The 272,459-nt window shown below is 34.7% G+C and overlaps 2 protein-coding genes across 2 annotated transcripts; one reads left to right on the top strand and one right to left on the bottom strand.

Annotated features, from left to right (window-relative positions):
• The first annotated feature begins 2,263 nt into the window (after nucleotides 1–2,263).
• On the top strand, nucleotides 2,264–44,668 carry LOC149780778 (uncharacterized). Its single transcript, XM_089937855.1, has 9 exons — nucleotides 2,264–2,356; nucleotides 6,939–9,795; nucleotides 12,736–12,874; nucleotides 15,528–15,677; nucleotides 18,283–18,394; nucleotides 27,047–27,178; nucleotides 30,218–30,322; nucleotides 32,630–32,809; nucleotides 33,268–44,668. The coding sequence occupies exons 2-9, from the start codon at nucleotides 6,947–6,949 to the stop codon at nucleotides 33,471–33,473; spliced, it is 3,873 nt and encodes a 1,290-aa protein (XP_089793981.1). The 5' UTR covers nucleotides 2,264–2,356; nucleotides 6,939–6,946; the 3' UTR covers nucleotides 33,474–44,668.
• A 28,309-nt stretch (nucleotides 44,669–72,977) lies between these two features.
• On the bottom strand, nucleotides 72,978–263,753 carry LOC149780777 (L-fucose kinase-like). Its single transcript, XM_089937854.1, has 29 exons — nucleotides 263,679–263,753; nucleotides 243,413–243,530; nucleotides 226,212–226,363; nucleotides 223,512–223,562; nucleotides 222,094–222,219; nucleotides 219,933–220,005; nucleotides 207,121–207,215; nucleotides 201,344–201,424; nucleotides 197,438–197,557; nucleotides 189,817–189,997; nucleotides 186,735–186,871; nucleotides 184,249–184,410; nucleotides 178,096–178,116; nucleotides 174,292–174,411; nucleotides 168,771–168,872; nucleotides 166,206–166,336; nucleotides 163,023–163,100; nucleotides 159,186–159,322; nucleotides 133,823–133,980; nucleotides 109,367–109,513; nucleotides 104,569–104,730; nucleotides 103,789–103,823; nucleotides 101,255–101,355; nucleotides 95,698–95,835; nucleotides 95,200–95,294; nucleotides 93,827–94,045; nucleotides 92,366–92,465; nucleotides 88,770–88,993; nucleotides 72,978–88,266 (listed from the first exon to the last, which is right to left on the bottom strand). Exons 2-29 carry the CDS (start codon nucleotides 243,486–243,488, stop codon nucleotides 88,183–88,185), a joined length of 3,306 nt encoding a protein of 1,101 aa, XP_089793980.1. The 5' UTR covers nucleotides 243,489–243,530; nucleotides 263,679–263,753; the 3' UTR covers nucleotides 72,978–88,182.
• Nucleotides 263,754–272,459: the final 8,706 nt, after the last annotated feature.

Genomic DNA, 272,459 nt, shown 5'->3' with positions numbered 1-272,459 from the left:
CTGGCTCGTTTTTGCAGGAAGTGAAATTAGTGATAGAGAGAGGCAAAGCTCCAAGCCCCCAGTCAGCAATACCGACAATTAAATTATTAAGAACACAACGGTGAAATTCAAATGAATAACAATTCAATACAATTTAAACAATATTAATTTCTCAACCAATCTTCTTCCTCTCGACCATGTAACAACCTATTTCATCACATGATTATAGTGTGAGATGGCTTTCCCCTGTACTTGGTTTCTACTCATCTGTGCTCTACTCTGCTAATTCCTTTCCTCCTTCCCGCGTTCTCCGTACTCCGATTCTTCCTATCCTCTTCCCCTTTTGTCTCCTTTTCTCCTACCCATTCTCTCTCTCTTCCTCTTGCAACTAGGCTTGTTCTCTGCCTACTGCCTTGTTCTATCCTGTCTCTCTGAGACTCGGGACTTGACTACCCAGTAGTTCTGTCCCCAAAAGCTTCCTTCATGAAGCTTTCTGTCCTTGAATGTACCAAGGTTTTTTTCCGCCAATTCATGAGTGGCTTCCTCGGAGTTATTGCTACAACTTCTCAGCACGATGCTTCACAATGACTAATTTGTTCCCAGCCCAAATGACTGTTAAATTCTGGTTTGAATTGATGGCCCCACCCTTTCTCAGTTCCGAATGGATATCAATTCTACCCCAGTCGGTTCAACTTAACAGAAAAGCCTCAGGCCATCTGTCAAAGTGGGGAGATTTACAACAGCATCGAGGGTCCTATGTTCTAGAACAAAGTTTCCAACGTCCACATGTTAGTTTTGACACCTAACGATGTGGGCTCTTGTACAACACGAATCGCTACGATAGACGCAGGGTCTATATACACATGGCACTAACCCATTCCTTTGTTCCTGACTTACGTAATCGTGGGCAGGCAAACATGACATTGATTGACCCTTTTCCGAGTAAGGTAGCAACTATCAATTTCCTGCATGATATCCTTTGATGATAAAACATACAAACATGTGTTTTAAGATCAGAATCGGTGATCTAGGATATATATAAACTGCCTCTTGTACACTATTTCATCATAAAATTAGTTTGAAACTGTAAGTGAACCAGTAGGCCTAACGGGAAATAATGGCAGACTTCACTAAGTCTGGGATGTACCAGTTTATTTGATTGTCTGTTTTCGTAAATCATTGGGCAAATATTTTCAGAAAATATATACAAATCATTGAAAGCAAAGCCAAGGTATTATTTTATTAATGATTTAACTTTAAAATGGAAATTATGAAGGTCACAAACATATGGGACAATGCTATGTTGTGGAATTTGCGAGATGCCCTTTAAGGTCTGTTTTCTGACTTGACACGCATTTGCAAAAATACGGGGAAAAAACAGCAAATCAGATACTATTTAACCATTGCCTAAAATTCTACAAGGACGTAGACAAATAAATAAACCATAAATATGCAATCCTGTCAATGGACTGTTGTAATGAAGCTATATTAAAATGAGTGATTACATTATGAAAACCTCTCCATCTGAAAATAGATGCACTCTCGTCTGTGTTGATTCTGTAGGAAAGAAGGGACTGCAACTTTTGCAAAAGTTGCAGTCCCACACTCCTATTTTTACCAAAATGAGAGTCCTGGACTCCTAGTTTTAAAATCCTAGCGAGACCTCTGTTGTACCATCCTATTAAGTCTGTTTTGAGAGACCCAACATCCGGTTAAATATTTGGTTACTACCACAGGGGAACGTTACAAAGGAAATCAAAGGTGTACAGGTTAGAACCCCCATCCCTCGATTTTCTTTTTCGAGGCCCTGTGGTTACTACTGCAAAAGTCCTTAGCGATCAAACACTTTCGTCTAAAAGTTTTGTTTTTTAAAGTAACACTTATGGTGCAGAGCATTCAGAAATCAGGGTTGAATATATCATGGTTAAATTATTAGTATTAAAATGTATAACTACAATTTGGTTTGTCTGATTCTCTTGTTATCTATAATGTGTTTTCTCGTACTGCTATCGAAAATTGGGAGATTCTATTTATTCTGCCCCTTTTCTTCCTGGATTTCTTACATCATCGTGCGTCTAAAGACATCGAATTAGAATAAAAACTGAAATATTATACTTATTTCTGTTGACTAAGCAAAATTTACCAAATATTTATCTGCATGGAGAATTTTCTGTGTACAAACGTATAACATGTAAATACATCAATGGACACATTCGGCAACACCAAAGTTGTTTGTATCAAGCTCTCTGATTGGCTATTATTGATCACGGCTAATAATATTCACAATATGGCGGAAATTAGATACACTTGCAGTGTCTGAATTCAACAAAAGTTTTGTGAAATTTCAAGACATTTTAGTTGTTGAGCCGTATTACAGGTAATCAAACACTCTAGGTTCAATTTATTTTTAAGGACATTGCTAAATTGTTTCTAAAATATAAAACGACACGGCATATGTGACATTGCAAATAAATATTTTGTGATTTTGGGGCCTGTAAGTTCTCTTAAAACTTACAAACCTGATATAAAGCACCCAATACTTTCACTTTGAGTAAATTCAATTAATGAAGTAGAATATGGAAAGAGAAAACTTTAGTGTTTATTGCCACTGATTTTCCGTTTCAGTGAAAAGTTGCAACGATTTTGGAGGAATATATTTAAGTGAAGTATGAGTGTGTTGGTCTTAGTCCTACATGTAAGACCTTGACGCTGATATTTATGTTTTGGGCGTCAGGGTCTTAAAGGCTAACTAACAGCGCTGTGTAGTGTATTTTGATGTCGACTAACATCGTAACGAAAGTGAAATTTTCAACGACATCGGAACACGCTATACAAGGCCGTTATTTGGATAGTAAGACAGCACTAAAACAAAACCAACATGCTGTCTTACATTGTAGGACTATGTTAGTCCTATTAACTTAGACACATCACCAGTATTTTTTTTCTGGGGGCCAATGGGTCTTACTGCCTAACTAAAGGTCGACTAACAGTGTAACGAAAGTAAAATTTTCAGGAATATCACACACAACTGACAACCAATAATGATGCTTTTCTACAAAGTTAAGTTATAATGTTTTTATCAGACTTTACTTACCCTGATGTCTTTTCTCTAATAAATTCAAATTCTCACCAAAGAAATGGACCTGTTTTCAAGTTTCATTGGCCTCCATATTAGTTGGCATGAAAGCCAGGAATGCCAAAATCTGGTCAAGTTGAAATATTACTCTTTCACGAAACAAATAAAAAATATATTATGCCTATTGGAACTGTAAGCAGCATTTCATTTCATTAAAGAATCATATCCCCTACATGAACCTACTTAAACATGTTGGCATACCTCGATTACCGACGCATTGTAGCAAATTCAAATGTATGTCAATGGAATATAAAATGCGTCCATTTGCTAGTGTCATATTTTCATTCTGCCAGGATAAAGAAAGCACAGTAAGTATATTACACAAAAATTAGTGGAAGAGGGTCGATATAAGCTGCCAAGTGTGTGAGATATTCCTGAAAATTTGACTACTTATTCCGATGGCAAATGAGATTGGAACAAGGCCATTATTTGGGTAGTAAGACATAGCACTAAAACAAAAACAATATGTGCTGTTTCTTACATTGTAGGACTAGAGTCTGTGTGCAATACACGTATTAAGACAGAATGCATGATGGACGTACCTTACAAAATATGATTATAAGGGTCGCGTTGAATGAGTTAATACAGTTCTTTCAGCTGGCCTTTCCGTCCAGATGGCAAGTATAATTCCCCTTGTGATCCATGTCGTTACATTAAATCCTTTAGAACGCTCACTTTTTAGTATTAAACCCTGTCCAAATAAACACTTGTGTATGCAGCAGCTGTTGAGCCTTGATTTGAATTTTTGAATTGCTGATACATGCATGGAAAGCATAATCACTTCAGGGAAAAGATCATTGGTCACTGCTCACTGACATACACATTGCAAGATAGTAATTTGTGAATACAACACAAACTTACAATAGAGATGGAGTCTCAGTCATCGGTACATTTATCATACCTTTGGTAAATTGTCAAATAGATTTGTGACCAGTGAGCGGAAGGTATCCTATCATGACCCATTTTGATAGAGATGAAACGATTAATCAATATAATATTTTTCCATATTGATACAAAACGATATTTACCTGTTACTGCTTACTTTAATCTTTAGCAGTTGTGAATAATTATTAGTCTTTTGTCGTTTTGTTCTTTAAATTGAGAATTCATCAGGTACAGCCATATGTCAGCAGTAAAGAAAATCTATTGATGAGATCCACTCACCTACAAATTAGCAACCACAAGGTGAATAACTTGTGTGGATTTAAATTAGCCCCAGCCCTGCCAATTCAATGCTGATTATTTTTGTCAACATGTTCAGCCACTGATAACATACATCAGCTTAAAGAACCGGATAAAAAAAAAATTTGCACAGAATTGACAAAGGGGCAGATGCCAAAACTGCATGAGTTATAGTCACCTTGTTAATTTGTATAAGGGGCACTTGTTGTCAGTAATTTTATTTTTTAATCACAGAAATGAGCTTATATGTCGGCAGCAGTTGTTTTGCATCAGTAGTAAGTGCAATGTGAATGATTGGTATTTATTCATCCCAGATTCCATACTTGTTCTAGACAAAAAATTTCTTGCACAATGAATTTACTTTTCTTTTTTGTTTTCAAGATAATACCATCATACCTTGCAAATTTAATGAAGATATTTTTAAAAAATTTGAAAGCATTGACTACAATACAAAGGGTATGGTGACCAAGATGAGTCTTGCACCAGATCAAATGGAGCTGCCTAAAATGACCTATACAGTTGGATAAAACACACTGACTTGTAGTCTGTATGGAAGCAGTTTTTGTTTAGCTTGTCAAGAATGGAAATAGCTTATGAACAAAAATATCTTAGTTTATGAACAAGTCTCTGTCTGTCTATGACCACTCCGGTGGCCTAGTGATTACAGCATCTGCCTCAAAAACGAAAGGTCATGGGTTCGAACCCCGTCTGAGTCATACCAAAGACTTACAAAAATGGTACTAACAACTGCCTTGTGTGGCACTCAGCATTAAGAGGTTAGTGTTAGCACTGGTTGGCACTGTGTCAGGATAATGTGACTGTTTGGGACATTATGTTACATGTCTGCGGCATGATGCCCCAGTGCTAGACATTACTATAAACTGCCACACTGCAAACATCGTAGCGATAAGACTGAAACGTTGTTAAATCTATGTTAAAAATCCTAATCACACACACACACTGTCTGCCTGTAATCTGCATGCTAGAAATACAACCATAGGTCAACACGTATAAGGTCGCACCACCCTACCACTGAGAGACCATCGAAAGATGAAAATACAGTGAAGTTGATATGTGTATCAATGATGTATTGTAAGCTTTGTATCATGTATCATGATGGTACAGACACTATAATGTGGATTTGTCCCATTTTGGTTTATTGTAAGAAATTTCTTGACGTGCAAAGTGATCATGCTGTTTTATATGGAATATTAATTTTTCCTTGTGAATATATTAGAACGTTTAAAATTATCACAAAAACAATTGTGTACTTGGTCTTCTGGAATTTTGTGATCTAACTTTACTTTCTTTGCTGATTGTTTCTTTGCAAGTAATCTTGAAAAAACATACATTGAAAACTAGAAACAATGGTGTTTAAGTGGATCCACGTTAGAAATGCTAGGCACGTGGCATGCAGCATTGAATATCTCTTTGCAGTGCTTGAATAACTAATGGTGTTTGTTTGAATGTTTGTGACATCAGATTCCTTAGCTTTGATCGAAGGACTCTCTTTTAATTTAGTCAAACTGCTTTCACTTTTCCTTCTGATATTAGGATTTTGTTTTTGCAACAGCTTATTTACTCATTGGTCAATCTGTCAGACTAATTTGTAGATGTTACATGAAATGCTTTTCACATAGGATATGAGTTTCTTACACAATGAACTGGTTTTTGTCCAATACCATTTCAAATCCATTTCATAATCTCCAAGAGTGAAGCCAGTGCAACTAGAATACCATCGTTACTTTATGGAAACTGGATGTCACACTGATTTGATATAACAAGTCTATACTTCTCAGCTGTACATTTTTGATAATGTTGGTAATAATAGCCATTTTCAAAGTGATAAATTATGACATCTAAGGATGATGTATCAGTAAGGATAATCAGATTGTTTTCCATTTTTTTATGGATGTTGTTGTTGTTGTTATAGGGTTTAACGCCATTTTTCAGCACAAGATAGGCTATACATGGTGGCCAGTATTAATGGTGGAGGAAGAACCCGGGAAAACCCCAGAAAGAACCACCGACCCACAAGAAGCTACCGGCAAGCTTTCTCACATATCCACATTGGCCGAGCCCGAGACTCGAACCCACGCAGACAGAGGTGAGATGGCAGTGATCTGTGACGGAGAGTGCTTTAGACCACTCTGCCACTTGGGGCCCCTTTATATGGATGAAAGTTAGATACTTTATTGGCAGTTAGAATAAATGTCAGTGTCATGAATTTATAAATCAACAAATATTCATGACTTCTATCTGTTAACCCAGTATGTGTCTACTTGTGATACATTTGACATATTTTGCACTAATATCCGGCCGTGTTAAAGAGGACCTCTTTGGGTACTTTTGAAGATGAACTTTATGATGCAAGTTGATTTTGTCTGTATAAAAAGGTGACTGCTGGTAAGTGAGGGGGTGGTGGCTAATCAGATTGGGGGACAACTGGACTATAATGAAAATGTCTCTGCAGGACAAGAAGCCAGCTGAAACTTTTTCTAGCCCAGCAATATTAAATGCACTGGTTATAAATAGTGCATGAATAGCATGCATTGATGACAGTTATGCCACGTTTACAGAGCGTTGTTTTAACTCTGTAGTTCAGATATATTGTTAACGTACCATATCTTGCTTTTTTCAGATGTTTATATGGATGAAGTGAAAGAAGAAAAAAGAGAACAGAAACATGTTAAATCCAGTTTTGCAAGTCTTAGAAATGGTAACATTGAACATAACTGTTCAAGTCTGGTTCTTCGTTGCCAGGGCACTGAATGCACAGATGGAATGAGCGTGGCTACCACTAAGAATGATGTTGCTTGTGATGAGAATGTCATTCAGCCTGACGTTAGAATGAATGGGGAGTTTTTTAATAACAATGTTTGCTTTGTAGATTTGTCCCTTGTCGAGCAAGACAGTGGAACACTCCGGTCAACTCACAAGAACTGTGGCTCTAAGTCCTGTACAAAGGACGATGTACAGAAAGAAGAAAGCCACAAGATTGATGGAGAGGGCAAGTCTGGCTCAAATATTGAATTAAATGGACATAGAAATGTTATCTGCATTGTCACAGAAGAAGAAGTGCGTTCACAAACTGTGATTTGTACTGAATGTCAGAAACTGCAGGAAAACATGGCTGAAGACAAACAAGGCACTAAGCATAAAAATTCATATGACTTCACCAGTAGTTGCAATGAAATTGGGCTAATCTTAAATAGTCGCCTCGATCCTGTGATAGATTCAATACCTCTAATGAATGGGGATTTTTCAGGTGAAGATTATGATCCAATGATTCAATATTCAGAGACCCTGCATAATCACCCTGTGATACAAAATGGTCTTGACTCAAAGGCGTTGACAAGAGGTCAACATGCAGTTTTGCTGCTGGAGGACAAGGTAGACAGTTTCTCAAATTCAGATTCTGAGAGTGGTGATGGCTCAAGTGAAAGTGCTGATGCATCAGACGTTACTTGTTCAAGGAAGTTGGATAGTATTAGTAATGGTCAGCAAGTGGTCAGACCAAAAACTGGCCCCTGGCATCAGCAGTCATCCCAGAGGAGTTATAAAAGTTTGAGAAATCACCAAAACTTGACTTTGAATGGCCACACATCTCTAACATGGGAGACAGCTTCAGATTCATGTGATGAAAATAAACTTGTCGATCCAATTCGGAATTCATTAGACATACATGATTGTTTTTATGACAGATTAGATAGAAGTGTTCCAGATGCTCGTTTTGTTGGAAGAAGTTTAGAGCGTTCATTTAGACCTTTAGTTGTTCCTCCTGAACAGAGGGCTAGAGATACAGAGTCTTGTCCTTGTTCACTGGACTCTAAGTGTGATTCAGCATTAACAAGTGCTCCTCAGTCATTAGTTTTATCTTTGAACAGAAATTGGCCAAATCATTGTACATGTTCTTTGTGTACATACTCATTTACACGTTGTAATTCTAGTGTTGTATCGGATTCTCATATTATGACTGAAAATACTGATTCATCTTCATTAGCCCCACTTGCCCTTCCAGAAAGAGATATTGATAGTGATAGTGATAACAGCTGTGATATGTGCATGGTTAGTGAAGAAAGTTCACCTTTATTGCTTTCTGTGTCAGAAAATGCCAGTCATCTCTGTTGTGAAGGCACACAGTCTAGTCAGAATGATAATACTGTAGAAGGTAGTGGAGATAATGACCTTCAAAGAAAGGAAGATTTGCAGAATCAGGCAATACAAAGTGATCATCCTGAAGCAATCAGTGAAAATGTTGCTGAAGTACAATATGCATATGAGACAACAAATTCGATATCTTCCAGTCTAGAAAGCATTGAGGATGTTGGGGACTATATTGAAACTGATTTTCCAAGTGCAAATCGCTTTGTCATGTCAGGTGACTCTTCCTCTACGTCATCTGTTGAAGAGGATGAAGGTTGTGGTAGTGATGTTGCACCAGCAAACAATGAGGAGTCAGACAACGAAACTATTGACCCACTGTCAAATCAGATTCCAGAGTCTGACAATGGTTCCCATGGTTTTGCTCATGAGTCTCGTTGTTCAGAGATTGCCATATTTGGACATAGTCCTGTTAATTCATCAGATGTAAGGGGATATAACTCAAGTATGCATGAATCATACAAACAGATTGAGCCAATGAGACCAAATATCATTGAAACAAAGGGTGCTACATCTACTTCTTTTAAGAAAAGAGAATGTGTTCAGTCCAGGCAACAGAGTTGGGTCAGTTCTGGTTCAAATGAGTCTTCACTTGTGTCACCTGGAGATGAGTTAGAACATCATTTGTGTAGTTCATCTGAGGTCCATTCAGCAGGTAGTGCAGGAATTCCATCAGCAAGTAGTTCCAGCAGTGCACAAAGTCAGAATGTCTTCCATTTTGACAGAGAGTTCAGTCCACCTGATCAAGTTTTTCTTGATAATCCAATTGACCATTCATCAGAAAATGTGCCAATAAATTATGAGAATTTGACATTTTTTCATCATTATCATGACGGGCGTATAGGAGAGTTGGAAAATTCACATCATCTTGTCAATAGGACATTAGAGGACAATCTCTTAGGTGAGGCCATGGGAGGTTATGATAAAGATGATCTGAGAGGTATGGAAAGACGAAATAACTTGAGTCTCGGTGGTAGCTCAGTGGACAGTTATGGAAGTCATATGTCGACACCTTCATTGTACCTGTCAAATTTCCAGAATGACAGTAGTAATCAGCAAGAAAAAGTTTTTGAGAAGCTTTCACTTGAGCAGCCCTTCCATCTGGCCTGTAGCTCGGATGAGGAAGAAAACAACAGCCATTCAGAACAGAGGCATGGTGTTGAGGAGTATCTCAGAACAGAAGAGAACTGGGGTTTTGTTCAGTGCATTGATGGGAGTGACGATATTCATGTTGATTTAACTCAGAGATTTGGGCCGTATACCTCTGCTCCACTGTGTGGTGATGCCTCTCCCAGAAAGATTCAGATGCCAGAATGTATACAGGAAAATAGCATGTAAGCATTCCATCATGATTCTGTGTTTAAACATAGCAGTACAGCTCACACAATTTTTGTTTCTTCATGTGTTGTGATGGATTTGGAGAGGACTAAGAAAAGGTCACTGCACTGTCTCTTCTGGTGGAGTTACTCAGAGTGACTCCACACAATATGATTCTTGCAAAGTTGTATCTGCTTATCGCCAATGAGCTGAGGTATACAATGTAGTAAAAGTTATACAGGTCACGTAGGCTTTTGAACTGATTATTTCAGCAATGAATATTATCTAATGGAATTTTATACATGCCTTTAAATGGCAATTATTCACTTTATTTGGCTCCACAGAAGGCATCCATATTTCTTTAGAAGGTCATTATTTACACATCCCGAAAAGTACTTAACAGCAGAATTTGTTGTAAATTATGTTGAATATTTGGACAAGGTGAACTTGAAGGTATGATGCAATATAAACCAGATTGACTGTTGCATGATGTGATATGGTGAAAGCAGTGCACATTGAAAACAAATTTATAGTGCCCTGTTATTTGTTATGATAGACCCATCAGCCTCTTTTTTTGACCTAGTTAAGTACCTGGCTGCCATTGTTTAAGTCCGTAGCAATCAATAATTTTCATCTAGAAGTTTTATGATGACATTTAAGGTGCAGAGCATTCAAACTTCGGGACTGACCAAGCTTTGGTTACACCTTTTTTTAACTATTAAATTAAAATTGAAGTTGAGTAAATCTCCCCACATGACCTTTGTGACTTTTACTAAAGTGTATATAAAACAGGCATGATTTACTAATCCTGACACCAGAAAGCATGTGTTATAGGGCCTCATAGAGCAAGAGATTACAGTGTGTCACCAAGTTATCTTCATCATTGCCCTTATAAATTAGAGGACACCTTTCTTTTTTTTTTAAGAATGTCAATGATGCATGCGCTTTAGTAATACTAAATATTGCATCTAAATTTCAGTATTGTTTTTCACAAGGCTATGTTATCAGAATTATATACAGTTTCTTTATCATCGTTTATTTAATGCAATTTTCTTATTGTTAGATTAAAAGAATAAAAGGTGCAGAAATCTTTATCTGCAAAAGCTGGTGAAACCCATGCATGCTTGTCATAGGAATAACTTGAATGCAGAATGAAAGTATATTTAATAGTATAATAAGAATTATGGTAATGAATCTGTTAATTGTGTGAAAAGGAGGGGGATAGGTAGGTTAAGAACAGTTGCTGAAAACGCTGCTGCCTTAAAGCAAAACATAAATGAATGTTCCTTATTTTAAATTGAACAAAAGATTAGAAAATATATTAAATTAAATTACCTGAATAAAAGAAAAGAAGGGAATAAATTAATAGTGATTCAAATGGTGGTCTAAATGAGCACTGTCACAGCATCACATAAATAGAATATCAAGAAGTAGCTTGTACATTGTCAGCTATATTTCTAGTGAAATTACAGTGTTTCAAATCCTGAAAATTCTTTTCGCTGGAGAGAGAGGCAGTGTAAGCTGCATACAACTGCTGAAGTGAAATGATCACCCTTCATATCACCTTATTGTTGTACCTAGTATCCCAAGGGCAGAGGACAACTTGTCCCCCAGTCTCCCGATTTGGAGGACACACAATAAACATATTTTTGGGACATAGGAAAATTGTAGTATATAGTGTACTGGTAGTGCCACTTTAAGTTTGTTGTCTGCACTGTACAGTGTACTGTCATATTTCTTTGTCAAATACTTTATTTGATCAGACTGCATTAGGTAGATTTCTCTGTTAACTCCAAATCCAACCCTTATGGAAGGATGTAAAATGTCTTTCTGTCTATATGTTACATGGATATATTTACTTTTTATGTCATGCTGTTATGATGTCCTCTATATAAACTTTTGAATCTTATACTTAAATTTCAGATCATCCATCCTTTATTGTCAGTGGTAAAGTAAGTCAGAATGTTGTTTTATATGGCACATTCTTCAACATTTTTATCAATTCCAGTGAATTTATTCATATTCTTGTAAAATCATTCATACTGTTCATTATTGTCTCGTGATTTCAATTAGTAACTTTCAGTTTCACTAGAGAGTTTTGGGCACTATACTTAGTGATTAGAGCATCTGCCTCAGATTTGGTCGCAGATTCAAATCCCTGCTGAATCCTGAAAAGTTACAAAAATGGTACTTGTAGCTGCCTTGCTTGGTTCTCAGCATTATGAGGTTAGTGTTGGATAATGTGACTGGGTGGGGCATCATGCTACATGTCTGCAGCTGGGTGGGACATGATGCTTGGTCTGTAGCATGATACCCCTGTGCTAGATATAACTGTAAGCTGCCTCACTGCAGACATCATAGCAATATGACTGAATTATTTTTAAAGCGTTAAAAATCCAAATCACACACACACATTCTACAACAAAAATCCACACCACCATTTTTTCAAAGACATAGAAAGGTTTTGCTTACAGTTTTTCACTTGCTTATATTTCCATGACCCATTAAATTAATAATAATTATTATTAGTAAAGAAAGTAAAATTCAGTGGGCTATAATTCGCTGGATTTCCCCAATATAAAGACCTTTAGATGCCAAACTCTTAAAACCTTTCAGAGTGCCCTATGTAAGGTTAAGCAACAAAAATATGTTTCCTGAAACAGGCTCAAAACAAGTTGTGTCCATTTCTTTAAAAAAAAAATTGGTTTGTGAATTTGTATGTTCTCACTCAGATCAGTTTGTCAAACTGAAGAACTGTGAAGAATTCTGACTGGTCAAAACTAAGTACCAAACTCCAGGACAACCCAGCTATGAAAATTTCAGGAAATAAAGTCTGCTTAAAAACACGTCAGAAAATAATGGATTTGGCAGGATTTTTGAATCAGGTAAGAGGTTTTTTTTGTACAGTCAGCCTGAAGTAAATTAGATTAAAATTTACTTCTTATTTTGTCCTGAAGGATTGTTCGTGATGAGCCGATATATGAAGAGATAGATGATATGGAACTGGAGATGTATCAGACTACAGACAGGGAAGATCTGGGCATCAGCAAGGACAACCTTGACTCTAAGATGTGTAACAATGTTCCCAACAAAAAGGTACACTTTACCTCTCTTAGGCAGTCATTGGTTGCATTGATAAAGCATGGCTAGGTAAGGAAGGTGGTAGTTGACAAGAGATTAACTCTCTGGGTCATTAGGGAGCTTACAACAGATAATTGTATCAGGTTCTGCTGTTTCACTGATCCAGGTTGATTGTGTGCTTGTGCCATTTCAGCATTATTATTTGGGGCTTGCAGCACCTGTTTTTATTATATGGGGTACTCCTGGCACAGCATGGAATAATCTCCTGAACTTATGACATTTTTATGTCAGTCGCTATTTTATTTAAAAGACCCAGCACTTCTAAGTGTATATTGGTTCATCTGAAAGATTGTAAAATTTTATATCCTACTGACTTGACATAATGCATTTTTACAGGTCCTGGTCACCTTAATGTTTCTTTTTTGTTTGACATTACAAAAATGTATTGGAACAAATATCTTTGCGACCAAAACTTGTATATCCTTCTACACTGGTGCAGCACCACTCTAGTGGTTAGAGGGTCCACCTCAGATGTGGGAGGTCATTGGTTTGATCCACAGTCAAGTCATACCAAAGACTTACAGAAATGGTACTAACAGCTGCCTCACATGGTGCTCAGCATTAAGAGGTTAGTGTTAGGACTGGTTGGCCTGGTAGCAGGATAATGTGAATGGGTGGAACATCATACTAATAATTGATTGCTAATCTATACTGATAACTAATTTTGAGTCTGAAATTGTAAAATATGTCTATTCTGATCAGAAAAATCATTCAGAAACAAAATGTGAACCATGTTTTTGTATGGAATGGCTACAGAACAAGGTGTCAATAGAATATGTACTTACTGCATCATAAATCAAAAGGCCAAAAGGCAGATAACTCTGAACAGTTTCTTTCTCAAGAATCCAATGGTATGTATATATTGGTGTTTATTATTGTCTGACATAATAAAAAAATAAGCATTTTTATTCCTTCAAAAATATCCATGTGTGGAAATTTTCCCAAAAATTCTTTGCTTTCAGGGCACTTTTATGCTGTTGAGTTCAATAGTCATGTTTTCAGTGATGACAGACATTCATGTTGAAGGTTATAAATAGTACAAAATATAATTGAATGAATGACTAGTTAATGATTTTGAATAATCATCAACCAAACAATCGGATCTGAATGACTATTCTGCTACATTGAAACCTTTAATTCCAGGAAACTCTAGAAGCAATAATGTTGAAATACCGTCTATACTTGCTTATAGTCCAAATGCAGACTGCACAGACCCAGATCTGCCATTGCATTATGTGTTGGCAGATCTAGGTCTGTGCAATTGGTTAGGAGTAATCAGTGGAACAAACTTCATTGACCCTGGTCTGCAGGTGCACAATGCTACGGCAGATCAGGATCTATGTTGCTTGTAGTCTGACTCAACTTCTAAGCAAGTATATATAGTATTACTTGATTTTTTTTTTAAATTCATTTTTAAAATAAAAGAAGGTAAATATTGTTGAAAATAAATATTGATACAAATTCACAAGGCCAAAAACTGTTTATGTATGTCATTGATAATGAAGTTATCAAGCTGACATTTTGCCCTTGATTTTCCATACAGATGTTTAGGAGTTTCAACTTCAGTTTACTACCTGGCCCAGAGTTCTGGACATGGGCCCCTAATTTTTCAAGCTAATAGGCCATGTGGCCTGATGGTACGAAAAACAATTGGAAGCACTCCTGTTCTGAGCACCAAAACTGATTATCAACATGTGCCTCACATGTAACAAGATTGCCTGTTTGAACTAACTGACTAATACTTTGTGGTAATCTCAGATTCCTCCATCGTAAGGACCACACAGTTTTCCAACCTGTGACTTTGTAAGCATTCATGTACAGTCATATATATATATATATATATATATGGTAAAGAGTATTTATAACATTTCACAGAGGACTGGGATTTTTATTATTTTATAACAGACATATTGTATCCAAATTTATAGTTTATTTTTCAGATTGTTTATGTACATGACCATGATTATTTGATGTCATTAGACATACATGTGGTAAATATTTTATACATCTATGATTACTGTCAGAAAAATTTATTTGAACTTGTGTAATTGTAATTTAATTTTCAGGCAACAAAAGCATCTTCCATTTCATGCTTATGTTTAAATGAACCAGGAACCTCCAATTCTAAATTACTAATTATGAATGCTTTTGTTATCTAAATGACCGCCATTGTTTAGCTGACTTTGGCACATCAGGTGATAAGAAAAGTTTCAACAGAGCTGATTTTCTCTTATGGACCACACCCATTAACTATTGAAGCCAACTAAATTGTGTAACAGATGAATGTTATTACAATGCCCTTAGAATATATATTAATTCGGAATATATGGTAAAAAGGAATTTGATGAAATTGAACTCAAATGTTCTAAGAGAGGAATTTTAAAAAAAAATAATTAGTCAAATCACTGATCAATAAATATTACAATTAAAAATATTGAATTTCAAGCAAAGTTGTTAAGATATTAGTGTAAGATGTGAACAGTCTTTGTTTAACTTACTAAATATAATAATAGCTGAGTCAGTCACTATGGATAACCTGTGTACCATTGCAATACTGTGTGTGCAGGACATACAACCTATTGTAATAATAATTCCTCTTTTTTGTCAGCCTCAAGGAAAGTTTGGGAAGGGAAGACGGAGACCTCAGCAGTCTGACATAGAAAAAGTGATGATCTGGAATGAATACGAGGCCTATGTTTTACAAGTCAAACAGATTGGAACCTCAGCTTGTGGACCCACAGCCGTTCTCAATATACTGGTGCGTTTCAGTAGCATACTGTAACTAACAAGGTTTACACTAGTTCTTAATAAATGAACTAGAATTGCTTTTTTGGTCCAAATGTCACCTTTTCATTCCATGTAAGTGTTGTTTGTTTCACCCACTGATTTAGAGATGATGCCAGAAAAAGGTCATAAGGTCAGGTGAGCATTATTGTATGGTCCTTCATTATGTGTAGTCTGTTCACGATTGTAACCAAATTTGTCAAGGCATCTTGGCGTGAAACTGTTTCAAATATATTCATGTAAATGACCCTTTATAAAACCATCTTCTTTCTTTGCATTGGTTTTTTTAAATCAGTATGACTTGATAAAATGGGATTAATCTGAGTAGGTAGCACTGACCATTTTTTTATTCCAAAAGATACAGTGTTGAAATGTCTAAAGGAGTAGCCATTGTGCAATCTGCATATTGCCCTTGCGACAGTACTGAAACAACTCTTCTAAAAGTAGTTAATGACATTCTCTCTGCATTGGATAGCGGAAAGATTACAGCCTCACCCTCCTTGATTTGTCTGCAGCATTTGACACAATAGACCATGATGTATTACTTCACCGTCTCCAGCATGTATTTGGCATTCATGAAAAAGCCTTACTGTGGTTCAAGTTCTACTTGGTCAACAGGACACAGATTGTATCTGCAAATGGAATACACTCCAGCCCAGTTGATCTATGTTGTGGTGTTCCACAAGGGTCTGTTCTTGGACCTGTTCTCTTCATTCTGTACACTCAGTTGCTCTCAAGTGTCGTAGATCATCATCCAGTGTCTCACCAATTGTATGTTGATGATACCCAAATATACAAATCTAGCCACCCAGCTGAAGTTGATGCTACCATCCAAGGTGTAGAGAGATGCATTTCTGATGTGAAATTATGGATGACATGTAACAAGTGCACATGAATGATGGTAAAACTGAGGCCGTTCTGATCACAACACAAAGACTTTCTCATTCACATCCTTTACCTCAAACAATAAATATCAGCAACACCAACATTAAATTCATACAATCAGTATGAAACCTAGGTGTTACTCTGGACAGTACTCTCACATTGCACCAACATGTCATGAACATATGCAAGGCTGCATATCTTGAGCTGAGATGCATCAGCTCCATTCGCAAATATCTTTCAGTTGATGCCACTAAAACACTTGTGTTCATTAGTACTTTTAAGACTGGACTATTGTAACTCAATTCTGTCTGGTTCATCTCAATATCTGCTTCAGAAACTTCAAAAAGTTCAAAACACAGCTGCTCGGATTATACTTAGAGTACCACGATCAGAGCACACCTCCCCGCTGCTCTGTACCCTACACTGGCTATCCATTCAATCCAGAAATTTGTTCTCTGTGCTACGTTTCACTGTCGGAATCTAGTCCAACATACCTATCCGACCTCACCCATGTGTACACACCAGCAAGATACTTACGCTCCTCTTTTGACAATCGTATACTCATTATTCCCACTATGAAAACAAAGTCATTTGGACAGCGTTCTTTTGCATACCAGGGCTCAGCAACATGGAATGAATTGCCCACTGAACTTGGACACAAAGACACAGCGATCACATTCAAGAGAGCTCTCAAAACTCACTTATTTCGACTGCAAGAACAAACTTAAAGACCTAATAATGTTTCCTACCTTAAATATTCTCAGCATGTTTTATAATGTTTTCTAATTTCATTTTGTTTGTTTTTGTAATCATATCATTACATGTTTTTTTATCTTATATGTGTACCCTAATGTTGTAAAACGCTTAGAGCTTCTAAAGATTAGGCGCTATACAAAGTCCTCATTATTATTATTATTATTATTATTATTATTATTGTTATTATTATTATTGTCTGTAAGGGGAATGTAAGGAATTCCAAATAAGGCAACTTTTGTATTACTTGATTTAAGTCATTGGGATAAACAAGTTCTGGAATATGCCTTTTAAGAAGCTGCATACTGACAAATCAAATCTACGTAGCAAATAAATCAGTTTTAATATTTTGTAAAGCTTTTGTAAGATGTTGCCATCACAAGATATTTAATGCACTGCTTTAATTGTTTTGGGGTTGTTTTTATTACCAGTATCACAACAGACTTTTCAGTCTCATTTATAAACCTGTTGATAATTTTACAGCTGCTAATTTCACAAAAAATTTTATAGCCACTTTTAATGCATCAACATTAATATAAGGAAATTTTCAAATCTGGTTGGCAAAAAATTCAGGGTCAGATTTCACCTTAATTGTATTTTTTAGTCACTTGTAGCAGACTTGAGTACATGTGTGCTTTTTGTTTGGTTTACATAGAATAAAAGCATATGTTAATAAACCAAGTCAAGACAGCTGCAGATATTTTGTTACATTGGTAAATATGTCCTTCTTTTCAGGAAAGGTATAGAAAACTGTGTAAATAGGGTTGATTATTGATAATTTAGTCGAAGAATCATTTGGAAACAACTATATAGTTTTTGCTTGTAGGAAATAAAAAAGTTTTAAAATTTGCACTTGATCAGTTTAATTACAAATATATTGCAGGCCTCGGTTTGTATCTTATATGATTGCTCACTTATATAGTTCTTATTATGTTTTACAGAAGGCATTTGATTTTCAAGTGGACAAAGATGAGGTTTGTCAAGCCGTTGTTACCAGTACCAGAATGGAAGCAGCGCCAATTCCATATTACATCTTCTCTCGGTCATTTGCAGGTAGGTTACATGTACATTAGGTATTTACATATCTATTAACAGTGAGTAATGAAACTTAAGACAAAATTACAAAAAGGTTTAGTGCTTGTTGCTTGGTGTCATTGATGTCGGTGGTTTCAGAATTATCTGGAAATCTGGTTTGATTTGCACCTGCATGAGCAAAAAGTCCATGAGTCAGGCATATGCAAGTAGTAATGTTTCTGTCACCACTACCATATATACTTGCCTGAAATTCAAGTCCAACTTCAAACTGCACAGACCCAGATCTGCTGTTGTATGCAGATTGTTTGGAGTAATCAGCAGAACAAATAACATAAACCTTGATCTGCTGACACATTATGTTATGGCAGATCAGGGTTTGTAATTGGACTGGACCAGTAAGCAGGCATATATGGTATTTTACAATACTACTGTGATCATTATCAAACTAAACTGTCTCTACTGTTGTGTCCCTGGCCAGGTTCCAAAGCCAAGGTTAAATTCATCCATTTTATTCCACTGACCTTTGTTGTAGTCAGTTGCTATTTATATAATTTCTGACAAATGTGTTTCAATTGAAATATGCTAATACTGAGGACACATCTGACAAATATGTATTGGTTGAAACATACTAATACTGAAGACATGTCTGACAAATACACATTGAGACAAATATGTATTGGTTAAGACATAATAATACTGAGGACACATCTGACAAATATGTATTGGTTGAAACATACTAATACTGAAGACATGTCTGACAAATACACATTGAGACAAATATGTATTGGTTAAGACATAATAATACTGAGGACACAGCTGACAAATATGTATTGAGACAGTTATGTATTGAGACAAATATGTATTGATTGAAACAATAATACTGAGGACAAATCTGACACGTGTATTGATTCAACCATGCTAATACTGAGGACACAGCTGACAGATATGTATCAATTGAAACATACCAATGCCGAGGGCACATGCATCAATTGAAACACTGATTATGAGGATGAATATGACAAATATGTATTGGGTGAAACTTACTAGAAGAAGTCACATTTGACAAATGTGTATTGGTTAAAATATTCATGCTGCAGACACATGTTACAAATATGTTTTGGTTGAAACATGCTAATACTAAAGACACATCTGGCAAAAACCTCTTGATTGAAACATACTAGTACTGAGACACGTCTAACATTGGTGAGCATGCTATTCTGTATTAGTTCTCAGTATTGCTATGAATTGGAAATTTATTTACTTGGTAAGGAAGATCTCAGATCTTTTTAAGGTCACAGAAGTAAATTTTCTGCCAATATTGTTGCATGGAATTCAGGGATGATACACGATGATGGCAATACAAAGTGGAGTGGTTACCTGTCAGAAATTAATAGAATCCTTCATATGTGTTAGTAAGATAGTAGGGTCAGACTTAGGCATAGCCAGATGTTTGACACAAAATTTGGATCCACAGATGGAACTTTTATATCTTTCATTGATGCATGATGAAGGAATATTTTTCTCACTTTTCTTTATCAATGCTATATTGTGAATATTGATCTAATTTTAAAACTTCCTCACCTTATTAGAACATGAACTATCGGGCCTACTTTGAAATACTAAGTGTAAGCTTATGTCACGCCATAATTGCATGAGATTGATAGGTTGTTTATTTTCTCAGAAATTGCAACTATATATTCTTTATGTCATCAATTGCTGATAGATGAAACACATCATTGATGAAATGTGACCTGGTACCCACCATTTGTAATGCTAGTTGCATGACTTAAACAAATCCCGCAACCTACATGCTCATGACATCAGAGGTACAAAGGTCCAGTAGCAAAATGATATCAGCAGTAAACACCTTTCCAGTGTTGTACAAAACAGTTTTTAAAAAATACTAAATAAGTCACGTAATGTTTGTAAAAAGAACTAAAGCTTACTTAATTCTCATCATGTTTATTCCAAGAACAATGACCAGGAACCTGGAGTAAACCAGATTCATGAAGTTGAGAGTTCATCAATGCAGTAGTCACATGATGCCAACAAAAACATTAATGACAAGTGCTCTATGTTTCATGAATCTGGATTTCTCCAGGCAGTGGTGAATTCTAGCTTTTCAGTAGCCAAAAGGCTATAAACCCATTCTGCAACATAAATGTCAAAATATTTGGTCAGAGGAAACAGACTACATAATCCTATGCCACTATTGTCACTGTCAGTCAGCAACATAATACAGACACAATTATTAACACCTTTGGTTTAGAGTTCACTTATAAAATAAATAGTTAGGTTTATACATGCACCACATAAAATGCCTAATTTTAGTGGATTGTTTCGAGTGAATGCCTTCAACTACAGCATGGCTTATAGATCACATAACTTATGGTCAGCTATAAGTAGAAAGTGGGAAAATCCAAACCAACCTGGTCCCTTGGCAGGCAAACACTTGGTTGTTAATTTGCTTGGGGAAAAAATAAATAAAATGTTTCGATTAACATCTGTGAACCAGAAATATGGGGGCTTTAGTTTTTATTGCTCTGGGCCCCCGCAGTTAGTCACACACAGTAGCACCAGACTGAGAGTTAGCTTATCTCTTTGATGCCTTTGGGCATTGTTAAGACAGCACTTACACATTCTGTAGGCTTTCACTGATCTACAGCAGTATTCCAATACCGTGTTTCAGTAATTTGAGAAGTGTGAGAACTCCAGCCCTAAGCTGTCTATTTTAACAGACTAGGAAAGCAGTGTGAGAACTCCAGCCCTAACTATAAGCTGTCTATTTTAACAGACTAGGAAAGCAGTGTGAGAACTCCAGCCCTAACTATAAGCTGTCTGTTTTAACAGACTAGGAAAGAAGTGTGAGAACTCCAGCCCTAACTATAAGCTGTCTGTTTTAACAGACTAGGAAAGAAGTGTGAGAACTCCAGCCCTAACTATAAGCTGTCTATTTTAACAGACTAGGAAAGCAGAATTATACAGCATGTATATACCACTATGCCACCTGAATCCATCAAAGAGATAAACCCACTTTTCTTCTTATGCTGTGTTGTTGTGGTTAGTCACTGATCAAAGTTGGTGGTGATATGAGACAACTATTGCATGAAAAGAATAGATCAGCTTCTGACAGACTTTGATGTTTAGATAGTTGTCTTTCAAGACCTAAAACACATTTTACAGTTTGTCAGTACACAAATAAAGACAGTCTCACTTTTTAGCTGGTAGAAGGACAAATTTTGCTGCTAAAAACTAGCATTTAGCAATGTAAAAGAATCTCTGCAGCTGTCTTGACTTGGTTTATTAACAATGGTGTTAAAACATCATCTGCCTGTTTAAAAAAGGAAGCACATGAAAGTAGTTTTCACTTGGATATAGTAATTGGTGCTGCAAACTCTGTAGTTTTAAGTTACTACTTAAGTTTGTGCCAGTGTGCACTCATTTTATGGCAATCAGCAAGGTTTTCTGGTTTCTGCCTTCATAGTTCTGTCTGCCTCTACCTTCTAAATCACTTATGGCCTCCCACCTTCCTGTATCCATTAATTTCTTATTCAAGATAGATCAGCTGTTATTCAGGCAACTACTGTAATCTTGTCAAGTTGTGTACTTGATCCATTCTGTTGAAAGTCCCTGTAATATGAAAAGTCTCATTAGGCCTTTTTTAACTACCATCAGTTTTAAATGTGCTATATGACATACTTGCTGACATTTCATTCTAAAGTCCCACCTGTGGACAGAGCCTGTATGGGTAAGGGACTGTCAGTCTATCTCTATGCATATGAAAGCCGTTCCTCCACAAGCTACAACTGCTTTGAAACGTTGTAGTGATAGGATCCTTGTTGGACTTGGTTTCCATGGCTATATTTCTGGAATCTGACCATACCTTCACAGTTTGGGACAGTTTCATGTTTGGCTTATTTGTTAACAGCAGCTTAACATTTACTTCCATTGTCATGAATTTGTCCATTGCTGTTCAGCTTGTGAAAGGAGATGCTTTTCTTTCCTCTTCTGTAATCCTGAAAACGATCACAAAGTCATTTTAGTTCACACATTGGCCCTGTGATTCCAAGCCCTGGTCACATTTCCTATGAGAATTCATCAAAGCTGGAGAAAACTAAGGCTTACCAAATGTGGGCCTTCCTTTCTTACTTTCTCCCAATGAGAACCCAGTTTTCAAATGGTTTCTGACAATAACATGTGAGACAAGGGCCAGAGATGTCCAGGCTTCTCTCCCTGTCAGTCCTCAACAGAAATGATGCCATATACTCTCCAACACTTTCCACACAATGAAAAGGACATTGCCCTGCCAACTAATAGGTATTACAAGCAGTTTCAGAGGTCAGCCAGGTCATATTTGTTGTCTTCCCAATTTCGCAAAGGGTCCCTTTGCTTTCAGTGCTGCAAGAGATGTGTTAAAATGGTTCAGGAGTATGTTGCCACATTCAGTCAAGACCAGTTAGATACACATTCATATTTCTTGGAATTCACAACATTGGTGTAAAGGGACACTGCTTTCCAGTTCATAGCACTCCATTTCTGTCAGAATATTTCTTCCTGGGGCTTCAAGACAATCATTTTTAGAATCATATTGCATTTATAAATCTCCTTCACATATATGATGTCAAACTACATGGTTGAAGTTCTACAAAAGCACTAGATCGGTCATCGTTGTACTAAAACAGGAAATCACTCTTTCACTGCTGCTTTGCCTTTGATTCCTTGTCAGGGTCTAATCTGACTTCATCATCCTCCTGTCCCAGCTTTTTATTCAGTAGTGAACAGGAAAGGGTCATTTGGTTCATTCCATATGAGTCTCTTAGTAATGAAAGTCATCATGAATACCTCACTCTTGACATGAGACATTGTCTTGAAAGATTGTATACATTTTATTCATCATTTGAGTTGTCATCTGTATTAATAGGGGCCAATAGGAGCCAGGTCCCTAAACCTCAGGATTTTGGTTTGGGATTTCTCAGGTGGCATCGTCATCAACAAATCCACTCTAAGTCCACCACATCACAATTAAGCTAAGTGTCCTAGTGGATTTGTCGTTTGCCTGGAATCAGGTCACCCCTCAGTCCTCAGCAGAATCCGTATAAAATGGATTTTACTTCTGGTGGATTTGTTACAAAAGGACATATGCCTGTCCTTTCTTCTGTACCGACCCTAGAATTGATGAGTCCTCATTGCTCCCATCGGGTGGGAAAAATGGATTATCAGCTTTCTGAATCAAATTGCAGGAATTCATAGAAAGATTCTGCTCTCTTCTTGCTTGCTTAAACAATCCCAAATGGACATTGTTCCCTTCCAAACCCTGAATGGATGGTCCTGCATGCATGGCTCCTCAAAATAAATGGACAGGATTGCTTGCTGAAGAAGGCCTACAACTTTGAAGTTTATTAGGCAAGTGTAGAGTGTCTCCCAATGGCTTGAGTAACACAAAGAACATCACCCCCTTTAAAGTCTCAGTACCACAAATAGCAAACTTCCTCATTTGGCTTTTCAAAAAAAAGGAAACTTGAGGATTACCTATTCATGAGATTTGACACACTTTAACATCACAAAAAGAAGTACATCAGCAAAAATAAGGTCCTTTCCAAACCTTACTTACTTTGTTTCCTCCAGAGTAAAAGGTCTGTACCTCTATTCACATGCCAAATGGAAGCAAGCATGGAATTTGGGTGAACGAAGCACCATTTGAACACTGTCCATATCTTCAATAACTCACCTCACTCCTCAGATCTAATGTCTAGTCACCATGGCTACAGCAGATACAATAAGTGAGCTGTATTCAAGATGATTCAGTTTCTCTTATGATGGACCCTTTTTTGTTGCCTAGAACAAGGTCCACCTCAGAACCAACCAATCCTACTTAATAAAACTACTTTTTTCTTGGGACTCCTCACCTCAAGGGCATCTACAAGACCTTGTCATGGCTCATAAATGGTACCTGAAGCACATGACACCACTCAGATGAATGAGACCTTGATTATTCATAAATAAGGTTGGGAGAGACAGCATTTCTACTCAAGCACAGTCATACCAGATATATTGGGTTGTCTCCTTAGCTAGGAACTAACCTTAATTAAGATGATTTTCTTATTTTCTTACATATTTCAGTTCATGAAGTTACAGCAGTTGCCACAGATATTGCATTTGAGTTTACTTGCTTCCCTACCTTCATAATCATGGTTCACAAGGTCATTAAGGATCATTGAAAGTCATTGAGAAATGAACACCTCATTTCAAAGGCCTTTAAAGTCATTGATTTTTCACCTAGGTCATTGAAAACCATTGAATTTGAGAGATTTTGCTTAAAAATAAAATACAGTGGAAATTTTTACTTTCGTGTAATTTATTTCACTTGTACAAGAATTGTAAATAGTTTGATATTTTTTCTTCTTCTGCTAGTCATTCAGTTATTGTCAGAATCCACAGGATGTAATCAGATGATATGCATTGCATCCCTTTCACATGATGTAATTAATGCATGTGCACTCCTTCACGTCACATGTTTCCACCAAGCAAGGATGTCCATTAGCAGCAGAGACTTTTGACGAGTGATCATCGCAAAATGCATGGAGAGTGCACACTCAGCAATAATTGACTGTAAGAGAAAGACTTCTTAAAGCAGCTGAGAAACGATGTAACCTCGAAACACGTATCACTTTGCATAGTGTGCAAGAAACACCAATATTTCAGGAATGGGCATAACAGCTTGATGTCGCTACGCAAAAGGAAAGAAGCACTTGGAACAAATGATGAAGACAAGTCTGCTGTTTCAGTGTCAGCAATCAAAGGGTCAGTGCAATAACATATTTATTGTTTTTCATTGCTGTTATCTGCATCAAAAGCTAGTTTCAACTTTATCATTAGTTTCTGCAAAATTGGCTACTGACAGTGGATGTGGGGTGTGGCTTTAGTGACAGGTTTCATGCAAAGTAGCAGTGTGTTGAAGGCTGAAATATTATGGATGTCAGAAGCCTTTTCCAGGCATCAAAAATCTGGCAAATGAAGCATATGAGAAAGGAACAATTACCCTAATGTCTCAGTTCAATGGACTCAGATGGAAAGGGGAAAAAAAGAAGCTCAATTGAAAGCGCTAGAGTTGCAGCTGAATGGGGAAGTACAGCAGCTAACAAGCAAGATTTAATATTCTGGTTCAGTTACAATGATTTTGTTATCATTTAGTTTTCATATTTCATTACAGTTATTTATATCTGTTTTAGTTTTGTTGTTTTTTCTTGTATTTAAATTAGTAACTAGAAGTAGAACACTTGATCCTGATTGTAGTTCTTGAAAAATGAAAACTGATCATTAAAAGTAACAGAAAAATCATTGAATTTCAGTTTCCCTGATAAGTATGAGCCCTAAATGTGACTTTCTTCTTTTAGAAACCTGTCTTTGCAAGAGTTTAGTTCATGGAAGTGGGTTCTGTAAAAGCAGTGCCAACAGGCTACCCTCCCATGTCACATCATAGTAGTTTTGTATAATGCAATTCACTCTACTTTCACTAGATAAGCCAACTGCAAACCCTAACTCATATTTTCTTCATAACAAAGCTGCTTTATTTACATCAGGAGACTGGAACCTGAACCGGCTTCAAAATAAGAGATGTAACTCCCTTCTCTTATTCCCCTATGATCAAGTAATATATTTGAAAAAGAAACCCAGTTTTTGAGGGTAAAATGTTTCTGTAATAATACTTGACCAGTTATAATATAGGCACACACTCCCAAGCCCATCCTGCTTATCCCAGTAGAGCATGCACTTTAGCTGTAGTAGTAACTGATGATAATAGAGTTTTGGGCACCAACCCTGTATCCAAGGGGATGTTACTCTAGTATGACCTTCATTTTATGCACACCAACAACCATTTTGCACCATTGTTACTAAACCATGCCAAGATGGTTGTAATGTCTTACTGAGCTTGGGCGGGCTGGAGTTGTGAGGTACTCAACATGCTAACATATATGTCTAGGGTAAATATTATTTAAGAAATATTAATTTACCTTTAAAAAAATTGATTTCTCACAAGGAAATAGTGTTAAAGAAATAAAGACAGCATATCACCAGTTTGATTATAGCTTTAGATGCACTAATTTTTCCCAAAAAGTTTATAAATCATTAGAAAGAACATTACATTTTTCTAGGTTACAACGAAAAATTTGTTACTGTTGAGATGCCAGGAAAATTGATCTTTCCATTACTAGAAACACAAGAAACATTGCAAACATTTATGTCATCTACAGTTTCACTGGGTGCACTCATTTGGGATAGATGTATCAAAATGCATTTCTCACATAGGCAATCTCAACAACACAAATATAGGAATGAGAGAAAAATGCTTTTTCCATGTTCCTTATTTGGACCACCTAGAAGACATCAATAACCGACACAGTCTTAAGTTATTAAAAGTATGTTAATTGAGTAGATAGAACTTGCATGATTGAGATAAAATCAAGTTGTGTTGAAATAAAATGAGCTTGTGTAACATTATAGCATCATACATATCAAAATGGTACATCATATAGTGTTCCCATCATGTCTGTGCATATGTCTCTCCATCCAACACACTGTAAGTTTTGCATAGATCGTTTCAGACACTAATGGCGCATCATCTTTCCATAAAGATATTTCTAGTTCTAAAATATCAAATCATTTTGCTAGGTACTACATCAGAGACTCTGCTTGAGGGAATAGAGAAGTTGACACGGGGTGCTATTAAAGGTCGCTTCTTTCACTTCTATCCTCCACGAGAAGTTCAGCTTTTAAAATGGCTTGGATACTGGATTAAAAAAGGTAATGATACAGTGACAGTGATCCCTGTAGAATGTGCAGAAGGCATGGCAGTCATCCACCCTCATCAAGAAAATGGAGGGCACCTTAGGATGCTTTTAACATTTTTAAGTGTGGTCTTGTTTTTATCTCAGTGTAGCATTCAGTTTATATAAAAGTATGAACATTTAATGATAATAAAAAATACTGATAACAGTTTTTTTCCTGTAATGGTAATAGTCTGTTGTCTGTCATCCTACGTCAGTCCATCCCTTAACTCCATTTTTATTATTGCTACTCCAAGAAACCTTGCACACACATTTATCCTATGGTCTAGTTGTTCCAAGATGAAAATGGTTCTGCTCTCACATCCAGTATGTAAATATTGTTATCACTACTCTTGAATGGATGGTCATATCAACATGGAGTTTAAACTAAAAGAAATCTTCTGGTGTCTAATTAAATGGTGTTAATCTGATGTCCAATTATGGACACCATAACAGTTATTTTGACTACTTTTTTAATGCTACTCATCCTGAATGGATGGTCATATCATGAAAAGACTTATTATGTCTAGTTAGTCCTAAATTAAAATGGTCCTGTTATGGAGTCCAATATGGCCACCACAGTAGTCATCTTGAAAATCTTATTTCTACTCATCCTACATGGATGGTTGTATCAAAAATGGGGTTTCCACTGAAATACTTCTTATAATGTCTACTTGGCCATAAATAAAAATGGTGCAGATCTGAAATGCAATACCGCCACCACAGGAGCCATCTTGAAAATCTATTTTTCACAATTCCTCTTGAACAGAAAGTTATATTGACATGGGGTTTTCACTAGAAGAGTTTTTATAATGTTTTCTTGATCTTACATTAAAATGGTGCTGATATCAAACTCTTGTTTTAGCTACTTCTTTTTAATTGGAAAGTCATTTTGACAAGGGATTTTTGTTAGAAGAGTTCTTATAAGGTTCGCTTGGTCCAAAATGGCATGACTCACTCTAAATAGGCAACAGTGATGACTATCTTGAAAATATTGTTATCTCTACATATTCAATTGATATTGATGTCTACCGTAATGACTAAGTCTTGGTACATGAAGAAGAAAAAAATGGGGAAAAAAAATAAATTTCCTGATGTTTCAAGATTTATGTGCATTTAAAACTTATAGCATTTTCAATGTCCCAGCACTTATAGACATACAAAAATGTTGAGGCAAAATTTGCAAGATCACCATGTTGCACACAGCAGTGACCAGCTCTTGTTCATTTACTATGTCAGGAAATGGTTATAAACTACTATGATTGTATTTATGTTATTATTTTGCATGTGCATATTTTCTGATTTTTCCAACATTAAATACAATAAAAGTAAATAAAAACTTAATTTATTCATGGGGGCCTAGAGTTTACCGGGTGACCAGCACACTAATATAGTGTACAGACCAGTACTTACACAGTGCAAATTGTATATCCTTGTTTATTCCCAAAAGTACTAGATGCAGATTTTTGCTTTTTTCATTGTTTACCAAATCTCATTGTTCAGTTCACATTAAAAAGAGATGTCAAGTGCTATTTTATTAATTTTGACCCATGCACTCGAGAGTTACAATTTTTCAGAGATATAAGCGATCCAACAACATGATGTAAATCATATGAAATGACACACATCTTTAATTATGCAAGTTGCATAACCAGGATACAGTATATTCACTTAGCTGATCATTATTGATGCATTTTTATTATGTGTTTTGGCTTACCATCAAACAGATTCGTAACTTTCAACACAGTGTTCATTTAATCTTTGATTTTGGACAGCTGGTTGTCTTGGCTTTCCTTTTTTTTAATAATTTACTTTATAAATTATTCAAAGTAAAATTAAACATAGTACTGGTGCATTGATACAATATTCTAATGCATTAAACAAAGAATAATAAACTGAAGAAAAAAGAGATATGTTACTGTTGTAAATTCTTACAGCAACCCACTAATGCTTAGCTCTTGTTATCAATCAAATTGTGCCCATTTAAAGTGAATAAAAATATTAAGGAAACGGTTGGAAATTAAATATTTGTATTGACTATTCAAACAAATTATATCGATTTATAACATTCCCATGTAATAATTCATGATGATAGCCCCTTAACAACCACAGCCACTTTTTAAAAATGTAATGATTGAGAAAATACAATGATCGATAGTACAAAAAATGTTGGTGTCTCAAGACTTAAAGTACATAAAAAATTTCTGTCCCAACATTTACAGGACATAAAAAAATTACTTTTGAAAATAATAAAGGGTGTCCCAAGATTTACAGTCATTACAGTATATCAAAACTAAGTTTTCACCATTGAACTTTTTATTATGCTTCTTGGGTTGGATTTCATTTGTAATAAAATAACCTTTGTATTTTATATCCTGTAGTTAAGTTCAAACAATGCATTTTTGGCTCACTGCCAGTTGTGTTTATTCACCATCCGGGTTTCTATTTGTTTGCCATCTGTAATCATAACTGGGACAAATGGGCATTGATGTTTGCTGGGTAAATAAAATACACAGCAATAACTTGCTTTAATAATACTTGTTATAACCCATGCTAATGTCATTTGCACTCACAGTGAATGTATTTTCAAATAATGTTTTTTATTTGCGAGATACTATCATTTTGTTTACCTGGATATAATACAGACTTGGTTCATTTTCACCTTACACCATGTCTTGCTATGAATGGCAGGTGCCTTTTAGCAAACAGTCAATATTTCACCTTCTCTTTCTCTCATTTGCAAATTTGTGGGTCCAGTTTTCAGTCTGATAACATTCAAACCTTGGAGTACAACCAAACACTATTTGTTTCTCAATAATTCATGTCGATGTATGAGTCTTGTGTTATCTGACATAAGTGATGCACACTACGGTATGGATGCATATGAGCTACATATAAGGAATTCATCTTTAATAAATTACTCATGATGAAAAAAAAGAAGAATAAATTATAACAGTACTAGGTACTTTCTTTCATTTTATTATCAAACAAGTGTTTTGTTTATCTCCATGTTAAGGTGCTGTACCAATTGCAACCCTCAACCTACAGCGAGGTGTGAAACCAGGCTGGACGATTCCTGATGCCTGGCATCATCAGATGATCTATGGAGTAAGCTCCAAAGGTAAAATATTCTGCCACATTGTCAGTCTGTTTTTCTTTCTCTATCCTTTCTATAAGTGTGGCCATCCGTCTAGACCTTGTAACCAGCATAGCTTCACAACCATATGATATATATAGACTATTAAAATGCAGAATGCTCACTACACAATCATGTGCCAAAGTAAGGGTGTCATGTGTGTGCCTACATTTATGAGTTTTGGCCCTTACGTTTGATTCTTGAGAACAAATGGCACAGCTCAGTTCTAATTTGCATTTTAATAGCAGTGATACATTAGCTGTTGGTTATACTTTGCTATCACTTTTCATGGTGCTTGTCCATGGTTCAGACTTGAGCATGTTTTTATGCCAGCCTTGAATGTGCCACCACTTAACATTTTGATGAACTTTACCATTACCAATATTTAAGGCATCTACTTAAGAGAGACTCTTATTGAAATAATATACAATTAAAATGTAGCAATATGACATAAACAAGGTGCCTAGGTCTTACAGTCAGGTTCTGAGACACAGGTATTCATTTATTTCAGTAACAAAAGCAAATGTTTTACCACATAATCCCCTTCACTTTGTCAGCACAAGGTGGCTAACTGATGTCATTCTAAATGTAGCAAAAATTACATAAATATAATCATTGTGATCAAATAAGAATACTTGCTTGTCTGCATTTAATCTGGATCCAAGTTTCATATTAGGTCCAGTGGAGTTAGATAACCAGTCTAAATTAACAGGAGTACCTGCAACACTTTAATCTGCCATATTTTTCGTGCAAAACACCTACATTTTTACACAGTTGCTTCTATGTTATTTTCTAGAAAGGCATCCAAATAATGTAAATATGTTAAGATGAAAGGACAATAAGCCTCTTTAAAAATTTAAACTGTCAAAACAGAAGTATACAAATAAATTTCAAAGTCTTGCCGGAGGAGCAAGAAAGGCAGCAGTTACGTTTATTGGGTAGCTTGTGTTGACTTGAGTGTATGTTCTGGCAGAGAGCTGCATGGTACATTTGCCTCTTGGCCACTACTCTGGATTGGGACTCCTGGATCATTATTTTTGTTGGTTATTTTTGGATGAGAGGTGGGATTACCTCATCAGTGAACTTTCCCCATTAAACAAGATTAATTTCAGAAGATGGAGATGTTAGCTTCAGTCAGGAATGCTATAAGGGTGAACAACAGGACAGTCTTCATAGACCTTCAGGATGTGTACCTACACATCCTCATATTCCTGTGCCTTGGGAAATTCCTGCAGTTCTGTTTGGGGAAGGTCTTATTTTCCCCTTCTGTCTTACTTTTTCACCAAGCGCCATTCCTTGAGTGATGGGAACAATAGCAGCTCAGTTAAATGCATTAAGGATTCGTTTCATCCATTGTGTCTATGACTGGTCGATACATAATGTTCTCAGATCTGCTTTATTGAGAGACCTGTCACTCTGTGGAAAGAAAGTGATTTGTCTGGGGTTATTCCCCAAGCACACAAGCACAAGAAGTTATGTCTGACTCCATTCTCAAAATTTCACTTTGTGGGGTTCTTCATAAAACAGTGAACAGTTTTGTGTTGACCCTAACAGGATCACGCACATAGCAAGAGTGTTCAAGAAGATGTGTTGCCTGCTTGCCTCTGCCTCTTTTGGGCAGCAGATCTGGTTCCACAATGACCTCCCCTAGGAAGGCCTCTGCAGACTGGAGATCTTGCACTGAACCCCTTTCAGTTCAGTTCTAAATTTCTTCACCACCTGAGTTGATGGCTAAATCAGGATAGCTTTGTGGCTGGAGATTTATTATCAGTTTGCCAGATGATGTAGGTCCACCATCTAAAATGGCTGCTATTACATCAGGAAGAAAGAAAAAAAAAAATGAGAACTTGAAATAAATGTTCTTAAGAGCCACTTATCAGAATTTAACCAAATTTTTCAGAGAGCACACTGGCATGAAGGGTTTTAAAATTTTTACAAATGATACCTATACAGTATGAAATGTTGTCATCATTACTAACAAAATAGAAAAATCTTTTAAAAACTTGTTCTCAGAATCTGCTGAGTATAATTTCATGAAAATTTAGGGCAAGCTTCCTATGCTGAAAGCATTTCAAATGTCTATAAATTATACCAAATCCTCCATTGAATATGGCCACAATTCACCAATGTTATCCACAAAAATTCTATCACACATTGTTTTTCTTGCACTCAGTATGAACAGGAAGCAAAGTTCCAAGTCTTTGACTGTTCTAGAATACTTAAAAGTAGATTTGGGATTTCTCAGTCAGTAAATCAATCAGTCATACAGAAAACTTTTTTGGGTTCTTTCAGGTGTATACCTCACAAATCCCCTGGAGATAGTTTGCGAGGAGATTATAATGGAACAACTGACCAGTGACTCAGTACTGCTGATAAGGCGTCAGGATATTGTCAACCGTTTTAGGGACTGGTGTCCACTAAATGAAATTCTCAAACAGAAGGACCCAAGATGGAGGATAATGAATGTTTTAGGTAAAAGCATAGATCAATTTGGGTTGAAAAGGTATAATGGCATATAGACAGAAGAATGTAAAACAACAATATTTGTTTTAGATTGATTGGGAAAAGGACAGGCTGTTAATGCTATTCAAATTAAATTTACCTTGGAAGAGGGTGAGTATGGCATTAAATTTAAATAAAATAATCATTAATAGGTTTGCTACAATTTTAGGTGTATTTAATTCTAAATCCTCTACATCATAGATTTTAAAAAAACGATGTATATAGATATAAAATGAAATCCAATGCATCCTTGGTAGTTCATCAATTTCTACAAAAGCGTTACACAATGCAGGTAATTTCCACAATTATTAAATGCAATTTGCAGGGAGTGTAGAAATATAAAACATTCTACTTTGTGCTATAGAGATAATGAGAAGCCTGTGTTGTCATAAATTTTGTTTTATCTTTGGCCATTTTTCTATCTCTAGGTCAAGTAGCTAATGTTTTACGTGAGAACTGCTCACCACTCAACCATGCCGCTGGGTTTCGTCCTCAACTGACGTCCCACATTTCCATCCCAGCTGTGTACAAAGCCGGTATCACATTGTTTATGAGATCCAGTGCAGATGCTTTTGAGGAACTGATGAGTGTACCAGAGTTACCATTTAAACAGCCAGCTCCAAAGTCTTTCTAAAGTTAGTAAAGTTCAGTGTAGATTCTTGGATTCACTGGTTGATTAAGCCTTTCAGTTAATTGAAAATAGGAAAGTCTTTTGTGCACTTTGTAAGTCTAGGTTGCATTTTATCAGAATGTTTGAGCATGTAACTGACATTAAAAACCCAAACTCTGTTCCATTTCTTGTATATTTATCACTGAAATATAATATACAGCTAGAAAAACCAAGTTGAAAAAGAAATCCTGAATGTCAGATATTAAAGAATTAGGTTGAGTTGAATGAATGCATGTGAATTAAAGATAATGGGTTTATGTACCATTCACTGCATATTTACATGGGATAAATACTATTTTGCGATTTTTTTTTATTTATTTGACCACATTGGTAACAAATGGTGTACAATTGAGACAAACAGGCCATAGGTATGCATTCAACAGTGATTTACTCCTGACTTTCTTTAATTGCACCGTTGTGTATGGTCTGCAGTTGAATACCATAAATTGTTGATATTTCATTTTTCTTACACCCTCTCAGTTGAATTGAAAATTCATAGGATGGTATTTACCCTATGGTATAAGCATCAAAAGTAGAAATTAAATCATTCATCTGTGGGTCATTTTTTAAGGCTTTTTATCATTACTAAATTACATTTATTGGCAATGAAGGGGGGTAAACAAACTTACACGAAGTAATTATTAAAAGGAAAAGTAACTGTTGAGTTCTTTAGGAAAAATTATGGCACATGACTTTAATCAAGCAGACTTGGACAATGTTTTGAAATTCTTTTTTAAAAAGTCATAATTTGGTAATATTATTAAGAGTAGAAATTATGAACATTTAATTTTGTTACAAATGCTTCAAATAAGCCAATCTTTAAATTGGCAAACTTTTGTTGTTGTTATGGGTGTAATCCCATTTTTCAACACATGATAGGCTTTATATGGCAGACATTATAGTTAGGTGGAGAAAGAGCCCAGGAAAACCCCAGGAAGAACCACTGACCCACGGGGAGCTTCTGGCAAGTTTTCTCACATACCCACAATGACTGAGCTTGAGACTCAAACATGTAGGTGAGATAGCAGTGATTTGTAATTGCGAGCACCTTAGACCACTCGTCCACCCAGGGTCCTGGAAAATGTTTGTATTTTCCCAGATGTATATTGAAACTGAAATGGTAAAATTCATGTTTTGTTCAGACAGTTAAATATTTGTATTCTCTTTTTCTTAATATGCAGATTGTTTTATGTCAGCAGTAAATATTTACCTGAAAAAGAATTGATAGTGAGAATATACGGGAAAAAATTATCTTAAAATTGCCACCAAAGAGTTAACTTCTGGTTCCACATATGGTCGTTTGACTCTAATACAACTCAAGTAATTTTACTTTGAACCGGTGAAAAACAATCTTTACTGAATAGCTGTTAAAACAACAAAACATTGCGGAATAGTACAGTAATCAGGATTTCTCTTTGCTTTTATCAAGAACACTCTTGGGACTAACAGACCTATACTTTTGAAACATTAAACGTGAAAATTAAACTGAATTGACCTAATATTTTAAAAGGAAAATAAGCATAGTTCAATCAGATAAGAAATTTCTTGTCATAGGTATTTAATATTATAAGTATTGGTGAATGGATATTTATTTATGCAAATATACGTCTTATAATGTTATTTAATATATTAAAAATGCCATTTTAGGATTTAATATCAGAGTATGGGTAACAATTTTCAGAATTTTCATTTTTTTTTCTTTATTTACGCACACAAGTTTATGCAAATTTTATAAGATGTGATATCCAATAGTAACTAATATAAATATTTCACTGTACAGGAGTTACTACTACACATTTTTGTAATGTTCTTGTAGCTGACTTTTTTTGGTCCTCATATTTTCATTTGCACTGTGATGTCTCCTTGTGTAAGTTATTTTTATTCCTTAGGAAATAAATCAATGAAATTTGGCAGTTTCGTTTTGCTAAGTAATTTTATACCACACACTGTATAAATATTAACCTCACAAAAAGCAGTGGTGATGTTAAATTGGACCTGTCCATCTGTTTGGCCATCGTGTCTTCATTTCTCTGTTGAATACATTTGGAATCTAACTTATGCTGCCTCTTGAATCCAGCTATCCCAACATGACTGAAAAAATCTGTCTTTCCATCTAAATACTGTACAGAGAATGAAAATAATATCTGTGGAGGCGAACTCGTCTGAAATACCATTGTAATTTCCTCCACTAATTAGCTACCTATATACCAGATGTTTATCACCATAAGGTGTTGCTCCTTACAGGTAAAATGTCTGTCACCACTGAAATCTTGAAGATTTCTCAAAAAATGTTAACCATCCACTTAAAAAGTTGAAATTGTTTTTCAGTTTTGTATTAGCCCTATTCTGAGCATTTGTCTCTTAATTTTTTAAAATTTTCATCTTTAAATTTTTGTATTTTTGCACAGTTTGTGTTATGCATAACCTGTGTAACATTTACTGGCAGGCTCAGCTTTATCCTTGCATTTCAGTTCTTACTACATTGTAAATTTTGATTATTTTCACCTTTAGTTGAATTTTACAACAGTGTTGTTTTTATTGTTGTTGTAGGTACACTTTAATAAGTTCAAGTCGTCGGTCATGCATAAGATATATCTGAGTTATACAAAGTGTACATCTTCCAGTCTTTGAAGTACATCAGAAGCAGTTGAAAGATAGACAGAGATCTAACTCATCTGACACAAAAGTTTTAACTTTCACCTCAGTTTAGGGTCTGTTGCTAGGATAGTTGAGAATTGTTTCTTTTGCCCTTTTAGCTCCCAAGATTCCCTAGATTTTGCCTTTGCTATAGTTATTTCCAGTGAATTGTAATACGAATGGTGAACTTTGGATTTTTTCCACCTTTTCATTTCTTGTCAGATTCTCAGACGAAATGAACTATATTTTTAATTTAAAAAAACACATGGTACTGATGATGTTGGCATTAGTGGATTTCTCGATTTACTTAAAATAAGAGAATTCCTTCCTTCTGGCAGCCCTTGGGTGTAAGTCTCCATACAATTTAGAGCAGAGCTAGACTGACTGTCAGACTCGGTTTTCCAACTGATCTCACCAGCTTTTTTCTGCAACCAAACCAACTGTACTAACTTCTGACCAGCTCAGCAAGCAAGCCCAATAGTCATTCTTAATTGTGACATTTGGTCAGTTGTTTCAATGCATTACAGAGCATTACATGTTTGGAAACTTATCTATTTGGTCTGCTCACATAGCTGTCTGACCTTTGGTTCCATTGACCCTTTCATTGACTGAAACACCAACAGTTGCCAGTCTGCTTATCCAGTTACCTGGCCTGCAATTTATTGTTTCCCATGAATGTGTATCAACATCCTACTTATGACAATTCAAACTTTCCATTTTAATAGATGGGATATATGTGACTCATCCCTTTTGATAGAATTGATATCTGTGGATGTGGAATGCTTACCAGACAAAAATAATCTGCAAGTGGGGGTAACCTCAATCAGATATAAATTAATATCCTACAATCAGAAGAGCTTAGTTTTAATTGAAGAGATTCATAGAATGTTAAGTTAATCTGGATGCCCTCTTGACTCTCATCCAGTCTGGCATACTGTGTCAATGCTTACTCTCATCCAGTCTTGCATACTGTGTCAGTGCTTACTCACATCCAGTCTGGCATACTGTGTCAGTGCTTACTCTCATCCGGTCTGGCATACTGTGTCAGTGCTTACTCTTATCCAGTCTGGCATACTGTGTCAGTGCTTACTCACATCCAGTCTGGCATACTGTGTCAATGCTTAAGTAGATGAGGATGACCATTACACTTTCCATATACTGCCTCAAATCTTGTAAAATTGAGGAGGTTTTAATTGTTTGTCAGAAAAATATTGGATCCTTGTAATTCCAAGACCCTTTTCTCCAAAAGTCAGTTGCTGGCATTATCCTCCAACCACTGGGATAAGACATGCTCATACTCTTATCATGTATACATCCCAAACCTAGACAAGGATATAGCAGCATTCAGCATGTCCGCCCAGCAGTTCTACAAGGTGGATGGCCATATGTTCCAGACAACCTCAGACCTAGTTAAAACATAGTAGCCATCAGGCATCACCTCCTGTTTTAGGCTTGTAATAAAGCAAATAATGAACATGCATGGGAATCTTCATGCTGAAATGTTGAATTTATTAATATTGCTCACTGCACTATGTTGAACATGCTCTTTGCCTTGTGTAACCTGGCTAGTCCAGATGCCATCCTGTGTTCACGATCATTCAAGCCATACCACTCTTTGACATTATGTTCATTGTCATTTAGATCCCCTGTTATTTTAAGGCTGTGTTGAAGATGTAAAGGAGCAGGATGCACAGGACATGCCTCTGCAACTTGCCTTTCTTTCACTTTCAGCATTAATCTCAGTCGCAACATTGATATGACCTGCAATTGAAAAAGGAACCGACAGGCTCTTATCAACATTAATTGTTTAGACCACAACAGCAACGTTGACAACAGCAGTCTTTCCAGCATAGAAAGCCCTCTATTAAATGGAAGGGGAAATCCAATTTGTCCTTCTCCAAGCTTACAAGCAAATCATAATGAGACAGTGCTGTCACTGATGATATACCTGCAGGCTCTAGAGTTCACTTCCAACAGTCTTGGATGGATCTGTTCTCAGACAACATATGGGGGTTAGTGAGTAAACATTCTTTTAGAAGAATTAAGAAATTTTGTTTATTCATCTCCACCCTATTCATCTTCCCCTTCTGTGACTCGGCTCAAATTCAGCAAAGAGAAGGTGCTCGTATTGGTGAAGTAGATTCGTCCTTTGCTCACCAAGCGGACAGTGGAGACTTTTGACAAGCCTGACTCACAGGGCATCTGTAGACTTTTGCTGATGTTGGACAATTTCAGCCATTGACCAAACTGAGCCAGCTTAAAAAGTACATAGTTGCTGCCAAGTCTAAACTGAATCAGGCCAGATACATGATCTCTCTAAGGAAAGATGAGTTTGTTGTTGGACTATATGGATGCCTACTTTCACGTCTCTCGCCTTTCATCACATTCTCTTTCCAGGGAACTGTTTATCAGTTCCATATGCTTCTTTTTGGACTCGACCTTAGTCCATGGGTGTTTACCAATACTTGTGATCTACTTCAGATCAACCTCAACAACAAGGATGATGGTATATCCAAACAACACCATGCAGAAACAGGGTGAGTTCAGTTCTGGTACAGAATATAAACTGGTTGCTCTCAAAGACTTAGATTTTTGTAAGAGAGTTTCTGCAACTCCTCTGACTTTTAAACACAATTGCAGACCTGGGCTACCTGTTCATGATCCCTTTGTAAATGTCCTTTCTGGATTAGTGATGCTATATATCTTGGTTGTTTACATGATCATATTGAGATCTTGATCATGATAAAGTACTTACTACATTGTGGTAGAACTGGGAATTGCTGTGGGCAGGAGTTCCTATAGAAACCCCACTACTGGAGGTTACAGTTTATATGGATGCCAGTACACAAGGTTGGGTTCCCCAACTATTGTCATTCTTCAGTACAGGTCTTGGCAACTAAAGACGAGAGGAGAGAGTCCATCACATACATATCCTGGAAATGAAGGCCATAATCAGTGCTCCTCATTCAGGGTGGAATCTGCTTTGCAAAAATATTGTCATAATTTTGGAATTTTTTAAATAATACACCTTCGCAAGGAAGAGTGGACTAAATCACCAGATCTTTGTTTTGGTCTGGGATCCTTTGCTGGCTCAATTTACTACCTGATCAGTTATCGAGGTAAGGCCAGACATTGCACTCCATGTTGTATCTTCACAAGTTGGTCTTCCATAGGACGTTGAGGTTGTTTCTTTGCAACAAGGTGTCTTCAGTGCTAGACCCAGAGTCCTATGCAGTAGGACAAGATACTAGCTATGCTTTCCATGCCACAGTGCTGAGTCCCAAAGATTAAAAAATAAGGGATCTGAAGTGCAAGGTGATTTTGGTCACCCTTCTTAAATAGTACAGTAAAACCTGTCTTGAAAGACCACTGCTATGAGAGACCTCATGTCTTGAAAGACCACTGCTATGAGAGATCCCATGTCTTGAAAGACCATATTCTCAATGCATGGATATATTCATTATATAGCTATGACCTGTCTTGAAAGACTGTCTGTTCTGAGAGACCATTATTGTTTGGCAGAAGAGGTGATCTTTCAAGACAGGTTCTACTGTACCAATCCTGGATTAGTAATCTACTCTGGTTAGCAATAGACACTCAGAAATATTCAGGCATTTTTCAGATTGCTTAACAACCAAGAATATGTCATCCACAGACATTCACACAAAGATTCAGGCATTTTTCTAGTTGTGCAACATACAAGAACATGTCATCTATCCTTGTTGAGACAGACTTTACTTTCATGCTAGGCTTTTCCAGTGGAAGCCTTCCATAAAAGTTCAAACCATTTATTGTTTAGATAATTGCAAGTGGAAGACCATCCACTTTGATAGTTTACAAGGGGAAATGACAAGTCTTTACACGTTGATCCAGGTGCAGGAACATTAAAAGAGGCTGTTTAAAGAAGAAAAATTAGCCTTGAATATTATGGGGTAATGCTGCATAATTATAGATTACTTTGAACACACGCGAGAATGAATACATGCCATGACAAGGATCTCTCATAATATTGGTTGATATTGATGTGTTTGCCCTAGGTCACTTGATGTTGTTACCCAAATGGAATCTTTCAAGGGTTCTTACTAATCTACAATTCAGACTTTGTAGAAGACTTTGATGAAGCTGCTGTCATACAGGATATGCTTCCTGCTAGCCTTGGCTTACAGCGTGTGGATTGCTTGCTCACTTGGTTGATCCAAACCATTTATAGTTCATCTCAGATGGTTTGGTTCTTTAAATGAAGAAGTCAGATAATGTCTCATCATAAAATCCTTCTAAAAACTACAAGATACAGTTCCAGCTGCCTCTTTTATTAGAAGAATGGTTTTACATGAGGATTCCTATCAATGCATTCCTTAGACTTCCAATATTTCCTCCTCTTCTTACCTTCTTACCAATTCTCATAATATAAGTGTGATTAGCTAATGTATTTGACAGATAGAGGAAATTTAATTGTACATTATGTTTCTTAGAGAATACTTACCTGATCACATTTTTAATAAGCCCGCCAACACCTCCCCACAAATAGTCGTCTTTGTTGATGTATCACTTGAACTGATAAACATAATGGTAGCCACTTATTGGATACGGATGGTAATTATAACATTATATCTAAAGAGTTTCTTCCAATAGATTTTGTGTGTAGTATGTATATAGAGATGGTAAAGTTAACTCTTTGGGAGAGATTGATTCAGCAGTAGCCGAAGTGAGTCCAAATATAAAGATGGTCAGGTAAGTATTCTTGGTAAAACATAATTTATAATTTAAACAAATTCCAAATGGATATCAACCTAATTTTTTGTGCTGTTTAATGCTGTTGAGACCATAGGTGAGTTCAATTTGGTCAGCATTCTTCATTTATCACAGCTGAAGCCCCTAATTGACATTCCCACCCAGACTTATTTCTGCATAATAACATCCTTAATTTTTCGATTTCAGCTAAATTTCATAGGCACCTTCATTCGTATTAGATCATAGCTGAACTTGGTTGTCATTCAACATCAGTATTTAAGTGTTATAATCTCTGATTGCCAGACTGACACTTTTGTCTCCACATGCTAAACTCCCTGTGATTATTATCGATTTCAAGTAAATTCAGTATGCAGCATGATTCTGCTGGGACAGTGATAAGACTTTGATTTTCAGGTTATGTATTATCATTTAGCAAGAGTTATAGCCCCTGATTTTCAGACCCACCTATTTTCTTATTTTGCAGAAAAAATCTCATGACTAGATTGAAAAGAAATAAGTTCTTTTTGCTTGATACTGATGAGAACTTTTCTGAATTAAGTTGTCAGCATTTATTGTTATGTAACTGATTTGATGCATTCATTGTTCTTTAACTGATTTGTAGCTGCTAACTGACATACCTATTCACTTTCATCTCTGTATTACAACTGTCTTGATTATCATTCGAGTTTTACCAAATTTATAGGCAAATTGGTGTTGATAAGGCCTTGCTTTAGTTTGATTCTCTGTGTTCTACATCGTCATTTAGCAGAATCATGACCATTGATCCATTCTTCTCTATGCAACTTTATTTATCTAGATTTCAACTATGGCAGAGTTTAATTACAGTGCTATACTTCATTATAAGGGGCCATCCATTTAGTACATATGCAAAAATCTGGCAAAGCTTGATCCCTCCTCCCCTCCCCCCGTACACATGCATGCTTTTTTACACCCCTCCACCTCACCTGCACACGTACATTTGACGCACCCCCAAATTCTAAAGAATGGCCTATATTTAATCCGAGCAGAAACAATCAAGGATTAATACTATTAACGTGTTTAATAAAACAGATAGTCCACCGATGTTGAATGACTGGCTGCATCAAAGAAGTAAGCTGTGTAACTTTCAAAACGTTTGTCTAATGTCCACTAAAATTCAAACACCGACTGAACCCAGTTGAACAGGTTACTTATTAGACAAATTATTTTCGAGGTTTCACACACCCATCCTGTTTTCTGTGTGTACGTACATTATCAGTAGACCCCCCCACACACACACACAAGCATATGCCTTTGGGTTAATCCCCTTTCCATGCGTACATACTAAATGGATGGGCACTAAGCAGATTTATCGCCTCTGGTTGTTGGACTTGTTCACTGTTATTTCTGCTCAGTTACTCCGTTTTAATTGGATTTCATGCAAATTTGGTATGCAGTTTGAGACTGATGAAAATCTTAGTGTGGATTGATTATCAGCATCTTGGCCCTCCATTTGTTGGACTCCATCACTTTCCTTTTTGCACAAAGGCTCCTTTATTTCCTATTGTATTTTAACCAGATCTGGTTTACAGCTTTATGTTGATGACACCTGACTTGGATTTTTGCATTGATTGGTCTGCTTAATCGATTAGTTTAATTGTGGCCCCTAATTGACCCACCCACCCACTCTTGTTCCACACAGTACTTCCCATGATTATTATTGGATTTAATATATGCAACTGTATATTGATATAACAAAGGGGAATGTTATTATTAACTTTTTAATGTCTTCATTTAGTGAAACTGGTCATTGAATGTTGTACCCACATTTTTTATGCAGCTTTACATTGTTAAGACATTGAGTTCCAAATATTTAGGGTTTGTGTCATCAGTAATGTCTTTACAAATGTGTCATAACTTATTTACCACAGTGCTATTGTCAGAAGCCCATTCTGTACAAAACACCAACTTTTAGTGGAAAACTTGGGGCATCATTTTGGGGAATTTGCTTGTTTGATAGGTACTCTTGTATAAATGGGACAAGAAAATATCCTAGTTACCAGTATAATGTGCAGCTAACTGCAAACACCACTGGCCCAGATCTGCTGCCATGTACTTTCTTATCAGAGTATTACATATTTGCATGGTTTGTTATTAGAACATTTAAGAGTGACTGAGATCTACTGGTACATTTTATGATGGCAAATTGGAGTCAATGCTGTTTGCATTGAGCATACTTTATGCACAGGTACATTGGGTCCAATAAATGCAGGTATTTTCTTCGGACAGTGTATATGACTGCCAATTTGTGTAACAGAGCAGCTATTGCAGTGTACATGTTTACATGTCATGCATTCATTTGATTGGATTGCATTTCATACTGTATACTGTTCCAGTATATATAATTTAACACATGATGCTTAGTTGTTTTATGCCATAATTAAAGTATAATCATTCATCCAGGGAGAAAGCAGTTTTAGTACATGAAACTTGAAGGCTGTCTTGTAGATTATGAGTACATATTCTATATATTGGTGTTTTTACTGTGTGTTTTTGCTTCAAGTTTAGTCAAACTGCACTGACCCAAATCCGCTGCATAATGTACAGGCAGATCTGGGTCTTTACAGTTTGTTACAAAAAAACAACATAACTCTATTATACTGGTGCATTATGTGATCTGAAATAAGTATCTATGTTGAGTTGGACTAGATTTATAAGCAAGTACATATGGTATCTAAAACTATTCACTGTTTAACACTGTTTCATCTTCATGAAAATTTTGCAAAATCCAGTCAACTTAGCACATTTGCAACCCAAAATTTTGTGTTGTCTAAAATTGTATTATTTATAATTCCTACAGTTTTCGCTCTGTATTTTGATCACAGCTCAAGAGGACAGCAAGCATATCTTTAGATATTGTTAAACATTGATTTTACATCCAATGTTTAAGCGTACTTGGATTCCTTTGTCATGAGAGTTAGTGAATTTACAGCATTCTCCATTATAATTATTCACATTATGCCTGTTTTAGAGTATGCTGTAATCTGTATTAGAGTATGCTGTAATCTGTATTAGAGTATGCTGTAATAACAGCATTTGATAGACACCTCATACTGACATTGTATCTCATATTTTGTTTAATTGTAATGTATTTAAAATTATTCAGTTAGACTCTAATCTTCATAAAGAAGCTCTGTCAGGTGTACAGGAGTCCATATATTTCTTTTGATGTTCATTGTATAGTTTAAATTTTTTAAAACTATTGATATAAGACATCGTTTAGGGTTTCATTATGTTGGTGATGTAATTATTGTAATACTACAGATTTGGATTGGCTGTAGCTAACACACAATGGTAAAACACAAACATTCTACATCAGCAATGGTTTTGCTTGTTCAGTATACATGTAGATTGTTTCTGAAACCATTTTAAAATAAGCATACATCTTTTTTGTGATAATTTTCAAGCAGTGAGAATCACAGTCTCTGAAATTGACTATACTGAATTTGTGCACAGCAAGGTTGCTCAGAGTTGTCAAATATTATGTTTCACAAGGCCAACCACTACTACACCCTACGAAACCCAATCCAGACTCGCACGTTTTGTAAACCCATCTTCACAGTTATAAGCAGACTCTGTGGTCTCAGAAATCTGTTATCTGTGTTAAGCATTATTTTGATGTATTCGTTTGTTAAGATTCAAATGCTCATTAAAAATCTTCAGAGTGCTAATAGCACTGTGCTGATATGTAAATAATGATGCTAAAAATGTGTACATCTGTACTTCATATGCAATAAAAATAATGAAACATTTTTAATTGGAATCTTTTCTATTTCCAGTGTTTAGAGCACTCTGAAAATGATATATATCTTACATAATAACCATCCCCAATGCAGCAATCCCATCCACTATGCAAAATTTGATAAAAATGGTTTCACACCATTTTGCTAAGAAAACCACACTATATGTTACTAGGGCAACCTCTCTAGGTATAAATCAGGTAGAAGAACATATCCTAAGAATTGTTTGTATCTTGTTTAATCACAAGAGGCTCAAGTAAGCCTGAGATACCTCACTTTTCTGACATCTGCCCAAAAGCCAAATGCTACAAAAGGTGCCTGAGAAATCTGGGTCTGAAGGATGCTTTTGTAGAAATTACTTAAGATGCTCTTGACTGCATGCATAATTATTAACACTTGTTTAAAAGTTTCTTCTTCAAATACATTACCCAATCATAATATCTTAGGAGAACTACTCCTCATCACAAGTCAAGGCCTTCTGGTCTGAAATTCTAGCTATAAAGGTAAAAGTTACAGCCCACATAGGTGGAAGTTAATTTGAGTGATCTCCCCTTGTTACAGGGATTGGTGCTTTATCCCTTGAATACTCAAGTTAATTTTTTTGTGTGCTGAGTAGCATGGTCTTTCCTGACAAGAGGCTTGCAAACCAAACCTACAAGAATTATGGAAGTTTTCTAACTTAATGCACATAGGAAGGGTTTTCTCTTTGAAGGGAAGTGCTGGTGTACATTACAACTTTTCCATGCTCTTTTTCTTTCAACGACTAAGTTTTCCCGTATTTGTAGAATTGTAACTTTGTCATATTTGTACACATGCCCATCGTATGAAACTGCACAGGTCGCTAGTGTGTCCCTTCACTTTGGTGTATCTTTATTTTATGTGCAGGTATTGTGTGTGCTGTTTAGAAAATTTGAATTTGCTGTATAATTTCAGCTGCGGTCTGATACAAAGAAGTAAGTTTTCTGCACATGCTTTAGTTATAGCATTCATTTTATAGCTGTTATAAGTAATGTTTGTAAGATCTTACCTGTATAGGTAGTCATTTGGCCTTTCTCACAGATGTTTTTATTAGAATTTATCCTATAGCAACCACTTTCTTAAGTTTTAATAGTGATACTTCAGTACCTTTCCTGTAAAGGCTACCAAATGGGCCTTTACTTGTGCCTTGTTACATCTCTATATATTTTTATCTTACCGAGTTAGATCATGGACTGAATAAAGTGTAAGTTGTGTAAACAGTGGAAACACAGGAATGGTTACCATTATATGTGTCTGGTTGCCACTCAGGAATACATGTCTGATATGTGCCACTTGGACCGAATGTTAGTGGGTTGCAATAATGGAGAACATAAAGGGAATGCACAGAAACACACATTGAGAGACGATGACACTTTTCTATAAGTATACATGATGTCACTGCATTGAATGATTTACTTTTCGAAGATTATTGCACTCCAGAAGGTTCATCAGCCACAAAGCAATCCAAGTGATTCGGGTTAGTGACAGCAACAGCTCCATCTCCATCCTCGCTGCCAGAACTTGACTAACCTTTTCTGGGTGGGACCAATAGGTCTGTTACTGCATGGATTTGATGTTCCATTGCATGTATGAACTACATTGGAGCACGATCGAGATCAAAACAGACCAACTCGGATAACATCTCACACATCAGAAATACAGACTGGTTTTGTGGATCAACTATCTCCAAACGCAGGGTTTTAAAACTCATGGCTGAATAACAAGGATATGGTTGAAGACGGCTACATGAAGTTTGGGCCAAAATATAAGGCAATGTAATTTTAGTTGAAATGACAACTCTGATGTGGTTTAAATTCAATTGAAACCAAAACATCCCAGTCTGAGGCTTACACTTTTAACGAAAGTTGTATATTTCCCTCAAATTTTTTAAATTCCCGTAAAACTAAACCGATAATAGCTAAAATATTCAGCATTATGTAGGAAAATACATGTATTTGACTGGATGTACATTTGTACCTTGATGACCTCGGTGTCATCCAAAGTTTGCTTCTAGTCCCCCAGACTTCAGACAGTCGACAGTCGTTGTTGTGGTTTTAGGGTTTAACACCATTTTTCAGCACAAGATAGGATATACATGTCGGCCGGTATAAATGATGGAGGAAGAACCCGCTGAACTTGAGACTCGAACCCAAGCTGACAGGTGAGACGGCAATGATCCGTTACGGTGAGCGCTTTAGACCACTTGGCCACTCGGGCCCCATTTGAGAGTCGGCTGTGCGTGTAGACATAAATATTGGCTCATAGTTGGGTTATTTATATAATGAGAAATGAAAAATAAATAAAAACACAAGCTATCATCTGTCAACTTCATTAAATTTTATATTAAATCCAATATAACATGGTCACTGTTAACTGACCGGGACAATGTTACTATCCAGCTGACCCAGATCCATACATACCTTATCTAGAGGCTGGGCATCAGAATCCATTCCTGACACTGATGACCAGTCTCATTGTCAGAATGAAAATTAGGATTCTCATCCACTGACTTGTTATCAATGACAGTATCAGAACTAGACCAGGCCTCCAAAGATAAGGCTGTGGTATCCAAATTACAGCTGCCCTTATGAAATTTAGTATTTGGAACGAAGAGTTTACTACAGGGACTGGATCAAATGCATCCACATAAGCAGAATTCAACTGAACAGTTAACAGAAATGTCATGATTTTAGCGTTCGTGCTAATTCTATATTCCCAGAGAGTTATTAAAACATTGTTTTCATTCGATAGTGTCAAATTCTGTTTGAATACCTCTCTTCACAATGGCCGTGTTTGGTTTTTATTATATGGTGGATTCAAGGTATCCAAAAACTTGTTGATGTTGGGAAGCTGAAATAGCATGTGTCATCAGACACTGCAAAAGTACAGAAGAGTTTTTCAGTGGAGTTACAAGTGTCTGTTGAATGCAGACGCCATCAGAAGCAATTCATCACTTTAAATATTATTAAAAAAAATTTTTTTTTATATTAATCACAACAATACAACCGACTAAAAAGTTAGGCATGAAAGCAAAACTTTTCGACCGCTCTGGTGGCCTAGTGGTTAGAGCGTCCGCCTCTAATGCGGGAGGTCGTGGATTCAATTCCCGACCGAGTCATACCAAAGACTTACAAAAATGTTACTAACAGCTCCCTCGCTTGGCGCTCAGCATTAAGAGGTTAGTGTTAGGACTGGTCGGCCTGGTGTCAGAATAATGTGACTGGGTGGGACATCATGTTACATAACTGCGGCATGATGCCCCAGTGCTAGACATCACTATAAACTGCCACATTGCAGACATCGTTGCAATATGACTGAAAAATTGTTAAAGCTACGTTAAAAATCCAAATCACATCACATCACAAATCACAACACAAATCTTTTCGAGGCATATGAGTGGCCCTGAAAAGGGCCTTTGGGTTCATCTTCTATTTTCTCCAGTCTTCCACCATCTCCTCACTTTCTCAATGTTTCCTTTCTTCTTCTTTTCCGTCTTTAGAATCAATTCAGTATGTCCCATCGATCTAAATTTTTCCTGCACTTTCACCCAGTTTTGATTTAGTCTATCAAAGTCCTCTTTTTCGTTTCTTTTTTCTTTGCTCTTTCTTTTTTTTTTTAGCCCACCTTTCTTTTATCTTCATTTTTTTCTTCCATCACTTTTCTCATTATTTCTTCTCCTTTCTTTAGTTGGTCCAGTCCCCACTTCACAAAGGACCACTTTGTCCAATGGAATGTCAAAAACACCTTACTTTCATCAAATTATCAAGGACCTCATACGGAAGTTGAATGAAGCCTCGTAACGTTTCGACTTCCTCTTCTATCATGCCTTGTTCCACATCCCTCGCTGCTTTCAGGTTGGTCACTTGACTTGTCACAAAGTCTTTGGTAACTCGATACCTCCATTCATGTTCAAACCTTTCCACCACATAGGCTGCATCCACCATCCAGTACTAACTATTCTTTAACTTGTTAAACAACTCTATGATCATCATCTTTTATTCTGTGTAGAATGGCACGAACGATCTATGTTGGATTATAGACGTTTGCGATCTTCCAAGCATGTACCTCTGATTTGTGCCTACATGGTAGGCTATTTAATTGCTTCTAAGGGAAGGAGTTGGAGCACTTCCCCCAGGCATATATGCGCGAACGACTTTATATTTGTCAAGCACGGACGTGAAGGAAAACATCCCTTACACTCACTTCACATATTATCAACTATCCACACTCGAGAAGGAGAAGAAAAAAAAAACTTAAAATAAACTATCAAAAACCCCAATATCTATTTTCCACACAGTGGAACGAGAACAAACATAACCAGAATGTACTCTCCACACACGGGAAGAAGAAAAAACTAACCACAAATATACTATCAGCACAGGTGAGGAGCAAAGCAAATCACACATATAGTATCCTCACACGGGAAGGAGCAAAAAGCAAATCACACATATACTATCCACACACGGAAGGAGGAAAATGAAACCAAAATATATTATACACTCACGGAAATGATAAAAACAAATCCCTAATATACCATCCATAAACCACAATATCTACTATCAACACAAAGGTGAGGATAAAAACAAACCAAGATATACTATGCACACACTGGAAGGAGAAAAAAAAAACTCGGAAATATACTATCAAAAGCCACAATATCTACTATCCACACAAACGTATGACATCGCTTTCAAAACCCAAAATTTACAATCCACACAAACGTATGCGCACTTATGCAAACACACGCTCTACTATTCACACAAACGTACGTGAGCTGACACACACACACATACACACGCACAATCACATCAGTAAATGAGTGTTTATAATCACGCTACTCCACATTCACAGAAATTAGCAACTTGAATACTGTCTCTTTTCTAGAGCTTTGGTTAGCCCTAAAAATGTATATTTTACAACTCTAGATATACCTCTTAATGTCGACACCTCCCAGGTCTAGCCCCACACACGCATCGTCTGCTGCAGTCCTGCTCCCAATTGATGCATGTGGTTGGGAGCGTTGAGGGAGGTTGACTGGCTTCACTCTCCCAGTCTTCACTTTGAAGGATAGCGAAGACTTCCCTACTTCTTTTTTGCGCGTGGATGTTGCCTTCTTTCCTCCTGCAGCCGCTGATGGTCCCACTCTTGTCTCTGTAATTCTTGGTCCCAGACATCTATTTGTGAGACGACAGGCCTCTGTGCTGGTTGTGTCTGTGGTGTTTGAAGTGACTGTGGTAGTATCCTCACCATAGGCTTAACTTCACAGCTCTGTCTTAGCACTAAGTGAGACAAGATTGTTCTTTTCTTTCCTCTTCTTCTTTTTTCTTCTTTTCCTTTTCCTCTTCTTCTTTCCTGGCTTCCTCCTGTATCGCCTCCATAGCCAGCTCATCTAATAAACGTCTGACATACTCCAGGTGCATTTGGAGCTCCAGTAACTTTGCTGATTTCTTACTCATCTTGAATGTTGATGAATCAACGACGGGTAGCCAGACTGACGACCGTTTCCCTTTATATTTGTCAAGCACGGACGTGAAGGAAAACATTCCGTCATCAAAACGTACAAGGTCCATGTCATTATTCCAAAACATGGAACGCGCTGACTTAAAAGAAACACTCGCTCACTTTTGACTTACAAACACTAATTACAAACACAAACACATTCAGATTATATGTTCACAAGCTACGGAAACGAAGTGTTTATCGACACACTTTTAACAAAGTCAAGCAAACGAAGTGCTTATAGACACACTTCTATTTTGCAACTTACTAACTTACCATTGGCAATTGAATTATTGTCTCTTTTCTAGAGTATTTGGTAGCCTTGAAAAGGGCTATTATTTTGTGGACAGGGAGTTATGGCAATCATTTGTTGTATAAGATTGCGTCCCCGTCTGACGGCAGGCTTTCCAACAGGAATGGGTCTGCTTCGTTGGAAAGAGAAGGAGAACTCTTTGGTGTCTACACGGCAGTCGACAAAACCTCTGTCTGGTTCCTGCTGCTGATGCTGCTCTCCGTCCATTCTTCTTTATCTTTCTTGATTTCCTCTGTGAAAAGCTCTTCTATCAGGTCTTCGGTCATTTGCAACAATCTGGCATTCTCTATATCTGCAGGCTTCGGTATCAGGCTTTGCCTGACACGATGTAAATTCACTTAAGCTTTGTTCAGCTTGGCTAGTCTTCAGCATATCTTCATAGGAGGATGAGTCAACAATTGATGGTGAGACTGAAGACTACCCCGCTTTATATGGTTCAAGCGCGGACACGATAGAAAACATTATAGTTATATTGTGTCTTTAGCTAGGAAACATAGTGTACATCAATGGCCCCATGACTTCCAACAGTGGAACTCTAGCTTCACTTCACAAAGTTGTCAAACTTGTCCAAAATAGGTTGTTTTTTTATTAGAACAAATTGTTAGTTAGTTTATTTGATAGTTTATTTAAAAAGTTGTTAATTGTTGATTGTTAGTTATTCAAATAAATGTTATGTTTTTTAAAAAAAGATGAGTCGTTTGTTTGGCATTTTTTATGATGAACCATGCTCTTTGACTTCTCTCTATCCCGCACTCTCAAATCAAACTATCCTAGCGTTTCGACTCTAAACAGTTTAGGGATGTTTTATGTGTTATCTCTGTCTTTGTCACTACATTAATGGTAAGTCCCTTTGTCCGTAAACAACCCCCTTCTCTCGTGTTCAACTTACCTTGACGCTAGACAGTCCCATACCCTTGTCACTCAACAGTCCCATTCGTATTTGTTGCTTTATTGTCCCATCCATGTTAAATTTCCCCATGTTAAATTTCCTTTATCGCCAGAGTGCCCCACGTCTTTTTTGACTGGGATTTCCATTGTCGCTAGGGTATCCAGCTATACTACTGCCATGTATTTGGGAATAGAAACTTCAAGTTTTATTTTCCATTTAAAGCGAAAGCTTTTTTATTCATTGGTGTTGCTGAAGAGTTGGAATTAAGAAACTGATCAATATTAGTCTAGTGAAATTCTATCGCAAATAAAATCTTTAACTTACATTGGCCTGTTTTATATTTTAAGTATTTTTTCCCCACATATATTTTTTGAAATTATGACTTTATTGTTGTGCACACAGGTGTATCCGTCTTCAAAAGCTGACATGTGTTTCTGTTGTAATAATTTGGGAATTGACACTTAGAGATGACAGTTGTCACGGGATTGTATAAATCCTTTTATCTATTAAATACATGTACTCGGGTTTTGTTTTTTGTGTACAGCGATACTTGAGTGTGATTTATGTATATTGTACAATATTTCGAAACAGTGAGAACCTGAAGCCATTACTGATATCTCCCGTGAAGAATTTTCGAATGAGCAAGAACATGACGCATGTTTACGCGCAATCGTGGAGAAAGCGTTTTCGGGAACTGTAAGAAAGTCTAAAAACGGGGGCTTCTTCTAAATTTCTACTTCGATAAGGTTTAATGTACAGGGAATACTCTACACTTGATGGGAAGTTCTTGCAACTAGTGGTTCCCCAGAAATTCAGGTCGCATGTACTCATGGTCGCGCACGACTCGAGTATGGCGAGTCATTTAGGTATGAAGAAAACAACAGATAGGGTATTGTGAGAATTCTATTGTCATTATCGATGTAGCGCAGTTTTGTCGTTCGTGCGATGTCTGCCAGAAGACGGTCTCTTAGGGAAGGATAACTAGAGTACCGTTAGGTCAGATACCCCTGATAGATACTCCGTTTAAAAGAGTGGCTGTTGACATTGTATGACCTATATTTCCACATACAGATATAAAAAACGATACATCTTGATGCTGGTAGATTACACCACTAGATACTCCAAAGCCATAGCTTTGCCATCGATCGAAACCGAACGTTTAGCCGAAGCGCTCGTAGACATGTTCAGCCGGGTCGGAGTGCCCGAAGAGGTTCTTACGGATTGTGGAGCGCAGTTCACCTCAGATCTTATGGCAGAAATAAGTAGGTTGTTGTCCCTTAAACAGTTGAGCACAACACCCTACCACCCTATGTGCAATGGGTTGGTAGAGGAATTCAACTGGACGTTGCAGCAAATGTTGCGACGGATGTGTGCGGAAAGACCTAAGGATTGGGATAAGTACCTGAACGCAATTCTGTTCGCATATCGTGATGTTCCTCACGAAAGTTTAGGCTTCTCCGCCGTTCGAACTATTGTACGGTAGGACAGTTCGTGGACCTATGCGCGTTCTCCACGAACTGTGCTCAGATGAAGTCGCGAACGAAAAGGTTAAGACCACTTACCAATACGTGTTAGACGTGCGTGAAAGGTTAGATGTTACATGTCGAAAGGCGCAAGACGAACTCGCGAAATCTAGTCGTAAGCACGCGAAGTACTACAACCGAGGAACGCGGAGCAAGACGTTTGATGTAGGCGATCAAGTGTTGGTGCTTCTCCCTACGAATAAAAACAAGCTGCTAGTCCAATGGAAAGGTCCATACGAAGTCAAACAGGTCGAGGCGAAATGGACTACATTATTGACATGGAAGGTAAGTCCAAGATATTTCACGCCAATATGCTGAAACTCTATGTAGAAATACCTAGTCAAACAATTGATTAAGGGGTTTTGAACGTAGTATGTATAGCAGTGATAGAAAATAGGTCGTGTGACGAATCGGAATTCGTCTCCAGTACCGAAATGCCCCTTGAATACCCCATTGACATAGGGAAAGAAGGTAAAGACCAGATCAGTGTATGTCCGGATTTATCCGAGGTGCAGCGTACGCAGATCTTGGAGGTTTTGTCTCAATACCCAGACATGTTTACGGACAAACCAGGCTGTACTGGACTGATTCAATATGAGATCAATAGGTTGAATACATCAGAGCCGATCAGGTTTAAAGGATATCCAATACCCTTGAATGCGCGGGAGACAATCAACTTAGAAGTGGGGACAATGTTTTTCCAGGAAGTGATCGAACCTTCCAGTTCCCCTTACTCGTCCCCCGTTGTGCTAGTCAGAAAGAAAGACGGGACAAACCGTTTTTGAAATGACTTTCGGCAACTGAACAAAATCACCGTGTTCGATGCAGAACGAATGCCAGACATAGAAAGCTAATTTTCAAAGTTGGCAGGTCATAAATAGATTTCCAAGTTAGACTTTACCAAGGGATAGTGGCAGGTACCATTCGCGGCTCCAAAAGGTCTTTATCAAGTTAATGTCACGCCTTTCGGTTTAGTAAACGCCGGTGCGTCGTGAGTTCGTCTCATGCGCAAACTTTTAAACGGTGTGGAAAACTTCGACAGTTTTGTAGACGATATCTTTGCTTATACATATACCTGGGATGAACAAATTAAGGTATTAAGGGATCTATTCGATAGACTTCACACTGACAATCTTACAGCTAGACCGACCAGAAGTAGTATAGGATATTTTAACCTAGAATGTTTGGATAAGTTGACTAGTCCTGTTAAAACCTCACCCAGATAAAATAGGAGCAATCAGAGATGCACATAGACCAGAAACTAAGACACAAGTAAGTTCTTTCCTAGGTTTGATTGGGTTTTACAGGAAATTTGTTCCCAAGTTTGCGGATATTGCCTGCCCATTAAGAGACTTGACTAGGAAAGGACAAACGAATAAAGTTCCCTGGATGCGTGCCAGGAAAAACCGTTTAACACTTTAAAACAGAACCTGGTAAGTGCACAGATGTTAAAGTTGCAAGAATTGAACAAAATGTTTGTGCTGAGGACTGATGCGTCCGATACGGGACTTGGGGCTCTTTTGCTACAGGAGCAAGACGGGATGCAATTGCCCATTGCTTACGCAAGTAGGAAATTGCTATCTAGTGAGCAAAACTACTCCGTGATTGAGAAGGAGTGCCTATCCTTAGTATGGGGAATAGAAAAATTCCATACATATCTTTTCAGGAGGAAGTTTACCTTACAAACGGACTATCAACCGCTCTTATACCTGAACCATGCAAAGGTCGTCAACGCAAGATTTCTGCGTTGGGCGTTTGCGGACAAATAAGGCTTCCTATGAAAATGAAAATACAAGATCAATAACGCCAAACCAAAGCCTCTAAGTAACCGAGAGTTTCTCTAATTGAGTTGGGTTTTTTCTTAATTTATTGTTGTCGTTAGTGTTTTTTTTTAAAGTATGCACGTGTGTTTACCTACCGTAACGCTTCACTGAGGCCGCACCTCCTATGATGCTGTAATTAAATCATTGTTATATCTATAATGGCACCAGCTATGGAGTCTTATACAGCTAGATTAGCTCGAGAGAGATGTGAAATAATCAAAAAAAATTCCTATTCGTGATTCTGTCAGGCGAAAACTACAAGAACGTCAAGAATCTCAGGTTGAATTTTCAGAAGGTTCAGAACATTTATTTAGACCTGTTACAAACGTTATTGAAAGAGTTCCAGAGGCTACAGAAGGTCTTCTTCCATCAGGAAGACAAACTGCTGAGCAAACTAAAAAATAGCAAAAAAGAACTAAACAAACAAAAAAGATTTTACGAGATCTTCCAAATGAGATAGCTGCCGCACAACCTCTCCATTTAGGTGAAGATATACTTGAAGGTATTGCTGAAATAAAAGAACTCGCATCTAAACCTAAAGTAAAAAAAAATTAAAATGTTGAACTGATTGAAAAATTTGGATATAACTTTATTGAAAATTTTAGATATATTAAATAAATAAATTACCGATGACAATATTGCGTGGTCTTTTTTAAAAATCTCAATACTTAAAACCCGGTCACGAAAATGTAACTGATGCTAATCTTATTAAATGGATATATTGCATATTGTACAAAAAAAAAAACAAGCCAGAGGCGATGATTTAAGATATACAAGGCTTGTTAAAGAAGTACAAAGACCTTATGATCCGGCAACGGCACAAATTTCTCAACAAAACCTCTACCGCGGCAACCTTCTATGCAAGAGCCCTCATATCAACTTCCTCCAACGCAGCAACAAATTGAACGACAAGCACAATTTTCTCAACTGAAATCTTCCATTCCAATTTTTCCATCAAAATTTAAATTTCCTCAACAACAACAACAACAAGAACCACAACAATCTTCTTCGCCTCAGCAAGAGATGATGTTGGAACCTGAAAAGTCTAGAGAAGAAAGTAAACAAAGAGAAGAAGAAATGAAGCAAAGAGAAGAAGAAAAGAAACGAATAGAAGCATCGTTGAGATTTTAGACGGCGGGAGAAATTGCGTTCTTCACTAAATAAGGAAAGAGATCCTGGCGATGATTCTTTCGGCGCTACTGGAAGTGGTTTTCATTCCCTGACTAAAAGAGGAGATGGTCTTATTGCTTGTCCTAACAATGTTCTTTCTGACGTAGAACGACTAGAAATCCTCATTGTAGGAAAACGTGGTGGAAATAATTCCCCAGAAATTATTAATAAAGCAGCTGATACTTGTCGAAGATTATTTACAGGCGGTATCGTGGGCATCGACGTTTATCAGTCTCTTATCGATGAAATCGTTGATGATTATCACAGTGATTAGATAAATAAATAACAAATAAAATAATCGTAAATAATGCTCAACGTGGACCAATAACGGTCAGGGTGATGAATTCGCGATTACCTACTTACGAAGCGATTTACGGTGATGGGCTCGGCGATGTTGTTCAAAGTTCATTCGGAAGGATAGCCCCAAAAGCAATACCGATAGCAAACAACTGGGATTGAAATCTATTGATCTTGTTTGTGAAAACGTTTCTGGCGCGATTGGTGATGTTGCCGGTAAAGCGTTCTCGACAATCAAAGAAAGACTAGCACGATTAATACGACGAAAACCACAACCAATAAAATTACCCAGCACTGAAGTTATGCCTGCGATTTTCAGTAAAATAATAACTCAAGCCAGAAATAAAAAACTATCAGAGATGACTGGCGAAGCATGAATGCCCGTACCAAAGAAAGAGAAAAAAAATACAAGTTTTATTTCGGGAGATCGTCTTCGTTTTAGACTATAATAAGTATAATAATATGTTTAAGCGAGTATCTGATCCAGCGTTCGATTGGATGCACAAGTCCTTAAAGACGAATCGGTACGTGATTATCAATTTTATTCTTACTGCGCACAACAACCAAATCAGCGTGGACGAATTGAATTACAAGTTCATGATACAAGTAGATACTTTGCATCCGCGGAAGCTTTTATTGAGGTAGAAAGTGAAATGATAAAAACAGGTGATACTGTATACGATGCTAATTATAGTATCTGTTTTGTCAATAATGGCATTATGGCGCTGTTTGACAGTGCTACGTATATGATTGATGGGAAAATATTGAAACAGTTCAGAAAGACGTTGATGCTGCTACAAGAATAAAAGGTTTAGCAAGATACTCCGATGATTATACAAGATCAGCTGGTCCGACAATAATGTTGGCCAAAGATGATTCTAACGACCCAGATCATAATCAATTTATAATAGCACGACTAAAAACTTTGCTGGAAACGCAAATGCTGATGTAGAAACTTTGATTAGTTCTCCTAACCCGGTTTTTAATGCAATATTTGCAAAACTTCGATTTGCGTTGAAGAGTGATCGTAGAAGATTTTCATGCGCATTTCCACTATCCCACATCTTTGGATTTTGTAAAAATGTTAGAAAAGGTATCTTTGGAGCTAAACACACGATTGTGCTTGTCAGAAAGGGCGATGATAATGATGCTATCTAGCGAGCAGGAAATAATGCTGGTAAAGTAATGCTGACAAAACATTGAATATGGATACCAATTATGACTCCATCAATTGCTGCAGAACAAATATTACTTTCTTTTATGGATTCAGATAGTAAATCATTGTTATCATGGTTAACAGTAACTACGGATATTATTCAGAGCAACATTAATAGTTTATTTACATGGCATATATCATCCCAGCAAGGTGTTTTCTGCACCAAGACATGTCTTTATTTCTTTTCAGAATTCCAAGCGATTAAACTCACATAATCATAGTCATGTGATTTTCGAGAATCTTGGAGTTAGTGAGGTTTTATTAAAAATAAACAGACATCAAGAACCATCTGAAGATATATTATGGAATTTGGAAAATAATCGTGTAGCACATGCATATCATCGTTTGATGACATGTATGGGACGTGATCAAACTATATATACTGGTTTGCAAATATCACAGATAGATTTTATAAATCGGTATCCGATCTATTACTTCTCTTTGGAACATCTTGATTTAAGAAGACTGTCTGTTATTGATATCCATTTTCAAGCTCGCGTGAATCCAGGTGCTGTTGTTAATTACAGAGCAATTGCAGTTATATTCAGTGACAAATCGATGTCACTTGAATGTGTTAGTGGAAGAATGAGAGTTACTGATGCTCCACTGGAAAATGTGTAATATTTTCTGAACATTTAATTAAATCGCTCATGATATTATAATGTCATATCGTCATGTTAGCGTCATTCTGACTCCTGATCAGATTAAAAAGCTTCAATCAAATTCAGCAAAGAACTGTGGAATGAAAATATCACTAAAGCAAGATCAGATCACAGGTGGAGAAAATAAAATAGCACGGACTGAGCGTCAACTTAGGCACTTCAGTGAAGCCATACAATCAAAGACTGGTGTTAGACTTATTATTTCTGTTGGTGACATTAAAGATATTCTTAAAACAGGTGGTATATTTCTACATCATGCGGCTATACCAGCGTTAAAAGCTACTGCAGCTTCAGCTATTGCAAAAACGGCAGCGTTAGGTGCTTTTGGAATTGCTGCTAGGAATGCATTAAAGAAAGCAACAGGACAGGGAACAAAAAAAGACGCGGTCCGGGTCTAAGAATACCTGAAGCCCTATACGGAAAAGGTCTGAGACTTCCCGGAACAGTTCGTTAGTCTTTCCAATGTTCAATTTAACTTTACTTGATGATGTTAAAGAATTAAACATAACAAATTTAGAGGTGTTTTTATGTGCGATCGATTACCAAAACAACCAAACAATATTGAAACAGACATTATTAATCTCGCTAAAAGTTCTGGTCCTGGCACTAATTAGGTGGCATACGCAATTGTTTCACGTGGAATTGTTTATTTTGATTCGTATGGTTTGGCTCCACCAGAAGAATTTTTAAATTACGTAAACACAATAAAAACTCCAGTCTGGTGTTCAACATTACCAACACAGACAATAATCGATCCGTCGATATGCGGGCGTGAAGCAATTGATGTACTCGACGCTATACCAAAATCAACATAACCACCTCATAAAATCGTGCACCATTATACAAGTCGACGATTTAAATAGATCTTAGAGCATAATGGTAGATATTTACGAAGATCTTCTTCTATCAAGGACACACAAAAATTCGATCACAATGATTTGTCAAATTACGCGACTAAAGATGAGCTCCCCGATATTATGAACCTCTCTGGAGTTGACCGAGATGAAATTGTTATTTTGCAGGACAAATACGGTGTTTTAAAGACAAGAAATATAAATTGGAATGACGTAGTTCGTAGAGCTCTCTGTGCTACTACGGATACTATTCCAGTATTTACTGACGGAATCAGAGACACAAATTTATCAATCACAACTATTGAACTGAAATTGCAAAAAGTGTTGATAATTGTTGATACAGCATGAATAGAAATAAAATAGTTGTTTTATTAAATCCAACATCTGATGAAGATGCCGCGACAAAAAATATGTAGACAATAACTGTAATACATAGATACTAAATAAACCACGCTGCGATTTGAGGATGACACTCACGTAAGTATGTTTACAAATCTCCGTAGAAACTTTTCGAAAATTTAATGAAATCGCAGATGATTTTTTTGGATGTCCGTTGACTGTAGACCTAAAACTCTGAAATTAACACAAAACTCTGTGATACTAAAACAGCTGTATCAGATATTGAAACGATTAGGAAAAAAATAGACGTTATAAGTGGAATTCCTGATATCGTTAAAACAATTAATTTGATTAAAATTCCCCACAAGCAGATTACTAACATAGTATACACAGTGTCAATAGGATCCTCAACATGGTCACAGCAAAATAACACTATCAAACATATTGCAGAAGTCACTGTTGTGAACAGGCTGTCCGTGTTCAGCGGTGCAAAATTTAGTATATTTACTACGTATCCCTGGCGTCATTCAACCATTAATTTTCTGGAACCGTGTCTATTGTGTTAAAAAGGGGGAACGAAGAAACATTTATGCTGGAATCGTCTGATAAAAAATTAACCGCAGCGTATTACTGGTGATGTCTGGAATTTGTCACTGAAACACCTCCATGGATTGCTAAATAAAATATAATGAGTCTTCCAATCAGTGTTCAGAATTTTAGGTACAATCAAGCACGTGACTGGCAAACAAAACTGAAAAATATCGTTGACGAATATACAGTAAAAGTAAAAAAATATCGTAGACGTACAGTTGTCGTTGACGTAATTTTATATTCGGCGTCTGCTGTTATTGCTGGAACCGGCGTATTATTATCAACAATAACACCATCGCTAGCAGTTGTAACAATTTGTGTTTCAACCACAGCAACAAGTGCTGGTCTTTTTAATACCATCGCGAAAAAAATATACGTGCACAAATGCAAGACTACGTGATTATAGGGTCAAATTACACACAGCAACTGTAGCATACTCTAAATTATCATCGTTATTATCAACAAACATTAACGACGGAAAAATATCAGATTCTGAGTTCACGGAGATGATTAAAATCTACAATGAAGCAATGGCTGAGATTGATTTAGATAATCGGGATTTAAATAATATTGAGAGAACTACTTCAACAGATCGCCACGAATACAACTACATTGAAAACCACGATTATATCATCAAGCTCAATCAACGCTTAATTTAGAGTCAACTTTCCAACTGCAATTCCAGTGAAAGAAATAGCTCTTTCACAATTGCGAGTATATTACATCTGGCCCAATATTAGGTCAAAACCATTTGGCGGATTACCAGCAAATAATTCTTTTGTGATTCTAAAAAGACATCTCGACGATGGAACTCCTGATTGGCAGGTTGTTGGAATACCAACAGGTAATTATCAAATTGAACAAATCAATTATGAATTTCAGCGCAGAATCAAATCTATAACAAAAAGAGAATCTAAAACAGCTATAACGGTTCATGAACCAACGTTATCAGCCGCGATAGAAATAAATTTACCAGATGACGTTGTTGATATTAATTCTTCATTTTAGGATGGCTCGAAATAGCACCGCCGGCGCCTACAGCAATACCTGAGCCAGCGCGATCTGATTTTACTTCGGATAAACGATCGTACTGGGGAATTACTACAGAATATGAAAACAATCCGCTGTGGAAAGTTATGAAAGCTAACCCGGGTGGTGGTGAATTACAAACCCAAAGTAGAGAAATATGGTGGATGTACGGAAAACCAAAAAGACAAGTATATTGAGAAAGACAAGATTACTTTGATGATATTAATCGTGAACACAAATAACATCGAAAAAAAATACGCCAATTATTCACCGAGTATCTTTTTGACGTGAGGTCTACAAAAGATGAAATCATCAAACAAATAGAACTTTTAAATCAGGTTGTATTTGACCTAGAAACTGTTCAATATAGTATTATACAGGCGACAATGAAGTCCTGGAGTGGGCGGAAACAAGAATTTCTTGATAAATATTCAATTACAGAAGCAGATCTAACAGCATCTGATTTTCCTGGATTTAACGCTGCCGAACTAAAGAAATCAGTCTTTGACATGATTGATGAATATTTTCCTAAAATCGTCGAACAGTGAAAAAAAAATAAATCCACCAGCAAATATTGTTAGATATACCATTAATCCATACGGCGAAGGTCTTCATATTTCACAAGAAACTGTAAATATAACTTCGACGATCGCAGTTAATCTTGTATGTGATGCAATCGATGGTGTTTATCAAACAGATCTTGAAAAATCAATTTCAAGCTCAGTAAGGATATATTTTGTATACTTTTACGCCTTAAATCCCTCTTGGATATTTGATGATGCAATAGCCGATCAATTCGGTCTATCTACGGTATCATAATCCGTTATTATAAAGGTTACACTTCAAACTAACTGACCAGACAGGACACTTGCTTGATTTAAGGTTTGAAATTCTGAGAATAAATTTATATGCAAGATCATAACGATTTTTTATCGTGTAGAGTGTTTTACAAATTAATTATTTAATCAAAAGGCATTATATAGTGGACCAACATGTGAGAGATTTTATACACGACAAAGACGAACTTGAAATTGCCATCAGAACAATAATGACACCGTCCCAAGTCAAATTAGAACAATTTAGTGTTAATATAATTATTGATGAATACGGTAATTAAATTTTTTGTTGACACAGGAACAATTAAATGAACTGCAGCGAAAACATATTACTATGATCATGTGTGATAAGAGATCAGATTCAGAAGTATGCACATTCTTGTACTGAAATTAGATCAGCTTAAAAATATTGTCTAATTCTGAACAAAAGTATCATCTCATCAAAAAACAGAAGAAGAAAAATTACATAATAATCTTTGACAAAGTCGAATCAAATAAGTATATTATAACAGAATTTATTTATTTTACTGATTTTTCATTAGTATGATGGGCCAAACCTCACGCAGTTCTCTAAATGATTTTAGGATTTATCGATAAATTTCCCCATTACTGTAAATAAAACAATCAAAATCAGACATTATTCAGCACACACAAAAAAAAAAAAAAAATACAAACAAAAACATTATTTTGGATAAATCCTAAAATCATTTCAACATCTGCGTGAGGTTTCACCCTTCGAAAATCTTCTCTGCAACTGACTTTTTTACTGAAAAATCGACTAAAATCAGTGAAAAAAGATTAACTTTGACTAAATTTTACTAAAATTTAGTATTTTTCTAAGAATATCAGAATTAAAAAATAAATTCGAATAAAATCGACTTTCACTTTCACAATCACTAGCCACGACAGGGACCCTAATTTTCATTTTAATCACTACAGTCACTGACAGTATTGTCATTTTCTAACATAATCTTTCCTAATTGTCTCACACGTGTGTTCATAATTTTTTTGTTTCGCATTCGTGAGGCAATTCTGAACTAATTGTCTCGATCGCTCGTGAAAGCAAGATGAATTTATCAACTTCTGTTTCTTGACTGCAATCAAGGATTTGAAAATAGCTTGTTGAATGAGCTTGAGGAATTTGTACTCCGCTGGTAGTGTATATCTATCTTCGAATTTACGTTCTTGTAACGATTCAAAATCACAAATATTTTTCCCAGATTTAGTTCATCAGATATTGTTATCAGGCTTTAATTTTTTAATTGCAGAAATAATAGCATTGATATTTTCAAAACTCATTATATAATAAATATATATTTAAAATAAAAAATTATTTACACAACTCCCATGTAAATCCAAAATTGCCAAACGACTTTCTAGCAGATTCAGAGGGTATAAAATGTTTACAGTAAGGCTAAGGACAACCCCCATGTGAACCCTAGATTCCAAGGAGGTTCAGAAGGCAGAAAATATCTACACAACACAAAAATTCTTAACTTAATTCTTAGGACGGCACAGTACATATACGGGGGGGGGGGGCCTTCTCTATGTTAACATATTTTTGCTCACCCTCCCTCATAATCAGTTTAAATACTTGTCTTACTTATAATATGGAGTTATTATCAGCGATTAAGATTAAGCCTGAATATAGATTCGATCTTGACAAAATATCCCCTGACTTACAGATGCGAGCTCTGGTTGATCAAACGAAAACTCTGATTAATAGTATTCAAAATGCTAAAAATGAATTTTGCAACGATGATGCAACTCACGTGTGGTCAACATTTAAAATCATGCGCGGCATCAAAGGTGTTATCGATGCTACAAAGAACAATGATCGAGCAGCAACGATTATTAATTATCTCGACAATCAAATATATTTTTTTCAGAATAAAGTTTATTATATAAGCAGAAACAAACAATGGTACTTGGATTATCCGTGACAAACGTGACCCTGTCCTTCATAATGAAAACATCGCTGTATTAAGCAAAATTCCAGACCAGGAATGTTGACTGATATTGATGAACCGCATTATGAACGAGCGTATCATGTGACGGCGGTTATTTATGCCATTTATCCGCTGAATGTTAAATTCAAGCGTTGATGATCTTGCGCCGATGAAATTATCAAAAATAAATTGTGTAGCCGAACAAGTAACGGGACATTTTACAGACGCGATACGTGGAAATGGTTTAACGGATCAGCGACGTGAAAAATTAAACAAGCGGGCTGAATCAATTAAGGCTACCGGAGCTGCAATAAATGATGTTGCTGAATGAAAAAAGAAACTAAAAATCCCAAATTAGCAAAAACTATCACCGGAGAGATTTTGTATAAATCAAAGAATAAATCGAGGGGAGCTTCAATTGAAATTATTGGTGATAATGCGCATGCGTGGACTAATGCAGTAAGACTATTTCTACGAAATCGAACTGTTAAATTTTACCAAGGAGATATTTTCGATTTTATTAACGAAATAAGTAAGAACGAATATGTATCACTATGGTTATTTCAGAGTTCTGACAACGACGAATTGAATTGATTAGACCAGATGAAAGTATCTGTATCAAAGAAAAAAAATAAGTTTGATCAGTCTGTAAGACCTAGCGGCGAAATATATCGTAAAGAATCTCTCCAAGATAAAATGAAAAATCTTGCGCAGCGACATTTATCGCTGAATATACCTCATGACCCTGACAATGTCAGGTCTGAACAATTACTGATTAATTGTTTTACCGTTCAGTCAGTCGCGGCTCATTTTGCTTAGAAGAAAAATTCGTGGAAACCAACTCGGTTTGATTTTCTTGAAGAAATACAACGTAGTTGTAAGGAATATTGAAAGGGTTGATTATGGAATAGTAAAAATGATTATAAATATGTTATCTCGGTTGATATGGTTGCATGTTATCCTGCAAGTTTTCTTGGTTTGGGAGTATTTTAAGAGATTTGGACATCGCACGTACCAGATGACCAGAGTATCGATAAATGGACCTTTTGGACTTGACTGGATTCGGCTGTATCGAGTCATTCGAATTTGCTGAAGGTCTTCGTCCGATTTGTTATGTCTGGTTTGGTAAACACTTTTCTGAAAAAAGTTGGGTACCAATTGTTTTATTACGATATATGCTCGATGTAAAAATACTGATATCGTTGATTGTAAGTGAAGCAATTATATCATATCGTTCTCAAAAGGGAGTTTGGTTACCGCCAAAAAAGAAATATTCAGAAGATGAAAATCCTGATATGACTGATATTGAGAATAAAATCGCAAAAGACCTTGGTAGACAAACAATCGGTAAATTCGCCCAAGGAGGATGATATGATGATAAACGACATTGTACAAGATTAATTATAGATGATGCTGAGTTAGATTTTATAATTGCTGATACAACGAATAAAAATACGTGTATTAGTCGATAAATAGTTTTCGTGCCAAATGGAACTAAATTAGGTACAATTGTGAGTTATATGGATGGTGAGTCACCGACATTTACTCATTTAAGATCTTCAATGCTCGCTTATGTTTCAATAAATCTACTATCGATGATAAATAGAGTTTCTGAGTTTGCTGTCAGAGTCGCTACAGACTCATTCTATACCAATAAGAATACAAAATTGCTAGAACAACTACATATTGGCACTTATGCATCATGGGGTGAATGGAGAATAAAACAAGAAAATATGCTTGATTATTCTGAATCCGCTGATGTTTCGATTAAATATATTTGTTACCAAAAATATCAAATATCAAAATTATCATCTGCACCATCTGTATTTGATCCTGTTGCAAGATATAAAACAGTTTATCAACTGAGCCTAGAAGTTGTGTTAAAACAACTCGTGTGATTGAATTGTTTAGGAATTTTGATATAATTGTATTAATACCTACACACAGACTCGCAAGAGAAATGAAAGAAAGAAATATTAAATCATGCACTTATCATAAGTTCTTTCGATGGAAGGGAGATAAATGGACTCCTGAACGAATGGGCGAGAAATATATTCCAAGGATTATTGTTTGGGATGAAATATGTATAGTGTCGCTAGAAACGCTAAAAATATTTCTTGATTGGCTGTTATGGAAGAATACTGCTGTAATAATGTGTGGCGATCATAGTCAACCACCACCTTTTGTTAGATTGTCTCAACACGAATGGTTAAAGAATTTTGTAGATTATTATGAAGAAATAACTGATGTTCATAGAGCGCTTGATCCAGAATTAAGAGAGTTTAAGAAATTAATCAGACTACAACAGAATAAAATTCAATGTGAAATAATTTCAGAAACTTCTATGAACGATTTTTGGAATTTATGGAGGCAATATCATTTTATATTGGCAAGTAGAAAGATAGTTCGTGATACACTTGAACAACAATTATTCATGTTACATAAAGAAAGTTTTTCAAATCTACCCGTACCATTGTGTTATCGACCGGTTGATAAACGACGGCAGAATATCGACGTTGATATACCAGGATCGTCAGAGAAACAAAATCTTGTATTAAATGATATTGTTTTAGTTCCTGTCAGTGTTGTTGAGAGCGCGTTAACCATGGAAAAAACTCCATGGACGCTGGCATAGACGCTAGCATATGCAATAACGATTCATGCATCACATGCATTAACTATTTCTGATACTCGAGTTTGGATCGTCGATGATCCTATCAAATGGTCAAATTCAGTTCATCTTGCCCAAGGCTCGGCTAGCGTGGGTACGTGGGAAAGCCTGCCAGAAGCTTCTCGTGGGTCGGTGGTTCTTCCCTGGGTTTTCCAGGGTTCTTCCTCCACCAGTTATACTGGCTGCCATGTATAATCTATCTTGTGCTGAGAAATGGCGTTAAATCCTACAACAACAACAACAACAACAGTTCATCTTGCAGTGTCTCGAGTCAAAAGAATATCTCAGCTGCAAAGAATTTTCGTAGACTCTACAAAAACTACTGGCAACATCTTCGGTGTTTGCGATGCTATTGACAAGAAAAAAATAGTTATACACAATGTGACAAACAAAAATAAGCGCGACTTTGATCTCGATGCTGAATTTATCATGACATTAAAACAACGACATAATAATCATTGTGCGAGCTGTAACACAGTAATGTTGTGGAGCAATATTCTTAATAATCCAAGACAATTTACTGTAGACAGAATTAATAGTAATTTTGGCAATACACGAGAAAATACAATGCTGACCGGTCTCGAATGTAATCGATGTCGAGGTGCTAGCTTACAAAGGTGATCGCGTGATAATTGTGTGTCTTCATGAATTACTTGTAATTGCTCGGGTACGAATCCACGCTGAGGAGCAGTTGAAGCTAATCTGTATACTGCAGGTCGACCTGTAGATGTAACCACGCTAGAAATTGTATGTGCTGTAATACTCCAAATAGGATCAGTCGCTCTTTTCTTACCACCCTCAAGTTCACCGGGTTCATATAAATATTTTACAGTAACATTACCTAATACTGGTTGTTTTGAAAAGTCATGTCATTGTATTGGTATGTGTTTTTTTGTAATTGCATTAATGGGTTTCATAGTTGTTCGAGTAAGTTCATTATTTAACGCATTTATCACACTTGGTAATCTTGCAACCCATTCGCGAGATCTCATATCTTTCTGAATTAGTTCCTTCGCATATTGATATCCAAACAATCTCTCAGCAAGTGTTCGATTAAATCGTCCGACAATTGCCTGATGACGATGAATTGCAGTATGTCCTCATCTGATTTTGACGTTACGTTGTTTCACCAACGATGATACTGTACCAAGCATTTCTTTGCCAGGATCAACATATAGCAAATGTGGCCATCGTAAGGGTCCTTGTTGATAAATTTGTTCAAGTGCAGATGAAACTTCAGTTGCTGTTTTAGTTGATAACGGTTCTGCTTCCTTATATCTACTTGTAATGTCAATGACAGTTAATGCGTATGTATATGTTAACTGACGTCTTCCAATTTTATTAGTATCGTTTGGCAAAAATAATATAACTGCCTGATGAACTTCATATGGCATGCTGACATCAAAATGTGCATGCTGAATTTTTTTTTAGGCGGTGGTATATAAATTTGCCATATTGCCTGTTGTGCTAACCAATATGCAGCATTAGAATGTGTAATATTTGCTGCATCAGCGTGTTTACTAATCACTGCTCTACCCTTCCAAAATCCTCTTGGGCTATAATAAATGGATTCCATTATTTCAATAATCAGTTGATTAATTACTGGCTCCGAATAATAATTTACCTTTCAGTGCAGATTTTTTAAACAAGTTAGCTAATGATTCTCTGAAAGATTTATTTTTTTATAGAATTTAACGAGTGAATTAACTTCACATCTGCAATATGTCATTGCTGAAGATCTTAACTTTTATAAGCTACATATTGAATATGACATGCTTTATCAATAGCGTGTATTGGATACTTACCAGGTCTTGGTTGATCTCGCTTGTCAAGTCTGATATCAAGTGGGGTTCCAGGACCACAATAATTATATCCAGGAAGATGTTTTTCTCCTGGGTATTTAGCCTATGGAGTTCCTCGTAATTTTCCTAACGAAGTAGCGATATCACCACCATACACTTTGTGAGATAAATTATATTTATTTGTACCACATCGTACACACTTACCTGTAACCGCATGCTTTTCATTTTTTGTTATTGTAGTTGTTAGTCCACTTGTAGGGGTGGATGTTCTGCATCGAACACAATATAGATTCATGTTATAATTATATGGATGTAATTTATTTCTCAGCAAGAACCAGTCAAACGTCATCCGGTGTTACCAAATTCTATCAGAGCAATTATCATATGTCCATCTGGGTCTGGTAAAACACAATTGCTACTTAATTTGATAATGAGATGGATCAAATGGGACAAGTTGTATTTAATAGCTCTGACAGTTGATGATCAGCGATGATATGAAGTGCCGAAAGATTTTAATGAAAATGCAAAATTGTTGGACAAGGACGGCAATGATATTATTGAATTTTTTTTTACTGATATTGATGAAGCTCCATCTGTAGATGACCTTGATGGATTTATTAATAATTTAGTAGTATATGATGATGTGATGCTGGACAAACAATCAAATCCAGCTCAGATATTTTCCAGAGGAAGTCATAAAAACACAGATGTGGTTTATGTTACTCAACGATATACACAAATATCTAAAGTGATTAGAGATAACTGTAATATTTTAGTTGTATTTAATGGAGTTGATACACATACACTAAGAAATATTCATCAGACTTGGTGTAGCAGAGATATGGAGATAATTAAATTTAAAAACATCTTTTCACGAGCATAGTCATTTACACATGGATTTAAAACAATAAATTTACATGATCCTCGATCATGATATCGTATTGGCCTTGATAAAATATTTGGATGAGAAATTGATTTAATTACAGCAGCAGAGGAGGTGTGACCTCAGTGAAGCATCATGGCGGGTAAACACGTGCACATACTTTTAAAAAACACTAACGACAACAATAAAGTAACAAAAAAAAAAAATACGCTCCAGAAAGAGGTCTGTTCACCTCCTGTGCTGCTCTAGGCAATTCTGTGTTCAGAAAATGTGGGTGCAGATTTTTTTAAGTAGGGTGTAATTAGCAGATAATTTTCATTCAATATTCAAAATTGATTGGTTTAAAAATTGTTTATGTTCAGATTTGGTGATTTTTCTAAAAGTGTTACCATGTTTTTAAGGTGGGGTGTATTGTCATGGAATTGTATAAATCCTTTCATTTATTAAATTCATGTAATCGGGTTTTGTTTTTGGTGTACAATGATACTCAAGGGTGATTTATGTAGATTGTACAATATTTCGAAACAGTGAATTCGGTTCATCCTATGCCACATGTGTGAAATGCTTTTGATGAAAAAAAAACCAAATGCTTCCAGTGCACAGATGATGTATGACGACATCGTCTGTGTATAAATGCCTCACTGTAAGACGAAATCGACACATTACGGAACGTCTTGTCAGTGAGCAGTCCACTTTAAGACAAGCACAAGACATCACAACGGAATGAACAAGGACCTCAATCAAGGGTAATGGAACCCTTGACTTGGAATTTCTAAAGAAATAAAACCAATAAAACATACCATAAAACAAATCATACAACGTAACAGCAATGGATCAGGAACAGATACGGACTTTGATTCAGGACTATGGATAAAATACATATAGAACTTCAAATAAGGTACTTATTATGAAGTATTACCATATATCGTGACTCTTCACGGAGCCTAACCAAGAACACGATTAGTAAACCCAGGGAATGTAACAGAATGGAGGTGGCAATGTACATATGTGATACAAACTGGACAGAAATTATTCTAAACGAAGCAAAGAAAAAAGGTCTCTGAAACAGGAAATAGAGCACCAAATTACTCAAGTGCTGAGACAACAGTATAACCCACAAAAACAAACAGAAAAGGAACCAAAAGAAAACAGATTGCATGCATTACTGTAATATGCATTATGCCTTTTCTCACTTTTTCTCTTCCACACTTCTAATAATCTAATTGCAGATATGCAAACACCAACAAACACATGTTATGAGACAAATTATTTATTTATTACCATATAATCATTTTGTCTTTAAAAACTGCTCAGACCACTTTAAATTGATCTCAAAATTTTAATTTCTATATTTACTGCACTAAAGAAACTACTTTCCCATTTTAAACAGATTATAGATAGACTATAACCCAAACCAAGATCTAGATAGTGCCAGTCCTCTCAAAAACTGGGGCGCAACTCAACAATGCAAACACACCATCTAACTGAAGACAAAATCCGACTTTGGCAAAAGTCACTAAAAATAAACAAACCTTAGCAGGGAGCGGAAACCTGATCCCTTAAGGGTGACAAGGGTAGGGAGTATGAACCCATCTTCAAGCCTGCAGGGTCTAGAAATGGAAAATGCCCCCGGTGCTCTAAGAGGACTTTGTCCACAGATAATCCTATTCTGATTGGTTTTAGGGAGTGGATGGGAGCAAAGAGTCCTCCCAACCAGAACTCCATGAATCGCCAGAGAAACTTCTTTTGAGGAATTTACAAGCTCCATGCAGCATAAGTACAGACCAGGACCCAGCAGAAGGAATAACTAAAACAACATTGATAGAACCGAACCAAGATCAACTCTGACAAAAACTACTTATTTAGCACTATTACCTTTTTACATCAACACTGCACATCTATCATGGATGGGCAGGGAAACAATGCAAAACACACACATTTGGAAAACCAGGGTGTCATCTTTTGACTTCAAACCAGCTTTGTGCTGGGGAGAAATGAGAGACATCAACAAATACTTTAAGGACTTGCACATCTTCAGCTGTAAAACTGATTGGAGTCGACATGGTACCAGTTGTAGAGCTAACCATAGAAGTGGACCAAAGTAGCAGTAAAGCTGAACCATAGCAGCCGTAGAGCTGAGTGAACAGTGTTGCTGGTCGAGTAACAGTTGATCGGGTGTTGCTGACCAATTGGTGGGCACTGATCGCTTGACTGACCATGGAATTGAATGGTGGTCGGTGACTACCTGGAATACTAAGTGCTGATTGACCTGTGTGACTGGTAGCCAAGTGTGCTGTTGACGGAGTGTAACTCCATACATGTAATCTTTTAACCATGGGCTAATTTTTGGTGGTTTGTAATACCCAGTATTTTGGGATTGTAAAGCTATTTGGTATATCTGTCCTTTTGTTTACATCATTTCACTATGTGAAATCACTGTGAATCATTCACCTTTTGTCCTTGTACTGTGTAAGGTCGTTTATGTGGATTATGTTATTTTGTCCAATATTTGGATCTTATATATGCAAGTATTAATCATTCATGATTAAACATCGTATCTGTCTCACCATCAAATCTGTTGTGTTGCAAATCCGAAAACCAACCTGGTTATCTTGTTACAACAGTTGAGAAGCAAGTGATGATAGGATTAGTTTGCATGTGGGAATGACATGTACCTCATCTGCATATAAATGTACAAAGAGACAAGTCATTTTTCATGTAGGTACTCTATGTCAGTTGTCAGAATTATTTCATTGGTTGCAATTAAAGTCACTTAAAGGTTTTTCTATTTTTAGTAGCAGTGGCCATATTTTATGGTGATTGAATCATCATTTGGAAAAAGATTAAAGTACTTTAAGCCTAGTTGCTTTCTAATTTGGTAAATTTCAGTTAAGCTCTCTTTCTGGAGTTGTTTCAAGGTTCTTTAGGTTTGCTGGTAATAGATGAAGAAATTATAAGATGGCTAATTTTTCATCTGTTGATCCATTAACACAAATTTGTTATCGTTACTCCAAAATTACCTAGAGCATTACCACACATTCATCCCAAGGTCTAGTTGGTCCTTAATGGAAATGGTGCTGCTTATATGTCCAATATGGCCACCAGAGTGGACAAGTTGAAAATCTTGTTGCTACTCCTCATGTTGTAGAGACATTGGTTTTGACAAAAAGTCTTCTTACGATTTGCTATTAAACATGGCCATCACAGCAGACATCTTGATAATCTTGATTATCACTACTTCTCCAGAACCGAAAAGCATATCAACATGGGGTTTTCACCACAAAACTTCCTATGGCGCCTAGTTGGTCCTGAATGAAATTGATGCCAATGTGGCATCCAATTTGGCCCTTTTGAAAATCTTTTTATTGCTATACCCGAAAGCAGGGTAATAACAACATGGGCTTTTCACCAAAAGGCTCTTGTGTTTGGTTGATTTGAAATGAAAATCATTCCAGTCTTCCAGTATGGTCACCAGTGACCATCTTGAAAAACTTATCATTAAAGAATATCAGAGATAGTTTCAATATTCAGCATTTTTAAAAAAAGGAAGAGTCTCATCTTGAATTCATGAAAATTCTTTTGGTCAGTAAAACTCCCCTCTATTTTTAACAATGGTAAATCAGCTTAATCTGAAACACCCAGGATGCATTCTGATAAAATTAGTAACATTCTTAAAACTTTTCTGAAACTGGTTCATTGGTTTTGGAACTAGTTTGAAGATAGCAGTTGATGATAGGCCTTACAGCCTGGGGAGCTAAAACAGGGTAGACAATCCTGTAATCACACTGTCATTGGATTTTATCAGCTCAGAATTAAAGTAAAATACATTTAGTATAACAAGAAAAAAACCAAGTCAATTAAAATGAGTCTATGATCATACCTATATAATCAATAGGGTAGTGGGATTTTAATGGACCTTGAGGCACGGCCATTGTATTATACATAAAAAAGCAAAAATTTCAATGTGGATTTCATTTTATTATCACCCTCAATGACATAATACAGATAAACACCCTCAATAACATAATACAAAGAAAACTTGCATCATGTAAAAAAAAAATTTTTTTTTTACAAGGAATAGCTAAGTATGCAAAAGTTAAAGTTTTCACACATGAAACACTCCAAAAAGAATGCATATGGATTAAATATTCATTGTCATGCCTGTAAAAACACATAAAGCATATGTTCTTTTCCCATGTTAATATTAGACATATTTCATCTTGTAGCAAAAACAAACATTACATTTTACTGACCAGCAAAGGCAGAGTTAAAATATGTTGGTTTTTTTGTTGTTATTTTTTTACCACCAGCTGAAAATATAACTTGTATTTAAACAGGTATAGAAAAATTTGCATTGATTATATACCAAAACATTGATTATATATCAAAACTTAAAAGATTTGTGGTAAACTCACTCTTCAGCATATCACCATTGTCACTCCCCTTTTTCTTAAGTTCACCTTAATTTCAATCATATTCATTGTTGATCATAGAAAAATCAGTAATACGAAAGAATGGTTGGTCTGGGATGACCTAACCTGCTGCAGTAAATTAAATTTGTGATATTTTGTACACATTATTTTAATCCTATTTGACAATAAAAGTAAGTTCACTTGAGCGATGGAGCACACCGGGTTTTGAAACTCTTATCAAGTTAGAACAAGGATGACACACCTTTATAAAGATGTAAATGGTGGTGAGTCAGATATCTTAAGCAAAATATAAATTCCATGATTGAGAGGTTATACCGTTTCTGTTGATCATTCATGCTCATAAAATGCTGCATAAAGAACTATATGCACACACAATCAAGAGTCACAAGGCATGATGGGAAATCTTGTATTTTCATGTGAAAATATAATATATTTTTCACCTGTGAAAAGATAGGATTTAAAAAGAGTACGAAAAATATTTCAGCAATAGATTTCTATATTTCACAGTTAAGTATATAAAAAAATGCAGGTTCTGCTCCAGGGTTTTGGAGCATCACTGAAAATTGGGAAAACACAGGACATTTATTTGCTCTACAAATCTCACAATGGAGAGACAGTTACTTACACTTTTATGTCATCCCCTTACTTGAAGTGACTTCTAATGCTCATCACTATTGGGAAAATTGTGCTTTCTGATGTAAACAGCTGATGAAAACAAATCCTTCTGCATGCTGGGGAAATTTACTTTAAATAGTACAAAGTGCAACAGCTTTGTCTGTCCACGAAATACAGAAATATATTAATTTTTATGCTTTACTATTTTTTATGATTGCACTTTTGAAATTTTAAAATAATTTTAAAAAATGATCAACCTCCTTTTTTTATAACTTATCTCTAAAGTTCAGGAAGGTTAACTAGCCATGCAAAGTCCTGATTATTCAGAAAATAAAGTAAACTGTTTGTTCTTTATATTTCCATTAGAAAATACACATTTCTTTTTTTAATAACAAGAATTACCAATAAGTAAAATCGGGAATTCAAGTTCTTTAAATGTTTAATCCATGTGCAGAAATATAAAATACTGGAACAGAACCATGCAAATACATGTTGTTTTCACCAAACAAAAGACAAATAACAAGTAAAAAATTGGTGGTAAAACTTGCATGTAAAATATATTAATTATAAAACAACAACAAAAATCACAATGAAATGAATTAAAAAATACACATTAAATGAAATTAAAAGTTGACTGTAGACATAAAATAATCTTTGCATACATGTGCAAATCTTGTCACAGCACACTTTGATCAACTGAGCTCTGAATGTATCCATTCAACTTGGGCAGTTTGTAGGGTTGTGAAGTGTCCAATACATCTGGAGCCACAAGAGTCTTATACAAATTATGAGGACACTAATATTTTAAATTCAAGAAGTTGGATCCTAAGGACTGCTATGATAAAACAGCAGTTAATACTCCAAATATGCACCATAGGAAGCAGGTACTAAGTATATAGCCATAATAAATGAACACGTGTAATTACTGACAATAAAAGGAGGGGGCAAAAGCAACGATGTGAATTGATAAAACTTGGTAATTTCCAAAATGAAGTAAAGGGAGCACCATGACCATGGAAGTGTGTGACTGTAATGAAGGCCACCAAGTTAACGTGTGGTTTCACCAAATAAAAGACAACCAATAACTACTAAAAGAATTGGTGGTAAAAGATAATTCTGCCAAAAAACACAATGAAAAGGATAAATGACTGATAATTTTAAAATATTAATCTCCACTATTACAACATATGCACTTTACTGCAAATAATTCAACTTCTTTTTCTAAACACAAGTTTCCTAAAATTATTTTTAACAATTATTAAATAAAATGTGTAATGAGAAATATTTCACAGAAAATATCATGCTTACAAGCAGAGCAAAATATCATGCTCAAAAGGAGAGCAAAATACCATGCTTACAAGCAGAGCAAAATAAACGTACCAAGCTTACAGAGCAAAATACCATGCTTACAAACAGAGCAAAATACCATGCTTACAAACAGAGCAAAATATCATGCTTACAAGCACAAGCAGAGCAAAATACCATGCTTACAAGCAGAGCAAAATATCATGCTTACAATCAGAGCTAAATACCATCCTTTCAAACAGATCAAAATACCATACTTACAAACAGAGCAAAACAGCATGCTGATAAGCAGAGCAAATTACCATGCTTACAAGCAGAGCAAATTACCATGCTTACAAGCAGAGCAAATTACCATGCTTACAAGCAGAGCAAATTACCATACTTACAGAGCAAAACAGCATGCTGATAAGCAAAGCAAAATACCATGCTTCTGAAATAGATAAATTTTCACATCCATGTGTAAGTATGCTTCCCAAAAGATTGGTTTTCACTTATTTGTTTCAGAACTGACATGAAAGTTTCATGAATATTTAGTACTGTACCAGTAAGAAATATTTTATGATATCATAATAAATAATTCTATAATGTAATAGAACACAGATTGAATAAATATTCTTTCTGTTCTCTTTAAAGAAAAAACAAATGGGGAAAATCATAAATATTCTGGGGTTAGAAAAGATGTGAGAAAATTCCAGTCCAGCAGTTACATTGTTTTCTGTTGAGCAAAGCTTTGAATTAGACAATGTACAGTCAACATAACCTTCTACTGATATATTCTTGTCTCTATGCTATTCCTACACAGATTCTATTAGATCTCATGTCTAGATGACAATCTCCATTATTTGGCCAGAAATATAAACAGCAAATGCCTGTTTGTTATTCTGCCTTCCACTTTATCAGAAACAGATATGCCAGGCATCTCCCCCCCCCAGCTTATCAAAACAGATAAGGCAGACCCCTCAGCGTATAAAAGTATACAAGGCAGGCCCCCTTGGCTCATCAAAATAGATATGGCATGCCCCTTAACTTTAAAGAAACAAAACAAGGAACATCCTCTCAGCTTATCAGATAGACAAGGCACACCCTCTTGGCTTATCAAAACAGGCAAGGCACACTCTCTCAGCTTATCAAACAGACAAGGCACACCCTCTAGGCTTATCAGACAGACAAGGCACACCCTCTTGGCTTATCAAATAAACAAGACACACACTCTTGGCTTATCAAAATAGACAAGGCACACCCTCTTGGTTTATCAACATAGACAAGGCACACCCTCTTGGCTTATCAAAATAAACAAGGCACACCCTCTTGGCTTATCAAAACAGGCAAGGCACACTCTCTTGGCTTATCAAAATAGACAAGGCACACCCTCTTGGCTTATCAAAATAGAAAAGGCACACCCTCTTGGCTTATCAAAATAGACAAGGCACACCCTCTTGGCTTATCAAAACAGGCAAGGCACACTCTCTTGGCTTATCAAAACAGGCAAGGCACACTCTCTTGGCTTATCAAATAGACAAGGCACACCCTCTTGGCTTATCAAAACAGACATGGCAGAGCCCCTCAGCTTATAAATATAGACAAGCTATGCCCTCACAGCTTATCAAAGGATAAATACTTTAGTATTTATAAAGAAACTATAGATTAAAGAGCTGCATTACCCTATTTTCTGCAAGTTTTGGGACAAAAAAATAATTGTCCTTCATTCCATTTGTATTCAGTGTGTGTCTGTGTATGTGTGTGTGTGTGTGTGTGTTTTTTACTGGATTGGAAATGCAATTTTACCCTTTTTCCTCACCAGAATTCATCCTGATCATAAAAAAGATTGGTTTTGCTATTTTAAGTGCACTTAAGCATAATAAATATTCAGATTCCCCAAAGCATGTGTATTGTCAAGGCCCCAACAAATTAGCAGACAGCTTCTCCACTTTCATAGCAATAAACATGTATTTCTTCCTTAATTGATCAGTATTTTGGGATAGCTATTTGAATAGTTGATGATACATACTGGTAATGACATCTGTGCTTTGAATTGTTTAAACTGAACACCAGACCTGAGTTTCATCTGCCAAGATATGCTTGGAGTGATATGGTCTATCAAAAAACACTAAAAGACTTTTTTTGACAACTTTGCTTCTGAATCATTCTTGAAAAAAATGATATTCTCTATCATGCTATTTTATCGAATAGTTTTTTTTCTAGTTTGCTGACTTGTACCTTCTTGGTAAGCATGTTGCACAAGATTTCCATCCTCATAAGAGAACAAAATTTTAAATTCAATATGAAACTGATATAATCAAAGAAACAGAAGTATTATAATGCAGCCTAAATTTATATTATGTTTGATGAATAAACAGATACATTAGGGCTGTTCCATTTAAACAAACATGGTACCATGGGTAGGCAGTTTTAAAAAAATATATGCCAGTTTATTGCAAAGAGTTGATAATAACATAATAAGAGAATTCTAAATTGCATCTTTGAGTGAGTACCCCACTTTAAATGTTCCTCCCCTGAGACTCAGGGTATGTTTTACTGGAACAGCCCTTAGTTGGCTAGGTATTAAATCTCATATTAAGAACTTGTTCTAAGTTTGTTTTTTTATACAGAACAACACCTGAACACAAGCTCTACTACTATTAGTACTACAAAAACAACAACATTTGTACCAAACATTACCAAAAGTTCATAATTATTTATGGCTTAAACTAGCAACAAAACCTTCAAAATATTAATTTTTTCAACTGCTATAAAGATACCAATGAAAATTACAAGTGTGATGAAAGAAAGGAGAACAGAAACCAGAAACTTGTGTGTTAAAAATTACCGAAATTATTCATTTCACAATAAATACTCCCAATTAACGGGATGGAGGCCCCAAAATTTGCCTGTAAGAATCTTCCTTGCTAAAAAATTACAGAAAATTTTTGAAAGTTTTCTTGTGAGTCTGTGGAATTGTAATTTTTACCCCTTGAGTTAGGAAGAAAACCAAGTATTAAGTAATTTAAAATAATAAGTATATATTTCAAAGTATTTTCCATGAATTTTTTTGTTTTTAAATTTGCCCTGAACGCTCTGGTTTCATTAGTTTTGGAAGGAATAAAAATTCAATATGATAATGCATCCACTGAAATTTTTCTGACATCATTGTCCATTCAATATGATACACAGTCATTTGGCATCCTGAGAAAAATGTTGGTTAAAACCACCAAATAAATGAGGCAAATTTTTCATGACAAGTGATACAAAAGATTGTAAATTAAGTGTGATTTTGAGTGTGTGATTTGGATTTTTTAATGTATTAATTTAGTTACTGCTGTATTCATGATCCCATTAAAATATTTCTTGCTAACTGATTGAAGCAAACGTTCATTATCTGCAAACACAATGAGTATTTTTACTTGAAAACAATACACCAAGTCATCTTCAATTTTGTCTAAAAATATAAGTTTAGGAAATATAACACACTCTTCAGTCATGTAACTGCAAACATTAAATGTAAAAACATTATTAGCATGTGGATTGATTCAAATGAAATTAAATGTTACAAAAGTCAATGCTACCTTCACAATTATTCCACTACTGGCTAAAATATAAATGTAAATTTAGTATTTGATGATGTCAAGCAGTGAATAACCTACTTACTAACGAATATTGTTCAAGAAAAAAAAATCAGTCCTTTACAGTCTGAATTTCATCCAGTGGAATAAAGATATTAAAGTACTCCCTGACTACAGGCCCTTCATTATAAAATGTTTCCAGTTACTAGGCAGGTAAGGTCATGGATTCATATTTTATGCAAAATTATATAAATAATGTACTTTGATAGATGGTGGTATAATTGATCACTCTCATGGAAAGAATTATAACTAAAGGTATTTTTCTGACGTATCCACAAACTGATTATATAATAAAATCTGATCAATTCTTACTTAAGTTACGTTAGTAACATTTATTTTTGTTGGGCTCAATTTTTGTGGTTTTGTATTTTAAAAAAAGGCATTTTCGTGGATACTAAAATTCGTGATTTTGATGGCCATAATTGGTATCTTAGTAGGTATTTAATTTCATGGTTTAACCTCTGTAAATACCTAAAATAAAGTATACAAAAGAGTAAAACTATGCCGATGCAAACGGCAGTCACTTTAATGTTTAAAACAATATTACCACCTGTATGAGCAAGTTCAATACTTACACCATGTTTTCAAACAAGTGAATAACATCAGTCGAAGCTGATGCAATCAACAACACTATAACAATACTTCCATTTCTATGAGCACAAATAAAACACCTATCAAGATTAATCACTTTTGCTATGTTTTATTTAAGTGCACAACATCCAAGGAAGCCAATGCAGCCAGCAACACTAGGTCAATCAGTTATTAAAGTGCATATGAATGATCTCTGACTTAAACCACTGTCCATCAAGTTACACCATCACTACTTTCTGACAATCATGATGTTAACACAATGGCTTAAGTGTGGTAAAATTCAACTTAGACCACCACCCCCATGCTGAATGGATAATTGCAGCTCATGTGACAATGAGTGAAAGATTGGACCTAATTACCAGTGGTTTTGGGAAAGCTGGACTTCTTTAATTCAGCAATTTGGGGATCATTTACCTGAGAAGCATTGTGAGTACCATGAGACTTGATTGACACGATATTGATCCAGTGGCTTTATCCAAAAGTATGTAAAGTGTTAGTTTTATTACTCTGCTGTAATTACTGTATATCATAGTGTTTCATTAATAATTGTGTTTTCAGAAATAGATGTAGTTTTTTACAGGATTGTTTTTCATTTGGAATAAAAATGCATGGATAAAATGAAATGTGCTTTGAGAAGGATTTAAATGTTTCAACAACAGTTGTACTGGAATGATGGATCGATTTGAATAAGTATTAAGCTTAAGTTTCATTCCTTATGCTTTTTCTCTATTTTCTCTCTATCCGTACTTACCTCACACATATCAATTTAAGGCAGTGAGTGTAAAATTATGGCTATCGGATACCTTATCAAACGTGTGCATTGAAACAATATAAAATGATTTTTAATTCTTGTTTCAAAATGTTAAAATAAAAAATAAAACAAACACATGTAAAAGCTAATATTTCATTACCAGATTACAGTATTGACCTTGCTTTATCAAATACTAGTAGCTGTGTTAATTTCTAGGAATGAACCACTGTAAGAAAACGTGGGGTCGTCATCCTATGTGGCTCATGTTTCGTTGGGGATTTAAATTCAAGGTTCAGAGCAACAATGAAAACCACGAAAATTGGCGATACTACAGTATCACATTCTCACCCATGTGACAGGCTGTTTTGCTAAACTTACTTTTCTTATCTCAGTCTAGTCATTTCAGACCAGTTGTCTCCGTCAATGTGTCCATGTGCTCAGAACTACTTTTTAAAAAAAAAAAACCTTGTTGTCTTCTGCTGTGCATGATGTTATTCTAAAATCAAACAACAATAACAACAAATATATAACAAAAACATAGTAACTCAGGTCAATCCATTCTTGAGAACACACCATACAAGACATTTCTTGAGAGACAAAGACACTTATGCATACGATGTCAAGATCTTTGGTATTATGCTAGTTCGTTCCACACTTCATGGTCAATTTTATCCTATATGCAGGCCTAGTTCAGTTCATTTTCAGGTCAGTGTCATTAAATGTACCTAAAGCTACCAAACTAGTTTTAAATACTTCGTGTGAAACAAATTATATACTGTTAGCTACATGTAATGACGATGACATGAAAAATGACTGTGCTACAGATAGGATAAAATTCTCAATGCTTTGTGAAATGAATTATGACAGAAAACACTGATTCATGCACACAGACTATATACCTATACACTTCATGGATTCCCAACTCTCTTAACAACTATGGAAAACTTAGTAACAGCGACATGTGTTATGTCAATCATGCTTTATTCTAATTTTGTTAAGCATCTCCATTATGCCCCAGGTGAATCCAAAATATACCATCAATATTTAATGACAAATAATGCACTTACCAGCCAGAAGGAATCATTTATCCATCGACATATTAATCCAAAAGCAAATTTCACTGTTGCACTTGCCATATTTCCTAGACAGAATTTTTTCTTTCTTCAAAGAATCCATGAACTTGAATGTTTTGCACATGGTTATCCACTAGGGTCCGTATTTGGAGGGTCTTTTATACACAGGGGTAATTTTACAATCAATATTAAAGACAACACAAGTATGTCACAAACAGTTTCACCTCCTCCAAAGAAAAGAAGAGTTATATATAATAGTGACACAGATCAATAATTACCCGTGAATAACCCAAGCATGGACACTCATGCTACATGTAACTTTTCCTTATAATAATAGCCTATACACTATAACAGAGGTGTGGGCCCAGTATCGCTTCATTATTTACAATATAATTTTCTAAATTGGAACTGATGAAAATGAAACATTTTCTTGTAATAAATATTAACTCTTTATTGTTAATTTCATATTTTTTAATTTCATATAGCATCCATATATTAAATGTGATAATACCTCAATACTATGCAATGTTTTATGCTGTTATTTTTTCAGCTCACACATAAAAACTGTGTACTCCGGATGACGTGGTCACGCCACAGTCCTCATTAACATATTTGCATTAATGCACCGCATATCTATGATGCACAAGTGAGAAGTTCTTTTTTACTTTAAAGGAAATTATTGGGTATGAAAAAGAATCTACATTGGGGTTTGCACCGAGACAAGGAAATCCCAGTCATGGGTTACATTACATGTCTCCCCCCTTGGCAAGTCTCAAGGGGAGACAAATAATGCATCCCCTTGACTGGGATTTCCTGGTCTTGGTGCAAACCCCAACATAGATTCTATTACTCTCAAGCCTGTACAACTAAAAACCTAAGTCAAGATTGTTGCCCATAAAATCAATGACAGAGTGCTAACTATCAACTTTTACACTGGAACACAAATATATACAAGTCCGATCCTAATTTACTTCAATATGTGAAACAAGCTCAGTGAAAAACAAAAATGCATGGAATTTTCTGACTTCACCCCCAGGTCAGTTATGTCTGGTTTTCAAAACTCTTCACAAATGTTCAAATATACCAGTGGCCAGATTTGCACCATTTGCATTCAGAATGAATAAACTATTCCAATAAATGTTTTAATGAAAACCCCATATCAATGCCACCATCCATGTAAAAGGAACAGTGATAACATTATTTTTGATTTTTAATCCAAGAGACATAAAGATAAGATTGGTTTTGGTGCCATGTTGAAGGTCAAATGAGCACCATTTCACTAAAACTAGCTCCACACAGTATAATCAAAAATATTCTTGGAGGATTACATTTTTTATTTTCATTGGTAACAAATATCCACAATACATGTATTATATCCATCATGAAAGACAGTATTGTTGAACAGCAGTATGATCCCACATAATGTATCTCCAAGAAATTGTCAGTTTACTCCCAAAATATGAAAATTTACCATCACAAATATTAATGATTTTAGTGACTAGTGATAACAACATTTTCAAGATGGTTACCATGGCCTCATGTTGGAGGTCTGATTAGCACCATTTTGTTTAATCCTATATACATTTCATAAGAAATCTTTTAGTGAAAACCACATGCCATTTGTTCAAATGAAGAAATCATAATGAGAGTTTCAAGATGGATAATGTGATGGCCATATTGAACGTCAGACCTGTGCCATTTTCATTTAGGACCAACTAGACATCATATAAAGTTTTCTAATGAACTCCCCATGTTGATATGACTTTCTGTTCAAGAGAAATAGCATTAACTAGCTTTTCCTGATGGCTGCCATATTTTGATTTCAGATCAGCACCATTTTTAATTAGGACCAGCTAAACGTCTTAAGAAGTCTTTTTGAAAGAACTCCATCTTGATATGAGTTGGAGTAGCAACAATACATTTTTCAAGATGGCCACTGGATGTCCAATCTGCGCCATTTGAATATAAGACTAATTAGACCAAGCAGTTTTTAGAGATGTAGTGATAACTGTTGTTGTTGCTGTTGTGAAGTTTAACGCCATTTCTCAGCACATGATAGGCTATGCATGGTGGCCAGTATTAATGGTGGAGGAAGAACCTGGGAAAACCCCAGGAAGAACCACTGACCCATGAGAAGCTACTTGCAAGCTTTCTCACATACCCACATTAGCCAAATCCTAGACTCTAACCCACGCAGACAGAGGTGAGATGGCAGTGATCTGTAACGGAGGGTGCTTTAGACCACTCGGCCACTCAGGGCCCCAGATGTACTGATAAGAAACTTGTGCTAACACATGGATGGATGATGGATAGGCAATGAACAACAGACCATCTCATAAGATTTGCAGGTCTTCAACCATTAGAGCTAAAATTATTTTTAATCACAAAACACATGTAAAGTTGATGTTTTGTTTATCTTTTACCATTCTGAATTACAAAATGTAAAGTATGGCAAATGCCTCTATTCAAACTGCAGTATATTAGTAAAATTTAAAATCACTGAAAAACTTTCTCAATAGAAAAGAAAGACAAATTTTACACTTAACAATAAAGCATTTAGTGTACACTATGTAAAGATGTACACAATAAAAAGATGTACACAATATGACAAGTGGTTTGTCTTTTAACATTGTTGAATTACTGAATTTAAAGTATGATGAATGGCTATATTCAAACTGAGGTATAATAATAAAATTTTAAATCACTGGTAAAAAAATTATCAGTGCAAAAGAAAAAAAATATGTACTTAAATTTAACAATAAAGCATTTAGTGTACACAATGTAAAGTGTACCCACTGTAAAGATGTACTCACTACTATGATGTACACAATATGACAAGAAGTCACTGTCTCAAAACATTTAAACTGATGGGGAAAAATGCTAGAAAACTGAAATATGTTGATGGTCTGACTTGCACCTTGTTTACAAAGCAAGTGTGATTCCAACGTATAAAGAAAGACAATGTCTTCCTCTTCTCTTAATGAGCTAATATCCCTGTAATCAGTCTATCATATAACATGATAGACTGGTTACAGCTGAGTTGATCAGTTGAAATGCCTTTAGACAAAAGTGGCAAAAAAGTATCAAAAAATAACTATACAAATTTTGATTATGAGCGTGATCTTATACAGCAGTCAATCATGAACACAGTCTCAGGAACACAACTAGGAATCCAGTGGGAAAGGGGGAAATGCATTTCTCACAGCAAATTTTGCTTAAAAACAAATTTATAGATATAAGTACCCCCTCAATAAAACGCTGTATATGGCAGCCTTTAAAGTGGACTGCCTTATTAATGTGGTATCTTAAATACTCGCTCAAGCAAGATCCAACTGGAAACTGCACAGATCCAGATCTGCCGGCATATTATGTGCCAGGTGACCTGGGTCTATGCAGTTTGTTAGGACTAACCAATAGAGCAAACTATAAGACTAAAATTTTCTGGCACATTATGTGACATGGCAGGTTAGGGTCTGTGTTGTTTGCAGTTGGACTTGCCTTAAAAATGAGTATGTATAGTAACAATATATATGGATATTTTATGTATGCTGCTACGTACATAAAACTGCATTTGTGTTTTGTTCTCGAGCTGGCAAATAAAGTGAGTTTGATATGGCATAGTGATATGTCTTAGCCTCAACCTAGTTATAAGCCAAAACAATCAGGTTCTTTCCCCTGACTTGGAAAAAAATACGAATACAGTTTTTGTATTTACTACATACTGTCTCTTTTACTCTTTCTAAATAAGTATAGCTTTCTAAATATTTATAGCTTTATGGTATGAATTAAACTGAAAACGAATTTGGTATTATACAAGCTCAATTTAACTGCAAATTAAAATATCCATGTGTGGACACCAAAGAAGACAATTAAGTAGTTTGAATCTGGGTAGGTGATACAGAAATACAGGTTAAACAGCTTTATTGAACTCCAGATATAGAATTTAAGATTAAATGGGTATGTAATAATATTAAATAATTAAATATTCAATTTTATCCTTTTCATGATTTTTTAAAAAACTTTTTCATGGAAATGAGGATCACTGTAATATTAGGAGATAATCTCCAGGAAAATGAATAACTGCAAATTATCTAAAAATATTTAACACCATAGCTTCTATAGAGGTGGGGGTACATAGTTATTGTTGTGTCATGAATATTATTGCAATCATCTGAAGATGGCATATCAACACATCACATACACATGTAATGTTTGTTAGAGTTATTGCCTTTATCCTGTATCCATGTTCGGCACAATCTCTTAAGCACAACCAGTCTTGTAGTTTTTGATGAAACTAAATATTATGGTCTTCACCTAAGATTCACATTGTAATAAACCACTTCTTCCAACAAGTTTTGTTGGAGTTATTGCTCTTTTTGTCTGGTAGCATTGGAAAACAATCTTATAATTCCAATTTGTATGAATTGACTGCATTTTCTACGTTTTGATTGGCTGTAAACAGTCATGTGATGCTGACCTGGAATGTTTTACACATCAATAGATTCTGCAAACTACTTTTGGTTGCCTGTTTCCAGATCACTTGATGTGAAGTTTTGTTTATATCAATGCCTTAAACCCTCATAATAACAAAAACAAAATCCCACCCACCCACTCCTGTGATTTCCGATAAAAAATGACAAGCCACAGATTAAAATAGACCATTAGAAGTTAAAACAATGTAATTGTACAGACCTTCCTGCACTCCAACACTCACCCCTTTTGCCGAAGAAGGCACAGGACAGGCTTTAGAAGCCAATCTTTGGAAATAACTGCATTTCATCTTGACAAAATGTTACAGCAGCAGTTATCAAAGGTCAGGGTCATATGTCAACCAAGGGATATCACTAAAAATGGACCCAATTTTGCTTTTAAAAGATAAAAATGCATTTTAAAAAAAAAAGACAATGATGTTGCTAAAACAACACGTAAAAGAAAGCGACCGTACTTTGAAGAAAAAAAGGGAATATTCCTGGTTTGACACCATCAACCATTTTTTAAATATTAAAATAATGATTATAATAATATATCACTGGCATGACCCGCTATGACATTCTACCCCATATCACTGTATAAAGAATCAATGAATCTTGGCTAGGGATGGGCTATGTATTCTATCACAGTTAAGAGGCTAATGAAAGAAAACTTCCAAATACATAAAAGTGATGCTTTGTTCATTAAATCTGCTGATCTGATTTTAGAAAGGAAGTAAACAAGAATTATAAGGATTATTTACTTTGTGAGTGATTAGGTAAAATTTACACATCGATAAATACCCAACAATGATCATTTAATCCTATAGTAAATGCTATACTAGTCCTGTTGTTCTGATTGGTTGCATGAAACTGGGTAAATATTATGGTTATGACCTGAAGAAGCAGATTTTGACAAATCATTCTGATCCCTCAATTTTTTCATGAGTTTTATTTCTTTTTGTCTTCTAGCTTTTTTATGAATAGACATGAAACATGGAAAATATTAGTGTCATGACCTAAACATGTTTATCAAGACAAATCACTTTGATCAAGCTATTTTTGCAAGAGTTACTGACCTCTTTTTACCTTGTAATGTTTGACACAACCTAGTTAGTCAACAAGTATCCCGTTTTTGAAGGACTTATATGAACTTATTAATTATGCTATCATCACCTTATCATATGCAGAACAAAAACTCTGTTCATGCAATTTGTTCTAGAGTTATTGCCCTTTAATGTATTGTAGCTTAATGCAGTATACAACACAATCTGATTAGTACAACTCATCCCATAGTTTGTCTTGCAGTTTTATGTAAATCACTGTGAAACTTGTTACATATTATGATCATCAGCTAAAGATGCACACAGACAAATCTGTGTGCACCAATACTTTCTATGAGAGTTATTGCTCTTGTTGACTTACAAATGGATGCAATTTATGACAGAATAATCTGAATGCAACTAGTTTTGCCATTTTAAGTACATTGTTATGAAACTATGCACTAATTTTGGTCATCAGGAGAAGACAGGCATGTTTACAAATAACTGTGCCTGCCCTACGTTGTTGTACCAGTTCTGTGCTGACAAATTACTGTACCGGCTCTATTTCAGAGGAGTTATTCAGTTTTCTTTACAACAGATTCATCTCCATTATGGGGCTGGAGCATGTTGTGGGAGAGGAAGGGATATATTTTATGTGAGCATACTGGTAACCATCCTCTAGTTTGATACTCCTTGTGAAGCTATGAAAGGATAAATTTCATTCTATACATACTGACTTTTCTAAAGCATGAATTCATTTACAGCAAATTTCTGTTTTAACGAACCAATTTGACTTGTCTCTGCACTTAATTATTAATCAATAATTAATAACGAATTATTATTATTAAGCAATTAATTATGTACAACTTCAACTGTATTTGTATCCAGCCTGTTTGTCTTATAATTGGAAACTATGTAATGTATATATGCAAAAAAAAAAATCTTTTCTTCTCTCACCGTATGCCTCTTCAAACTAAACTACCTACTTGCCATGCTTACACAAAAAATGTAATGTAAAATGTACAGTATGACAACCTCTCCTGGTACAATGTATAATGCAAGAAGCAATAGGAAATCCACAACATGGCTGCGAAAAATCAAAATTAATTTTCCCACAAAAACATAGATTTATGAGTATATAAATCTGAGTTACTTGACTGAGTTCAAGTGCTAAATAAAAGAATTAACAGGAAGAATACTAATGGATAGACTGATTCCTATCTTCAGTTTCCCCGCAGACTTGGTAAAGCTTGCTTCATTTTTCATTCAACCCAAACTTGCTGCACAGTGATTTTCAATCCCTCCATGTCCACAACTGCATCATATATCTGCACCCCCTCCGACTCCTGGGAATGAAATTTATAATCTACTTAATTTTAACTTTTTCCAAGACAAAGATGTAGAAACATACCTCAATTCAATTTTTCTGAAATCAAAAATGTAACATTTGTAATATTTGTTTTTCTTCTTTCTAAATTTTAAAATTAGTTTTTAATAATTATTGTGAAACTTTTTACCTATATCAATTTTGTTCACTTTGGACCAAATCAATGTCATTCTTCTCTATAACAGTCATATTTTTTATTTCATTAGATCAAGTGCTCCTTACCACTATAAGGAAAAAAATAACTTGATATATAACGTGTGCTTCGTGACCATTTCTTCCATTTTATGAGATCATGATTCTTTTTGGATGAACTCAACCAAAATGTACAACAAAGTCGGAAACTGAAAGTTTCACTCAATTAATCAGAAAATCAAACAATCATCAAACTGATGAATCCACCAGTATCTTTTTACTGTTTTGTATTTATATATAAATTTTCTTTTACTGCTTAAAAGGACTTACATCGATGGTGGCAACATGGCTCTTGATGAGTTCTTTGCACTCGGCATTCTTAGCGAGCACATACAGAAAACCGCCACCCCCAGCACCAGCCATGCACATCCCTGAAGCATATGGTCGTGCATCTGCCATAAGCCTTCCGATCAAGGTTGTCTCACATCCTGGAGCCATAAGCTTCTTCATGCCCCAGTACCGACTCATACAGTCACCGACCACATCCAGATTGCCTGACAAAGTAGGAAGAATATACAAATGCAATGGGTCTACGAACAAAGTCTCAGCTTGCCAAAACTGTACCTATACAGAGCAGATATCAGTCTGAAAGACACAATGAGCAAAAACTACACTCGCTTGCAGTCTGCTTCACTCAAGTGAATATGTTTTGGTCTTATCTTCTGAGAAAGTGTAGACATCTTCAGAATTATAATGTCATAATGAACATGATATAAAGTGTAAAATAAGGCTAACATTCAACAACTCTACATTTCATCCTGGCTAAAATGTTTCCCTGAATGGTGTGAATTAGCACACTTTGCCTTCACATTTAATTTAATTTACCACAGTCAATGCTCAAAGCACCATTTAGGGCCACAAAGTTCAAGACGCATTATTTTTGTTTCAATTTGGGTTTTTTTCCCCAATCTCAGCTAAGTTTTACCTTGCATGCCAAGGAAAGCCAAAGCAGGACAGCGACTCAGGCTACATATTGTGTAAACTATGCATGGTCTCCTTCATCCAGACTCTTGCATGGTTTAATGAGATTTTGCTAAACAAGAGTCTTGTCAAATGTTTCATTTATCTCTGTTGAAGCAAAAGTACAAAACATCTTTCCCCATCTTCAAATTTTGTAGACAAAGTTTACTGGAATCATTCCAGCTAAAATTAAACTGAATCCTGTAATCAGATACTGATGCAGATGTCTCAATTAGCCAAGACACATGACATCATCTCACCAAGACACATGACATCATCTCACCACCACAATGACAGAAGACACCATTTTATCTCCCCAGCTAATGAAGGCACTTGTCCAACTTTCTGAAAAAGCCTAATTCTGGTGTCACTAGGAAAGCTTCCTTTTTCATTTTTTAACTGATTTCCCCACACACCTTGGGTGGAGATCTCATGGAATAAAATGAGACTGGTGGATTAAGACTAAACCATGCATCTGATTTTTTCAGCAAATGTAGAAGAAATCTCCCATGATAAAAAAAACCTATGACTGATGATGTATGATATCAACAAAGAAACGTGGTCTCTGAGCACGCAGTAACAATAATCTGACGAAACCACAAATGTAACTAAGGTGTGATAGACAATGGGACATAAAGATGAAAAGAAAGAAGGATGGATGGACTATAAGGGTAACACTATATGCCCTGTAATGGTTGGACATAAACAAATATGCTTAACATTGAAGCCCCCACTGCTGCTATCCCTGCTGTAAATCAGTAACTGCAGCTATCAGATAAAGCAGAAAAGTAATTTTTAAAAATAAATTGTGTTTTCCTGAGAATACTTACCCAATCACAATAATATTATTAAAATAACACCAGCAAACTTTGAAATCCAGACCTCCCACAAAGAAGAACAAATAGAAAGAGAAAAAAATCCATCTTCAAATTACCTCCCTTTTTCACTGTTAAGTGAATACCAAAATACCAGATATTTACCAGTTTCTGCTTGAGTGAAATATCAAGCTCACACTGTGGTAGGTGTGGGAGGGTTTAAAATTATGTAATTGGGTATTATTGGACAAAACATGATTTACTACATGAATCAGTGACTCCGTCAAATATGTTCCCCAGTCACACTAAGTTTAGATGAATAGGTAAATGAAGATGGATATGCTAAGCATCCAACCATCACCATGGATACATGTCCCAATATGAAAGATAAACTATAAAGTGCTCCCCTAACATCAAGGCAGCACATATGATGGTCACATAAAACATCATATCAATATACATCATGGCTGCATCCCACATTTTTATATTTTTTTAAATACTTATTTTTGTATTTTTAGTTTCAAACTTTCTTTTAACTCTCATCCCAATTTTTTCTTTTTTATAAAACTTTTTACAAAAAATTTATGTTGAAACTTTCTTTTATCACTCCCATCCTAGGATGGACAATCTGGCTGCCAATTAGATCACAAGTTTGAAACTCGCATCAGCATCCAAATTTTTGTAATACTTTTTTAAAATTTATATGACCAAACTTTCTTTTATGTTCACTCATCCAAACTTTTTTAAATGCTTTTTTTTATTCCCATCCTAGGATGGGCAATTGACCTAATCTTCAAGACAAACAAAGCACCTTTTATCAATGGAGGTCAACAACAAATAAATAAAAACAACATAATCTAATGGATTGTTCCAAAGTGACTGGAACACATTTATTATCCCTAGAAAGTTTTCTTTTACTGGGAAAACGTTTGTGCTTATGACGACTACCGACAGCGGGATAAAACACAAATTAAATTTCCAATCTTTGGAACCAAAACTGAATTAGGGGCATCTTGCAAAGATGTTTGTTAAACTCTTTTATCTGTTGACATTTTCATTTCCCCTATGAACAGCCTCATACCATGGGTAGCCTCCGCAAGACGACAGCTGTTTCCAGGTGACCAAAATCAAGGCCAATTTAAGGTACAAGTTCAAGTTACATGTAAAGAACTATAGTCACAAGCTACAGACAACAATGAATATCGTAGTGAATTGTTTAGTGACAAGAGTTTGTTGACAATGGGATATAAATCAAACGAGGACAACCATATTTTATATCTGTTATTTTTTTTTCTAACAGGATGTAACTGATACATGAATTTTGTAAAGTGATTTACACTCAAATTCATGAATGTTTCAAATACATGTGTTGCACTTAAAACATTAAGGATTGTACTACACAGGTATAAACTGTCAACATACAAGTGAATTGCAGACTCATTTTGTCTTAATTTAATCTTAAACACGTATTTTTGATGCCACTTTTATTACATACACTAGTAAATAATGTAAAAATCGACATTTTTTTCTCTTTCTTTAATCTAAATTCGGATTTGGTGAGAATATCTTTCACATCACATTTGGCTGCCATGTTGGGATATCTGACATGTAACAAGCGTGTGATTAAGGGTCTATAAATATAACAATATTTGTGATATCTGAAAATTAATTTGTTACAAATGAAACTATTAGGTAAAAAGAAAATTAACAATTGTTGGAATTATTTTGCTATGAAAAATTAAAACATACATTTATATCATTAAATTCGTAACAAGATTACATGGGAATTTCTGTACAATCTTCACCAATGGAAACTACCCAAGTACTGGTACAGTGAAAAAGCACCATATATTCTCTCTTATAAGTCAAGTCAAACTGCAAACAAAACGATCCTGATCTGCCATAGCATAAAGCACCTGTAGATCTGGGTCTATGCTGCTTGTTATACTGATTACTCCTAACAAACTGCACAGGCCCAGATCTGCCAGCACATTATACAATGGCAGATCTGTGCCTGTGCAGTTTGCAGTTAGACTTGCCTTGTAAGTGAGTATGACAATTTCATGTTTTACAGTACGGCATGAACCATACCATCAATAAAACCCTTAGCACACTCCTGGGCTAACTCCACTAGACTGTCTTCTGTATCAACAATTTGTGGATTTCTGGCATACCAGTTCCTCACAACATCCTGCAAATAATAAGCAGTTTTTTCAAATGTAAGCAATGAAACTTTTAGCTTTGTGTGCCCCATAAATAAAAACAAAAATCAACGTACATTTTAAAAAAACTGCTTGATCATGTCAAATGATGAACAGGTAGGCTGTTTCTGTTAAATGAACAGGTAGTCTGTTGCAGTTAAATGAATAGGTAGTCTGTTACAGTGAAATGAAAATGTAGTCTGCCTCAGTAAAATAAATAGGTAGTCTGTTTCTGTTAAATGAATAGGTAGTCGGTTTCTGTTAAATGAATAGGTAGGCTGTTGCAGTTAAATGAATAGGAAGTATGTTACAGTGAAATGAAAATGTAGTCTGCCTTGGTAAGATGAACAGGTAGTCTGTTTCTGTTAAATGAAAATGTAGTCTGCCTCTGAAAAATGAATAGGTAGTCTATTTCTGTTAAATGAACAGGTAGGCTGTTTCTGTTAAATGAACAGGTAGGCTGTTTCTGTTAAATGAATAGGTAGTCTGTTTCTGTTAAACGAATAGGTAGTCTGCCTCGGTAAAATGAATAGGTAGTCAAGTTATATTAAATAAAATGTAGTCTGCCTTGGTAAAATGAATAGGTAGTCTTTCTATTAAATGAAAATGTAGTCTGCCTTGGTAAAATGAATAGGTAGTCTATTTCTGTTAAATGAAAATGTAGTCTGCCTCGGTAAAATGAATAGGTAGTCTATTTCTGTTAAAGGAATATGCAGTATGTTACAATGAAATAAAAAGGTAGTCTGTCTCGGTAAAATGAATAGGTAGTCTATTTCTGTTAAATGAAAATGTAGTCTGCCTCAGTAAAATGAATAGGTAGTCTATTTCTGTTAAAGGAATTGCAACAATATTATTCAAGAGAAGATATATGAGAGTCAAATCATTTTAACCCAACAAAATGGTTGCAAATAAATTTTTCAGATATAAATGAATTAAAGATTAACAAAACATTTTCTTGTGATCATCGTACAGGTTTCACTCTTGTTTTCTATTCTAGGCTTTTTGTGTGCAAAAAAATATAATCTTAGCATTTGCACCATGTGATCTTTTCTTATTAAAAAAGATTGTAGGAACACTTTATGTTAGCATAAATCAGCTTTATTTAAGGACAGATTTTATACGAGATGACACGGGTATATTTCTCACAATGATTACTACTGGTTTCAAATTTAAAATACACTGAGAGTGAAGGCCAAGAATTAAACAGAAAAATGCATTTTTTTTTGTCTCTGAAGATTAATTAAGCTTATTCCTTTTCAGACTTCTGACGTTTCATTCTACTTAATTGGAAATTCTGATTAAATTTATTAGACGTAATTGCATGCTCCACATATACCATGGTGGGGCTCACCTGCAAAAGATTCCTAGCCAGTCTAGTTTTCCCGGTATAGATGAGAACCAGTCTCATATTGAACTCCTGGATTATCTCTGGTTTGATGTGAAGGTCAACAGGATCCACATATAGTGGGAGCTTGGCTTCAGAAAGTCCCAGGAATACCCCTCCCATTAAGCCCCCCACTTGATCCTGCCAGCCTCCACCTGTTGTTAACAGCTGCTCTAAATACAAGACCTGAAAAATCACAGGGAAAGCAGGTAATTTACATTAATTGACCATCTGTGGATTCTCTTCCTCATGTGCCTGCCATGCTGCCATATTCACTATTAGTAACAGCAGTTCTATCTATCAAACTGACAAAAGATCAAAGAAGCACAAATTGCTGGCATTTTAAATTATATTTACATGAATATAAATGGGTTACTCGTCTCTGTCTCTCTCTCTATGCTTTATGTAGTGCATTTGGTACAAGACCTGAAAATTCTCATAATAAAATTAAAATCAAATCAAGTACCTCAAACACAAGGAATATATAGAAAGTATGCAAGTTAAACAGATACCTGCCAAAAAAACCTGGCACAAAAAGGAATGCAAAAGAAAAATGTCTAAAGATCCTTTGAAGTCAGATGTATCTGGCACAAAAAGGAATGCAAAAGAAAAATGTCTAAAGATCCTTTGAAGTCAGATGTATCTAATCAAAGGACAAGAGCCCCAAGTGGGGAAGCCTTTTGTGAACAGGGATGAAGTTTACCAAACTTACATAATTTTATGAATATTTTGTTGTTCTGGTTAACTCATTTCTGACATACCATACATACTTACTTTCAAGTTAAACTGCAAATCTCACAGACCCTTATCTGCTGGTACAAAATGTGCCTACAGATCTGTGTATGTGGGCTTTTAAGTATTTTTTATTTCTAAAATAACTTTAATTATTTTAGTCATATCATTAAAATGTCTGCAGTGTGACAGTTTATTGTGATGTCTAGTACTGTGGCATCATGTCATGTAGCATTATATCCCACCCACATTATCCTAACACCAGACTGAAAAGTCCTCACACTAACTGCTTAATGCTGAGTGCCAAGCAGGCCAGCTGCCAATACCATTTCTTATAAGTCTTTTGGTATGATTCAGCCAGGTAGTAAATCCATGACTCCCTGCATCTGAGGCAGATGCTCTAACCAATTCGACCACCAGAGTGGTGCTGGCAGAACTAGATCTATGCAGTTTTTAGGACCAATCAGTAGATCCAACAACACACTGATCTGCTAGCGCATTAAGCAAGGACAGATAAGGGTCAATGTTATTTGCAGTTGGATTTGACTTGTATGCAAGTATATACAGTACTTGATGCATTCATATGGTCTAAACGTGGTTATACTTACTGAGTGTATAAGTCCCTTGACATCACAGGATATGCCAGCTGCTGTTAGAAGGGCTGCCATAACAGCTCCTGCCAGAATGCTACTGGTTCCAAGCCCTGAAAAGATGCAAAAAATGCACACACAGGAAAGATATATGTTTCACCTTCAGTTCTAGGAACAAAGGTCAAGGTCATAAAGTATATTTTCTTTTATTAATGTTCTGACTTTGACCTTTTACCTTTAGGCATACTGACCATTAAATTTCTCCATGACACCTAATGAAATTATTAAAGTCTGATGATGCAATAAGTAAATCATGTCAGCCTCTTAAAAAATTTATAATCCACTAAATTCAGTATGTCTGTGATCTAAACTTTTCATAATTCACTCACTAGCAATGTGAATACAGTTGTACTGTCTATGTTATTCTGCGTGAAAATAAAATCTGAAAAACACCCACTGTCTTCCACAATTATTGAAAACAATACTCTCATAAGCACTAGCTGATTCAGTTTTTACCTGATCCATGTGGCAGGTTGGTCCAGCTATGAAGCTCAAACCCTCCCCCAAATGTGGCCATCAGTTGATCCGAGAGTGGAATGGAGGACTTTAGATCCACAATCTCTGTACACACAAAGGCTGCCTTCAAAAGAGCACCTGTAAATACAAGAAATTATGTCAAAAGAGGAACTGAAACTAAACAGGTAATGCAGGCTTCAGACCAGTACTAAATACACTACTGGGATGAGTCTAATTGCAAACAACACAGACACTGATCTGCTGTTCCATGATGTACTGGCAAATCAGTGTCAATATTGTTTGTTCTAGACTGCTCCTAAAAAACCGCATAGACTCAAATCTGCCAGCACAATATTCTATGGCACATTTAGGTCTATGCATTTTGCAGCTGGACTCAATTTATAAGAAAGTCTGGTTGGTAATTCATCTCAAATTTGACAACAGTGTTTTATTATAGTGAACTGTTCTGTAAATGGCAGTTAAGTGAGAGGATTTTCTTCCCCATTCATATACACGTATTTTCAAAGTCAAACCTCTTTCAAAAGACCACTTAAGGAATGATCCAAAAGTGGTAATTTAAGAAGGCGGTTTTTTTAAATGAGCAGACACACCTGTTTCTATGCATGTATTTTCATAGCCCTCCAAAACTCCACAATTTCCTTTTAATATGGATTAAAACGGAGTTTTCCTAACTCCATACTAAATGGTCGCTTGTCAACAACTTTTGCTCTTTCCCAAATCTTTATAAATTGCACTCACTCATTCAATATCAAAACTTTTCTTCATTCCAGTAATGGTTATTTTATAGCTTAGTTGAATGTGTTTTGTCTATGTATACATGTAAACTTCAGTGCTCCAATTATGTACTGGCAGAAATTACGAAACAATAAAAACAACAGGTCAGTTCATATATGACTTGGTGAATTTCTTGGTCAGAAAATCGTGGTCATTGGTCACTCATGAGAGCTGTGCACTTCATGTTTTAATAAAACAACAGTAACATGGGAATGCTGAGAATGGTCACCAAATGCAGGGTTGCTTGACAGAGGTATTTGTGAGGAGAGGCTGCTCGACGGAGGCAGATGTGAGGAGAGTTGCTTGACAGAGGTAGTTGTGAGGAGAGGCTGGATTATGTATTAGCAATGTACATGATAATGCATCTCAGTTTGCTTTATAATGACTAAGATCTTGAGGACTTAAATTCACAGATATCCCACCCATATCATATGACGGACATGAGTTGATAGTCAAAGAAAGAGCATGACCTTTTGAATATTAAAAAAGTAAAGCAAGTAAAGCAACCAAAAATATCTAAATGACCATAATATAATCACATTGATGTTTATATTCTACCAAGTTTCACAGCAATCCACTAAAAACTGCAAGAGTACTTAAATTCAAAAAGTTGTGTCATATACTGTTGTTGTTGTTGTTGTTGTAGGGTTTAACGCCATTTTTCAGCACACAATAGGCTATACATGGCGGCCAGTATTAATGGTGGAGGAAGAACCCGGAAAAACCCCGGAAAGAACCACTGACTCACGAGAAGCTACTGGCAAGCTTTCTCACATACCCACATTAGCCGAATCCGAGACTTGAACCCACACAGACAGAGGTGAGATGGCAGTGATCCGTAATGGACGGCGCTTTAAACCACTCGGCCACTCGGGGCCCCTGTGTCATATACTGCACCAATCTATCAAACAAACAGGGCAATATGCACATCTTTGGAAGATGACCATAATATGTATCAAATAAAAACTAAACTGAATTCACAGCATTCAGCTGCAGAACAATATGGGCAATAACTCTAACAAAAAATTGTGACTGCAAAGTGATTGGTTGACATCATCATCAGATGATACCCATAGCATGTTTAAAGTTTCTGGGATCCATTTGAACTAAGACTAGATGGGTTTACAAGACCTCAAGTACACTACATCAGGGTCAAAATCTAAAAGAACAATGAAACCTTGAGGCCCATGTAGGCCTGATAACACTCAACTTGGCAAATGACAATTGTAAGTTTGTGAAAGTTAATTTATACATGCAGTGATTGTGTCATGGAAAGAAAAGTTTGGAACACTTTAATATGAGAAGTGCCATAAAATCATCAATAGTGTGTGTGTGTGTGTGTGTGTGTGTGTGTGTGTGATAACATATAAACAGCATAAATTTTGATAAAGAAATAATGATTTTACATTGTTTAATGGGTTATATTTAGTTTTGTTGCACAATGAGGTTGCTGGTGATCAATTCTCCAGTTTGCCTCCCCTGGTCTGCTCATGATGCAAGAATATATTCCAAGTTTGCTCCAATTGGATCGGAAATGAGGCTTTCAGAGGTGTAAAAAGCGCTGTCAATCAGATGATGTTGTTGTTGTTGTTGTTGTTGTGGGGTTTAACACCATTTTTCAGCACACAATAGGCTATACATGGTGGCCAGTATTAATGGTGGAGGAAGAACCCAGGAAAATCCCAGAAAGAACCACCGACCCACGAGATGCTACTGGCAAGCTTTCTCACATACCCACATTGGCTGAATCCGAGACTCGAACCGTCGCAGACAGAGGTGAGATGGCAATGATCCTTAATGGAGAGCACTTTAGACCACTCGGCCCCTCGGGGCCCCTCAATCAGATGCATGACCCACTCAGTAGTATGCATGGATCTCACTAATTATCAAACACAAGATCCTAATGATATAAATATATAAAGCTGATTCCACTTATTTCCATTTTAGTTATTTGTATTATTCTTATCTGCATAAAATCTCCAAGCACAGGAAAATCTGGCACACACTGGTTGACTGTCTACTGGCAGTCAGGTTTACAAGTATGCAGCTGTTCTTGGGAGGCACGATGAATGAGAAACCTTGCTTCCAGTACTCTGCTGCCACCTGAAATTTAACTCAGGTTGAAACTGTTGCTGTTGGGCAGCATTCAGCCTCCTATCTTTTTGCAAATGATTTGTTTCCATTACAGCTGGGTCAGATCATTGGTGCAGGCAGCAAGGCAAATTGGAAAAGCAGTTCCCATACTGCCTGCTACAGTATCTTCTCTATTTATAATGCCAAACAGAAATGGTGTAACAAAGAGTGCCAAGGAAAGCTAACTCATCAAGGTTATCCAACACTCACTGGGAGGGATGGTTGTGACCCTCATTAGGCATCATGTCTATGTCTGTGTAGAACATAAAATGGTGGCATGGACGAGGCACTGCCATTGTCTCTGTGTGTTGCATGGTATCTCCCTAATGGAAATTCCATCAAAATATGACCCATCAGTTGCATATGCAGCAGGCTAAGTGCCATGGCATTTCTTATCAGTATGGCTGGACAGGGACTGTGCTAGGTGGGCTGCTGGACAGTTGGCTAGTTGGCCGGATGGTTGGTTGGCTCAGAGACCACCTTGGTAGATTGTGCAGAAAAATGGATGGATGAAAAAAATGGATGCCTGTATGACTCTGCAATGACACTGTGTACCATAAGACAATCAGCTGGTATATGACACAGTTCACCGAACAGATCCCTAGTCACAAGTTTAAAAAATATGGCCTAAATAATGGCTGGACTGGCTGATAGAATGGCTATATATATATTATCAATACCTCAAAAATACCATATGCAACTGGACCTACACACCTGAAGAACATGCTCAGACATGTCGGGAACATATGCTATTAGAATGCCAATATAAGGAAAGACTACCATTAACTCCAAGCCATTAATGGAAATTTGCAAACACAGAGACAAAAATTCCCATGATCAGCAACAGCATCAATGCTTCTCCTATCAGTCTACACATCTGCAACTCCAGCGGCATCTTAGAAGGACATATGACCAGCATCTTTTCAAACCCTTGTCTCTACATTTTGAGTTGCTCAGATGTACGCAGTAGGCATCACAGACATCCTTTCTGATTTTTATGGGGGGCACTGTGGCATCCCCATCCACATTGACATTTGTTGCCATCGTGGGGTCAAGACACAAGAAGTCACATTCTGCTGACTGAGACTGCACTCACTGCAATTCTGACATGGACTAAATCCCTTTTGACTACATCACACATGCACTGCAGGTAGAAGTTGGCAAATACTGTGTGCAAGCTAGATAAACATCATGTGTGTCTTCAGTGGCTGAAACTTCTTTCACTTGATCATCACTGTTCACCCAGACAAAATAAAATCAGCAAAATTATCGAAATTAACAACTTGAAAGTGTTCACATACAAGAATAACCAACAACTGTCACGTAAACAAGTGAAAATAACAGGCAGTGTGCATGAAAAAATTATCAACAATGAACACAGACAATACCTTGTTGGAGCACAAGGTCAGAATAACGAAGTCCAGAAGTGGGGGGAGGGGAAGTCACAAAATTACTGATCAAATTCAAAATACAATGATTGCAAATTCAGTAAATACATTAATACACAATATAACACTGACCTTCTAGATGGATTGGAAAAAAAGACAAAGATATCCTTGGATTTTGAGGGAGTGGTATGACACTTACTGTACTGCACAAAAACTTAAACTGATAAACATCTTGATGATGGGTAGCCACCTAGTGGTGGTAAGCTGAGGGTGTGGCCAAGATTTTCTCCCCTTTGTCTACATGTTAATCAGATTGGAAAGACAAATTTTTGTCTCTCAAGAATTGCTGGATTTGAGAGGTAGTTGAGTTTATTTCCTAACACTAATGTGATCAGGAAATGTATTTGATGGAGTAAAAGGATTCGATATCTGCTGTTTATAAAATGTGTTCCTTGAAATGGCCACTGTACTGGTTTGATGCATACTTAACATGATGTACAACCTTGGTAACGATGATCCCCTACTCGACATCTAATCCTGTCAATCATGATGATTTCATCTTTAGTTACAACTTACATTTAGTAGAACTGATCCACTGTATCTTGATGACATTTTATGTCCCCCAACCATTGTTATAATAGTTTACTTATTTTCATCAACAAGTTGAGTTATTATTCTGAGATGAGGCAAACCGTCTTTTTTAATAAACATCTGACACTGGAAAGATTTACCTTATTATAATTCACACCCATAAAAGATTTGTGATGGTGATTCCCACAAATTTTCAGGTGTCCACTTTACAAGGTTGTTCTTAAAAACAGTATCTCAAGCTATCAATTTGTATATTCATTTTCTGGAAGAAGTAAGGTTATAAGAAAAGAAAAGTCGTTGGAAATTATTCAGCTAAACAGATAAAACACAACCTAAATAAAATAAAAGGATAAAAGTTAACGTTTGTCAGGCTATACAGCATTTCACAAGATGAAAATATACTAGACATTAATATATACATGTACCAGTACTTGTATTTATTTGTTGATGTGGACCAGTAATGTCCACAATGCAAATTGTATGTACAAATATAAAACTATCAAAACTGAAAATCACTAAATTAGTAAATATAGAAATTATTAGTAGAGAGAAAGGAGACAGGAAGGAAAGGATTGATGGATTTAAATGGATGGATGCATGCATTCATCTGTGCTTTCTGTTTCTCTCCCTACCTTCAACCCACAACCCACCTGGAGCATGAGGCTGGAAGTAATCTTCAAGGTGAGACAGCTCCTGGCAGATAACCTTCTTCTCTCCACTCTCCCCATGTATTACCAACTCAATTTGTGGCCTGGCAAAAAAATTGTTTAATTATCAAAATTTAAGGAGTGAAATTATACAGCATTTTTTGGCTCTATTTATTTAATGAAAAGGCCATTCTCCAAACTTCTAGCAGACAGAGGGAATTCTTGACAATAGAATCTCTTCAGTTTTATCAAACAGTGAAAGAAGTCCAAATTTACCTATTAAGCCTATCCCAACTTTTCATTAAGGCAAAAAATGTGTTTCAAAAACATGGATGCCCACGCCAATATGGGAAAAAACTGATGAAACCTAGAATCAAAATGGAAAGGCAAACTACTTTTGTAGAACACAAGCCATAACTCAATAAGAACTTGCCCCAAAAATGAGCACATCAAATCTGACCAAGTCTTCTAATTTTGTACCCAAAACAAATTCAAACTGTGGAGGTAGAAGCCAGCAAAATACCAGAAGAACTACCAACCTACAGGAAGTTAGTGGCAAGCCTTCTCACTTAACCACATAGGCTGAGCCCAAAATATGAATCCATGTTGACAGAGATGAGAAGGTAGTAATCAGTAAAGGACGTGGCTATAAACAGATGGTTCCTCCTGATGTACAACTAAATTAACCTTGTTAAGGACCAGCAATGTACAAGAATAGAAGAATACAGTATTGTTGAGGATCACACAAGTTCCTATTGATATTGTTGAGGATCACACAAGTTCCTATTGATATTGTTGAGGACCACACAAGTTCCTATTGATATTGTTGAGGATCACACAAGTTCCTATTGATATTGTTGAGGATCACACAAGTTCCTATTGATATTGTTGAGGATCACACAAGTTCCTATTGATATTGTTGAGGATCACACAAGTTCCTATTGATATTGTTGAGGATCACACAAGTTCCTATTGATTCTGTGAATGCTACTACCATACCTACTCACTTATAAGTCAAATTCAAAAAGACGACATCAATAGAATAAACAACAAAGACTCTCATCTGTCAGTACATTATTCAAAAGCAGAAACATATCATTTATACTCAATTTTAAGTCGATTACAGCTGCAAAACTCCATAAACCCAGAACTTCTGTCACATAATGCAATGGCATATCTGAGTCTGTGCAGTTTATTAGGAGTAATCATTAGAACAAACAGCATAGGCCCTGATCTGCAGGTGCATTATGCTATAGCAGATCAGGATCTTTGTTGTTTGCAGTTTGATTCAACTCACTGAACACATATGGTAGTCAACATTATAGTTTTGCATTCTTTTGGGCAACTAAGTAAAAATGATTGCAATGACAGACCTGAACAAGGACACATGGAATTATTCTGATAATATGTGCAGTCACTCCTTTGTCTTTGGAAATCATACGCATTTTATCACACCAAAAAATCACTTACTTCTCCCAATGAATTCCCCTCCTATTTTACTTGATATCTAAAAGAATGAAGATATTACCCAGTAGAATCTTCTTCATATTCCCAGGCAATGACAAAAATCATTACTTTCTTAACACTCAGTCATAGTCATATATCTATAGGATAAAACTGAGAACTATATCCATCATTACTGCCATTTGTGCGGATGAAATTTTTCTGTAACGGAGTGTGTTATTTCAATTAGCTAGCATCTTTATTATAGATGTGGTTCAGGTTCGGCCATGACTATATTTCAACACAACCTTGAAGCCAGGAACATTTCCTGAAATAATGGGTGGGCATTGTCTGCTGCAGAAAGGAGTATATGAGACAATAAAATCATATGAATATTTAGTGCATAATACATGCAATTAATCTTTTTGTTGAAGTCTTAATCCATGGTCAGTCAAATGAATAACTACTGAAGTCCTCATGATTTTTAGTGATGTAGAGTTTTCCTTGCCTGTCATTCATTTAGGCATTTTTTGAGAATTTTTGCAGGTGAATGAGAAAACAAAATTAAAGCTGTATCTGATTAATCAATATTTAATAATTGTAGTGATGCAAGCATTTTGATTTACTGCACAGTAGAAAAATGAACAGGTATCACATGCATTTGTATGATTTGGATGAACCAGTGTTTAAGCTGGAATCTCAATGTAAAACATTTTACCTGGATTGGAAAATTGGAATCTTACACAAGTAAGTGTAACTCCATCTTCTGAGATTCAAAATAGAAATAATTCCATAAAAATTGGAACGGTTGGCCCCTCTGTAAATTTGTTTAAAATGCAAGCAATCCTTCAAAAGCTATAAGTGGAATTCATATTCATCAAGCAAGGACCAACGTCTTAGTCCAACAGGGTCCATAATTGTAAAAAGACAAATAGGTCTAAATAAAATACTGCCAGATTTTCTTTGATATTAAGTCCCATGTTAAATCAACATACTGCTAACTATATTAAGCATAAAGTGACTCAATATTAAAATTTTAAAGTTTTAAAATGTCCAAATATTTTTTACAAATTATATAAATTTAAATATCTTACTCTTCAATCAATCTTGCTTTAGCCCCTATTGGTCTCTGAAAGAAAAATTATTTCCATTTCATTAACAGCATTCTTGTTCTAATTTATAAATTACCTTACAGTACAGTTTCCTAAGCTACAATAGTATTTAATAATACTACAGGTTCTTGAACTAATACAGTATTAAATAACAGTACATATAGTATTAAATAACAGTACCCATTCTGGAACTAATATAGTATTAAATAACAGTACCCATTCGGGAACTAATATAGTATTTAATAACAGTACAGATTCTTGAACTAATATAGTATTAAATAACAGAACCCATTCTGGAACTAATATAGTATTAAATAACAAAACCCATTCTGGAACTAATATAGCATTAAATAATAGAATCCATTCTGGAACTAATATAGTATTAAATATCAGTACCCATTCTGGAACTAATATAGTATTAAATAACAGTACCCATTCTGGAACTAATATAGTACTTAATAACAGTAAAGTTTATTCATTTTGGCGTTTTTTAGTCATAATAACAGTAATGAGTCTTCAATATAGTATTTAAAAATATTCAACTAATATAATATTTATTAAAAGTACTGATTCTTTAACTAACATAGTATAAAGGTTTCTCAAAGCTGTTAAAGAACATCTCTCAAAAATTAAACTTTTTAAAAATGATGTCATCTCTTTTCAATTCTGACAAAGTGTCAAATATTTAAACAGCATACTTCATATAAACATATAGAACTTCAAACACAATGAAATACTTCATCCATGTCTAAGGCCCCCTACCCTTCCATTTATCAGCAGCGCTACAGTAGTGACTGCCCCTCCATGTTCATACGTGATGGGAGGAGTGTCCGACCATCCCCCTGATATATCAATCCTGGCTGGACACTCTGCTACTACCCACTGACCCATGGCCGTTTTCTCTCCTGGCTTTGTTTTGAAAAACTGAAAATACAATGAGATTAATGTATCAAACTTCCACCCTAAAGACTATATCAAGTTTGTTGAAGTTGTATTGCAATCGATGTAAAATAACAATGTGTAAGAATACCCTTGTCAACAGGAGTGCAGTTGAAGCAGCCCACTATATACAGACTGGTACTGAGGACTGATGCAAAAGCAATGGGAGTTGACAAATATGCCAGGATGGTTTGGATAGGAAACCTATCACCCACTAAGCTAATATCTGAGTCACCATATAGCAGAAGGAAATAGTGATGCTATATAAGATAGCATTCCAATTCTTGTTTGACAAAATGATTAATGGATGCAGAAACTTTTACTAAATCAAGAGGTGTTATGTGAAGGATATATGTTGGTATGATTAGCATTCACATGGGTCTCATATATAGAATCTATGTTGGGGTTTGGACCAAGACAATGTGTGTTTTGGATTTTTAACGTAGCTTTAAAAAAATTTCAGTCATATCGAGACTATGTCTACAGTGTGGCAGTTTATAGTGATGTCTAGCACTGGGGCATCATGCCACAGACATGTAGCATGATGTCCCACCCAGTCACATTATCCTGACACCAGGCCGACCAGTCCTAACACTAACCTCTTAATGCTGAGCGCCAAGCGAGGCAGCTGTTAGTACCATTCTTGTAAGCCTTTGGTATGACTTGGCTGGGGATCGAACCCACGACCTCCCGCATCCGAGGTGGATGCTCTAACCACTAGGCCACTGGAGCGGTGGACCAAGACAAGGAAATTCCAGTTCCTTGTGGGGAGACATATTGTGTAACCCCATGACTGGAATTTCCTTGTCTCAGTCCAAACCCCAAAGTAGATAATTTTTCTCGCCCAATATTTTCTTTTAAAGTAAAAAGAACTCTTCAGTAGTGTAATATGGTTCACGTCCAAATGTTTACATGTGGCTCATTAATACAAATATGTTAATGAGGGCTGTGGTGTGACCATTGCATCCACAGTACACAGTTTATACATGTAAGCAAAGAAAAATAACAACATACAACGTCGCATAGTAATAAGTATTATCACATTTAATATATGTATGTTTTATAAAGTTTACAATAAATAATTAATATTTATTGCAAGAAACTATTCCATTTTCATCAGTTCCAATTCTGAAAAGTTATATTGTAAATAATGAAACATTACTGGGTACTCAGCTCTACTGTAGTTATACTTAGTACATGCTGGAACGAAGAGTAACATCTTGCTTTAGATTATTCAGGGGTAATTAGAGATCTGTGTCACTATTGTATATAACTCTCCTTTTCTTTGGAGGAGGTGTAACTATTTGTGACATACTTGTGTTGTCCTTAATATTGATTATGAAAGACCCTCCAAATACAGTCCCTAGTAGATAATCATGTGCTAAACTTTCAAGTTCCCGGATTCTTTGAAAATTCATTTTTCTGTCTTGGAAATATGGCAGTGCTACAGTGAAATTTGCTTATGGATTAATGTGTTGACAGATAAATGGTTCCTTCTGGCTGGTAAGTGCATTATTTGTCATTAAATATTGAAGGTATATTTTTGGATTCAAATGGGGCACAATGGAGATGCTTAACAAAATTAGAATAAAGCATGTTTGGAATAACACATTTCTGGCTGTTAATAAGTTTTCTGTAGTTGTTAAGAGAGTTGGGAGGCTATGAAGTGTATAGGTGTATAGTCTATGTGCATGGATTAGTGTTTTCTGTCATAGTTCATTTCACACAACATTGAGAATTTTATCCTACCTGTAGCACAGTCAATTTTCAGTGTCATTAAATGTAGCTAACAGTATATAATTTGTTTCACACAAAGTATTTAAAACTAGTTAGGTAGCTTTAGCTACATTTAATGATGCTGACCTGAAAATGTACTGAGCTAGAATTTTCATGTTGGTTAAATGAGACTATTTCAATATTATTCACATTCCCTCCTGTTTGTATGTATTCCCCCTAATAATTTTCAAAATCAAAAGCATCCAGGATATAAAAAATGCACAAAACTTGGTCATTTCAATCAATAAATTTATAAGTTCTGAGTGTTGCCATTGGGGGTGGATCCCTAAAACTCCCAATCTGTTGGTATTTCAAACCAAATGGGGTTTGTTTAATAACATGGTCACAACATTTATGAGGGCAATTCTATTGTTTTAGATAAAAGATGTAATTGTGTTGGATATTTCAATATGGCATCCTGAAAAATGGATGGTCCCTAGCACCATCCAGGAAAGTAATCCAGGGAAGAACATAAGTATCGAATGGAAAGTGTTTGTAATAATTTAATGTTACATGTCTTAAGTGAACTGGGTACAAGTGTCTAAAAAATTACACAATTAAAATTTTAATAACTACAATGTGAACTACATACTGACCCAATATCCCCACCATAGGACTTAAACCAAAAGTGGGAATGGTAAGGTGAGGAGAATAAATGGGCGATATTATATTTTTAATGACATTGCTTGGGTAGATAAGTTCTTGAATAGAAGTAATAAAAAAAAACACTGTAACTAAAACTTTTAACCAATGTGTTCTGTATCTACATATTAACTCCATGGCTCCATTCAGGGGTGGGGTAGTAAAATAAATTATGTCTGTGTGATTGTATTGTTTTCTAAACACTATGTGTCTGGTCAGAAGGTTATGAAAATGCAAATGAAGAAATAAACATTCGCCAAAATGTGACCCCAAAATTATTCCTGACTTTATGGCCCACCCAGGAGCAACAAGAGTACGTGATGACACTTTATATGCTTTCTTCTTGTCTATTAGTCCTCTATATAGGCACTAGGAATGCATGGTTGACATCGGAGATGGCTACTAAGAGGACTTTAGCCAAGGTTCTAAACTAAATTTACTATGAAGAAACTGTTACCTCTAACCCCAGAATATATTGGTTTCTTTATGACCCTAAACATATGCCATCCACAACTGGTCTACAGGGTACTTCCTCAAAGAACACAAATTCTGCAAAACCCATTCTTCTTTGAACCACAATGACCCTGACCTCTATGCTTTTGATCCCATTATCAATATACCTCTTCCATACTTTATTTTAAGACCTACTTTGACAAGGTACAAGGTATAGAAAATAAAAAAAGCCATTTTTTCAGCTTTTGATTACAATTACCTTGACCTTTAATCCTAATTTCAATAGACTTCTCCCTTTTCATTCTTTCAATCAGTGGTCTTTACCTTTGACCTTCTGACTAATGTTCACGTGTCTCGAAGCCTGTGTCTGGTAGATGTAAACATTAGGTTTTCTCATATATATATATATATATATATATATATATATATATATATATATATATATATATATATATATATATATATATATATTTTTTTTTTCTGTTTAAATTGACCCTGGATTCCTAACAGTACTTAAAACTGGGGTCCATGGATTCATCATGTACATATACAAGGTGGATGATCAATATACAATTTAAAAGTATTTGATGTGTCATAATGACCTAGCACACATTGCTCCTTGTTAATACTCCTTATAAATACCACCGTGTTTAATGCTTGTTGGGCTGCTGTTGTTTGATACATACAGAAGCATACAATTTCTAATAACTAGTAATATACACTGTACATCTTCATAAGTTTATATCTTTTTGTCATAAATATCAAGTCATTTTAATAAAACCCATTAAAGAAATTAATGAGCTCCAATTAATAATTATACAAATCTGGGTAAAGGAGAAAAGAATACCAATAAAATGGGGAAACAGATGTGGGCATGAATATGAATACAAAAGGAACACATATGCTTCATGAAGATTCAGGTATGATAGTTCTGTTTGAACTTGAACAAGGTAACAGTCACACAAAAATACATAGATATTTTTGTGCTGAAACCATCGAGGCTGCTAAAAAGTATTTTCTACATTACCAAATGACTTAAAACAAGAACTCAAAAATCACTTGCACCAATGAATAGATTAATTCCAGTAGCCGCCTCTGACTTGCTGGTGGTGAAAATACAATAATAAGATCATAAAATGACCAATCAATAACTGTTAATTACTTACTATCAGTGATCACTGCTAACTGCCGACTAATCATGCAACTGTTATCTGCCACTTGTTTGTGAGAGTCCTAACTGACTTAACTCTCACACCACTGGAGAAGTTTCCCTACAGAACATGTACAAATTCCTCTTGCTCAATCTTTAGCAATTTTACCTGATGAATTACTGCTTAAGGATGTATTCAAAGTTTTACACCCACCATCTTTAATCTTTAACGTTTAATACAACAAAGAATTTGTTGATAATTCAAATGAGTAGTAAATTATTATCACGTGTCACAAATCGGGGACAATTAATACACACACAGTATATTCTCATAAGTCGAGTCCAACTGCAAATTTCACAGACCCAGATCTGTAGACACATTATGCAACAGTAAATCTGAATCTGGGAGTAATCAGTAAAACAAACAACAGAGACCCTGATCTGCTGCTGCAGCTGCATTATGTGATGGCAGGTCTGGGTTTGTGTAGTTTGCAGTTGGAATCTACGTTAAATTCAATTTGCAAACCTTGGGGCTGATTTAACTACAATAATTATATTGACTAATGTCATGTGATGAATACACTCTACTAATCATCACACCTGTTTGGCAGTCATGACTGCGTGCCTAATAAGGATTTGGGCTGCCCCCTCATAATGTCTGGCTGCCCGGATCAGAGTATCTGGTCGTTGCAGCCAATTTGCCCGCTCCTTGGCCAGTGCCGCCACTCCCTGTATTATTTGGCGATTCTGCAAAATACGCATATAAAAAAAACAATATTCTTCTTGGCATCATCACATTTCTACAAAAATGGAGATTTTACAATATCCTAATTACAACATATGACAATATTAGAATTTTTATCTGATGTTTAGGTAGTAGAAAGGATAGGGGAATCCTCAACTATGCTCTCAGGAATAACAACAAGACCCAATTTCAGAAGAATTCAAGATGTCATGACTCAGTTTCCTATACTTCAGAGCCTGCTGAATGTTCAGTGCAAAAGGTATAATATAGATAGTAAAGGATCAGAGTTTCCTGAAATCTCAGTTGGAGGAAGAGAATTTAAGGTGTTTAGTTCGTCTAACCTATCCACCTAACAATAATTTAGCCATGTAGATGAAACACTCTAAAACCTAAAACCTAATCAGTTCATAAAATGTTGCTATTAGAATAGTCCAGTGATTTTATCCTCTCATAAAATGTTGCTATTAGAATAGTCCAGTGATTTTATCTTCTCATAAAATGTTGCTATTAGAATAGTCCAGTGATTTTATCTTCTCATAAAATGTTACTATTAGAATAGTCCAGTGATTTTATCTTCTCATAAAATGTTGCTATTAGAATAGTCCAGTGATTTTATCCTCTCATAAAATGTTGCTATTAGAATAGTCCAGTGATTTTATCCTCTCATAAAATGTTGCTATTAGAACAGTCCAGTGATTTTATCCTCTCATAAAATGTTGTATTAGAACAGTCCAGTCATTTTATCCTCTCATAAAATGTTACTATTAGAATAGTCCAGTGATTTTATCCTCTCATAAAATGTTGCTATTAGAACAGTCCAGAGATTTTATAATCTCATAAAATGTTGCTATTAGAATAGTCCAGTGATTTTATAATCTCATAAAATGTTGCTATTAGAACAGTCCAGTCATTTTATCCTCTCATAAAATGTTGCTATTAGAATAGTCCAGTGATTTTATCCTCTCATAAAATGTTGCTATTAGAACAGTCCAGTGATTTTATAATCTCATAAAATGTTGCTATTAGAACAGTCCAGTCATTTTATCCTCTCATAAAATGTTACTATTAGAATAGTCCAGTGATTTTATCCTCTCATAAAATGTTGCTATTAGAACAGTCCAGAGATTTTATAATCTCATAAAATGTTGCTATTAGAATAGTCCAGTGATTTTATAATCTCATAAAATGTTGCTATTAGAACAGTCCAGTCATTTTATCCTCTCATAAAATGTTGCTATTAGAATAGTCCAGTCATTTTATCCTCTCATAAAATGTTGCTATTAGAACAGTCCAGTGATTTTATCCTCTCATAAAATGTTGCTATTAGAACAGTCCAGTCATTTTATCCTCTCATAAAATGTTACTATTAGAATAGTCCAGTGATTTTATCCTCTCATAAAATGTTGCTATTAGAATAGTCCAGTGATTTTATCCTCTCATAAAATGTTGCTATTAGAACAGTCCAGTGATTTTATCCTCTCATAAAATGTTGCTATTAGAACAGTCCAGTCATTTTATCCTCTCATAAAATGTTACTATTAGAATAGTCCAGTGATTTTATCCTCTCATAAAATGTTGCTATTAGAATAGTCCAGAGATTTTATAATCTCATAAAATGTTGCTATTAGAATAATCCAGTGATTTTATAATCTCATAAAATGTTGCTATTAGAACAGTCCAGTCATTTTATAATCTCATAAAATGTTGCTATTAGAATAATCCAGTCATTTTATCCTCTCATAAAATGTTGCTATTAGAATAGTCCAGTGATTTTATCCTCTCATAAAATGTTGCTATTAGAATAGTCCAGTGATTTTATCCTCTCATAAAATGTTGCTATTAGAACAGTCCAGTCATTTTATCCTCTCATAAAATGTTACTATTAGAATAGTCCAGTGATTTTATCCTCTCATAAAATGTTGCTATTAGAACAGTCCAGAGATTTTATAATCTCATAAAATGTTGCTATTAGAATAATCCAGTCATTTTATAATCTCATAAAATGTTGCTATTAGAATAATCCAGTCATTTTATAATCTCATAAAATGTTGCTATTAGAATAATCCAGTGATTTTATAATCTCAAAAAATGTTACTATTAGAATAGTCCAGTGATTTTATCCTCTCATAAAATGTTGCTATTAGAATAGTCCAGTGATTTTATCCTCTCATAAAATGTTGCTATTAGAACAGTCCAGTCATTTTATCCTCTCATAAAATGTTACTATTAGAATAGTCCAGTCATTTTATCCTCTCATAAAATGTTGCTATTAGAATAATCCAGTGATTTTATCCTCTCATAAAATGTTGCTATTAGAATAATCCAGTGATTTTATCCTCTCATAAAATGTTACTATTAGAATAGTCCAGTGATTTTATCCTCTCATAAAATGTTGCTATTAGAACAGTCCAGAGATTTTATCCTCTCATAAAATGTTGCTATTAGAATAATCCAGTCATTTTATAATCTCATAAAATGTTGCTATTAGAATAATCCAGTGATTTTATAATCTCAAAAAATGTTACTATTAGAATAGTCCAGTGATTTTATCCTCTCATAAAATGTTGCTATTAGAATAATCCAGTGATTTTATCCTCTCATAAAATGTTACTATTAGAATAGTCCAGTGATTTTATCCTCTCATAAAATGTTGCTATTAGAACAGTCCAGAGATTTTATCCTCTCATAAAATGTTGCTATTAGAATAATCCAGTCATTTTATAATCTCATAAAATGTTGCTATTAGAATAATCCAGTGATTTTATAATCTCAAAAAATGTTACTATTAGAATAGTCCAGTGATTTTATCCTCTCATAAAATGTTGCTATTAGAATAGTCCAGTGATTTTATCCTCTCATAAAATGTTGCTATTAGAACAGTCCAGTCATTTTATCCTCTCATAAAATGTTACTATTAGAATAGTCCAGTGATTTTATCCTCTCATAAAATGTTGCTATTAGAACAGTCCAGAGATTTTATAATCTCATAAAATGTTGCTATTAGAATAATCCAGTGATTTTATAATCTCATAAAATGTTGCTATTAGAACAGTCCAGTCATTTTATAATCTCAAAAAATGTTACTATTAGAATAGTCCAGTGATTTTATCCTCTCATAAAATGTTGCTATTAGAATAGTCCAGTGATTTTATCCTCTCATAAAATGTTGCTATTAGAACAGTCCAGTCATTTTATCCTCTCATAAAATGTTGCTATTAGAACAGTCCAGTCATTTTATCCTCTCATAAAATGTTACTATTAGAATAGTCCAGTGATTTTATCCTCTCATAAAATGTTGCTATTAGAATAGTCCAGTGATTTTATAATCTCATAAAATGTTGCTATTAGAATAGTCCAGTGATTTTATAATCTCATAAAATGTTGCTATTAGAACAGTCCAGTCATTTTATCCTCTCATAAAATGTTGCTATTAGAATAGTCCAGTGATTTTATCCAATCATAAAATGTTGCTATTAGAATAATCCAGTGATTTTATAATCTCAAAAAATGTTACTATTAGAATAGTCCAGTGATTTTATCCTCTCATAAAATGTTGCTATTAGAATAGTCCAGTGATTTTATCCTCTCATAAAATGTTGCTATTAGAACAGTCCAGTCATTTTATCCTCTCATAAAATGTTACTATTAGAATAGTCCAGTGATTTTATCCTCTCATAAAATGTTGCTATTAGAACAGTCCAGAGATTTTATAATCTCATAAAATGTTGCTATTAGAATAATCCAGTGATTTTATAATCTCATAAAATGTTGCTATTAGAACAGTCCAGTCATTTTATAATCTCATAAAATGTTGCTATTAGAATAATCCAGTCATTTTATCCTCTCATAAAATGTTGCTATTAGAATAATCCAGTGATTTTATAATCTCAAAAAATGTTACTATTAGAATAGTCCAGTGATTTTATCCTCTCATAAAATGTTGCTATTAGAATAATCCAGTCATTTTATAATCTCATCAAATGTTGCTATTAGAATAATCCAGTCATTTTATCCTCTCATAAAATGTTGCTATTAGAATAGTCCAGTGATTTTATAATCTCATAAAATGTTGCTATTAGAATAGTCCAGTGATTTTATCCTCTCATAAAATGTTGCTATTAGAATAGTCCAGTGATTTTATAATCTCATAAAATGTTGCTATTAGAATAGTCCAGTCATTTTATCCTCTCATAAAATGTTGCTATTAGAATAATCCAGTGATTTTATCCTCTCATAAAATGTTGCTATTAGAATAGTCCAGTCATTTTATAATCTCATAAAATGTTGCTATTAGAATAATCCAGTCATTTTATCCTCTCATAAAATGTTGCTATTAGAATAATCCAGTGATTTTATAATCTCATAAAATGTTGCTATTAGAATAGTCCAGTGATTTTATCCTCTCATAAAATGTTGCTATTAGAATAGTCCAGTGATTTTATAATCTCATAAAATGTTGCTATTAGAATAGTCCAGTGATTTTATCCTCTCATAAAATGTTGCTATTAGAATAATCCAGTGATTTTATAATCTCATAAAATGTTGCTATTAGAATAATCCAGTCATTTTATCCTCTCATAAAATGTTGCTATTAGAATAGTCCAGTGATTTTATAATCTCATAAAATGTTGCTATTAGAATAGTCCAGTGATTTTATCCTCTCATAAAATGTTGCTATTAGAATAATCCAGTCATTTTATCCTCTCATAAAATGTTGCTATTAGAATAATCCAGTGATTTTATCCTCTCATAAAATGTTGCTATTAGAATAGTCCAGTCATTTTATAATCTCATAAAATGTTGCTATTAGAATAGTCCAGTGATTTTATCCTCTCATAAAATGTTGCTATTAGAATAATCCAGTGATTTTATCCTCTCATAAAATGTTGTTATTAGAATAATCCAGTGATTTTATAATCTCATAAAATGTTGCTATTAGAATAGTCCAGTGATTTTATCCTCTCATAAAATGTTGCTATTAGAATAATCCAGTCATTTTATCCTCTCATAAAATGTTGCTATTAGAATAATCCAGTGATTTTATAATCTCATAAAATGTTGCTATTAGAATAGTCCAGTGATTTTATCCTCTCATAAAATGTTGCTATTAGAATAGTCCAGTCATTTTATAATCTCATAAAATGTTGCTATTAGAATAATCCAGTCATTTTATCCTCTCATAAAATGTTGCTATTAGAATAATCCAGTGATTTTATCCTCTCATAAAATGTTGCTATTAGAATAGTCCAGTGATTTTATCCTCTCATAAAATGTTGCTATTAGAATAATCCAGTCATTTTATAATCTCATAAAATGTTGCTATTAGAATAATCCAGTCATTTTATCCTCTCATAAAATGTTGCTATTAGAATAATCCAGTGATTTTATAATCTCATAAAATGTTGCTATTAGAATAGTCCAGTGATTTTATAATCTCATAAAATGTTGCTATTAGAACAGTCCAGTCATTTTATCCTCTCATAAAATGTTGCTATTAGAATAGTCCAGTGATTTTATCCTCTCATAAAATGTTGCTATTAGAATAATCCAGTCATTTTATCCTCTCATAAAATGTTGCTATTAGAATAATCCAGTGATTTTATCCTCTCATAAAATGTTGCTATTAGAATAGTCCAGTGATTTTATCCTCTCATAAAATGTTGCTATTAGAATAATCCAGTGATTTTATAATCTCATAAAATGTTGCTATTAGAATAGTCCAGTCATTTTATCCTCTCATAAAATGTTGCTATTAGAATAATCCAGTGATTTTATAATCTCATAAAATGTTGCTATTAGAACAGTCCAGTCATTTTATCCTCTCATAAAATGTTACTATTAGAATAATCCAGTCATTTTATCCTCTCATAAAATGTTGCTATTAGAACAGTCCAGTCATTTTATCCTCTCATAAAATGTTACTATTAGAATAGTCCAGTGATTTTATAATCTCATAAAATGTTGCTATTAGAATAATCCAGTGATTTTATAATCTCAAAAAATGTTACTATTAGAATAGTCCAGTGATTTTATCCTCTCATAAAATGTTGCTATTAGAATAATCCAGTCATTTTATCCTCTCATAAAATGTTGCTATTAGAATAATCCAGTGATTTTATAATCTCATAAAATGTTGCTATTAGAACAGTCCAGTCATTTTATCCTCTCATAAAATGTTACTATTAGAATAGTCCAGTGATTTTATCCTCTCATAAAATGTTGCTATTAGAATAGTCCAGTGATTTTATCCTCTCATAAAATGTTGCTATTAGAATAGTCCAGTCATTTTATCCTCTCATAAAATGTTACTATTAGAATAGTCCAGTGATTTTATCCTCTCATAAAATGTTGCTATTAGAATAGTCCAGTGATTTTATCCTCTCATAAAATGTTGCTATTAGAATAGTCCAGTCATTTTATCCTCTCATAAAATGTTACTATTAGAATAGTCCAGTGATTTTATAATCTCATAAAATGTTGCTATTAGAATTTTCCAGTGATTTTATAATCTCATAAAATGTTGCTATTAGAATAATCCAGTTATTTTATAATCTCATAAAATGTTGCTATTAGAATAGTCCAGTGATTTTATAATCTCATAAAATGTTGCTATTAGAATAATCCAGTGATTTTATAATCTCATAAAATGTTGCTATTAGAATAGTCCAGTCATTTTATAATCTCATAAAATGTTACTATTAGAATAGTCCAGTGATTTTATCCTCTCATAAAATGTTGCTATTAGAATAATCCAGTCATTTTATCCTCTCATAAAATGTTGCTATTAGAACAGTCCAGTCATTTTATCATCTCATAAAATGTTACTATTAGAATAGTCCAGTGATTTTATCCTCTCATAAAATGTTGCTATTAGAACAGTCCAGAGATTTTATAATCTCATAAAATGTTGCTATTAGAATAGTCCAGTGATTTTATAATCTCATAAAATGTTGCTATTAGAACAGTCCAGTCATTTTATCCTCTCATAAAATGTTGCTATTAGAATAGTCCAGTGATTTTATCCTCTCATAAAATGTTGCTATTAGAACAGTCCAGTGATTTTATCCTCTCATAAAATGTTGCTATTAGAACAGTCCAGTCATTTTATCCTCTCATAAAATGTTACTATTAGAATAGTCCAGTGATTTTATCCTCTCATAAAATGTTGCTATTAGAATAGTCCAGTGATTTTATCCTCTCATAAAATGTTGCTATTAGAACAGTCCAGTGATTTTATCCTCTCATAAAATGTTGCTATTAGAACAGTCCAGTCATTTTATCCTCTCATAAAATGTTACTATTAGAATAGTCCAGTGATTTTATCCTCTCATAAAATGTTGCTATTAGAATAGTCCAGAGATTTTATAATCTCATAAAATGTTGCTATTAGAATAATCCAGTGATTTTATAATCTCATAAAATGTTGCTATTAGAACAGTCCAGTCATTTTATAATCTCATAAAATGTTGCTATTAGAATAATCCAGTCATTTTATCCTCTCATAAAATGTTGCTATTAGAATAGTCCAGTGATTTTATCCTCTCATAAAATGTTGCTATTAGAATAGTCCAGTGATTTTATCCTCTCATAAAATGTTGCTATTAGAACAGTCCAGTCATTTTATCCTCTCATAAAATGTTACTATTAGAATAGTCCAGTGATTTTATCCTCTCATAAAATGTTGCTATTAGAACAGTCCAGAGATTTTATAATCTCATAAAATGTTGCTATTAGAATAATCCAGTCATTTTATAATCTCATAAAATGTTGCTATTAGAATAATCCAGTCATTTTATAATCTCATAAAATGTTGCTATTAGAATAATCCAGTGATTTTATAATCTCAAAAAATGTTACTATTAGAATAGTCCAGTGATTTTATCCTCTCATAAAATGTTGCTATTAGAATAGTCCAGTGATTTTATCCTCTCATAAAATGTTGCTATTAGAACAGTCCAGTCATTTTATCCTCTCATAAAATGTTACTATTAGAATAGTCCAGTCATTTTATCCTCTCATAAAATGTTGCTATTAGAATAATCCAGTGATTTTATCCTCTCATAAAATGTTGCTATTAGAATAATCCAGTGATTTTATCCTCTCATAAAATGTTACTATTAGAATAGTCCAGTGATTTTATCCTCTCATAAAATGTTGCTATTAGAACAGTCCAGAGATTTTATCCTCTCATAAAATGTTGCTATTAGAATAATCCAGTCATTTTATAATCTCATAAAATGTTGCTATTAGAATAATCCAGTGATTTTATAATCTCAAAAAATGTTACTATTAGAATAGTCCAGTGATTTTATCCTCTCATAAAATGTTGCTATTAGAATAATCCAGTGATTTTATCCTCTCATAAAATGTTACTATTAGAATAGTCCAGTGATTTTATCCTCTCATAAAATGTTGCTATTAGAACAGTCCAGAGATTTTATCCTCTCATAAAATGTTGCTATTAGAATAATCCAGTCATTTTATAATCTCATAAAATGTTGCTATTAGAATAATCCAGTGATTTTATAATCTCAAAAAATGTTACTATTAGAATAGTCCAGTGATTTTATCCTCTCATAAAATGTTGCTATTAGAATAGTCCAGTGATTTTATCCTCTCATAAAATGTTGCTATTAGAACAGTCCAGTCATTTTATCCTCTCATAAAATGTTACTATTAGAATAGTCCAGTGATTTTATCCTCTCATAAAATGTTGCTATTAGAACAGTCCAGAGATTTTATAATCTCATAAAATGTTGCTATTAGAATAATCCAGTGATTTTATAATCTCATAAAATGTTGCTATTAGAACAGTCCAGTCATTTTATAATCTCAAAAAATGTTACTATTAGAATAGTCCAGTGATTTTATCCTCTCATAAAATGTTGCTATTAGAATAGTCCAGTGATTTTATCCTCTCATAAAATGTTGCTATTAGAACAGTCCAGTCATTTTATCCTCTCATAAAATGTTGCTATTAGAACAGTCCAGTCATTTTATCCTCTCATAAAATGTTACTATTAGAATAGTCCAGTGATTTTATCCTCTCATAAAATGTTGCTATTAGAATAGTCCAGTGATTTTATAATCTCATAAAATGTTGCTATTAGAATAGTCCAGTGATTTTATAATCTCATAAAATGTTGCTATTAGAACAGTCCAGTCATTTTATCCTCTCATAAAATGTTGCTATTAGAATAGTCCAGTGATTTTATCCAATCATAAAATGTTGCTATTAGAATAATCCAGTGATTTTATAATCTCAAAAAATGTTACTATTAGAATAGTCCAGTGATTTTATCCTCTCATAAAATGTTGCTATTAGAATAGTCCAGTGATTTTATCCTCTCATAAAATGTTGCTATTAGAACAGTCCAGTCATTTTATCCTCTCATAAAATGTTACTATTAGAATAGTCCAGTGATTTTATCCTCTCATAAAATGTTGCTATTAGAACAGTCCAGAGATTTTATAATCTCATAAAATGTTGCTATTAGAATAATCCAGTGATTTTATAATCTCATAAAATGTTGCTATTAGAACAGTCCAGTCATTTTATAATCTCATAAAATGTTGCTATTAGAATAATCCAGTCATTTTATCCTCTCATAAAATGTTGCTATTAGAATAATCCAGTGATTTTATAATCTCAAAAAATGTTACTATTAGAATAGTCCAGTGATTTTATCCTCTCATAAAATGTTGCTATTAGAATAATCCAGTCATTTTATAATCTCATCAAATGTTGCTATTAGAATAATCCAGTCATTTTATCCTCTCATAAAATGTTGCTATTAGAATAGTCCAGTGATTTTATAATCTCATAAAATGTTGCTATTAGAATAGTCCAGTGATTTTATCCTCTCATAAAATGTTGCTATTAGAATAGTCCAGTGATTTTATAATCTCATAAAATGTTGCTATTAGAATAGTCCAGTCATTTTATCCTCTCATAAAATGTTGCTATTAGAATAATCCAGTGATTTTATCCTCTCATAAAATGTTGCTATTAGAATAGTCCAGTCATTTTATAATCTCATAAAATGTTGCTATTAGAATAATCCAGTCATTTTATCCTCTCATAAAATGTTGCTATTAGAATAATCCAGTGATTTTATAATCTCATAAAATGTTGCTATTAGAATAGTCCAGTGATTTTATCCTCTCATAAAATGTTGCTATTAGAATAGTCCAGTGATTTTATAATCTCATAAAATGTTGCTATTAGAATAGTCCAGTGATTTTATCCTCTCATAAAATGTTGCTATTAGAATAATCCAGTGATTTTATAATCTCATAAAATGTTGCTATTAGAATAATCCAGTCATTTTATCCTCTCATAAAATGTTGCTATTAGAATAGTCCAGTGATTTTATAATCTCATAAAATGTTGCTATTAGAATAGTCCAGTGATTTTATCCTCTCATAAAATGTTGCTATTAGAATAATCCAGTCATTTTATCCTCTCATAAAATGTTGCTATTAGAATAATCCAGTGATTTTATCCTCTCATAAAATGTTGCTATTAGAATAGTCCAGTCATTTTATAATCTCATAAAATGTTGCTATTAGAATAGTCCAGTGATTTTATCCTCTCATAAAATGTTGCTATTAGAATAATCCAGTGATTTTATCCTCTCATAAAATGTTGCTATTAGAATAATCCAGTGATTTTATAATCTCATAAAATGTTGCTATTAGAATAGTCCAGTGATTTTATCCTCTCATAAAATGTTGCTATTAGAATAATCCAGTCATTTTATCCTCTCATAAAATGTTGCTATTAGAATAATCCAGTGATTTTATAATCTCATAAAATGTTGCTATTAGAATAGTCCAGTGATTTTATCCTCTCATAAAATGTTGCTATTAGAATAGTCCAGTCATTTTATAATCTCATAAAATGTTGCTATTAGAATAATCCAGTCATTTTATCCTCTCATAAAATGTTGCTATTAGAATAATCCAGTGATTTTATCCTCTCATAAAATGTTGCTATTAGAATAGTCCAGTGATTTTATCCTCTCATAAAATGTTGCTATTAGAATAATCCAGTCATTTTATAATCTCATAAAATGTTGCTATTAGAATAATCCAGTCATTTTATCCTCTCATAAAATGTTGCTATTAGAATAATCCAGTGATTTTATAATCTCATAAAATGTTGCTATTAGAATAGTCCAGTGATTTTATAATCTCATAAAATGTTGCTATTAGAACAGTCCAGTCATTTTATCCTCTCATAAAATGTTGCTATTAGAATAGTCCAGTGATTTTATCCTCTCATAAAATGTTGCTATTAGAATAATCCAGTCATTTTATCCTCTCATAAAATGTTGCTATTAGAATAATCCAGTGATTTTATCCTCTCATAAAATGTTGCTATTAGAATAGTCCAGTGATTTTATCCTCTCATAAAATGTTGCTATTAGAATAATCCAGTGATTTTATAATCTCATAAAATGTTGCTATTAGAATAGTCCAGTCATTTTATCCTCTCATAAAATGTTGCTATTAGAATAATCCAGTGATTTTATAATCTCATAAAATGTTGCTATTAGAACAGTCCAGTCATTTTATCCTCTCATAAAATGTTACTATTAGAATAATCCAGTCATTTTATCCTCTCATAAAATGTTGCTATTAGAACAGTCCAGTCATTTTATCCTCTCATAAAATGTTACTATTAGAATAGTCCAGTGATTTTATAATCTCATAAAATGTTGCTATTAGAATAATCCAGTGATTTTATAATCTCAAAAAATGTTACTATTAGAATAGTCCAGTGATTTTATCCTCTCATAAAATGTTGCTATTAGAATAATCCAGTCATTTTATCCTCTCATAAAATGTTGCTATTAGAATAATCCAGTGATTTTATAATCTCATAAAATGTTGCTATTAGAACAGTCCAGTCATTTTATCCTCTCATAAAATGTTACTATTAGAATAGTCCAGTGATTTTATCCTCTCATAAAATGTTGCTATTAGAATAGTCCAGTGATTTTATCCTCTCATAAAATGTTGCTATTAGAATAGTCCAGTCATTTTATCCTCTCATAAAATGTTACTATTAGAATAGTCCAGTGATTTTATCCTCTCATAAAATGTTGCTATTAGAATAGTCCAGTGATTTTATCCTCTCATAAAATGTTGCTATTAGAATAGTCCAGTCATTTTATCCTCTCATAAAATGTTACTATTAGAATAGTCCAGTGATTTTATAATCTCATAAAATGTTGCTATTAGAATTTTCCAGTGATTTTATAATCTCATAAAATGTTGCTATTAGAATAATCCAGTTATTTTATAATCTCATAAAATGTTGCTATTAGAATAGTCCAGTGATTTTATAATCTCATAAAATGTTGCTATTAGAATAATCCAGTGATTTTATAATCTCATAAAATGTTGCTATTAGAATAGTCCAGTCATTTTATAATCTCATAAAATGTTACTATTAGAATAGTCCAGTGATTTTATCCTCTCATAAAATGTTGCTATTAGAATAATCCAGTCATTTTATCCTCTCATAAAATGTTGCTATTAGAACAGTCCAGTCATTTTATCATCTCATAAAATGTTACTATTAGAATAGTCCAGTGATTTTATCCTCTCATAAAATGTTGCTATTAGAACAGTCCAGAGATTTTATAATCTCATAAAATGTTGCTATTAGAATAGTCCAGTGATTTTATAATCTCATAAAATGTTGCTATTAGAACAGTCCAGTCATTTTATCCTCTCATAAAATGTTGCTATTAGAATAGTCCAGTGATTTTATCCTCTCATAAAATGTTGCTATTAGAACAGTCCAGTGATTTTATCCTCTCATAAAATGTTGCTATTAGAACAGTCCAGTCATTTTATCCTCTCATAAAATGTTACTATTAGAATAGTCCAGTGATTTTATCCTCTCATAAAATGTTGCTATTAGAATAGTCCAGTGATTTTATCCTCTCATAAAATGTTGCTATTAGAACAGTCCAGTGATTTTATCCTCTCATAAAATGTTGCTATTAGAACAGTCCAGTCATTTTATCCTCTCATAAAATGTTACTATTAGAATAGTCCAGTGATTTTATCCTCTCATAAAATGTTGCTATTAGAATAGTCCAGAGATTTTATAATCTCATAAAATGTTGCTATTAGAATAATCCAGTGATTTTATAATCTCATAAAATGTTGCTATTAGAACAGTCCAGTCATTTTATAATCTCATAAAATGTTGCTATTAGAATAATCCAGTCATTTTATCCTCTCATAAAATGTTGCTATTAGAATAGTCCAGTGATTTTATCCTCTCATAAAATGTTGCTATTAGAATAGTCCAGTGATTTTATCCTCTCATAAAATGTTGCTATTAGAACAGTCCAGTCATTTTATCCTCTCATAAAATGTTACTATTAGAATAGTCCAGTGATTTTATCCTCTCATAAAATGTTGCTATTAGAACAGTCCAGAGATTTTATAATCTCATAAAATGTTGCTATTAGAATAATCCAGTCATTTTATAATCTCATAAAATGTTGCTATTAGAATAATCCAGTCATTTTATCCTCTCATAAAATGTTGCTATTAGAATAATCCAGTGATTTTATCCTCTCATAAAATGTTGCTATTAGAATAATCCAGTGATTTTATAATCTCAAAAAATGTTACTATTAGAATAGTCCAGTGATTTTATCCTCTCATAAAATGTTGCTATTAGAATAGTCCAGTGATTTTATCCTCTCATAAAATGTTGCTATTAGAACAGTCCAGTCATTTTATCCTCTCATAAAATGTTACTATTAGAATAGTCCAGTGATTTTATCCTCTCATAAAATGTTGCTATTAGAATAATCCAGTGATTTTATAATCTCAAAAAATGTTACTATTAGAATAGTCCAGTGATTTTATCCTCTCATAAAATGTTGCTATTAGAATAGTCCAGTGATTTTATCCTCTCATAAAATGTTGCTATTAGAACAGTCCAGTCATTTTATCCTCTCATAAAATGTTACTATTAGAATAGTCCAGTGATTTTATCCTCTCATAAAATGTTGCTATTAGAACAGTCCAGAGATTTTATAATCTCATAAAATGTTGCTATTAGAATAATCCAGTGATTTTATAATCTCATAAAATGTTGCTATTAGAACAGTCCAGTCATTTTATAATCTCAAAAAATGTTACTATTAGAATAGTCCAGTGATTTTATCCTCTCATAAAATGTTGCTATTAGAATAGTCCAGTGATTTTATCCTCTCATAAAATGTTGCTATTAGAACAGTCCAGTCATTTTATCCTCTCATAAAATGTTGCTATTAGAACAGTCCAGTCATTTTATCCTCTCATAAAATGTTACTATTAGAATAGTCCAGTGATTTTATCCTCTCATAAAATGTTGCTATTAGAATAGTCCAGTGATTTTATCCTCTCATAAAATGTTGCTATTAGAATAATCCAGTGATTTTATAATCTCAAAAAATGTTACTATTAGAATAGTCCAGTGATTTTATCCTCTCATAAAATGTTGCTATTAGAATAGTCCAGTGATTTTATCCTCTCATAAAATGTTGCTATTAGAACAGTCCAGAGATTTTATAATCTCATAAAATGTTGCTATTAGAATAATCCAGTCATTTTATAATCTCATAAAATGTTGCTATTAGAATAATCCAGTCATTTTATCCTCTCATAAAATGTTGCTATTAGAATAGTCCAGTGATTTTATCCTCTCATAAAATGTTGCTATTAGAATAATCCAGTGATTTTATAATCTCAAAAAATGTTACTATTAGAATAGTCCAGTGATTTTATCCTCTCATAAAATGTTGCTATTAGAATAGTCCAGTGATTTTATCCTCTCATAAAATGTTGCTATTAGAACAGTCCAGTCATTTTATCCTCTCATAAAATGTTACTATTAGAATAGTCCAGTGATTTTATCCTCTCATAAAATGTTGCTATTAGAACAGTCCAGAGATTTTATAATCTCATAAAATGTTGCTATTAGAATAATCCAGTGATTTTATAATCTCATAAAATGTTGCTATTAGAACAGTCCAGTCATTTTATAATCTCAAAAAATGTTACTATTAGAATAGTCCAGTGATTTTATCCTCTCATAAAATGTTGCTATTAGAATAGTCCAGTGATTTTATCCTCTCATAAAATGTTGCTATTAGAACAGTCCAGTCATTTTATCCTCTCATAAAATGTTGCTATTAGAACAGTCCAGTCATTTTATCCTCTCATAAAATGTTACTATTAGAATAGTCCAGTGATTTTATCCTCTCATAAAATGTTGCTATTAGAATAGTCCAGTGATTTTATCCTCTCATAAAATGTTGCTATTAGAATAATCCAGTGATTTTATAATCTCAAAAAATGTTACTATTAGAATAGTCCAGTGATTTTATCCTCTCATAAAATGTTGCTATTAGAATAGTCCAGTGATTTTATCCTCTCATAAAATGTTGCTATTAGAACAGTCCAGTCATTTTATCCTCTCATAAAATGTTACTATTAGAATAGTCCAGTGATTTTATCCTCTCATAAAATGTTGCTATTAGAACAGTCCAGAGATTTTATAATCTCATAAAATGTTGCTATTAGAATAATCCAGTGATTTTATAATCTCATAAAATGTTGCTATTAGAACAGTCCAGTCATTTTATAATCTCATAAAATGTTGCTATTAGAATAATCCAGTCATTTTATCCTCTCATAAAATGTTGCTATTAGAATAATCCAGTGATTTTATAATCTCAAAAAATGTTACTATTAGAATAGTCCAGTGATTTTATCCTCTCATAAAATGTTGCTATTAGAATAATCCAGTCATTTTATCCTCTCATAAAATGTTGCTATTAGAATAATCCAGTGATTTTATAATCTCATAAAATGTTGCTATTAGAATAGTCCAGTGATTTTATCCTCTCATAAAATGTTGCTATTAGAATAGTCCAGTGATTTTATAATCTCATAAAATGTTGCTATTAGAATAGTCCAGTGATTTTATCCTCTCATAAAATGTTGCTATTAGAATAATCCAGTGATTTTATAATCTCATAAAATGTTGCTATTAGAATAATCCAGTCATTTTATCCTCTCATAAAATGTTGCTATTAGAATAGTCCAGTGATTTTATAATCTCATAAAATGTTGCTATTAGAATAGTCCAGTGATTTTATCCTCTCATAAAATGTTGCTATTAGAATAATCCAGTCATTTTATCCTCTCATAAAATGTTGCTATTAGAATAATCCAGTGATTTTATAATCTCATAAAATGTTACTATTAGAATAGTCCAGTGATTTTATCCTCTCATAAAATGTTGCTATTAGAATAATCCAGTCATTTTATCCTCTCATAAAATGTTGCTATTAGAATAATCCAGTGATTTTATAATCTCATAAAATGTTGCTATTAGAATAGTCCAGTGATTTTATCCTCTCATAAAATGTTGCTATTAGAATAATCCAGTCATTTTATCCTCTCATAAAATGTTGCTATTAGAATAATCCAGTGATTTTATAATCTCATAAAATGTTGCTATTAGAATAATCCAGTGATTTTATCCTCTCATAAAATGTTGCTATTAGAATAGTCCAGTCATTTTATAATCTCATAAAATGTTGCTATTAGAATAATCCAGTGATTTTATAATCTCATAAAATGTTGCTATTAGAATAGTCCAGTGATTTTATAATCTCATAAAATGTTACTATTAGAATAGTCCAGTGATTTTATCCTCTCATAAAATGTTGCTATTAGAATAATCCAGTCATTTTATCCTCTCATAAAATGTTGCTATTAGAATAGTCCAGTGATTTTATAATCTCATAAAATGTTGCTATTAGAATAATCCAGTGATTTTATCCTCTCATAAAATGTTGCTATTAGAATAGTCCAGTCATTTTATCCTCTCATAAAATGTTGCTATTAGAATAATCCAGTGATTTTATAATCTCATAAAATGTTGCTATTAGAATAGTCCAGTGATTTTATAATCTCATAAAATGTTGCTATTAGAACAGTCCAGTCATTTTATCCTCTCATAAAATGTTGCTATTAGAATAGTCCAGTGATTTTATCCTCTCATAAAATGTTGCTATTAGAATAATCCAGTGATTTTATAATCTCATAAAATGTTGCTATTAGAATAGTCCAGTGATTTTATCCTCTCATAAAATGTTGCTATTAGAATAGTCCAGTCATTTTATAATCTCATAAAATGTTGCTATTAGAATAATCCAGTGATTTTATAATCTCAAAAAATGTTACTATTAGAATAGTCCAGTGATTTTATCCTCTCATAAAATGTTGCTATTAGAATAGTCCAGTGATTTTATCCTCTCATAAAATGTTGCTATTAGAACAGTCCAGTCATTTTATCCTCTCATAAAATGTTACTATTAGAATAGTCCAGTCATTTTATCCTCTCATAAAATGTTGCTATTAGAACAGTCCAGAGATTTTATAATCTCATAAAATGTTGCTATTAGAATAATCCAGTGATTTTATAATCTCATAAAATGTTGCTATTAGAACAGTCCAGTCATTTTATAATCTCATAAAATGTTGCTATTAGAATAATCCAGTCATTTTATCCTCTCATAAAATGTTGCTATTAGAATAATCCAGTGATTTTATAATCTCAAAAAATGTTACTATTAGAATAGTCCAGTGATTTTATCCTCTCATAAAATGTTGCTATTAGAATAATCCAGTCATTTTATCCTCTCATAAAATGTTGCTATTAGAATAATCCAGTGATTTTATAATCTCATAAAATGTTGCTATTAGAATAGTCCAGTGATTTTATCCTCTCATAAAATGTTGCTATTAGAATAGTCCAGTGATTTTATAATCTCATAAAATGTTGCTATTAGAATAGTCCAGTGATTTTATCCTCTCATAAAATGTTGCTATTAGAATAATCCAGTGATTTTATAATCTCATAAAATGTTGCTATTAGAATAATCCAGTCATTTTATCCTCTCATAAAATGTTGCTATTAGAATAGTCCAGTGATTTTATAATCTCATAAAATGTTGCTATTAGAATAGTCCAGTGATTTTATCCTCTCATAAAATGTTGCTATTAGAATAATCCAGTCATTTTATCCTCTCATAAAATGTTGCTATTAGAATAATCCAGTGATTTTATAATCTCATAAAATGTTACTATTAGAATAGTCCAGTGATTTTATCCTCTCATAAAATGTTGCTATTAGAATAATCCAGTCATTTTATCCTCTCATAAAATGTTGCTATTAGAATAATCCAGTGATTTTATAATCTCATAAAATGTTGCTATTAGAATAGTCCAGTGATTTTATCCTCTCATAAAATGTTGCTATTAGAATAATCCAGTCATTTTATCCTCTCATAAAATGTTGCTATTAGAATAATCCAGTGATTTTATAATCTCATAAAATGTTGCTATTAGAATAATCCAGTGATTTTATCCTCTCATAAAATGTTGCTATTAGAATAGTCCAGTCATTTTATAATCTCATAAAATGTTGCTATTAGAATAATCCAGTGATTTTATAATCTCATAACATGTTGCTATTAGAATAGTCCAGTGATTTTATAATCTCATAAAATGTTACTATTAGAATAGTCCAGTGATTTTATCCTCTCATAAAATGTTGCTATTAGAATAATCCAGTCATTTTATCCTCTCATAAAATGTTGCTATTAGAATAGTCCAGTGATTTTATAATCTCATAAAATGTTGCTATTAGAATAATCCAGTGATTTTATAATCTCATAAAATGTTGCTATTAGAATAGTCCAGTGATTTTATAATCTCATAAAATGTTGCTATTAGAACAGTCCAGTCATTTTATCCTCTCATAAAATGTTGCTATTAGAATAGTCCAGTGATTTTATCCTCTCATAAAATGTTGCTATTAGAATAATCCAGTGATTTTATAATCTCATAAAATGTTGCTATTAGAATAGTCCAGTGATTTTATCCTCTCATAAAATGTTGCTATTAGAATAGTCCAGTCATTTTATAATCTCATAAAATGTTGCTATTAGAATAATCCAGTGATTTTATAATCTCAAAAAATGTTACTATTAGAATAGTCCAGTGATTTTATCCTCTCATAAAATGTTGCTATTAGAATAGTCCAGTGATTTTATCCTCTCATAAAATGTTGCTATTAGAATAGTCCAGTCATTTTATCCTCTCATAAAATGTTACTATTAGAATAGTCCAGTGATTTTATCCTCTCATAAAATGTTGCTATTAGAATAGTCCAGTGATTTTATCCTCTCATAAAATGTTGCTATTAGAATAGTCCAGTCATTTTATCCTCTCATAAAATGTTACTATTAGAATAGTCCAGTGATTTTATAATCTCATAAAATGTTGCTATTAGAATTTTCCAGTGATTTTATAATCTCATAAAATGTTGCTATTAGAATAATCCAGTCATTTTATAATCTCATAAAATGTTGCTATTAGAATAGTCCAGTGATTTTATAATCTCATAAAATGTTGCTATTAGAATAATCCAGTGATTTTATAATCTCATAAAATGTTGCTATTAGAATAGTCCAGTGATTTTATAATCTCATAAAATGTTACTATTAGAATAGTCCAGTGATTTTATCCTCTCATAAAATGTTGCTATTAGAATAGTCCAGTGATTTTATCCTCTCATAAAATGTTGCTATTAGAATAGTCCAGTGATTTTATCCTCTCATAAAATGTTGCTATTAGAATAATCCAGTGATTTTATAATCTCAAAAAATGTTGCTATTAGAATAGTCCAGTGATTTTATAATCTCATAAAATGTTACTATTAGAATAGTCCAGTGATTTTATAATCTCATAAAATGTTGCTATTAGAATAGTCCAGTGATTTTATCCTCTCATAAAATGTTGCTATTAGAATAGTCCAGTGATTTTATCCTCTCATAAAATGTTGCTATTAGAATAGTCCAGTCATTTTATAATCTCATAAAATGTTGCTATTAGAATAATCCAGTGATTTTATAATCTCATAAAATGTTGCTATTAGAATAGTCCAGTGATTTTATAATCTCATAAAATGTTGCTATTAGAATAGTCCAGTGATTTTATAATCTCATAAAATGTTGCTATTAGAATAATCCAGTCATTTTATCCTCTCATAAAATGTTGCTATTAGAATAATCCAGTGATTTTATAATCTCATAAAATGTTGCTATTAGAATAGTCCAGTGATTTTATAATCTCATAAAATGTTACTATTAGAATAGTCCAGTGATTTTATCCTCTCATAAAATGTTGCTATTAGAATAATCCAGTCATTTTATCCTCTCATAAAATGTTGCTATTAGAATAATCCAGTGATTTTATAATCTCATAAAATGTTGCTATTAGAACAGTCCAGTCATTTTATCCTCTCATAAAATGTTACTATGAGAATAGTCCAGTGATTTTATCCTCTCATAAAATGTTGCTATTAGAATAGTCCAGTGATTTTATCCTCTCATAAAATGTTGCTATTAGAATAGTCCAGTCATTTTATCCTCTCATAAAATGTTACTATTAGAATAGTCCAGTGATTTTATCCTCTCATAAAATGTTGCTATTAGAATAGTCCAGTGATTTTATCCTCTCATAAAATGTTGCTATTAGAATAGTCCAGTCATTTTATCCTCTCATAAAATGTTACTATTAGAATAGTCCAGTGATTTTATGATCTCATAAAATGTTGCTATTAGAATTTTCCAGTGATTTTATAATCTCATAAAATGTTGCTATTAGAATAGTCCAGTGATTTTATCTTCTCATAAAATGTTGCTATTAGAATAGTCCAGTGATTTTATCCTCTCATAAAATGTTGCTATTAGAATAATCCAGTCATTTTATCCTCTCATAAAATGTTGCTATTAGAATAATCCAGTGATTTTATAATCTCATAAAATGTTGCTATTAGAATAGTCCAGTGATTTTATAATCTCATAAAATGTTACTATTAGAATAGTCCAGTGATTTTATAATCTCATAAAATGTTGCTATTAGAATAATCCAGTCATTTTATCCTCTCATAAAATGTTGCTATTAGAATAGTCCAGTGATTTTATCCTCTCATAAAATGTTGCTATTAGAATAGTCCAGTCATTTTATCCTCTCATAAAATGTTGCTATTAGAATAGTCCAGTGATTTTATCCTCTCATAAAATGTTGCTATTAGAATAATCCAGTGATTTTATAATCTCATAAAATGTTGCTATTAGAATAGTCCAGTCATTTTATCCTCTCATAAAATGTTGCTATTAGAATAGTCCAGTGATTTTATCCTCTCATAAAATGTTGCTATTAGAATAATCCAGTGATTTTATAATCTCATAAAATGTTGCTATTAGAACAGTCCAGAGATTTTATAATCTCATAAAATGTTGCTATTAGAATAGTCCAGTGATTTTATAATCTCATAAAATGTTACTATTAGAATAGTCCAGTGATTTTATAATCTCATAAAATGTTGCTATTAGAATAATCCAGTCATTTTATCGTCTCATAAAATGTTACTATTAGAATAGTCCAGTGATTTTATCCTCTCATAAAATGTTGCTATTAGAATAGTCCAGTGATTTTATCCTCTCATAAAATGTTGCTATTAGAATAGTCCAGTCATTTTATCCTCTCATAAAATGTTACTATTAGAATAGTCCAGTGATTTTATCCTCTCATAAAATGTTGCTATTAGAATAGTCCAGTGATTTTATCCTCTCATAAAATGTTGCTATTAGAATAGTCCAGTCATTTTATCCTCTCATAAAATGTTACTATTAGAACAGTCCAGTCATTTTATCCTCTCATAAAATGTTGCTATTAGAATAGTCCAGTCATTTTATCCTCTCATAAAATGTTACTATTAGAATAGTCCAGTGATTTTATCCTCTCATAAAATGTTGCTATTAGAATAGTCCAGAGATTTTATAATCTCATAAAATGTTGCTATTAGAATAATCCAGTGATTTTATAATCTCATAAAATGTTACTATTAGAATAGTCCAGTGATTTTATAATCTCATAAAATGTTGCTATTAGAATAATCCAGTCATTTTATCCTCTCATAAAATGTTGCTATTAGAATAGTCCAGTGATTTTATCCTCTCATAAAATGTTGCTATTAGAATAGTCCAGTCATTTTATCCTCTCATAAAATGTTGCTATTAGAATAGTCCAGTGATTTTATCCTCTCATAAAATGTTGCTATTAGAATAATCCAGTGATTTTATAATCTCATAAAATGTTGCTATTAGAATAGTCCAGTCATTTTATCCTCTCATAAAATGTTGCTATTAGAATAGTCCAGTGATTTTATCCTCTCATAAAATGTTGCTATTAGAATAATCCAGTGATTTTATAATCTCATAAAATGTTGCTATTAGAACAGTCCAGAGATTTTATAATCTCATAAAATGTTGCTATTAGAATAGTCCAGTGATTTTATAATCTCATAAAATGTTACTATTAGAATAGTCCAGTGATTTTATAATCTCATAAAATGTTGCTATTAGAATAATCCAGTCATTTTATCCTCTCATAAAATGTTACTATTAGAATAGTCCAGTGATTTTATCCTCTCATAAAATGTTGCTATTAGAATAGTCCAGTGATTTTATCCTCTCATAAAATGTTGCTATTAGAATAGTCCAGTCATTTTATCCTCTCATAAAATGTTACTATTAGAATAGTCCAGTGATTTTATCCTCTCATAAAATGTTGCTATTAGAATAGTCCAGTGATTTTATCCTCTCATAAAATGTTGCTATTAGAATAGTCCAGTCATTTTATCCTCTCATAAAATGTTACTATTAGAACAGTCCAGTCATTTTATCCTCTCATAAAATGTTGCTATTAGAATAGTCCAGTCATTTTATCCTCTCATAAAATGTTACTATTAGAATAGTCCAGTGATTTTATCCTCTCATAAAATGTTGCTATTAGAATAGTCCAGTGATTTTATAATCTCATAAAATGTTGCTATTAGAATAGTCCAGTGATTTTATCCTCTCATAAAATGTTGCTATTAGAATAGTCCAGTGATTTTATAATCTCATAAAATGTTGCTATTAGAATAGTCCAGTGATTTTATCCTCTCATAAAATGTTGCTATTAGAATAGTCCAGTGATTTTATCCTCTCATAAAATGTTACTATTAGAATAGTCCAGTGATTTTATCCTCTCATAAAATGTTGCTATTAGAATAGTCCAGTGATTTTATCCTCTCATAAAATGTTACTATTAGAATTTTCCAGTGATTTTATCTTCTCATAAAATGTTGCTATTAGAATAGTCCAGTGATTTTATAATCTCATAAAATGTTGCTATTAGAATAGTCCAGTGATTTTATCCTCTCATAAAATGTTGCTATTAGAATTTTCCAGTGATTTTATAATCTCAAAAAATGTTGCTATTAGAATAGTCCAGTGATTTTATCCTCTCATAAAATGTTGCTATTAGAATAGTCCAGTGATTTTATAATCTCATAAAATGTTGCTATTAGAATAGTCCAGTGATTTTATCCTCTCATAAAATGTTGCTATTAGAATAGTCCAGTGCTTTTATCCTCTCATAAAAGTACTGCAACCATGGCACTTCCTTCCATACAATATGTCTACCAATGATTAGTGAATCCATACAACATCCAAACACATTTAATTTCACTAAAATTACATTTTACTAATTTAGTTGAAAATCATTCATGAAGTAATAATAATAATAATACATGTAGTAAAATGCTGGTCAAATGAAAAGGATAAATGAAAATCTGAGTTTTATCTTAATTGATTTCAAGGAGGTACTCAATTAATTTCTTGCAAAAATGCAAAGAAAATGTATAATATAACATAATTCAACTAATCTCTCCAAAGAAATTTTGAAATTCTATAAACTCTCTCACAACCAGATTCTCCTTTCTATGAATTTCTATGTACTTCCTTGCAACCTCATTCACCTTTCTATGAATTTCTACAAAAAATTTTGCAACCTCATTCTCCTTTCTATGAATTTCTATGTACTTTCTTGCAACCTCATTCTCCTTTCTATGAATTTCTATAAACTTTCTTGCAACCTGATTCTCCTTTCTATGAATTTCTATATACTAATTTACTTTCTATGAATCTGTATATACTTTCTTGCAAAATGATTCTTTTTTATGAATTTCTTTATACTTTCTTAAAAGCTGATTCTCCTTTCTATGAATTTCTATATACTATTTTGCAACCTGATTTCCTTTCTTCTATTCCATTAAACAAAATGTTGAAAGAGGACATTTATGTCATATTGTTTCTGTAAATTACTTCAAGCAAGTTGAACGCCTTGGCCCATGATTTGTTGGCTGCAGGCCCACTTCTTAAACCTCCTTTTGGGCCAGCCATGCATCCCAGAACATCAGCAATATTAGCCAATGTGCGTGCTTCAATGCCAGCCTGTAGTTCATTGGTGTGGTCAGTGGCCACTGAAAGATGTCAAACAGAAAAGGCTAAGAGACAAATGGTCATTTAAAAAAAAACAGACAGGCATCAGTGATTTAAGTTTCATAAATGCATGCACTTTGATCAAAGGTTTACAAATAAAACTGTTTAACTTTTATGAATCTTCATTTGGGGAAAAATGTAACTGTTTAATCTGTATGTTATTGCACTTCTTCATATGCTTTACTTGTTTCTGCAAGTTTAAATTTGGTTCACTGGTGATGATCCTGCAAACATTTGACAAAGATAAAAATGTGAATTTGTCATTTATTATAGATATCTTATGTACTCACTTCTAAGTCCAACTACAAATTGTACAGACCCAGATATGCCATTGCATAATGTACTGGCAGATAGGGGTCTATGTAATTTGTCAGGAACAACCACCAGAATAAACATAGACCATCATCTGCCAGTGCATTATGTGATGTCCAGTGAGAAGGAAGATACATGTAGCTTTGACTGTTATGCTAAGCTCAACATGTACTCACTTATAATTAGAGTCCAAATGCAAACAACACAGACCCTGATCTGATGTTGCATAATGTGCTGGCAGATCAGGGTCTATTGTGTTTGTTCTACTAAATAATTCTAGCAATCAATGTAGACCCAGACTTGCCAGCATACTGTGCAATGGCAGATCTGAGTCTGTGCAGTCCGCAATGAGACTTTACTTCTAAGCAAGTACATACATTACCCATCATAATGAAAGTAATCAAACATTGTTCTGTGACAAAGTGTGATTTCACATCTTTCTGCCAAACTTAGGCATAATAATATGATCTCTGAAACAATATTTAATTTGTCCCTATAAACACTACAAACTTTCTCTAATAATCAGGTCTACTTTTACAAAATTGGTTAGTACATTAAATTTCAAAGGATTTTCAATCTGCATGGAAACCTAATAAGCATAATTAGATTTATATGCAGTGAAATCTTTTGCACAGATGTTGAAAAATTAATTAAACATTAACTATAGCTACATTTATGAAGTATGAATGCTCCCTCTGTACACCTAAAGAAACTTCAAACTTTTTCAAAATTTTGGGACAATTTGAAAAATTTCTACAATTAACATATGCGGCGGTTCGAGTCTAAGATTCAGCCAATGTGGGCATGTGAGAAAGCTTGCCAGTAGCTTCTCGTGGGTCGGTGGTTCTTTCCAGGGTTTTCCGGGTTCTTCCTCCACCATTAATACTGGCTGCCATGTATAGCCTATCGTGCTGAAAAATGGCGTTAAACCCCACAACAACAACAACAATTAACATATGCATACAAACATCTGATTACCTAAAATGTTATTAATTTGACTATGCTAACAAGGTTCCTATAAAAAATGTCTAAGGAAAATCTATAACCTTTTCAAAAATGTGGCAAATGTATGGATGGGGATAGGGCACTAATTCTGAAGATGTAATACTTGATTGTTACATTTTACTGTTATGCTGCTTTATTTTCCATGACAGAATTTACTTTTGTCACTGTAAGAAAAATCCATCATCTCAATAGATGGAAAGCTTCAGGCAACAAGAACTAGAAAGAAGTCTTCTTATTCAGGGACACCAACTAACTTTGGGATATCATAGTGTTATATCATTAAACTTAGATTACCCCCACCCCATAATTTTAACATCAGTAATATATTACCTGTCACTATTACATTGCTGAATTTTCCAGGAGGTTGATAGCCACAAAACTGGTTTAAAGAATTGTTGTTTAGAGTTTAACACCATTTTTCAGCACATGATAGGCTATAAAACCCCGGAAAGAACCACCGACCCACGAGAAGTTACTGGCAAGCTTTCTCACATACCCACATTGGCCGAATCCGAGACTCGAACCCACGCAGAAAGAGGTGAGATGGCAGTGATCCATAACGGATGGCACTTTAGACCACTTGGCCACTCGGTGCCTCCCTGGTTTAAAGAAAAGGATATACTCACGTTAATGGTAAGGATATGCAAGCTGGTGTCTGCTTGGGTCACTAACTGTGCCACAACTATAAGCCCTAAAGAAAATATGTCTTCGTTCTGGTGTGCTGAAGACAAAAGGCAGAAGAAAGAGAAAGCAGTGTGTAAAAATCAAAATGCAGCTTTCATAACCTCATCCAATGATGAATGAGATAAAAAGGCCTGTAAGGCAGTAATAGCTCAGACCTCATGGGCTTTAATCTTCATGAATGAAAGGTTCATCTCAGCTAGGGAACACCTTGCCCCTCCTGAACAGACTATCCAACGAAATATTTTTCTTCAGAAGGACGTTCCAAACCCTCCATATTTGATTGACACAACCGTGTATGGCTAAAAAGACACCCTCATTCCAGACTGTGTATGTGGAGGGTAGTTTCTTCCAAGAACCATATACCCTGCTGAACTTGCCCTTCTGACTCGTGAGCAGCCCACCCTGAACCAGATGTGCCCAGATACAGATGTGAGTAGGCATCAGGGTCACCCCGAACCAGACGTGCCCAGATACAGATGTGAGTAGGCATCAGGGTCACCCTGAACCAGACCAGATGTGCCCAGATATCGATATGAGTAGGCACCAGGATCATGCATTGGGACTATGTTCATACAGTGGTCCTGATTTGCTTACCAACTTGACTCATGTTGAAATTCAATCTTAGAGAAATTAAAGCTGTCAGAGAATCCTTCAGCAGCTTCTATTTCACCAAAAAGGCGAAACTAGATGGGGTGCAAGTGCAGTCTTCTTAAGCAAACCAGGTCTGCCATGGAGTTCATGGTCCCTGAAGGGGTTAATATAAGGGAGCTGAAAGCAAAATCTTGGCTTACAGTGACTCAACAAGCAACATGATTCTGTCCATTCTAGCATAGGGGCATACATGCTAATCTCCCCATGTATACAAAATCCTGAGAGGGAACTAGCTACAGTTTCTCTTGGTTTGGAAACAGCCACAACCAGGTTATTATGAACTGCAGCAAGATCTTGTCTTAGGGACTCAATGAAACCATTGTAGCTCAACCAGTCATTGCAATACTGGAGGATAGGGATCCCAAGTGATCTCAGCTGGGCAGAAACTGTTCCCATCACTCTGGTTAAGGATCTTCATTCAGAGATAAAAAGGCTAAAACATGAAATTGAAAAACCTCCCAGTCCCGACCAAACCAGAGGTACTTCCAGTGAGGAGGAAAAATTGGGATATGAAGGTACACATCCTGAATGTAAATGGAGTCTGCCCAGTTGCCAGACCATATAGCAATCCTGGCTCAAACTGTAGTCTTCATCTTGAATGATTCCTCCTGAAGATACATGTTTAAAGTAGAATGATCAATATCAGCCAAAAGTTTCCACCCATTTTGGATACCAGGAAAATTCTGGAGCAGATGGCTAGATACTGGTCATTTAACACCCTCTCGAATGTCTCTTCTGTTAACAGATGTGCACATCTTTTCTTAACCATGCTAGATGTGACTGTTTGCAAAGAATGGGGGACTGTGCTAGAGGAGGCTACCCCTAAAACTGAAGCTATTATCCTTTCTTTATTATAGAGAGGACCAAACCCATTGTCTGTTATGCTCAAACAGACCTCTAAAGAGAAGGCTAGACCAGCACTTACTGATCTCCTTCAGAAAGGGATGCATGACAAGAAAGAGAATGAGTCTCTAGGACTGCCCCTACCCCTTCTTTAGGGAAGGGAGAAATGTCCATAAACTTCCTCTCTGGCAACTATGTCAAGCTCCAGATGGGCAAGAGGGAGACTTATTTGGAACTTAAAGAATTTCACTATAGTCCATATGGTGAACTGGTTGGATACACTTTCCTTATATGCAGAAATAAGGGACCAGTATTAGGTTCTTACTTTGATCCTCTATGATTTTTGAAGTATCCAAGAAAACATCCCTGCAAAGGTATAGTTGTTTTGCTGATGGCACCATGGACACAGACAAGGAATGCTATGAGATTTTCAAGTTCCTCCAGCAACAGCTGTAGCATGACTGGAAAAAGAGATTCCTCCTTCAGAAGATTGGAAGAGGCTGTCAAAAAGAAGCAGCTATGGAATCTAGCAACCTAGCCTTAAGCTCTGGTGCTTACATTGTCTGAAATGGAGGGTGAGCCCATGTCCCCATGAAAATTCATCCCTTGCAACACCTATGTATCTGGGGGTGGGTATGGGGACTGGCATGGGAGTGCATACTGTAGCTAGCTGCGGAGACCTGAGGTCTCAGGTAGAGGTGGGAACAGACTGCAGATAGTGTAATGAGGGAGCAACAGGAGATCTGAACATGAGGCAGCCTCCAACTAGAGAAAGTTTTCTTGTCCTCTATACCCAAAAGACCACACCTGTTCCTCCTCTACCGCCTGAGTCAACATATGGGAGGAGGTAGAGAACCTAATGGGAAGAGGAGGTGCTGTCTTGGTCATCTCTTTGGCAAACTCATTACAGTTTAATAGGATAGTAACAATATCTTTGTCATGCTCTTGCCCCTGGGAGGTACAACATTTCAGCCCCTTGACGCTAGGAGCAGATTTGGCAGGAGGACGAGGAAGCTTCTTGACTTTCCTTGAGCATTTGAGGATAATGACTGGCATACCTCCCTCCTCTTCGGCTCTACATATGCAAGTTATATGGCTCCATGACGCTCATCAGCAAGGAAAGAACAATTCACTTTCCTAAAATGGATGCTTCCACATCCTGTAGGGATCAAGAGGAATCAGACAGGAGAGAATGATGATCTGATCCCCTCCCTACTCTGGCAGATGCCCTATCACCAACCTGGTCTGTAGCTTTACCAAAGGGGAGTCTCAATCTGATCTCTTTTCCTCTAATGATGTGGTCTGAATGATTGGTGAATGTTGCTTGGCCACGGCCAATCACTGATCAGATGACATAACAGATGGAGGAACTTTCTCTGAATTTATATAATGATACCATTGATTTCCCCTTCCAAGGAGGCTCTATCTGCTTGTTGCTTGGGTTATGGTCCTGGTGAGGGTGCTGTTCCTCCTTCACACTGAGAAGGGGTGACCTACTCTTGACCCTAGTATTTCCTCTCTTGGAGGGACCCTGAACCTAACCCAAACAACATTGATTTGGTCAGAATGATTGTCAGGGGTCCAAGGGCCTTATATTTTTCTGCTGAGAATGATCCCCTATTCTCCTGGGATTAAGTTGTGGCCTTCTCCACCAAGGTACTAATCTTCATTTGGGTTCCAAAGTGCCATTTAGAATCTCAGATTCTCCTGGGATCAAGGCGATTTCTTCTACTTCCAAGTGACTCAGAGAAGGATCCATATGCTTTACAGAGAAGGAGGAAGAGGGACTTTCCCCTTCTACTTCATGCATGGCCCCATATCTAAACAGACCAAAGACAACAGAACAGACACCCATCTGTTCATTGGTAATCAGTGCATGCAAGGCAGATGGGGTGTATATCCCATGGGGCTTTTTTTAATCCACATCTGTCCCTCTGTGACATATTGCTTAGGGAAAAAAAAAGTCCTGACAACAAAAAGCAACAATCAATAACATTGATTATAGCACATGAATGGTATGAAACCTACAGATAAAGACAACCTGAAACCAGCAATTTGGTATTCATAATGAGCCAGGTATGAAACCAGCAAAAAACAATAGCATGATATTGAATAATAATGAGTGGTGTGTGACCAACTAAACTGACTATATATAAAATTTATTTGGTGTGAGACCTACTAAACAGAGCCTAAAATTCAACTAATTTAATTAGTCAAAGAATAATCCAACCAGATATTTAAACATATATATTTAGACAAATATGTTAGTCTACCAAAACAAACTTTGGGGAGACTAAATCTACCCAAGAGATTGGAAACAACCAAAACTGATTGAAATATGAATTTGTAAATAATTATGGTTTGTGTGTGTATGTGTGATTTAGATTGTTAACATAGCTTTAATGATTTTCCAGTCATATTGCTATGATGTCTGCAGTGTGGCAGTTTAAAGTGCTGCCTAGCACTGGGGCATCATGCTGCAGACATGCATCATGATGTCCAACCCTGACACCAAGCTGACCAGTCCTAACACTGACCTCTTAATGCTGAACCCCTAGCGAGGCAGCTGTTAGTACTATTTTAGAAGTCTTTGGTATGACTCAGATGGGTTTGAACCCATGATCTCCCGCATCCGGGGCGGACACTCTAACCACGAAGCAATTACCGTTTGCCCTATCACTGATGGGGAAGAATACATAAAAGACACTACTGACAGAGTGGAATAACAATGCATTAAATCTCACAAGACAGCTTAAACTATGAATTAATACTAATGAATTGAAGATGAAAACAACCTAACTATATTATATTAAAATGCCACATACCATACATCTTAGATATGAGAAGGTGGCAATATTTTGTTTATCATGACCAAATTCGACCAAAGATATCATCTTAAGAATGAGAATGGCTACTGTCTATAGGTCTATGACATGAGCGAACAGAAAAAGTTTGTCTTCTTTCCAGTTCTGAACTTCTAGAACTTTCCATCTAATGGAAGGTTGGAATTTTCTTATATGGACAATGTGATTTCCATCCCAGAAACTAAAGTAATGTTGTTAATGTAGGTTTAACACCATTTTTCAGTACATGATACATGGCAGCCAGTATAAGTGGTAGAGGAAGTAAAGCAATGTAATAGCAACAGGTTCTATATTACTGACATTAAAATACTGAAAACGGCCATAAAGTCCTAAAATTCTAACACGGTCATTTCAGTATAAATATAACAATATGCATACAAATTTTTAATTGTTTACCTTTAGTACATTTTGCTTCATCATGCTAACCAGGGTTTTATCAAACAAGTAAAAGTCCAAGAAAGTTCCAAAATATGTCAATATAACTGCCTGAAAATCTAATCAGGTCATCTACTTATGACTGTGCAAAAAGTTCAATAGTTTTGTGCTATTGCATTACAGTTGATTCAGAACAGATGCATGCGAATTGGTACAAATATATAGACACAAGGATGGACAGTGGCAAACAAATATGCCTCCTTCTGCTGTTACAGTAGGGACATAATATAAATATGGCATTTTTAGCACATGAAAAGGCACACATGGAGGCCAGTGTATTTTGAATGAGGATGAGTCCAGGAATAATCACTGACCCATAGGAAGCTACATGTACTTACAAGCTTTCCCACATAACCACATTAGTCAAGTCAAGGCTTGAACACATGCAGACTGAGGTGAGACGTGAGTGTGCTGTCAAGGCAAGTGCCACTAGCCACTCAGGGCCCCTTGTATGATAAGGCATTCTTTACTCTGAAGTGAGTCCAAAGACAAATACTGTATATTATGTTATCTGAAATAATGTAATTCTACTCTCTGGAATGAATGTCATATTTGAAGACTTGGAAATGATATATCTGTCTTAACTGCGTTCCTCACCAAGGAGTCTTGCATAAATTAACTTCAATAAAACCTCTCTTAAAGTTGTCTCCCTTTGTAGACTGGATACATATTTTGGTCTTAAGACCATTCAAATTCAGTCAAGCATGTCTCAAGAGACTAACCTATTCTGCCAACAAAAAGTGGTCTCCAAATAGAGGTCTCTCACTAGAAGTCATTACTTAATACAGCTAAACCTGCATAAATAAAAATGGTCTTTTGTGATGGGTGGTTTTCTATAACAGCGGTCTTCAATATCAGGTTTGACTGTAACATTTGAAATGCTGTGTACTGGCCACAGATATAAAAGCGCTAAACTTTCTGGTCCCATGAGTATCTGTTTAGTGAAGTTTTCATTGAGCAAATATTTAAAATTGCCACAATTTTTCATATAAAAGGAGCAGAATGTTTTGCTTTTTATGTACTGTCTCTTGTGACTGGCTCAGAAAAAGAGTACACCCACACCTGTGCAGTGTGAATAAAAATATAAATTTTAATTCCCTAACGAAAGGCATAAAATTATTACACTTAGCTTCCATACATATATATATCTCCTTCCACAACTTTGTGCATTTGTGCATATTTTGTATCAGCAGTCAAGGCAGGTAAAAAAAATACACACATGTGAATAGCAAACAGCACTATAATCCCATGCCAACTTACAATTAATTTTGTAAAAGCAGCACTCCATAAAAGGCTTGTAAACCGTTTATTCCCAAGTAACCAAGAAATCAAGAAATTTGCCTGACTGTCTGCCTATCTAATTATCTATTTCTCTATCTGAGGTAGAAAATTCCATTTCCCAGTTGCCCAGTTACTTTAAAGCAAATGTTGGGCAATCAAATGACTCAAAATGAAAGCACAGTGAAACATCCAGCTTCCAATGGCAACAGTTTCATAAAAGTTTGTTGCCATGGAGCAAAATCGATAAAATGGACTCTTTACACATAATGACAGATGGAAAATCTATTTTTTTTGCACATATTTTGAGAACTCCATTGCTTAGTTTTAAATACCTGCATAGTGGGCAAACAAATGTTATAAAAGTATTTCTAACCCTGCTCTGTTATTCTATCTATCTAGCATGAATTCATTAATGTTTTGTGTGCGCGCGCGCACACACACACCCACACACAGAGAAAATTTTGTCAATGCATAAATTTGTAACCCTGCAAACAGATCCCTGTTCATTGGAACTTCAAATTTGTGGTCTGAGGTAACAAGATCTGTGAAAACTGGAACCCTACAAATAGGTCACTCTTCACTGCAACTTCAAATCTGAGGCAATAACAAAACCTACTAAGAGTAAAATCTCTTTCATTATAGCATGATTTTAGATATAATGAAATCATACTATGAATCTTCTTTAAAATTCACAATACTTACCAGCTTCAAGATTTATGTACCCATCTTATTCAAAGTTTATGAAATATTTTTTCATCAGTTTTTATTCCCATTTATGACATCTATAACTGTTTGCAATATATTGTCATTGTCAAATAATCATAAGCAAGACCGCTAATAAAGATATTTACAAGTTGTAATTCTATAGCAGCACATTCACCCTTGTGACTGATAAATGCATCCATTGTCCAAGTTATCAATCTGTTGGCATATTTTTGCCATTTTTAATACACAAATTTTACTCAGCACTATTCAGCAAAGATTATGCTTACATACTAACAATATAATATCAATGTGGAGGTGCAGTGATAATCACTGTACTTTATACACGTATTGACATTAATGGAATGACACTACTTTACACTTGTATTGACATGACTAATGTAATGACAATAACTGTACTTTATATGTGTATTGACATGACTAATGTAATGACAATCACTGTACTTTATTCATGTACTGACATTACTAATGTAATGACACTACTTTATACTTGTATTGACATGACTAATGTAATGACAATAACTGTACTTTATATGTGTATTGACATAACTAATGTAATGACACTGTACTTTATACTGTATTGACATGACTAATGTCATGACAATAACTGACTTTATATGTTTATTAACATGACTAATGTCATGACATTACTTTAAACTTGTATTGATATGACTAATGTAATGACAGTCACTGTACTTTATGTGTACTGACATGACAAATGTTTGACAATAATTGTAATTTATACAAGTATTGACATGACTAATGTCATGACAATCACTGTACTTTATGTGTATTAACATGACTAAAGCAATGACAATCACTGTACTTTATAAATGTATAGATATGACAAATGTAATGACACTGTACTTCATATGTGTACTGACATGACTAATGTAATGAAACTGTACTTTATATGTGTATTGACATGACAAATGTAATGACACTGTACTTTATATGTGTACTGACAAGGCTAATGTAATGACAATCACTTTACTTTATGTGTATTGACATGACTAATGTCATAACAATAACTGTACTTTATAGGTGTATTGACATGACTGTCATGACAATAACTATACTTATGTGTATTGGCATGACTAATATCATGAAATTCACTGTACTTTATATGTGTATGGACATGACTAATGTCATGACAATAGCTGTACTTTATATGTGTATTGACATTAATGTAATAACAACTACTGTTACTTTATATGCGTATTTACACGACTAACATAATGACAATCACAGTACTTTATATGTACTAATGTTATGACAATCACTTTACTTTATATGCATATTGACATTACTAATGTCATGACAATCACTGTACTTTATATGTGTGTGTGTGTGATTAGGATTTTTTACATAGCTTTAGTAAAAAATCAGTCATATCACTATGATGTCTGCAATGTGGCATTTTGTAGTGATGTCTAGCACTGTGGCATCATTCTGCAGACATGTAGCACGATGTCCCACCCAGTCACATTATCCTGACACCAGGCCAACAAGTCCCAACACTAACCTCTTACTGCTGAGTGCCAAGCGAGGCAGCTGCCAGTACCATTTTTTTATGTCTCTGATATGACTCGGTCAGGGTTCGAACATGTGACCTCCTGTATCCAAGGCGGACACTCTAACCACTTAGCCCATGAGAGTGGTCAAGATATACAAAATAATCAAACTTTCATATTTTGAAAAGCATTGATTCTTGTATTTGAGTTTATAAATAGCACACAGGAATAAGGTATACATATTTGAACAACTGCAGCTGTTACCAAAGAAGCTAATGATTCCATGTAAACATCAGTATGACAAAGACCCACATCTCAGAAGATGAAATGTGTTTCATGGAAAAAGCGTTTGTATGGATGAGATTAATTTCATGAAGGAGATTGAGAAAGAATAAACAGCTGAAAGTACAACCGATATAACAGAGCTACACACTTCCAACAATTGGAAAATGATCTAAATTAAGCATGAGAGAAAGAAGGGTGACTTGAAAGAATTAACTACAAATGCTCGATTATTAATAATCTAGTTAAGAGCATAATTTCAATCAATATTTGCAGCAAACTGAAATCAGTTATTGTTTTACATAAATTGGTGAAGGAAGAATGGATATGCATTAAATATAATTGATAGAGGATCTTTAAAACCAGTGTTTAAAAGAATTATTAATAATTCACTCACTATTTGTATGCACCTCACAACTGTTCCTTATACAGTCATGACAAATGAGTAGAAAATTTATATATTATGAACAAATGGATTATCATATTATTAGGTTATATGGAAAAAAATGTTTCAGCAAGAGTTTCTCTTCTTTATAGTTGTAACAAAAGTATAAATAGAACTGAAAATTAAAAATGAAAGTCTTGTCACTATGGTTACTGTGTATAGGTATTACTTATATCATTAAGTACAGAGATATGAATTTATTTTATATATTGTGTATTGTGCTTTGACTTTCAGAATTTTAAAAAAATTAAAACAAAAATTAGCATACCTGTTATCCCATGCAACTTTTAAAAAGGTAGAGATTATGTCTTCATGTCTGTCTGTAATGTCCCATCATTAGCAATGCAATTTATTTCCTATGCTATTAAAGACACAAACTTTAAATTTTGGGAAAAGACTCTGGGCAGTCTTTAGATATACATAGTGGTTTTAGAAATGTCATTATAATTAATGGGATGGGACCATTTTCTGAGAATAGTTACTGTTTGTTAAAATCTAAAGATTTAAAGTCTTGTAGGTAGAGATATGAAATTGGTTTGTGTCATCTTCAAGGCCATATTTGATTGTTTCAAAGTATGTTTCAATGACTCCAATAATATTTACTTCATTTCTTGAACAATTAGTCAAGAGTTGTGAAATGCTTTCATGTCAAAAAGATAGGCGGTATATAGGATTTACTTTGTCCATGGCTGTGTATGGGTTAATCTGTCTTTAATGGGTTAATCTGTCTTTAATGGGTTAATCTGTCTTTAAAGCTCTTATGCAGATTCACTTATTAACATTCAACCTTCACTAAGGGTGAACTTGGTATAGGTATGCATTTACCATGTAGATAAAAAGATAGAGGGCTCATCCTTTTATTATTTTATCTTACATGAGAGAGTGATGTGATAGCATAAACTTTCAATACTTTTAAAAGACCCCCACAATCCAATTACATAAGAAATTTACTTGTTTATCCAATACCCTAAAACTGCATATTAAATGTGCTTTAGTTCCAGGAGAGGACATTACCATGTATTTAAACTGTTATATCCCATTAGCAACAACAGTAGATACTATTTTATCATCACATAAATTAATATGACAGCACAAACATCTACTCTTGCCATTTGCCAGTTTGATTTGCAACGTGACCATATTACATGTAGAAAAGCTCCATTTTTAGATGAGGAAAGCCCTATGTATGTCAAAGTTTCACTGTCTTTAAGACCAATTTTCAGCCTTTTCAGATTGTACACAAGCTTAATGTCAACAATATTCAACAGTTGAATCTAACAGAAAAAAAATGAATGCAAATTTGGACAATTTACACAGGCTGCGCCTTTAACTAATGAATGTTGAAACCAACTCAGATAATCTTCAGTGATAACAGGATTTTCAAATTAGCTGCAGTGGTGGACATACTGGATGTCAGACTGGCACAATTTTCATTTTGAACCAATAACACATCATAACAATTCTTCTGGTGGAAACCCCAGTCCAGGAGTAACAATAAAAATATTTTCAAGATGGCTGCCATGGTGGCCACATTGGATATCATACTGAAACTATTTCCATTAAGAACAAACATAAGTCTTTTGCTGAAAGAACAATGTCGATATGAGCAGTTATTAAGGGGAAATAGCCATAAGAGTTTCAAGATGGTTATGGTAGTGGCCATACTAAAGCAAGATTGGCACCAATTTTATTTATGACCAACAAAACATCATAAGAAGTTTTTCAAAACAAAGTGGTTGATATGACCATTCATTCAAGAGATGTAGTGATAAGACTTTCAAACTAGCCACTGCGGTGGTCCTACAGCGTGTCTGAAAGCAATCTTTTCATTTAGGCCCAACTAGTCATTTAATAAAATCCCCAGGCTGATACGACCATCCATTTAGAAGGAGTAATAATAACAAGATTTTCTAGATGGCAACTGTGGTGACAATATTGGACATCATATTTGCAACATTTTCATTTAGGACCAAGTAGACATAATAATAAGTCCCTTAGTGAAAACATATTGATATGAATATCCATTCAGGAAGAGTAGTGATAACAAGATTTTCAAGATGTCTCTTGTTGCATTTAGGACCAGCTAAATATCATAAAAACACCTTCAGTGAAAACCCCATGTCAATATGACTTTCTGTTCAGGAGGAATAAAAAGCAATAACAAGACTTTCAAGGGTGACCATACTGGTTTTATTTAGGACAAGCTAGACATGTCAAATGTCAAAATGTCAAACACAGGTCACAGTTTTTGGTACAAAGAGAAATATATACAATCATCAAGCTTCATGATTAAACCATGAACAGTAGAAGCATCAATTGAACCAAAATCAGTAATATGTGAAATACGAGTCACAGAAACCTACTTTTAAGATGAAGGTGCAGTACTCAAGTCAATTCATTGAGTCACAGTGCTTCTGACCATGATCACTTGACTCCAAGTTATTCCTCGCCCCAAGCACAAGCTATCCACAAAGTTTCCTAACAAATGATGATGGAGAACTAAAGTTATTGTACGGGAAAAAAAATTTTTTTTTTTGGTCAGTGACTTTATTTTTGACCTTTGGAGCTGGAAACTGAGAGGGTTCTTCTTTACCCAAAGTGCAAATGATCAACGAAGTTTATTGTGTGGAAAACATTTATTTTCCTTCACTCGATATAACCTTCATCTTTAAACTTTTGACCCCAGTATCAATCGGGTTTGTTCTTACCCCAAGCTATCCACAAGGTTTGGTAACTGTTGATGGTAGACAATACAAAATTACTGTGCAGAAACCAGTTTGGTGACAGACCGACAAATAACAGCACAACACAATGAACTCCATTTTAAAAAATGGTCAAATTCAATTGATCATCATATAAATACATCATTGTATAAATAAAACTCAAAATGTTCATACAATAGGTGTTTACAAACTTTCAGTGTGCCTATTCTAGGTTGATCATCGATAATAACTGTGTAGAATATAAAATATATAGCCCAAAAAGATATTTTAAACATTATTTTTTTAAAAAGTAAAAATTTTTAAATGCCATACACATACTGAGGGCTGATTAATAACGATAGAAATATGCAAATACTTTTGTCTATGACAAGCAGTATCAGAAGAATCAGTTTTCACCCCCACCCCCAAAAGTATGTTTTCACAAAGGAAACAAAATACAAAGAGAACAAATATCAACTAAAAGTCAAACATAAATCCAAAAAAGGGTTAAATGACATGAAATCTAATCATATCATCAGTGTTTGCAAAGAAATCTGCATAATCAGTTTAAAAGCAAGCACAGGTCACCTTGACAGAATGGACGAAGAAAGAAATTAGCCAAGTTTTGGAATAGATGATTATGGATATATGGACACACAGAATGAAGCAAAGTAAGATTCTGTGCTTTTACTTGCTGTGCAGGCAGGTCACACAATTTTTGCATCCTAAATGTACAGATCATTTATATTTATTAAATCTCTATTGATCAGCAACTATTATATAATAATACCCAAATTATAATTAAAGCCTTTCAGAAGTAATGGCTGTCTCATACATTTTTTTGATCCATATGGGCTAAACCAATGATTGGTCTGACTGCCTGATTGATTTATTAATTACAGCTCTTCCTTTATAATGCTCCTTGTTATAATGCGATTCCAGATATAATGTGGTATTACAATGAACCCCATGATGAAAATCATACCAATATATAACAAGAATGACTGAATGAAAATGCGAAACTTGGTTTTATATCATCATTTCCTTTCAAAAACACCATTATTTAACAAACTTTACTAGTGACCACTAAACCATGGTTTCGTATATTTTGATATTCTCAATATACTGCATTTCCGTATATCTCATAGTACTCTCTATAACATGGTTTCATATATAACATGGTTGGTGGTGAATGACCTTTACTACCATGTTATAACAAAGGAGAACTGTATTTTATTCAACAAATACTTAAAGGCAAAAAGCACAACTATGTTAATCTAGCTCCAATAAAAATGGAATAACAAAAGTTATGTGGAATCATACACATAAAGTGAACAAGGAAATGCACTTCTGTAAACAAGACAGTCCACTAGACTGAACATGGTGGTGCACTAGGGTGAACATGGTAGTACACTATGGTAAATATTATAGTACACTATGGTAAACTATGGTAGTATAAATTCTGGGATCCTACATTTTCTAGACTGCAACTGGATATTTAGAAAAACATCACAAATACAAATTAATTTGCATCCAGACATTTGGATGGACTTCATAAACATACAGTAATCTGCTGTTTGCACCATACATTAAGAAACGAAGATGAACCCCTATTTCAACCACTCCAAAAGTCTCATCAGGTGGCAGCGGCTAACCATACATTTATCCCCAAGATTTGCTATGGATTTCCAGCCAAGCTTGTTTTGAGAGGATATTTTTTGGGAAGGAGTAGTAACAAAACATATTTACAGTTCTCCTATTATAATGATCACTTCCACCATCAGTTTGATGAAAGCCCTTTCGTTCTTAATACAGATGCATGTCTCGATTTCCCTTACATTTCTGACTGCTGGCATCAGACTAAAGTCTTTTATATCAATACCAGCAAAATTTATTTTCACACATTCATCAAAAGTGTCAGTACCCAGCTTGCACTGGAGCTTTCTTTCTTTCTTTTGATCAAATTCTGACTCAACACTGGAAGCATCTGTGAAATTTCTATCAAATGAATCACGTTCAGAATCCACCATTTCACTGAAACTAGTTTTTTTTCAGCAATTCAGCTGCTGACAGTCCTCTATAACTGCTGCACACAATGTATTTGAGAATCCCCCACTCCTTTACTGTATTGGCACTGATGACAACCAAGATAAACCAAACTTTATGCTGATTTTATCTACTTTACTATATCCTGAAACAAATTTGTTCTAAAGATAATGGCCCAGTCACTTGCTCATAACAGAAGCCATCCAAGACCTTGCTAAAATTAAACTTTTCACCAAGTTTAACTGAAACTAGATAAAAAGTATTGTCTCTAGATCTAGAACAGTAACAAATTCAGCCAATCTGATGTGAAGTATCTCATTAAAATAGGCAACATTTGCAGTTTGACCAAAATCAGGTCACAAATATGGCTTCAACAATAGAAACAAGCTCAGCCTATCAGATGCAAGAAAACCTCATTAATATGCATGGATGTCCATTCAATTTCAACAACGTCCAAAATCCTGAAGACATAAGCCCTTGTTTCAATATTGATCAACACTGGATCAGAATTGTGGCTTTCACAGACGTAATAAGCTCAGCCAATCAGATGCAACATCACCTTACTAATACTCATGGCATTCACACATTGATACAACTATCCATGATCTTGACAATATACAGAGGATATCTATGGTTTTTCTGTTAATTTCATGACTGAAGTGGAAACAATGCATTGTTCTGAATGGTAGCCATGAGTGACAATACAAAAAGCTTCTACTTCACAACTGAAATATTTCTTTATTTCTCCCCCCCCCCAAAAAAAATATTGATTTTCTATTTACATGTATTAAATATTTTTAAAGGCAAAACAAAAACCAATGATTTGCATGTATTTGTTTCTTCATTCTTTGTCAATGTGACTAACAGCTGCATTACGATAAAGATTTCTCAAATTTTACAATAATTTTTGGGCAGTGGTATTTTACAAGTTTAGATTGTACATATAATGCTTAAAATGTTGTATTTTGCCAAATTAATAAATAGTTTCATGCAAAATTGAAGAAATTTTTATTTCTGTTGACACATTTCTTGTGCAGATTGATACAATGAACATTGCTGGGATAAATGTACTAAATTAACAATACAAAATACTCAAACAAACTTCAGAATATAACATCATTAAACAAAAGATGTTATTGATTGTAAGTTTATTTGTAAGGATTCTGGCTGCTACTTTTGGGGACTTTTCTTTGTGCACCCAGACATGAAGTTTGTATCCTAGCAGGCATGCAAATCTATTTCAGAAGTGTATTATTCCCTAGGGGTGCAAGACTGAGAGTAAAAAATCTCCTGGGTGTCAAAATTGGGGGTCAGACTGTGTAAAAAACAAACTTTGGTATCAAAATTGGGGGCCAAATTAAAAATGTGGGGGTCTCTGAAGCGCAAATGAGGGTAAAGGGAAACACTGATTTCAGTATTGGATATGCTGCATCCTAATTTTAATTTTCACTTAATTTCAGTTTGCAATCGACACTAATCAATGCCTGATTTCTCCATCATTTTCAGACAAGCTGAGTCTGTGATAACAAAAGTGGTATTACCACTGTGATAACAAAGTGGTATTGCCACTGTGATAACAAAATGGTATTGACACTGTGATAACAAAAGTGGTATTGCTATTGTGATAACAAAAGTGGCATTGCCACAGTGATAATAAAAGCGGTATTAACAAAAGTAATATTGCCACTGTGATAACAAAAGCAGTATTAACAAAAGTAGTATTGCCACTGTGATAACAAAAGTGGTATTGCCACTGTGATAACAAAGGTGGTATTGCCACTGTGATAAAAGTGATATTGCCACCATGATAACAAAGTGGTATTGCCACTGTGATAACAAAAGTGGTATTGCTATTGTGATAACAAAAATGGCATTGCCACTGTGATAATAAAAGTGGTATTAACAAAAGTAGTATTGCTACTGTGATAACAAAAGTGGTATCACCACTGTGGCTATATCATTTTTCTCCCACTGATATTATTTAATATCTCATTATGAAATATATAAAAGCATACATTTTAATTTTGATCAAGCTCACAAACTCAATCAGATACAAGACCACCTCAACAATATGCAAGGATATCACACAAACTCAATCAGATAAAAGACCACCTCAACGATATGCAAGGATATCACACAAACTCAATCAGATACAAGACCACCTCAACAATATGCAAGGATATCACACAAAATCAATCAGATACAAGACCACTTCTTCACACAAAATCAATCAGATACAAGACCACTTCAACAATATGCAAGGATATCACACAAAATCACATTCATCTGATGTCTTGATGACTCAAGCTTAATACCAAACAAATCTGATCCAAAACATGGTGTGTGTGTGATTTGGATTTTAATGTAGCTTTAACAATTTTGCAGTCAAATCACTACAATGTCTGCACTGTGGCAGTTTATAGTAATGTCAAGCACTGGGACATCATGCTGCAGACATGTAGCATGATGACTCCCACCCAGTCACATTATCCTAACACCAGGCCAAATAGTCCTAACACTAACCTCTTAATGCTGAGTGACAAGCGAGGCAGCTGTTAGTACCATTTTTGTAAGTCTTTGGTATGACTTGGCTGGGGATCGAACCCAATACCTCCCACATCCAAACATGTCTCTAACATTGTTCACAAGATCAGCTGATCAAATGCAATGCCTTAAATATAAGAGTGAATGTTATTCATAATTCAATTCATCCAAGATTTTGATGAAATAAGATGACACACCAAATATGAACAAATTTTAATCAAAAGTGAAGCTCCCATACTGTTCACAAACGTTTACAGATGGATGGACAGTAGATGGAGGACAATGTATAACAGATGCCAAATACAGAATCATAAGCTAACTTGGCCCATGGCCAGAGGAAATAATAATAATAATAATAATAATAATAATAATAACAACAACAAAACAACCACAACAACAATAACTAATATTACCAGTACTCATGCACTGGGGCACTCTTTAACTCACCTCCTACATTTACTCAGTATCCTTCCACAATTATTCAAAGATTAAAGAAACGTTATAGTTTAAGTGCCCCTGTGTACCAAATGATCTCATCATCACTGTCATCATAATTTCTAATATATGGTGAGATTGTTGTTGTTGTTGTTGTTGTTGTTGTAGGGTTTAATGCCATTTTTCAGCACAAGATAGGCTATACATGGTGGCCAGTATAAATGGTAGATGAAAAACTTGGGGAAACCCAAGAAATAACCAACGACCCATGAGAAGCTACTGGCAAGCTTTCTCACATACCCATATTGGCCATACCTGAGACTTGAACCCACCCAGACAGAGGTGAGATGGCAGTGATCCATAACGGCGAGTGCTTTAGACCACTCAACCACTTGGGGCCCCTATAGTGAGATGATGCATGTAAACATAGTACTGTTCTCTTCACTACTGGTTTACCATAATAAAGAAAAACACAGCAATAATTCCTATTGCTGAAAAGCTGTCAGTACATTCATTACTGATAGTTATGTACTACAGCTCTCCCTCATTATACAGTGGCAGTCAGGGTCCATCACTGTAAGTGCATTATGTATAGAACCATGCTATACTGAGTATTGTTATATATACAGAACTGCAATATATTGAGTAGCATAATGTACTGAACCACTTTAAAACAGGTACTATCTAAATCTGTTAAATAATAGTGTTCTGAAAAGGAAATGAAGAAATCAGACTAAATTTCACCATGTTTTTGTTTCAACCCATATTGTTATACATTAGCATGATTTGGGACAGGGGGTCCATAAAAGTACTGTGTTATATCCTGAATCATGTAATAACAAAGGGCTTTACAACAAGGGAAAGCTGTACCTTCTTCATTAATCTTAGCAGTTGACTAAAGTGGACTACTTGTTCACCATAGTGTACTATCTACTTACAGTATAATAGATCACCAGTGTACCATCTACTTACAGTACACTAACTTGATCACCAGTGTACCATCTACTTACAGTACACTAACTTGATCACCAGTGTACCATCTACTTACAGTACACTAACTTGATCACCAGTGTACCATCTACTTACAGTACACTAACTTGATCACCATAGTGTACCATCTACTTACAGTACACTTACCTGATCACCAGTGTACCATCTACTTACAGTACACTAACTTGATCACCAGTGTACTATCTACTTACAGTACACTAACTTGATCACCATAGTGTACCATCTACTTACAGTACACTTACCTGATCACCAGTGTACTATCTACTTACAGTACACTAACCTGATCGCCAGTGTACCATCTACTTACAGTACACTAACTTGATCACCATAGTGTACTGCATGCAGAAAAGTGCACTATGTGGTGCAATATCAGCACACAACCTTGTGCATTCCAAGTTCACTAGGATGTAAGATTTTGCTTAGGCATACCTGCAGGATTATTGCAAAACTAGGTTAATCTAGTCAAGAACAGTAAATATTCCAAATGTATCCAATTAGTTGTTTTTCTCAATTAGTAGTTGTGTTTTAGGTGCAAAGGCATACCTTCATCAGCATACAAAGGCTCAGCAACTAAAACAATAAACGGGATAAAATTCTGAAGCAAACTAAATGGATATTTCTCAAAAGCTAAGAAGCTTCGTGCTCACAAATGTTATATCTAGAAACGAAATAAACTTGGCACAATTATGATTCAGGTTGTTCTTGCATCACAGCACAAAGCTGTGAACGGGGTACACAAAGTAACTGTAGGCTATACATATCTCATTCTAGCAGGGAATAAAACTTTCTATGGCACAACTGCCGTATTGCTCATTTATAATAAATTCCTTATAAATTTATTTCAGCAAAATTTACTTCCCTTGGAAACTCTTCTTGCAAAGAGACAGCATTCTTTCTAATAATAAAACTCTCCCTAGTTGGTGTTCTCACTTCTCTTGAAAAATTATGTTTATATTAGCTACTTTGTTGCAGAAATGCTTGCTTGTGTCTTTGTCTTGACATAATTTTTCCCGTAATTCACAAAAAATAATGGAAATATAAGATACCATAAGCACTAACAGTGTCATCCAGGAAGTTATTTGTTTAAAAATAAATTGCTTTCAATATTTCTCTTAAATCATTATGAAAGGAAAATTGTATTTTGTTGCATTGAAATTTACAAAATAATGGCTTCATCTACTTTCTTTTTAAAAATAAATCATATCAAACACTGCTGCTAGGTTATTTTCTGTTCCCAGACTTTCCCATACCAATTGAATATGTACAACAATCAAGACATTATTTGCAAAGATCCAGTTAGAGTGAGGGATATAAGGTATACAGCATAATGGACATACTGGATCTGGACAGCTGCTTGGATATAGACTGGCAGAATGGTGTTTATACAGGTCAAGCTACAATGGTTAGAGCAAACAGAGTAGACCCAGATACATCAATGTATTCTGTAATAGAAGATCTGTGTATATCAGCTACATTTACATTCATGTTATCCTCAGATAAATATAAGGCCTACAAAACTCAGTGTTTCTTATTGCACTGGTTTTAAAATTAGGCAGTTAATTTTATTTAACATTATATATATTCAATGAGATTATTTTTTTTCCATGGAGGAAAAAATTGCTCTGGTCAACAATCAGAAACAGGGATGGTCAGCCATCTGAAAACAAGATGGCGGGGGGGGGGGGGGGGGGGGCTAATACAAGTTAGAACTCAAACAAAAAAATGTTGTACCTATAAAAAAAATGGTGAATGGAACTACCTTGATTACCCTAATTATTTGATGGAGATGTTGTTAACAGGGAGCTGACATATTCCAAAACTTGTGATCAAGTTGTTCACTCAAGAAAGTGAGGAGCGAGCTTAAAGGTAATGATAAAGGAAAAACAGCCTTTTGTCTTAAGACAGATGACACAATTAATGAATCACTGTTAGAATGGTAATATCAATGATTAGAATTATGCTGAGCTCGCAACTTTTCTTTACCACTGAAGAGTGTAAACACTAAAACATTAATTATTATTTTCATTAAAAGTGAATGAAATTGAGCGATATAAAGCAGTTAAAAGATGTATACAGATTACCTTTGTTTTCCTGTTTCCTGTTAACTCGGTTTGCACTTATTTGCCCAAAACATGGTGTGTGTATATATATGTATACATACATACATACATACATACATACATACATACATACATATATATATATATACTTATTTCAAACAAATACTACACAGAATATGGTCACAAATATGATCAATAAGCTGCAATGTTAAACCTCTCCAAACAGAACATGAATTGGCTGGAGCTAAAAAAAAGTTGCCATAAACTTCAACTACCTAAACCACTGATAGTAACAATGCACTTTATCTCCATTCTAAAAAGCAATTTTAAAAGGAAAGTCTCTTTAAGGGACTAATACTCTACTTGGCAAAATGAATTTCCAGGAATTCAAGACAAGACCACTTCCTCCTTTTAATTGCTGAGTGTTAACATTATCTCAGTCTGATATTTTTCAGTGACAACAACATTTTCAAAATTAGCTTATGTGGTGGATATATTGGATGTCAGATTTGGCATATGTTCATTTATGACAAATGTCAGATTGGCACCAGTTTCAATCAGGACAAAGCAGATATCATTAGAAGTCTTTTGGTCAAAATTCCATGATCATCTGTTCAGGTGGAATAGTGACAGCATGATTTCCAAAAGAGCCATCATAGCAGCCACAATGGATGAAAGACTGGTACCATTATGATTTAGGATCAACATGGTATCATAAGAAGTATACTGGTGAAAACTCATGCTGACATAATCTTCCATTTGCGAATAGAATAACAAATATTTTTGAGATATTCCCAATGGTGGCCATATTGAGAGTTAGTTATTTCTTCTGATGAAAACCCACCCATGTCAAAATGACTTTCCCTTTAAGAGGAGTAGCTCAAACAACATTTTCAAAATGCCTACATATTGGCAGTCAGATCAGCACAATTTTAATTTGTGACCAACATTATCGGAAGTCTATTCGTGAAAGCCCCATGATAATATGACCATTTATATAGGAGGATTAGTGACAACGAGGTTTTCAAGCTGGCCACTGTGGTGGCCATATTGGATGTGTGAGCAGCACTATTTTCATCTGGGATCAGCTGGACCATAGGATGAATATATCTGTGTAAAGTTTCAAGTAGTTAGGAGGAGTAGTGATCACAAACTTGTGCTAATGGATGACTCATATATCTTCAGGTCTATGACCAGCAGAGTTAAAAAGAATAAACTGGTTCAATTCTTATGACAAGCAACAATGTATGCAAGCTTTTTGTCTCCCATTATGAACCAGGAGAAACTATTATAAGCCTAATTTTCTACAAGTATCAAAAGAAGAGATCCTACGTACACAAAAACTTCAACAGATGCTAACAATCCACCCTATTTCTGTCACTGATGACAAGCTGCTGGGTCAATTAAATACAACAACAAAGTCAACTTGATTATGAAATTAAAAATTTCCCATATCTCTCTAAAGATAAGACCACCCCATATTTTCCAAAATGAAATCATTTAGAAGATCATTTGGGCTTAAACACCAGTGAAATATGGTGCAAAGAACAGAATTATAAAAGCAATGAAATATGAAGATTTCTGGTCTGTCTGACATTAAATTTCATTAAAATAGATTTATTCAATGTTTATACCTGATTCTGAAGTTTGAAGCTCTATATAAAAATTTGTTCTCAAACAACTTCAAAAAAAAAATTAGCTGGCTTATTATTTAGCTCTTAATTCTGAAGGGAAAAAAAATTCTTTGTGATCTTAAGGTCAGATAGATACATAACATGGTATTTTCATACAAATCTGCCACATGTGGAATGGAATTCAAAGTTTCTAAATTTCTATTTAGCTAGAAATTAAAACAGTCAATCAAAAAAATATATTTATGTTCTTGATCAACTTTCAGCCAAATTGTGTTGTGAAATTTCTCCACACTTAAATGGAATTAAAACTCATTTTACAGTATAACTGGATCTATAAATCTAGCTCATGTTTTTATATTTTGTTCTCATGGTGGCTCTTTCTAACCAATTTAAAGATCAATGAAAATTCTTAAAGATTCAATCTGACTTTTAAGTCTCATGTGAACTGCTTGATGTGGACGGATCTAATTAACAAAATTAAAATTATGTGCTCGTCTGTGGTATGATTATTTTGCATAAAAATATGCACTAGGAAATCAAATGATTGAGAACACTGACTGCATAAAGGGTATGGGAAATAAGGTACATTAAACAGGATAAAAGGGATGAACATACAGCGCAAACTATTCAGCATCATGTTTCTTTATATCATCAGATTTGTATTTGTATTTTTTTTTAAAACGTAACTTTATAAAAATTCCAGTCATATCGCTATGATGTCTGCAAAGTGGCAGTTTATAGTGATGTCTAGCATTGATGCATCATGCCGCAGACATGTAGCATGATGTCCCACCCAGTCACATTACTTTGACACCTGACCGACCAGTCCTAACACTAACCTCTTAATGCTAAGCACCTAGTGAGGCAGCTGTTAGTACCAATTTTATAAGTGCTTGGTATGACTAAGCTGGGATTTGAACCCACGACCTCCCACATCCGAGGCAGACACTCTAACCACTAGGGCACTCAGCGGTTTTATCATCAGAAGCAATCATCAATATAACTTTAAACACATGTAATCGGAATTCCTAGATATTTGCCTTTTCTTTTCTTCATCGCTCAACAGAATTGCTAAAAGAAATTTATTAAAAACCCAAAATAGAAATTATTTATCAAATTACCTGTATGAATATTCTGTATTCAAATTTATCTGCATGTACATTGTCAAACACTAATATTTTCTCTTACAATCAAACTTATGTCCCTTGTTTATCATGATGAACAGAGCAAAACAGCCAAATGTATCTATTATTAGAAGTGCATATATATAAATATATACATATAATAGTAACTGAGAGTTAGTATTACATGATATACGTGTGTAGGATAAGTACCTCCAGGACAAAAATTATGTTCAGTGAAGCGGAAAATATCTATTGAGAAAAATTGAGAACAAAATGTGTTCAGATATGTCTCCATAAAAATTCGAAATATTATGGCTAATTGTGTATGATTTCACTGTTCAAAATCAGAATGGCAGTCAAATTTAATGATCTATATTCTGTATGCTATAATTTCCAGGACAATGCATGTGAATGGGGGGGGGCGATGTTAATAAGGACTAGACATGTGAAAATTTTTAAAAGATCAATTAGCATCATGTAAAACAATACATATTAAACATGTATATATACAGATTTTCTTAATTACAAAAAAAATCTAGTTTAATTTACCACACAAGTATTAAATCAGCTTTTAATTTAATTTTGTTTTACCTGTATCCAAAGTATTCAAAATAGGATCTGTGAATCCCTCAATTACGGCACTATTGTAGACATGGCGGAAACCTTTGTTTTTATTTTCTCTTAATGTCAACAAAATTTCCTTCTGGCTGACATCATAAAACAACTGTCTGGAAAAGAAAAAAATATTTACCAATATGTCTCAATTTTTTTGCTCAAGAACAAAACCTACTTTTTTTTTTGGCTGAACTTTGTTTTCAAGGCATCTAAATGTTAGACATGCTCTGTTTTATCAGTATATTGGTTTACTACAGTTCTTTTTCCAGTGGTTGTTGTTGTTGTTGTGGGGTTTAATGTCATATTTCAGCACACAATAGGCTATGCATGGCAGCCAGTATTAATGGTGGAGGAAGAACCCAGGAAAACCCCGGGAATAACCACTGACCCATGAGAAGCTACTGGCAAGCTTTCTCACATACCCATGTCAGCCGAATCCTAGACTCGAACCCACGCAGACAGAGGTGAGATGGCAATGATCCGTTAACGGAGAGCACTTTAGACCACTTGGCCACTTGGGGCCCCTTTTTTCCAGTGGTACATACCACAATACTTTTTGACTTACCAGTATTCGGTAATACTGTCAGATAATGTATGGAAATTCCCAAGTTTAGCATGTTGCAAATTTAATGATATTTTAAGTATCTTTTAATTTTTCAGGGAAAATAAAAAAATTATCAATGCTTTCATAAAATACTTATATTTGTTACAAATTAGTTTTGGACTATAATAAATACAATTATATTTATAAACCTTGATTAACATGTAAAACATATGTCGTATATGCCATCATGGCAGGTGAAAGGGATTTTGTGAAAGATATTCTGGTAAAATACAACTTTTAGAACATTTTGGGATAAAAACAAGGGGAAAAATGTCAATTTTTAAAAGTTTTTTTGTTAATGTTATGTTAATGCATTGAGTACATGTATTCCTTTGTTAGAATGATAATCCTCGTTTGATTTTCAGGAGATTGGTTATTTTCTTTTTGAATTTTATTTAACTTCCATAGTCCACTAAATATTTTCTTGTTTGTTGAGTCAGTGTGTGTTACTGGCCCTCTCTGATAAATGTTTTAACTTGGTGTTAACATCAACTCAGATTTCCCTCTCTATTATATTCATAGCGTAGCTATTAAATGAAAGACTTCAGTGTCAATACTTCCTACTGTTATCAACAAGCCCTCTAATGACTTGCCAAACATAGTATAAAACTGAATCATCTCACTTAGGTTACAGTTTTTGAAGACACTTATACAACAATTAATGTCCACATGGCAAATTCATCTTCTGTAAGGTACTGACAATGTCATCAAAGAGGGGGTGCTGCAATTTTCTTTCAAGCTGGGATATTTTAATTTCTTTTCTCTCAAAATTAATTTATTAAATGTAATGGATATAACAAGGTTTTTATTAAATGTAATGGATATAACATGATATTTATTAAATGTAATGGACATACCATGGTATTTATTAAATGTAATGGATATAACATGGTATTTATTAAATGTAATGGATATAACATGGTATTTATTAAATGTAATGGATATAACATAGTATTTATTAAATGTAATGGATATAACATAGTATTTATTAAATGTAATGGATATAACATGGTATTTATTAAATGTAATGGATATAACATAGTATTTATTAAATGTAATGGATATAACATGGTATTTATTAAATGTAATTGATATAACACGGTATTTATCGTCTATAAATCAGAGCAAGATCTTTTATGCCATGTGAGATCAGGGAATTTTAAAAAATCTCAGGTTCATGCACCAGAAGATTAAATTGTTGGTACCTAATATAACTGTAGGTGACCATAGTATGTATCACAATATGTTCAGAAATACAGCGATACAAATTCCTGGTGGTACCCAGCTCTAGTAAATATCATTCTGGACATTAAAAGACTGATGTATGTTATACGACAATGACAATAAGATGGTTCCAACATTTTTGTAAGCAAAACTTTCCATGTCTTTTCCAGGGTGAATTTCATTTTTTCAAGCTTCACTTACTGGGCTTAAAATCACAGTTAATCTGCTATCCTGCCGTTAGTGACTTTACCAATTCATCAATAAAAGCCAGCCATCATTAATCCAATGGAGCAGTAAAAATTACTGCATGTTGTTCTCATTCCAGTTAAGAAGTGGTTGTGAGACAGCATTCCTTTTAGTGGTTAACTGTATGTTTATTGTGCCAACTGCATACCTACCAGCATTCTGCAATTAAGGTACAATAAATGCTCTTGGCACAAATGGACAAGCACTAAACCACTCATTCACTCCTCAAATAACTTAGTGTGATTATTTTTAAAACAGCCTTCCTGTATGTGGAACTAGCCTTGAGCAATGCCCCCAAGCCCCCAAGTCTAGCATTGAACCATTGGAAATGGTCATGTTGCATTTGACGATTCATGAATAATCCAGAATTATACCAAACAATGTGTTTTAACATTAATACGGTTGTTGATAAGCATTCAATGGATTGTGCAGTGACAATTGTAAACATGTACAGGGAGTGTAGCCACTAATAAAATGACAGAAATAAGATATCAAGAGATAGCTCAATTACAAATACAATCAAAAGAAGAGACCAGGAAAATACCACAAAAGCGGGTAAAATGAACATAAGTGGCTGATGTCTGAGGTTGTAATGTTGTGCACTTTCTGTGCTGAGTATCTGGAGAAATATCAAAGTGCATAAATTACTTCATCAGCGAGTCTTTTTGGTGAAATCTAGTTGTTATTTGTTTTGACTTAATCTTTATGAAAATAAATGTTGAATTAGCAACTGAACTGGCGTCTGTTTGATTTTAGCAGGATCAGTAAAATTTTGGCATGATCAGTAAATAATTTTATTTTGGTGACCCTGTGGGTTTGTGAAAACAAAATCCTAATTTCAAACACCTGCTTATGACCATTACTGAATGAAAACTAAATTAAAAACATTTTGACATTGAAAACATGCATTTTTTAAATCAAAAGTCCTTCTATTTTCAGCCTCTCCGTAATATCTGAATGAGACATACAAGTCTGTACTAAATCACAGAAATGCCAGAAACAAGTATATCTCCTGAAATTCAAAAAACTTGCACAAAATTCATTCTAATTTACAGAATAAAAATTGTTAATGTTACTCTGCCTAACAGCATATGCTTGTTTGAAAAAATATTTATTAAAAAAATTATATTAAATTTTGAAAACAAGCCTGAAAAGTTGCACACATTTATATTAAAAGAAGTAGGGATTTTTTTTTTAAAATCCACATATGCAGGTCTCAGTGTAAATATTTTCCATGCACTAATCCTTGGATGAGTATGTTGAAAAACAGATACTTATCAATGTCCATGTCATTTCTTAACTCAACACTGTTCACTTATCACAACACCAATTATGCTCTTTCTAAAAAACCACTGACACCTAACTCAAGCTCAGTACTAGAAGGGGTTTTAACCTACTGTCTACACTCCAAATGGAGCATTTTCATGATTTTAACCAATGTTACTATCAAAAAAGGTACTGTTGCGAACAAACCTATTCCTTCTGCTGATTTCTTCCCAATTTCCAGTAAAGTGTGGGAACCCTGCTAGGATTACTGACTCAAAGCTAATTATTTAGCAATACAAACAACAAAATTTGGGACATCATTCCAATTATGGAATGTATTCAATATACAAACAGCAAAAAAAGCTCACACTTTTAAAATTTATTAAATTCCTCAGTCCAAGTCCAGTATTTTTCTTTACAGATAACACAATCAAACACACAAAACACTCCCTCTCCCCACACTGAAGTAATACCTTTTCCAGTTGAATTCCTCTTTCAAGTCAACCAGATCCAATATTTCTCTCAGTGAAAGCCGCCAGGAAAACCTCCATCTAGTGGCAAAGAAACAGAGTTGATTATCATATTCTGCCAACCATGGGTTCAGGTAAGGATTATATGCATACATTTACTTAAAAGAAAGCCTGAGAAAGAATGAGAGTGGTCCTGATGCAATCAAAAGAGAAGTAAAAAACATTAAGAACCAGAGAAAACAAAAAAGTGCTCTGCAAAAGCTGTGTTGCATGTGAATAACATTCAAGTTTCTGTTTATACAGGTGTGACAGTACTCTTAGTAGCCTTGCAAGTGAACAGTGTCTTGTTTATATTCACACAGGTGAATCAGGTACTTCTAGCAGTCCTGCTGGTGAACAGCATCATATTTCTATTTATACAGTACAGAGTTGCCTACTCCTTTCAATGAAAAATAGTATACATGTGTTCTTTGGATTTTTAATGTGGCTTTAACAATTTTTCAGTCATATCACTACAATATCTGCAGTGTGACAGTTTATAGTGATGTCAAGCACTTGGGGCATTATGCCACAGACATGTAGCATGATGTCCCACCCAGTCACATTATCCTGACACTAGGCGAATTAGTCCTAGCACTAACCTCTTAATGCTGAGTGCTGAGAGAGGCAGCTGCTAGAACCATATTTGTAAGTCTTTGGTAAGACTCAGTCGGGTTTGAACCCGCAACCTCCCGCATCCAAGACGGACTCTTTCATCAATGCTACAATCTTCTAGCTATACAATTACAACAAATCAAAGTTCAATTGTAAACATTTAACTGCTCCTTCAAGTAAAAATATTTCAACTTCGCTTTAGTTGAAATGAACACATTGACAGTATATTTTACAAGTAATGTCTACAGGTTAAGATACCTACTTTATGTACCTTGAATTCTTTTCAGCTCAGATGCACTGTGCTGGCTGTTATAGCAATGAACTCTATTTTCCTTTAACACCATAACAGACTCGGGCAGTTTTAGCTCCTAACTGTGATCTGATTTCAGTGTGGTTGTATCTTTTAACAGGAAAACATCTTTCACATGCAGCTTTACTGTGAGGAATGGTCAATATAAACAGCAAAAGATATGGTAAATACTTGTAGACTTCCATTTGAGGTTTTCTTTAGAATTAACTTATCCCACTATTCATCTAATCTGTCAGCTTCTAATTCTTGTAGTTCCAACATCAACTTGGTATTCAATAAATTCAAGTTCAAATGAATCTGTTGTACACATAACTGATTTATATCTTTTAATAAAGTACTGAACACACTGACATTTTGCTTGCTTTATCTTCAGAATATCACAAGCCTCAACAAATGAAGCTCATGACATAAACAATCAAACAGACCGCTTGGTGTCCATTTCTATATATCACAGGTGTGACATATAGTATTTTCACAACCTCCCATTTGTTTGCAAAACCCCTCCGAATTTAAAAATGAACATCAAGGATATAACAAATGCACAAAACTAAATCATTTCATTCATTGATTTATCATTTCTAAGCCAACTATTGCCGAGGAGTCTTTAACTTGTGAACTTATTGGCATTTCAAAGCAAATGGAAGCTCTTGATGTAAACAAGCAGACAGACCGCTTACTGCTTTTTCTGGATTTCAGACCAGTCCATTTCAGTAGAAAATGTCATCTGCATCCAGTATGTGAATGTCTAGTTTTAATATTTTCAAAATCAATTGAACAGATAGAAAGGAGGAACTCTTGTATATGTGTGTTCAAAGAGATCTAACTCCAAAATGTAAGGAATTATTAAAGACAGTGAACTACAACACATCTGTTGCTTGAAAACATAGACATATGGCTTCCATGATACTAAAGAAACCCATATTCGATTTGAAACACCAATAAATTGATAGTATTTTGGACTTCCATGTGACAATCAAGTTAGAACTTGTAAATCAATAAATGAAATCACTAAGTTTCATTTATTTTTTTTGTATCGTGATGCCTTTTGTTTTTAAAATTGGTAGGGATGTACAAACAAATGCAAGGGTGTACAAATACTAGGTAGTCTGCCTTCAAACAGTGACTTGTTTCTATTAACACAGGTAGGACAGGAAATCCTAGCAGTCTTGCCTGTGAACAGTGTCATGTTTCTATTTACACAGGTGAGATAAGGTACTCCTAGTAGTGTTACCCATGAACAGTGTCATGTTTCTATTTACACAGATAAGACAGGTATTTCTAGAAGTCTTTTCTGTAAACAGTGACTTGTTTCCATTTACACAAGTGAAACAGAAAATCCTAGCAGTCTTACCTGTAAACACTGTCATGTTTCTGTATAAACAGGTGAGACAGGTAATCCTAGCAGTCTTGCTTGTGAACAGTGTCATGTTTCTATTTACACAGGTGAGACAGGGACTCCTAGCTTATTATAGTGTAAACTTCAGAAACCAAAATTGAAATTGAATGTACATCTGACATAGAAGTAAACTTTCAAAACTCTAATATTCCTTAAAATTATTGACAATTCCAAGGATAACTGCAAATAGATATGTACCTAAATCTACTCAGTAGTTTTGTTATATTTAACCAAACAAACTCATATTGATGGAAATTCAGGATAAATTATGTCTATAACATGGTGGGCAACAGAAAAAGGAGAGAGAAAAAGATATCTGTCTGTCTGTCTGTCTGTCTGTATGTCTGTATGTATGTATGTATGTATGTATGTATGTGCAGGGTTTAATGGCAGACCCAAACAATCCATGCTATATAGTGCTGAATAAAATACATGGTTTTGAAAAATATAAAGGTAAAACACCATTAAAACCATGAAGATGATAAAACCCACCCCCAAAAAACCTAGTACCCTTAAAGATAAAAGGGAAACATTTTAAGATTATTTAAAAGGTATATAAAAAATGATTGTGAGAAAAGAAAGATCCTTAAAAAAAAGGTCAAACATTGTTATATAAACAACATTATTTTAGAAGTCCATGATTTTATCCGGAGGTACATCGTCAAGCTACAGAGAGTTCACAATAAAACCTTCTGCCTCAGTGGTACCATAGCTGTCAGTAAACAAAGATGAAAACACACAAAAGAAAAAAGTAAGCACCAGAGAGAGAGAGAGAGAGAACGCAGACAGTACACTGAAGGGTGAAATAGATAAATGACGTACAAACCTGTGAAGGATAGATCTATCTTTATCCTCCAAAGCTCCACTGAGCCAGAGGATCTCTTTCAACCCCACCTTGTCTGTCGCATGGAACACTGGAAACATCCTAGCTGTCATTATTGTCTGGTCATCCACAGGCTGCAAAATATTTCTTCATTGTTAAACATTTAAACCAGACATATGGAATTGTTTTGGCTGGTGTTTCATTGTGCTAGACCCACTGTATGCAACAATGTGTTTTACAGCAAAAGTTACAAGAACCAATGAACATAAATATGTACCAACCATTAAAACATGAAACTTGACTAAAGCCTCTGTCTAACAGTAAAAAAGGTTCAAAGGAAAATGCATGTAGTTACAAAAAAGAAATAGAACAATCACTGAAAAGCAAATTTTATAGTTTGTGTTTCTATCACAGATATATATGCTTAATAATAGCATGAAAATAATAGTAGACCAGTCTATGTTTATTTTCTGTAAAACCTCATTTTCATATCTGTGCTTCTTAATTCCAAATATAGTGAATAATAGTAATTTATTATTGTAAATAGTACTGCTAGATACAAAAACTTTAACCACTGACCAACCACCTAAAATTTAAATAATTGCTACCTGTGACCTTGACCTTTCACCCAAATGGTCTTTAATTTTGTATGAGTATTGTCACCAATGCTTTTTTGTGTGCAAAGTCTGATGATATTTCACTGCAACAAATTGGATGGAGATTACCCTTCATAAATACTTTAACATGCATATGATAGAGACATACTTTCTGGATGTTTGTCTCACCTTTTGCAACATTCATCATATGTGAGAGCATATTTTTTTGTGATGCTCATTTTTCCAATTTAATTTGTTAAGAGATATATCTCCAAAACAATAATAAGTTACAAACTCTTGAATACACATCAACATCATTATCATCACCACAAACACATTTATACATTTAAGACAATATCTTGGCAATTAAAATTTTCATAAGCTGACTTATGGTGAGACCGGTACTCCTAGTAGTCTTGCCTTTGAACAGTGTCATCTTTCTCTTTATAAAGGTAAGACAGATAATCCTAGTAGTCTTGCCTTTGAACAGTGTCATCTTTCTCTTTATACAGGTAAGACAGATAATCCTAGTAGTCCTGCCTTTGAACAGTGTCATCTTTCTCTTTATACAGGTGAGGCAGATAATCCTTGTAGTCTTGCCTTTGAACAGTGTCATGTTTCTCTTTACACAGGTGAGACGGATAATCCTAGTAGTCTTGCCTTTGAATGGCATCATGTTTCTCTTTACACAGGTGAGATAGATTTTCCTAGTAGTCTCGCCTTTGAACAGTGTCATGTTTCTCTTTACACAGGTAAGACAGATAATCCTAGTAGTCTTGCCTTTGAACAATGTCATGTTTCTCTTTACACAGGTGAGATAGATAATCCTAGTAATCTTGCCTTTGAACAGTGTCATGTTTCTCTTTACACAGGTGAGACAGATAATCCTAGTAGTCTTGCCTTTGAACAGCATCATGTTTTTACACAGGTGAGACAGGGTCTCCTAGTAGTCTTGTCCATGAACAGTGTCATGTTTCTCTTTACACAGGTGAGATAGATACTCCTTGTAGTCTTGCCTTTGAACTTGGTCATGTTTCTATTTGCACAGGTGAGTAGTCTTGCCCATGAACAGTGTCATGTTTATCTTTACACAGGTGAGATAGATACTCCTTGTAGTCTTGCCTTTGAACTTGGTCATGTTTCTATTTACACAGCTGAGTAGTCTTGCCCATGAACAGTGTCATGTTTCTATTTACACAGGTAAGTAGTCTTGCCCATGATGTGAGTGTCATGTTTCTATTTACACAACTGAGTAGTCTTACTCATAAACATTGTCATTTTTCTATTTACACAGCTGAATAGTCTTGCTCATGAACAGTGTCATGTTTCTACTTACACAATTGAGTAGTCTTGTTCATGAACAGTGTCATGTTTCTATTTACACAGGTAAGTAGTCTTGCCCATGATGTGAGCATCATGTTCTATTTACACAACTGAGTAGTCTTACTCATAAACATTGTCATTCTTCTCTTTACACAGCTGAGTAGTCTTGCCCATGATGTGTGCCATGTTTCTACTTACACAATTGAGTAGTCTTGCTCATGAACAGTGTCACGTTTTTCTTTAAACAGGTGAGTAGCCTTGCCCATGAACAGTGTCATGTTTCTCTTTACACATGTGTTTAGTCTTGCCCATGAACAGTGTCATGTTTCTATTTACACAGCTAAGTAGTCTTGGCCGTGAACAGTGTCATGTTTCTCTTTACACAGGTGAGTAGCCTTGCCCATGAACAGTGTCATTTTTCTATTTACACAGGTGAGACAGGTACTCCTAGTTGTGTTGTCTGTGAACAGTGTAAAGTTTCTATTTTCACAGGGGAGACAGGTATTTCTAGTAGTCTTTCCGCAACAGTGACTTGTTTCAATTAACACAAACAAGATAGGAAATCCTAGCAGTCTTGCCTGTAAACAGTGTCATGTTTCTGTTTAAAAAATTTAAAATGCAAACAATAATCATCAAATGACATACTGACCACATCAGATGCCCAAAGTTCTTCCTGCTTAATGCCAGTTCTAGCCAACAACACAAGGAGTTGCTCATTACAGAATGTGCATACACTCTTCCACTGGGGCATCTGAAAAACAAAAACAATATTCTGAAAGAACTTTCCTATGATTTAAAATCTTACACTACAAAGGATTTAATTTTCAAATTCATCTTCCATGCCTAAAGTTATACAAAATGATGAATGCATACAAAAGTTGATGTCTATTAAAATATACTGAAAATTTTTGGGACATAATTTCTTGGCTTTGCAAAAGTTTACATTATCATGGCTGCTAAATTATTTGGATATTTCTCTAAATTTTTGGATTGCAAATACTACTCAATCCGCAAGGTTAGTAACCCACAAAATCTAAAAAAATTCAAAGTATGAAAATTCAAATTGTCTGATTTCCATTTTGTTAGCTTCTTACAAATAATACAGACTGCTCCGGCAATTAGAGCATCCACCACAGATGCAGGAGGTCTCAGGTTTGAACCCAGGTCGAGTCATACCAAAGACTTAAGAAAATGGTAAAAACAGCTGCCTCGCTAGGCTATCAGCATTAAGAGGTTAGTGTTAAGAATGGCCAGCCTGGTTTCAGGATAATGTGACTGGGTGGAACATCATGCTACATGTCTGCGGCATGATGCCTCAGTGCTAGACATCACTATAAACTGCTACACTGCAGACAGGTAGCAAAATGAATGAATAATTGTTAAAGCTATATTGAAAATTCAAATCACACACACAACACACAAATAATACACACAATCATTTTATGTTAAGTTTCATGAACCCAATTCCTATAAATAATATGAAAGAGCAGCGGCTGTTAATAACTGGTAAATCCCATTCATGTAAAAAATTTAAAATTTCATAAATCATCTAACAACACAGAAATACAAGATTGGAAAGGTATATACAATAAAATCTCACTGCCTCAGTCATGGCTGAATGACCAGATATATTTTAACTGTTGTTTAAGTTCTGGCAGAACGATTAAAATTTTAATGCACCTTAGTGATACAGATCTACTAAAGTGATTCTCCAAGATGCTTGAATGTTTGAGTATGTAAAACATTTACAGAATTCAATTAATAGTTCCATCATTTGCCCAAAGGAACACCCACCCTTCATTTAAGCCATACGCACTCACCTGAAATAGATTCACTGCAAACTGCAAAGACCCAGATCTGCCATCTCTTAATGTACGAATGGATCAACAATAATATACAATAGCAGATAAGGGTCTATTTTATTTGCAATTGAACAGGTCTTATAAGCAAGTATATATAGTAAATGAAAATAGAATACCATTGCTCTTTATCACTCATACAAAATTTTAAAAATTATTCAGATTTCGGTTCTTAATGATAAACTAACAACAAATTTTTAAGCTAAAACCTATCAATACTTTTGGAGTTGTCAAAGTGCAAAGTTATACATATTTTCCACATTTTTGTATACTTTGAAGGATCCTGCCTGATTTTTCTAACCATGCTGGCAGCTGGTGACCCTCAGTTCAGTCACTGGTAATGAGATAATGAGGTGCTATGTAGGTGTATCTAAGTGCTATGTAGGTGTATCTAATAATGAGATAATAAGGTGTGCAAGTGGCTCTAATAATGAATAAGGAGGTGCTACATAGGTGTATTTATTAACGAAATAAGGAGGTGCTATGTAGGGTGTATATAATAATGAGATAATGAGGTGTGTAAGTGACTCTAATAATGAGATAAGGAGGTGCTATGTACATGTATCAGATGCGATAATGAGGAACATAAGTGACTCTAATAATGAGATAATGAGGTGCTTAAGTGGCTCTAATAATAAGATAAGGAGGGGCTATGTTGGTGTATCTAATAATGAGATAATGAGGTGTGTAAGTGGCTCAAAAATGAGATAATGAGGTACTACATTATAGGTGTATCTAATAATGAGATAATGAGGTGCTATGTTGGTGTATCTAATAATGAGATAATGAGGTGCTATGTTGGTGTATCTAATAATGAGATAGGGAGGTGCTATGTAGGTGTATCTTATGAGATAGTGAGGGGCTATGTAGGTGTATCTAATAATGAGTTGATAAGTTTGTTGTTGTTGTTGTTGTGTTTAACGCCATTTTTCAGCACACGATATGCTATGCATGGCGGTCAGTATTAATGGTGGAGGAAGAACCCAGGAAACCTCCGGGAAGAACCACCGACCCACGAGAAGCTACTGGCAAGCTTTCTCACATACCTATATTGGCAGAATTCTATACTCAAACCCATGCAGACAGAGGTGAGATGGCAGTGATCCATAATGAAGAGCATTTTAGACCTCTCGGCCACTCGGGGCCCCAGATAATAAGGTGCATAAGTGGTTCTAATAAAGAGATAAGGAGGTGCTACAAAAGTGGATCTAATAAGGAGATAAGCAGGTGCTACAAAAGTGGATCTAATAATGAGATAAAGAGGTGCTACAAAAGTGGATCTAATAAGGAGATAAGCAGGTGCTACATAGGTGTATCTAACAATGAGATATTGAGTTGCTAATGCAGGTGAATCTAATAGGAAGATAAGTAGGTACTGACATAGTGATTCTAATAATTGTATACAAATACTGTTTCTAAATATATTACTTACAAATATAGTGAACTGTGTTGGTTTCAGGGGTATATCTTGTCATCTGGCAGAATATGGCATTTGTAACTCTTTAAAATTTGTGGAGAAGAACTTAATAGATAATTATGTGTTGTGTCATTAAATTTGTGGTACCATATATATTCACTTTCAAGTCTAGTCCAACTGCAAACAATATAGACACTGATCTGCCATCACATAACACACAGGTAGATCATTATGTGATGGCAAATCTGCATCTGTACATTTTATAGTTAGACTAACTTGTAAGCATGAATATAAAGCATGTAGCAACCATGAAATCCATGACCAGAGTGTAATCAACAATTACATAACCCCCTCTACTTTTACAAGTCTCAACAGCCATTGTAAATATTATCATATAACAAACAAAATATTAGACAATGATCTTGGCCCCTTTTATAGCTTGAGAATTCTTTTGTAATTTTTGTTCTTTATTGGATAACTTCCAATCATTTTAATACTTTTTATTTTAATCCATGCAGCCAATACTGTGATGACATACTTTCAAACCACTTACCCACCAACTTACCTATTGTGACAGGTCACAAAAGACATAAAATGAAAAAGAACATCCTTATCTATGATATCAAAGTAATGTTTTATAACAAGTTGAAAAAAAACAGAATATTATGTTTTTCTTTTATAATTCATTTTTCTAATCATTATTCTTATAATCTGCTGTAAACGTTTTTATAACTGTCCACCCTATAACACTAGTTATGGGTGAAAGTCTCAGGCTTTTAGTAACCTTGGAGTAACAGTCAGCTGTACAAACATAGTTCATGCATCAATAATTACCATGATTAGCCTCTACAACTGAAAAGCATGCAACTTGCAGTCCACTCATCTAATTCCTATACTCATTCACATGTACAATACATAGTGAACCTGTTGAGGGTGACATATCACAATATACAATGTATAGTCATTACAATGAATGTTTACCCTTTATTCCTAAATCCAACTGCTCTGGTAATAAAGCCCCTTCTGAGTAAGTAAGATGTATATAGGTCTAGCATTGATCATTTTATGTAATCATAAATGCAAATACCGAGCCAATATCAGTCAGGTATAAAATGTAGGTCATGTGACCTTTGGTTTTAAAGATGTCATTGTTGTTGTTATGTGGTTTAATGCCATTTTTCAGCACATTATAGGCTATACATGGCGGCCAATATTAATGATGGAGGAAGAACTGAGGAAAACTCCGGAAAGAACCACCAACCCACGAGAAACTACTGGCAAGCTTTCTCACATACCCACATTGTCCGAATCCAAGGCTCAAATCCATGCAGACAGAAGTTAGATGGCAGTGATCAATAATGGAGAGCGCTTTAGACCCCTCGAGGCCCAGGTTTTAAAGATGCAGTAATACAGATGTATCCAATAAAGTTTAGTAATTGAAACATAAGAAATAAACAGCAACCAATAAATGAACTTCAAACACAAAATTTCAATCAGTCATGGCACCATGAAATATAGGCCACAAAAAAATCATATTTTTCCAAAAAGGATGCAGATCCTATCAAGATGGATCCACTTGCCTAAAACTTCTTGATTCTAGGTATTTAAGATCCCCATAACTGATACGGTCCCCATCTAAATACAAAAACTTAATTAAAGCCAGTAAAAATAAAAAATTGAAAGGCATGGTGACTATCTTTTGTTGTATGGGTGAGGGTTGCAACATAGATGTGTATTAACATGAGTTTCTGGCATGAAAAGTGTCTGAGAAATGATCACTAAACACATAACTGAACCAAAGTCAGTGAAGCATAAAATACGAGTCATTATGACCTACTAATGAAGTGAAGGAGTAATGCTTATCAAGATGCATCCCCAAGTTTCATGACTACAAAGGATAAGATGCACACAGCATGCCAAAAACCTATTTACTAAGAGTGATGCAGACTGAACCAAAGTGTCAGTGAAATGTAAAATATGGATCACAGTGACTTTGTATTTAAAATGAGGATGTAGTAAACATCAAAATGCATCCTGTCACAATTTTGTTTTAAAGGTCATTGAAGCTTGAAATATAGTCTAATATGACTAGTGTGTAGTATTCAACAAGACGCATCCCTTCACTAAGCTATATGGCTCTAGGAATATATACATGCATATATATATATATATATATATATATATATATATATATATATATATATATATATATATATATATATATATCCCAAAACTAGTTATTTATGAGCTTAATGCAAAATACTAAGCCAGTAAAATGTATGTCACAGTGACCCTTTTCTTGTGATGAAGGTGTAGTACTCATCAAGATGCATACCTACACCAAACTGCATTTATCCCATGCATAACAATACCTAAGTGTCCACAAAAACCAAGTTAAAAATACTTAACCAGGAATCTACAATTTAGGTACATACATGTACAAAAGTAGCCAGTTCAACCCCCCTCCCCAGGGTAGGTGCTATGAAATGTATATCATTGTATCCATACTGACACCAGGGTAATACAATAGCTTATCTTTATTTCACAAGTGAGGTAAAAATTGGTGTCTTAAAGAAAATAAAGAAAACAGAGTAGTGAACTGTAGTTACCCCTCATTCTAACATTAAAATATGCTTCTGTTTTGAGGCTAATAAACACTTAAACTTGTGGGCTTTATTTTTCTTAAACAGACTGGTTGATTTTTTTTATAAAACTGTCAACAATCTTGCAAACAATGCCATATTTGACATTTTGTATTTCCAATTATCTCATATGAATAATCTTTTGTTCAATGATTTTCAATGCCAATGAAATGTCTACCTATCAAGAGTCAATAACTAGAGTTTGATACCTTCCTGATGCCTAAATGGCATTTGGATTTACTCCCAACTTACCATGCAGTTATCAAATCGCCCATGCACCGTCAGAACATTCCTAGTCATTCCCAGGGTAGGCAAGTTGATGTTAAACCCTTGTACCACAATGGAATCAGGAAAATTAAACAATCGCTGGCTCTGAAAAAAGAAAAAAAAACAGATTTGTGTCTGGAGGAGAGAAATTATGCTTGTCAATTGCCTATAAACTACCCTATACGAGTGACAGAAAAAACTTTGCTTTCCAACACGGTTTAACATATAAAAAGTTCAATTATTCATTAAAATCGAATTTTTAAAATCCTTTTGAGCTGCTCTCTCTCATTGAAAAATCATTCACAACATAATATAAAATATATCTTAGGATGCAGCAACTAAAAGAGGTTAAAAATTTCATCAGATTATCTGAATAAAACTGATTCAATAGAATGTAATACTTATGTAACTTAATTTTTACTTCTATAATAGTTTTCAAACAGTCACATACACTGAAACAACATTACTCTAGACCAGAGGTGTGCAAACTTTCCAGTGCAAGTGCTGCATACACAAATTTACACTTTGTCGCGGGCTGCATAGTTCATTAAGTAAAATAATTAATATTTGAAATAACAAAAACAAAAGGTTTTCCTAAATAACATCATAATTAATTTTCAGTTGTTAATATGTTAATATTTGAAAACTTAAACTTAAACTTCAAAAGAAGCACATTTATTTGATAAACAGAGTAACATAAACAGAGTCAGTGTGAATGATGACTTGTTCTTAGGCCGCATGAAAACCCTTGGCGGGCTGGATGATGCCCGTAGTTTGCCCACCCATGCTCTAGACAAATATTCATCACCCTCTTTTTTGAAGATTAATAAGTAATTACACTTAAAAAAAACTTTCAAGAAAATAACGAGTAATCAAAACTGCATGCAGTCAGGTGCAAACGTTAATACCAGGAAATCAGGGAAGTGAATTCAATAATTTAATTTATTGAAAACAATATGAGATGTTTTACAGAATTAATGCCTCCATTCTGAAAATCCATTGATGAAGATGAAAAATTTTCATCATTGGATTTTCATTGCTTGGATATTAATATTTCAAAATTTCTTAGCATAATTTATCACTCCCAGGTAAGTCGATATTGTTTTCTCCACCAGCATAGTGGTAACTGCCATTTTTTCGGTGCAAATCTGATGACTCTGCTGACAAAAAATTGCCTGAATGATAATACATTACATTGAAAGGAGTTCACATTATTGAAGTTTCTCTGTATATAATCTGTGTTAATATTTTAAACTTTTCAGATTTAATTTTATTTTTGTGGTTTTATAACACAAGAAACAGCCAGTAACCGATCTGTGTTGATTTATGCGGGAATTGAACCAACATCCTTCTGGACCTGAGTACAACCCCTTAACTGCTGAACCACTGCAAAAAACCATGTCTTTCATGAAAAAAGGTTTCTTTTTCACCAAAATTAAGTAAATAATTCTGAATTTATCAGAGACTTGTAAAAATGAATACGATATTTTGGCTATGAAGTTTAAGAACTTTCTACACAAAATCTAAAACTTCAAATGTGAAACTCAATAATAAAAAAATGTAACTTTATCTACTGTATCATGAATATTAATACAAGTCCTGACAATTAAAACTCTGACAATGCAGAATGTAAGACAATTTACTCTAGGTTACTGGTATGTTAGCTGCATGCAAAGACAGAAAAATGCTTTCTATATCCAATACAGACATAATACCCACAAAAACATTCATAATATATTAACCAAGAAAACGTATCTGGAAAACCGCCCCTTTCTGTTCATGCATGGAGCTCATGGCACAGTTAAAGAGAAAAACAATGAAATCTGAAAGTTTATTTGCCAATAACCAAATGAATTTCGGATATTTAATACCTCTTTCATACTGTCACATCTGCAAGAATCCTATGTACCTGACAAAATGCAACTTTTCCTTCCAAGATTTATTTCATCACATTCTTCATCTTAAATAAAAACCACTTTCACAAACATGAAGTTGGAAATGACACGAATCTCAAGTCCCTCTAATGCCCCAAACTTCAATAAGGAAGATATTACTGTGAATTGTTTTTACTGTCATGGGTGTCAATTTTCGTTGGGTATAGAAAAAATTACATTTTATACCACACCCCACCCACCCCCAAACACTCACCCCTTCAAAACAAATAGTAAATTCACAACATTTAGCATGACAAAGGTAAAAACAATTTGAATATTAAGGTTAATTTAACATGCTGATCAATATATTGATCGACATACACATGGAAACCAAAGTCACTCGTCTGTTAAGTTTGCACCGAGGCAGGCAAGACAATGGGCTGAATGTGTGTGTAAACTTTTATGGCAATCTTCCAAGTAGTTTTGGATGCATAATGATAAGGGACATGAGACAACAGGCCATTCCATATGCTGTTCTGGTCTTTAACTAGTAGAGCTAAAAACTCACTGAACATTTTGACAATATATGCCCATTTACTAAAGTTGATCCAGATAGAACCACAAATACAGTCTCAAGAGTGATAACAAGTACATCCAATTAGATGCATGATCATCTCATTAATATGCATTGATCCTGCTAATTAGAAAATTCATCTGAGAGCTTGTTGATATATGCTTATATCCCAAATTTGATATAAATCCGAGGAAAAATAGAGCCTCCAGCTATGCAATTAGCTCAGCCAATCAGATGCAAGATCAACTAAATGTATTTGCATTAATCATATTTATTATAAACTCCTCTGAGAATTTGATCATATAAGCTCACATCCCAAGTTTGATCAAAATCTGATCAGAAAAATGGCCTCCAGAAAGGTAACAAGCAGTCGATGGCAAACGAACAATGGACACAGGGCCAGATCACTAAGCTTCACAATAAGGTGAACTAAATACCAAGCTATGAATTAACTAGTCTAGAGTAAATCCACCATAGTTTGATTTACTATAGAATGTTCTGGAAATGATTGCCAAAATGATGAATTTTTACTTTTGCTTTTAAGATTTGTAACAAATTCTAATACCACATTTGGAAAAGTAAACATAGCTAAATAAAATTGCACTGCCTGGCCTAAATTCATGATTCATAAATCAAACACCATTAATAACCAATGGAATGTCAACAGCAGGTTGCTCTTGTACAGATTTTCAAGCGCATTAAACCTACCCTGTCCTGAAATGTTACCCCAAGCAATCCAAGTTTAACAGACTTATAAAATGACAGACGGTTTCATAATCCATTGGCATTATAAAAAAGACAGGATATAAAGAAGCATTTTTTGTATAATTTCTTTAAAGTTGGTGGATGGCAGCTGGTGATAGTAGCAGTATAATATGGGAATTAAGGCACAGGGAAATCAGCTGTAAAAATTTTTTAGGCAGAAAGCAAATGTCATGGTGGTGGTATAATGCGATGCACTGAAATGAGTTTGGACAGTATTAAATTCAATTATAAACATTTTTAAATTAAATAAATTAAAAAAGTTGTAGAACCAAGCACACTGTGCTTCACCTCTTCATTTTTCTTCTTCAGATAACAGGACCTATAAAAATTCAATAATAATCCAAACATAAAACTTACAGTAAAGCATGCAGTCAACCAGGCAGTTCTCATATGCTCAAGCAATGAAACTATGACTTGTGGCATGGCAGGAAGTTTAACTAGCAGGTGAATACAAATACTAACAATGGGACTAGCTCCTGATCGCACCTTCATAGACACTGAACAGTCTTGTTTATGTACAAACATTTGTATGTACAAGTAATTGTATGCATTCATAGATCATGCTCCACTACTTACCACTCTCAGTCTGGTAACAATCTGAAGATGGATATAGTGAAGTTATGTTTCAATTCTTTTCAAAACATATAGGAGGGCACCTGTGACAGTAGTGCTCTTAAAAATAATGGAGGGAAAAATTAGCAATGACAACAACAACCCATTCATGAAATATACAGGACAATCAGTTTCATTTTGGTTTCAGATTTAATCAGAAATAAACCAAATAAACTTATATCAACTTGTATTTGAGAGCAAACAAATAGAACATATAAAATTATGCCTGCTGTCTTCAGGTAGTACATGAAATAAACACTGGAAAATGTAAATGTAGACAAAGGAAACATTAGGACATCTGTAATCTTGTATTGATGGTTCAAATATAGACTAATTCCATAAAACTAATTCTTCTTCTTCTTCTTCTTGTTATTATTATTTCTGTTATTATGATGATCATTATTATTATTATTATTATTATTATTATGATTATGATTATTATTATTATTATTATTATTATTATTATTATTATTGGGTCTCTCACTATGAAAGGATTCACTATAAAACCTTCCTTTAATAAAATATGATTTGGATCCCATTACATTATGTAATAGTAACACTATGTATACACCTCTGCCTCAATAACTCAAGTACAACAGGGTCTAAAAACATGGACCACAGTATAAGCATGAGCTAAATCTGCCAAGAGACTTCTGAAAAATTAAAAAGGGTGTGCCATCCAAGCTGGACATAGAAATGAAGAAAAAAAAAAATGGGGGAACAAGTACTGTTTAATGGTTTTATATTTGTTTTACTATTGTTTTGGGAGTAATCACCAAAAGTGCTGCTTCTAACTGAAGTTGTTAGCTTTTTTATATAAATGACCTTTATTTTCAAGACAATCTTTGAAAGATTGCTAAAAATATTACTCGAAGAAGATTCAACACACTCACAAGAGCAGCTGTGAAAATACTGCATATCACACTACCGTTTTTTGCATGTGAATGTGGATATATTCGAGTGTTACTGTTGATTTTCTTTTTTTGATAATAAAGTAAGTGCCACTTTCATTTACAAGTTTTGATTGTCATTTACTTCATGTTCAACAAATATAGGCCAATTCTTGTCAAATTTCTAGATAATAAAAACAGGATCAAAGATTGACCATGCGTTCTATGCTGGTTCACAATTTATCCAGCCATGAGTTCTTTGAGAGTTGCATCATTATCATTATTAATAATGTCTCTTGGTCTGTTACATAACGTTTGGTACAATATTGGAAAGAGCATGCAGTGTGATTAGAGACATAATCTCCAACTGTGGAAAACACTTTTTTTCTAAATGTAAAATAGGAAAGTTTGATGGTGAAAGAATACATTGATGAATGGCAATGTTCATTATGTACGTAATATTTAGCCAAGAAATGACTTCTGGACTTCTGGACTTTTGGACTATTTTTTTGCTAGACAAAGTAGTGACAACACACACAAAAATAACTCGGAAGATTTAGTAGTGTATATTTTTCTTTAAACATCTGCCTGCACACTTCACAAAATCCTTGTTCGTGGAGGTGGAGTAATTTCACATTACAGGAATGAACTATGCTACTTTGTGCTAGACAATGCTGACTCAAGAATTAGTAATCAATAAAACATAGAGAATAATATATGACATTAATAAGACATTTACATGTACACTGATATATGCATTTAATATGCATACATGGGCCACATACATACATACATATGCATACACATAAATACCTACACACCTATACACACACAAAGACAGATAGATATATGATTATCATATATGCATAAGAATTCAGTAAAATGTTTTAAAAACAAATAAAGCTTTAGTCATATCAGTGCTTTTTTATATATTTTCCTCATCTGTTTATAATTTTATCTGCCTTCTATAATTAAGACCTACAATGGTCTTGGACTCTCAGATTACCCATTTCAGGATCTGTGACCTACAATGGTCTTTGACTCTCAGATTACCCATTTCAGGATCTGTGACCTACAATGGTCTTGGACTCTCAGACTACCCATTTCAAAATCTGTGACCTACAATGGTCTTGGACTCTCAGATTACCCATTTCAGGAACTGTGATCTACGATGGTCTTGGACTCTCAGATTACCCATTTCAGAATCTGTGATCTACAATGGTCTTGGACTCTCAGATTACCTGTTTCAGGATCTGTGATCTACAATGGTCTTGGACTCTCAATCACTTCATACCAGAGAAATTGGGAGACATGGACTTGCAACCGCTTCATACCATGGAAACAAAGTGTCATGAACTCTCAATTACATGATACTAAAGAAGCTGGGAACCATGGACTCTCAAAAATGCTTCATATTTTGGAAACTAGTAGTCATAAAAACTATTACTATACTTGCATTTAATATAACATGTAGACAACTGCAAAAGGCATCGATCCAAAACTGCCATTTCAGAAATTGACCAAAGATCATTATCTACTCTAATCTTCTGAAATCATAATAGAATGGACATAATGGACTGTGATCAGCCAGTGAATTATGTGACTGAAAATCTGGGTCTACATTGCCCACTTAAAATTATTGTAGAATGAAGAGAATCTACTGTGATGAAGCATTGAATGATGTGCTAGCAGATCTAAGTCTACACTGTTCATCTGAAATGAAAGTAGAATGAACATGACAGGCCATGATCAGCCAACATACTACACAAGAGTAGGTCAGGGTCTACAATGATTACTTAAAATCATAGCAGAATGAACAGAATAAACTGTAATCAGCAATGGCATTATACAACAGTAGGTCTAGGTCTATCCTGCTCATCTGAAATCTTTACAATATTGAAAAGAATAGACCATGATCAACCAGCACACTATACAACAACGCAAGGTCTACAATGTTCACATGAACATAAGAGTGATCAGCTGACACATTATAAAAAAGCAGGTCAGGGTCTACACTGTTCACTTCAAATTAGAGTTGAATGAACATAACTGTCTGTGATCAACATGTTCATTATGCAACAGTAGATCTGGGTCAACGATGTTCACTAGAAATCATGAATAGAATGAACTGAATAAAACATAATCAACTAGCACATTATATAACTGATTTGGCACTACATATGTTCACCTGAAATCATAGGAGGACCTTAAAAAGTCATGGTTGACCAGTCAGCTGTGTGACTGAGTCAATACCATTTACTTCAAATTATAGTAGCATGAATAGAAAAGATTGCGTTCAGCCAGTCCTCTTTAAACTAGCAGAGCATTGTCTACACAGTTCACATAAAATTATAGTAGAATAAAACTTACAGCTATACCCAATTAAACATTTTAACAAAGAAATATTATAACAAAGCCAAATGAATACACAGTAATTAGTAAATTGGCCAAGGAAATTAAAGTCAAATGAGAAACTTTAGATCCAGGAATGTAATAAACAATATTTTCTATAGAACGAAGAGAACGGACTGTGATCAGCTGGCACATTATACAACAGCATCTTAGGTCTACCGTGTTCACATGAAATCAAAGTAGAATGAACAGAACAGACTGTAATAAAAAAAACACAAATTACGCAACAGCGGATCTGTATCTATTGTTCACCTAAAATGAAAGTAAAATGAACAGAACAGACTGTAATAAAAAACCAGCAAATTACTCAACAGCAGATCTGTGTCTACTGTTCACCTAAAATGAAAGTAAAATGAACAGAACAGACTGTAATAAAAAACCAGCAAATTACTCAACAGCAGATCTGTGTCTACTGTTCACCTAAAATGAAAGTAAAATGAACAGAACAGACTGAGGTCAGCCAGCACATTAATGGTTCATAGTTTGGAGATGGGTCTACCATACACCCTCTAGATAAGATGAATAACAGATATTTTATTATTATTTGTTTTACATCAACTGCATGCACTGTTTTTCCAATTTATGCAGACATGCTCTGGATGACTCAGATGTCATATTAACATAGTCGTTCAAGGTGGCAATAATGAGAGAACTAGGACGAAACCATCAAGCTTGGCTGGGTGACCACTTACCTCTGAACAAGTTGTATCCCAGGAGTGAACCTGGGAGTGGAGAGGTGCAAAGTAGGGATACTATTGCCATGTTATCCAGGGCACAAGAGAAAGTTTAACCTAATTTTATATTGGCTATAAATATGCTATGGCATATAAGTGAGGCATGACGGAAATGAAATATTTAAAAAATAATTCTGTGGAATGATATGTCTTGTCTTCTTAGAAATGACATAATTAAAACCATGCAAAGCTGCTAAACAAAATAAACAGGTCACTGTGACCCACATTTGCCCATGGTAAGTAACATCCTCCAAGTTTCATTACTGTACATAGGACAATGTCAGAAAAACTGATTTACCTGCAAATTGTTAATTTTGATAACTAAGTCAACAACAATGACTTTAACAATGACAACAACAATCAAAACAATATCATCAGAAAAATGATCCATGCCTTGGCATTTCATAGTGAGTTTTTCAAAAACTTCTTATCTGTATATAGCACAATAAAGAACAGAAAACTTCTAATCTGTATATAGCACAGTAAAGAACAGAAAACATCTAATCTGTATATAGCACAATAAAGAACAGAAAACTTCTAATCTGTATATAGCACAATAAAGAACAGAAAACTTTTAATCTGTATATAGCACAGTAAAGAACAGAAAACATCTAATCTGTATATAGCACAATAAAGAACAGAAAACTTTTAATCTGTATATAGCACAATAAAGAACAGAAAACATCTAATCTGTATATAGCACAATAAAGAACAGAAAACTTTTAATCTGTATATAGCACAGTAAAGAACAGAAAACTTTTAATCTGTATATAGCACAGTAAAGAACAGAAAACATCTAATCTGTATATAGCACAATAAAGAACAGAAAACTTTTAATCTGTATATAGCACAATAAAGAACAAAAAACATCTAATCTGTATATAGCACAATAAAGAACAGAAAACTTTTAATCTGTATATAGCACAGTAAAGAACAGAAAACTTTTAATCTGTATATAGCACAATAAAGAACAGAAAACTTTTAATCTGTATATAGCACAATAAAGAACAGGAAACTTCTAATCTGTATATAGCACAATAAAGAACAGAAAACATCTAATCTGTATATAGCACAATAAAGAACAGAAAACTTCTAATCTGTATATAGCACAATAAAGAACAGAAAATTAATTTAACGGTTTGGACCACCAAAAGTTACAAATATGCAAATACTGTATAGGAAAATATTATTTCAAACTTTAATTCAGTAGCTTGTACAAATATAAAATGAAGTTTTGGAAAACGAAGTTAAAAGGGATGGGAAAATTGGGACCATAACTCCTGTTACAAGAGGTGTATCAACCACTGAAAACAAAACTCAACCAAGGCCTAATCAATTTAAAGCTGCATGCCAAAATTTGACTGAAATGTAATACCGATTGTAATGCTCTCTTGTGGAAATAAAATCGTTAATGGGCAAGTGTTGAGTATGAATGATGAGCCAGCCTATGTATGTGTTCAATATAGGGCTCCACAGGCTTCATTGTGCAGGGCCCAAATAACAACTGAACAGAAAATGGTAAATACTTAACACTGACAAATATATGAAGACAGTTAAAAAGATCACAATCCATAAGTATCCATATTAACAATTCACAAATATACATATTAACAATTCACATTTATACAAATCAACAATTAACAAGTATACTTATTAACAGTTAACAAGTATACATATTAACAATTAACAATTATACTTATTAACAATTCACAAATATACATATTAACAATTAACATGTATACTTATTAACAATTAACAAGTATACTTATTAACAGTTAACAAGTATACATATTAACAATTAACAAGTACACTTATTAACAATTCACAAATATATAAATTAACAATTAACATGTATACTTATTAACAATATTAACAATTCACAAGTATACAAATTAAAAATTCACACTTATACAAATTAACAATTCACAAGTATAAATATTAACAATTCACAAGTATTCATACTAACAATTCACAAGTATACTTATTAAAGCCACTTCTGAAGAACAAGCAAATATTACAGATTAACCAGTGAACAAGTTACCACATACAATATCCAACATTAGTTTAATATGGATTTTTACCTTTGAGTCTTCCATATTCAGTCCTGAAATAAAGCTGTCCTTCCCGATGTTAATGTTTCCTTTAAGATGACAGTGTGAGATGATAGATTTTGGTCCAACATTCACTTTGCCCTCTACGACAGAATTGATGAGGTATGAGCTTTCCTCTACACTACAACCAGTCTGATGGAGAAAATGTTTAAAAAAATTCATTTATAAGAGAACAAAATTAAAAAGTGATACCATTGTGCAACATTTAAAAAAGTTTAATTTATTTATAATAAATAAACAAATTTAAATGATACCACTGTGCACCATTTATTTCACACAGTTTTATTACCGTCGATGTTGCAGAGAGGTGGTCAAGTCCACTAACTTAGCTCATAAATACTTTTGCAAGTCACAGTCAGACAAAAATTTTTCCATAGAAGCATAAGATTATAATAAAATCTAATGCTATGTTCCCAGCATAAACATGACAATGTTTAATTATCACACTGCAACTTCACCAAAGAACGAAAACTACAGTATTCAAACTGGGTATATCAGAATGGGTCCTGCTGTCTACAGTCTTCATATCAGGGCGTTAAACATAATCACTTCTGCCAAAAGACCCAAGTTAGTAAAACATGTGCATTCAGTAGCCATAACACTCTCAAATGATGTCATGGATTGCAAAAAATCAAATTCAAATTGCCATAAATAAAAAGATGCTATAAAATATTCCTTAGTAAAGTTATGCTGTGTGTAGCAAAGTTAGCTGCACAGGCAAACAGGTGCCAAAGCTCTTTTAAAACATAATATGATACACATGAAATAAAATGCATTACATGTATGTTTAGGGTAAAACTGTATGCCAAATCTGGCAGAAATGCAACAAAGCTAGAAAGGTTATACCATGGAAACCAAAGTTAGGGTGATGGTCAAATGTGGGCCATAATTCCTAAACATGGTATCATAGAATGCTGGAAATGAAATTTACTCATTGTGTCATCAGTCTGATGCTACATGCAAAATCTGGTTGAAATTCAACAAATTTTGGTGAATACATCTTGTGGAAATCAAAGTCAAGAAGATAAGCAGTCAGGAACCATAACTCTTAGAAATGAGATTAAATCCATAAAAGGCAGGTTCTTGAGGTATACAAGTTATTAGCAAATGAAGTTAATTATGAACTGACATAACTCTATTCAAAATGGAACTGATGAGACAAACTCACAAATGGCACATGTTGCCTATGAAACAATGTACACACAAAACTGCATTAGAACATGCTGAATGGTTCCTGAGCTTTGTTAGTTATAAAGATATTTTTAAGAGGGATGCAATACTAATGGGAGAAAGGGCAATAACTCCATCAACATTGGACCTGTGAAAAAGAGGAAACCTTAAAAAACATTTAATAGCAATTAACCTACCAAATGGCATTCAATTATATATACGGGTTGCACAACAGTGGTTAGAGTTAGAAGAAATATGAACAGATGGACTGAAGGTCAAACATACAGACAGATGTATGGAAAAGGTACTTACGACTGATTTCCCACATCTCAATGTGGGATCCTAATAAAAATATTTCCAAGATAAAAATTATACAATTTGAAACAAATAAAACAACCAAAACCTCTAATTCACAAACTGAATTATGTTCTCAACATCATTTAGCAAATTTTAGCCCAATTGCCCTTGATCCATGTGTAAAGAAAACCAAGAATGACAGCATAGCTGAATTGCAAAGCTTTGTCAAAATGGTGTAATACTCTTTGTGATACATCTGATGCATCATGAAACATAGTTACAGTGACCTGATGGTTGCAGCACATTCATGAAATAAATACAAAACAAGAATTGTTGCTCTACAATTAATAGTATCCAAGAAAATGACCTAATTGCAAAACACAGCTTCAGTGCTGATGCTTTAAAAATGCATGGACAGATGGATGGAAGGACAGATAACCGTACAGACAAATTTCAATCCATAAGCCAATAAGTGAATTGTCAAAACCTCAGAAAAAGCATAAGTGTACATCTTGGTAAGTAGCAGCTATATTTAGTACATGCACAAATTCCCAAACTGCCTGAATATATATTTTAATGACATCTTTGAATGATTTCAAGATGAGAAATTTGTTAGAGGTATGTGTATGCTTGTGATAGGGATGTCAACGGTTAACTTACCGAATTGGTAAAAAGATAAATGCCTGAAATATTCCTGTCCATCCTACTGTCTTTTAATTTACTTTTTCTTTTGCAATTTAAATGGTTCAAAGAAATTTAAAGATACATGTTCATGGAATTCAAATGCCCCACTACAGTACTTGCAAACTGACAATGTAAAAGGTTAACTAGATGGACTGATAAACAAACAAGAAGATGCTTGTTTTGCCATACCACATTTATGTAGGGGATAAAGCCATCTGACAGTTGAAAAAGGAAAGGATTAGGTAGGTAGGAAAGTAGATAGCTAGCTAGCCATGTTTAGCTTGATGATTACACAAACTGCCTACCGCTATGAAGGAATGTGTCTGCTTGCTCCAAATAAAGGTTCCCTTGGGACAGTTTGGCCACAACATTTTCTGGAGAAAATTGTTCCTGTGCTCTGTAATAGTGTAGGGGTAAAAGAAGCTCCCGTTTTCAATCATACCTGTTAAAAGAAAATCAATATTTTTAAAAACACCATTATTCATAACTTTCATTTATTTATATTGTAGTAGAAGTAGTCATCTTAGAAGTAGCACAAGCACAATACCAGTAAATAGTTGTTGAAAAGTTGAAATTAGCAAATGTTGATTAACAATGCTCAAAACCAAAAAGAACAATGCATGATTACTTGACATTTGCCAAATGCTTGGCCGCATCATAAGCTTTTATGTTCTGTATACAGCCTGGAAAGCTATCAAAAACATGGAAAACTTAAATAATTATAATGGAAAAAAGACATGCTGTCAGGCTTTATGGTTTATTGCATGGTTTATTGCATGTGTAAACTGTTTAGGAACCAAGTCTAAAAATAAGATATTTCAAAACATCTTGTAAGATGCAGCTGGGTCTTGTGGTAAGCACTCTGAACACCTGTTAGCAACCAAAAGGCCTGCAAAGATTTACATCAACTGTGCAATATATCTATTCTCAAACATATATATACATGTACTCGCTTATAAGTTGATTCGACTAAAGTCAATCAGACACACACACATTTTAGGGCTGCATAAAAGAAATTTCTCTATGACCCTTCTATAAGTTGAGGTGCTTTTTACAAGTAAAAATCCATCTTCAAGGGGTGACATAAGGTCCATGAGTCAGAGCTGCACATGGGGAAAAATAAGTCAAACTGGATAGATGGACAGACACAGAGATAGGACAAATGAAGACAAAATCAATGTAGTATAAATACATTTGAATTACTGTGTTGAATACGGACAAATAAACTGAAAACTTATGATTTGTCCATCATCATGTAATGAAATCTATAATGCTTAAAATTTTATTCCATTTATATAATAAATCCATAATTATATGTCATACACAGTATAAAAATCCATAATGATGTGATTCTTAATATCTTGTAATATATTAATTCCAAAAGTATTATAAAAACAAGTTAAAATCCATATTTTTGTGATTCACAGTATCCTGTAAATGTCACTGTCTGATTATATCTGGTTCAAAGCCCAAGAATTCATCATCACCAGAGTTACCAAATAAAGTACTGAATTCATCCACTGTCATTCAATAGTCAAAAACATCATCCGACTCAAGGCTCCTCATCTCATTCATTGTCCAATTCTGATTCTTTATCTTTACTGTCATCTTTTAGTACTTAGTGTTAATCTTGTCTCAAATGAAATTACTGAAGAGTTTGTCATCTTTTGTCCAACCCACTGTACTGAAAATACCATATTTCTTAAATTAAATTCTTAAACGATTTGACAACCACCTCATTTGGAATTTTTCTCCCATGAATTACACACCCAATGTGATACTAACTCAATACCTGGATGCTTCACATTTCTTGCCTCTGTTAATTTCTAGGGTCTATCTACAATCTGCTTGTGCCATGTGAATGCATATTTGCTTTGAACAGCTTATTTATTCAAGCGTCCAATGGTTGGTTCACAAACTGCATCAAATGCAACCGAAACACACTGTTCAAGAGCCCACTCATTCAAACCAAACTCCCAATCTGCATAGGGACTTTTCATCATTTGAGTGTTTTTAAGATGTCCGACACAATCAACTAGAACTGACTTTTTCTTCTGCCAGTCATGCATCTGTTTCTCCACAATACCAAATTCATGTTCTGCAGCACTATTGTTGTTTTTCTCTGCAAAGTATATAACCTATAACTTAAATGTTCAATCGTATGCATTACATTTTCTTTTCCCCCACATTAGTGAAAGTACCTAAGTTTAGCATTTTGAACTGTATGATATCTAACTGACAAAGTACACTTTAATTGTCAGAACACTAACTATTCAAAAACCATTATTAATGTGCAGGTTGAGCTTGGGGTCTGTAATAGACACTCTGATCAGTCCTTGAAATCACATAAATGGATTGCTGCAAGTGAACAGATATCAGTTGTGTCGTATAATCATAGGGATTCAACAAGTATCAAATTCAAGGCACACTAGTTATTGACTTTCAAAGAAAAAGAACAATATTGCTGCTGATTATCCAAATGGTAAAACAAGCAGTGCTGCTTTTATGAGCTAAAGGATTAAGGTCGTATTTATCAAATTAACAACTCTATCAAAAACACTAGGTTAATTACCTGTACTAGGATGGGAATAAAAAAAAGGTAAAAATAAAATAAAATTGAAATGAGGGTTCAAAATATAGAGTTTGAACCCCAAAATACATATGTTGACAAGATGGTTATTTCTGCATTCTCCTTGTTTATAATTGGTAGATATTTCTTTTGCTTTCTGATAGGAATCGAAGCCAGCTACCGTAAACCCTGAATCTGGCTAGGAAATTTTCTCTTGCGACTGAGTACTTTGCTGATTAATTCCTTTTTACTCCATAATATTAGCCTGATTACCATACATTTATGAATGGTTATTGTCGCTAACATCAAAGCAAACAAAAACTGAGCTTTGACAGTATTACAATTATTATCAAAGCATTATTTCTGAAACATCTTTACTGTATTTTTATTACATCGATCAATTAGTAGAAAAAAATGTTGGTTTCCCAAGATTTGCAATATAATTCATATAATTTTGTGTCCCAACATTTATAGGTCATAATTTTGAAAAAAGAATAAAGCGTTTGAAAATAATTAAAGTTATCCCAAGATTGATAGTGTCCAAAGAAATAGTCATTATGGTAAGGTCTGAATTTAATATTTTTTGTTGTATCTCACTTATAAGTTGACCTCTACTCTGCAATACATCTTTTAGTAAAAACAGGTTGACTTAGAAGCAAGTATATATGGTAATGTTGCCTTCCATATGCAGTATATTTTTCTAGCCCTTTTACCATCATGTAATACATTTCATACACACTGTATTATAATGCAGTCAAGGCTGCTTATGAGAACTAATTATTAACTATTAAACTTATGTGCACAATATTAGCTCATACAGGCTTTGATCTTGAATCCATTTAAATCCTTCCACAAAATGGCCCTAGCAGCTTGCATGGTCTTTCGGGAGATTGGGTCAACATTCTCCTTCCCATAGGATCCACTCCTCTTTCCAGATACAAAGTCCTCCTCAATTACCTTGGTTGTCATTGACAACATGACATCAAAAAACAGGGAAAGCTACAATCATAAAAGTAGATTTCATGCAAATTTAACTTCAATTCTGCAGCTATATCTGACATATAAGTAATTTTTTGTCTCTCTTATATATATATATATATATATATATATATATATATATATATATATATATATGTATACACACACCTCTCCCTCAATAACTCATGCACAACAAAGTGCACAAATATAGACAGCACTATAAGTGAGGCACAAGTTACCAAGGGACCTCCAAAAATTGAAGAAAAACAAGTCACTTTGACATCGAGAAAACCATGGGGTGGGGAGTGGTGTTAGGAAACTGGGCTGTTTATTGACTGAACCCTTATTTAACAATTGTGTCGATAATAATTTTTAATAATGTGCTTTTTCTAGTGAAGTTGTTCATTATTCTTTTAAATAACATTTATTTTCAAAATGTCCAACATATGAAAGATTGTTCCAACTAGCTTCAACAACAACCATGTGTACAGGAATAAATCTGTGTATTGCATCACTTCTTTTTGTTTTCTAGATGAGTCTGGTTCCAGTAGTGGTGTTTAATATTATCCTGCCAAGTCGGAAGTAAATAGAGCAGGAAACTATACAAACTGTTGATACACCACCAAACAAGATTCCTTTTTTTCGAAAACATGCAACATTTATTTTGTAAGACAATAATCTACGTTGAAACTCAAATTTTGCATTTTCCAGTTGGTACAATATTGATGTCATGATTTCGTTGGAAGTAATAATGAATCTTCTTATCATCCTTGAGGATATCGCTAAGTTCTAAGTACCAGTTCAAGAATTCTCTGAAACTCACTTGCCCACAATGATCCATATCTGTGAAATCAAGCTCTTTATTTTACGAAGTATTCATTTCGCTTGGCTGCATTGTTATCTTTGATCACAGTTATGAAAGAGTCTGTTAATTTAAGGTAGTTTATGTTATATACACAATAACATTTATAAGTGTTCGATTGATCAAATGAAGTTAGGTCACCTGACAAACAACCATGGCTGCTAGACTTTCAGTTTGTAGGATTTTCATGCCATTTAACTTTTCTTTTATTCTACCTCCTTTATTTGATTCAAAAGACATAATTAACATGGTAATACAAAGGAGGCCAACTTTTAATTCAGTGCAACAATACAACAAATACTTCTGGAAGTCAGTTATTAAAGCACGATCAGCACTTAATTAGGTTCTCAAAGAAACACTCGCAGACATAGCTATTATGGTACATTGACGCATTTTACATTTAATTACAAGAGGACACATTGCATTTATGATGATTACACTTAAAAGGAACTAAAAGTTAGAACTATAACACAAATTTCAATTGATAATTTTTTATATATTTAATTTGTATTTATTTATTAAAGTACTGCCTCCACTCGGCATTAGTGACATTTTCATTGATGAGATTTCCTTTAAATATCGTTAACTGCAGTGCACTAGGAATGTCGTTTAGAAATAATGTAAAAAATGTTATGACCTATTTTTAAATTTGATGTTTCAAAGTGTTGATTAAAATTTCCAGGTCCTATCTACCATTTTCAATGATAAAACAAGTGATACATCAAAGTTTCCATTACCAATTTTGATCGTGATTTTCTTCAAGTTAAACAAAAAGGGATTAATTTTCAGGGCATTTTCTTGTATAAAAAATGGGAGCCACACCTGACCCCGCATTATAAGCAGGATTGTGCATTATCAGGGCACGACTTATGAGGTCTTATTATTGGAGAAACATGACCTACTAACAAATTTGCTTTCTTAATCAAATACATTACCTGATTACATTACATTAGGAGAACAGGTAAAAGAAGGAGGAAACACTGAGCATCCTACTTCTACCTGTATCACCCAGGAGAAACAGGATTGTTTTACTAAAAGGAAGAAGTTCTCTTAATGTTAGTTTAGCAAAATGAGTGACAATCTGTTTACACAGTCTAAAGTTTCCTAGCCGACTAACAAAAGTGGCAAATGCATGTCTGGGTCTAAAGTTGTCTTTCATGAATGGGGAGTGGTTACTAATAAGTGCAGCTACCACTAACCCAACATGATTCAGTTCTCTCCTTAGCATGGCCATATCATGCAAATGGAAGCTACAGAAGGCAGACTGGGCCTGAGAGCCAGCTGACTCTGCAATGTCCATAACTGAGACATTACATTCAATGCCAGGCTCATTTAAGTCACTCAAACCTGAAATCATACATGAAACTGATCCTGTGAGAGTTCGGTGTTTATTGGTTTAATAACTCCCTTTAGCCAAATCGCCTGTGGTTGTGGGGTTATGTCTTGCTTTCCTTCCTTCAGAAGTAGGCACAGTATTTTGCAGTTCATGCAAAGCTGATATGTGTTAAACATTCCTTATCTAGATGGACAAAATATTCAAAAGGGATAAGGTCCAACTTCTCTGCACTGATTATCCACCATGAACTGTAAATGAGGCCAGTAAGGTTGCTGTCATGAACCAAAAACTATACTTACTGAATGGTTTGGCAGTATGTTGTCGAGGGAAACTGCATTTTCCATTGGTAAAAGGAAGTATGCATCTGATCTGTCAAGGCTGATTGTGTACTCCTCATATTGCAGGTCTCTATTGCCACCAAAAATGTTCTGGCGTTGAAGCCATGTTTGTGTGTTTTTGTTTTATGTGCACTGCCCTTTACAAGCAGAAAAATAAGATTTTCATATGTAAAAACATCCTCCTCCATGGGAAAGCTTGGGAGTGCCTTCATGAAGCCTGGACAATGATCATGGAGTAAAGAAATCTGGAGACCATTTGACACAGTTTGGATCACCCATCATTTTCTGACATAGGTGGGCCAAATGTGATGGAAAGGGACAAATTGTAGTCTTGTACCTCCAGTGGGTGCCAGAGGGTGTGGAAGACAGTGTATCACTGACAATTGCCGAAAGACCTGGGAAGAGAGAAACTGTATTCCTCACACACCCATCTGCCTGACAGTGAAAACTGGGGCAATTGACTTCCTATCATTCACATGGCCAAGAGAACAAAGAGAACATTGTTTTTGTTTAGAACTGCCACTATGAATTCTCTAATGACTTTTCTCATGCATGCTCCCTAACAGGGTCTTACAGAGATAGAAGATTGTGCTGAAATTAAAGGGAAACTCCTGTTCCTCTTGCTCTCTCTTCTCCTCAATTCAACACCCTAATGGAGAAAAGAGAACCGAAAGGGAAGGAGTGATGATCGTTAGTGGCCTTTTTGGCCTTACAAAACAAAAGTCCCTCCAAGGGACTTATACTCTACTGGGTGAAAAGAATTTCCAGGAATTCAAGATAAGACCATTTCTTCCATTTAACTAACAGGTGTTGAAACCACCTGATATTCTACAGCAATAACAAGATTTCAAATTAGATGGTGTGGTACACATACTGGATGTCAGCCTCACACCATTTTAGTTTAGGACAAGGTGGACATCATTAGTGAAACCTCATTTCATAATGATCATACATTGGAGGGGGGAAGGAGTAGTAACAACAAGATTTTTAAGACAGTCTTCAGGAAAAAAGGGCTGCCATATTGGATGCATCACTGGCACACTTACATTTAGAACCATCTCGATCTCATAAGAAGTCTATGTGTGAAAACCCCATGCTGATATTGCCATCCAATTTGAGATGAGTAGAGATAATATTTTCAAGATATGACTTTCCATTCAGAAATAGCAATAACAAGATTTTCAAGGTGGCTGCCATGGCAGCAATACTGCATGTCAGACTGGCACCATTCTGATCTTAGACCAACTGGACATTATAAGAAGTCTTTTGGTGAGAACTTCACACCAATACAGCATTCTGACCGCTCCGGTGGCCTAGTGGTTAGAGCGTCCGCCTCGGATGCAGGAGGTCGTGGGTTCGATCCCCGGCCGAGTCATACCAGAGACTTACAAAAATGGTACTTACAGCTGCCTCGCTTGGCGTTCAGCATTAAGAGGTTAGTGTTAGGACTGGTCGCCCTGGTGTCAGGATAACGTGACTGGGTGGGACATCATGCTACATGTCTGCGGCATGATGCCCCAGTGCTAGACATCACTATAAACTGCCACATTGCAGACATCGTAGCGATATGACTGAAAAATTGTTAAAGCTACGTTAAAAATCAAAATCACAAATCACAAATCACAAACCAATACAGCATTCTGTCCAAGAAGAGTTGTAATGAAAAGATTTTAAGACAACTTCCATGGTGGCCATATTGAATGTCAGATTTTCATTAGGACCAGCTAGAAATCATATGAAGTCTTTCAGTGAAAACCTCATAATGATCTGACCATCCATTCTGAAGAAGTAGTGATAGCAAAACAATCAAGATAGCTGCTGTGGCAGCCATATTGGACATCCCCATAAAGAAGGTCAAGTTAATGGGATCACAAATGCTCCAAGAGATGCCCAGTTACTTTTTTAGAATCTGTAACAATTGTGGCAAGTTTCTGAATCTCAAACTGTCATCATCATAATATCTATCCACATCAATTGTACAACAGATTGAAGGTGGAGAATGGCATCAAAAAAAAGAAAATCCTGATGATTTCCTCTATTGCTGTAAAGTAGATTTTGCACAGTCCATTGTTGGATTGTCATGTTCATACTTTCAATAACATCACCCTCATCAATGAGAAATGGTGATGAAGTGTCATCAGCAAGCATCATCATTCTGCAAGTGATTAGTAGTCGCATTATGGAAAGCCGGTCCGGCACAGCCATTTTGGATTGGTCAAACAGCAGTTGGAATGGCATACCAAAGACTATATAAGCCTTGTGGTCCAGCTGGCTGGTGCAGTATGGCCAGTAATGACTGTCCACTCAAGCATCAAATCTTTCACATCTGGCTTCATTTCTTAATTTTTTCGTGTACAGATTGGGTAAAAGATTGCACACCTCCATGTGTAATGGGCATGGTCCTATTCAGCATTTCCATGGTGGGTAGTTATTAGACAATGATTCTACTGTATTCATGGTTACAGCATGTTCTGGGACTGTTTTTGTGTCTGCATGGGAGGAGGAGAGGACATCTTAACATCGCCCTTGAGACTGATCAAAGATTTTAATGTATTCATGAATACAGTACATTCTGGCGCTGTTTTTGTGTCTGCATGGGGGTGGAAAGGGCATCTCAACATCCCCAATGAGACTAATCAATATTTCTATTGATTTTACTGTATTAACAGATACAGTATATTCTGGTACTATTCTGCATCTTCATTGTGGAGAGTGGATAGTGCATCTCTACATCGACCATCTCACTAATCAATGATTCTACTGTATTCACAGACAGTGTACGTTCTAGTGCAGTTTCTGCATATGCACTGAGGGGGATATAGATTTTCCTCATGACATTAATCAACAACTTGTACATGAGGCATATATAAATAAATATAGCTACAATGTACTGGAGCACTTGTTTTTGCAACCCATCTGCTGCTTTTTAAAAATGTTGGCCCAAGTATTTTGTGCACCAATGTGGACATGCATTACATGAGTGTGCCAACAAGCAATTATATGCACAGACAAATTTCATTTCCATCATCGTAACTTTAAATCGTTTACTCTTTTTGCACCTGGTTGTCATCTCTGGAATGAAGAGTGTTTGTGTGATTTGGATATTTAATATAGCTTTAAAAAATTTCAGTCATATTGCTTTGACATCTGCAGAGTGGCAGTTTATAATGATGCTTAGCACTGGGACATCATGCCACAGACATGTAGCATCATGTCCCACCCAGTCACATTATCCTGACACCAGGCTGACCAGTCCTAACACTAACCTCTTAATGCTGAGTGCCAAGCAAGGCAGCTCCTACGACCATATTTATAAGTCTTTGGTATGACTTGGCCAGGGTTCTAACCAACAACCTTCCACATCCTTGGCAGACACTCTAACCACTTAGACCACCAGAATGGTCCTGCAATGAAGAAGAGGAAAAAACAAGTGCATGTACAAAATATACAAATAAATTGAAATAATGTAAACCACATTATCAAAACAATTTATAAGAGTCCTAGTTGATAAGTGAAGCACAAACTTTCTCCTGCAAACGTAACAATAACAAACAGTATGATAATTGCAAAACTATAAATAAATTAATTAGAATTTACAAAAATGTTTGCACCATATAAAACATTTTGACATACTATACCAATGAAAATAGATCTATAATTTGAAATTTAAGTACAAGACTAAATGGATTCTATGGATAACTCCTTTATACATGACAGTAAACTTAAAAACTGGTACATCTGGGTATAATGGTAGCCACCCAGCCTGTAGATGGGGGGAGGGGGTAACCTGTAATTGTTGCTTCTATTTTCCATCACATATATATATATATATATATATATATATATATATATATATATATATATATATATATATATATATGTTGCTTCTATTTTCCATCATATATATATATATATATATATATATATATATATATATATATATATATATATATATATATATATATATATATATATATATATATATGTTTTTAGTCTTTCCAGAAAGGCTGCATTTGGAGGTTGAGAAAGTTATCCTGATGTAATGTGATCAGGTAATGTATTTGATGGAGAAATGGAGGATTAGTGCAGAGTGAAAACTCCCCACAATATATTTTGTGACAATGATATTGATTCATAACAAACATGACTTTGATGCAATATTAAACAAGTGGCAATATTAATCCTCCAATATTATGTCAAAATTTGTACTAAAAATATTGGTCTCATTTTAAATATTCAAAGTTTTGCTCAAAATCTGGAAGCTGACTAGATCCTTTAGGTGTCTACTCCCTTTATGTATAATTATGATAAATACTAGTTATCACCACAAAATTATCTGCATCTTTCTTTTCTCATCATCTCTGTCACCATTTTTATCTATTTAGTCCAATTAGTCAATTAGTTTCTTGGTATCTACATTATCCATGTTTAACTTTCTACAATCACTTCTCCTAAATTTGTTGACTTTGCTCTGTTCTGGCTGGAGATAGAAGTCATTTCACTTAAATATCAGAATCCAGCATGGACCCTGTATGCTGTATCTCCACTGTTACTTAACTGTCAATATAACGGTTCTGTGAAATGCTGGGTCTCACATGTTAACTTTAGTATAATATACCCCATTGTTTATGACTTGCCAAAAGTTTAACACTAAGCCTGAACTTAACATTGTTAATGTCATGACAATCACTTCTGTTTTGTCATTACCACTGCCACAACTATTGGAAAAGTGACAAGTACATCTCCACATCTGCTACACAAGCAGACAATGAATGATGTCATCCAATGGAAATGCAGAAAATGAACAATGTCATCCAATGGAAATGCAGACAATGAACAATGTCATCCAATGGAAATGCAGATAATGAACAGAATTCAAAGCAGAAAATACCCCACATATGTATAGCAACTTAATAATATTTTACCTGGATGGGTGGTTCTCCACTATCTACTCCAAAGTATGTACAAGCATCCAAAGGTGGCTTCATGTAAAAAGACATCATCTTCTCTACCACTGCATCAGACAGATACACCAAACCTGTGACCTGTGTGTAATCAAACAAACTCTGCATACAAGTTTGCGTTTGAACATTCTGCAAATAACTCACAAAATTTTCTGATTAGCTTCAAGTTCCAGTTTGGGAACTGTTCCCTTATAGTGTTTTCTGCCACACAGTGCCCATGCCAAGCCAAAGACATAAGGGAAACAGTTCCCATTGGGAAGGTAATAATAGATTTAGAAGAACGCATAGACCCTCTATTATTTACATGTTTGTCTTTTCACTTGGCTGATCTTCAGTATAATTTCTAGAATCTTCCTTTTCAAACTGCTACACTGATTACAAAACACCTGTACCATCTTCACTAGCCAAGGTGCTGATATGATAACCCTATCTACACCTTGGTGGACTGAACAGATATTTTAGTGCTTTGTCCTAGCAACTCTATTGGATTTTCATGAGTTGCCTCCCTTAGTATGTAATGCCAACTAACCAATAGCTTGTAACAGCAGTGCATTGTACATCAGCCGAAAAGGGTGGAGGCAACCGATTTAAAAATGATACTTTGTAAGTTTATCATTGAAAGTATGACTGTGTACCAAAAAGAAACCATTACAGGTGTATTTGAGTGAAAAGTATTTGTGCAAACATGGACTGGCAGTGTTAAATTGCTTATTTATCAGTCAGTTCATGTTGTGTGCTCCCCTTGTCTTGATCATGGAGAAACAGAGTTCAAATTTGAACAATTTAATTTTGATGGGACTTAGTGGATTGCTGCTGCATCCAATGAAATTCACAGACACAGAGTACAGAAATATCTGCTCTATATGCCATGGTGAAGACTGATATATATTTATATATATAGGCACTGCTCATCCTTTTTGAATAACATACCCTTGTACAAGGACTGGTTCTTAATCATACATGGCCATATTGATAAATTGCAATACACTTCCATAACTGCAGAGACTTGTGGTGAAAACAAGAGACCTTGGAAAGTTGTCCTGAAAATAGCATATACATGAATAATCAGGTAAAACTGATGGCCTTGGTCAAAAATTAAAAACGTTATTAGGTATCTTGTTTATATTCCTAAATTAGCAAATATAATCACTTATATGATGGGTCCAAATACAAACTGCCCAGACCCATATCTCCTGTTGCATAATGTGCTGGCAGGTCTGAGTCTATGCAGTTTGTTATTAGTAATCAGTAGAACAAAAAACACAGACCCTGATCTGCATGTGAATTATGCAATGGCAGATCAGGATATTTGTTGTTTGCAGACTGTGAGTGAGTATATACGGTATCTGATTTATAAAATATACAAATCTATCAGTCATTTAAAAAAAACATGACATCTCCATTTATATTCAACGCATTTAAATCAGTAAAGAAATATTCTAAATCTGAAAATTACTTTTCTCATACTGTCATGTTTATATATGCATTATTCACAGAAACAAGATACAATTCATAAATGCTACACAGTTAATATCTGGTTTGGTGTCCTGTTAATCATTTTTTTAAAAATATTCCTAAAAATTAAATACTGCTAAATTATTTTTTTTTAAATTTAAAAGACACTAATAACATTCTTGACATAAAAATGACTTAAATTTATGACAAGAGTAATGATGGAACTTCCAAATTTCCAACCATGGAAATTCAGACAGGACTTCCAAACGTGAAAAATTAAAAGAACCCCTGACAACCTTGTGGTAAGGTATAAAAATAATTTTTGTTTCCTTGTCCCAAAACTTAGGAGCAACACTTAACAAAATGTTCAGTGTGTGTGTGTGTGTGTGTGTGTGTGTGTGAGAGAGAGAGAGAGAGAGAGAGAGAGAGAGAGAATGAGAGATTTGGATTCTTAATGTAGCTTTAACAATTTTTCAGTTACACTGCTGCAATGACTGCAATGTGGCAGTTTATAGTGATGTCTAGCACTGGGGCATCATAGCACAGACATGTAGCATCATGTCCCACTCATTGGGTCACATTATCCTGACACCTTGCTGACCAGTCCTAATACTAACCTCTTAATGCTGAATGTCAAGGAAGGCAGCTGTTAGTACCATTTTTATGTCTTTGGTATGAATCAGCTGGGTTTCAAACCCGTGACCTCCTGCATCTGAGGCAGAAACCCTAACCCCTTAGGCTACTGGAGTGGTCCCCCCATGTTGCACCAAATAAGGAAAATAATGATACATCTTTGGATAAAATGTCGTAAATAATTATTTTTTTTTTTTAAAGCTTTCTTTTCTTTTTGAGTTTGCAAATATGAACAAGAAGTGTGGGTCTTACTCTAAACTATACAGACATTACATTGACTAAAGCTGCTACAACTGTACTTGAAAAATGGTGATTAAATGTGGTGTTTTCAAATTATAAGAAAAAACTTTCTTGATTTTCATCTTTATATTAGTAAATATCCTGCTTGTTGTATCAGTCCATGACTATGTAAATAATAAATTACCCAATTTTACTAATGTAAATGGTCCTGTTTTAATGTAGTGATTAGCAAAGCAATAACAATTTTCTTCATTTCATTTATCTCTCAAAACATGGGGCAGAGCCAGGGTGGCTCAGTGGTTATTATGCCACACTCCTACAATTGGACCCCTGTGTCAGGTACCGAGGTGTGTCCTTGGGTAAGGCACTTTATTCCAACTGCCTAGGCACTAAATATGCCATAAAACACCAAACCAAACCAAAACCAAACTCAAAATAATGAAATACAATAACATGAAGACAAACAATTGGGCAATTGGCGACTGAAAGAATTTATAATTTAATGTATTTATATAACATAAAGACAATGCAAATACAATTAACTGCTCTATTAATTACTCTAAAATCTAAGCTTAAGGATGTATGAAAGTTAGGGGAACAACCAGACATGTGTATTCCCATTGTGTATATATAAACAATACCAAAATAAGCATGCATCTGTGTGTCTCTGTACAAAAATCATTGGAGCTGGAGTGATTTTACACTTCGTTCTACATTTTACACATAATTGCATTGAATATGTCCGTAATTCAAGAAGGCTCAGATCTGTATGGTAAACAATAAGATTTTAAATGAATGTCATCAGATACATTGAAAGATTACTGTCCATCTCATGTTGGATGGGAAAATGGCAAAGGCTTTCAAATTTGTCTTTTTTTTAAAAAATCAAACAAGGGGTTAGAAGGCTTCAATAAAACAAACTGGAGCCAAATATGTTAGCTTAGTTTCCCTAAAGAAAATGTCTTCAACAAAACCCTGAAAACAGAAACTGTACTATACAAGGGTATGTAAAATTTGTCAAACCTTTTTTAACCACTCTACTACTGATGTTGCTTGTACAGCCAAATTTGTATATAAAAACAACTCCAGGAATCATCCAAAAGCGGCATTCCAGGCAGGTGGTCTTTATATACATGTAGAAATCAAATAAACATATTTCTAAATAGGACATATGGAACAAAGTCTTACACACAGGTGGTCGTTCCATACAACTGGTCACAAATATAATATATTAGAATAAAATATAAAAGAACGTGAGAAATGTTTCATTTACTTATAGTCATAACATTTCATTAATAAGATTACATTACTTTTACAGCCTTAACAAAACTATCAATCATCGTAAAGCTTGTGAAATTTTAGGTAGTGGGAATTTCCTATTGGCCAAATCGTCTGTATAATGTTTGTTAAAAATTTTAATCACAAGAATGGAATGAAAATTACTGAGATAATATGGCACATGGAATAGGACACAATGTAAATATGAATCACCCTGAATCTCTGAACAATTTATAGAATAAATTTACTATGAAGACTTACAACAGGAACTTTTCCATCTGGTCTTTCACACTTTTCCAACATGGGTAGGTTTTCCCTAAAGAAAATGTCTTCAACAAAACCCTGAAAAGAGAAACAAAAGACATTTGGAATTGTTTAGAATCAAAATTGGCAGATTAAGTAACCAAGATTTCTACCAGATGACGTTGTGGCAAACATTGAACAGTTTCTTAATTGGGCATTTTAGTTTCTTTAAACTTATTTATCTTACCTACAATGAACAATAAATTTTAGCAACTTACATCCAGCACCATTGAGAATTTAGATAGTATGATGAGGTATTCTCGTATGGTGGGAGTAACAAGATCAGGAGTCCAAAAAATTACAACAAAATTCTTGCACTCAAGCTCACCTAAAACTCTGGATGTCTAATTTGCTAATATCAAATCCAAGGACAATAAGATGTCAGAATTTTGGACATCTTTTTAAACCATACCAAAATCTCTGGCAAATATGATGACATAATGTTTTATTTACATATGATAAGCTAAATTCAAATCGCTGGTCAATGAAATGTCAAGCTTTTGGACATTTGATTGGCTAACATCTAATCCTTGGGCAATAAGATGTCAACATTTTGGACATCTGATGAACAAAAATCAAATCACTGGTCAATAAGATGTCAGAATTTTGGACATTTGATTGGCTAACATCTAATCCTTGGCAATAAGATGTCAACATTTGGGACATCTAGTGGACTAACATCAAATCCTTGGCCAATAAGATGTCAAAATTTGGGACATCTAGTGGACTAACATCAAATCCTTGGCAATAAGATGTCAGAATTTTGGACATCTTTTTAAACCATACCAAAATCTCTGGCAAATATGATGACATAATGTTTTATTTACATATGATAAGCTAAATTCAAATCGCTGGTCAATGAAATGTCAAGCTTTTGGACATTTGATTGGCTAACATCAAATCCTTGGGCAATAAGATGTCAACATTTTGGACATCTGATGAACAAAAATCAAATCACTGGTCAATAAGATGTCAAACGTTCGGACATCCGATTGGCTAACATCAACAAATCCTTGGCCAATAAGATGTCAAAATTTGGGACATCTAGTGGACTAACATCAAATCCTTGGCCAATAAGATGTCAAAATTTGGGACATCTAGTGGACTAACATCAAATCCTTGGCCAATAAGATGTCAAAATTTGGGACATCTAGTGGACTAACATCAAATCCTTGGCAATAAGATGTCAAAATTTAGGACATCTAGTGGACTAACATCAAATCCTTGGCAATAAGATGTCAAAATTTGGGACATCTAGTGGACTAACATCAAATCCTTGGCAATAAGATGTCAACATTTTGGGCATCTGATGAACAAAAATCAAATCAAAGGTCAATAAGATGTCAAAAGTTCAGACATCCGATTGGCTAACATCAACCAATCCTTGGCCAATAAGATGTCAGAATTTTTTTGGGCATTTGATTGGCTTACATCAAATCCTTGGCCAAAAAGAGCTCAGACGTTCAAGTCAAGCAGAAAACAGAGTATGAGAATAAATCTTCAGACCTGTTATTATAAACATCAATCATTGTAATACACATAAACTATAGGGTATCAAATCCAGTCCTGGAGTCATAAAACAAACTTTAGCCTAATGTTCAAATTAAAACAAAAGAAACATTAAAGTGAGGTTTGAATAACAATAAACTTTGCATGTTTTTTTTTTAAACTCTAAATATTTAAATGCCAAGTTTGAATATTACTAAGAGCATAAAGTATGACTTTAAATTTGTAGGTTTTTAATTTTTTTTTGTTTAGTTTCATGACTTAGGCACCTGGATATGCAAAAACCTCCAGGCTTTTAAATAATTCTCCTAATGGTGAATAAATTTCCTTCATAAAGAAAGTGCTACAATTAGAAACCACATATAATGTTTTGGAACATCAATGAAACTTTACAAATATACACAACAAACTCTCGTAGGCAAATTCTAAAATTCTGGTGATTCTCCTTTTCTTAAAATGAGTAGCTGTCATTCAAAATATTTTTACAGATCTACATTTTAGTCCTATTAAAAATTATTTTCTCAAGATGTTTCGTGACTGAGGTCGTGGGTCATGTTTCTTCCAGGAATTTAAGTCTCAAAGCTTTCTGTGCAAGACTCAAAGCCAAGGTCCCAAAAACTTTGACAGTCAGCAACTTTAAATAGAATAGCATCAGAATCGTAGAACGTTCAAAATTGTATTATGTCTCTTATCTTCACTGCACAATTTCATGATAAGATGTATTATATTATTATATCTAATCTGGTGTTTTCAGCTAGAGTTTGATTTTTATCGTAAAATAATTTTGAGAACAAAGGGCCAGAACTTCTAGCTTGAGTTCTACTGAGATCTGAGTAGATGTGACTTATTATTAGTTGCTGTCAGTTCACAAAAGAACGTGGTTGATTTTTACTTAGACTTGAGATCTGCTTGTTATCAGAAGCAAGACAAATAAGAAGAAAAAACAAGATGTCTGTAGCAAATGAAGCTGAAGTAATTTAACACATAACCTCAACCCACACAAACACATACACACCTTTAAGTAAAGGACCTTTTCAGGAATGATTACAATTGCTGGTGATAACATCAATCAAGGGTATGGCTCACAAGTCATTTTTAAGGATTTTTTTTAGAGTAAAAAGAACATATCTGCACCAGCAGTAGCAATGCTGCATTTATGAGTTTAGACAGCCTCCCGCTTATGCTCAAGACTTTGCAACCCATCAGTGATACGTGATATTTAAGCAAGCCATTTTGTGTGATGCAATAATTATCATCATTTTATGAATGCTTCTTGAATGATATTAACTACAATTCAACACAATGGCATATGTATTTTTTTATCGTTGCTGACCTGCAGTCATCTTATTTAAGGGTGTTATTAGAAGATCTGCAATGCTTCGATAACAGAATGATGAAGAAAAAAATTAATTGCCGTTAACCAAGGGATATTTCATGATAGTTCACAAACATATGCTCATAATGTTTGAGAATGCACGTGTGCAGAGCTGCCAACCCTTCAGACTCGCATTTAGTTGTTGTTGTTGTTGTGTGGTTTAACGTCATTTCTCAGCACACGATAGGCTATGCATGGCGGCTGAATCCTAGACTCGAACCCATGCAAACAGAGGTGAGATGGCAGTGATCCGTAATGAAGAGTGCTTTAGACCACTCAGCCACTCAGGCCCCCCTCGCAATTAGTGAAAAGTGGGATAAAAATTTGTGAATTTTTAACACAATTAGTGAAAAGTGGGATAAAAATTTGTGAATTTTTAACACAATTAGTGAAAAGTGGGATAAAAATTTGTGAATTTTTAACACAATTAGTGAAAAGTGGGATAAAAATTTGTGAATTTTTAACACAATTAGTGAAAAGTGGGATAAAAATTTGTGAATTTTTAACACAATTAGTGAAAAGTTATACCTTTACACTAGCTTCATCAACTTTTGATAGCCCGTACCGCATTATACGAAAATCCCAAAATAAAAATAAAACATATTATTTACACTGATTACATGTACAAATTTATTTTTAGCCAAATTTACTGATACATATGCTATTTCTCATAATATGATGCTGTGGCAGCCTTGAACTTCCTCAGTTGGGCTATGGTAAATTTGTTTTCAAAAAAGTTCAGACTTTTGCCTGCTGTTTAATCTTGGCAACCAAAATTGTTGCAAATTTTCAACACCTAAGTAGGTGCTAAAGTTTCTCTTATTTCTCTGAACAGTAGGAAATACTCACTGTTTGTTGCAACAAGAAAACTCACAATGCTTTAACACTGGTAGCTTGCAGGACTTGAGTAGGTGGTTTAATGTATTTCAGAGCTGAATTCTGCTGTGGATGCTCTTAATTTTCCCAATATCTATATGCTTTTTGCTAGCAGTGTGCTTTTTCACATCATTTTGCCACATGTCCACATAATAATATATGTATGAAAGGTAAATTGTAAGCAACGATATGAGCGAGCCCTGTGTACATTCCCAATTCTAAAATTTGCAGCACACTACTGTGTAAAAATTATAATGTACATCGATGTTTGATGGCTAAATGCAAGGCCAGTGTTTGATGTACTGCAATCTATACTTCACTGATTGCAGAATGCATATCTTTTCCCTTGGAGGTGAAAACATTTTAACTATAGCATAGCTTAATTACAAAACAGAAGATGAAACATCGAACGATTAATGACTAGTGGTATTGGCGCATGCATGGCAAAATATAACTCATGCAAATTACTATATATGCTAATCTTTCAATATCTAAAAAATTCCTATACTCAAAAAAGCTATTTTCATTTAGTGTTTGTTTTAAAACAACAACAGTTGCTACATGTATGTACATGTGTCAATAAAAGAAATTCAGTTGGGCCCCGGTTTTCTTCACAAGCATCTGTAAAACTTCTGTTTTAAATATAGATTATATACTTTACAATGCTTGCTACAGGGCAAACTGTAACAACTGAATATAGTTCTACTAACATCTCAACTAGCAATACAGGGCCATTATTGGCATCAGTGACCAATGCTGCTATTTTGACTAGCACTTAAATTGATTCCTGATTAAAGCCAATTGAGAATGCGGGAATTTGGTAATTTTTGCATGCAGTGTGAATCTGTGACTTGAGAGTCATGAAATTCACACCAAAACTGTGAGGGTTGGCAGGTCTGCGTGTGACCCATTGTGATATTTCAATCAAATGGCAAGTGTGATGTCTTCACGCAGCCTTTGTTGTAAAACAAATTATGACTAGAATACAGGCACTTTCCCTAACTGCTTAATTTTTCATCCAAAATTAATTCAATGAATTTGCATCACCCTTACCTGATGCAAACCAATTCATTTTAAGTGATTTTTCTTCAAGAACTGCCATTAATGAAATTTTTATGACAAAAAAAACAACAGTATTGACCCTAATAATACAAGCCACAATTCTGGATAGTGGAAAAAGATATGGGCACTACCCCTTTTCTCAGAACAAAATAGCAGCATATTTTGTGAAAATTATGGCACCAACAAAACTAATTTAATAACTGTCCTTACACAAAAAGAAAATCTGCCCGACATGCATCTACTCAGAGTTAACTACTTGTGAAGTTTCTGGAAGAAATATAATCAGCTTTTGTTTACTGCTCATATTTATGGCAACTTTATGAAATTTGTGTAAGTGAATCACAATATTTGTACATGTATATTTTTTAAAAAGTTACAAGATCTCTTTAAACAGAATATCTGAACAGTTTCAGTCTTATGGTAAGTACAAGTGTGTGTGTGTGTGTCTGTCTGTGTGTGTGTCTGTCTGTGTGTGTGTCTGTGCATGATTTGGATTTTTAATGTAGCTTTAAATAATTTTCAGTTTTATCACTATGATGTCTGCAGTGTGGCAGTTTATAGTGTTGTCTAGCAATGGGGCATCATGCTTCAGACATGTAGCATGATGTCCCACCCAGTCCCTTTATCCTGACACCAGGCTGACCAGTCCTAACACTAACCTCTTAATGCTGAGCACCTAGTGAGGCAGCTGTTAGTACCATTTTTATAAGTCTTTGGTATGACTCTGCCTGGGTTTGAACCCACGACCTCCAGCATCTAAGGTGGATGCTCTAACCACTAGGCCGCTGGAGCAGTCATAGGTACAAGTAAGAAGCAAACTTTTAATGAATATGGACAAGGAAGACAACCTGCCCATGAATAACAATCTTATACTATTCCTTTCTCATCCTTTACACACAAGTTTCACTCCACTTACATCAGGATCCAGTTTATATACTCCATGGGCTCGACAGTATTGTGGGGTTGAAGGAACTGTAATGGCAGCAGCATCACAAGGTTCCCAAGGAATTTCTGCCAAAAAGTAGTTTAAAATGAAAAGAATTTAAAAACAGGATTAAATATACAAAGCACAATGCTCCTAACTAAAGACAAAATGTTATTACTGAAAGGAGGGGTATTAGCTTAACCAAATTGTATTTGTTTTTTTACACTATACTTTTGTAAAATGACTGTTTCTGGGAATGAAAATTATCCAATAGCATATTTAAAGAAAACAATTATTTCCTTTGTTATAGATCCAGAGCAATAAAAACTGACTCTGGATGTGGTTCATGGTCTGAATGTGGTTCATGGTTTGAATGTGGTTCATGGTCTGATAGCAAGGACCCTCACTGGTCCAAATTATGAGTAGATCTAGCCATAAGCAGGGAAGGTGAACAGACCAATTTTGGAGCAAGTCTTCCATGAAAATAAAACTTCATTTGGAAAAAAAAGAAATTACAAAGTCAACAACACCAAACCGAAGCCTTTAACTGACCGAGATTTTCTCTAATTGGGTTAGCTCATTTTGTTACTTTTTCTTTGTTGTTCGTGTTTTCAAATTTGTATGTGTGTTCATTTGTCCACACAAACACTTATTCTTGGTCGCACCTTCCCTGCTGCTGTAGTGTGTGAGTAATTAAATCATTATTATATCAATAATGGAATCTCACACGGCTAGATTAGCTCGGGAGTGACTAGTGGCAATTAAGAAATATATCCCTGTTTGCGATTCTGTCAAGCAAAAATTACAAGAGTGTCAAGAGTCTCAGGTGGAATTTGCAGAAGGTACAGAACAGGCATTTAAACCAATTGTCAAACCAACAAAGAAAATTGTTACAGCAACTAAGGTGGTTCAAAAAGGTCTTGAAACATTGCCTGTTGATATTGCTGGCCATCTTCCACCACCCCAGCAACCTCCTCAACCACAACCTGAAGTTCAACCACAAACTCTGCCAAGAGCCAAAATTCACACCTGAAGGTATTGCCGCTATCATGGTTGTTGTTGTTGTTGTTGTGGAGTTTAACGCCATTTTTTGGCACACGATAGGCTATACATGGCGGCCAGTATTAATGGTGGAGGAAGAACCTGGGAAAACCCCGGAAAGAACCACCGACCCACGAGAAGCTACTGGCAAGCTTTCTCACATACCCACATCAGCCGAATCTGAGACTCAAACCCATGCAGACAGAGGTGAGATGGCAGTGATCCGTAACGGAGAGCACTTTAGACCACTCAGCCACTCGGGGCCCCCTGCTATCATGGACAAAGACCAAATAATTAATATTGCCACATTTGGACATTATGAAAGAGAAAAATATGTAAAACCCGAATATATTAACATGATGAGATCTGTTGATTGGATTAGGGATGTATATTGCATAGTTAATGATATTTCGTAAATCAGATCTGAAAGAGATGCTAAACAATTTGACATTTTTAACCAGGAAGTAGATGAGTATATTAGATGTGCAAAGCAGGAAAGGGAACAAAGAAATGAAGAAATGGAGCAGCAACTTGAAAAAACAAAAGCAGCAAGGAAATTCTGATTGGCGGAAGACTAGCCGGTAATAATTCCCCAGAAATTATTAATGAAGCAGCTGATATTTGCCAATGATTATTTACAGATGGTATCATGGACATTAATGTTTATCGGTCTCTTATCGATGAAATCTTTGATAATTATCACAGTGATTGAGGGTATGCAATTAGATCAGTGACAATAAAATAAGATGATCGTACATATAATGCTCAATGTGGACCGATCATGGTCAGGGTGATAAATTCACGATTACCTACGTAAAAAAGTTACCTACAGTGATGTAATTGGTGATGTTATTCAGGGTCTGTTAAGAAGGATAGCCCCAAAAGCAATACTGATTGCAAAACAATTATCAATGAAAGTTATTGACGCTGTTTGTGATAAAGATATTGGTGCTTTTGGTGATGTTGCTAGTAAAGCATTCTCAGCAATCAAGGACAGACTAGCATGATTAATACAGTGAAAACCACACCCAGCAAAATTACCCAGCACTGAAGAGATGCCTTCAAATTTTAGTAAAATAATAAATCAAGCTGCTAGTCAAAAATTAGTAGAGTTGGCTGGTGTACCACTATCAGAAAAAGAAAAAAAATATAACTGCTAGTCTGATAGCAGGAAATGGAATTTCCTGAAGTGGTCTTTGTGTTAGACGATAGTATATATAATAACATTTTCAAATATGTATCTGATCCCACATTTGACATTTGACATGGATGCACCAATTCTCTTATGACGCACGTGTACCTAATGCATGTGGAAGAATCGAATTACAGGTTCAGGATACAAGTAGATATTTCTTGCCCGCTGAGGCATTCAATGAGATCGAAGTAGACTTTTTAAAGCAGATGATACAACATATGGACTTTTGGATCAACCTGGTTTAGTTAACAATGGTGTCATGGCATTATTTAACAGCACCATATACATGATTGACAGAAAAAATATTGTCTCAAAAATGTTGATGTTGCCACGAAGATACTGGGTTTGGCAAGATATTCCGATGATCACTTGAGGTCAGCGGGTCCGTCAATGTTTGCAAAAGATACCACTGATCATCCCGAGAGTAGCTATGTGAGACTGAATGCACAGTTGCATCAATGAATGACTATTTCAACTCCACTATCACACATATTTGGATTCTGTAGAAATGTTAGAAAAGTTATATTTGGCGCTAAACACACTGTGGTACTTGTAAGAGAAGCCACTGACAATGATGCAATCTGGAGACCCAACACGGTTGATGTTAGTAAAGTAATACTAACAAAACTTTCACTGTGGATGCCAGTAATGACTCCATCAATTGACAAAGAACAACAGTTACTTTCTTTTATGAGTCAGGGCAGTAAATCAACATTATCACGGTTGACGACAATGACCACAGACAGTATTCAAAGTAATGCTGCTGGGTTATTCACATGGCAGCTAGCATCACAGCAGGGGATGTCAGCACCTAGACATATATTCATCGCGTTTCAGGAAAATGCCAGAGTAGATTCACTAAATCCAATGGTATTTGACACACTTGGAGTTTCTGAGGTTTCTTTAAAAACAAATGGACATCAAGAACCTTCTGAAGAAGTTTTGCTACATTTTGATCAAAATCATGTTGCACGTGCTTATCATCGGTTGATGACGTTTATGGGGTGTGATCAGAATGTTCGTTCTGGTTTGCAGATATCTGGGCAGGATTTTACAATGCTGTATTTCTCACTGGAACACTTGGAATTGTTAAGACAGTCAGATATACACTTCTGAGCTCGTGTAGCTTGACTGCCTGCTGGTGGTTATAGAGCCATCGCTGTCATACTCTCAGACAAAACAATGTTACCTGATGGTGTTGATGGACCAATGAAAGTTATTAATGCGTCAATAGATAACATAAATCACTCATATCATCATGTTAGTGTCAGTCTGACTCCTGGTCAGATTAAAAAACTACAATCAATATCAAAAGAGAACTTTGGAATAAAAGTATTACTAAAAAAAGAACAAAGGTGGAAAAATAAATTATCACTGACAGAATGTCAACTCAAACACCTCAGTAAAGCCAAAGAATCAAAAATGGGCATAAAACTTATTATTTCTGTGGGTGCCATTAAAGACACAGTCAAGATGGGTGGTATATTTCCACTTCACAGCTGTTGTAAAAGTGCTGCTGGAATGGCACTGAAAAAAGCAACTGGAAAAGGAATTATGCACAGAGAAAGCTTAAAAAAAGATCACGACGGGTACAACAAAGAAGACGTCTAAGAGCGCCAAATGTGCTGCAGCCTGGCCGTTTAAGATTGTCAGGCCCATGATATGGTTGCGGCCTAAGACTACCAGTAACTCCCCACTCGTGGTATGGAAAAGGTCTGAGAATTCCTGGGACACTTCGTCAGATGCAAAGTGTCTATTTCCTATGTCCAATTTTGATTTACTTGATGCTGCTAAAAAATTAAACATGAAACATTTCTGGTGTTTTTATGCGTGATCAATTACCAAAACAACCAATGTTGAAACCGGTATCATTAATCTTGATGGAAGTTCTGGTTCAGGTACTCATTGGGTTGCATACGCGATTGATCCATGTGGAATTGTTTATTTTGATTCGTATGGGTTGGTGCCACCAAAAGAATTTTTTAAATATGTCGGCAGAGTGCAAAGCAATCATCTTCAAAATACTCCTGTATGGTATTCAACATTACGAAGTAATTGCTGTACTTGATGCTGTATCAAAATCATCTGATTCACCTCATAAAGTTGTACATGCATACATGAGTTCTTTTTTAAATTTTTACTAATCATATAATGGTTGATATTTATGGAAGATCTTCTATCAAAGACAAGAAAACAAGATGATATTGACTTGTTGAATTACGCAACTAGAGATGATCTTGCTGATCTTATGAACCTCTCTGGAGTTGACTGGGATGAAGTTGTGTTTTTTTCCAGGAAAAATATGGTGTTTTAAAGATGAGTAACATCAAGAGGGTCGGCATAGTTCGGAGAGTTCTCAATGCTACCACAAATAACATTACTGATGGTGGGAGATTCAGAGACTCAAATGTATCAATCACAACTATCAGAAATGAAGTTATAAAAAGTGTTGCTGATTTTTACGATCCACCAGTGATACAATGACAGGTGAACTCAACATGAATGGAAATAAAATAGTTGCTTGAAGGGAACCAACATCCGATAAAATGCCATAACAAAAAAATATGTAGACAATAACTATACTACAGAAGATACCAAATTAACGGAACTCCGAATTGGCAAGTTATTGGCATTCAAACAGGTAGTTATCAAATTGAACAAATCAATGATGAATTTCTGCACAGAATTAAATCTATTATGGGAAAAGAATCTAAAATAGCTATCGCTGTTCATGAACCAACATTATCAGCCATGACAGAACTAAACTCTCTAGATTATGCTGTAGATATATATCAATCATCAATACGAACAGTATTAGGATGGCCTGAGGTTCCACCTGTTTATCAAGGACCGTCAGAGCCTAAATGTGTTGACTTTGTCACAGATATAAAAATATTTATAAAAATTCCAGAATATCAAAAAAATTTCCATGGAATTTCAAAGAAACTACTTTCATTGCATATGGTGGTAAAAAACTTCCTAAATCAATAAGGACTGTATATAACTACAATTTGGAGGAAAGAAAACCAATCATCGACAAAGAATATATTAATAGATATTTTTCCAGAGATATTAAATCTGAACACTCTAAATCACTCATAGAACTGCAAAATCTGTTTTCTTCTATACTTAAGTATTATAATGATGATATAAAACAAAAGATCACTGAAACAATACAATAACTAAACCATGATAAATCAGATCTTAAATTTATTAATAAAATTATCATTCTGTGTGTGTGTGTGATTTGGATTTTTAACGTAGCTTTAACAATTTTTCATTCATATCACTACGATGTCTGCAGTGTGGCAGTTTAGTGATGCCTAGCACTGGGGCATAATGCCGCAAACATGAAGCATTATGTCCCTGTAACCCAGTCACATTATCCTGACACCAGGCCAACCAGTCCTAACACTAACCTCTTAATGCTGAGTGCCAAGTGAAGCAACTGTTAGTACATTTTTATGTCTTTGGTATGACTCAGCTGGGGAACGAACCCATGACCTCCTGAATCCAAGGTGGATGCTCTAAACACTAGGCCACTGGAGCAGTCAATGGTATAAGCACAAATTATTGTTGAAACAGTGATTCTTAATGGTGATAAAGATATTAACGCAGACCCCAACAGTGAACTGATAACATTAAAACAATTATTTGTCAATCATTATAAAATAACTGAAGCAGATCCTCCAAACTTTGTGTTACCAACATTTAACAGCGAAGAACTAAAGAAAACTGGTAATAATATCATTGATGAAAACTTTCCTAAAATTGTTGCCGCAAACTATATGATGTAATTGCTTCGTTTATAGTTGCTAATTCTAATATTTTTTAATCAAGCATATACTGTATTAATACTGTTGGTGCCCACATTTTTTCTGAAAAACAGACATAACAAATGGTCGCAGAAATAAGTTTGGTTGCTGATAAGAACCCTGATATAACTGATTTTGAGAATAAACTCACAAAAGATCTGGCAGAAAAATAATTGGAAAAGTTATGCAAGGAGGATCATATGATCATAAACGACATTGTACAAGATTAATTATAGATGATGCTAAGTTAGATTTCATAGTTACTGATACAATGAAGAGAAATATAAATCGAAGCAACATTTACTTGCCGAATGGAACTACATTAGGTGCAATTGTGAGTTAAGAAGATGGTGAGTCACCCCAGTTCACTCATTTAAGATCTTCATTGTTGGCATATCTTTCAGTGAATATATTGTCAATGATAAACAGATTTCCTGATGCCATGGTTAGAGTCGCCACAGATTCATTTTTTATCAACAACAAAAAATACAGGATTGCTAGAACAACTACATATCAGGGCTGATGCATCATAAGGCAAACTGGAGAATAAAACAAAAAAGATAGTTATTCTGAATCTGCTGACTTTGAATTTACGGATATTTATTACATAAATAATCAAAATCAAAATTGTCATCTGCACCATCGGTATATGATCCTGTGAACAGACATAAGACTGTTTATCTTAATGGACTGGGATGTTGTGGTAAAACAATATGTGCGACTGAATTATTTCGTGGACTTGATATAACTGTGTTAACCCCTACACATAGACTCGCCAGAGAAATGAACGAACGGGGAACAAAATCTCATACTTATCAAAGCTACTTCTGATGGAAGGTAGATACATGGACTCCTGAACGAATGGGTGAAAAATATATTCCAAAGATTATTATCTGGGATGAAATATGTACAGTGTCACTGGAGACATTAAAAATATTTCTTGATTGGTTGTTGACGAAAAATGATGCTGTGACAATGTGTGGTGATCATGGCCAACTGCCACCTTTCACTGGATTATCTCATAGAGCACCTAATCCAGAATTAAGAGAGTTTAAGAAATTTAATAATGCTCTATCTGATCCCATTCCACAATGAGCTTTCTAATAAGTATTTGATCAATTTATTATTTAAAAAGACGATCGCTATAAAGGGCTTTCAGATTTGTCAAAATTTTGTACTTGCCCAATGAATCATTGTGTAACGGAAACTGATGGGAATGAGCATGCTTGCTAAACATGGCCATTCAAATTTTCAAGCAGGATACAAGATTGAATAACCATTTGAAAAATGTGCGGCAATGAGAACAGCTTGGTCAATCTGTACGAAAACTGAACGCCAGGACTAGCATTTTGCTTTTTGTGCCATATAGAGCTCTACAGTAGTGGCTAACATGCTAAATTATGACAAGGAATTGAACCAGGATGATTTTGAAGTTATGTAACTCAAAACTGATTAACTTCCAGAATGAATTTAAGGAGAGCATATCTTTGTGGAATTTTCTTGGCACACAAGTAGAATCGTCTTTCAATATTGTGCGGCATTATTATGTATATTATCAAAACATTCTAGTTGTGTTAGACTTCAGTGTAAAATAAGAGTAATTATATCATGATAAACGTTAGTCATGGCTGCTTATGTAACAAGGACTAATTCAAGAGACCACAACAGCATCATAGTTTGAACATTAATCAGAAATCAAGTCTGCAGTACAAGCAACATATCCATATGAAATTTGAATTTTATTCCATATGGACAACCTACAGATCTCATGGACTAATTTGCATATTCCATGAGATTTTCCATATGGAGTATGTACGGAATCCATAACATTTCCATATGGATACACTGAAATCCATAAGAGTGGTTCAGCTATAGAATAAAGATGTCCATATGGATATTTCTGTCAAAGTACGTATGGATTCCACATCCAATCCATGTGGAAAATTTTGTACGGGTACAACCAAATAAAATTCAGTGTGAAACAATGCATGAAGTAATTTCAGAAACTCCTATGAATGATGTATGGAATATGTGGAGACCAGATGATTTGATAGTTGCGAGTAGAAATATAGTTCATGATACACTTCAACAACAATTATTTCCGTTACATAAAGCAAAATTTTCAAATCTACCCATACCATTGTGTTATTGCCCAGCAGATACTCTATGGCAAAACATCAATGTTGAGATTCCAGGCTGTGGTAGTAAACAAAATCTTGTGTTAAATGATATTGTTTTAGTTCCTGTAAGTGTTTATTGAGAGGGTGTTAATGACGGGCAAAACTAGGATATGCTATAACACTACTTTCGTCAACAAGGATTAACTATTTCTGATACAAATATTTGGATTGTTGATGATCATATTGAATGGTCAAATTTAGTTTATCTCACAGTGTCTCAAGTCAGAAGAATATCTCAGCTGCAGACAGTTATCGTAGACTTAACAGAAAATAATAATCAAACTCAGAAAATTAACGATGATGTAGCAAAATAAAAGTTATAAACAGTGTGAAGAAAAGAAAAAAAATGCAACTTTGATCTCGATGATGAATTTATCATGACTCTGAAACAACAACAGAATAATCATTGTGCAAGCTGTAACACAGTAATGTTGTGGCAATATTCAAATAATAATCCAAGACAGTTTACCGTAGATAGAATTAATAGCAGTCTTGATCACACGCAAAAATGTGATGCTGACCTGTCTTGAATGTAATCAACATTGAGGCACCAATTCACAAAAGTGAATGCGGTGGTAATTGTGTATCCTCAGGAATTCCTTGCAATTGTTCATGTACAAATCCACATTGAGGAGCAGTTGAATCTAACCTGTAGATTGCATGTCTACCCATGGATCTTACCACGCTGGAAATTTTATGTATTGTCACACTCCAAATAGGATCAGTTGCTCTTTTTTTACTACCTTCAAGTTTACCAGGTTCATATAAGTATCTTACAGTCACATTACCAAGTACTGGTTGTTATGAGAAGGAGTCATGTTGTTGTATTGGTATATGTTTTTTGTGATTGCATTAATGGGTTTCATAGAAACTGCACAAGTAATTTCATTTTTTAATGCAGCTATTACAGTTGGTAGTCTTGCAACCCATTCACAAGAGCTCATATCTTTCTGAACTTGTTCAGGGATATTTCCTGCACATACTGATATCCAAATAATTGTTCAGCAAGTGTTTGATTAAATTGTTAAACAACTGCCTGATCGCGATGAAATGCTTGTCCTCATCTGATTTTTACATTATATTTTTTCATCAGAGATGATACTGCACCAAGAAATTCCTTGCCAGGATCAACATGCAGCAACTGTGGCCATCACAGACCACCTTGTGGTCTGGGTCCTTGTTGATAAATTCATTAAAGGCAAATGCAACTTCAGTTGCTGTTTTAGTTGATAGTGGTTCTGCTTCTTTACATCTACTTGCAAGGTCAAGATAGTCAACACATATTTGTATGTGCGTGATTGACATCTACCAATTTTAATGGTATCATGTGGTAAAAACAAAAAAATCTGCTTGATGAGCTTCATTAGGAGCACTCACATCAAAATGTGCATACTGAATTTGTTTAGGTGGTGGTAGATAAAATTTGCCATATTGCCTGTTGTGCTAACAAATTTTCAGCAACAGAACATGTGATATTTGCTGCATCAGCAAGTTTACTAATCGCTGCTCCACCCCTTCAATATCCTCTTGAGCTATAACAAATCGATTCCATTATAATAATAATACTTGGTTCATTAATTACTGGCCCCTAGTACTAGTTTACCTCTCATCACGGATTTTACTAGGAAACTAGCAAGTTTTTCTCTGAGAAATTTATTTTTTATGGAATTTAACATGTGAATCAACTTCACATCTGCAATATGTCATTGTTGTAAATCCTTATTTTGATATGCTACATCATGAATATGACACGCTTGATCAATCGCATTTACTGGATACTCTCCAGGTCTTGGTTGATCTTGCTCATCAAGTTGGATATCAAGTTAGGTTCCAGGACCACAATAATTATATCCTGGAAGATGTTTTTCTCCTGGATACTTAGCCCATGGAGCTCCTGGCAATTTTCCTAATGAAGCAGCGATATTTTCTCCTGTTTTCTTTGACTTGTCAAGGGAGATAAATTTGTATTTGCTTGTACCACATTTTACACACTTACCTGTAAGCAAATACATTTTATTTTTTGTTATTATTGTTGTTAATCCACTTGAAGGGGTGGGTGCTCTGCATCCAACACAACATAAATCCATGTTATTTATCATATTTAAACAATATGGATGTCACTGATTTCTCAGCAACACGAAAGCAAGAGCCAGTAAAACATTATCCAGCGCTACCAAATTCTATTAGAGAAATTATCATAGGTCCATCTGGATTGCCTAATCTTGATAATGAGATGGCTCAAGTGGGATAGGTTATATTTAGTGGAACCATCTGTAGATGACCAGTGATGCTACGATGTGCATAAAGATTTTAAAGAAAACGCAAAATTGTTGAATGAGGATGGCAATGATATTAATGATTTCATAACCAATATTGATGAAGCCCCATCTGTACATGACCTTGACGGATTTATTAATAACCTCGCAGTTTATGATGATGTGATGCAAGAGAAACAATCAAATCCAGCTCGGATATTTTCTGCAGGCAGACATAAAAACACCAATGTTAGATATGTTACTCAGCCATATATATAAATACCTAAAGCGATCAGAGATAACTGTAATATTTTAGTTGCGTTTAATGGAGTCAATACACATACTCTGAGAAATATTCATCAGACTTGGTGTTCAGGGAATATGGATATGATTAAGTTCAAAAACTTCTTTTCATTATGCGCAAGCTAACACATGGATTTATCACGATAAATTTACATGATCCTTGGTCACATTACTGTGTAGGTCTTGAAAAAAAAATTGGCTAAGAAACAGTAGCAGGGAGGGTGACAAACAACAATGAGTGTCCAAGGGGTAAATGAACACACAAATTTGAAAACATGAACGACAAAGATAAAGTAACAAAATGAGCTAATCCAATTAGAGATAATATCAGTTGGTTAGAGGCTTCAGTTTGGCATTATTGACCTTTTATTTTCATTTGTCTGGTATGAAGTTTTATTTTCAGGAAGTCTTATTCCAAAATTGGTCTGTTCACCTTCCCTGCTGATCCATGTGAAACACAGTTGCTGTTTTTAACAGCACTTGCATTGTTGTATTTGACTGTATCATGCTGTTTTTAACAGCACTTGCATTGCTATTTGGCTGTCTCATGCTAGTGAAACAAGAGCTAAGAGCCTATCCCAACCCAGCCAGAGTGATACATGGATTATGAGTCTGATGCACTGCTCAATGAGTTACCATGTTTCCTTGTAATTCAAATTTATTAAAGCTTACTGGATGAGTATCCAAAGACACAGAATAACTAAACAACAAAATGTCCATAAGTCTTGGAATGTAAATTGCAATTAATGAACTGAGTCAGTGTCATGATACTCATGCATTTTCTGCTAAGCAATAACCACCAACTAAATTGGTATGATTCTTTCTGGAGACAACTACCTTAGTTATATTTTTACTACCAATAATTTGTTATGGTTGATTTAACATTTTAATTCCTTAAAAGACATTGGGGAGTCTAAAGAGTCAGATAAGTCTCGTCCAACAAACCAATGCATTTTGTATATCTACATTATGTGTATTATTTTCATAATAATAGCTTCTGTAAGGGTGATTTAATTAATGACATTTCTAATGCTAATATCCTATGACTGAAGTTAGTACTGTAAGATGAGACATGTATCAAATGCTCAGATCCATACATTGAGAAGTTCCAAGATTAACTGGCATTATAAGTACAAGTAAACATCACCTGATATGAAAAGGACACGAATTCTAGTAAAAGACCAAGCTCACCTAGTTCTTCATTAGTCGGTGTTATAACATTTGATCTGTTTACTGAAAGAGTGATTTTAAAATACAAAAATGTTCAATAAAAGCCTCATATTGCATTCTTGCCATTATGTTAGCATCTTATACAAGATAATTAATATTCAGAATAAGGAGACTTATTAGTATAACAGTCTTGGAAGTTATACTGAGAGGAGTTCATTTATTTAATATAATCATTCATTGGAATTACAGTTCTCAAAATTCTTCAGATTAATTGGAATCATAGCTGTACGGAATTACTGTAAAACATTCAAAGACATTTGGATTTAAAACTGTATTGGAATTACAGTGAATTCATTTAAAGACAATTTGAGACTATAGTCTGAATGAATGGGTCTGAGCATGATACAAGTCACAGTGATTTCTTCTGTACTGTTGACACATCAGTATATTACTATCATTCAAAATACCTATTGGAACTGACAGAATATTTAGGATTTCATTCACCATACTGTAAATTGTTTTTAATTCTTTCACTTTGTATTTTAGCGAAAGAAATGATTATTTTCAAATATAAAAAACTTGTTGGTTTTGCCTTTTTGTGTTTCTTATTTTAAGACCATATAGTCGTAACAATTGTAATGGATAAAGCAAAGATAAACCACTGGGCATCAACCACCCTATTAAACTGTTATAATGGAATAAACCACATAAAAAAATTTGGCATAACACGATAAAGGCAAGCACAGACACTAAATAGAAACAGTTTGTACCTACCAGGCTTGTCAGTAAGTGGCTTTGTATACAGTGCATCAAATAATTTGTTACCATCTTAATGACCTCGTACCTGCATTTTCTGGAACGGTGAGGAGAACATCTGTACTGCAAACCCAAACTCCTGGCCCTGCTTTCACTGCAATCTGTAACATATTAAATGTTGTATCAAACTGTGTTCACCACTATTTGCATCTTCATGAGTCATGAAAATTATATATCACGCGTTACTTTTATAGCATCATGACAAGACATGTTAAAAATAAAAATGTCAAATTGTGATATAACAATAACCCATTATCACATAGCAATGTTATAAGGTATAATATCATATATTATAATATTGTAAAGTAATGCAAAGTCCAAACATAACACTAAGCCATATTGACTGCTCCAGTGGCCTAGTGGTTAAAGCATCCGCCTTGGATGCGGGAGGTCGTGGGTTCGATCCCCGGCCGAGTCATACCAGAGACTTACAAAAATGGTACTAACAGCTGCCTCGCTTGGCGTTCAGCATTAAGAGGTTAGTGTTAGGACTGGATGGCCTGTTGTCAGGATAATGTGACTGGGTAGGGCATCATGCTACATGTCTGCGGCATGATGCCCCAGTGCTAGACATTACTTTAAACTGGCACACTGCAGACATCATAGCGATATGACTGAAAAATTGTTAAAGCTACGTTAAAAAAGTCGAAATCACATCACTAAGACATATTGCACAGTAATGTTGTTGTTGTAGGGTTTAACGCCATTTTTTCAGCACAAGATAGGCTATACATGGCGGCCAGTATAACTGGTGGAGGAAGAACCCTGGAAAACCCAGAGAAGAACCACCGACCCACGAGAAGCTACTGGCAGGCTTTCCCACGTATCCATGCTAGCCAAGCTTTGGACTCGAACCCATGCAAACAGAGATGAGATGGCAGTGATCCGAAACAGTGAGTGCTTTAGACCACTCAGCCACTCGGGGCCCCGCCCAGTAATGTAAAGAAATGCAAGGTCCTTACATAATACTGAGCCAAATCACACAGGAAAGTTATAAAGAGTCCTTCAAGTGAGATCGATGACACAATCCAAAATTAATGTTCAGGCTCACTGATGTAGGGCAGACCCAGTGCACTCTTCTGCATTTCTTAAGAGCATACTAATGGAAGCAGAAGCCATGGTGGCTCAGCGGTGAGCAATGCTGGACATGGAACCAAAAGGGTGCAGGTCTGGGTTTTACCAATGTATCAGCCTTGATTAGCTACCATGTCCTGTATCAATGCACTTTTTTCCAACTGCCATGGCATGATATATCCAACTTGTGTTGCTGTACTGTAAAACCCCAACCAATCAAACCCACCTGTCCATCACACCTAAGAAGTAACCAATTACATGTCAGCAATGAGAACCATTAAGATTCAAGTTTTATCAAAATTCACATCATCAAACTTATCCAATATGCATAATGTTAAATCTTTGCCATAAAAACTGCCTAATAATGGGATTTTTTCATCCAAAAGAAATCTATCTCTCTAGCTTATGGGATAATCATAGTTTGCAGTCAGACATTTTCCACACCCATTTAAATTAAATTTGTGAACTAGAAAAGATGCTTCAAAAATACACCAAACTCAGTGTGTTTTGCCCTGTCCCTGCTCTGACACATTTTTCCTACTACACTCATACGAGACTTAAGTACCTTAATATATCTTTCTCTAGATAAAATCACAAGAAAATCTGACTGGTTCAACACTTGTAATTTTATCTCCAGCATTTGATACGCATTCTTGCTTTTTGAAACCATGCATTCATTCTGAATGCCTAGTTTCTCATTCAAACCCTGTTGTAATTATACTGACCATGATACTTGCATCATCTGGTACATACTGTTACTCCAGTATAAGCATTTCTGGATCCTACTTAAAATACAACAAAATCGTATTGCTAAAATGTCAGGAATAACTATTTATTTAGAAATTCACCCGGTTCAAAATATGAAGAAAAATAAATCTGAGATTATTAAGGTAGAGTTTGATGTTGCCGGAATTAAATATTGACATCAATTACATCAGGGAAAAGATAATCTTGTTACAGATGTACTTTAATGCATACAAAAGTATTGTGTGTGTGTGTGTGTGTGTGTGATTTGGATTTTTAACATAAAAAATCAGTCATATTGCTATGATGTCTGCAGTGTGACAGTTTACAGATTTACATTTTTATTGTCTTACATAACTCTGTATGCATACCTTGTCTGTCACTAATTTCAAGTAGATGTCAAGGACTGTAAGTAAACCATCACAATGTGGTGCCTTGTATTTTATTGGCAAGGTCACAAAAGGTCGTCCACAGGGATCATACAGGTATGTCCTTCCCTGATAAGACAGAAAATAGTAACATAGTATAGATTTTGTATGAAAAGTTTGTGGTATCAAATGGTACCATAAAATATGAGCTATAACATGAGTCCAACTCCAAACTGCACAGACCCAGACTGGCCATTACATAATGATTGCTTGCATTTACTGATTTTAATCTTCAAACTAGTCAGTCTGACAAATGATCTGCTACCACCACATAAAATATCTGAAACAGAAGTAGGGTGGCCAGTTGATACATTTGTGTTCTTGTCCCTAATACATCATCCATGTCACTTTCAGGTCTATGAAATTTACAAATTAAAGTGCATGAGGCAATTAAAAATCAAAGTACCTAGAATACTGATTATTTAATGGGTTGACAAAACATATAACATAACAGGGTCAGAAGGATTCAGATACATGTAGTTCAAGTAAGTGAATAACGGTGATAGTGATTTTCCCATTTTTTTATTTTAGGCAGATATAAATTCTTCCATAGGGAGTCAGATTTTTAAACAAGTATAAAAAAAATATTTCTTAATCTCATCTCCTGATTAGGAATTTATAACAACATTCATAAAATAATTTTAGAAAAGCATCTTAGCACTTCTCAGACAGGTTTCTATTGAAAATATTCAGATTGTTTTGAAATTCTGCTGTGAACCTATCAATTAATGTAATCAGACTATGGCAAATGCATTTCCCTTATCAAAAATGGAATGTGTTACAAGCATTAGAAGAATACAAGTGTTTTTAGTAACATAAAAAAACAAACATGCCATCACCTGCGAATGGATTTCAATTCATCCAAACTTGTGGTGACACAACCTTCATAATATTCCATGATGTAAGGAGCTCTAAGCAAACCGTAAACACATAAACCACCACTGAATTAACTCAAGTCTCAATCCAAGATGAGTTCAGAGAATAATAATAATAATAATGAGGACTTTGTACAGTGCCTAATCTTTAGAAGCTCTCAGCGCTTTACAACATTAGACAACACCTATAACATAAAAAACATATATAATGATATCATTACAAAAAACAAACACCATGAAATTAGAAAACATAAAAAAACATGCTGAAATTATTTCAGGTAGGAAACATTATTAGGTCTTTAAGTTTGTTCTTGCAGTCGAATGACCATGATTCACATAAGCTACACACTAATACAATACATAATAACACACATGAGAGAGAATGACAATAATACACATATATAGGCACTAACACACAGGAGATATTACAAGTGCCTTACTATTGGTTGAAAAAACACAAAACAAAATTCATAATAATATACTTACAACATGAATAATGAGAATTTTTGTTTTTTGCAATACATCAGGATTCAGCACCTAAAGGAATATAAATAAAGAATACAGCATTTTCATCATATTAAAAATGTAATATATAACAATCAGTGTTTCTCTTTGACTTGGACCAAAAACCTTAATGCAAATTACAAGTGTCGGTGACACTGATAACAGATAAAATTGTACTAGCTTTATAATGAACCATCCCAAATATGAAGATCAATCAAAGGCTTGGGAAATATAAGCAATTTAACCAAAGCCTTACTGCAACACTGATGATGACAATACCACCACCAGAAAAGTAACTGCTCTGTCATACTTTCCCCACTAACATGCACTATACAATAAAGTTATTTTACTTGTAAGAGATTTACTGATACAGGCAACATGTTTATTCCACTTAAAATCACTTCTGACTATCACTAAAAGTTTTCATTTTAATATTTTTATTTGCTTGAGCTTTTATCATCAAACTGAGAACCATCTAAGAAGTGGAATGTTTCTTTGATGGCTGTTACCACACAGTTTGTTTTTATTCATTTCTGACCATTTTGTTTGACAACATCTCAATATTTCTCAGATAGAAGTCCAGTATAGCCTGAAATGTATTTATATTACCACTTGAAATCGATACTTTTGCATTATCTGCAAATAAAAGCAATGGTCCTAAGACTGATACACAGGGAACACCACGCTACATTTTAAATAAGAGCAATGGGCTTAAGACTGATACTCAGGGAACACCACGCTACATTTTAAATAAAAGCAATGGTCCTAAGACTGATACCCAAGGAACACCATGCTACATTTTAAATAAAAGCAATGGGCTTAAGACTGATACTCAGGGAACACCATGCTACATTTTAAATAAGAGCAATGGGCTTAAGACTGATACTCAGGGAACACCATGCTACATTTTAAATAAGTGCAATGGGCTTAAGACTGATACTCAGGGAACACCATGCTACATTTTAAATAAGAGCAATGGTCCTAAGACTGATACTCAGGGAACACCATGCTACATTTTAAATAAGAGCAATGGTCCTAAGACTGATACTCAGGGAACACCATGCTACATTTTAAATAAGAGCAATGGGCTTAAGACTGATACCCAAGGAACACCATGCTTAATTTTAATTAGGCAGATTGTACATTTCCAATAGCAACCTTTTGCATTCTGTGAAACAAGTATGATGAGAACAGTGTTTTTGTTAAATGTCTGCATAAGTATCAAATCTATAACATTTTTTTACAGCACCCTTTTTGGGGGGAGGTCATTTCTGAGGAATACTTATTTAGTTCCTTAAATCAATTATTGATGCATGCAAAGTAAGTTATAAAACAAGAAGGAATATTACTTAAACTAGAGTATAATCAACAATTACATAGCTCATTTCTTTTACGTCTCCAGTAGCCATTGTACACACTATCATGTAAAAAATAAGTTCATACTAAAGTGATCTTGGACCTTGTTATAAGTAAAGATTTTTGGCAATCTTGTATATTCACATTTAAACTTATAAATTTTAATTTACAATCAGCACTATAGTCAGTAATGTGCTAACATGCTGTGAAACCACACAGTTTCATGAATCCTGATATAACAGCATGCATACATGGTGCTAAAATCATATCTGATTATGCAGTAATCACAAAAACTTAACCTAAGTCAATAAGATGTGAAATGAAGGTATAGGCGGGATATTAACAGAGCTGTGTGCAATTATCAAGTCTGACAATTCTATCGTGAACAGAGGCAAATAAAAAGACTTAAAACACAAAATCTAACTATAATCAATGAAGCATGAAATACAGGTCACAGTTACCTATCTGTTTAATAAGGGTGTAGTCCTCATCAAGATGCATCCTCGCACCAAGTTTCATCATTCAAGGTATAACAATGTTTATACAGTGTGCAAAAAACCTAAGCACAGTGTAAAAACTTAGCCAAGAATGTACAACTAATGTACATGTACTCACCAAGATGAATCCACAAACAAATTTTATGAATTTCTAGCCAATAATGTATGCAAGATTAGTCAAGATGCAAAACTTACCAAAAGTGTGATGGATAGATAGAAAGTAGAATGGAAGGATTGTAGGACAAAAACTGACAAATAATGGCAACACTATATGTCCCTTCCTCATTCACAACAGGGAATTAAAAAAGGTTACCAGATTGCTTAATGACCTTGGACATGCCCCAAGGTTAGATGAAGAATGAAGTACGAGCATATGAAAGATTCATGTTCAGTAATGCTACAGTCCAGGCACAGGCAAAACATAAATCATTCAAAGAAGTTTGAAACTTGTGACCATACAGGGAACCCAAAATAAAGGCATGATTTCCAAATGACCTTGACTGGAGAGGTTGATAGTGCAGTTGTAAACAAAATAATAACAATGATAAGAAGAAGAAGACTGAAGACTATTTAATGAGGGTAATACATTTTCTCATTTAGTAAATGCTAAATCCCCTGTGGCCCTCTCTATAAAGGGGAATAGTTATTGACTCTCATTTCAAATGTGAAAGCAATCTTTCTAAGGTTTTGGGATATAAGGTTCTACTGAGAATCTTGAACTGAAAACCATTTCCAATATAAATGACACCAAGACAAAAGGGAAATGAGTGACACCTATATTTTACATTTGCTAAAACAGGCAAAATTATTTAGCAATATATGTGCTTACAGTATAACCATGCTGTGCACTTATGTACTCTGCAACAGTTAACAAGGCATTGATAGAAGCACCACCACTTCCTACATTCTGTTTGGGATCTTCCACAGTCAGGAGAAATACATCTTTGTCTATGTACCCCTTCTCTTGTCTTATTTCCAACTCTGGAAACAGAAACAAAATTAGCATGAATTTCAAATTTCTTATTTCATTTTTAAATCTCTTAAAATTTAACAAAACATAAATATGAATAAAATGATATTCTACTTACCATAAACATACCAAGATAGATACTGGAAATTTAAAGTGACTCTTTCAAAATAATACTAATTTCATCACTACTTGTTGCAAATATCCATTTAAGATATTTTTCTTGCAAACTAACTACCTGCTAAAATGATGATGCCAGAAAACCCACATACAATTTTTACAAATTTAAAATTTTTGGTGAAATATTCCAAGGTCATCCTGCTTAATACATTCCAATTTTAAAATTCTGTTAACAATTAATAGCACCATCTGGCAAGGATCTCCTCAGATTGACAGGGTTTTATTTCACAAGGCTGACTGATTGTAATAATCCATTACAAAACTTTGTGGGTGATAATAATAATAATAATGCTTTATTTATAGAGGGTGACTCATTAGTCAGGGACTATTCTCCCTTGAGGCCCTCTTAAGGAGAGTATAACAATGCACATTATATGAAGATAGCAATAATTAGTGTTTATTTTAACATGTTTAGTATTAAAATACTAAATCTATGTTTAGTATTAAAATACTAAATCTATTAGAAACAACTGCATGCTCATGATGTCTCTTCTTAAATACTCTAATATTTTCAGCAGATTTTACATGTAGTGGAAGCTTATTCCATAGAATTGTACCAGAGTATTGAAAACTCTTTTTAAATTGCTCTGTTCTTGGTTTTGGTACTAGAAGGTTTCCATGTGATATTGATTTCAACTGGTATTGTGTTGAAAAAGGCGTGAATAAGCCCTGAAGATACTCTGGTGCAGTTCCATGTAGACATTTATATAAAAGAACTGCCTTGTGAAAATCTATCCTGTCATATATTGTGAATCATTTGAGTTCTGTAAATAATGCTTTTGAGGGATGATCAACAGATGCATCTAAAATTACACGTGCTGCTCATTTCTGAAATTTATAAATCCTGTCAAGCTCAGATTTAGCACAGTTTCCTCATACGTCTGAACAATAAACCAATGTTGGAAGAATATATGATTTGTAGTATAGATTGCGAGTTTCCATAGGTAAATATTTCTTGATTCTGCTGAGAAGGGCAATTTTGGATGACAGTATTTTACAAAGCTTATTAATATGGTCATTCAATAATAAATTATTATCTACGGATACACCTACAAGCCTTTCATATTTGACATTTTCTAATGGATGATTATTTATTGCAAGAGATAGTTTTGGGTTCCCTGACTTGTGTAGCTTTTGTGATGTCCCCAAAATCATACATTTTGTTTTACCTTCATTAATTACCATCCTATTTTGTTGTGCCCAGTTTTGCAACAAAAGATAATTCCTTGTCACATGTCACAGCATAACATTTTTGTGTTCAGGATTGGGACTAAAAAAAATTTTTAAATTTAGTTATTATCAATAACTAATTCTTGTGATCTGTACAGCTTCTCTGCAATATTATGCATGTTATCATTATTTAAACTCATTATCATGCTGATCATTATTTAAACTCATTATTATGCTGATCATTATTTAAACTCATTATTATGCTGATCATTATTTAAACTCATTATTATGCTGATCATTATTTAAACTCATTATTATACTGATCATTATTTAAACTCATTATTATGCTGGTCATTATTAAAACTCATTATTATGCTGGTCATTATTTAAACTCATTATTATGCTGATCATTATTAAAACTCATTATTATGCTGATCATTATTTAAACTCATTATTATGCTGATCATTATTTAAACTCATTATTATGCTGATCATTATTTAAACTCATTATTATACTGATCATTATTTAAACTCATTATTATGCTGATCATTATTTAAACTCATTCGTATGCTGATCATTATTTAAACTCATTATGCTGATCATTATTTAAACACATTATTATGCTGATCATTATATAAACTCATTATTATACTGATCATTATTTAAACTCATTATTATGCTGATCATTATTTAAACTCATTATTATGCTGATCATTATTTAAACTCATTATTATGCTGATCATTATTTAAACTCATTATTATACTGATCATTATTTAAACTCATTATTATGCTGATCAGCTTATACAGGTGTTCCTGATACCCTTCAAGATGTTATAATTTCCCTGTGATTATGTACCCTTGCACTTCCTAAATGTACATTATCCCAAATGATCTGTTTTGGATCAACTGGTTTCTTGGGTTTACTTTGTTTAAACACAGTATGCAACAGCTCTTGTGAAATTATGGTACCAGTCATTATTTTAAGTTTTACTGTACAGTACAATTTACCACTGAACTTTTATAAGTCACCAGCCATTGTTAACACACAAATCAGGTTCCAAACATTGTGTAAATATAGAGCATTACAAGATACACTGTTTTTCGGTGACAAAGATTATCAAGAACTATACCAGTCCAGCTGGTCTGTTTCCCTTGGCAACCAAATAGTATATGGCTCATGTTTACAGATCATTCACATCTCACCTCTATCCATGTGAGTCTTGGCTTGGCAAATGTAGATATTTGAGAAAGCGTGCCTTTAACTACATGTTGGTTGGTGAATCTTCCTGGGGTTGACCCAGGTTCTTCCTCCAACAAACTTTCAGATGGCTATGTATAGCTAATTCTCCTGTATAGAATTAACATTTAAATGTGTCACAAGTCCTCAGTACAGAATTAACATTTAAATGTTTCACAAGTCCTCAGCACCTTTTTTAAATGCTGTAGAAATCTATGCTGATCATTAAATAATATTCTAATTCACACGTCTTTCTTATTTCTGTATTATAGCATTTCTTCACAATGTCATCACATTATACTGCGACATGATACAATTATTCACATCAACAAAAGATAATTCCCTGTCACATGTCACAGCATACAATTTTTTTTTGTGTTCAGGATTGGGACATTTTTTGTTTTTGTTGTTGTTGTTGTGGGGTTGAATGCCACTTTTCAGCACATGATAAGCTATACATGGCGGCCAGTATTAATGGTGGAGGAAGAACCCGGGAAAACCCCGGAAAGAACCACCAACACACGAGAAGCTACTGGCAAGCTTTCTCACATACCCACATTGGCTGAATCCGAGACTCAAACCCACGCAGACAGAGGTGAGATGGCAGTGACTTGTAACAAAGAGCGCTTTAGACCAGTCAGCCCCTTGGGGCCCCAGGATTGGGACTAAAATTTTTTTTTAAATTTAGGTATTATTTTTTTCTTCATGCTTAGTATGACCATAAACGTTCCTTTAGTGTTAAATTTTCAGATTGTCTAAAGGTAAAAAAGAACAAAAACCAGATTACCTGTTCAGATAAATGCAGAAATTATCTTCAACATTTCTCTGAAAAGTGGATTGTTCAGAATCAAAAGAACTTGGACATGTGACCAATTTAATTTAATTACATTTGGATACGTTGACTGCAGTCAACCAGAACTTGTCATATATGCTGGATAAGTCCAGCAGGCCAACTTTCAGAGTGACTGTAGATGTCAAAATCGAGGCCACAAGAAACTAAAATTCAAAGCAAATCATCATTTCAAACGAAACCCATATATATGCAATGACCTTATCTTATAAGTACAATGTACACTGCAACTGGTGTGAAACTGCCTGAAACGGTAAACCTAATAATGTAACCTCCACCAATGCAAGGTACAAGTTCCCTGACACAACCACGTTTGTGAGTAGACCATTTTGGGAGTAGACCATTTAGACCATTTTTGGAGTAGACCATTTTGTTGTCATGGTAACATATGGATTCCCAGCATTTAAGTGATCATCAAAAAAAAGTAATGAAAAGAAGAAAAGGAAATAATTAAATTAATTAACTGTGTGAGTTAAGATTTTTAATGTAGCTTTTAAAAAATTTCAGTCATATCACTACTTTGTCTGCAGTGTGGCAATTTATAGTAATGTCTAGCACTGGGGCATCATGCCACAGACATGTAGCATCATGTTCCACCCAGTCACATATTCCTGACACGAGGCTGACCAGCCCTAACACTAATCCCTTAATGCTGAGTGCCTAGCGAGGCAGCTGTCAGTACCATTTTTTATAAGTCATTGGCATGACAAAACGGGGATAGAACCCATGACCCCCCACATCTGAAGCAGATACTCCAACTACTAGGCTACCAGAGTGGTCTAATTAATTAATTAAAGAACAAATTAAATTATATATGCTGATAACTATCCCTTATACTAATGCAAAATAAAGTCAGACAGTAGAAATATAAGCTCTTGATTCCAACAATTAAATGGTTCTGTTCTGAAGTTGTGTCATCTGGGACATACAGATCACAATATCATCACATCTCTACAAGTTGATCTGTATGAGTGGTAACTCTATCTAATGATTGGTTTGACTTCCTAAAACTTGTCTATGGAGTTTTAAGTATTTTTTGATTTTGCAATGTAAACAGAATACACCAATTTACATATTTAAAGTCAGTATATAGAATCTTTTCTTTAGAAATGTGTGACTGCAGGGCAGCTTTAGCTGTGTCATCTGCCATTTCATTACCTGAAATACTAACATGATTTGCCAGCCAAGTGCACATATTTTACAACATTTTATAAGCAAGTCATGTTTTGTCAAACTTGGCAAATACAAAGTTTTACAAGGCTTTCAATGAGGATATGAAATCCAAAAAGAACAGGTAAAGATTTTGTTGGAAAAATTTTAATGAAGTTCAAGTAAGGCTGTAATTTATGCAGTAAAAAATGTAGTCTTTATGTAGAAAGTGGCTGAAGATGGCGCCATCTGGTGCTGCAATGGCAGCAGCAACTTTGTCACCATTGTACAAAAACTCAGTATACAGCTATTTAAATCTAGCAATCGTTAATCCACTACTCAAATATTATTCATCTCCTTCAAATGAGTTGAAATTGTCATGCATGAAAAAATAATGATGTTAAACTTAATACAGTAGTGCAGCAAACAAAATTGCCCCCCCCACCCCACCCCACCCCTGGCTAAATTAAATTCTTGGGCCCCTCTCAGTATAAAAAGAGTTGTTTGATGCAATTATTTTCCCCCCCACCATCCTCCACTGTGACTGCCTCCATCCCCCCAACAATTGCAAGGATTGCTTGGGCTCTTGCTATACTGCTGCCTTAATCCTTCCTTGTGAGATAACGTAGTTATGAGTTCCAGATAAATGCACAAGGATTTTCCACTGAGACAATCTTGTCCTCCAAGATACTCAATATGTAGAGCACCATTTCCCTTTAAAGTTCCATGGTGATAATACCAGGCAAACAGGGACACTTTTTAGTTTTATTTCTTTTAATACAATGTAGTAACACTAAATGTTTCTTACAAGTAGATCTAATCACGAAATTCATTTTTCAGAGGTGAAAATGTATTGCCTGGCAGGCTAGGACACCCAGATTTTAATTGTCTGATATATCTGAATAGTTTGATGTTAAATAGGCTGCCTGCAGGTCTTTTGGCAGATGTCAACCTGACAAATGATCTGACAGGTACATGGTAAAATCAATAAAACATAATAACTAACATTCCTATTGCCAATCAATAACACATAATAACTGACATTTCTGTTGCCAATCAATAACACATAATAACTGAAATTTCTGTTGCCAATCAATAACACATAATAACTGCCATTCCTGTGAACAAGTAGTGGTTCTAGACTGGCTAATGCCATTTATGCTTACAATGATTGGCATATTGTAAAACACAGCAAGCATATCATTACTAAAAATAATTATGTTTTCCTTAGTCACCATGCAAGGACCTAACCACACAAAAAGCATTGGGTGACTGAGTAATCTTAGACTCTATCCTTTGCAGATCACTGACATGTCACCTCTGTCCACATGAGTTCAAGTCTTAGGCTTGGCTAACATGGGTATGTGAGAAAGCATGCCATTAGCTCTCTGTGGATCAGTAGTTTTTCCCAGGGTTCTCCCTCCACCAAATATAATTGCTGCCATATATAGCCTATCATGTACTGAAAAATGGTGTTAAACCTACAACAATGACAACAAACAACCTAAACATTCTTAAATTGTACAGTAGTTGTTCTGAAATCCCTCCACATCATGCAAAGCACCTACCAATTAGTACTTTGAACAGCTGTCATGTTTACCCCGACCCAGAGTAGCCCAGTTTGAAACATGTATAATCAAGGCAATTCTGACGGGTCATTGTTTGATGTAGAACATTGCTGAAGGCTAGCACTAATCCGTTACGTAAGATTGTTGTGGCTAGAATCGAGGGACCGGACATTGGAGTTGCGAAGTCACAGACAGCCAATTATCACCTAGGTGTCGAAATGTTTCCAAGATCAAAAGAAATTGCCTGAAGAAGTGGGAGTGTCCTAACTTCTTTCCACTGCAAACAGACAGACAGGTTGAACTGGCCGCTAAGACGATTGGACAGGGGCACAGCGCCACCCAATCAGAATCGAGATGGGGGGAGACCTTGATTTGGGTAGAATGACATCCCTGCGTTTTCCGGCAAAAGTTAGTTCGCTGAGAGAAATTACCCAGAGAAGAGGTTAGCGTAACTCCGAATAGCCATTCGTTATTGGCGGGAAGGTCTAAGTACAGAAAGCTTCAAAAGGTCAGTAGATATTTGTTCGGTCTTTGTGGAATGCGACTGCATTTTAATTGTAGGTCGTATGTATACTTTATTATTACTAGAATCGTAGTACGAAGAATTACTTTGTTTGTTAATATGTTTGCATATTTTGAAGAAATGAGTTGATACTTGTAAAGAATTATATAGCTTGCCAGCCGTCGTAAGAGTTAATATTGTAATTTACTATGTGGGTATTTTATAGTAGACTAACACATATGTTCATATGATTATAGATTTTGCCATTGTTGAATATTTGTAATGTACAGACATGCGTCTGATTTTGTCAGACTGTAGTATGATGAGATTAAATATATATATGTATATACTGACGTGACGCAATGTATTGATGCCTGTGTAACAATTCGCTGATACTGTGTTATTACGCCATTGTTTACCCTGCAAGAAGTGTGTGGGAATTTCGATGTGTATGCATGCGTGGCCGAAACAGTGACAGCTATCTGATGGTTAATTGTCGATATAGTGTGAGGTGAGGTTCGATTAAACATTTGTTAACGCCTTGTGGTTTTTCACAGGAAGCTTTGAGGGACAGACTAGTTAAAGTTGGTCCCGTTGTCTCGGATAGAGAGATGGAGGAAAGGAGGGAAGGAGAAGGTGGAGTGAAGTCTGGGAGCGGAATTGGAGGAGATAATAGAGAGGGAAAGGAGAAGAAAGGAGAAGTTGAAGTCTGGAGCGAAGTTGGAGGAGGAGATAGTAGAGAGGAAACAGAGACAAAGAAGGAGTTAGAGGGACGGAAAGAAGGAAGGAATCAGCGGGAAGAAATAGATGAGTAGATGCAAGGACAGGGGGAAAATCGAACTCACACTGTAAATCACGGGATGAATTAGGCTGTCACTTGGTTGAGGGAAAGACGAGTGATTGGAAGTTATCGTTCTAAATTATCACATTTATTAAATTGTTATTGATTGAATTTCATCTTCGTGTTCTCTATAATTTAACCGTCGGCATTGCTGACTGGGGGCTCAGAGCTGTAAATCTACATCATCACTAATTTAACTTTCTAACCTAACGAGCCAGGGTGGAACTTTCAATTAAATTTAATCAAATTATATTGGGAGAACCCCACCCCAATACGACAGAACGTCACAACAGCAGACATGGATATCATCAAAGGCAATAATTTTTTCATTTCTGTGCCATTACATTATTATGATATATCCATATTTGGTGTCAATTCTTTGTATCTTTTCTTTATTTATTTTTTGTTGTGCAAAAGCATGAGAGATGATTTAACCCAATAAGAATAAAAGATTTACGTGTATTTTCCATGAGACATTCATCTTTAGTATTTTTTAAAAATGAAATAAAATCAAATGAGGCACAAACATGAAAGAAAAAGCTTAAATTTATTTGAAATATCAAGCACAGTGAGATAAATAACCTGGGTGGTGTAATATGGGATCAAATTTACTGTCTGGGTTGAGCCAGAGATTGTTTTCCCCAAAAATATGCCTGGCCCTAAAACAGCTAGAGAAAAAAACATTTTTCTCTGATTTATAGAAAAAAGAAAACTTTTATATCTATTACATTTTTATTAATTGAAATTATTTTATCTTGAAGTATTATGACTCTATGGTGAATTATTAGTGTTCAGCTCACTGCTGGGCTCCATCGTTATACATCATGAAAATCCTCTGATTTAACAGTATCAGAAGCTATCAACTCTTGTGTGTACAAAAATAAAACATGTGGCACATGAATGGGGAACAATACTATTTATGTTACCTGTATTTTATTGATTACCTGTAAATATACTGAGAAGCACATATACAATTGATTGACAATTAAGTTCAGCCAGAGAATTAGTGACTTATATAAGTCCCCAATACCCTAAAGGAACAGAGATCATTGTATTATATTGAAATCCAGTTAGTCCAAAGAGTTGGTAGCCACTGATTTTATCAATATGGAGTGTTTTCTGTATGTGTGATTTTTGCAGCAATCAGAAAATGAAAATACTAGCCAGAACTTATCATAACATACTAATCATGATGAAATACAGGCTAATATCAACTTGAAGGCATATGATCATAAATCATAAACAACCTGAGCATGCAGAACTTGTGCAATTGTTAAAACCATTCTAAGTTGTGAGCAGAGTTCAACAAATAATCACAAGGGATTGACCATTTATCTGGATGGGATGGGTATGTCAAAATAACAGCAAAAAATGTGTCCTTCTTGGGTACATGGATTTTAACTCTTTTTTTTGGGGGGGGGGGGCACCAAACAGATGCTGCCCCACTTAACAAAAAATTTTTAAGTGTTTTCATGTATTCTTGTATCCCCTAAGATGTGTGTGCTTGTTTAAATTTTTTACAAAAAAGAATTTTGATCAAAATTTTAGTTTATAACTAAATTTTGATGGGGTATTTATTGAGTTCTAGTGTTTTCAAAAGGGTAGTAGTCTGAAACATGGGTCTCATCCCCATTATCAGAATTCCTATCCTTGATTTTTAGTGATCTTTGCCAAGGATCTCCTATGTCCCGTGTATGCTATGTGTATCAATGCTATAGTATGTGTATGCTATATAGTCTGTATGTATGGACAGCAAAACTTTGTCAAATTTTTCCCAGTTGTCTTAATATATATTTTTATATGGACTTTTCAAATTCATTTGTTTGTCCTGGTATAAATTTAGTTATTTTTGAAATTATTTGCAATTTAGAATTTCAGCGAGATGAACAGTATACTAAAAAAATTTAAAAAACCTAGTGTTTTATGTGAGTGGCTATGGTGTGGCATTTCTCGCATTAAAGTCTATTTCCAAAATGAGGCAGGCTGTATTCGAGTCGGGGTCTGCACTTTCTTTATTTGTTTGTGTTTCTCCCAATTCGAGTTAGGCCTCCTCTCTATTATTTAATTTATATCCCATTGTTTTATTATGTCCACAGTTTCATTATTTTAAAAAACTTCAATTACATTTTTATTATATCCACAAATTCTGCATCGTTTAAGATTCTGTTGTTTAATTTCCACTGTCCCGGATCCCACTTACACCTATTCCTAATTATTACTTCAATATAAACCATTTTGTGATCAGATAATGTAAAATCAGATATTATAGCATTTTTATATATCAATGGATTGAAATTTATTCCGTCAAATCTACCTATCCTGCTTCCCTGTCCATGTTTGTATTCATGTGTGTTCGCGTTGAACTAGATTTAATTTCATATATATAAATTGTGTTTGTTAATTAGGTTTAACATTTCAGATTTAAAAAGTTGATCATTCACTGTTAAGTCAGTTGTTTCATCAATTTTGTCACCTACCCAGTTAAAATCCCCCCAAAATCATATTTTCCATTGAAACATTTAACAAATAGTTGAATAAGTTTTCAATAAAAGCTTGTTTTTTACTTCTGTTAGCTGGAAAGTGAATGTTAATTTTATGCCAATGATATATCTTAATATGTAATAAGCATCCCTTAAAAATTCTCCTACATCCATTAATTCCCAACTTAAGCCCTGTTTATTTTTTATTATTATGACCACCCCTCCTCTGGTGACTTCAGTAACATAAATTCACAAATAACTACTGAATTTAGTTTGTCTTCCAAAAGGTATTTTAATTCCCATTATAAGTTTCCTGTAGCAAAATCACATCACAGTTCGTTTCTTTGGTTATTTTGTCTACTTTTCTTTGTCTATCCCATTGCTATTGATTGTCACTATTTGGAAGTTTATTCCCTCCATTTTTTCCTATTCAAAATTGTGTTAGAATATCAAATTATTCTTATATTTTTGGAAAGCTCTTATCTATTTCCAGAGCTTCTTTAGAATTTCCTCCTCTGTTATTTCTTCAATTATTGAGTTGGAACCATTTTCATTTTCTGTTTCTGTTTCGTCCGTGTTCAATTCCAAATCGTCTTTTATCAATTTATTGTTCTTGTCATTGTCTTTCTCCGTGTCATTTGTTTATTTTTTTTGTTTTGTCTAGTCATGATCATTGTCCTAACTAGTGGAATGATGGTTTGTTGGGTTTTGTTTATGACAAGCTCATGCCTACTCATTTCCTCTTCTAGTGAGGGGCTCTGGGATGAATTTGTCAGTTTTCTTTTCCTTTGGGCCAGTGTCGATGTGAGGGATTTTCAGCCCTCTCAGATTGACTGGCCCATCTTCTGTTTTGTGTCCTTGAGTTTCCTCATCCTCCTCCACATGGAGGAGGTAGTAGGGGTTTGTTTTTAAAATGTCCCCTTCTTTTTCAAATGACACAGACCTGAAAGTTTTTTGGGGGGTGGCAAAGTCCCCCCATTTGAGGTCTTTCATCCCCAGAGCTCCCGTTATGTCACTTTGGGCTTGGACACTGTTTGAGTCTATTGTGTCAAAATTTGTAGTTGTGATTATTTGGTAGGTCCCATCATGGACATAGTTTTGGTCATTGGTTTCCTGGTCATTCTTTTCCTCAATTTGGGCTTCTTGAACCTCAGTTATAGCCTCAGCTGGGGTATCCTGTTCAATAAGTGCCAAGGCGATTTCCATTTGTGTGGGTCCTACTGCCAGTGCTGCTGCTGAAGCATATGTGCCAGGTATGTAAGGTTCTTTACAGTCCCTTGGTGCATGGCCTTTCTAGCTCACATCCTCTGTACCAGGACTTCAATAAGAAACCTAGCACATAGAAGAATGTGGGTATCTTCACCAAATCTTCTTTGGCTATTGTGAGTATTCTCACACCTGTTTTTACAGTTTGATAGCCCCATACCACGGCCATTTTTTTTTGCTTTAACTGGTACTTTGAATTTGTGTTGAATTTTCTTTTCTAAAATTTCATTGTCAGCTTCTTGAGGGAGCCCTGAGATGACTATTTCACAGATTTTTGGTTTTACTTCTCGTATTATTGAAGGTGCATTTGATACTGTAGCTTTTAGTCCTTTGACTTCTAGCTCTTCAAAGCCTACAACAGGAGAGTAAAAATCTTTTGGGTAGATACAAACTTGTTTTCCCCACCATTTTGTATCCCTTCAATCTTGTCTATTGCTATTCCCTTCGGGGCCCCGAGTGGCCGAGTGGTCTAAAGCGCTCTCCGTTACGGATCACTGCCATCTCACCACTGCCTGCAGTGGTTCGAGTCTCGGATTCAGCCATTGTGGGCATGTGAGAATGCTTGCAAGTAGTTTCTCATAGGTCGGTGGTTCTTTCCAGGGTTTTCCCGGGATCTTCCTCCACCATTAATACTGGCCGCCATGTATAGCCTATCATGTGCTGAAATATGGCGTTAAACCCCACAACAACAACAACAACAACAAAAGCTATTCCCTTCAGTTTTGGGGCAGTTAGAATGTCTGACTGTTGGGAGGCAGTCATTCACTGTCCTGAAGTCCAGAAGTTGACAACCTTTAGGGTGGTCTGCAACTAAATATTCTCGTCCCTTCCCTTTCTCTACCCTTACTGCAAAATATTCCTCTAATTTTGCTCTTTTGTACATGATTTGTTTTGGTATGTTATTCATACTACTTGATGTGGAGATAATCCTATGCAACGAATGTATGCGAACAGAGCTCACTCATAAGTTAAAGTGAACGTAACTCAGTGGATCTCTCACCAATAAACTTTGTTGAAATGGCGAAATCAAAAGGTCAGGTGCAGATTTCTGCAACTAACCAAGCTACAAAAACTACAAAATATCAAAAATGAAAACAAGAACATGAAATTGAAATTGAAATTTGAAAATCTGCAGAAGTGGCAAATCAAAAGGTCAGGTGCAGACTAAATATTCTGCAACTGACGAAATCAAAAAAGTAAAATTGGAAATAATGGAAATGAAATAGTATGCAAAAAGCACAAAAACCAAAAGGCTGTAACAAAACATATACCTCAACCCTCAGAGTGCACTCTGACGAGCTGCCTTAGTTGCCAATTGCTTCCATACTAACTCAGGGCAAGTGATCATTTTTATTTTAAATAAACTAGCCCTGGACCGGTGTCTGAAAAATTCATTGAGCAAATAAACAATAGTTGATGGCAAAGGCCTGAAGAAAAACACCACTTTATGTAAAATATTTTGTGAGGTAACAAATAAACAGTAATTTTAATAGTGTCCAAAAAAACGCAGCAAAAACTTTTTTTGGGGGTACATGGAATTGTAGTCATGCTGGTGGAATTGGAGTCAGGTCTTGTGATTATTTTCAAAGCCACTTGCACTGGCCTGTGTCAGAATTTCTTTTTTAACACTGATGTAGGTTCACCTGTTTATTACGAAAAGTCTGGTTTTCAGCTGGATAATTGTACCTCTATAGGTTTACCTGTTTACTGTAAACAGTGTGATTTGGGGTTGTATAGTTTTACCTCTGACAGGTTCACCTACTTACTGTGATTAGTGTTATTTGGGTTGTATATTTATACCTCTGACAGGTTCACCTGTTTATTGTGATTAATGTGATTTTGGGTTGTATATTTGTACCTCTGATAGGTTCACCTGTTTAATGTGATTAGTTTGATTATGGGTTGTTTATCTGTACCTCTAACAGGTGTTATGTATATTTAATTTGTATTGTTTGTTGGCTTTTCTACACGATTATAAAATAAGAAAATCTGCATTTTGTACTTGACCTTTGTCAACAATCAAGTTAATAGTGTACCTGACCAGTGACAATCTGTAAACAATATAATACATATCTAATATTTCTCTATGAGTATAGATTAAATATTTAGATCATTAATAACCGAAACATGTTTACTTCAGTTTGAGTTAAAGATACAGTCTTGATTCTGACCCCAAAAAAGTTCCAGAAAGGATATTTCCCATTAAGTTGACAGAGTATTTCCAGAAAATGTAAATTGCGAATTATGTCAAGTGGAGTGGTGTACAAAGTTGTTTATTTTGGGATTATTCATTACTGTTGCAACATTCAAAGCAGAATCAGTCTTTTTCTATTGTTGTGTCCAGTGTTTTATTTGGATGGATTTATTTATTCCAGATCATTCACTGGAATTACAAAGTGCTCAATGATATTTTTGGACAGAAACATTAATTCTGAATTACAGTGAATTCAGACAATGTCATTTTATGATACATCAAGAGACTTTAACACAACACCACTTTCCAGGCCAATGGCACATTAAAACAGACTACAGGCACATCAACTCATTCAATATTGGAATTTATTTGGAGTTCTACTGGAATTCAATTGGAACTTTATTCATTTGGACTTGTGATAGACGTTTTAGGACTATCTGGAATTCAATTTACAATACTGTAAGTTCTTTTTAACCTTTTACTTTGTATTCCTGGGAAATAACTTATTTGTTAATATTACAAAACTTTATGGTTTTCACTCTGTTCTGTTGCTTAGTTTAAGACCCTAGAGTCATAATACAAGTTTACCTGCTGAAGATGATCAGTATGATTTTGAGTTAAAGATTTGTACCTCTGATGATCTATACTGGATGCCTATATAGCACCAATACATTTTCTCTGTACTTCGTGAAAAAAGTAAACAACATAAATCAGGTTAATGGATATGTCGTACTCTGCTGCAAGTAATTTGTAAACAGAAGATTTGTTAAGTCAGTATGAAGTGCTGAAGAATGCAAAGACCTAAAAAGAAAGAAATACATGATCGAATAAGGTGCTGGCAGGTCAGGGTATGTATCATTCATTCTTCTTATGATTTCAGGAACTATATATATTCGCTTCTAAGTTGAGTCAAATTTCAATCAACAAAGATCTGATCTATCAGAGCTTAATGCCCCTGCAGACCTGGGTAAATATTGTTTATTCTTTTGAATATTGATGGATAGAAAAATTCCATGATAGCATCAGAAAGTTTTCTCAAACACTCAGCAAAGCCTCATGTCTTACACAAAATTCTGACCCTGAGATAGAGTTTATCTGTCATACACCAATGCATATGAATGATTCCATTAAACTCATTCTCCACAAGAGAATTTGCAGTCTTACCAGAGATGTGAAAAAGAACAAAATCTTTAAGTTTCCTAAGCAAATCAAAGGAAGGCAAATTTTGCAAGACCATTGCAAGTCAGTTTGATGTCAAAGGAAATGGCTTGGGATTGGTCATTTCATTATGAAGCACAATAGATAACAGCTTGGGATTGGCCATTTCTTCACGAAGTACAGTGGATAAACAGCTTGGGATGGGCCATTTTGTCATGAACATAGTGGATTACAGCTTGGGATTGGCTATTTCATCATGAAGTGCAGTGAATAACAGGTTGGGATTGGCCATTTCATCATGAAGTGCAGTGAATAACAGGTTGGGATTGGCCATTTCATCATGAAGTGCAGTGGATAGAAATTATACTTTTTATGTGTATAAGATTACAGTATTCTGTCAGTTCTTTTGGTCAACTTTGAAGATTAAGCTAAGTATCGCAAAGCTTTATTTTTATGTGTGCTACATGTACTTTGACCTTTATCTATGCTACATGTACTTTGATCTTAATGTGTGCTACATTTACTTTGACCATTATGTGTGCTACATGTACTTTGATCTTTATGTGTGCTGCATGTACTTTGATCTTTTTGTGTGCTACATGTACTTTGATCTTTATGTGTGCTACATGTACTTTGATCTTTATGTGTGCTGCATGTACTTTGACCTTTATGTGTGCTACATGTACTTTGATCTTTATCTGTGCTACATGTACCTCGAGCGTTATGTGTGCTACATGTACATGTACTTTGACGTTTATGTGTGCTACATGTACTTTGACCTTTATCTGTGCTACATGTACCTCGACCGTTATGTGTGCTACATGTACTTTGACCCTGATGTGTGCCACATGTACTTTGACCTTTGTTGGATGCTGCATGTACTTTGACCCTGATGTGTGCCACATGTACTTTGACCTTTGTTGGGTTCTGCATGTAGTTTAACCAAACTAGCTCAGGTCTTATGAGAGAATCATTAAAAGCAGGACCTGAAACCAGTACTAGTAATTCTTTACTCTGAAAAAAATGAGCTTTTGAGAAAGTTTCCTTACAATTTTAAGTGCCAACTGCTTGATATAATTCTTAGTCTTTAATCTTTCTCTGAGCTAAAACCTTAAATTTATGTCATGATAAACTGGAGTGAAATCACCTTCCCTATAATAAGGCTAGTACTCAAATGCCGCATAGTGACATTACAAGGGCTGAATATGTAAATTCTACTTTCTTATAGGGGTGAAATGATTAGTCAATATACATCAATACCTTTTACTGAAACAATACACATTTCGATACAAGAGATAGCGAATCGATACAAAAAGATACTTACCGTATGCATGTTATTTTAGTCTTCAGCAGTCATGAATTATTATTAGTTGCCTTGTTATTTTGTAAAATTATAATAAGAATATTTGACCCTGATGTGTGCCACATGACCTTATTTGAGAATACCCACTTGCCATCTACAAGTTAACACAAAGTGACATGGTTCATAATCTGCCCCCTCCCCATTCCATGTTAATTATCTTAACCCAGAAGTATGTTCAGCATATACTATACATGCCAAACGTGTTCCATGTGCATAAAATGAAGTACTTTACTCATCATTTAATAACCACTTCCACATAACGTTTCTACTCTGAACTGTAACTTGACTACTTTGGTCGATTTGAAAGCTACGCTACCGGAGTGTTGCACATTGAAATATGTTACACTGAATTCTCATTTGTGGTTATTGCTTGTTCCACTCCAGGTTAGACAAAAACCACCAATCAGAAATCAATGTAGATTATTCTCTGCATGACAAACAGGAAGTACTGCCTGACGAACTAAATGAAATTAGTAAAGAATGAGTGATGCGGCAGATTTCAAACTGATTAAATTTATCACCTTGTGTAAGTTAAAAGAAAATTGTAGAATAGGAATGGGTGTTGTCAATAGTTTTCCTTCTTCACTAACAAATACAAGTACCTGTGGCTGCATCAGCATTTTGCATCTGCAGGAAATAAAATGTGATAGATTTGTTCTAGGTGAGATTTTCTTTCCACAAGGAAATTACATTATTTCTTTTGTTTTGAAGATAATGCCTTAATGTCTTCCAAGTGTAACAGACACGAAATTGGTAATAATATGTTTACAAATCATTCATTTTGTACAAAAAAAGGGAGTTAAATGGAGCCAGCATTATATAGCTGAAAACTGCAACCAACCGGTAGTCTGTTTGAAAGTATTGTTATCTTCTCATCAATTAGAATCGCATATAAATACATGATAACTATATGTCTATCTGTAGTCTGCATATTGAAAATACAATCAAGAATGTCAACATACATGAAAGGGCAACACCCACCTCCAAAGATGGAAAGACCATCAAGTCCCTATGTGTATCAATATGTATCGTATCGCAGGCTGCGTATCGTGAATCGTATCGATACACGGCAAAGGTGTATCATTTCACCCCTACTTGCTTACCTTTCTGAAGTGCCTGTGCCCAATCCTTGTTAGTGCAGGTCAAAACAATGGCTGTCCACTTGACTGGAGAGGCCATAATATGAAGCGTTTATCATAAGATTTTCAGAGCACTGCCGTTCTGTAAAACAATGCATAGACTGAATAGAATGTAAGAATGAAGGCATCAGCATGGTCAGTAAACTCTGTCCAAAGCAGCCATCTCTGGAAAGTAAGACTATTGGCCACTAAAGACAGGTGACTGTTTAATGGAAGTTTCTACAATACTAAAACAGTATCAATTTAAGATATAGTACTGCTTAATAGAGATGAATTTGGAAAATTATGAGAAACATAAAAATACAATAAGCTGACACCATACATATTTCATTATGAGCTACATAATTTTTGAAAATTTTCCCAAAATAAGTTCCTCATTTGCCTGGGGTTTTTATTGTGTCTCACGAGCTGCACTGAGTAAAAATATTTTGTTCAATCTACTTCTATTTTTTTTTCTTTCTGTGTATTATAACAATCATCCTAAGAAATGAAAGTTTGTACAGTGAAGCTTCTTAATAAAAAAACACATAAAGGACATAAATTCTGTCCTTTGGGAACAGGTATCACATATCAAGGGGTTATATACAGTTCAGCTTCCAAAATCAGTCATCTCTCTTAAACTACCGTATGACCAATAGAGCTCAAACTGTGTATCGGCTTGCAATTATCACACTATAACTAATAAGTATGGCTTGCTTGGTTTATGAAAGTCTTTTTATAGCCATTAAAACTCCAACAAAGTTAGCATACCAAGCAACAGTATCAATACTTGAATCTATTACGGTTTTTACAATCTGCTGATGAAACTCAATGAGTTACATGAGCGCAATTAAGACAGTACAGTACACAACACTGCTTCCTAATGTGTCACAATACAGCTTCCAAGGCTGCTTGAATAATACTCAGTAGACCTTGGTCTTTTATGTGTATCATCTCTTCTCATCAAAAGTCAATTGGGACCAATTATAAAAACAAGTTATCCACTAACCTGATGCTTTCGTCCTCTCCCTAAGGACTTCATCAGCAGACTGATTTAATCTCTACTGACTATTAACATCGCTCAATTGAATGGTGAGTGATGTCAACAGATTGACCCAGATATGCAGCTGGTTGTAGAAGAGCAAGTTCAAGCTCATCTGAAATATCATCACACATCCACAATGTTTGCCCTGGCCATACTGCAACCTGGAACTCTATAAAAATCATAGATCAAGAAGATGCCTGGTTTGATCAAGGGATTAAATAATCGATCTATATTCATTCACGCAAACTTACACTGAACAGGGACGGGGTCTGTTAAAACTTGCTGTGTATCTGGAAACAATCTATTAACATCACTCACCACTCTAATGAGTGATATTAACAGTCGTTTGAGATCAAATCAGTCTACATAAGCTTTCTCTATTGTTATTGTTATACCATGTACTCACCTGTAATGTTTCACACAGGTTCGCTACTACTGTTTGTATGAATCCTGTGTGTACTCATCCCTTAAGCCTTGAACATATTTTATTGTGGCAGTAGATCAGTTTTCTAGTTTTTAAAAGCATTTGTTGCATAAAGGCACGTCATTTTGTAAAACTTGTGCATTATTATGTTTGTGTACGTGATTAAACAGTTAAAACGTCAAATATAAGCTGGATGCAACTGCACACTGCACAGACCCTGATCTGCTGTTGTATAATGTGTTGGCTGATCTGGGTCTATGTTGTTGGTTAGGACTAATCAGTAGAACCAGCAATGAAGATCCAGATTTGCCATAACATCAGGTGCCAGCAGATCAGAGTCTGTAGTGCATGCAGTTAGAAATGACTTGTATGCAAGAATAATTGGTACCCACGTACCATTTGTAAAGTATTTACACATTTATGACCATAGCTTGCAGACACAGTCATCTAGCCACAACATGGTATCATGAACATCATGAACAAAAGAGCAAGTACATGTAATACAACCTCTAGCAATAAGATGATATGATGAGCATCAATAACTAAATTATCAAGATCTGCTCTACATAACACAACATCTATCCATGACACAGTCTGATCAACACGATTAACAAACATGCAAGTATTAGGATATGCTCCAAGTAACACAACCTCTCGCCATGACATGGTTTATAGCAATAATAATAATAATAATGACTTTATTTATATAAGCAGCCCATATGGTCAACTGATGAATCTTCCATAAGGCCTTCTACAATTATATATATATATATATATATATATATATATATATATATATATATATATATATATATATATATATATATATATATAATACACAAGTTTTACAAGATGATGTGTCTTTATACAACAAATGCTTTTAAAAACCAGAAAACTGATTTCCTGCCACAATAAAATATGTACAAGGCTTTAGGGATGAGTACACACAGGATTCATACAAACAGTAGTAGCAAACCTGTGTGAAACATTACAGGTGAGTACATTGTATAACAATGTTTTAAAAAATAGTAGTACTGAATTAAACAAAATCATACAAATGATTGTTTCTGTAGATGTTGACTAAGAAGCTTTTTGAAAGCTTGGCATGAGTCAGCTGACTTTTATTTGGTGGTACAAAATTCCAGCTTCTGGATTCTCTGTGAAATGGAAGCCACTTTAGGGTTTTAAAACGGTTTGTTGGTGGTGTATCTAAGTCAGCATAAAGAATAACTCTTGCTGCTCTTTTACGAAATTTCAGTAATCTTTCCTGATTTTCTGCACCAGTATTACCCCCTCCTCAAGAGAATGACTATATTCTAGGTGTGGCATGATATATGCATTGTAGAATATCTTTCTCTGTCCTTGAAGGAGATAAAATATTATTCTGTTCAACAGACAAGGCAATGAGTTAACTTTTTTAATGACCTTATCAACTTGCATTTTCCAGCACAAGATATAGTCTCTCACAATACCAAGTAGTTTTTCATGATCAGACTGTTGTATATTCATTCCTTTTATCATTACTTTGAAATAATTTTCCTCAACTTTCACTCTTGCTCAACTATTTATGATTGTGGATTCTGATTTGGCTGCATCTATCTTCATACCACTGTGCTCACACCAGTTATTTAATTTTACCAAATCTTGATTTAATTTAATGCTAATTGCATTGTCTGTTGATACAGTCTTATACAATGCTCTGTCATCGCGAACATGTTGGTGGTGGATAGATCAATGTGATATGCTAAATCATTGATGTAAAGCAGAAAGAGTAACTGATCCTTGAGGAACACTAGATTTTATCAGTTTTTTATCTGAAAATTTATTTAAAATAGAAACTTGGCTGTTGTCTGCTTTCAAGATTGGTTTGAACCCTAAGCTTTCAAGGTTAACTTGATAATCAGCATCACTAAGAAACAAACAAGTATTAGGATATGCTCTGAGTAACACAACCTCTAGTGATGACATGATTTGATCAGCATCAAGAAGAAACATGGAGGTATAAGGATGTGTAACACAATCCCCAGCCATGACATGGTATTGTCAGCATCACTAACAAACATGCAGGTACTAGGATATGCTCCAAGTAACACACTACTTCTAGCCATGACATGGTATTGTCAGCATCATTAACAAACAAGCAGGTACTAGGATATGCTCTAAGTAACACACTACCTCTAGCCATGACATGGTATGATCAGCATCACTAACAAGCAGGTACTAGGATATGCTCCAAGTAACACAATCCCCAGCCATGACATGGTATTATAAGCATCACTAACAATCAAGCAGGTACTAGAATATGCTCCAAGTAACACACTACCTCTAGCCATCACATGGTATGATCAGTATCACTAACAAGCAGGTACTAGGATATGCTCCAAGTAACACAATCCCCAGCCATGACATGGTATTATAAGCATCACTAACAAACAAACAGGTACTAGGATATGCTCCAAGTAACACACTACCTCTAGCCATCACATGGTATGACCAGTATCACTAACAAGCAGGTACTAGGATATGCTCCAAGTAACACAATCCCCAGCCATGACATGGTATTATAAGCATCACTAACAAACAAGCAGGTACTAGGATATGCTCCAAGTAACACATTACATCTAGCAATGACATGGTATGATCAGCATCACTAACAAGCAGGTACTAGGATATGCTTTGAGTAACACAATCCCCAGCCATGACATGGTATTATAAGTATCACTAACAATCAAGCAGGTACTAGGATATGCTCCAAGTAACACACTACCTCTAGCCATCACATGGTATGACCAGTATCACTAACAAGCAGGTACTAGGATATGCTCCAAGTAACACAATCACCAGCCATGACATGGTATTATAAGCATCACTAACAAACAAGCAGGTACTAGGATATGCTCCAAGTAACACATTACATCTAGCAATGACATGGTATGATCAGCATCACTAACAAGCAGGTACTAGGATATGCTCCAAGTAACACAAACCCCAACCATGACATGGTATTGTCAGCATCACTAACAAACAAGCAGGTACTAGGATATGCTCCAAGTAACACACTACTTCTGGCCATCACATGGTATGATCAGCATCACTAACAAGAAGGTACTAGGATATGCTCCTAGTAACACAATCCCCTGCCATGACATGGTATTGTAAACATCACTAACAACAAGCAGGTACTAGGATATGTTCTAAATAACACATTACCTCTAGCTATTACATGGTATAATCTGGATCACTAAGAAACATGCATTTATATGAATATACTCCAAGTAACACAACCTCTGATAAGATTTTCTTCACAAACTTATCTCAGTTCATTACATATACCCAATCCACAGGTTTACATTTAAGTCATGTATTATATAAACATTACAAGTATACTTCTGTAATACAATACATTTTACCAAGTACAAATAAGCAATATGTATTTTTTACACACTTACTCTACTCCTATTATTTTTTCAGTCATCAAATGTGCATACTTCAGTATATAGTCCTATGGCCTTTCTTTTTGATTTGGTCCTCTGAGCTGAGTCTATGGTAAAAATATGCAAGCTTCAATATATAGTCCTATGGCCTTTCTTTATTATATTGTTCTCCAAGAAGAGTCTATGTGCTTAACACCAAAGGAATAAAAATCCTAATGTATTGATTAAGGATAAGTTGTAATCAATGAATAAAACAACTACTGGTCACAGCACACAACTTTTTTACCATTCTCATACACCAGCCTAGTGCCCTTTTGTGTTAAGTCATGCCATTGCTCTGATAATTAAGTACCTGGTTTTAGTAAAATGATACCGCTAGCCAACAAGGCCATTTATTTTTTTCAATACTATTGGTTCAGTGCACTTAAATTTAGTCACAAAGCAAATGTGGGTATGCTTATTCACCTGAATGCAACTGTACATTCATTTTATTACAGGCTGATCCTCGGCAGGTTTAATATGAGCCATGTTTACAAACACAGAAGGGTTCGTTTCAACAAAAGTATGGAATGCTGATGGATTTAAATGAATAAACAAAAGATTCAATAAGATTAACACAACCAAATAAAAGATTACCAGTAAATGTCAAGCATTGGCATGTGAACTATAATATACTGATTTGTATTGCAAAACTGACAACATCATACAACAAGGGTTTTGACAAACTGCATAATTACAAAGAGTTATGGTTGTTATGTACCACGTCTACGAGGTGCATCTAATTTCAATGCTCACTGTAGACTGAGCAACATTTGCAATGTTGAATGCACCAAAAATATCGAATTTACCTTGATAGTGACACAAATAAAGGACAATTCTTTTAAGAAGTTAATAAGTTATGCAACCCACAAAAGCAAAACATAATTAGAGCATGTATAAGTTATGCAACCCACAACATAATTAGAGCATGTAGCTGACGATCTTGAAATGACCTAAAACCATGCACACAAAAAATAGAAACAGCCACTGATGTAAAGAAATTATAACACTTTTATGAATATTTAGAATATTTCAGGAATAAGATATCCTAATATTATTATTACATAACAAAGAGTCGTTTCAAGGGCACGTGACTGCAGGATTCATGTTCAAATATCACCCACCTGTATAGCTTCCATATGTCAGCTTGTGAATGCAAATTCACATGCACACACACACACACACATGCACACACAAACACACATAAACACACACACACACACACTAAAACTATAGTGGAGACAACAAAATTTGAAGCACTTAGTTGCTACATTGTCTACTGATGGTTGTGTCATTTATCTTCTTTCTATACCATAGTAATTGAATGAATCACTTTTTCAACTTAAAATGGCATGATCATTTATACAACCAGAATTTGTTCCCTGCATCTCTCCTTGCTCACTGGGGACCAAGCATGAATCGTAACATAGAAACCACATATTGCAACACCTTTCAAGTAAATACACTTACCTGGCATTCATTGACAAATAATTGTATGCATTAGAAATAATGGTCAAATATGTTCACTCAAAGGGTGCAGTGACCAAGATATGAGATTCACTGGGCCATAATTTGTGGAAAATCCACTGCCACACCTTCAAAGCACAATACTGGAGATCAGACAGATACAGTTTTCATTTAGAACCAACTGGACATTACCAGACATGTTCTGTGAAAACCCCATGTCAATGACTTTCCATTCAGAAGGAACAGTAATAATAAGATTTTCAAAATGGTGTTGAGGTGGTCACATTGTTTGTCGGATCAGCTCCAGAATAACCTCCAAAAATCAGTACTCACTGAACATTCAGTAAATGCTTTCATGAACAAGTTAAATACTGGCACAATTATCATTTTCACAAAAACATGTTCTACGCCTAACTGGAGTACAAATGTATCTTGATTTTTAAATTACCTCAAACCTTAGACCTTGACATATGATGATCTACCCAGTTTTCAATGCCATTGTGACTTTCTGCTTGTTCTCTCTTATATTGATAACAAAAACAGATAATATTATTTAGTGACAAAAGAACTTTGTTCCCTTCACTAACCAATTATGTTCTTACCTTTCAGAGTGAATGTTTCGCTGCCATTACTCCAGAATTCTAATAATGTATTTCCTTCCCCTACAAATCTAACCAACCTAGCTTTTGATGATGGCACAAATGTGAATAACAAGAGATCATGTGAGAGAAATCAATCCAAAGCTGTAACAAATTTGGAAAGAGCAATTTCTATTAAAGGCATATCTTTCATTATTTTATATCCTTTTAACATCTGATCTGTTTACTTCTAGAATCCACAATGGGACAGTTTTACATATAAACTGACAAATTTCTCAGTCTTCTGTGACCCAATAAACTTTAAAAAATGAGGAAAACAAAAATTTCAATGGTAAGCGTAAAGATTATACACAACATAGCATTTCCCAGTTTTGAATTTACTGTTGCAAAGTTATTATACACAACATAGCATTTCCCAGTTGTGAATTTACTGTTGGAAAGTTATTAACAGTGAACAAAACTTGCCTTTCACACGTGAAAAAAATGTACAGAATAAGAAACTGGAGAAGGTAGATAAGATTTTGAAAGTTTGTTATATTCTGTACCAAGTTAAGCATATTTAGATATAAACACAGCATCTGCCTCAGATATGGGAGGTCACGGGTTTGAATCCCAGTCAAGTAAAACCAAAGACTTATAAACTGGTACTAGCAGCTGCCTCACTCAGCATTAAGATATTGTTGTTAGGACTGGTCAGCCTGGTGTCAGGATAATGTGACTGGGTGGGACATGATGCTACATATCAGCTTGTGAATGCAAATTCACATGCACACACACACATCACTAACAAACAAGCAGGTACTAGATATAATCACAGCATCTGCCTCAGCTCTTTTGCCTCTGAAATGAAATCAGGATTGATCGTTGTGCCATGCGCATTCCAGACTTAATTTAAGTAGTAATTTTCTGATCCTCAACTAAATCATGGACTGATGCAGACTTTGTGACTTCAAACTTCTTGTAGATACATGCTCTTATAGGATACCTTTTTTTATATCACTAACGCACACAAGCTATGGTCTATCTAGAAGATTATGATCAACTATAATCTTGTGAACTTTATATTAGTATTTCTTAATTTTCTCTGGTGTGTCTGATCTTTCACATAAAAATTGAAATGACACAATTAAAGGTCAGTTTAGAAGTTAAAATTTATATGGGAAATTCCCACTCCTTTTGAAACAAAGCAGGGGGGATGAATATAGAAAGGATTTAAGTAAGAAATGATAAGGTGTGATTGAAAACAAGGTGTGATTTTTTATCTATTTTATTGTTTATTTTTCATTGCAATTTTTAAGAAACGAAAGTGACTCACACATTTACATGTTCAAGAATAGACCCTGTATATACCTGATGTTCAAAGATGTCTTAGAGAATGCAAACATGAAGGGCCAGATATAGAAGTGTCAACCCCAACCCTCCCATAAACCCTATTCTTTAGATTTGTAATAGGTACACTTAAGTTAAGGGCAACTCTGAATGCTTATTCAGGGATTTTTCTACTATGTTTGAAATGGGGCCTGGTGACAATTCTGATTTTATAGATGGAAATTTAAGATACAATGCTCAATTTATGCTTTTAAGAAACAGATCAGATTAATGGCGTAATCATCTGCCTGACTCTGATCAGGAAGGGAAGTAACTAGTCAAAACAAGTTCCTCTGCTATGTCCACGGTTAGCTTTCTAAATCTTCTATGAGCTGCAATTTCTAAATAAACTGCATCAGATTTTTTCAAAGTTCGGATAGGGACATTTTTAATACTACCACTGGAAAAAAAATGGACAGTTTTGGGGCAGTGGTAATGGGGACAAATGTCTGCCCCTAACAGCTCAAGAAAAAAAACCATTAATTTGGTTGTAATAACTAAATTATCTGCTTTCCTGATGATTCAGGGTAATAATTTTGTACCTTTTTCTTTGGATACAGAATTAAAACAAAAGTAATAACTAGGTATTACACTATAATAACATTTAAATATAAAATTTCTCTAATTAAAATTATGTGAATCAAATTAAATCTAGAATTTAAAATCAATGTCATGTCTTTCTTTATCAAGACATTTTTTAAAATTATTATTATTATTTATTTATTATATTTCTATAAATATTTATCTCTGTACATATATTGTATGTGCAACATGCACTTCAAATTAAAAACATAGAAAGAAAGTAGCAATGAATTTGCATTATTAAGAAAAGTTTGGGGTTATACCCCTTAGAGCTTCCACAGTTTTCTTCAAAAGCTTGAAATACCAAATCATGTGATTGGGTTGTATTTGATGATTGCAGAAAAGTCATAAATAATGTAAGCAGAAAATGTGCATCTTGTTGACACATTCATTTCAGGGTCCAATTTTTTCCCCATTGAAAATTTATGTTCTTTATTGATCATTTAATAGCCCCATTTTTTGCTAAGCTTCTCCGTTACTTCAAATCTTGATTATCTTGACACACCTAGTTAGACTGAAACAATCACTATATGCCAATCAAACTGAATGCATGCTATTCAATGCATGACATACCAGAAGTGTGTCTGTGATCAAATCTTACATATATGAATTAATCTTATTAAAATTATCTTAAATGTGTGTGTATCATTTTGATTTTTAACATAACTTTTAAAGATTTTCAGTCATATCGCTATGATGTCTGCAGTGTGGCAGTTTATAGCAATGTCTAGCACTGGGGCATCATGCCGCAGACATGTAGCACCATGTCCCACCCAGTCACATATCCTGACACCAGGCCAACCAATCTTAACACTAACCTCTTAATGCTGAGCATTTTTATAAGTCTTTGATATGAATCAGCCGGGGTTCAAACCCACAACCTACTAACCACTAAGCCACCGGAGTGGTTCACCTTAAATGTAGGAGTCTTCATTTCTATTAAAGGGGTGGACAGTATAAGGCCTCTTTTGGCCCAAAAATTCACAAACTTTCAAAAATGTTGTTTTTCTGGCCAAAAATGAAATCAACATTTGACATGATAGGCACGTGTTAATGATCTCACATTTGGCCATACAATAGCCATTTTGTACTAAAGTTGGAGTTATTTGTAAAAATTTAGGTGGTCCACATGTGGCAATCAAATTCATATTTTGATAGATTATAAAAGTCTGCAGGAATAACCTAGAACATTTCTCTGATTGCCACATGAAGACCATGTGAAAAATTATCAAATTTAGCAGCAGTGCTCAATTGTACATTGCATCTTTACAAAAGTCAGATATTAACTACATATAAACTGACATTTCTGCCACAATGATTGCATAAATTAATTTTAATATATACTACAATAACTATATATCCAATCAGTGCCAGATTAAGGTCTTCCAGGGTCCCAAGCACCGAAAATATTATGGTGCTCCACTGGTACAAAATGTGAAACTAAAAAAAACACAATATTAAAAGCTAAAAAGGTGGGAAAATACCAGTGTCACCATCATTCCAAATAAAAATAAATGTACTTGCCGATCAAAATGGTCATATATAATTCATTCAATTATATCATCAACAATTAATTTGTGTTTGTGTGTGTGTTTTGGATTTTTAACATAGCTTTAAAAATTTTCCGATGCTACGATGTCTGCCGTGTGGCAGATTATAATGATGTCTAGCACTGAGGCATCAAGCTGCAGACATGAAGCATGATGTCCCATTATCCTGACACCAGGCTGACCAGTCCTAACACTAACCTCTTAATGCAGAGTGCCTAGTGAGGCAGCTATAAGTACCACTTTAAGAAGTCTTTAGTATGACTCAGCCAGGGTTCAAACCCAAGACTTCCAGCTTTTGAGGCAGATGCTCAAACCACTAGGCCACTGGAGTGGTCAACAATTAATTTGAATTTTATCTGGTGTCCCCTGCTGGGCTGGTGCCCTAAGCATAAGCTTAGTGTGCTTAATGGGTAATCCAACACTGTAACATGTACACATGCAGTAGAGTGAAACACTGAAATAAACATTTAATTTTTTTTGATCACAAGAAAAATTAAACGTGCATATGTTTGTCAAAAACCAAAAATTGTGCCATATTTCTGCATCTTTAGAAGACCTCACAAACTACCAGTGCAAATGAGAACATGTTTTATTTTTCGACAGAAGACAATTTTTAAAAAACCATTTAACATGTATGCAAATTTCAAACATATTCTTATCTGCACTCCTCCTTAACTAAAAGAAAAATAAGATAAACCATGTACTTAGCCCACACATTATATCCCTCTCCATATGGGCCACACAATTCGAGTATAAAGTAAGATAAACCATGTACCTAACCCACCCCTTATGTCCCTCTCCATATGGGCCACACAATTCAAGTATAAAGTAAGATAAACCATTATCCCACCCCTTATGTCCGTCTCCATATGGGCAACACAATTCAAGTATAAAGTAAGATAAACCACTAGCCCACCCCTTATGTCCCTCTCCATATGGGCCACACAATTCAAGTATAAAGTAAGATAAACCATGTACCTAACCCACCCCTTATGTCCCTCTCCATATGGGCCACACAATTCAAGTATAAAGTAAGATAAACCATTATCCCACCCCTTATGTCCGTCTCCATATGGGCAACACAATTCAAGTATAAAGTAAGATAAACCACTAGCCCACCCCTTATGTCCCTCTCCATATGGGCCACACAATTCAAGTATAAAAATAAACCATGTACCTAACCCACCCCTTATGTCCCTCTCTATATGGGCCAACAATTCAAGTATAAAGTAAGATAAACCACTAGCCCACCCCTTATGTCCCTCTCCATTTGGGCCACACAATTCAAGTATAAAGTAAGATAAACAATGTACCTAACCCACCTCTTATGTCTGTCTCCATATGGGCCACACAATTCAAGTATAAAGTAAGATAAACAATGTACCTAACCCACCTCTTATGTCCGTCTCCATATGGGCCACACAATTCAAGTATAAAGTAAGATAAACCACTAGCCCACCCCTTATGTCCCTCTCCATATGGGCCACACAATTCAAGTATAAAGTAAGACAAACCATGTACCTAACCCACCCCTTATGTCCATCTCCATATGGGCCACACAATTCAAGTATAAAGTAAGACAAACCACTAGCCCACCCCATATGTCTGCCTCCATATGGGCCACACAATTCAAGTATAAAGATAAACCACTAGCCCACCCCTTATGTCCCTCTCCATATGGGCCACACAATTCAAGTATAAAGTAAGATAAACCACTAGCCCATCCCTTATGTCCCTCTCCATATGGGCCACACAATTCAAGTACATGTATAAAGTAACACAAAAAGCCTTTATTCTCCTACTTTTTAAAAGAACCAATTGATCATCAAAAGTCACATCTCATTTGTATTATTTTCATATTTCTCGTATTGCCTTCTGGGACAGTCTGAATATTGGGATGAGGGTACTTAAGTGGTGCATGAAAGAAGTCGACCCACAACAACATCAACAACAAAAAACAGCTTACGGTATTATTTTACTAATGGGGACTAAAAACTAATGGAAATAATAATACAGTGTCTCTTTGCTGGATTTTGAATGTTATTCACCTGTCTTTTTTATCATATAATTTAAAATGTATATGCATGTTGCTTGTATATGTGCTTGTGGATCATCAGAATGGGACAAGATGGTCTACCATAGATGCTCCAGTTTTTAAAAATCTAATTATATACAGTTCAATTGCAGGCCTCACCACTGGCAGAAAATCCTCCTTATCCTTGAGTGAACAGCCTGTTTTAAAAAAGTCTTGATGTCCCTGGATTCTTTGTGTGTGCATGTGCATGCATGTTCAGCCAAGTACACACACACATGAATGTGTAAATTCTTCTTATGCACGAACTCCATACTGATGCAAATATTATAAAATCTGGACAGTTTTTACACCAGAAACTTTGCCAATTTTGCTGTTTAATTGCTCGATATATCGATATAACATTCATATAAAAGTGGTGTACATCATTTCAAGGTTTAGTTTAATGTTTCCATACTAACAAGTACTGTATGACCTTTCTTATTGAAGGACAAGAGTTCAGAAATACAAACTTCATAAAAAGAAAATGTTATGGCGTATATTTGTATAGTTACAATGCACCATCATTAATTTCCTTCTTCTTTAACATAAAATTTAAACAATTTGGGAAATAAATGTGATACTGTAATATGGCATGATTTTCTAAAAAAAACTAATGTATCAATGTATAAATGTATCAAATTGATATCCTCAGTCAGTGAACAAAAATGTGCTGCATATGTTAAATATGTGCCTCACACACACTTTATAGTTACATGTATTGTACTCTCTATCCCTTTCTCTTATAAACTTGACAGTAAAATATCAAATTTTAGGATCAATCATCAGAACGAATACTTTTGTTTCAATTATTAATAACGTATGTGAAGCTCCCCCCCCACAACAATGGGTAAACAAAACAGCTTACATCACTGACATTTTGAACGTTTTACAGTTTTCTTGACACATTATTAACATTCAGCTATTATTAATATACAAAGTATATGCATACATTTTTTTTCTGAAATAAAAGATCAAGATATACATCAACTGTCTTTTCTAGAATATGACTGAAAGTCAGCACTAAGCATATTCATAGACATAAGGTTCTAAATGAAAACAAAAATCTGTGTCATGGTTAATCAACCAAATCTAATGGAAATATATATGTGGACATCATTTCTACATTGTTTCAAAATAATAAAAAAGTGTTATGATTCTTATCATTCACTTTTATGCATATTGCATGCAAATGCACAATTTAGGTTATATATTTGTTTGCAAAATGTGTGAAAGGAGCTTTCCATCCTACATATCAATCATCCTCAAATATAAGTACAACAACAGAGAAGAAAACCATGTAATTTAATGGTTAATTTCCTTTATTAACAGCAGTCCAGGATAACAATCAAATATATATTTAACGACGAGAGAGTGGCATATTTTTTCTCTATAAGTTTCATCAGGATCTAATTATAGAACGAAAATTTACTCTGACAGTAACCATCTGAATGATAACCTTTTTATTTACCATGTTCACACGCATTTCTCAAATTTCTTCCAACGCAATGACTTGTTACAAGCACTGTTGGTGGTCTTAAGTATGTACAAATAGCCTCATGTAATAAAAAGCATGCTAAGTCATCTGAATTGCTATCACAACACAAATCACTGATCTATCTGGAGTCTAGTTCACAACTTATTATAGACTGTCCTGATCTTCTATAACTTAGTTACGGGTGTGTTCAAAGTGTTTCATAAGAAGTTGCACAGTTACAATAGAAAAATAACACAGGCTCAACGGGCACCTGTCTCTGCCCTACAATGTAAGACTTTGAACCATAGGTTTGTGCAGGGTACCTAGTACCTGATACGTGGGTCGGTGGTTCTTTCCGGGGTTTTCCCGGGTTCTTCCTCCACTGTTAATACTGGCCGCCATGTATAGCCTATCTTGTGCTGAAAAATAGCATTAAACCCTATAACAACAACAACAACAAGAAGTACCTGATACAGTCCTACAATGTAAGACGTATCACATGTTATTTATGTTTTAGTGCTCCAAAACATGAAATACGTCTTACAATGTAGCACCAGTCCTACATGTAAGACGTAACACATGTTATTTATGTTTTAGTGCTACATCCCTGATGCTCAAAACATAAATATCAGTGTCGAGGTCTTATATGTAGGATTAACTGTAGCACAGGAGTGCAGGCACTTGATTTATGGGGAAGCCAATGAAAACACACTTCCAATTAACATTGTGTTAATCGGGAGTGTGTTATTGTTGGTTTACCCATGAATCAAGTACCTGTGATTTCATCGTATTTTACTGATAAAGCTTCAGACTCCTGTGATTGCAGGACTAGCATCTGATAGTACATCAACACTATTTTTTTAAGTGAACACTTTAATAACATTATACGCATATCATACAACCTGAAAGAAAAAATTACAAAAGCATTTTCCTGCTTTTACACGGTAATGGGTCAGAAAGGATCGGTACAGGAAAGACCCAGGTTAAAAAGGCCTGGTCCAGAAAGGCCAGTAATGGGTCAGAAAGAACCTGGACATAAAAGGCCTGGGTTAAAAAGGACATTTTAAAAGATTGATTAATAATAATAATAAAAGAAGTAGAAGAAGACAGCTTTTCTACAATACACATATCTATTGACTTCTAAGTCAATGACATTTTTAAATATATTGCTAAAACACTGAAGCACTGGTCAGTGATGATGAACACCAAGACTAAAATAAAGCACTGATAGCAAACAGCAGACCTTTACAGATTACACAGATTATAGTACCAGGAAAGAATCGCAGTCACATTATACTTTTCACACTCCCGTTACTTGTTTTCTATCTCAGATTAATTTAATATGTTAGGAAACTTTGATAATAACAATTAAAAGGCAAATGCAAGTCTCTAAAATCACAACCCTTTCCCATGCCTCCAGTCTCAACAGAGCTTGATGTGTTATATGACTTTAAGTTTTTGTAGCGATTACTGAGATCCTGCTGAGTGAACTACCCCAGGCGATTATAAGTAAACTTCAGGTGTATGATACTTGTGCCTCTTTTGTCTCTTCACTCATAACATTTTCTTCATCATCATTTATACTTTTTTTTCCATTACATATATCTTTTAATGAACTTTCCTTATTTTACGTTTTCTGATATTTTCAATATCTTCAACATGAACAATTTATGTATCTTTCAAATTTACTGTGACTTTATCTATGGATGAAGATTCTGAAGCTACTGACCTTGGATTACACACTTATATAACGATATCATTGCCATTTTATTTAAAAAAGAGAAAATGGATGAATATGCAATATTCATAGATCTCACATTATAGTTTCTGGACCCACAATGGAGAGATGCTCGATTGCTTTCATGTAATTTTCTCACAAAAGCTCAACTGCAGGGCTCGAATTTAACACAAATTTCTTTTTAGCCAGAAGGACTAGTACATTGAGAAATTTACTAGTCCTGCCAAATCTTTACTAGTCCTGTTCACAAAACAATGTCACACAGCTTTCATGTACTTTTACCATTCAATTTTAAAGTTCGAACAAACCATAACAAAACTGGATGTTTTCTGTGTTTGTTTTTGTGAATTGTGTACACCAGTTACACCACATAACGTTCCTTTCCTCGTCATAATTCAGCCATTCCCTGTCTTTTGTCCATTTCTTCTGAAATTTTCCATTACACTTTTCCCTATTATAAGAATTATTCCTCATCATTCTCATTCAACTTTTGTTTTTTTTCCGGTGGCTGAACACCTTCTATCAAATGCCACATTTTGCCTGTCTTATAAGGAGGTAATTGTGCCTTGTTTTGAAATACGAGATGTTATAGTATAGCTGACATAAATTATTTAAAGCAAGAAAGGGAATGGCACAGTGTCCTTTATATAAGAAAGTCAGAGCAAGAAACACGTTTCAAAACATGTGTCTTTGCCCCCTCCCAGAATTAAATGGCCTCTCCCTAACAAAGACTTAACTTCAGCAGATTTTCTGCATGATCAAAGCAGTGGCTATTGTAAACACCATTATAAAATAGCATCAGAAGCTAGTGTTAGTTTCAGCATGGAAAAGGTATGTTCCCATCAAATGAAGCCATCTGACACTCGGCGCGTTGTATTTAACAGCTCCAATTACAGTATCATAAGTCGTAAGTTTGGTAATTGTTCCTAATTAATCGAACCTCAATGTATTATTGAAATTAATAATAAGGCAGAAAATTTTCAAATCTTAGATGCCCAAGGTCAGAGATTTTAATACCCAACAAATGTACGACATTCTGATTGGATAGCTCCACGTGTATTCAATTATTTGTTCATTCTTGTAAGGGAAAAATATAAAAACTATTCTTGTCATCATAGAAAAAGTAGTTGTATGGAAAGGATGTGTCAATAACGTAATCGTAATAAATTTATCTAATTCTTACAATTATTTTGATGGAAATGTAAAATATGTAGTTTCCTGTTTGTGACTGATGGAGCATTTGGGTATCAAGCAAAAAAAACCAACTTAAACAAAAAAAAAACATGCAAAATAATTTCTTTGAATAGTTTTTGCCATGTTCTTTTGTGTGGTATATAGCTTTGTAGTTTGTTACTGTGGTCGAGTGAATAAAGTGTGAAACGTCATTTTTTCATTTAATTCATTATCAGATTAATTAGGATCAATTACCAAACTTCCATTGTTAATTACAGGACCATAATTTGCACTGTTAAGTGAAATGCACAAGATCAGATGGATTCTTGTTATAGAAACGCACCTTTCCAAGGCAGAAATTGACTTCATCTTCTCATGCTAATATTTTATGACTGTTTACAATGGCCACTGCTTTGATTCTACAGAACATCTTCTAAGTCAAGTCTTTATTATGGAATGGCATAAACAAATGCTGACTATTGATAACCAAAACTTACCAGCCCATGAGACTATTAACATTATGAAAGTTACTAGTCTGACAGGAAATCTGCTAGCCTCAGGCTAGCGGACTACTGCTAATTTTGAGCCCTCAATTGCACCATACATTTCTGTAACAGTTGCTGATACAATAATGCAGTAAACTGAAATCAAAATTTGGCTTATATGTAGTATTAAATCAAAATGTTTAAACTTTGCATCACACATACAGTTCCATAATTGAACTTCTCTTTAATCATGTATTTATGATGTTGTATGTGATTCTTTTCTTTTCTTGAATGTCCAATAAAATTATCTGTTCTTATGAGACTTTCTGATAGTCACATAATTGATCTCGAGTTGTTACACTGTGTTTCAACATTATTTTCTACCCAGCTTTTTTACGTTTTGTGATCTACACTAGGAAAATAAAGGCTTGGAAATTATGAATTAATTTTGACAGCCACTGTGTGCAATTCTGTTGTGTTGTAATTTTTTTTTGCTGAAAAGTCAATACCTATTAGTGATAACAACATAACTAGAGGGTGCTTCAGTCGGGCTGAGAGGGTATTCCTCTTTACGGGCTCCCATTCTTTTAAATTTAATTGGATAATTTCATGAATAATGAGAACAGTTTACATGATAACATGCACAAATGAAACCATCTGGCTTTTCTTTTAAACTCTACGTTATTGCTAAGAATTTGATATGGCTCAGAATAATTTCATGAAAAATCCACAAACGTGTGGATCATGGAGGGTTTCACATGGGAGAGGTTTTATTTGTGTATCTAAATATAGAATGTGCCCAAAATATTGTGGTACTTACCTTCGTTTCATGAGAATAGGGTTGCATTATAACATACCCTCCGTCTCATCTTTAAACCAGAAATGTGTCAGTTCTCTCCCTTGAGCATCTGGTACAGGTAGCAACCACAGAATTTGACATTTTATCAATAAAATACAAAGAAAACTGTGACAACATGAAATCACCTTATCAGTATAATAAATATACATATATTTATAGTACACTAAGGTGATTTATTGAACTGGTAGTTTACTGACAAAACGTCAGACTCCTTTGGTAGCAACTATATACTCAATGAATATAAATATCCTTGCTACTGCTACCTGTAACCAGCAGTTTGTTTTTATTATTACTGCCACAAAATAGTATAAAACCTGCTCGATACCTTTGGATATGAAATTAATGTAGTAGTAAAAAAGATCAATACAAATTTATACTTGTATTTTCACAGATGAGATGTGATTGTTTTCTGTTTGAAGAATAGGATAAACCCAACCTGTGATAATTTAAAAGAAACTTTTGAAGTTTTAAGGTTACTCACAGCTTAGGCTGTTTTAATATCCATACCCTCTGCATAAACATCTTCATTTGTCTGTGATTTTATTATTATTTTACACTGTTTAAAAAAAATAAGTTAATATTGTTATGACAAAAAAATGCCAACACAATCCAACTATGCAATAAAGCAACTGGAAAATAAATAAATAAATAAATAAATAAATAGAAAAAGTATATAAGTACTGTATTTAACTTTTCACAGGAAATATTAGAGAAAAATAAATATTTTATGTAAACTTTCAGTAATAAAAACAATATTTTTTGATGAATTAGTCTAAACAAATTCTAATACAGGTAGGCATTTAAAAGGAATAAATACCTGGATTGTCTTGTTACATTGTCCTTTTAGATTTCTTTTGAAAGGTATGGAGGCCGATGTTACCAATCCCTTTTGTGTTTAACTTTCACATGAATAAAACAAGCTTTATACATAATTTGGCTTTTGGATTGGACATACACTCATAACTGTAAATTCTGAGTAATTAAAGCTGCAAATTCTGGATTGGCAGAGGCACATTTCCACAAAATTTCCTTTTATATACCACATACATTTGTAAATAATGCCTCAAGAACAGTCTGGTTATATTTTCTAGTGATTGCTTCATTAATTAACCCCAAAAAACTTTCCATTACTGGATTTATTTTCAATATATACATGTACAAAAAATGCTCACATTTTGGAGAAATCTTTTTTTTTGCTGGCAATAAAATAAGTTGCTTGCACTTGCTATGAGCAAAAACCATGAAAAGGAATATACTTTATTTGCTAATTTGTTATTTCTGATGCTTTGACCTTCTCAAAAATACCATATTTATTAACCTGAGATGAAATTCTAAATTTGGCCTATTATCCCTAAATCTATGTATGCATGTTTTTATAGTTCGGTGATTATTTGTTGCGGTTATTGCAGAATTGTTTATATATTTTGCTGTTAAATTTATCTGACAACCATTATGTGCAATATTGTAGTATTTTATGTATTTTAATATTCATGCATTAGCAATAGTTCTTGTTATTATTAACAAATTTATAAATCTGAAATGGAATTAGCGTTTGTTTGTTTTTTGTTGCTTATTCTAGTTAGACATGATATATTTTCTTCTTTTTGTCTTTCTATCTCAACATAACAATTTTGTTGTTGTGATTATATATATTTATATATAAATAACCTCTTAATTCTCTTCCAATTTTGACGACTTTCATTGCAACCAAAACGCAGTAACAGTGCCTACAAGGCACAGATTATAGGAAATGTCTATTTAAAGCATAAATTATAATCAAAAAAAAAAAAAATTACGCATACACATGTATTGACGATACTGAATGTATGTGCAACAGAAAGAGTCAATAGTCTTCGCCTTTTAAGCACTAGCCTGTTTTGATCGTGGGTCTTTTTGGTACCGGTCCGTTTTGACCCTGATCCCATTTACAATTGCAATACCTGTCTTAAATCTGTTGCATCATGCAAACAGTTCAAGGCTTGCTGCTCACTGTCACACACCCTCTAACATCCCCGATAAGTGAACAACACCGGAACCGTTTAATATCTGGTTGCATACAGATCACCTCAATGGAGGAGAGCTTCTTTTCTCGTTGTCTGGTTCCGGATCTCACCTAAAAACGCATTAATTTAAGTAGTAATGGGGGCACACAAGGAACAATGAAAAATCTAGTCAAAAAGGTTGTGGGCAACTCTACGGACAAGGGGAATTCAACATGGGAAATGTAACATAGGAATGTAGAGGGATAATGGATTGGGCATGTCTACGGACAATGGGAATTACCATTACAAAACCCCTTGGGTCTGTCTACGGACAATCCTTTTCAGCAGACCCTGGGCCTGTCTACGGACAAGATTCTTTATAGACAAAAGGTCGGGCCTGTCTACGGACAAGGGAATGGATTGATTTTTTTTATAGGACTAATAGGCAGGGTGGGTAAACAAAGAATTTATAACACGTACAATATACAAATAAAAACAACTATACAAAAAATAAAAAAAAAATTTATTCAAGAAAGCAAATCTTTATAGATATATAACTTATACAACATAGATCATGCAAACACAAACAATTATGCAACTAACTAAACAAAAATAGGCAAGAAAGCAATCTTTTCGAGATATATGAGTGGCCCTAAAAAGGGCCTATGGGTTCTTCTTCTGTTTTCTCCAGTTCTGCCACCATCTCATCACTTTGTCAATCGTTCCTTTCTTCTTCTTTTCTGTCTCTTGAATCCAGTCAGGACGCCCAACAATCTAAATTTTTCCTGTATCTTAATCCAGTTGTCACTCGGTCTTTCAAACTCCTCATTTTTCTTTCTGTTTTCTTTGTTCTTTCTTTCTTTAGCCCGGTTATCTTTAATCTTCTTCACCTCTTCTTCCATCACTTTTCTCATCATTTCTTCTCCTTTCTTAAGTTAGTCCACTCCCCACTTCACAAATGACCACTCTGTCAAATAAATATGTCTTCTAGAAAGTACCTGATTTTCATGGCATTATCAAGTGCCTCCTTCAAGGTTCCCACTCTCACATATTTTGGTTTAAAGAAACCTATTAACTTTTCTACTTCCTCCTCTATCATGCCTTTTACCAGATCCATGGCTACTTTCAGGCTGCTTACTTGACTAGTCACAAAGTCTATGGTAACTGGATACCGCCATTCATGTTCAAGCCTTTCTAGCACATTGGCTACATCCATCATCCAGTACCAACAGTCCTTCAATTTGTTGAACAAATATATTGCCATCTTCGTTTATTCAATGGTGAATGACGCGAACGATCGGTCGGTCGGTCGTTTCAATTAAAGTCGTGTTCGCCCTTGCGGGCATGTACGACTAGTTAATTTCCCGTTTGGGAATACATCTGATTTTTTCGAGGAGGAAGGAATAGTGCCACTTCCCCAACACATGAATGCACTTTGGAAGTGCTATTTGATTAGTCCGATTTGGAGACTTTGATGTCTCACTGGACTCGTGGTGAGTGGGAATGGCCCACAAGCACTCACTTATATGGTACATGTGTGGCAGTGGCAAAGGTATGTCGGACCGAGTGGAAGGGATGCGCACTACATCCGGAATCGATTTTGTTGTACCCCGGTTTCCGAATAGTAAATGGCGTCGTTTTGCCGTATTTGTAATTTGGAAAATCATTTGTGCTCTTTATAGGATAGGGTAGAGATGTCATGACGAGTCTCCTAGTCTGTTTAATTTTGGGGGTTTCTAGTCTAATAATTAGGTGTTTCGTCTTGTGCGGGGTGCCTGATGACTGAGATTTAGTCACCTTATAGTTCTAATTTTTGAAGGACATATTTCCTAATTATGTAATTTGGTGCCACATTGTGTAGCTGGTCCTGATGGCTTTGGGTTATTGGCCACCTATAGGTCTAATTGTGGGTTCTTACTTTAATTTCTAACCAGTTTATAAATCAATTCGTTGCCGCATTGTGCAGCGGGCCCTGGTGGCTCAGATTTAAGCCACCTTATAGTATCTAAGTTTGTTGGCCAGTTTTAATTCGTGTATTTTAAGACGATTCGTCATGCCTTAAGTTGTAGGAAAGAGCAGATAGATGTTTTTAGTATGAGTATGATGGTTACTTAATTACCGATCACCTATTGTATTGCTTAATTGATTATACATTTGGACGACTCAGGGTGCTGAAGTGGGTGATAGGTGAAGGTGTAGCATCAGCCCGCCTCACGCGGAACACTCCCCTACTTGGGCTGTAAACCGTATGCTACACCAGCCCCTAATTTCCCACCCAGTCGCTCCAAGAAGGATGTCCGGTGATGTAGTAATCAGATATTGTGTAAATGGGTATTTTGGTTATGTCCTACTTCTTAATCTGTCACTAAACTGTATTGCTTGTATAACCACCGAGGGTGCCGTAGTAGGTAATAGGTGCAGTTTCAACATCAGCACGCCTCACGCGGAATACTCCCCTACTTGGGCTGTAAACCGTATGCTACACCAGCCCATAATTTCCCACCCAGTCGCTCCATGAAGGATGTCCAGTGATGTGGTAATCAGATATTGTATAGATGGGTATTGGCTATGTCCTACTTCTGAATCTGTCACTAAACTGCATTGCTTGTATAACCACCCAGGGTGCCGTAGTGGGTGATGGGTGCAGTTTCAGCATCAGCCCGCCTCACGCAGTACACACCCATACTCGGGCGGTAAACCGTATACTACCTACACACCCACTTCCCCACCTGTCTCAGTACATCAAACTAGGAGATGGGTGATTGGGTTGAGTAAGTGGCTAATTGTAATTATATAAAGGACTTGTGAGATGTCAAGCCGGTCTGAGTATAACAGGTTGGGTTATATTTTGCTCATTTTGTCAATTTCATTGAGGAAGATCAACATGGCATCATTTGTTTGATTGGGGTTGGGATTAGTTTGATAAAGTAGTTCGGGGTAGGTATATGACGAGCCAATTTTCTTTAACGTGGTGGTAAATGTTTTCCTTTGTTCGTCATATCTAGGGCATATGTTGAAAATATGCCGGAGGTCTTCGTCATCAACGCAGTTGGGGCCTTTTTTGCTCCATTTCCACAGTTAGCCAGGACATGTTTCCCCATACTACTTGCAAGTAGTGTTTTTTCCTGTATTGATTCGGTTAATGATCCATTGATGGTGTTTGATATTGGTTTTTGGTGCATTGGTTTTGCGACTCACTATTTTTTGTATCGAGTACAGCGTGAGTCCTTTGGGGCATGTATCCCATCGGGTTAGCCATTTAGAGGCGATTTTGGGGGATATCATGATGTATAATTGGTTTTGGTTCGCTTACTGCGTTCTTTGCTGATAGGTCGGCCTTGTCGTTACCTGTGATGTTTAAATGCGACGGGACCCACATGAATTCTACAATTTGGTCTTGTTTTTCCATGTTGTTAAGTAGCAAGTTGGCTTGTTTAAGGAGGTTTTCACGCCCCTTTGAGTTGCCTGTTTCCAAGGTTTTTAGCATATTCAGTGAGTCGCTTAATATTAATGTTTTCTGGAATTTTTGTTGGTATGCTGTCTTCACTGCTTCAAATATGGCCCAGAATTCTGCTGTGTATATTGAACAATTATCCGGGAGTTTGCTTCCTATTCCCTTATTCAATTCCGGGATAGTGAGTGCTGCAGCAGTTCTGTCTGGGTTGTTTGATTTAGACCCATCTGTGCATATCTTGATGAATCCCTTATAAGAATTTCCTAATACAGTCATGATCTTTGATCTTATTTCTAAAGGATGTTCTTCTTTGGATCCGAGAGTTGTTGCTAATGTGTTGATATTAGATGTTTTCCTTGTCCATGGAGATGGTCTGGATATCGTCTTGATTCTGCACGAAGGCAGTCGAGTTGTAGTTCTTTACATAATGTGTGGATCTGTATCCCAGACGGTGGGAGGGGGACAAGTCTCCAGCTAAATGGGATGTTGCATTTGTTAATGATGTTCCTTGTGGGATGGCTGGGATTGTGTATAGAAATTCTGGCTGCATATCTTAAAATGTTAATTCTTCTCTTCATGATGTTAAAGATGTTTCGCCTGTTATGATCTGTAGTTCTTCTTTATAGGTATTTTGGAGTGTGCATGTACATATGCGCATAGTTTTTTCATGGATTATGTCAAGGCGTTTAAGAATTGATGGTTTGGCAGATGCATAGATCTGGCATCCATAATCCAGTTGGGATCTGATTAAGGCCCTGTAGAGTGTTACCAATGTATCTTGGTCTGCACCCCATTGTAAACCTTTGATGTTTTTTTTAGGAGATTACGGTATCCGTTACATTTTCGTATTAATTCGGTGATGTGATGATTCCATGTGAGATGTTGGTCGTAGTACCTGCCTATAAAACTTGCGAATTTTTCAAATTAGATTAGTTCGTCTTGGATATATAGGGTTGGTGGCACTATATTGTTTCCTTTATGGGGGGGAGACTAGTATTCCCGTTGTTTTTCCTTTTGATAATTTGAACCACCATGTGTCGGCCCATTTGTCGATATTAGTTAAACTGGCTTGTAGTTCTGTTAATAGTTAATTGGATTTTTTATGTTTGGTGACAGGTTCAGCACCTCCAAGCCGATCGGGGCAGGCAGAGTAGTCGGGGATGTGACTTTTGTCAGTGCCGCCCGATAGGTCAGTATTGGGCTACATGCAATGGGCGAGACCATTTGGGACGATTTAGTCATTTGGCCCATTTCTATTGGTTTGTTTTTCCCTGTTGTGGTTTCTGTGTTAGATGTTATGAGTTTGTCGCCCGGTATGTGTGAGATAACATCCAACGGACGCCGAATAACTAAGCATGAGGTGGGACTATGGTATGAAAATTAAAGGGACTGTCCGGTCTGACATTCGAAATGGACCTGTCACTGATGCCATTGCTTCCCGTGTTTTCTCTAATCGTGCCAGAGGTGTCTGGGCTTGCTGAGCTGTTTCCAATAGAACTATTGAGTTTGCTAAAAAAAAAATTAATAAGATGTTTGTTTTCCCAATCGCATGTCTATTTGTGTTCATCCTAACTTGTGATCGGGTAACTCTAGACATTTTGACGGAGTCGAATTTATAATGGTTGAGTTGTATGATGGGTCAGATTTCTCTATGTATACACTACTATTACTACTTAATTGGATAAATGTAAATAATGTAATAATGTTAATTGTTAGGTAGAATGAGAAGTGAGAAATGGAGAGAGTGGAACATTTTTTAAACGGCACAATAGATGTATACCCGAAGGTGTAATACCAATAATTAATTTACTTTTAGAATCCCTGACTTAATTTGGAGATAAAAGATGGTGTGAATGTATTATAGGATTCTGCTAGGCGGGCAGCTAGACCTCTTCTACAGGTCGAAACAGCTTGGCGGGCAGGATAGCGGGCTGCTAGTCCACTTCTGCAGGTCGAAACAGCATGACGGGCAGCTAGGCTTCGTCTGCAGGTCGAAACAGCTGGGCGGTCTGGAAAATCCTATGTCATTTTTGGTGTTGTTGTGGTTGAAGACTGGTTGCAAGATTTGGTGGTAATGCAGTTTGATCAAAAACAAACTTGTAACGTTTTTGGATCACCCACTTCTTAAGTGCGACAAAATCCAGGTGTTGACTGTTAGACATCTGACTATCGAATAGAATGATGGTCAGACTTAATTAATTGAATTATAGAGGCTTGCGCACAAATGTGCATGTGCCTCTGGTTTATTCTTGCACCGCAGGATAATAATTCATCCAGAGGGAAGGAATCAGTGCCCATCCCTCAGGCTTTTATGCCCTAAAGGAGTGCTGTTAATTTAGCCGTCAGCTAGCGAAACATGATGTTTCATGCTAGCTGAACTGAAGGCTGACACAAGTGGGAACAGACCCAACACGCACTTATGTATAATATTCAGTTGGTTCTGCTTTACTTGAACTGCGAAGCAAACTGAAAAAATAGCAAAAAGATCTACACAAACAAAAAAGATTTTAAGAGATCTTCCAGCTAAAATATCTGCTGCTCAACCTCAACCTCCTCCTCAGCTTGAAGAAAAACTTGAAGACAAAGAAGAAGAAACACTTGAAGGTGCTGTTGGTGGAGAACCAAAAAGGGATAAAACTAATATAGATGAAAAATTGAATCCAGGAGGTATTGATAAAATACAAAAATTAATGACATTGAATTAGCTAAATTTTTATTACATCCTTATAATCACAGAATTTCTTTTACTAAATACCCGGGTATGAAAATATAGATACAAAAACATGGGGGAAATGGGTATATCGAAGATATAAAGGTACTAACCAGGTTAGAGATAGTGATCCTGAATTTGTGGGATATCTAACTAATATGGATGAACTTCAACGAAGTATAGGAGGATTTCCAACGGAAAAACAATCTCAGATAGCGTTAGAGTTTTAAAGAAATTTTGATGGTCAACCAGGTTCTTTTAGGAAAATGTTTAAACCTAAAATTATTGAAGAACTTGAAAACCCACTAAATTAATTGATATAGCTGCATATGGATATGATAAAAAAGAAAAATATATAATACCTCAACATCTTCGAAAGTGAAACCCAGGAAAATGGGTTGGTGAGGTATACGGAGCTGCAGATGATTTAGATAAAATTAATTGGAATAACCCAAAACTAGTACAATTTCAAAAAGTAGTAGGAAAATATAAAGAACTGAGAGAAAAACAAGAACGACAACAAATGGAACAGTTCTTACTAAACCGATTGAAAACACCTCCAAAAACCGGAAGTGGTTTAGGAATTTGTCCTGACAGTGTTCTTACCAATGTTAATAGCTTAGAAGCTTAAATCGGAGGAAAAAGTGCTGGAAAATAATTCTCCAGAAATTATTAATAAAGAAGCTGATATTTGTCTAAGATTATATACAGGGGGTATCATGGACATCGATGTTTACCGGGAACTTATCGATGAGATCGCCGATGACTACTACAGTGATTAGATAATAATAATAATAATAATGAGGACTTTGTATAGCACCTAATCTTTAGAACCTCTAAGCGCTTTACAGCATTAGACAACACATATAAGAAAGAAAAAAACATATAATGATATGATTACAAAAACAAACACCATTAAATTAGAAAACATTAAAAAAAAAAAAACATGCTGAGAATATTTAAGGTAGGAAACATTATTAGGTCTTTAAGTTTGTTCTTGCAGTCGAAATAAGTGAGGTTTGTGAGCCCTCTTGAATGTGATCACTGTGTCTTTGTGTCTAAGTTCAGTGGGCAATTCATTCCACGTTGCTGGGCCCTGGTATGCAAAAGAACACTGTCCATATGACTTTGTTTTCATAGTGGGAATATCGAGTATACGATTGTCAGAAGATGAGCGTAAGTATCTTTCTGGTGTGTACACATGGGTGAGGTCGGATAGCCATGTTGGACTAGAGTCCGACAGTGAAACGTAGCACAGAGAACACATATTGTGTTTGATTCTGGATCGAATGGATAGCCAATGTAGGGTACGGAGCAGCGGGGAGGTGTGCTCTGATCGTGGTACTCTAAGTATGATCCGAGCAGCTGTGTTTTGAACTTTTTGAAGTTTCTGGAGCAGATATTAAGATGAACCAGACAGAATTGAGTTACAATAGTCCAGTCTTAAAAGTACTAATGAACACACAAGTGTTTTAGTGGCATCAACTGAAAGATATTTGCGAACTGAGCTGATGCGTCTCAGCTCAAGATATGCAGCCTTGCTCATGACATGTTGGTGCAATGTGAGAGTACTGTCCAGAGTAACACCTAGGTTTAGTACTGATTGTGTGAATTTAATGTTGGTGTTGCTGATATTTATTGTTTGAGATAAAGGATGTGAATGAGAAAGCCTTTGTGTTGTGATCAGAATGGCCTCAGTTTTATCATCATTCATCTGCAGCTTGTTACATGTCATCCATGATTTCACATCAGAAATGCACCTCTCTACACCTTGGACGGTAGAATCAGCTTCCACTGGGTGGCTAGATTTGTATATTTGGGTGTCATCAGCGTACAATTGGTGAGACACTGGATGATGATCTATGACACTTGAGAGCGACTGAGTGTACATAATTAAGAGAACATGTCCAAGAAAGAGACTCCTGTGGAACACCACAACATAGATCAACTGGGCTGGAGTGTATTCCATTTGCAGATACAATTTGTGTCCTGTTGACCAAGTAGGACATCAACCACAGTAAGGCTGTATCATGAATGTCAAATACAGGTTCGAGACGGTGAAGTAATATATAATGGTCTATTGTGTCAAATGCTGCAGACAAATCAAGGAGGGCGAGGACTGTAATCTTTCCGCTATCCAACGCAGAGAGAATGCCATTAACTACTTTTAGAAGAGTAGTTTCAGTACTGTGGCAAGGCCGATATGCAGATTGTACATTGCTAAAAAGACTGTTTGAATTTAGATGAGATACAAGCTGGGATAGAACAACCTTTTCTAAGATTTTTTATATGAATGGGAGATTAGAAACTGGGCGGTAGTTCTTTAAATCGTTATGGTCTAGTGTTGGATTCTTCAGCAGAGGCTTTACAATGGCAGTTTCGAAAAATGATGGGAATTCCCCGGATGAGAGAGAGAGCTATTACTAATATCAGTTAGTGAAGGCAATACTAGATCTAAACACTCAAGCAACAGTGATGTTGGAATTGGATCAAGTTCACATGACTTTGGTGCACTCTTCATCACGATTGGACGTACGAAATCCATAGAGACAGGTTCAAATGCTGCTAATGGTTG

This window comes from Sinohyriopsis cumingii, chromosome 16 (assembly GCF_028554795.1).
Source record: "Sinohyriopsis cumingii isolate HCF-2022 chromosome 16, ASM2855479v2, whole genome shotgun sequence".
NCBI lineage: Eukaryota > Metazoa > Mollusca > Bivalvia > Unionida > Unionidae > Sinohyriopsis > Sinohyriopsis cumingii.
The sequence above is the reverse complement of the archived record's forward strand: the minus strand, read 5'-3'. Positions and strand labels throughout refer to the sequence as shown.

What these genes read in the sequence shown, in the direction of transcription:
- LOC149780778 (XM_089937855.1), top strand. Translation starts at nt 6,947, where the DNA reads ATGGATGAAGTGAAAGAAGAAAAAAGAGAACAGAAACATGTTAAATCC. An exon ending in TGTATACAGGAAAATAGCAT is followed by an intron (nt 9,796 to 12,735) that starts GTAAGCATTCCA and finishes TTTGTCCTGAAG; the next exon opens with GATTGTTCGTGATGAGCCGA. An exon ending in CAGCCGTTCTCAATATACTG is followed by an intron (nt 15,678 to 18,282) that starts GTGCGTTTCAGT and finishes TATGTTTTACAG; the next exon opens with AAGGCATTTGATTTTCAAGT.
- LOC149780777 (XM_089937854.1), bottom strand. Translation starts at nt 243,488, where the DNA reads ATGGCCTCTCCAGTCAAGTGGACAGCCATTGTTTTGACCTGCACTAAC. An exon ending in GATAGATCTATCCTTCACAG is followed by an intron (nt 163,101 to 166,205) that starts GTTTGTACGTCA and finishes CTTTGCCACTAG; the next exon opens with ATGGAGGTTTTCCTGGCGGC. An exon ending in AGGCGTTCAACTTGCTTGAA is followed by an intron (nt 109,514 to 133,822) that starts GTAATTTACAGA and finishes CGTATTTTGCAG; the next exon opens with AATCGCCAAATAATACAGGG.